General features: G+C 44.5%; 10 protein-coding genes across 12 annotated transcripts; 7 read left to right on the plus strand and 3 right to left on the minus strand.

Moving 5' to 3' along the window:
• Positions 1-9,880: 9,880 nt before the first annotated feature.
• SPTSSB (serine palmitoyltransferase small subunit B) lies at positions 9,881-10,117 on the plus strand (the record flags this gene model as incomplete). Its single annotated transcript, XM_082288413.1, has 1 exon — positions 9,881-10,117. One exon carries the CDS (start codon positions 9,881-9,883, stop codon positions 10,115-10,117), a length of 237 nt encoding a protein of 78 aa, XP_082144539.1.
• An 11,272-nt stretch (positions 10,118-21,389) lies between these two features.
• Positions 21,390-29,075, plus strand: NMD3 (NMD3 ribosome export adaptor). The gene is made up of 15 exons (XM_082287906.1): positions 21,390-21,453; positions 21,558-21,692; positions 22,218-22,314; positions 22,815-22,895; positions 23,120-23,248; positions 23,746-23,836; positions 23,968-24,046; positions 24,345-24,441; positions 24,666-24,783; positions 25,308-25,453; positions 26,008-26,120; positions 26,761-26,833; positions 27,302-27,408; positions 27,707-27,777; positions 28,197-29,075. Exons 1-15 carry the CDS (start codon positions 21,410-21,412, stop codon positions 28,328-28,330), a joined length of 1,515 nt encoding a protein of 504 aa, XP_082144032.1. The 5' UTR covers positions 21,390-21,409; the 3' UTR covers positions 28,331-29,075.
• A 6,616-nt stretch (positions 29,076-35,691) lies between these two features.
• LOC309576535 (serine palmitoyltransferase small subunit B-like) lies at positions 35,692-35,937 on the minus strand (the record flags this gene model as incomplete). Its single annotated transcript, XM_082287918.1, has 1 exon — positions 35,692-35,937. The coding sequence occupies one exon, from the start codon at positions 35,935-35,937 to the stop codon at positions 35,692-35,694; it is 246 nt and encodes an 81-aa protein (XP_082144044.1).
• Positions 35,938-54,017: 18,080 nt separating this feature from the next.
• PPM1L (protein phosphatase, Mg2+/Mn2+ dependent 1L) lies at positions 54,018-128,145 on the plus strand. The gene is made up of 4 exons (XM_082288173.1): positions 54,018-54,753; positions 111,687-111,857; positions 120,142-120,303; positions 121,592-128,145. The coding sequence occupies exons 1-4, from the start codon at positions 54,351-54,353 to the stop codon at positions 121,939-121,941; spliced, it is 1,086 nt and encodes a 361-aa protein (XP_082144299.1). The 5' UTR covers positions 54,018-54,350; the 3' UTR covers positions 121,942-128,145.
• A 136-nt stretch (positions 128,146-128,281) lies between these two features.
• B3GALNT1 (beta-1,3-N-acetylgalactosaminyltransferase 1 (Globoside blood group)) lies at positions 128,282-130,497 on the minus strand. The gene has a single exon (XM_082288174.1). The coding sequence runs from the start codon at positions 129,962-129,964 to the stop codon at positions 128,993-128,995; it is 972 nt and encodes a 323-aa protein (XP_082144300.1). The 5' UTR covers positions 129,965-130,497; the 3' UTR covers positions 128,282-128,992.
• Positions 130,498-135,178: 4,681 nt separating this feature from the next.
• On the plus strand, positions 135,179-135,763 carry ARL14 (ARF like GTPase 14; the record flags this gene model as incomplete). Its single annotated transcript, XM_082288412.1, has 1 exon — positions 135,179-135,763. One exon carries the CDS (start codon positions 135,179-135,181, stop codon positions 135,761-135,763), a length of 585 nt encoding a protein of 194 aa, XP_082144538.1.
• Positions 135,764-148,082: 12,319 nt separating this feature from the next.
• On the plus strand, positions 148,083-168,049 carry KPNA4 (karyopherin subunit alpha 4). 2 transcript variants are annotated; one of them, XM_082287991.1, is made up of 18 exons: positions 148,083-148,398; positions 155,460-155,504; positions 156,154-156,243; positions 156,331-156,360; positions 156,440-156,492; positions 157,221-157,316; positions 157,418-157,503; positions 159,225-159,311; positions 159,520-159,689; positions 159,780-159,824; positions 160,677-160,808; positions 161,011-161,139; positions 162,354-162,410; positions 162,566-162,670; positions 163,273-163,344; positions 163,952-164,114; positions 164,910-165,004; positions 166,029-168,049. In XM_082287991.1, the coding sequence occupies exons 1-18, from the start codon at positions 148,330-148,332 to the stop codon at positions 166,125-166,127; spliced, it is 1,623 nt and encodes a 540-aa protein (XP_082144117.1). In that variant the 5' UTR covers positions 148,083-148,329; the 3' UTR covers positions 166,128-168,049. The 2 variants fall into 2 exon arrangements, with proteins under 2 accessions (XP_082144117.1, XP_082144118.1); XM_082287992.1 differs by lacking the exon at positions 162,354-162,410 and having other exon boundaries at positions 148,090-148,398.
• Positions 168,050-171,054: 3,005 nt separating this feature from the next.
• On the plus strand, positions 171,055-174,558 carry TRIM59 (tripartite motif containing 59). Of its 2 annotated transcripts, XM_082287900.1 has the most exons (3): positions 171,055-171,212; positions 171,628-171,771; positions 172,971-174,558. In XM_082287900.1, the coding sequence occupies exon 3, from the start codon at positions 172,974-172,976 to the stop codon at positions 174,219-174,221; it is 1,248 nt and encodes a 415-aa protein (XP_082144026.1). In that variant the 5' UTR covers positions 171,055-171,212; positions 171,628-171,771; positions 172,971-172,973; the 3' UTR covers positions 174,222-174,558. The 2 variants fall into 2 exon arrangements, with proteins under 2 accessions (XP_082144026.1, XP_082144027.1); XM_082287901.1 differs by lacking the exon at positions 171,055-171,212 and having other exon boundaries at positions 171,508-171,771.
• A 557-nt stretch (positions 174,559-175,115) lies between these two features.
• SMC4 (structural maintenance of chromosomes 4) lies at positions 175,116-200,424 on the minus strand (the record flags this gene model as incomplete). The annotated part of the gene is made up of 23 exons (XM_082287899.1): positions 175,116-175,304; positions 175,879-176,062; positions 176,498-176,730; positions 177,321-177,503; positions 177,966-178,139; positions 178,727-178,871; positions 179,380-179,569; positions 180,087-180,213; positions 180,319-180,471; positions 181,128-181,207; positions 181,292-181,517; positions 181,669-181,830; positions 182,262-182,447; positions 183,030-183,263; positions 184,026-184,190; positions 184,522-184,672; positions 185,385-185,525; positions 185,745-185,872; positions 186,339-186,503; positions 196,431-196,607; positions 198,256-198,447; positions 199,001-199,179; positions 200,268-200,424. 23 exons carry the CDS (start codon positions 200,422-200,424, stop codon positions 175,116-175,118), a joined length of 3,921 nt encoding a protein of 1,306 aa, XP_082144025.1.
• A 5,065-nt stretch (positions 200,425-205,489) lies between these two features.
• Positions 205,490-233,513, plus strand: IFT80 (intraflagellar transport 80; the record flags this gene model as incomplete). The annotated part of the gene is made up of 18 exons (XM_082287964.1): positions 205,490-205,596; positions 208,106-208,216; positions 210,045-210,113; positions 213,552-213,661; positions 213,955-214,044; positions 216,840-216,977; positions 223,003-223,182; positions 224,354-224,472; positions 224,952-225,026; positions 225,470-225,633; positions 226,177-226,241; positions 226,652-226,787; positions 227,128-227,275; positions 227,682-227,853; positions 229,469-229,558; positions 229,644-229,816; positions 230,918-231,041; positions 233,400-233,513. The coding sequence occupies exons 3-18, from the start codon at positions 210,086-210,088 to the stop codon at positions 233,511-233,513; spliced, it is 1,926 nt and encodes a 641-aa protein (XP_082144090.1). The 5' UTR covers positions 205,490-205,596; positions 208,106-208,216; positions 210,045-210,085.
• Positions 233,514-248,464: the final 14,951 nt, after the last annotated feature.

Here is a 248,464-nt window from a genome sequence, read left to right on the forward strand (position 1 = left end):
TCCCTGACAGGAGGGGGCAGCTGGGGGGGGGGGGGGGGGGTCGGGCTCTGCTCCCAGGGATGAGGGAACAGTCTCAAGTTGTCCCAGGGGAGGTTCAGTTTGGATTTCGAGAACAATTCGTTCCTGGAAAGGGCTGTCCAGCACTGGCACAGCTGCCCAAGCCACTGCTGGAGTGCCCATCCCTGGAGGGATTTAAAAGCTGTGGGGATGTGGCACTTTAGAACATGGTTTAGTGGTGGCTTTGGGAACATCTGGACTCGATGATCTTGGTGGTCTTTTCCAACCTAAATGATTCCAAGATTCAATGATTCTGTGCCCATCAGAAGCAAGGCAGTAGCAGCTCATCAGGGTGCTGACGAGACTTGGGACAGTTATTTGTAACCTCCTCTCAGTACAGAGCAGCCCCCTGGAAAACCCCAAATGGAGCTGTTGTGTGGAGCCCTGATAACCCAAAATGCTTTTGCCGGTATTTTTAGGGAATTTGGGGTGACACCCACCCACTGCTGATCCCTGGCAAAACCACTCAGACCATTTCAACCTGTGCCCACTCAAGGATTTCACCACCCCGAGTCATGCCCAGACACAACACAGAACTGCAGGACGGGCCGGAGCTCTGCTCCGAGCTAGAAAGGGACACAACGATCTGTACATTTAAAACAAAGCCTTTCCATGCGAATATTTTAGGATCAAAGGCTAAGCAAGCATCAGTTCCTCAGTCAACACCCATAAAAATAGCAGCGGCAGAAAGAGGCACTGTTGGGCTGGGAATGAAAGCATCACATCCTGATCGCCCTTTTGTCACCTGCGCAGCTCTGTTTGTGCAAGCGCCTTTTAAAGGTGTTCACCGAGGAAAGAGCAGTTTTAAAGCATCGTTACAATGTGTTCAAACAGGAAAAGAGCAGCTTTAATACCAGCTGGTACATCTGGCCCTCGAAAGAGTTTGCGTTCCTTTGTGGCTGGAAGACACCGGTGGGTGCCAGAACAGCGACATTGTTTAGTGGGGGAGATTGTGCCTGGAATCCTGCTGCCCCAGGGGGAAGTAGAGGAAAAAGCATTTCTGACACTTCTATTTCTCACTTAAACTGAAAGGTTTCGTTCTAAAGTAACTGTTTGGTAGCGAGCAGGACACTAAATTAAGCTTTTTTCTCTCTGGGACAGAATAAACTACAGAAACCTGAGCCTCATGATTGGCAGGGTCATGTTATATTTCACAGGATTTCAGATAAAATCTGGTAGGTCCTGGTCCATCCCTATCTCTCCTTTCTGGAAACCCCTCAACTGATACCTGGGACTTCCTGATAAATGGTGAAATCATCCCCAATCCCCTCTCCTCCCGCTGGAACACCGCGCTGCAGCTTCAGCTCCTTCCCACTCATCCCTTGGAGCCGGGATGCTCGCAGGCACCTGCCGGCACCCTTGGCAGGATAAGAACCCTGCAGGGGTGTCTGTCGCGATGGAGGGGTGCGATATGAAGGGAGTCTGTCGCGATGGAGGGGTGCGATATGAAGCCGCTCCGTGCGGGGCAGCTCTGGCGCAGCCCCGCATCCTGCAGCGCGGCCGCCGAGCGCATGACGCCAGCGCCGGGAAAAGCCAGGGAAACACGGCGCTCCAGGGAAACAGCTGGCGTCCCGGAGGTGCCAGCCGGCTCCATCCCACGGGTTTCCCCGAGCCCAGCTCCGCTGCTCCTCCTCCCCCGCGCCCCGGCGCCGCAAGACCGAGCGCAGCGGCTGCGGCAGCGGGCGGGGCGGAGGGACCGGCCCGGGGCCGCGGCCACAGGAGCGAGCGGGCGGGAGGTGAGGAGCGAGGGAGGAGGGAAGGAGGGAGGGAGGGAGGGAGGGAGAAAGGTGGGGATTTAAGCGCGGGCAGCGCCGGGCTGGGGAGCTGCGGTGCGGGGAGCGGAGGTGAGGGAGGCGCGGGGCCGCGGTGCGCTGCATCCCGGTGCGCTGCATCCCGGTGCGCTGCATCCCGGTGCGCTGCATCCCGGTGTTCCCGCAGCCCGGTGCGCCCGTGCCGCCGAGCCCCGACATTCCCGCAGCCCGGTGCTCCCGGTGCCGGCGCTCATTCCCCGCTCAGCTCGGCTCGCCCAAGGGCATCGCGGCGGAGGCGCGTCCCGGAGCATCCCCAGGCAGGGGCCGCTGACCTTGGCGAGTGCGGCCGCTGCCACGGCGGGTCCCCGGCGGCTCGGTAAGAAGCGGGGGGAAGGCCGGGAGCGGGGCTGGCAGCCACAGAACCTCCGGGGGTTGCTGTGCTGTGCCTTCCTCAAGGGAGCTGGTGGCATTCCAGCCGGACCTGCAGCCTCCGGCGAGGGCTCTCTGGGTTTAAGGTGCCCGTGCCTGTGGAAGGGGTGGAATGAGATGAGCTTTAAGGTCCCTTCCAAGCCAGACCATTCCGTGATCCTGTGACTTGTTGCTGCAGCCCTGCAGTCGGGGATTTCCAGATGTCAGGAAGATGGTTTGCCTTAGGGATTCCCTAAAAACGCATCAAACACCCAGGAGTGAAAAGGTTGCAGTAGGTGGGGGGTAACAGAGGAGGGAAGGTGACTGTGCTGCTCACACCACTGTGCTGGGAATTCTCATTGCTGGCGGATTTTTGCTCTTTGGTTTTCTTAGAGTTGCTGGTGGCTGCCTTCAGTGGGAAGCAGGTGCAAGACCTGCCTTCCCTGTTGGATAAAGCTTGGATAATATGGAGGAGAATCCCTGCAATAAACACTTAGACTCTGCTTACTCAGCACAAGGGACTTTGAGGACTGTGGATTTTAATGCTTTAGGAATTGGGATGCTTGGTTATCTTTCTCTCACGAATGTCACGAGTATGGTACAAATAACTGTGTCTTGAGAGCAATCCCATGAGTCCTTGGAGGGATTTCTGGATGTTGCAGGTTCAGTGGAGAAAAGCAGGGAAGCTGTGCACGGAGCATGGATGTTATTCCAGCTGGAATGGGAGATGCTGAAACGCTGCCTGGGGAGCAGCTTGGGCCCATGGCAATGCCTGTCCCACTCCTCTGTGCCCCAAAAGCATCCAGGACAGGAGATGCAGCGCACAGCACCAGGACACAGCGCTCCAGCTGGCTGGGGAGCAGCCGGGGCTCCGCTCTGGCTCCTGCCAAGCCAGATTTTATGGAGCTTTTAATTTGTTTTATGGATATCAACAGCTTTGTGTGTCCAAACCTGTTTGCTCACAGGGAGGAAATGGCCTGCAAAGGAAGCTGTTCCTCGCTGCATAGATGGGGTTAAATCTGTGAAAAAAAGTGCATTTCCCTTTTTGTTTCTTATCTGTTGCAAGAATCTCACTCCATTTTTGCTTTTCCCCTTTGGGGCAGTGACTGGAGTGGTGCAACACTGCTTCCTTCCAGGAGATCTCAGGGGAGATGCACTTGCACAAGGGTTTGGTCCCTGTGTTTCCCTAATACCTGTCATAGCTGTGACAATATTCACCTTCTCATGTTGCACACAACCCAAGGTGTTACCTTCAGCTGCCTCAGAAATGACTCAGAGCAAAGTAAAGCAATCTGAATAAATCAGGGCTACAACTGAAAGTAAATCTCTTTTTTTAGAGCCCAGACATCTCAGTTATTTTGTTTATAGCTTGATGTGTTTACACAACCTCCTGAACTGGAAAGCCTTCGAAGGATGTAGATCATGTCCCAAATCTCACAAGGAACTGAGGTTGGCCACCAGGAGCGAAGGCAAAACCCCTCTGAGATACTCCTGGAACAGTTCTTGGGGAACTCTCAGTTTTTAGGTGTTTGCAATTTAAACCTGGTGCTGGTCTCTAGTCCCAAACCTGGGGTTTTGGTTGGGAATGGTTCTGTTCAAAACCATGCTCCTTACACTGAAAATACAGGGAAAGCTTTCCCTGGGATCCAATTTGCCTTTTTCCCCATCTTCCTTGGCAGAGCTGCTCACCCGTTCTGCTCTAAGGTACAAATCCTGTCCCAGGGGAAGGACCCAGAGCCCAAACCATGCCCAGCCCAGGGAAAGCTGCAAAGGAAGGGATCTGTACATAAACTGCAAGGAGCAGCTGGTTATGTAAGGAAACGACTGAGGAAACTTCAGGGGAGGGAGGAACAGGAAAATTGTTGAAAAATTAATTTGGCCTTGGAAGAAAATGGGACAGAGCTGCTCCAGGAATGCTGTTGTTACAGAGAAGCTGCATCTTCTCCTTTCTCTGTGCCTGAGTAAGGATGAGACTGGGCACTGATAAGTCAGCCAGGCTGCAAAGTTAGGGACAGTTGAGTTATTTAGAGCTGTGGCTTTGCTGGGAGCAGCCTCCAGCTGTCAGGGGCAGGAGAGGCATTAAATCAGTCTGAACTTCAACTGCTTTCAACTGCTGTGCTGGTATTGAATGGTCAGAAGCTTCTCTCCAAATGAGATCCCTGTGGGTGCTGCAGATCAGGCTCTGCTTTCCTGAGGGTCAAAAACTTGTGGATGTCATTTAAAAGGACTTTCCACATCGTTTTAGGCCATCATAAACTCCATCTTTGTACTTAACCCAACTGAAGGAGCAAATTCAGCAATCCTCAGGCTGTTCTTCTATCCAGCTGGGGAGGCACACTGTGGCAGGAATCCATGGGCTCCAGAATCCACGTGCTCCAGGCAGAGATGCAGCTGAATCACAGCACCAAACCCCAGTTTGGGAGGCCAGAACTGCTGCAGGAGGAGCACACACATGGATCTGAGCTCAGGTGGAGATGAGGAAGTTGGGTTGGACTTTGTGCAGGTGTGGCCCTGCCACTCGAGGAGGGGTTTGAAGTTACCAGAGGCTACAGGAAGTCTTCCTGGACAGGGAGAGGTCCTGGGCCATGTGTGCATTACGGAACATTTGAAAGAACCAAAATAGCCCCTGTGTGCTCCCAGTGGGGCCAGCAGGAAGGAAGGCGGTGTTAAAGATTAGGAAGATGCTGGAGTTCATTCTCCTGTGTGAGGTAAAGCAGAAACAGGGCTGAAAACACCATTGCTCTTTCTGCCTTACCCCTTCCACTCCTGGAAGATTTTTTTTCCAGCAAACCCCACTGGCGCAGTGAAACCACGTTCACCCACACGCGGAATGGCTGAGTCACACACAGCAGTAAAACTTCCCCAGCTCAGGCCTTCATCCTGCTGCTGCACGGGGCATATGGATGGGATTGACATTTCCTGGAGCTCTATAATGGATGGCCAAGGGTGCTGAGGCACTGATTCAGGGAGCTGAGGGAGGGAAACCAGGATTGCCTCACTCTGCTGTGCACTGCAGAATTCCAGGGATGGTTATTTATGAAAATCTGCAAGTCAAGATGGTTTTTGAGGTGCATCCTTGAGTGCAGTGGGAGCTGTGCTGGGATTATTGCTGCTCTTCTCATTCCCATTCTGCTTGGAATCTCCTCCCTGGGAGAACAAGCTGGAGGGTTCATTTAAAGATCCATGTGGGAGTGCTACAGGAACCTGCTTTCCAGGAGGGGAAGGCAGCTCTCCAGGCTGAGCTGCTGCTCCATGGCCATGCTCTGTGTGGGATCAGAGCCACAGGGATGCACCAGAGGAACAGGCTGAGGTGGAGTTCCCAGGAAATGCCAGGATTTGGATTCCCTGCACCAACTGCTGCCTCATCTCAATTTCTGCCCAACTGCTGATCCACTGCATTTCATTCCTTGTGCACAGTGCTTGGTGCTCACTGAATAAAACATGAAAGGAAATGCCTGATGAGCTGGGAATGGGAATGGGAATCCCTTCCTGGTTCTGTTTGCACTTGGCCTGCGTGAAACCACTGGGCTCATCCCAGAATTATGCCAGCATTAGGAGGGACAAGATTGGTGCCCTGGATAAGTCAGGATATTCAGCAGAACAAACCCATTTAACACAGTGAAGTTACAAATAAGAACAGCTCCACATAAATAACCTGCAGACAGGGTTTCTATTTCAATCCCAAGGGGGTGATTACCCATTTAGCTTTTAACATCCCAAATTATTTACAGATCAGACAACTTTAAATGAATTCTGGCACTTTGCCTGGTTGCACCTGCCCACATGTGGCTGCTCAGGGGTGGTGGGACTGAGACCCCCTCAGGGGCTCGTGGGAGGAAGTTATTTAAGCTCCAGCACAAGAGGATTCCCTCAGGATGCTGCAAACCCCACCCACTCTTGCTGCGGGGCTATCTCAGCCATTATTCAGCAAAGGGCCAATTTTTAGCCAATTAAATATTTGCATTTTGGGGATGGATTGTTTGTTTGCTGCTTTTATTTCTTACCCCGTCCCTCCTTTACATTTAAAGCACCTGTTGAATGATCATGAGGCCATTTCCAGCTCCAGGCTTTGTTTTTCCCCTCCAGACAAACTTTTCCCAAATACATGTTGGAAATCCTTTTTCCCTGTATGTGTAACTCGAGCAACCCTTCCTGCTGAGGGCATAAGGTGTTTTTCAAGCATTCTTTGGAAACCAGTCTCTCCCAGTTCCCCTGCAAGAATGTTTCTTCCCACAGGAATTTCCCAGCAGGAGCTGTCCGGCCACGGGTCAGAGTTGCAGACTGATAATGGGAACAAAATTCTCCAAATCCCAGCTGCTCAGAGCAGGAATTACAGAGTAAAGGACCTAACACTGACATCTTCCAGCTCCCAGCTAGCTCTGACCCCAGAAAATAAGGTCATTATTAAAGAAATTTGGGAGATTAGGCATGCTCTGAAATGAAACCTTGATATTTGGATGCTGGTTTATCTTTTGAGCTGCCCTAATCAGAGACATGTGTCAACAAGCAAGAAAATCAGGCAGCCACTTAAAACAGTAAAAGCTGCTTTACAGGTTTCTCTTCTTGCATTTTTTTTCCCCTTGGAAGTGGAATTGCTGAAAATAATCTGAATATTGCTTAATAGGAGCTGAATTCTCTTCATTTCCCTCATAGCTGGCTGTAACAGTCCCGTGGCCTCTGAACAGGAGGGCATTTTCCCCACACCACTGAATATTTAAATTAAAAAATTTGTAGACAAATGAATGTTGAGTTAAAATTGCATAAGAACAAATTATCTCCTGCTCTGGAGTAGTGGGAACTGAGGAGTAACTCAGGGCCCTTTCAACTCGGAGTGCCAGCAGCGATCGAATAAAACACAGTAATGGAAGTGAAGCCTCTCTAGGACCAATCCTGCTTAAAATACAGATTTTTAGCCTCCAAAGTTTGTGTAGTGATCTGCTATTCCCTTTGATTGCTGCTACAGTTCATTGGGGTGGTAAAGCTGCCACAGACCTCTGGAGCTGTGAGGTTTGGGGCTATTCCTTACTCCTCACACCGGGCCCAAATGCAAATTGTCCCTTCCCCAAGGGCTCTGTGTCACAGTGACCCGGGGGAGCCTTGTCTCTCACTGCCTCAGCAGCTGCTTTAAAATGGCTTTTCTGCCCTTCCCCTCCTGTGTTTTCCTTTATAAATTATGCAGCTGGAGTTGCGTTATCCCTCCCAGCTCCCTGCTAACGGAGGCAGTCTCTGGCTGGATGAAAAGCAGGGGAAGTGTGTCAGTGGTGAGGGCACAGACTGTAATTTGCTGTTTGCCTTTTACTTATCCCAGCCTCCATCATTCATTAGGAGACCACAGAGCATCAAGGCAGCTCGTGTTCCTCCTGGTGTTCCAGAGTGTCTGAGTGCCTGGGGATGGAATTACTGCCTTGCACTGGGAGCTGGGAGAATGAAAGCAACCCAGGCTGTCCTGGAGCTGCATGGAAATGCAATCCCCAGGCTGGGAAAAGGGCTTTGGTTAAACCCAAAGGGCTGCTCATCATTTTAACTACCTCATCCTTTATTCATGTGTCCCTCCAAGTGCTGGTGGTGGGGCTGCAGCCTGGAATATCAGTAAAATAAGCCTTGGGAATGTTTTTCCTGCCTTTGGCTGCTCTTTACACCAGCTGTGGATGGAGATGCACAAGAGTCTGTGTACCTCTGCTCACTCAGAGCCTTAAACACCCCCAGCAGTGCTCCAGCCTTGCACCTTTTCCATGCAGGGGTCAGGATTAGCAGGGATTAACCCACGGAAGGGATGAGTTTAACCAGCACAGCCCTAACCCCAGTGTATATCCCATAACCCTGGAGAGTGTGAGAGGGCCCTTTTCCTTTTCCTTTTCCTTTTCCTTTTCCTTTCCCTTCTCCTTCTCCTTCTCCTTCTCCTTCTCCTTCTCCTTCTCCTTCTCCTTCTCCTTCTCCTTCTCCTTCTCCTTCTCCTTCTCCTTCTCCTCCTCCTCCTCCTTCTCCTTCCCACTGTACAGGAAAGGGCTTCACCTCCTCAGTGGGAAATGCTGCTCTTTTTGCAGAAAGTCTAAACAGAGTCACTTTTGGCTCTCAGGGAGTCCCAGTTTGCCAGCTGGGCCACTTCTGTTGAAGGCTTTGCAGTATTTACAAGGCTTTAAAGCCTCTCTCTGGAGTTCTGCCTTAAAATAAATGATCTGAAAGGGTTCAGCTTCCATTCATGCCAGGCCAGAGAGCAGCAGTGCCTTTCTCCCCAGCCTGAACCCCTGCAAGGAAAGTTGGTCACAGAGACAGCCACTGCTGGATTTAAAATGTTCATCTGTCCCCCAGAGAATTGTAGGAACTTTCTTGGTCTAGGAAATATGGGGAGATAGAAGTGAAGGAAATGCTTAGGGAGAATTAGGGGGAAAACTTGCCTTCCCTTTGGTAAATCCCCACGTCCCTCCAGAACAGAGCAGGAAACCACTGAATATTGTCACCTTTCTGACCAATATCAGTGGCCCATCGTTATGTTAATCCCAGGCTGTAAATTTCCCAGTGCTACTTTAGGATTTGTTGCTTTGAGGGACAGCAAAGTTCTGTTGGCCCAAACTCACTACGAACACCAGACTGGAGGGATGGGATATGTCCAAGCCTCTTTGTTCCTGGCATTTTAGGCAGCACAAGTGTAGAACAAAATGGGACATTGGAAGGTTTTCCAGCAGGGAAATCTGTTGTATTCCCTGTGGACTGATCTGCTTGAATGCCCTTAAACCCCAAAATAAAGGAATCCTTCTGTAAAGCCTTGTACAGTTTCTTATTGTTCAGTTTTCTCTAAATAGATGTTTTTAGCCTGCATTTAAAGATTGTTTAAAACACCAAAAAGCAATTTTACCAATGAACAGTGGAAGCAAACCCTATTTCCTCGTTAATTCTTGCTCAGCCATTCTCCTTTCCAAGTGGAGCCGGGAACAATGAATGCATAAAGGTATTATCCAAGTGGAACATCTTCTCTAGACTTGTAGTTTCCATTAAATGCTCTTTTAATCTGTAACGTTTTTCATTTCTTTGGAATGAGCTGAAAAAAATCCTTCTGCAATCAGAGATTACTTTTTTCTCCCTCTCTCTTTCCTAACTTGTCTTTCCTTTACTCCCAGCAACTGCAGAACAATGAAAATGGTTATCAAAAGTAAGCAGAGGAGTTGTTACAGAGCAGTTGTTTAATCTCATCTTTATTCCAGGGCATACATGGAATTTATGGAACATTTATGGAAGCTGGCCCAAAGTCTTTCCTTTTAAATGCCTGTTTCTCTGATTTCCACAGGGAATGAATAGGAAAACATACTCACAATGTGGCAGTTGATAGAATCACAGGAAGGTTTGGGTTGGAAGGGAGTTTAATTATCCAGTTCCACCCCTGCCATGGGCTGGGACATCTTCCACTATCCCAGGTTGCTCCAAGCTGGCCTTGGACACTTCCAGGGATGGAGCAGCCACAGCTTTTCTGGGAACTGGGAATGCCCAGCTCATGCAGCTCCAGTAACCAAGCAGCAGCTGCAGAACTCAACACTTTCCTTCGCTCCAGGGAGCTGGTTGGCACTGATGCCTTGGAAAATGAGTTTGTATAGTGGTTCCATGGGATATCCCAGCTGTAATCCCGACTTCCCTGTCATTCCAGGTCTCCTCCAACCCCCGTGGAGCTGAAGATGGACGTGAAGAGGGTGAAGGACTACCTCTACTGGCTGTACTACCAGTACCAGCTGGTGACGTGCAGCTACGTGCTGGAGCCCTGGGAGCAGTCCATGTTCCACACCATCACCGTCACCGTGGTGGCCATGGTGGTGTACACAGCCTACGTCTTCGTGCCCATCCACGTCCGCCTGGCCTTGGAATTCTTCTCCCAGATTTTCGGGGCCCAGCCCAAGGGCACCGTGGTGAACTGAGCCGGCCGCAGCAGGGCCCAGCAGCTCTTGCAGCTTTGTGAAATTGTGTTCATGCTGAAGTTTGGCACTTAGGAAAACCCTGCTTGCTTCACCACCGGGGCTGGAGAGCAGAGCGGGGCGCTGAGCACAGCCCCTCTTCCATAAACACTCTGGGAATGGGACACACCGCCTGGAATGGCACAGGATGCAAGCAGCTCCCGCTTCCAGCACCTCATTGAACCACTCTGGCAGAGACTGTTCTGGGGGCTCATCACACACCAAGTTCTATCGACACGGTCCAGTGGCCATGTTAGGGGATATTAAAAAATGAGGATATCCAGCAGGATTTGAGTGTTCATATCTGGCTGGTTACTGACTTCCAGGCTTTAATGGATGGGAGAGGAAACTGGAACAGAAAGCAACAGGAGGATGAACTTCAGTCCAGCTTTTTTCACGCCTAAGTTTCTGCATCTGAGTTCAGATGGTCTAAAATATTTTCTTTTTGAAAAAAATGCTCCACCTCATCTTGCAGTTCAGTGAAGATGACAGGAAGAAGCAGCCCTGCTCTGTCTCAGTGCCCTCCTGCCTGCTCTGCTGAAAATCAAGTTCTTTTCTTGCTGCTCCCACTCACCACGGCAGCAAAGTCAGCACCGGGGGAAGAAGATCCAGAGTGGAAATAATATTTTAATACCTGCAGGGAAGGCTGAGTGCTTCAAGAGATCTCCTTTACAAAGAAGAAATTAGATTTATTACCATTGCCTGTGGGGAGGTTTTGGAACAATGGGAGGTTTGTTTGGTTTTCACTTTACACCTAAATCAAACATGGATGCCAAATCATAAATTACAGCTGCACACTGCACGTCTTTACCAGCTGATGCTCCTGTTAGTAGAAGTGAGAGGTGCAAAATGTAAATAGCTTTCAAATGATGTTTGCACAGTTCTAGATTTACAAAAAAAAAAAAACCTCTTAACTTCTTTCTCAAGCTGCAGTGGGCTCCTGCATGCTTCAAAGCACAAGTTTGTTTGGAAACGAAGACATGTGATGAAGGTTGCACAGATCTGAACATGTGTATGCAGTTTTTTCAGCAAAAAAATAAAGTTTTATTCTTCAGAAATGACCTCTGGCTCCATGACTCAGCTCTTCTGTGCTTTCCAGTCATTCATAAATATTCTGGATGTGTGTGGGCCACGCTGGCACTCTGGCAGATGGATTATATTGTGGTGAAAGTTTCGGGGTGAGGTTTAAGCATCTTTTAAATGAACCCAGGGGTGAACTGAGCCGTTCATCCTCACTGGTGCTCCAGCCCAAGCCATCTCCCATTTCTGGAGGGAGAAAAAAACCTCTGATCTGCTTCAAATTAAGGCATTAACAAATAAATACCTGAGTGTGCTGAGGGCTCAGCTGAGAGGTTTAGGCTCCAACAGGGGCTGTCCTGACAGTTTATCACAGTGGGGAACCTGCAAATATGAGGTGCCAAGCTGTAATCACACTTCGAGTCATGAACAGGGCATCGCAGGAGATGAAAAATGGCTAAACCTGTGACAAATCCTCTGAAAAGGGTCCGTAAAATAGACCAAAAGGTACAATCCCAACACTGGAGGTGAAAAACTATTTACTCGGCCAGCTGGTATAAATTCTATCTCCAAAGATTCTGCTCATCTAGACAGTATGATGGTGTGAATGCCAGGGCACTTCCTCATCAGTCCTGTTTCCATTATTTTTAAATTCCTTAAAAAGTTGGTTTCTTCCCCATGACATCCAACACAACTTTTGGAGTTCAAGGGGAAGCAGGCTTTTACAGGAATGCAAAGGTTGGAGCTCCTATCTCCAGGAGCACACACCCGATGGAATATTGCTCTTTAAACATTTCATTTGGCAAACAGAGCACGGGGAGGGCTTTGTTCAGGATTTCCATTGCCTCCCATGGTGGGATCCATGCAAAGCACTTCTCTTCCTTATTGTGCCTGTTCACTGTGTTAGGCTTTGGGAGGTGCAGGAAGGGGCAGGAAACAGCAGCAGGTGCTTTTGGGGGGGGTCCCTGCAGCCTTAATTGGGTGGAAACTAATTTTTTGTGTGAATTCTTCAGCTTCTTGACTAAATTTTAAAGGTTTTAGACAAGAGGTATTTACTAGGAAGGAAAGAAACAGCTGCAAACAATCTCTTATAAAAACCTTTTGAGATTTCCCCAGCCCTTTTCACTTCTCCTTGCTACCAGAAAAACTGGAATAACTCTCCCTACTTGATATTCCAAATCAGTGGGTTCCAGCAGGAGACTTCAGAGGATTTTTGGCACTCAGCAGGGAACAGAAGCATTTTTTTCCCCAACTAAAAGAGAGAGGAGGTGAGATAACACTTTTGACAGCTTGAGACCACAGCACAGCTTAGGAAACTTCCAGCCCTGAATTCCTTTTCCCTGGGGACAAAACCATTCCTGGACAATGGGAAGAGGTTTCCATGGGGTCACAGCTGCACACTAAGGTGGGAGGGTGGAATTTTGGAGCTCCCAGTAACACCAGTATGCCCAGCACGTGGGTGACAGCTCTGTTGTGAAGGATATGATGTCAGGCTCTTTATAAAACACTCTTTTCTCCTGCTTCATTATTGCTCCATGTTAATTGTAGTTAATTGCTCCACTGTGCTAATTGTGGTGCAGGCTGAGCACAGCAGCTGGAAGTTTTCATACCCAAAAGAAGCCAAATGAACAGAGCAAACAGAACCAATAATCCAGCAGTGAAAACTGGAACAAAAGGAGAACAGATGATCCAATTCCAGCTGCATTGACCCTGAAAGTACAAATGCCCCATAAATTTAAGGGAAGGGAAATGTTGGGGCTCAGCTGGCCAGCACCATACACCTCTTGTTTAAAACTCATTTTCTTAATTTCATCTAATCAGAGCTCGCATTTATCCTGCCATAAAGGTTTCCTGGCCAATTTCATGGATCACCTCCCAAATCCATTACTGAAGGCCACAACACATCCACATGCCCAGACCATGAACCTCCAGAACTTTCCTCCTGAGGCCCCTGCGGCAGCTTTTACCCAAAACTATTAAAAACACTTTCCCAAGGACCTTTCCCTCTGTGCTGTTCCCCAGGGAACACAGGGATCAGGATCACCAGCAGTGCCCCTGCATGTCTGAGTGTTCCATTTACACAGAGTTCCAGGAAAAATTCCTGTGCTTATGAAAGTTTGGAACCTTAAAACAAGTCCATTTTTCTTTTTAAGGTTTTCTCATTGTTGTGATTCAGCCATAATTTAGAATTCTTCATTTGAATGCTCCACTTCTAAATTTAATTCCCTAATTATTTGGACGTTGGGGAAAAAATCCACACAACTACTTAAGCCATGGTAAAAGAAGCCCAGCAGGTGTAGAAGAGTCAGCAGAACCACATGAACAGCAAATTACACTTGTGGAGCACCAGTGAGAGCCAAAATTGGGACAATTCTCACAGATGAATTGCTGCACCCCAGGGCACAGACGTGGACAAGTGGCCACGTGCCAGGCTGAGCACTGAAATTAAAGCAGAAAAGGCTGATTTGCAAATGAAATATTACTGAACGTGGAATAACTTCCTCTTAATCACACAGAATCATCAATATTCAGCACTGCCACAAAAGCAGCGCTGTCCTCTCACCCCTACCCAAATAATTTCAATTATTTTTTCCTCAAACACCAAACAACAGCTGTATCCTGAAATCCTATCACAAACTGAAAAACTGGGAAGTCAGGAGCAAAGCTGGACTCCTCCTGAAGTGCAGATGCTCATCTCCTACAGCTACATCAAACCACCCAAAGCAGCCCTGCTGCAAACTTGTTGCAGTCAATGGAATCAAGGGAGCTGAAATTAGTGAAATGTTCTGGGAAAATAATCCCAGGAAACTGAAAATTCAGTGTTTGTGAGCTGACAGAGGAGGTCTGATGCCTCCTGAGGTGCTCCAGAGGCTGGATCTGAGCTTGTCCCACTACACCACCAGGAAAAGACAAGAGGAAATGGGCTCCTCTTCACTCTGTCCTTACACACAGCAAGGAAAACGCAGCCTGCACTAAACAAAGCCCCTTGGTTCAAAGCATGATCGACTTTGTCCTTCACAGTCCTTCCAATAAGCAATCTTTTGCCTGAATTGGAGGAGCCCAAATCCTGAGAATATCTCCAGGCAACTTCCATGGAAACTCCCTGGCTGGAAGGCTCTGATTCACGGGTGGAGGTAAGAATTAACTCCAAGAATTCCCATTTGTCATCATCCCTGCCTGCCCCACCCTTATTTCAGCAGTTGCTCCATCAGGACTGGTAAGAGCTGATAAACTCTGCTGATCCTGGGGTTTCAGTACAGCCAGGATAACCAAGGCCTCCTTTTTGTTGGATTAAGGAGCTCCAAGCTCAAAACAGGCTATGGAAATTGCTTTCTGTGGCCTAATATAAATTATAGCCCTCCTCAATTGCCAGCACGCATTAGTCTGGGTTTAAAAGTGGAATTAAAACCATGCACACAAACCCTTTGCATCAAAATAAGGATCTCAGTGCTGCAATGTGCTCAGGTAAGAGGAAAAAGTCAGGAACCAGGACAAAGAGGAGAGGGGAAATATCCACACGATGGAAAATAGGGTAAATTTGACAAATCCATACAAACCCCCCCCCCCCCCCAGATTCTGCTTTTCTTACAATGACTGAGCAAAGAGGGAGGAAATGAAGGTAAATTGTGGCAGGGTCAGGAAGAGATCCATTGTCAGCGAGGGTGCTGGTCCCGTTACTTTTCCTGGCAGCTCCTATCTTTGCTTTGTAATCATGGAGTGGATCAGAAATACCTCTTTATTTCAAGGTCATACTCATGGATGAGTTACACTCTGTGAATCTTTAGGAGCTGTAGGTACTAAAAAAATGAACAGGAGGAGAAAGCGCAGGTAAAATGTTCATCATGGAGAATGTGACACGGAACAAGTGAGGCCAGGCTCAGGATAAAGCAGCCCGACACGGAAAGGGTTGGGATGGGATTGCAGCACTGTAATTAAAGATGGGGAGCAGCAGCCTCGCCCATCAGGCTGGCAGAGGAAAGGGCTTCCAGCAGTTCCTTGCGTTTTCCACAGCCACCAGTTGCACAAGAGCGAAGCCTCACTGAGGCACTAATTATCTGCCAAACGCACAGAGATTGAGTGATTTATGAAGGAACAGCTCAAAAAAAGATGCTGCAAACTAACTCAACACATCCAGCTCTGGACACGATGATGCCTTGCTCAGAGAAAGTTTGGGACACGTCTGGTATTTCACTCCAGGTAAATAATACATCCCAAGAAGTTTTCTCCACACACTTTTGGTTTTCCTTTCCAATATTTCTCCCCACGTGAGAATTGAAGGTGAACTCAAGTGGAACCAGACTGGTACTGAGGTGTGGGTACCTCCACCCAGCTGTCTGTGCTGCCTCAGGCTTGCTGTGGAGATGCATCAAAAAATTCCAGTTTGCTGCCTGTGTGCAAACCTTCCACAGCTGGCTACAGGTGCCTCCCTATGCTATCCAATAATCTGAGCTAAGTGGAATCCAAATTTTGGCTAATTTTGGTATCCAAAAGCTCTTCCTTATCACTGATGCATTTTAGTGGCACCAAAATACCTCAGAGCCCCACACCCAGTGCAGTATCATTTTTTAATTTGGAATTGGATATTAGGAGAAATCCTTCCCTGGGAGGGTGGGAGGCCCTGGCACAGGTTGCCCAGAGAAACGGTGGTTGATCCATCCCTGGCAGTGTCCAAGGCCAGGTTGGATGAGGCTTGGAGCACTCTGGGATAGTGGAAGGTGTCCCCATGGCAGGGGGCGGCACTGGGTGATTTTCAAGGTCCCTTCCAACCCAAACCATTCCTCTCCAATCCCCTCCATCCATCCATCCAGGACTCGGGCACTGAAACAGCCCCTTGCAGCAGCCCTGGCTCCATGGCCTCTTTTCCCCAAGAAATCTTCATTGCCAAAGGAGCAATACTGGGATCATCTTTCCTACAAACGCAGATACTCCTAAATAAATAATGAGCTGCAGCACTGGGATCAGCTTGGGAAGCTTCCACTCCCTTGGCCATACAGTGAGTCCTGGTTTTGCAATGCTCTGGCTGAGCAAGACCTGCACAGGCACCTTTTCCCAGGGATGTGTCAGCACTCCGTGTGCCTGTGCCAACAAGGTGGGAACAGTGGGAAGAGAGATCCATCCCACGACAATTGTGACATCTCCTCCTGGGAACTTATCTCGCTGAATAATTGTAAAATGCAAGCGCCATCAGAGAGGACTGGAGCAAGCAAAATAAAACAGTGAATAATTAAGAAGAAGGAGTTAATTGTCATTTCATTTAGTAAATTCCATTTATTTCAGCACATCCTAGGTTACCACTGGGAAGATGCTTAATGCTGCAATGTCCCAGTGGTCTGGTGACTCCCTGGGTGGACAGAGTGTCCCTGTCCTCCTCATCCTCCTCCCACTCCTCCTTTTTCCATGTTTTCCTTCCCTAACTGTTTAAGCAATCTTCATTTGCTGAACTGCATTTTTGGCATTTTCCCTGGTTTTGTCTCCAGCCAGCCAGAGTGAGGCAAGGGAAGTCAGGAAAGTGAAGTCTAGGAAATGTCAACTCTACCCATAATTTCTATGTACAGCTTTTGAACAGGCATAATGTGCAATATTTTTACCTGCATTTTGCTCTTCTCACACTCTCTCATCAGAGAACTCAAAGTGAAAATGTAAATTCTGTGAAAAATACACTCATTTTCCTGATCTCAGAATTACAGAATCACTGAGGCTGGAAAAGATGTCCAAGATCATCAAGTCCAACCTTCAACCCACTAAACCATATCCTGAAGTGCCACATCCAGTGTTGTTTGAACACTCCAGGGATGTGACCCCACCACTACCCTGGGCAGTCCATTCCAAAGCTCAACCACTCCTTCAGTGAAGGAATTCTTCCCAATATCCATCTGAACCTCTCCTGATGTCCACACTCAACGCTGGTGTGGACCCTCTCCCAGCAGCTCCCAGCTCACCCCACCCTCTCACCAGGATTCCTTTAATGGGACGAGATGTTTTATCTGGGACACGGAAGATTACCAAAGGCAAGAGGAAAGCAAACAGCTCCTGTACAATCATCCTCAGATCCTTCTCGTGTTCTGATGAGCAAATATTTACCTTTTTAAAACAATTATTTCTTAGTCTGAGGTTCAGGCCTAGTGCAGCCTGGTAACAAACACATCAGGACTAAAACAACACCTCCTGGCTCCTGTCCATGCTTTTACTTAAAGTGAAACCTTTGCCATGGCTGTCCGTGGTTATCAAGGAAGATTAGGCTGTGATGTTTGAGTTATCACAGGAGGATTTTCCCTTGCAATACCCACAAGGTCCAATTTCATAGAATCCCAGAATGGTTTGGGTTGGAAGGGAAATTAAGTCCCATCCCATCCTACCCCTGCCATGGGCAGGGACACCTCCCACTATCCCAGGCTGCTCCAAGCCCCATCCAACCTGGCCTTGGGCACTTCCAGGGATCCAGGGGCAGCCACAACTTCTCTGGGCACCCTGTGCCAGGGCCTCACAGGGAACAATTTCTCCCTCACATCTAATCTAAATCTAATGTCGTTAATCTGGGATGTCTCCTTGTTTGAGCAGCTCAATATGGTTTGTGTTATTTTGGTTTATAAAGGCTACTAAGAACAATTCTGCTGTTTGTAAGCCCGTGACAGCAGTGGTTTTTAAAAGGTTCCAGGGATTTAGGAAGCAGAGGATGCCCTTCAGTGCCAAACTGCCGCGTGCATCCACTGTTCCCCTGAGTGCACAAACCCAGCAGCTCTGCCCCTGGCACACTGAGCATCCAGCTATTCCCAGCTGCTTCAGCAGGGCTGGGAATTATCCCCCTCTGCTGACACAGGGCAGCACTTCCAGAGGTATCCCTGCACTGCATCCAACATGTTTTACGTGCAAGTTTCACGCACACATGAAAAGGAAGCCAACCCACAGGTATTTGTGCTGTGACAACGCTCATTAAAGCTGCTGATGCAACACAGTTTCATCTCCATCAGCTGAAAGTGGAATGTCACAATATCCTGATCCCCGTCACAAAGCTATTTTAAAGGAGTTGTTCCAGCTTCCCTTGTTCCTGCCTCTGAAGCTCAGCAGTGATAATGCTCGTGGCTCACACTACAAATTGGATTGCTAATTGGATTCCTCACTAGAACTGAAGAAATAGGCAAGAACTGGAAAATAATTGGAACATTATCCCAGTAAATTTAGTGCAGGTGAACTCATGGCGAGCAGCCCCTGGAAGTACCATGTCCCAGTGGAATCAGGGCATGTGTTCCTCCCATTCAGACACAGAGGACAAGCTGAAGCAGCAGCCGAGGCACGGCTCTGTGTGTGCTGCCTTGCTGAAATTATCAGTTTGCAACTTCCCAGCTGCCATGCATGAAAAGCAAGGAGAGCCCTGCTTTCTCAAAGGAATAGACCACTTGGGGATGTCTGGTTACAACCAAACTGGGAGCTAGATCCTGGAATAAATCTGGCAGTTGCCACCCCACACACAGGCCAGGCACAATCTGTTCTGCCCAAGAATGTCTCTGGTGGCGCTGGGAGCTGCTGCCTCCACCTTGGAGCCTACAACAGCTCCCTTTAAAAGCCCTGCTTTTAATTCCCCTCTCTGAATGCCGGTGACTCTTCTGTTGTCTGAATGGAAACTGCTCCGTTCCTCCAAACCATGACTTGGTGCAATAGGAAGAGGAGCAAAATTGTCAGGAATGTGTGAACGCTGAGGACCTCAGCAGCTGAAAATACAGACTGGGTGGCACCAGGATCCTCCTAAAAACTAAACTGGGCACCAGTAAAGATCATAAAGGTGTTTTATTGTTATTGCATAGCCCTTCCCCTGCTTCCATCCAGATGCTGTTGCTAAAATCCTACAGTTAAACAAGGGTATTTTTACTGATTGTGCCTTGGAGCTGCTGCACACACTGCTCTGAATCCCAAATTTATTTGAGAGGAAATAGTAAAAAAAAAGTGTAGAACACTGTGTTTGGTCCTGTTCTTAAATTCCTGGGAGTTTTATACTGAAATGAGCACAGGTAATGAAAACAGCAGCCCAGAACAAACCCTCTTTGGGAAGGTCACAGCAGCTCCAACTGGAGGAGAAGTCCCAGGAGCTCCTCGAGCAGCTGCGGCACCTCCTTTCCTGGATCCAGTTTATGTGAGGGAATAGTGACCTCAGGTGTCTGTTAAATTAATCACAGGAATCTTTCCCATTTTATTGTTCTAATGGACATTCCTACTGGAAATGAAACTAGTGGGAGCTGTCACCACTGGTAAACACTCTCCTGGTGTTTCTAGCCTTGGCACTTGAGCTTTCCCAAAAACACCTACAGGTACTTTCTTGAGGGCCCAGCCACCTGCAAACAAGCCTGAGAGCAAATCAATATTGAAACCTGGTTTTAAATAGTGTTAACTTTTTTTAATTTAACCTATATTTAAATGATGTGCTTGCTGTCCTTTCCTATCACTCAGATCCTTTAAAAGCTGTGAAAGAATATGGCAGTAGAGGCAGAAAACTCCTATATAAAATCCTTATAACATTTAATACTGAAAAACACATAAGAAATCAGTGCAAACTGATATGTCTCACTAGGGGTGAGATTCAGGCTGCTTTGCTTTTTACCTTGTTTATTTTGTGCAAAGATATAAATTTCTTTACATCTTTGCACAATTTAACACACAAATTTTCCACGAAGCCAGAGGACAACCAGAGCCTGCAGAGGAAATACAGAGTACCTTGGTGACTACAAAGAACCCAGTTCTGATATTAACTGAGGCTGTGCCTTGAGCTGAGGTGGGGTTTGATGTATTTGCACCAAAATTAGGTGGAAACACCTGCAGTTGAAAATAAATCCGCACTGGAAACTTTTCAAGCATTATCAGGAATTCTCCTCCCAGTGACTTCAAAGATGTGGCTTCCATAAAGGACAGGCTTTGTCCTACCCCTCTCCCAACGCCAGACTCTCCAAATGCCAGCCTGGAAGTGTTTTATTTCCTAAATCAAAGAAATCAAAGATAGAGTGATTCATCAGGGCTTGAAGTAAAAAATATATAACATCCACTCTGTAGCAGAGGTTCTGAAACAAAACTGCAGTGCAGGGAAACTCAATTTTTTAAATTTTGCATTTTCCTTTCATTGTTTTTAATAATGTGGTCCACAGTGAGTCTCCAGAGAGGTCTGCAAAGAAACTTAATTTCAAAGGAGCAGAAGTGAGGAACAGTGTGTGAACACAAGCAGCCCACCAAAGAAAAATGTGCCAAAGAATTAAAAACATGGCAGACAGCTTGACAGGCTGTGATTTTCAGTCCCTGAGTGAAAGAACTTTTCCTTTCCATCGGGATGCTACCACATTAAAAAGGGCCACACAGCGTGTTGATGCAATTCAGCTTTATTTTTCTCCAGCATAACCTGCAGGAAGCAAATGCTGATCCACAAACAAATCTCGCTATCACAGAATCACCGAATCACACAATGGTTTGGGTTGGAAACGACGTTAAAGGTCATTTAATTCTGACCCCTACCACGGCGGTTCCTCTCTTCCAAAGGGCGGTTATGATACATCACAAATGGAATATAAACCGAACGGGTTGTACCAGCTCCTCCTTGCAAATCAAAGTATCATTTAATTCTTAATTAATGAATTGTAACAGCGTAGGTCCCTCACGATTTCCGCCCGCCTCTCCACGGCCCCCTCACGGCCCTTTCCGGGCCCCCTCACGGCTCCCCCATGGCTCCCTCACGGTTCCCCCATGGCTCCCTAACGGTTCCCCCATGGCTCCCTCACGGTTCCCGCCCGCTTCTCCATGGCGGCTCCACCACGGCTCCCTCACGGTTCCCGCCCGCTTCTCCATGGCGGCTCCACCACGGCTCCCTCACGGTTCCCGCCCGCTTCTCCATGGCGGCTCCACCACGGCTCCCTCACGGTTCCCGCCCGCTTCTCCATGGCGGCTCCACCACGGCCCCCTCACGGTTCCTCCATGGCTCCCTCACAGCTCCCGCCCGCCTCTCCATGGCCCCCTAACAGCCCTTTCCCCGTTCCCTCACAGTTCCCCCACGATCCCCTCAGGGCTCCCTCACCGCTTCCCCCGCCTCTCCACGGCCCCTCACGACGCTTTCGGGGCTCGCTCACAATCCCCCCACAACCCCCTCACGCTCCGCGCCTGCCTCTCCGCGTCCCCCTCGCTCCGCCTTCCCACGGGCCGGACCGAGCTCGGCCCCGCCGTCTCCTCCCCTTCCTCTGGCGGCCGGAAAGCGCGGCGTGTTCCGCAGCCATGGAGTACCTGCCGGCTCCGGCGGCCCCGGCGCAGGGACACATGTGAGCGGTGGCGGCGGGACGGGGGTCCCCGAGGGCGGCGGGGCTTGGGGTGGCTGTGACCGTGACCGTGACTCACTGTGCTTCCCTCTGTCCCTGTGCCCCAGCTTGTGCTGCCAGTGCGGCGTCCCCATCCCGCCCAACCCGGCCAACATGTGCGTGGGCTGCCTGCGGGCCCAGGTGGACATCACTGAGGGCATCCCCAAGCAGGGCACGGTGCACTTCTGCAAGCAGTGCGAGAGGTGAGGGGCCGCGAAATTGCTTGGGATGGCAGCAAAATGCTCTTGGAATGCAGCAGGCTCAGGGTTTAGGGGGGCAAAAGCGCACAAGTCTGGTGAAGAGCTGGGAAAGGGGCTTAGCCTGGAGCAAAGGAGGCTCGGGGGGAACCTTGTGGCTCTGCACAACTCCCTGACAGGAGGGGACAGCCGGGGAAGGGTTAGTTTGGATATTGGGAAAACTTCTTCATGGAGAGGGTTGTCCAGCCCTGGCACAGCTGCTCAGGGCACTGGTGAAGTCCCCATCCCTGGAGGGATTTAAAAGCCCTGGGGATATGGCATTTGGGGATGTGGTTTAGTGGTGGCCTTGGCAGTGCTGGGGGAATGAACTCAGTCATCTTAGACGCTTTTCCATGATTTTCTATAATTCTAAAAGTTGTAGCTGCACTGCTGTTATTAAACTGAAATCTTGGGAAATAGCTGCTCATCTTCCGAGTAATTTAAGATGCTGAAGCATCTTCCACGTGCTGTAAAATGCTCCCTGTATCCCAGGTATCTCCAGCCTCCAGGAACCTGGATCCAGTGTGCTTTGGAATCGAGAGAGCTCCTGGCTTTGTGTCTGAAGAAAATCAAAGCTTCCCTGAGCAAGGTGAGAAGCTGACCCTGTCAGGATTTCACAGCATGCTCACAATTGTTACTGTAGCGATGGGAGCTGAGCAGAATGAACTGAGGGAAGCTGATGTGTTTTTAATGCACTTTAATTTTAGAATTTTCTTTTTGCACGTTTTAGGAATTATTTATGCAGTATTTGTTCTCACTGATTTATGATGGTATGGAAAAGGGTTGCAGAGGTCTATATACAGACTAAATCAAATTCACATGTTTGAGTTGAATAAAGCATTGCTTAGGTTCAGAATGTTATTAGAGGAAAAGACCTGAGATTGTTCACCTTCATTTTGCATCAATTAACCTCCATGTTCTAACTAAGCATTATTAATTGGATTTGGGATATTAATACATATATTTTTAATTAGGATTATTCACTTCTTCACTTGCTTACTGAACCATAAGTTTGTGGACTGAATCATAAGTTTCTGTTTGTGGAGTTAGAGCTGGGTTTGCTGAGCTCTTGTCTTTTCCCACGGGCAGGTCCGGCTGATTGATGCAGGATTCATTTGGACAGAACCACATTCCAAGAGGCTCAAGCTCAAATTGACTGTTCAGAAAGAGGTAACTGGAGCACAACATTCTCCCTGTGGCTTTTAAAAATCTTTCATGGCAAACAACAACAGGATTTTAAAATTATTCTTATTATTATTAGATTTCATCCTGCCTCAGTTGTGTCATGAAAGTGCCATTCATCAGAATGAAGAAAATTCTTGTCTGTTCCAGTAAAGCTGGGAAGAGCCTGCTGTTATTTGTGACCCAAATCTAGCTGAAACCTTTGTTTGCAGGTGATAAATGGGGCAGTTCTGCAGCAGGTGTTTGTGGTGGAATACGTTGTTCAGTCTCAGATGTGTGAAGACTGTCACAGGATTGAAGCCAAGGATTTCTGGAAAGCTGTGGTGCAAGTCAGGCAAAAGGTAGAGGCAAACTGAATTTTTATTTGAACAAGCAGGCAAAGAATTGGGTGATTTTTCTGGATTTCTCAGACAAAAATGTACTCACACTTTGCCACAGGGATATGTTTGTGTTCAAGAGTGTTGGGATTTTTTTCTTACTCAGTTTAGGAAAACTTTCTGCTGTCCAGTATTAACATTCTTTAAAATGATTCTGGCAGGAGGATCTTGTGTGGATAACTAAATACCCTCCTGTATTTTAAGGTAGTTTGGAAACAGTGAGACAAATATTTAAATCTTCTTTAAAGGAAATAGATCTCTCTAGCAACCAGTTACACAAAAATGAGAAATGGAAGCTTTAAATAAGTTGGTATAAGTAGAGCACTGTGAAATCTTTTTGTTTACTTGGGTGCTCCTTCTCCAGATGATCTCTTCATCTAAATGGTTATTCTTCAGAGATCCTGCTTTGCACTTGATGGTTCTTAAATAACCTTGATGCTTTTGTGTTTGTTTGGCTTTAGACTGTGCACAAGAAGACTTTTTACTATTTGGAGCAGCTGATTTTAAAGCACAGGCTCCATCAAAACACACTAAGGATCAAAGAAATCCATGGTGAGTGGGTGCCTTTGTTGGTCTGGAGGCAGAATAACCTGGATTTATTTAGCTGTGTAGAGAAAAGCTTGTGAATTATGTTTGATAAAAACCCACAGTGCTGGAAATGGATTTGTTTCCTTTCTTTTCAGATGGCCTGGATTTTTATTACTCTTCTAAGCAACATGCCCAGAAGATGGTGGACTTCCTTCAGTGTACAGTTCCATCCAGGTACAGCACTCCTGTTTATTGCCTTGAGTACTCAGAAGATTTGGGGAAATGTCTTTTATCCTTCATTTTTAACTAATTTTGTAAGTGAAAATGTAAGGAACCTGTGTTTTAGTCAAAACAGACAAAATCCCTTCTACAAAAATCCCATGTTTTCCTTGTAGCCATGGTAAAATTTACCTCTATTACCACGATTTCCTTAATATTTGCATTTGTAACAGACACACTTTGTTCCAAGGATCTCCTGTTTCAACTGATGTCCCTCTTGTTTCCTGAGAACTCTTATTTTCTTGTTTTACAGATCCAAATCATCCCAACGTTTGATCTCCCACGATATTCACAGTAATGTCTACAACTACAAAAGCACTTTCTCTGTGGAAATTGTTCCCATATGCAAGGTAGCTTCCCTGTACTTCATCTGCAGGGTGTTGTGGGAAGTGGGAAGAGTTGGGATTTGGAGATGGAGGCCAGGTTGTGGGGTTTGGGGGGTGGGGAGGGAAATGCAGGAGTTACTGGGGCTACAAAAATAAAAATACAAAGTTTAAAATTTTCTAAACTTTTCTAAAGACTTGGTTGAAAATTCTTGAAATAGGAATGCAAATTATTTTGTGTTGGTTTGCAGGACAACGTTGTGTGTCTGTCACCAAAGCTGGCACAGAGTCTGGGGAACATGAGCCAGATCTGTGTGTGCATCAGAGTGACCAGCACCATCCACCTCATCGACCCCAGAACTCTGCAGAGTAAGTCTGAGCTTCTTCTCAGCACCTGATCGTTCTGCTGGCACAATTATTGTTTGTTTGTTTCCACAAAATCTTGGATTTTTCGACCTTAATGTTGTTTAATGTACTGTACAGTTTAATGGTGAACTAAGACATAATTCTCCAAGCTTGATTTCCATAGGATCCCAGGCAAAGCAGGCAGGCTCAGTGTTGAGTTCCTGGATGTTTCCTGTCTCTGCTAAACATTTACATGTGTCATGTTTATTCCTCTAAAATTAGATGGCTTCTGGATTAAGTTTTTAGCCACTTCCAGAAGTTCTGTGCTGGTGTGTGTGCACTGGTGAGCTCGGCCAGCAGAATCCCTCTAAAAGGATGGACCCAGGGAATAATTCCTTTGAGTAAAGGCTGTCACAGATCTGCTGCTCTTATGGGTCGTGTCCTAAAAAATTGTGATGCAGTGATGAACAAAATGTGTCTGGCAGTTGCCTTTATTTTGGTTAATGGGGTTTTTTTCCTAAGGAATTCTCTCCCTGATCGCTTTCCAGTTGCTGAAATTGATGGAAACACCTACTGGCGTCACCCCTTCAACAGCCTGTTCCACCCCAAGCAGCTGGAGGAATTCATCATCATGGATATCAACAGGGTCCACGAGAAGAAAAAAGGTGCTGGGGCAGGGGCTCGATCAAACAAGGTGAGAATTTCTCTGTTTAATTCATATTTTGGGCCTCTGCTCAGCCGAATTCATGATCTGGATCTGCCTGGCACAGTCAGACTGGGCTGTTCTGGATCTTGCCACTGGAAAAAGCTTTTCTTGGGACCCTGTGGACCATTTGGTTTGGAAATGGCACAGGCAGGATGTGAATTCCACTTCCAGAAATTCTTCTTGAAGAGTTTAAACTCTGCTTGTTACTGGTTATTGAAATGTTTGATGTTAACTTTGCAGCTCTATTTGCTGAATTGGTTTTGTTGAAGTATAGAAGCATTGCTTTTTAATCAGAATTAATAAATCTTCTCAGTTAAAAGCTACAATAGGCATCTAGTCACAGAAACAGCCTTTGGAAATTCCTGGGAGTTGGCATTTTCCTTTCCTTCCTTCTGTAAAGATGAGAAATGAGGAGTAGCAAGGAATACATTGGATATTTGATGCAGCAACAGAAGTGTAATGACAAGTGGAGTTTAAATCAGTGCAGGTGTTGGGGTTAAGCTGGGTTTGGTTAAGGAATGTTTTTTTTTCCATTCCCAAAGCACACTCTGGCTGAAGCCTGGGTCAGGAAAACCTCGGAGCTGGACACGGATCACCAATACTTCTGCTGTACTCACCTGGGGCACATCCTGAATCCTGGGGACCTGGTCTTGGGGTCTGTTCTTCTTTTCTGGAACTCTGTTAAATGATTATTTAATGACTGAATTCATGTGTTATCAAGAAAGTGTTGAACTGTTCTGATTTCAAAATGAAAGCAGCAAAAGGGGTGGAATCATCCTGGGCCTAGTCCAGGAAATCTCTTTTCTAGCAGGAGTTTTCATGTGAAAATTGTGAGAAATAAGAGAGCCAAGGCATTGCCTTCAGGGTGCAGCTTGGAATCACAATTTAGGGACAAATAGATGGGAAGGATTTTTAAAATACCAATTAATTATTTGTTTGCTAATGAATATCATACACAGTGAAAACAAATGTGAAGTTTTTGTAAGATTAGGTAAATTAGGTGATGCCTAAAAAGGCTTAAACGTGAACGCTGTGAGCCCAGCAGAACCTCAGTGGATGTTGCAATTTGGATTCCAGAGGTTGGGAAGTGCCAACAGAACAGGATTTGGGAACAGCAGCTGCTCAGACTTATGAAAGCTGCACATTCATGTGGATTTTTATTTGTTTGCCTTCATCTGGAAATATTTATCTTCCTTAGGAGCTGCACCTTGCTCTGTGCTGCCCTTTAATACAAACATGATACACTGAGGTAATTTTTTTCATAAAGCAGAATAAAACCCCTGTTTTTATTTTAGGTTCGACTTGGCCAACTGCAACTTAAATGATGAATTTGCCAACAAGATGAATCCCCAACATATTCCTGATGTGGTAAGAAAATCCCTTTCTCTGTACAGAGTTCTCTCCATTACCCAGGGCTAGGAGGGAATATGATTTTATAATGAGCAGTATCTGAAGGAAGAGAGGATATCAACAGTGACATTTGAGGATCATCTGATTTTTAAGGATTATTTTCTTAAATATTTGAGTGATGATTACATAATACATTTATTGTTGGGGTTGTTTTCCAATTACCATGGTGAAATAACACATTTATTGTTGGTTTTGTTCCAATTACCAATCACTGCGTAGTTAAAAACTGTTTTGTAACCCCGGCGTGTGCTTGTCTCTTCAGGAACATTTTCCAAGTGTTTGGAAACATTTTAACTGACAAATTCCTTACAAATTCAATATAACACTGCTGAGTGCCAGTCCAGCTGATTTGAGATGCCCAAGTGTGGATTTGGGTGCTGATTTGGGATTCTGGGAGGTGGAAAAAGGGGCTGCTTTTTCCTGCAGGTGCTGATCAAGAAGAGCTACGACCGCAGCAAGCGGCAGCGCCGCAGGAACTGGAAGCTGAAGGAGCTGGAAAGGGACAGAGAAGCCACGGACACAGATGATGAAAGGTTCAGTATCTGCTGCCCTTTGCAGGGGTTTGTTCAATGACAAAGCTGCTCCAGCAGCAGCAGCTTCTAAATAACCTCCAACTGAGTGGAAAAAAGGAGAAAATTAGAGATAAATGAGCACAGGGAAATTAAACGAGTTGGGAATTAATAGGTGTGGACAAAACAGCAGCAAGAATGAGTTGGAAGTGGGGGAGTGCTCTCAGGTCTGATGGGCTTTGTTTATGTGGTTTTACTTTGTTCCATAAATTTCCATGAATCCAAAGGAAAAGTGAGTAAATACATCCCACATCTTTCACAGACAATACCAGGACTTCCTGGAAGATCTGGAAGAGGATGAGACCATCAGGAAGAATGTCAACATTTACAGAAGTAAGGCCTTTTTAACTCCTTAGTTGGGTGTAATTAAATCATGTGTGAGGGAAGATATTTTCACTGAAATTCTGTATTTGCGTTCTCCAAACTACCCATGCCTGGAGAAAAGCTGTGAAGTATTTCACAGGTCTGTTTCACCTGAGGGGTTTTGTTTCCTTGCCTTTAACATGAAAGAGAAAAAGAACTTTCCTCCTTCACCCAAATCTCTGCTGGATGAAGGATTTGATACAGAATTCACTTTTTTCCATGAGGGGACTGTTGGGTTTTTAGGAGGAATTTTTTGCTTGTTGGTTTTGTGGTTTGTTGGTTGTTTTGGCGTTGTTGGTTTGAATTTTTTCCCCATTTTCCCCTGGGGTTCCTCAGGTGCTTTGGGGTTTGTTTTTCTGTGCTCAGTTGGTTTTTCTGTGTGTTTTTAGATGCAGATATTCCAGTGGAGAGTGACACAGATGATGATGGAGCTCCACGGATCAGCCTGGCTGAAATGCTGGAGGATCTCCACATTTCCCAGGACGCCACTGGAGGGGAGGGAGCAGAAATGCTGACAGAGTAAGGACAGTGCCTTCAATGCAATAAATATTCCCTTGGGGAGGACAAACTCCCCAAACCATCATTAACCATCACAAGGCCAGGAAAAGTGACTTAAGTCCCACTGCACCCCAAAATAATGGCCTGGAATTCATATTTTATGGATGATAGTGCAGAGAATCAGCAATTAAAGTTCAGTTTCTGGTGGAAGCATTGCAATAGGAATTCCACAAGTTCCTCCCATCCCTGAGGGATCTTTCCATGCAATTTCTGCACTGGAGAAAATAAGGAAGGATGTCCAGAGGGAAAGATTTTATTCCAGTTTGCTGGATTTTAGGTAGAGTCCCTACCTACTGTTACAGCTTTAATCTCTTACATGGGGAAGGTTTTCCCCATTTTTTTGGCACAATGGTTTGAAGCCTTTTATGATATTGGTGGATTATTCCATACATTCATATTTTGGGGAAGCTCAACACTGTAATTTCCGTTCCCTTATACACAAAAAAACTTCCCTGGAAAGCTCTTGATCAGAAAGATTGGAAAATGCTGTGGAGTGTGATGAATATTGTACTATATCCCGTGCCTGTATCAGTGGATTAAAAGCACCATGCACAGCAATTAATTAATAAATCAGCTATAAACGATTAAAAACCTGTTCAGATATTTTGATCCATCATTTTTAGTTGACTTTAAAATCAAATTTCAGTCTGCAAGCCCAAAGAGGACAGAATAATAAACTCCCTGTTGGTGGTAGGTGAAGGGGCAATAATAAAGGCTGGGTTTAAACTGTGCTGTTTTGATCAATCCTTTTCCTCCCTGTTTTCCTTCATGGAGTCTCCCAGGAATGTTGGATATTTGCTGTGTTGTCTCATCCTCTTTGTCTCTGGAGATCTCCCTCTTCCTTTCCCCCTTTCCATGCTCTGCTGCCAGCCTGGAAAAGCTTTCATGGATCTTTCAGCAGCAGTTTTGTCTGGGAAGATCTTGTGCTGCTGGGCAAACAAGCCATGAATCCAAGGGTTGCTTGGTTTTGTGGGATTTGTTTGGCTGGAGCAGCTCTCCAGAACCAAAGCTGGGTCTCTTTGTAGGTGCTCAAGTTCCCAGTGTCCCTTTGGGAGCTCAAAGAGGTTTAGGGAGTATCCAGCAAATTTATTATTTGCCAATATTCTCACTGGCACTGGATAATGGATTTAACAAAAGGCATTAATTCTCATGGATAACAGCTGCTACGTGCCCTGCAGCTCTTCCTGAAAATCTCTGACTTGACCCAAAAAAAGATCCTTTTATACAACAGAAATTGTTCAGGATTTTAAGTCAGAGCTGCTTAATGATGCATTTCCACCCAGATCCTGATGAATTTTGAGTTGGAAAAGTCCCGGGAAAAGCTGTGCAGAACTTTGGAATTGAGTTTTGCTCAGAGAAAATGGTGAAAGAAAATGTGCTGTGTAGGTCAGACCATGCAGCACAAAAGCTGGATACACTAGATACCTGAGGGGGAAAATACACAGAAAAGGAGGAGGATTGGGGGGTGCAAACACTCATTTTTTCATTTCTTTTCTAGACAAAAGTCATGTATGTTGATGGTGAAAAGCTTAAGGTGATGATTTCACCTTTCACTGCTTTAAGAATCTGTGAGTGGATGGCCTGATGTAACTACGGGGGTCCCAAGTGCGGGTCAGGTGGGAATTGCTGAGTTGAAATATTTATAGGAAAACACTTCTAACCTCAGGCCAGGTGCCTGGCCTTGGCTGCACTCCAGGGCCAGCTCCTGGGCCAATTTTGGGAGCTTCCAAGCTAAGGAATTGAGGCACTGCTCCAGTGGGGACTTCCAACAAAATCAGTGTTAGTTCAGTCTCTCACTCTTGGAAGTAGCTTAAATATGGGGAATTCCAGAGGAATGTTCTATCAGGAAGTTTTCCATTAAAAAGTTAGACAAGGGTACAGGTTCCTTCCATTGGGTTTTTGGGATTTGGCATCATTTCACCGGATGCCACTGGGAAGAGCCTGGCTCCATTTCCACCCTGTCTCCCATCAGGGATTGATAGAGATGGATACAATCCCATCTCTTCCCCATTCTCCTGCAGGAGCATCCATAGAAAAATCAGGATGTGCCTGTGCTGAACGTGAGAGTCCACCTGATGTCACTGTTCCTGCATGGCCCCAAGAGCTGCTCCAAGGGAAAGGTGGCTAAAAACTCAGGAAAAACTCATTATGCCCATGCAGTTCTTAATATTTAAATTCAAAATAACACCAAGCTAAAGAAAAACAAGGCAAGAACTGCTTTGAACTTGGTGTTGAAGGATTTAATGCCAACAAGCTGCTCCTTCTGCAGGAGATTCATCTCCACTCAGGGCCATTTGTTTCAGCTGCACCTCCCAGAGCAAGTAAAAGGAGTGAGGCTTCAGAAGGATTTGGGAATGTTTCCTGCAGCTCATTCCAGGACATAATCATGGAACAAAGAATCTTGTTGCTGTCAGAATCTGCATTTCCTCCTAAATACAGGATGGGAAGGTGGTTAAGACAAGTCAGAAAGAGGAAACAAAGTTTAGAACTTGCCAGGGTTTCAGTTCCATGACAAAACTGAAGCCTGATGGTAAAGCAAGAAACTGAAGGGATTTTGTGCAACTTGAATATTCAGCTTTCTAAAATGAAACCATTGTGGATGATACAAATCCCCAACAAGGACTGAAAGCCAATTTTAAACTCACCTGTGCTCAGTGAGAAACTCCTGAAGCTGTGAAATATTTGGTGGGGTGTGCACACCCTGCTGAGACTTTGTGCTCTGGGGATGGTGATTAACCCTTGGAGCTCTTCCTCAATTCCTGCCTTTTTGTAGGGCAGGGCTGAGATGGAAAGGCTGCAATTCTGAACCCATAACTGCTGCAATGAATTCCTGCAAAGGGATGAGAGCTTGGCAGAGTTAATCCAGCAGGAATGCAGGGGAAGAGAAAACCCTTGGAGTCCTTTGGAGTCCTGGGCTTGGCTTAGACTTTTCCTTAGAAGGTGAATGAGCTCAGTGACAATAATCCGGAGTTTTAGGAGGCTGGAATCCTGCCTTTCCCACTCTAACAAGGTCAGCCTGACTTGAAATGCTTTGTGAAATGTGGAGATTCACAGCTGCTCCAGGGTTTTTCCAAGCTGGATTTGACTTTTCCAAAGCACTTCCCATAGTATGGACATAAAGCTTCCAGAGGTGTCCCTGGCAGGTGGGGTGCAGTAAGAAACCTCCACGATGTGTAATTCCAGAGTCCCTGAGGTTGGAAAAGCCCTCCAGGATCATCCAATCCAAGCGGTGCCTGATCCCCATCTTGTCCCCAGCCCAGAGCCCTTCCTTGGACAGTTCCAGGGATGGGAACTCCAAATCCCCCTGGGCAGCCTCTTCCAACCCTTTCCATGGGGAAATTCCTGCTGCTGTCCACCCTGAGCCTGCCCTGGCCCAGCCTGAGGCCGTTCCCTCTCCTCCTGTCCCTGTTCCCTGCCAGCAGAGCCCGACCCCCCCGGCTGCCCCCTCCTGTCAGGGACTTGTGCAGAGCCACAAGGTCCCCCCTGAGCCTCCTTTGCTCCTGGAAATTCCCTAGACTCTGCCAGGATCCCAGATAATTTCATCTCAAAACTAAATTCTTTTAATGTAGATTTAGAATTTTTTAAAATAATTTTGCAACAATTGCCTGCACTTTATTTACACCCGAAGCCAGCACAGCTCTGCTTTAGCTGGATGCTCCAGCTGCTCCCTGAGGTGGATCACACATCTCCTGGAGGGTTTTTATGTGGTGATTCCAAAGGGATTGGAGCAGGGGCAGAAATCAAACATTCATTGAGTGCTCCAGCACACCCAGACTGACATACCCTGAGAGAGGAGCTCTGGCAGGAGGAAGAGGTGGAAAAGAAGAGGCAGAGCCTTGGCCCCCTCAGGAAACATTCACCTTCCAAATTGTCTTTATCCCTGTAAAAAATACCTAGAAAAAGATCTAAATATATCCTTTTTTATGTAACATCTACACTCTATACTGGAAATGTCAGCAGGAGACAAAGAAGGAATTTGCTGTCACAGGGAGACTGGAACTCAACTGTTGCATGAAGCAGTTTCAGCTGAGCAGGAAAGTGAAGCAGAAACTTTCAGCCAAGCAGGACGGGGTGATTTAAGGCCAGCTCTGGAGCAGCAAACAGATCTGCTGGAAACTCAGCCCTGCTCTAACCAAATCTCTGCAAGATGGGAATGTCCTGTGGGATGCAGAGGCCGGGAAGTGCTGACAGGTTGATTTTACAAGCAGGATTTTCAGGCCAGGTAGTGAACAGCCAAGATAAGAACTGCAATTACACGTGGCTGTAAATAAAGCAAAGTGCAGACGTTGTAGTGCAAAACAAAGGCAGTAACAACAAGGAGTATGAACTTCTCTTAAACTTCTAGAAACCCTAAAGTGATCAGCAGCAGAGGGGGTAAAATTCCACATGAACAGAGCCATCTTTAGTGCCTTTAGGAGGTGTAAACTCTTGGCATTGATAAAACACAGATTGAAGTTTAATGGGAGATAAGGTGTGAAAGTCCTGCCATAATAATCCCTCCCAATGAGGATGCTGGGAATCCACCAGGATGTGTTCTGGCTGGAAACATCACAGGGCTCCTGGGGAGCAGCAGGAGCAGTTTGATTTTAGCAGCTGGTTCTTATTTTGTTCTTTAGTTTCCGCTCTTGCTGAACCAGTGTGAGTTACGTTGTGCAATTTAAATGTTTCCTTTTCAAATGTCAGGGATCTGGACGGTGCTGAGTGTCATCCTTGCATTCCTTTTTTAGTGCCACAGGACAGAAACTTCCCCTGGACAGACACAGCTGACCTTGGTGTCCTCAGAAAAGGGTGTGCAGGGAATATCCCATTTCCTGTTCCTCTTGACACGCTTCCCGCTTCAACCTTGCATTCATTAATTTAGGCTTGGAACATTTAGCATCAGGTGAGAAAAACTAAATGTTGTGGCCACTCAGTGCAGCCTGTGGAGCTGGGACAAACTTTGCTGATGGAAAAAAATGTGGAGAAACATGGGAACAGCCTGTTCCACCCCAACAATCCCACCCTGGGCATCCCTGGCAGCGCTGTCCCAGTGCTCCTGCAGCTCTGGCAGCCTCGGAGCCGGGACCATTCCCTGGGGAGCCTGGGCAGTGCCCAGCAGCCTCTGGGGGAAGAACCTTTCCCTGATACCCAGCCTAACCCTCTCCTGGCCCAGCTCCAGCCGTGCTTGATCCTGATCCCATTCCCAGCTGAGCCTGCACAGGCCTGACCTGACAAATCTGGAGCTCCTTGGGCTCCTGGTGCTTCCAGCAGGAACCTGCCCAGGCAGACAGGGTTGGAAGCTCAAATGGTAGCTGGAATTTGGATGTAATCCTTTAAATCCTGGAGTCTTGGGACAGACAGGGAAAAGGGTGTGAGGAGGAAAATGAAGCAGGGACTGTGGGGAGGTCCAGCTGCCACCTGGCCCCTTGTTTCCTCTGCTGGATTTTGGTGTTTTCCTGGCTCTCTCCCATTCCCCCAGCCCAGCTGGGATCTGGGGATGGGAGCAGAGCAGCTCCACCAGCACAATCCCACCCCAGCTGCTGCAAAAGAGGCACCAGGCACTGGAGGCAACCACAAATACCAGGTGGGAAAGGCAGGCCCAGGGTAAAGTTCCTGCTCCTCCAGCCTGATGTGGGATTCCTGAATATCCATAAATGCTTGGGATGTCCGTGTGGAGTCCTCTGCTGGAACTGAGTGTGACCTGCTCCTGCCCTGGGTTCACTCCCAGGCACATCTTGAGAAATAGATATTTACATATTGAGAAATAGATATTTTGCACCTGTAATGCAAAGTACTGCCTGTATTTCTCTGCATTAGAGACTGACAGGCTGGAAGAAAATCACTGTCTCCATAAATAGTCTAATGAGTGACATAATTAAAATATTGGGTGCTCCCCCTTCTGTTCCTAAACATCAGTAAATACAAATTATATTGATAAATATCAGTAAATATAATATACAGTCTAAGCATGAAAGCAAATCTACACTCATTGCTACTTCAACTATTACATTACTTTAATAAAACATCCAACTGGATTAAAGTTTGAAAGTATTAAATTGATGTTTTTTACAAACTTAGAGATACTTGGGCACTGTTAAAAGGCTTGTGAGTTTGAGCACAGCTGCCCTCATTTTCCCAGAGAAATTATTTCCATCTCCTACCTGATTTCCCCCTAATTATAAACTGGGAAAACAGCTGTGTTGAGGTGACAAATGACATCATGAATGTCTTTACCTTGTTCTGTTGCCTCCTGTGACCAAGCCCCACTCCCTAAGTCACTGGATTGCCACCTACAACATCCCATTCTCTGGAAGGAGAGGGCATTCCAGGAGCTGGGAAAAAGTCCCAAAACTCACCTCAGTGTGGGTGTGGAAATGTGGATTTGTGTCCCCCTGTGTGCCCTGCTCTACTCCTTTCATCTCCTGAGGATTCCAAACCCCAATTCTCATTCCCAAGCTCATCCCAGTGCAGCTCCTGCCCACTGTAGGAAGCTGGCAGCACAGGAATCTTGTGGGTTTAAGGCTAAAAAGACACAGAATTTGGAAGAAATTCCAGCCAAAGCCAGCACGTTATTTACAGTCCCAGGGGTTCATGTTTCAGACACTGCTCAACAGGGAGAGTGTAAAAGGTGGAAAGTAGGGAATAAAGGGTTAGGAAAAAAAGGAGACATTGTACTTTTACAGTTTTTAGGGGGGTTATTTTCAGCTGAAACCCTACCACAAGGGAATCTGTGGTTTCATGTTCCCTATGTGATACATGTCTTCTAAAAGCAAACCAAAAATGCTCTGTTTTTATAAAGCCCAAGAATCTGAGAATTTCATCATGATTCACAGCAGCAAATCCTCACATTTTTAATGAATCAACTGCATTATTTGCATCATTATAACAAACCAGTCAAGTAATTCATTGTATAAAACAATCAAGGAGACTGAATAAATACTGAAATCATTCCATAAACACACAGCAAGCTCAGGGAAGCAGCTCCCACTCCTCCAGGATTTTGGTGTGCACATCTCTTCTGGCAGACAGGAACAAATCCACACCGTATCATTTCTCCAGATGAAAACTCTCCATGTCCAAGCAGCTTTCCCTGGAATAACAAAATCTTCAGGGGGGTTGTTCCTGTCCCAATCCCAGCTCTGTAATTCCAGTGGGTCATGAAAATTGAAAGCTCTTGAAGAAGCAAACAGTAAAAACAGGGATTGATTGGAGCTGTTTAGGCAAAATAATTTGCTGTTGGAGCAGAACACAAAGAGAGAAGAAAGCAGAGTTTGTACCTGCTCCTGGACAAAAATGGGACGTTCAGGAAAACACTTCTTTCACCCCAAAGGCAGGTTGATGATGGTTTTACTTCACCACAGACAGAGCATTTTCCCGTGGGTTTCCCAGGAAGCTCCAGAGGAGCTGGAAGGCCGAGCTGAGGTGGAAAGCCACGCAGACATAGGCAGTGTAGAGCAGCAGCCCGGCCATGGCCAGGTTGAAGGAGTAGAAGAGCACCTTCTCCCAGGGCTCCATCAGGTAACTGCAGGTGATCAGCTCGAACTGGCAGAAGAGCCAGTACAGGTAGCTCGGGGTGCTCCTCTTCACATCCATCCCCGCTTCCCAAAGCGTCCTGTGGGATAAAGGACGGGCAGGCATGGAAATGGGAACCTTACATTGCGCCAGCCTCACCAAGGAGGCTTCATGAGCTCTTTTCTCATCCAAGAGTTGTGGCAATTCCATTCCCTGGGCCAAACTCTGCCAGAATTTCACCTTGCACTGGGTTACCCAAGACTCTGTTGGAGCAGCTTAATTAAAAATCACTTTAAAACCTCTCTCCTTCCCCACCTGTGGATTTTGATATAGAATTTGCTACAAGGATGATTTCTACCACTGCACACTGGATTTTATGTCTCGTGCTCCAGTCGCTGCTGGAAGTCCCAGGTGCAAACTGAGAGCGTGGAGAACACCACACATACAGAATTCCAATAAAAGGAAACCATATCCAGATTATCCAGCTTTTTCTGCAGCAGGGATTGAATTGATCTGTTGCCAGAATGAACTATTATAATAATAATACATCTATACTATATACTATATATTATATACAATATAATATATACTGTATAAATGTAAAATTATCAGTAATAAACACAAATTTATTTTAAAGACTAAATCAATGCTAATAGTTACTGAGTGTTACATTATGTCAGCAGCAGGACACAGAACTGCAGAGGAAAAGGGAAAACAGGATGATTTCACTTATTGGCACTTCCTGTCCTTTGGTAAATAAGAGGAAACAAACCAAAAACTCCGATTTCCCCACTTTTTAATTGGGAAATAAAGAACTCCCAGTGATGTCAAGACCTGTGGAAAGAAATTTATCCCTCAGAAATTACATACAATTAACTCCATAGCTCCAAACAGAGTGGGCTTTTATCCTAAAAAGCCACTTCCCAAAGTTTTTAGACACATTTTGCTTCCATAGCTTCCCCATCTCTTTTCTTCCTGACAGGTGAGCTAAACAAATGCTTCTGTCATTAGAAATATTACTAATTACTTTCAGCAATATCCTTATTAGTACCCCATTTCTGCCCATGACATGCTGTTTTTATTAAATCAGGTTACACCTGAGGCTCTTCCCATCAAATGCAGCACCAGGTGACTTTGAGGAAAGACTTTTCCTACGAAAAACTGGGCTTGTACAAAGCAGAACTCACCTGTCCACGTGCCCCAACACGGCCGGGAAGCGGATGCTGCAGAGCTCTGCTGCCCTGCTCGGGGAGCAGCTCCCTGTGTGGATGGAGAGGCAGAAACCAGGAGCTTTGATCCTCAATTACAGAGCGTGTCCTCTGCTCCCCGCCCTCCTCCTCGATTGCTGAAATCTCCTCTGGCCACAGGACTCTGATTTATGCAACAGGGCCAGCTCTGTCTGGCCCCACGCGCAGGACACGGGCACCCGGTTCTTGGAGCTGAGCCCAAGCTCAAGGACTGCGGCAGGGAGGAACACACCAGGCAAAAAATATTTACAATTAGTGCCTTCCCTAATTTCAAACCTCCCAAAACACCTCGGCCCCTGTGGGGCTTTTGGTTCCTACTAGGGGCAGTTTAATGTCTCTGCAGAATTACGGTGTCAAGAGTTAAGCAGCCACAAAAATGTGGCACAGGAAAGTCTGCAGTGAAGCCACCACCTCCTTTTGCAACCTCTGATTAGAATCATTTTCAAACAGCTGCCAATCTCTGCATCTCCCAGATCTCATCCAGAAACCCCAGGGTGGAGGGAATGTGGGGACAAGGTTTGTGTAAGGAAAAGAGGGTGATTTTTCCTCAGAAAAGCTGCAAAAGAAGAGCAGGCCACAACTGCTCGAGGCATTTTAATGATCTAATTGGGCAAGAAAATTAGGAAGGAATCTGCATAATAGATGGTGTTCTAAACTATCTCCCTGCAGCCAAATCATTTCCAAATATGAATCAGCTTCGTTTGGGGATGATGTGCCACAGGCAATGTCTGAGCCTCACCTTTCCTCCCTTCCTTGCCAAACACAGCCTGAGCTCACCTGGGAGTAAACCCTGCCCTACTCCCTCACCCTTTGGGTTTTCTCCCTCGTGCTTTTCAACAAAACCAAGTTTTCTCTTTAAAAACTGTCCCCACTCCCTAGAAAATCCAGAAATGGTGAAGGACTGCCCCAGGCAGCAGCAGTCAAAATGCTCCATGTGCAAACTTTGTCCTTCAGAGAGAGGATCCTCAGGAGTTCCTGCTTCCAACCAGCCTTTCTCAGCCATGGATTTCAGTGGAGTCTGGAAGGCTGGGGTGGCACAAGGTGGTTTTAGGTGAAAATCAGTGTATTCAGTATTTGATCCCCACAGTGCCCACGCTCCTGGCAGGACAATATCCCTACTCCAGGTTCCTCAGCTTCACTGCCAGGTGGAGCAGTCCCTTCTGAATCCTTCAGCACCAAACCCCAGGGCAGCTGAAGGCAGGGCTGGCACCTCCACGCTGCCTGATCCTCTCCAAAACCATCTGCAGAAAAGCCAGGACAACTCAGGTGATTCTTCCATCGCTCCCAAGTACAAAACCACACAGAAATTTTCAGTCTTTTCAGTAATTCTCCACTTTTAACAACAAATTCCCTCAGCTGAAACCAAGCAGTGAGACTTGTGTGGGTTCATTTAGCTCCAACAGCATTCCCAAAGTTTTACCTGACAGCTGAGATCCATTGGGAAAGAGCTGTGCTGCGGGTGGGATGAGCAGGATCCATTCCCAAGCAGGGCTTGGGTGGTGGAGTGGAAAACCCCCAGGCATCCTCTGCTCCTGCTTCCTGAGCTGCTCCTGCTGCTTTTCCCATGGGGAGATAAAGAATCATTAATAACTTTCACAGCTTCACTCAGAATACAGGATTTGCCTGAAATCCCTACCTTTTAAAGCAAATTAATCTTATGTGCTCTACGATACTTCTTTTTCACACGCAGCGAAAAAATAATCTAAAAAATATTCAAAAATTTTAAAAAGCAACAAGGACAAAAAAAAAAAAAGCAGAAAAAAACAGGTTCTACTTTTGAGGGGTGACTGGAAATACATTAAAAAAGCAATTTTTTTGCAAAGATCTTACCCTGAAGAGCAGGAATGAGACTCTCCCAGTAGCACTTTGTCCCTTGTTTCACGTCTCTTGATTGTGCTCCCCACACAATTAGATTTCAGAATCTCCTTTTATTGCTTCTCCCTGGGCTTTCCTGCCAAGCAAATTCAAACCCAACCATATAAAAGTGACACCGTGGCACAGCAATTGTTCTTAGCAAGGGAAAATTAACAAAACAAAGCAGAAATATTCAAATTACAAAGGAAACCACCAACCTCCCCTTTTCAGTGTGAAGATTTTTATATGGAAAAGTAGCGACTCCGGGTTTATACAGAATTTAACAGATGAGCTTCATATGTGTAGAAATAGTGGTTTTTTCCCCCCTCTATTATTTCATGCCTTATAATGGGATTCTCTGATGTCTAATAAGAGGCAGAGTGGTTGTGTTTCGTGGGGCTTCTCTGCTGTCCAGCAAGGATTATGTAACAAAGCTGCTTTTCTCCTCCTGGTCATCTCTTCTGACAAAACTTACACCCTTGAGATCAGTATTTCTTTTCCCAGCTTCCCTGAAATTGGTCAAGGGGATGAAAAGTGTGGGATGTACAGAGAGAGAGAGAGAGAGGTATTGAAAGAAAATCAGCTTTGTTTCCATAGAAAACCAAGCTGAGAATGCCTGGAATCTCTCTGCCTCACACCTATAGACTGCAAGAAGTCAAAATTGAAATTAAGTCCTTCCCTATTCCTGGTCCTGCTGAGGAGTGGGAGGACAAGGAACCCACAGAACATCCACCCCTGTCCTTGGGAAGGGGAAAAACTGCCCAATTCTTGGAAAGAATGTCCCAGGGAAGTGAAACACCCGGCTCCAGAGAGCAGGTTTGTCTGGAGGGATTGCCGCCTGGAACAGGGCTGCAGGACACCCCACAGAAACTGGATAAGGAATGGGACTCGATAAGGGATTTTTTTATCTGGGCTCCACCGATGGGGCTGAGGCGCTGCTGTTTGTAATGCAAATCCCGGTGTTTAATTAGGACATTGTTGCCTGCAAGAGTCACCCCCTTTCCCACAGCTTCCCACACCCGGCCAGACCAGTCCAGGAGCTTCCTTAGTTCTGCATCAAGACAGGTAATTAACGAAGTGAAGAAGAGTACGGAGCTGTGATCTGCACAAGGAATGTGCGTGGAATGTGCACGGAACTGGCGCAGAGGATCAGGCACAGCCCATTCCAGCTCGAGGCAAGGTGAGGTCGTGTCACTGAGTGTGTCACAAACTCCGTGTCCCATAAAAGCTGCCCAGGGAATTATGGCAGCTGTGAAACCCAGAGCTCCCCTGCGCCTGCTTCCAGCACCTGGCAGAATTCCTGAGCTGAGGATGGGCCCTTTGGGAACAGAAGAGCTCAGGGATGCCGTGTGTTCCTGCACAGCTGGGCTCTGCTTTCTCCCTCTGGCTTCTCTAAGCTGGCACCAATGTTTATCCCCATCGGTTCTTCCCCCGTGCCACCCATCACTCACCTTAGAACTGCTGCTGTTTCAGGGGCAAAACAAATTCCCTGGGAAGGAAAAGCTGCCTAAAACAGGTTAAAACCTAGAACGCTGCAGATACAAAGCCATGAGTGACCGGCAGAGCCGGGACTAGGAGCTGATTAGACTCGGAATTCTTAAGACCAAGGTTCTGCTGTTCTCTAATTTCCAGGATCATTCTGTATTTTTACTTTCAATCAGGGCTGATACCACCCTTGCGATCTCTCAGACCTTCAGCACACATTGTACAAGAACTGACTGAAGCAGTAAGAAAGACATTTTGTCTGCTTCTAGTAAATAAATAGCTGCATTTTTATGACAGTTGTACACCTGTACAGCAACTCGTGATAGTCATAACAAGCACAGCTCTGTCAAATGCTGTGGAAGAATTTATTAACAGGACTTCCAAAGATAAACAAAGTACATTTGGAAGTGTTCAAGGCCAGGTTGGAGCAACCTGGGCTATGGAAGTTGTCCCTGCCCCTGGCAGGGGATGAGCTGTAAGGTCCCTTCAACCCAAACCAGTCTGGGATTGTATTTTGTGATTCTCAACCAGATTACTCATTCAAGGAACTACCAGAGACTCTTCCTCCTGTCATTAATCTGTGGAAAATTCCTTCAGAATACCCTGCTAGAAGCGGTGGCAGAGCGAAGGGGCACAGCATGGGAGTCAGGGATTTTCCATTGCTCAGGGATATCGCATTCCCTCATGCTGCCATTGCTGCTTGTTCCCTCTCCTCTCCTCTCCTCTCCTCTCCTCTCCTCTCCTCTCCTCTCCTCTCCTCTCCTCTCCTCTCCTCTCCTCTCCTCTCCTCTCCTCTCCTCTCCTCTCCTCTCCTCTCCTCTCCTCTCCTCTCCTCTCCTCATTCAGCTCGGAAGTTGTGAAGAGTGGGAATAAACACTCCCCAGAAATGCTTCATCCCTTCTCCAGGAAGATTCAGCTCATTCCAGCCCCAGCACTGAGGGAATCCCAAAGCCTCCACAAAACTCAGCCCAGCTGCAACAAAGACTGAAAGGGCTCTTCAGAGAGCAGCAGGTAACTCTAAATCATTGCAGCAGGAAACCTTCCTCCAGCTCCTCCTGAAACCACAGGGAATGGTGCACCGGGCCTGGAATATGCAAAAGAACATTCCAGCAGGGATGGGAGCATCAAAAGGATAATTGGGGTGTGCTTGGTTCCCTCTCCCAGAGTGTCAACAAACATGGGGCAGGAGCTGGGGATCCACCTGGGCTGTGCAGGAGATGCCTCTGGAAGATAAATCAGCGTGGGGTGAGGTCCAGGGAGCTGGGTTTTAGGAGGAAAGGCAGGGAATGAAAATTTGGGCTTTTTAGGAAAGTATTCAGGATGAGAGGATGAGCTCAGTGATTTTTAAGGCCCCTCAGCCTCCCTGCTGAGGGCCAAAGTGGCCACATCATGTCTTAAACTTGCTTCCAAAAAGTCTTTGTCACTGTCATCAAAGTGAAACGATTCCTAATCCTATTTAAACTAAATTTTCCTGTATCCCCACACTTCTAAAATTCCGTTTCGATCCCTGGTGCTTTATAACTCTGAGGAAGAAGAAAATTCCACGGAGCTCTGGAGGGAAAATGGGGTGTGGATGATATAAAACAATGGAAAGGATGCCAGAAGTTTCTCTTCCACTGAGGAATCAGCCCATGGGGGAGGCTAAAATACATAGAAATACATCTTTTGCTGAACTATTTTACATTTATCGATCTCCAGGCCCCACAAATTTGGAACCTTCAGCTTTTTTCAGTCAGCTCCGGCCACACTTGGCAGCAACGCCTCTCAGAAAAATGGATCCACCTTTATTTTATTTCTGAGTGACAAAATTGATTCATTGAGAAGGAGAATTTGAGGCAGATTTTTCTTAACCTTGATGTGTTCTCTCGTAGAAAACAAATCTTCTGCATTTCCGCCCTGCCAACATAATCAGGGCTGCTGCTGCTTTATTCACATTATTTTGACAGAGGCTCAGACCTGTCCCTGGATATGAATCCTCTTTATTTAGATATTTCCTTTACACATGTCCTAGTTTTTCTGGGACTGTGGTCCAGAGAAAGGAATGGGAATTTCTCTCTCCTGTAAGAAACAGGAATTTCTTTTCAGTGAAATAATGGGTATTTCTTCTGGGGTGACATTTTTCCTCGTCAGCTTTAGCAGTATTTCCATAAAATACTGCTTTGTGTGAAGTTTCCCAGGTTTTATTGCTGTCTTCTGGAAACTATTTCACACTTTGCAAAACAGAGGTTTCTGTTGTGTAGATTTATTTTCAGTGGAATCGAGCACTCCCACAGGGGAGTGGTTTCTCTCCACACACCTAAAAAGTGGATTTCTTGTTAAATATGATGCACTTATTTGGTAAATAAATTAATAAGAGCTGGAATTCTGGAGTTTTAATCTTTGTTCTGCCTCAGCCCCCTCAGAGCTGCCACGAGGCCTCATTTTTAACATTTCTCTTTGCTTTCTCCCCCTTTATATCCTCCTCTTATTAAGAGCCATTTGTCACTGTGGAATTTTCAGAATTTTAGTGTAGATGTAAAAATATCTTCTTTTGTACATATCCATCTTTATGATTAATATCAGACTGGCCTAAAAAGAGTGATTCCTTTCAGAATTTTAAAAAGGCTTTCATCCCATCTCCTCATCTGATCAGAAACGAGGACATTTTCACTCCTGGAAAAAAAAAAATGAGGTATTGCCACTCCACCTAAATCTAAATGTGAGCTCACAGACTCATTGAACCACAAACAAGAGGTGGAGAATTCCTGGGAAACACAGCCCTAATGATCAAGTGCTGGATAACTTCAGGTCAGGGGTAAACCCCACCTCAGGCCAAAAACACAGCAGAGATTTGCAGGTGCCAGAGTTTATTTACTGCCAACCTTTCCAGTGGAACCCTCCCAGGGAATCCTTTCCCAGCAGGAATTCCTACCCAGAGCGGAGCTTTTGGATCCTCAGGGATTTATGAACCACGTTCAATTCCATTTTTAATTCTTCCCTCACACACAACACTTTTATGGCCTTGCCACCTATCAAAGCCCTGTAAAAACAGGGTTGTACCACTCCACAGAGACTGATTTTTCCAAGACTTTACAAAGTTGCTATTAAAGCCCATTTCGTGTTCCATAAATTTTTATATCAAACATTCCTCCCTGGCTGGCTCTCCTGTCAGAGTGACCTACTGGATCTTATTTTCAAGATAAATTAAATCCTCTCAGCCACATTTTCCTTATGCCAGGTGTAACCCTGGAGGACGTCTATGAAATATTGTTTGATGGGGAGAGGAAACAAAGCCCATTTTGACAAAAAAAGGGCAAAAGTATCCATAATTTGTCTCATTTCTACTTAGCTGTGGAAATCCTCCTCTGCCTGTCTTCATATTCAGAGTCCAACCTCACAGGGAAGGATATTTATCAAAATAATCTTAGTTTACTGGAGAAAAGGAGAGCTCTGAGTACACCAAAGAGTCCTTTTAGCCAAGATCCTGCCACAGATTCATGTATCAGGCCAAGATTTAGATGAGATTAAATGATCTTGGTGTCCTTGCAAATGATTTTTATTTAAAGGATGGCCAAGAAAGAGTTTTCCACCAAAAAAAAAAAAAAAAAAAAGGTGTTATCATTTTCAAATGTTTCAGTGAAAATTTTGGTTTTTATGAAAACCCTAAAACCAATGTAAGTGATTCCTGAAGCAAGTATTTATAGCAACTTTGAATCTTCAACACCCTCTTGAAATAGTTCTAAAGATTTAAATTAAAGAACAATCCCAGGCCTATTTTAAAATGAAATCTTGAGGCTGTCAGGAGACAGAGTGGGGTTAAGGAGTTATGTGGGAACAGTGAGAAAGCAGAGAATTGCAGCCTCTGAAATTGTGGCACTGAGGAAAAATCCAAGCGAGTCACACCTTTACACCGTGTTCTTTCAGAGCTTTTGAAGAGTTAAACACACCAAAAGACAGTTCAAGGGGGAAATGACACTATTTATGCTTTAAACACACAGCTATTAATGTGATTAAATAATTGAGCAAAGTACTGTCAAAATATATCCTGTGAGAAGAACTAGCCTTGAACAGTGATGCAGGAGTGTGGAAAGAATTATTAAATGGGATTTTCCCATTTTCTTATTTATGCACTGGGCTATAAAAATTCCACATCCTTTCCAACCAGCCCCACTGATTCCCCACATTCCCAAGGTAAATCCAGGAGAATTGTGTAGGAGGCTGAAGGGCAGCGGGACAATTTCTGGGCTGAAATATTTCCAGAGCAGGGTCCCAGTTAAAAACCCTTCCATTTTAGATTGTTCAGCAGAACTTGGCTATTTGCAGAAAGGCATTTGAAGCTCCAGGACTTCATTAAATGTCTCTTGGTACCAGAGAGGAATAAGGAATAAGTGAACCTTAAGGAAGTAATGGAGCAGGCTGAGAAATGGCAACTTTCAAATATGCATTGTTTCACCCCAATATAACTTAGTCAGAGTTTCAAATCTATTCTCACTTAAAATGAGGGTTTCTTGCTCCTTCAGAGAAGTTCTTCTGTCTGACTGGCTTTTTTTAAATGCCCCTCCTGCCTTGATATTTGTCACTGTGAGACTTCTCAGACATTTAAGGACCCATTTTATTGAGGTCAGAGGCCTTTATGAGCTACCATCAAATTCCCTGGACAAAGAGGCTTGAACTTCCTCACATCTTCCCAACTTTTGACTTAGAACTGGCTGTGAGGGAAGTTTTTGTGGTGGCTCAGAGCTGTAGGTCACACAAGGCAACATTCACTGCCACTGCTGCAGCTCCGTCCCTTGCATTTCACCTTCTCCCTCCACCTCAGCCTTGCAGATGCTCTTGAAAGTGCTTGTCACTGCTAGTTTTGGACAGAAACATGGGGAGATCAAGGAAAATACCTTAAAGTCTTACAAATAATATGGAATAACCATTAGAGGCACAGAATTTTTGGGCATTCAGGTTTTTCCCTGTGGTTCCGCTGTTCAGTGTGTGATTGAAGCAGCTCCTGCTGAAGGGAACACTTGAAAAGGCACTGGAGGAGTGGGGTCTTTCTTCTCAGGCTGCAAATCCATCTCCCTCCACTTCCAAAGACTTCTGTGACTCAAGATTCCTACTAATTTTCAGCTCTAGACAGACCAGATAAAGAAAAACAATCGAAGAAAGATGGGTGACTGCAGCCAGCCCCCAGATCCTGCACATGCTGCTGTGTTTTGCTTTTCTGTCCTCACATACACCAAGTCAGAAATTAATTCCTGTTGCTCCTGGTTGGGAACACAACCAGCAGAACCCAAATTTTGGCTGCTGGCCCAGCTCCTCTCATCTAAGTGCCTCAGCCACCTCCTGTTCCGTTACAAATCCACAGCACCGCGTATTTGTTACACAGAAAGTGCTGTTCCTTAACGCTCAGCCAAGCTGGGAAATTATTTCTTGAATACTTTACTTTTCCCATTACAGCAAGGAGCAGAAAGGAGAAGCTGCTTTATGTGCATGCCGTTCTCTGGTTTTGCTTCCAAAGCCCAGGATTAATTCTCTCATTAAGGTGTTTCTGCTCAGTTGAGCTGTCTGTCCTGAGGCACATTTCTTATGCTCAAAAGTTAAAGTAGGAAAAATCCTTCCCTGGGAGCCTGGGGAGGGCCTGGCTCAAATTTCCCAGAGCAGCTGTGGCTGCCCCTGGATCCCTGGCAATGCCCAAGGCCAGGCTGGACATTGGGGCTGGGAGCAGCCTGGGACAGTGGGAGGTGTCCCTGCCCATGGCAGGGGTGGCACTGGATGGATTTTAAGCTTCTTCCAACCCAAACCATTCTGGGGTTTTATGAGAGTCCATCGAGGAAGAGCTGTGCTGCTTTGTGCTGCCACTCCTGGTGACACAGGAGACAGTGGTCAGTGCCATTTTTTGTAGCAGGTCAGCTCCTGGACTCCCCAAACCACCCCAGCACCAGCCAGGGATGGGAGGAACCAGGGGCACAAGGGGAATCCAGAGAATGGAATGGAAGCAGAGCCTTCCCCTCCTCGGGACACCGGGAAATCCTGGATCGTCCCTGCAGCGAACAGCAGCACATCCCATTCACTGCAGAGCTTTCCTTCCTGACTCCTGTGGCAACAGCACACAAGACTCCTGAGCATCTCCAGTGTCTCCATCTTGCAGAGTCTCCTCAGCTTGGGGACAGGGAATGGGATGGGACACACTTGGATTCCTGAGGCACTGCCAGGTGCTGAGCCCATTGTACAACACAGCTGCAGCCCCAGAGAGTGAGAGGAATTAACCACGTCCCGGGGCAGCTCCAGCCTTTCCCCACTGCCAAACCTGCTTATCCCAGCTGTTGGGAGGTATTTGGGAGAGCAGGGATGGGATCTGAGCCAGGGCAGGATCCCCTGTGGTGCAAACCCCTCAGTGCTCTGAGCCGAGCCCAGACGCGGGACTGAGTTTGACACTCAGCAGGAGCAGGATCCGGAGGGGAGAAAGAGCCTGGTTCCTGCTTTCCGTGGCTTTTTAGGAAGCAATGACTAATTATGTGAGCCAGGGAAAGTGCAAATCCCTGCTCCTTACTTGTGGAGCATTACTAACGGATTGGGAATGTGCTGCTGGGAGCCAGAGCCCTGGATGAGGAGCTGGTGCTGTAAGCAGCTGATCAAGTTGCTGGTTATGTGTCCTCAAGTCCCTTATGAAGTGAACTTGTGGTGATTTTCTCTCTGTATCCCAGGTTTCCTGGTTGTTCTGGAGAATCCCAGCTCTCCACAGTGACCAGGATTGATAATAAGGCAAAAAATCAGGAGACCCAGCAGTTAACAGGGGACTAGAACACAACAAGAAGCTTTTTTTTTTCAAGTATTTTAAAGTTGTTTCATTTACTTGGCAGCGCTGCTCTCCTGACTTCCAATTTGAGCAGAAAGGTCAGCAGAGGACAATGTTTTTGGAGGAGTCATGAGCTATAAATAAAGCCCTTCATCCATCAGATAAACAGCCTCCCACAGAGGGATCCATGGAATTACATCCCAGCCCTTCCACGCGCCTGCTCCTCCTTTGTTTTGCTCCCTTTCCACCAGCCAAAGGCAGCTGCCAGTCACTGCCCCCTTCCCAAACAGACCCTGGGAACGCGGCGCATTTGGGGAGCTGGGAATGCTGAAAACACCGGGGCTTGCAGGGAGGAAAAGTGGATTTAGGATCATCTTGCTCCCACCAGCTTTTTCCACAGGCACGTGCAGGAAGGAGCTGGAAGCAGCAGTAGGGAAGCCCACAGATGTCTGAAACTCATTCCCACATCTGGTGTCAGCTTCTGGTGCCTCAGGAGACCCAGGAGTGATGTGGGAATTGGAGGGGGGGGTGGAATTCAATCAGAGTCATTAAATTAAATCGCAGTCAGACAATTTCCCCCATTAAAACACGGCTCCAATGCGGCAAATCTGCATCCTGGGGAAGCAGATGGTGCTGTGGATGGAGATTTCACCGAGTGGGGAGGAGGAGAGACAGTTCTGACAGCTGAAGGCTCCAGCCCAGGCAGCTATTCTGGGCCAAACCACGCCATTCCCATCACACCCAACATATTGCCCGGGAGAAGCCGGAGAGCAAACAAAAAGAAATGTGTTTGTGACTGCAGACACTTGAGAAGCACAGACAGCACTTCAAACACCCTGCAGTGGGAGCTGTAAATGGGAATTATCCCTCTCCTTCCTGCATTCCCTTCTGATGAACCCAAACCTTGGGCAGGATTCAGCAGAGCACAAACATCTCTGAGCAGCTCATCCCTGTCCCCTGACACTGGACGGGTTTCAGTCTTCTCTGAGTGTCCCAAACTGTTGATTCCTGATATTTTTTTAAAATTCCTTTTGTATTTCTTTCTGTGCTTTTGTATTCTTTGCTTTTTGAAGAAGGTTATGGCTGTGGGAGGGAGGTTCTGGCTGCATCCAGTGGACATCAGCAGTGCCCCTTCGGTTTTCTGTGCCAGCTCATTAGAGGAAATCTCCTCCTTTCCCCATCACTTCCAAAAAACATCTCCCATTTCAGCCCTAGAGGTGGGAATGCTTCATCATCTTTATTTATTTCTTACTTACTGACAGCCCCTATTGGAGCAAATTTCAAGCACTGGGCCTGAATACAAACACCACCATTTTAAAAACGGGGCAAGTTGTAAAAAACCCTCCATTAAAAAATCCTTTCACTGCCCTTATTTGAATATTTCTTTATCTCCATCACCAAAATCCGGTGATAAAGACGTGAGCCTTTGGAACTGAGGAACGGGAGCATGTCCTGAGGCTGCCTATGGAAATGAAGCAGTGGGAGAATCCATCCCATATTCCCAGAGACAAAGGGAGCACGGGCTGCCAGCTCTGTGCCACTCAGGGAGTCACAAAACCCATTCATCTGCCTTGCCCGAGGAAATCTAAATCAGCCCAGAGCTGACTTATCTCGATCTTGCCTCTTGGAAGGCTTGAATTTTTTAGGTTTTATTCAGAATTTGGTCAAGGGAAGGCGTCAGGGCTGGAATGAACCTCTGGAACAGTCAAGGCACTGAGTGGAGCGTGGATTTTACACGGCACAGTCAGCTGAGGGCACAACTAATTTTAATTTTAGAGAAGTCACCAAAAAAGACACCTGTAACCTCAACTCCCCTCTCACCTCAGCTTTGGGACAAGCCTGGCCTGAGGATTTAATCCCGAACGCAGCCTGTCATGTTCTGCATCCAAAAGTGCCTCAGAGTGAAAATGTGAGGCATCCAAATGTGGAAATCAATTTTGCAGCCTTTTGCTTAATGCAAATGAAATAGTCTGCACCACAGACACGAAACAGCTGCTAAACAGAGTAAAAATTAATGAAGAAGAAAATTAAGATTGCTTTGTTGCTGCTTTTTATCAATTTGTGCCCAGATCTGAGGAAGGTTTCATAAGAACTCTGCCAGTTTGCAAAGTGATTCCGGATTGCTGAGCTTCTATTTATATTTTCCTTGCATGTCCTGGAGTTCTCTGGAAAAGTGGGAAGTTTGTGAGGCATTAATTCACCAGTGAGTGCTTTACAAACATTCCCAAGCATCTGCACTCTGTGGTGATGCTGCTGCTTAAATCAAAGATCATTTCAGAGAGCAGCTCTGGCCCTCAGGAGCGTCTTCAGCTTTATCTGCTGGGTGCTTCTGGTGGCATCTCAGTCATTTCCCAATTCCCAGTGAGTTCATCTCTGGAAAATGACAGGGAATATCTGTTTGGAATAATCTCTCTCTCCCAAAGTGTGTCATGCCCTGGAGAGGTGGACTCCAAATCAATATTTTGGGGCTCGTGCTCCCACCAAGCAAAGACTCTCAGTGATTTCAGTGGCCAAATTTTTCTTGTAATTCCAGAATCGTGGCAATTTGAGGCTCTGTAAATTGATAAACACCAGAATTTCCTTCTGAAATACATCCCTGGTTAAATTTTTCCGTGAAATTAATATTGGCATCTTTCCTTGATTGTCTCACCTGGTAGTTTGGCTCTGATATTAAAAGAAAGAACACATAAAAGGTAAAAAACAACACCCCTTAGGTTACTTGGGCAATGAGATAGATTCTTGTTTTCTTAAAATAACATTCATTTCAGGTATAACTGACACCAAATTCCATACTTATAATCAGGAATTATATTCCCTACCAAGAGAAAGGCGGGTGTGGGATTTCCACCCCAGGCACCTGCAGGTATTTCACCTTCCCAGTATATCCAGCATGTGTTCCTATATATATAATTTATTCATAATTGATATATAATTTATATATACTAATTTCACTGCTGTGGTTTGGTGCATGCCATCCCACAGCAGAACTTTGGGTTTAAATAAAAGATGTTGTTAAAACACGAGTCAGAAATCTCCCTGGGCCTCTCATTCCCATTGACACCGAGGCCAGGTGCCTGGAAATCAATGAAAATCAGATTTTACACATGAAGATGTCCCGGGATTGAGAATCCTGGAGAAGAGAAAGGAGCAACCTGTGTGGAAAATTGCTGTTTGCATTCCACATCTGCAAACGTTCCTCTTCAGGGGAGATGCAAAAGGAGCAGAATTGCTGGGATGAGTTTCTCCTGAGTTTCTCAGGAGTTCAGCAGCAAGGAGGCAAAATTTACCTGCAATTCTTGGCATCTGCTGCAAGATAAAATCCTGGGAACAACATTGGGAATGCTGTTTATATCAACTGAGATGGAAACCACTGTCAGGACAACTCATCCTTATTTAGCTGTTATTCAAATACCAACCAGTTTCTGATACTGCCACCAAGTTACTCCTCTGGAGAGTTCTGCCTGTGCCACCCCGAATATCCTAAAATCTGTTTCTTTCTGGAAAGAGAAGCACAAGATTATTTTACTGCATTGCAGCCCTGACATGAAAAACTCCGCTTTTATAGTTGTTATTATTAGCAGTGATTTTTCTATTCTGAATTTACATCTCAGCAGAAGGAAAGGGAGGTGGCCCTGCAGGTTTTGGGCAATATTTTGCTTTGATTTTAAGAGTTTTCTTTAATTTTAATAATTTGCTTCACAGGACTAACCAGCAATGAGCCAAATTACTGTGCACATCTGATTTATGCCAATAAAAGTGCTTGAACCTGAAAATCCTGGGAAAACTTTTTAACTGGGCAGCAGAATTCAGCAAACAACAACAGAAACATCCTCCAAGTTTTAGCATCACAGAACAGGTATCCCAGAGATTTTGGTAGTATTTTTACAAAGAAATTTCCATCAAATTAAATGTTTCTTGTAATGAATTTGCCCAGCTCGTGGCCCATCAGTGTTGTGTCCTCACTGTTCATCCCCCGGGTGCAAGAATGGGAAATTCACTTTGCAACCACAGGAAATTAAAGTTTTTCACTGTTGTTATTTGTATTTAAGTTATCCTTGTAAGTACATTCACAAAATGAGGCTTCTTCCAATCAAAACCACTGGGGTTCGTTCAATACAAGCAGGAAACAACGATAAAAATGTTGCTATTGTTCAGACTGGCAAATAGTGAGAGCTTTCCCAAAATCTCACTCTCTGTTTTAATTCTGGCTGCCACAAAAAAAAATTGCCTAGAAAAGCTGAATGCTGGGTTTTTTTTCTCCTGGACCCAAAATAATTTCCAAGTTTATTGTGCTTATAATCCACAGTTCCTGTGTGTTACAGCACTAAACAAATGCATTCACGTTTGCAGCAGCCAAAACGTGGAAACAAATGATGCCCCGATGGCTTCATGCTACGTGCGAGCAGGAGGAGGAGCTGTTGAGCAAGGAATGCTTCGTCCCAGTTTTCCAAGTGGATAATTATCCAGTTTATTCACAAACCTGCCTCAGAAACCGCTTTTCATTCCTTTCACAAGTGAACAAAAGCCTGGGGTCGCCCCCCAGCAAAACCAACATTAAATAGCAGCCGATAGCCCGAATATTGATGACGTTTTACTGCTGATTTCCAGTGTTTAAAAGATCCCGAAGTTCTGCTTCTCCCCTGGGAAGAGCTGCTGGAGTGCCAGGGCTCAGCCATGGAGTGCAGGATGAGCCCTGGATTTGCATTTGTTGGCTCGAGCCACTGGGCTGGCTCAATAACCTTTGAATTTTGCACTTAACTGGTGCAGAACTTGTTCTTAACCCCTGCCTAACTCACATTTAACAGTGGCAGCTCCAGTCCAAGGGCCGAGTGTTCCCAGGGTGGCCCTATCCCGATGCCAGTGGCTTCCCTACCGCAGTTCTCCAGCAGGATGAGGATTTCCCGCTGTTCCAACCCCTTCCGAAGGGAAATTTCAGGTTGTCTGCAGTTCCAGAGCTTTGCAGACCCTGCTCTCAGAGCCCAGGTACTCCTGGAACCAGCTCACTCTCTCCTGCAGGATCAAATACCTGGAATTTAATGGAAAACTCATCCCTGTGCTCATGGATTGCTCCATATGGAGCATCCTCTGCTTCTGGGGCATTCAGCCCACGTGGGGGCCTGGATTTTGGGGAGAACTGTGGGATACCAGCCCTCAGCAGCTGAAGGAGAGGCTGGAAGTGATTTGTGTGCTCTGTGGCCTGGAACCACTTCATTTCCCTTCATAATTCCATAATCTGAACCCAAATTGCCAACAGTGAGACACAACTTCCACAGGAGTCCCGGCTCCCTGACAGGGACCCATTTATGTTGCAGTAAAATGACAAATAAATAATGAATTGGTTGGTGGGAGTGAGCAGCACTCTCCATGTTTTACCTTTATTTTATCGTTCATTAAGTGTAAGATTAACAGAATTTCAAAAGCCATCATAGAGATAGCATTAATAACAATAATATTAGAATTATTAGCAACACATTTCTGCAGTATCAAAAGTATTATTTCATTGGTGCTTCTTATTTCAGCCTCTTTTTATGACACTCAGCCTTAGTTTTCCTGGAGTATTGATTAAGTATGTTTAATTAAGTTAATTAATCAGCCTCATTAGCTACAGGTGCTGCAATGCCTGTGCTGGTACCTCATTCCCCAACTCACAGGTGCAGATTTTGGCCTTTTGGGTAAAAAATCCATGGCTCAACTCAAGCACATCGTGACAGAGGGGAAGGTAAAGGTGAGAGTTTTTCTAGGCCTGAAATGTAAAACTTTGGATAAAATACTAACAGAGTGTCATGTACCTCTAAGATTTAAAGCAGTTCCATTGTTACATTTAATATTTGTCATGAACTTTCCTATTTCTTGGAGCTGGGTGTAAGAAGGGAACACAGAAAGGCTGAATTTATCCACTCTGGGTTAACCAAGCTTGGGGTTGTGTCATTTATTTCAGCTGATCTTTGAAAGAAGGGGCAAAACAAAGAGTTTATGTGTGACTTCTACAGTAACAAAAGTCCAGAGGGAGCGGGAGCTGCTGGAAAACTTGGAATGCTCATACCTGAAGTTTATTGTCTTTCACTCAGAATTTCAGCCAGGTTTTGTGGTCTGCTAACTCATTTTCAACCCCACTCTGAGGTGTTTGACTCTTGTGTCAGTTCTGTCACTCTCTGAGGTTGATTCTGTGAGTTTTCTACCGCACAGCCGGCAGCAAACAGCTCGGGCACGACATTAAATTGTTTGTATTCCAGCAAACTTCTGCTCACATACTCATAGCTCGTGATTTTCAGTGCTTATCAGTTGCAGGAAAATGACAATTTACAGAAATGGGTCAGAGAAAGATGATAGATGCTTTCTTTTTCTTTTCTTCAACAAAACTCTACTCTCGGTTTAATAACTGACAAATTCCTGCTTTGTTTCCGTTGTCACAACGAGCTTGTGAAGGGAATTGGGGAATATGTGAGTCAAGTTCATCCTTTAGAAGAACCCCAGAATGGTTTATGTTGGAAGGGAGCTTAAGGAGCATCTCGTCCTATGGGCAGGGACACTTTCCACTATCCCAGGTGGCTCCAACTCGGCTTTTGACACTTTCAGGGATGGAACACACTTTGATTAAATAATTTTTTTCCTTTTCTTGCCGTTTCTCCTCCTCCTCCTCCCAGCATCCTTTCCCGGCCGCTCCCGGGACTACAACTCCCAGCGTGCCGCGCACTCCGCTAGGCGCCGGCGCGCTCCCGCGGGGGCTGCCGGGATTTGTAGTCTGGCGGCGGGGCCGGGCGGGGCGGGGGCGGTGGCCGGGACGCTCCGCCCGGGGGAAGGAGGGCGGGCCGGCGCCGGGCGCGGGGGACACGGGAAGCAGGTACCGCGGGCGGCCCTGCCAGCCACCTCCCGGCCCGAGCTGCGGCGCCGAGCGGCGTTCAGGAGGCATCCGGCGGCGGAGGGCTCCGCGCATCCATCGGCGGGCCCGCGCCCCCACGGCAGGGACGGGGCGCGGCGGAGGGGCCGCCCGGAGCGCGGAGCCCGCGGGAGCAGCGGGAGCGGAGCCGGAGGGAGCGGAGCGCGGGGCTCGGCGCTGCCCGGCCGGCCGAGCATGCACTGAGCGGCCCCGGGCTCGGAGCCGCCCCGCTGCATGGTGTGGGGAGACACGGTCGCGATAATAAATGATAGAGGATACAATGACTTTGCTGTCTCTGCTGGGTCGGATCATGCGTTACTTCTTGCTTAGACCGGAGACCCTGTTCTTGCTGTGCATCAGCCTGGCCCTGTGGAGTTATTTCTTCCACACGGATGAGGTGAAAACCATTGTTAAGTCCAGCAGGGATGCGGTGAAGATGGTGAAGGGCAAGGTGGCCGAGATCATGCAGAATGACAGGCTCGGGGGTTTAGACGTGCTGGACGCTGAGTTCTCCAAGACCTGGGAGTTCAAGAGCCACAACGTGGCTGTCTACTCCATCCAAGGCCGGAGGGATCACATGGAGGACAGGTTCGAAGTAATCACTGACCTGGTGAACAAGACTCACCCCTCCATCTTCGGGATATTTGATGGGCACGGAGGAGAGGCAAGTGCTCAGCTGGAAAAAAAAAATAATACAACAACAACAAAAAAAGGGGGGTGCGGGAGGGAGGATGGTCCAGGGCAAGGCATGGATGTGTTCTCACCCACCAGGTTTGTGTGGTTGTCTTGTACATTGTGGGGAGGGGGATTTCCTTGCTTTTTGGATGTCTCTGAAAAAGGGCTGTGTAATCCTGCCTTCCCTTTATCCCTCGTTACCCCTTCCACGCTCACCACGGCATAAATGTGTTTATACCCCCTTTGCCCTTTGCAGTAGTAAAGGTTTAATTGCAGGAAAAGCTGTTGGAGGTGGCTCTGACGTGCGTGGAATAACGATGATGGGCACAAACTCCCCGGAGTCATCTTTTGTTACAGCCAAGTGTGGTGTGATGTGATTTTGGCACCGGGCTGGCTTCTCCCCCGTGACAGAGCTGGGCTCATCGACAGAGGTTAAACAGGAGTGGTCCTGAAGGCTCTTAAAGTGTGTGTGTGTAAAATGTGCCTCGCAGTAATTCCCTCTCCAGTGAGCGAGCTGAGCATGAGCATCGTGTTTGGGAATTGTGTGGAGTTTATGTCATTACAACTGCGCTGTCGTGCTTGTCCCTTCCCTAGTGGAAATCCAGCAAAACTGTCATTGTGACACTTGGTGGTGTTTAACCTCTCCGCTTTCCCAGGCAGGGTGATCTCCTTCAGGTTGTGCTGTGTGGCGATTCCAGCTCGCTGGGGTGTTTCGTGGATTGCAGATGACAAATGTGAAAGCTGCAGCTTCCTCTGCCTTTAGGATGTGGTGCTGCCACACAGCTTTTTGTGTGGCACAAGGCACACGTTTCGTAACTGTGGGAAAGGACAAGGAATTTGTCCTTGTGTGGCAAATTAGCTCCAGCAGGCTTTTTGCTGGGCATGAGAGAACCTGACGGGATGATGGAGAGAAATGTTGGGAATTTTTTGCGTGAGAGGGGAGGCAGCGGGAGAGCCTGGCTGTTCCTCCAGCTGCTCCCCCAGATCAAAGAGTCAAAGTCCTTCCTAGTAAAGCCCTGGCAGTGACCAGACATTCACAGGGCACAGGGGTGGCAGCTGCTGCGCTGCTAAACCTGGAAGGGCCGCCTGGAAAAGCCAGGCCATGGGCTCGGGATCAGGAAACCACTGCCAGCGTTGGGAAGGGACTCGGGCTCTCCACACAGCATTAAACGTTTTGCCCCCTTTAAATTAATGCAAACTCTTTGGATGTTGAGAATTATCGGCTTCATAAAAAAATGCTGGTGGTGCCTGAACCCTGTCTTGGGTTTTTCTGCCCGATTTCAGTAGGGGCACAGCTGTGCCAACTCCTCCTGGCATTCTCCGGCCAGTTCGCTGTCCCCGGGCAGTCGAGGAACGCAGGTGGAAATGCTGATGTGTCCCAAAGTGGTTCCCAGCTTTTCCCGGAGGAATACGAGCCCTGAGCAGTTTACTGGGGACATCTGGCTCTTTTGTGTCTGGGAGGGAAGGTGCCGGGGCTCTGCCTTTGTGTAAACCGAGTTTCCTTGTGGGAACCGAGCAGCCCAAACAATTGGGGAAGTATCTGAGTGGTGTTTTGAAACAGAGTATTCCGAGGTGGTTACGGATGGAAGTGGGGGGATCTGATTGCTTTCATTAATTTTGTATCTTTCCCCACACGAGATTGCAAGCTGAGGGTATTAAATAACCCCCAACAAACACAGAGAATGTTGTCATTTAGCTAATGTGCCCTGCAGATATTGCCTGCTTTGTTGTGGATCTTGAAATTCCATCCACAGGATGCATTAATGTGGGATCTGTGGAAAACTCATCGGCCTCTTGTATTCTGCTTCCTCCGAACTTGTTCTGATGGGTTCAGTGGCAAAGTACAAGGAGGTTTTTAATTTTGAAAGGTTCAGCAGATCTCTCCTCAAATCTTTCTAAATTTAGTGCTTTATAAATGTATGCATCTCACATCTGCTATTCATTATGGAATCCTAAGTGTTCTTCATGGCCTTTACTCCTACAAAAACAAGTTGAGGACCTAATTAGTTTCAAGCTTTAAATTTTACATAACACTGATCAGAAGAACATGAAATGTGTGCTGTGCATACAGCAAGAAAAAAGAAAAAAAGAAATAATGAAGAACAGGTTTTATTCTAAGCAGGTGTTGTAATTTTGAGTAGAAAAAGAGGGAGCAGAAATAAAAATTTACGCCCTTATTTAATCCCTAGTACATAATACTACATTTTAAGTCTCTATTTGAATTGGGGTTTTGTATGTCTTATTTTATTTTTATTTTTTTTAAAGATAAGTGACTCCGTGAAACACTTCGTCTACACACGTCAAAGCCTTTGTGAAGGTTAAATTTTCCATATGGGCTCCCATTAAATTTCTTTATGTGTGTTTAAAGAATAAAGAACTGCTGATCCCTGAGGTTTCATGTGAAAAAAACTGTTCTATATGGGGAAAAATTTGTTTTTGCAAACAGCCAGTACCAGAAATGAGATGCCAGATTAATTATTTCCAGCTATATGCAAAGGAGCCTGTCTCCATTAATTACTTCCTGCCATATCCTGTTGAAGTGGAAGGATGGAGGAGCATGATTCAAGCAGCTTCAATTACTGTGCACTGCTAATTTATGAAGATTTCTGAGTTCCGCTTTCATATCGCCAACATTTTGCATAAATTCTACTTTTCTCTTACGTCATTTCCTCTTCCAGCTTCCAATTTTAGCCTGGATAGGTTGGCAGCCATTGCCTTGGATTTTGTGGGTGGCTTGAGAAGAAAGGAGTAAGCAAAAATAATTATTAATGCTCTGTTGCTGCAGTGACTTGTTAAAGGCAAGAATGTTTCAGAGAGAAAATTGGATACATGGTGTGTAGTGCAATCTTTTATGAAAAGTTAGTTTCTTGGAGATCTAATAGTAATGATAATGGTAATAATAATCAGAGCAGGTAAAGGTCAAAGAAGTAGACTTAGAATAAAGAAAAGTTGCTGCCTGTTGTCTCACTGAATGACTTTGGCGAAAGGATCACCCTTCAAAGTGATCTAACTTATAAAATAAGAAAGTATCTGTTCTCTCATCAGCTTTTTTATAAGGTTTAAAGATAGTTTGAGTGCTTTTTTTCTTGTCCTTTTCGCTTTACTTAAGAGTTTTGGGGCTGAACAGGCTGGAAACTCCACAAATGCCGAAATAACAAATGATGAGCTGGGAAGCTGAGCAGAGGAAAGGCTGGCTGCTTAATGAGAATGATTCCCTATTTTAACTACCATTTACTCTCAAATATTTAAGGTTTAAGCACGCAGTTTAATGAGATCTCAGCATCAGACAAGAGCAAAGTAGCTCAGCTCCATCTGCAGTTTTATAGTTATGGCTCTGCTGTAAATCACTGGTTTTTTCCTAACCCTGTGGGGTGAAGGTTTTAAAAATAATTATGGTAATAGATTGGACTTTCCCCTGCCTGTGCTTGTTTGCAGTCATAAACGGATGTGGGAAATTAAAGCTCAGTAACTGTCTCATAAAAAATGTCTCTTTTTATTTCCCTCCACCTCCTGAACAGGGACGTGGCAAGACTTGTCCCTTATGATGTGTAGTTGTGGGTAAGAGCTTTTCTGCATGGAATAATTGGGTTTTGGAGCTGCTGAGGCAGTGTTTTAGGATGTCAAATACACGTTTTTATTTTTATTTTTATTTTTATTCCCAGTGTAGGAAAGGCTGGGGAGCTGGAATGGGGAAGGGGGGAATGGTGTGGAAGTGGCTGATGCTCCTTGGGACTCAGGACCTTGAAATCAGCAGCACCGAGTGCTGGCAGAAGTCTCTGGTTACTGATTAACTTAGAAAGACACAAAAAGGAAGGGAAAGGTCAGAAGACAATGGTGGAGAGTCCTGAGGTGCCTTGGGTGAGGCTATGGAAACGGGAATGCTTAGGTGAGGCCTGGAGGAGAGGTTGAAATAAACCTGCTGTGCATTAAAATCCAGCTCTCTGATCCTAATAGCAGAAGGTGTTTGTGCTGTGCTGAAAGAAGAGAAAGCTGACAATTTTAGTTCATTTTTTCGGGTTTTTTGAAATCTGCTAATTCTAATTCCAACCCCATCCCTCTGATACTGAACTACTTAAGCAATCTCAGCTATGAAAATTTATCTATCAGGCTTTTGAGTAAAGGCCACTCAGGATGAACCTGGGATTAATCCCAGGCTTGGGATTTTATAAAAGGTAGGAATAAATCAAACAACAGCTTTTGAGCTTCTCTGGATGTTACAGCCCAGTTGTAAGGTGAAGTCTTTGAGGCTGTGCAGTTTTCAAACAGAAACTGCTGGCACAGTTTCCTTTTATAGTAATTTTCTTTGGTTTCTAATCTGGAATCCCCTGCAAAGTGCCCAAATGTTTGAATAAATATTTACATAGGTGAGGTCATGTTGATAGGCAAGTCCCAAGCCTGCTTATGAATTCCTCTCCAGTGGCCTAAAATACAAGTCAAAAATGGTCTATAGGAACATTCCTGTCATTTTGTTTAGTTTATCTAAGTTTTATTCTTGCATATCATGCTCCAGGATTATGATTTTCACCCTACACCACCATGCTGATTTGATTTAGGGTTAAACTCTATGCTCATTTGCTGTACAAAAATTGATTAAAATGCTGTAAAAAGCTGTAATTGGAAGGAGGAACTTTAATTGCTGCCATTCAGGGCTGTATCATTTGGTGTAGGATTGAGCCTTTTTTCAATTTTGATAAAAATCAAGAAGTCAATTAATTTTTAATGTGTTTTGCCAGCTTTGTTTTAATTGGTGTTTCCGTGTCTGGGCTCACAGGCTGCCACTGGTTTAATGAAATCAATTTTGACTGTGAGATGCTTTCAGATTATGAAAGTCATTGAAGTTTTCCCTGTGAATTTGAGGAACTCAAGACTCCTCCACAGGACGTGTTCATGTTGGGAATTGCCGTGGGTGGGGAACAAACAGTCTTGGAGCAGTGGGGTTTTAACAGTTTCTGTTCCATAGCTCAGGAGTTTGGATATTTTTGTGTTTAATAGTGTGAGAGAAGGAAAATGCATATCCTCTGTCTCATGGGTTAATTAAACCAGCAGATTGCTCTGCCTCCAATGTCGTGCTTCCAGCAGCTCTTTTGGGTAGGATTTCTCCTCCCTCCCTTTTTTGCTAGAAACCCAAATATTTACGGTTTAAATTGTGCCTTAAAACTGCGATGTGGCTTCTGGCAGTTTCACTTTTGAAACAATCTCTTGGCATGTGGTTGCTGTGTTTTGCTGCTGGCTGGTGTTCGCTGGTGGCTGCAGTTTGCTGCAGCAGTTCTGGCACTGTGGGGATGTCCCATGCTCATGGCAGCATTCCCCGTGCACTGGATCTGGCACTTCTCAATTTTTTCTTCTTCTCAGGATTCTTTAGCCCTGCCCCTCTCCATGTGGGGTTTTCTGTCTCCTTCAGCACACAGGTATTGCCTGCACTGAAGTGAAACTCCACCTTTCCCCAGCCCCAGGAGCCTTTGGACACGTTGATCTGCTCAGAAATGAGCTGGATTGTGGTGTGAGATCAGCCAGGTTTGGGGATCCATCCCTGCAAGTGTCCAAAGCCAGGTTGGACAGGGTTTGGAACATCCTGGTCTAGTGGAAGGTGGGATGAGATGGGCTTTAAGGTTCCTTCTGACCCAAACCATTCTAGGAAAGGCAATCCAGAGGTACCTGGCACTAATTTTTCTTGGGTCTCAAGGTTCAGGGCTTGCTCTTCCCTCAGAGCACAGCACAGAAACACTGACAGATCTGGGAAATGGAACAAAATGCTCATGTGCTCCTCCTGCTTTGAATCTCTGCCCTTGGAAGGAGACTTCCCAAACCTAATTTAAGGGCAGCAGCTGCTCTAATTATGCACAGAAAGTCACATGCCTCTTGCTCCAATTTTTCACTGCAATATTCAGTAAATTCTCAAAAGTTTAAGCCTTTGGGCCCTACTGCACCCCCCGCTCTATGCCCCACAGAGACTCCTCACCCACATTCCTCATCCCTGCTGGTCCTGTGGCCATGCTTTTGTCCCTCATCCCATAAACCCTCTGGAAATGCTGTGTCCCAAGGAGCTGTGCCCATTCCAGCCCTCCTGGCATGAACTGTGTGCTTTAAAACAGAGTTTGGAACTCCACGTTCCCTTTGGCTGCTCCTCTTCCTGCTCGGGTTCACCATCAGTAGCTCCATCACCAGATCCCAGCCCAGCTGGACAAACCAGTTCCTCTGGCTCAGTTCCAGCCCAGGAGTTCTCCCACTAAGACAAGGTCATCAACATTTAATGACCTTTCCTTTTTATGAGCCTGTAGAGTTTCACTTCACCCAGAAGGTCATAAAACAACAAAGGCTACAGATAAGGCAATCCCAAAAGGAAGTTTTCATCCTCACAAAAATGTCCATACTGGATCTCCAGGCTGTTTTAAGTTGTGTGTAAAATCAGGAGTTGTAACAAGCTGCAGATTTTTTTTTTCCTTTTGGGCTGTTTTATGTGCTTTTACTCCTGTTTTTTAGCTGGTGTTCAACACTTCAGCTGGTGGTTTTATTAAAGCAGTTTAAAGCTCGTGCCAAAAGTAGGTTTCATTTGAAAGCAGCATAGCTTTGAAAAAATGCAAATTTCATTACAGTTTAGGAGAGAAAAAAGGTTTGCAGGTGCCAGAATACTGACAAATACTCAGGGTAAGTAGGACTGGTGAGAAGGTGTAAATTTGAGTTTAAATAACTGCTCATTTATGCCATGAAGTTTGATGTTCATGTGGCAAATACAGCTTGGACCAGATCAGGCCTGATTCAAGAAGGGTCAAGGGAAATATTTTGGTCACACTAAAAGCCAAACAGAACAGAAAGTCATGAAGAGCAGGCTTTCAGGTCTGGAGTGGTTTGCCATCAAATAATGTGGGTGGAGGAGAAATCCACCTTTCTTTCTACTCATGTGGAAAAGCCATCCCAGAAAAGCAGCTGGTGCTGGATACACTGAGCTGGGGATGGAGTCTGGGTGTTGTGAGGAACAACAGAGTGGACAAAGGGAAGGAAGGAGGGATGAGAAGAGTGGACAAAGGGAAGGAAGGAGCATCATTGCCTGGGTTGGGCCTGTAACCAAGCCCCGAGAGCAGCGTGGCAGCACAAAGGACCATCCTGCTGCTGCTACAAATTGATTGTGATGCTGAAACATCGCCTGCTCTCATCATCTCCGACCTTGTCTGCTCCCCAGCTGTGGGAGCAGCTGACATCTCCAGCCACACAATCAAAGGACGTGTTTTCACTGCTGAGCCACGGCTCATCGCAATTAGCCACAGCTCCTCATGTGGGCAAACCTCAAAGCTCCCCCAGAGAAATGAGCACTTATTTGCATTTACTTTCAGCAGAAAAATGTTATCCCTTGCAAATTTGCTCATTGTCATAAGTGTTGATAAAGCCTTTTTTTTTTTTTTTTTTTCCCCTCCAAATCCCCTTCAGGGGTAAACATTTGATTTTATTAAGTTCTGTTATAATAGCTGAAGCTGTCATACAGCACTGCTTTCAATCAATATGCTTTTTAATGTAATAAATCTCTTTACTTTTTCATTCTCTTCCCGACAGAAAATTGCTGGAGGGTGTGAAACATTTCTTCTGAGTGAAAGTGCGTGGCCCATAATACAGCTCTGTGCTGTGCCACTTCTTTAAACTTCATTTTAAATGGGAATGTGATTTATTTCCAGGTAGTCTGTGCATGGATTGCATTTTCCCTGCAATGTATGCTCCCTCCAAACAAACACTGAGGTATTGAAATATCTGATTGTGGTTGGCATGAAATAAAATCTCTGTCCAAGGCTGTGCGCTTCAGCAATGAAGTGTAGGAGTAGGAGAAAGGGGAGAAGGAAACATGCTTGTCTCCTTAGTGTTCTTGATGTTTATATCCCTGAGCTTTCATCTGCTTTGCAGTGTGAATGGGGTTTTTCTGATTTTTCTAGCTTTATTTTTTATTACTCAGGTGGTTTTGGAGATGTTTAGGACATTATGTAGGATGTAGAAGGTGCTTTGTATGTTGGGGTTTTTTTAATGTGGCATATATGTGATGTGGTTCTTGTGGTTTTTATTTCTGCTGGGAAGCAGGGAAGTTGGGCAAGAGTCTTGATAATCTCACCAAACAAAACTAGTGTTTCATTGGATATTTATTCCTAATTATCTGAAGTTTGGCCCTTTACTGGTGTGGGAGGAAAGGAAAATCCCAGCTGAAGTTTGGCTCTTCACTGGTGTGGAAGAAAAGGGGAATCACACAGGGAAAAGCAGGAAAAAACCAGTCTCTAGCTCCCAAGGGGAAGAGAAGCAGCAACCCTGGGGAGGAGACAATCCCATTTCCCCAAAGTGGTGGTAACTCAGGGATGAGCACCTTGGTGGGAGATGCCAAACTGGTGGAATCCATCAAGGCCTGAGGGGCCCAACCCTATAGATCTGTGTTGTGTGAGGTGATTCCCATGGGCAGGATGGATCCTGGTTTTCCCTCGGTGCCGGCTGAGGGGAACAGCAAGCCCCAGGGTACTGGATTTGTGTGTGAGGTGATTCCTGTGGTCAGGATGGATCCTGGTTTGCCCTCGGTGCAGGCTGAGGGGAACAGCGAGCCCCAGCCTGTTGGATTTGTGTGTGAGGTGATTCCCATGGGCAGGATGGATCCTGGTTTTCCCTCGGTGCAGGCTGAGGGGAACAGCAAGCTCCAGCCTCGTGGATTTGTGTGTGAGGTGATTCCTGTGGTCAGGATGATCTTGGTTTTCCCTCGGTGCCAGCTGAGGGGAACAGCGAGCTCCAGCCTCGTGGATTTGTGTGTGAGGTGATTCCTGTGGTCAGGATGATCCTGGTTTTCCCTCGATGCTAGCTGAGGGGAACAGCAAGCTCCAGCCTCGTGGATTTGTGTGTGAGGTGATTCCTATGGGCAGGATGGATCCTGGTTTTCCCTTGGTGCCAGCTGAGGGGAACAGCGAGCTCCAGCCTCGTGGATTTGTGTGTGAGGTGATTCCTGTGGTCAGGATGATCCTGGTTTTCCCTCGGTGCAGGCTGAGGGGAACAGCAAGCTCCAGCCTGGTGGATTTGTGTGTGAGGTGATTCCTGTGGTCGGGATGATCCTGGTTTTCCCTCGGTGCCAGCTGAGGGGAACAGTGAGCTCCAGGGTGGTTTTGGCAGTGCTCCTTTATGTCTCCTGAAAAAGCACTTCCAGTGTTGTAACTCCGGGTGCTGCGGGCACTAAACTTTGCCCTCTTTGTTTCTGCCCATGGCTCTGGTTTGCTGGCACAAATTCCAGCCCCTGTTGCTCAGGACAGAGGGAACAAAGCGTGGGACCAGCTGCCTGCTCCATGGTGCCAGTTGGCATCACCACAGCAGAGAGCCCCAGGCAGCCCCACCCATAAATATTAATGTCAGGTGCTGCCTTATTGTACAGAGAATTTGGTGTGATGCTCGCTCAGTTTTGCAAGTGTTTGATGCTGTCATATGAAAAACATCCCTGAAGTTTGACTTTTTTAAAAGCCTTAGGACTGCCATCACAGGAGCGGTTTGGGAAAGTGAAGTAATGACGGAATTCTCAGAGGATGAATGTTGCGTGCAAGATTTGTAATCCTTGGCAATTAGGAAATTGTTGCTGAGGTTAATGGGGATATTATTTTTAACTTTGAGGGCAGGAGCAATCTCCTGCCTCCGGGACAGAATTATTTCAATCAGTGCTTTAAATGAGCACTTTCTGTGATGGTTTAAATTAACAAACATTTAAATCATCAACCTGAATTCTTTTTTAGCTCTTACGTACCCTGATATATTGCTTCACATTATTTTTATTTTGCATTGAAGCAGAATGCTACTTACTACTAATTTTTAGTTGTGTGAGGTTGGGTTTTTTTACCTGGGTTTTTTTTTCCTTTTTGTGGATATCATTGCTGTAAATAAAAGCAGAATGAAAAACTAAATAAGAAGCCAAATAATGTGATGAGGTCAGGAACCTTCTCCTCAGACTCCAGTTATAACTGGAACTAGAGACAGACAAGAATTGGAGGTAATTCTGCCTGACCAAGGTAACCACATCTTCAAAGAGAATGATGGCAAAATAGTAAATTATTTTTTAAAAACACACATTTTTTTCCTGCTTTTAGGAGAACCTCCTGGTTCCACTGGTTACCACTACAATAACTCTATTTTTCTTCAGCCATCAGAGGCAAGTATGTGCTGTTTACATCTATTATTTTAATTAATTATCATATTAGGGTAATAAGAGTGTATTCTCAGGCTTTGAGAAATAAAATCTGTTAAATAGTTTTATTCTTAAGCCTTTTTTTTTTAAAAAAAAGGCAACCTATTTGCCTTTTTGTGTTGTATCACAGCTGCAGGCAGTAGCTGCACTCTGGGTCAGGCTGTAGCTCTGCATGTGATGACTAGAAAAATACTCCAAGTAAATTTAGGGTATCTCTTGGGATATATTGGAGCACTCCAGGCTTTTAAGCTGCCTCAGTTGGAGTTTGTGTATTCCAAAGTGTCCATGTAAACGTTCAGTTGAGAGAGCTGAATCCAAACAGCCCAGATGCCACAGCAGAAGAGCCATCAAAAGTGTTTCCAGCTGCATATTGGAATTAGTTGTCTCCAATGTAGGTTTTAAAAGCTTTTTTGGCATGGTGGTGTCCATCTTATTAAGGAAAAACCTGACAGGGAGGGAAGATGGTGTGGATGAATAATAGGAGAGGCTGTAACCTCAAACCTATTATAGAAAAGAGATATATTTACTGGAATGTTTTGTTGCTGAGTTTCCCAGCACCTCCAATTGACAGGAAAGCTAAACACAATTCCAGTGGCAAACACCATCCAACTGAGATTTTTTTTTTTTTAATACACAAATGGAAAACTTTGCGTTTTTTCTGTCATAGTGGCTTTAACTGACCTCACTGGGCCTCTGATTCAAAGTATCTCAAAAGTGGGTCACAAAAACATATTATACCTCTGTGAACAGGTGTTTCCAGATCATTTTACAGGCTCGAATTTCTGCTTACATCTTCTGGCTGCTCTCATACAAGTCAGGGACACAGCTGAAAATAGAAGTTTGTAGCCCCCCTCTTGTTTTCTCCCAGGTGCACCTGCTCTTTTTATTTTTGCCAGACACCCCCCGTGTGCCTTCTGTTATTTAATGTGACACAGCACCTTCCTGCTGGGCTTTGCAGGCCTCAGGTTCTTTGTTTAATGCGATTATTAAGAAATTAATGGCACCTAAGGCCCAACAACACCATTCTTATTCCAGATCATGGATCTGAGTGGGTTTTTCACACCAAAATGAGTTTCTGAGGTGCCCTGAGAACCCTGATTTGAACCTGGGTCAAACCCGGTGCTGCTGGTCATGTTCTAAGTGCATTTTGGTGTGAAACAGAATTTTTGGTTCAAAAAGTGATCTAAAGAGCAAGGGAGGAGTGCCAGAGGAGGTGTGGTGGTGTCAGGACACCCGTAAGTGAATCAGCTCCCAGAACTTCCAGCCCTTCCCTCTGAGAACATAATCCCTGTGCTCACCTGTTCCTCTGGAGAAGGACTTGGTGTTCCCTTCCTTGTCAGCAGGAGCCTTTCCATGCAGGCAAGCTTTGAAATCTTGGCATAATTTGCCCTCTCTGGAGCAGCACAAAGGAGAGTCTCTGCAAGAAATGCAAGTGTTGCCTTCAGCTGAAGGGCTGCAGGTGCTGCAGGGTGGCTTCCTGGGGCTGCATTCCTTCTTCTCTCTCATTTTGTGCTGTTGAGACTTAAATACATGCCCTGGAAAAACTGAAAAACTCCTGGAAGCTTTTGATCCAGGAGCCCAACTCCTCAGAGGATGGGGATGTGGAGGCTGGGAGTGAGCACGGGGCAGTGTGCTCAGATTTAAATAAGGGAAAAAAAGTTAAATTAGGGAGTTTAGCAAGGTTTATTCCTCTCATGAAAACACCCCAGAATATCGAGTGAAGCGGTTTTGGTTTTCACTTCCAAAGTTACCTTAATAAAACATTTAAGGCCTCCTGATCTGTCTTGGATTAGAGTTGTGTATTGCAAGAAAACTGCTCCTAGCAGTGAGGGGTGTTTCAAGGTGACACAGGATGAGTTGGGACCAATAAAAAGAAATTAAATTAATTACATTGTGAGCGAGGTTGCCTGTGTTTTATCCTGCCTCTGTACGGCCACAGGAGGAGAGGAAATCAAATGAAGAAAGCTGAACAGGATTTTGTTATTGCCTAAAGCTTAGACAACTCCACACCACAGGAAAGAACCTACAGGCATTATTTTTGTGCAGCAAGAATGGGTGACATGTTAGGGGAAAAAAGAGAGATAATGACTGGTCAAAAGCAGCAAATATGTAAATATTTCGTAGGGAGAAGTAATTAGTGGTAGGAATGAGCTCACAGCCAGCCCTGAGCTGCCAGAGGATCTTGAATCCCCAATAAACAGCTTGAAAACACATCAGTGGTGCCTTTTCTACCACACTCATTAAGCTGTTCTACCCAGGGATGGCATTATGGAAATGTCAGGGTTCAAGAGCCTGCCAGGAAAGTGTGTTTGGAGGAGGGAAATGCATCAAAACACTCCAGCAAAGCTTTTTTTGCTCTCATGTATCTGCAGGTGTCCATGTCCCGGGAGAACAGCTTCCATCCCTGTTCCCTGGGGATCTGTGGGAGCAGCAGTTTGCATCTGATAATCCAGAATTAGCAGCGTTCCCTGCACTTCAGCAGGAGGTACAAGGCCAGCGGTGACCTTGCTCTTTCAGGTGTGATAATGTTCAATATCTGAGGCCATTGGAACCCTTTGGAGTCAGTAAGCATTTTAGTTATACTTTATTGGCATCAACGTGATAAGAGCAGAGCTGTTTCCAATTGCAGCTGGATTCCAAAGGGACCAAAGTCCAGCTGGGTTGAACTGCCAGGTGTATTCCTTGGATACCTGTCAGGTATCCAAGGCACTGGAAGTGGGGCTTTCTTACCCCTGCCTTCCTCTTTTATTTGCAGAATTTATGGCATTATGGGACAGCACGAAAAGAGCTTGGCTTCTTAATTTTTAAAAAAATAAACTGAAGATCTCGGCAGCCCAAAGGGAGGTTTGAGGGAGAGTTTAAAAAATAGCAGTGAAACAAGTGAAGTTCTTTCCTTTATACAGAAAACCAAAATCAATTCATTTGTTAATTGAATCATTTTGGTAAAGATAAGAATATCTGGGCTAAATTCTGCTCTGTGTGAGAAATTTTAGTACTAATTACTCATTCTGTGGGTATTAGGTTTTCTTATTTTATATACAGCTCTTTAAATCCTTATGCCTTGTCTCAAAAACTGAATTCCGAACAGAATTTAACAGTCTGGATTTAGATGGTTTTGAAGCATGAACAGGAAAGTTTGCAAAGCCCTATCTCTGGATTTCATCAGAGTTAGTAATGCATTTGTTCTGGACAAGAAATTTACATACACATTCATGTAAGGAACCAAGCGTGGGGAGAAGCATTTTTGTGCTGGGTCACGGTGTGGACATGAACAGCAGGAGCTCCAAAATGCTCCTGTTCTATTATAAAAGCAGCTTGTTTTTTTACCCTGAAAATATATTTAATAGAGGTTTATTAACAGCAGAGAGGGGTCATCTTTAAAATAAAAACAGTTCTTACATCTCCTGGATTGTTTAAGATACAACCTGAGCAACCTGGGCTGGTGGAAGGTGGGAATGAGGTGATCTTTAAGATCCTTCCTAACCCAAACTGTTGTAGGATCAGTGATTTTTTATTTATTGTTTAGAGGTGTCCAGATTGTCTGTAGGAGATGGTTATCCTCCAATCCTTGCTGTGCCAAGGCAGCTGGAGGTGGGAGAGCTTGTTGGAGTAACTTCTTGCTCCCGTTTTGTAAAGGTTGCTTCAAACTTGCCCTAAAAGTGAAATTCGTCAATTTTTTAAATTTGCCCATACAGAGGAAAAAAGTGTAGATTTATCTTGGCTGAATAATTCATGGCTCCCTGGATGTAATCCTGATGCACTGCAGCTTTTCCCACTGCAGGTTTGAGTTCTCCAGGCTGCTTGAGTTGCAGGGCATTGATCTGGATGAAATGGAAACAGAGCTTGGAGACCAAAAAAAGACAAGATTTAGCCAGAATGTGAGGAGAAATGAGAAAGGGCAAAAAGAGGCTGAAGCTGCAACTGGATCCAGTTCATTCCTGCTTTTTTTAGGATGGCCAGGACTGCTGCCTGTCCTCTCCTGGTTCTCCCAGCTGGTGTTTTGAGCCCTTGCTTGGCTGACAGAAGATGAGTGGAATGACAACAATTTCTGATGTCAGGGAACGCCCTGGAACCTGTTCAGAGGCTGTTGAACTCGTGTGTGTCAATCCAGCAAAACAAAAACACGGGGAAAATACGAGGGCAAAACCACCTAACAAAGGTCGGTGCCTTATTGCAGAAAAGGTGGCAATTCCTGTAGCAAAAATTAAGAATATTCAAAGGAAACACTCTGGTATTTCCCAGCTGACAAAGAACAAGGGGTCCCACTGAAAATTTGCAATTTGAAGCTGCTCATCCACAGAATTTATCAGAGCCAAGGGACAGGAGTTGGAGTCAAGACCACGTAGGAGATGATCTGTGAGCATTATTGGTGTTTAGGTCAATTAGTCAAGAGGGTCGGGAAGATTTGTTATTTGAAATTGTTCCAAGTGAAAAAGGTGGATTGGCACATGAGAGGCTGAGCTTTTGCCATGTGTGTTGCACCTGCCACTGGAACGGGGTGATGATCCACAAAACCTCCCCTCGCTGATCCTTTCTTGGGGGAGACCACAGCTTGCTTTCAAAATGTTTTGAGTAGCTCTTGTAAACATGAGCCTTTGAAATCATTTTTGTATTGTTGGATTTATTAGCCCCATCTGGAATCGATCTCATCTTAAGATAGGAATTCTCTTCAGAGAAAAAATGCAGGTTTTGTTTTTGAAACTTGGATGTAATCATACTCGTGTCATACTCGTTTTATTGTCGTACTCTGATTATTTGATCTTTCTCAATCCCAATAAATAACGGGGTTTTCTTGTAATGCTTCAGTGTTGTTTTGAGGTAATGACCAGCCTGTGGCAAATATTGATTTGCAGAGCTCAGTGCACATGTCCTTTCCGAAGTTATGTCTGAAAAACTTGCAATTATTTCCTTATTGAAGGAAGGTAGAAAAGAAGAGAAAATTTCTGCTGAAGTATAAAGGCTGTTAATCTCTAATAAGTGCAGGTTTTCAGTCTCAATTTGATTCTTACTTACTGTACCAAAACCATGTTATTATTATAAGTTTCTGAACCACTCTGCAGAAATCATGCAGACGAGACTATTCCTTTAATTTTGAATTTTTAATTTAATTTTTCTTTAATCAACTGAGCAGCTGTGTTGTAAGGAAACATCTTGTTCCAAGACACATGGAAACACACTTTTTGGGAATGACCATCACAGCTGTGATGCAAACTGGAGGAACTTTCTATCAGAGCAAGTCTGTCTGTGAATTAATCTTATTTTTTTTTAATAGAAGTGAAAACAAGTTGAAACAAAACCGCTCTGTAATTTGATAATATTTTGACTGGACAAGAAGTTCCCTTCAGCCCTCAGTAGTCCAATATAAATAAAAGACCAGCATTGCTGTTCCAGGAGGTGTCTGCAGCAGGATCTCTTTGGGATGAGCTCTTGCTCTCCTCTTGCCTGGCAGAATTAATGGGATGTAATTCCCCATCTGCTTTTTGCTTTGTTCTGTGTAAAAACCTGCATGGATGTGTGCAGCCCTCATCCTCTGATGGTAAGAGGGAGAAAATAAATTTCCATATTCTGAGAACACCTGACTCCCATGTCCTGGATGTGTGACAACACATTCCAGTGATGGTCCCAAATAACCCCTCCCTTGGGCTGCCTTGCAAGGGAGAAAATATTCTTTGTAGTGCATGAAATCCACTTGGTATTCTTAAATATGCATGAAATTAAATATATATTTCTCCCAAGGCAGGGTTTTTATACAGAGAAATAAATGCTTTCCAAGAAATGGTCCTTGCTTTTTCTGCCATGGAGAAAACCTGCACCAGGAATGCTTGGGGAAAAAAAACCAAAAAGTTAGTATTTCTTCAATTTGGAGTTAAAACATTTGAAATCTTTGGGAAACCTTCAGTATGGTAAATACGTGGATTTTGGTGGCTCTTTTAGAGGAGTGTGTTGTACCTTCTTTAAAAAGAAAAAACCAGTGATGGAAAAGCATTTCAGTAGAGGACAAGTGTCAAAATCCCTGAGTGCACTGAGCGACACCAGCTCAGGTTATTCCAGGTATCACCAGGAAATTTGCCACATTTACAGCCTCTTGCTTTGGATTTACAGTCAGGGAGTAATTTCTTTCCAAGCTCATCAAAAATAGCTCCAACCACTCTGTGTTTTCCGTAGCCTGGATTGCAGAGGTTGCACCAGACTGACATTTCATTTGCTTGCACTAAATTACTTTGCATCAACACACAGCTCTTCAAAATCCTCTTGTGTAGGGTGCCCTGTTTCAGCCCATTCCTACCCTCTTCCTGCCTGCCCTGCTCCTTCTCTTATTTTTTCTGGCCACTCAGAACACTGCAGCTGGAAGTTTTCTGTTAGGTTCATTCTCCATGGATTTTGCTTCCTCCACTGCTTCACTGTGCTAAAAGAAAAAAAAAGGGGGGGGGATGGGGTGGATGGCATTCCTAATTCCACAGTTCCCCTGGGTGCTGTCCTAATAAAAACCCAGCAGGGCAGACTTGAAATGAGGTTGGTTTATGCAGGTGGGTTGGCACTGCCTCTCCAAAAATTACGTGGTTTGTGGGGTTTGCTCTTGTTCATAGGCTGCTTTGTCAGGGGAAACAAGCCAGATAAAACCCCCCTGGAGCTCCTCCACAGCAGTTGCGTGTTCCACTGAAATTTGCTGAAGTAGAGCATAAAAAAAAAAGTATGAAAAAGTAAAGGGGGAAAAGGGGGAAAAAAATAAAGTATATCCACTGAAATTAGCTAAGTCCAGGGATTAGTTCAGAGCTCCCAGTGGTGCTGGTTGAGCTCTGTCCCAGTAAAACCCAGTCCTGCAAGGAAGCACCTTACTGGGGCTCACCCAGTTCCAGCTTCTTTCCCGGGCCACAGCACCCAGCTGTGTTCCTGCTTGACTTTCAAATGGAAACACATTCATTAATTTATTCTAGCGAGATGACTGAACCTCTAAAATGGGGTTTTTTTCCTTCTGCCCGAGGTGGCCGTATCACAGCTCATCTGTTCAAGAAGTACCCAGGATGTGGGTTTGGGGTGTGAAGCTGATCTCAACACCACGATTTCCTCTTGCTGCTGCTCCAGCCTTGTTTTCCTCCTGCCCTGACACTGCTCTGTCCATCAAGAGCAGCTCTGGGAAGCTGAGTTGGCAGAAAGTGGGGTTTTTTCCAGTTTTCTAACTCCTGGTACCCACAGGCAGGAGCCAGCCCTGGAGCCAGGGAGGAGAGGGACTAAGGCAGGGATCACCTGCACAGACACAGCTGTTTCAGGCACTTGCTTTTCAGAATAAACATGACTTTAAAAACCTGATTTTCCTCACAAATCTTCAGGTGAAGCTCCTTGGGGTAATCTTCAGGTATTTCTATGACTTTCAGCTGTTGTTTCCACATGGTTTTTACATCTGTTTCTCATTAGAAATATTTTTCCTTTTCCTTTCCAAACCCTTTCACTGCCTCCAAGGATTAGCTGAGCTCCTTTAGCCTTGGTGTTCCAGGTATTCCCTGCTGACCTTTTTCTGTATTTATTCTGTTTGCTTTGCATGGGGTTTGGACATCAAAGTGCTTGTGGTGGGTTCGAGTTCTGGGAAGCTCTGGGAGAACCAATGGATTCTTCAGCAGCTCCAGAGGTGTGGAGAGGTTTTTAAACAGCAGAATGCATCCATAATGTCCTGGGAAGGGCTCTGTTTGGTGGGAAGGAGGCAGGAGAGGGAATGGAGGTGGTGTTTGAGCACGGGGGGCTGTCTGTGCCTCCTTTGTGCAGGGTCACAATGAATTACTTGTCTCTGATATGATAAACTGGGATTGCAGGTTTAAAAGTACCCTCTAATAGGCAGGGCTTAGCAGAGCCCCAGCAGATCTCCCCAAAGGCTGTATTAATATTCATCCCAGAGTTAAAGCATTCCAAGGCTCCCAAACAGAACAGGGAGAGGGAACTTGGTGGGGGGTGGGGGGTTGAAGCTGCGGCCTCTCTGATCTAAAAGTAGCGGCTGCAATTTGGGAGCCAAAGGAATTTTGGCAACAGGAGAAGCAGCGCTCCTCTCCTTCCAGCCATGACGAGGCAAGTAAAATATAGCATTGCAAAGGCTTTCTATTTGCAGCTCCATAAATTCACTGGGAAGAGAGGAATGGGTCCCCTGGCACGGGCTCCAGGCTCTGTCACTCAGCCGGGGTGAGCTCCAGGGATGTGCCACAACCTGGCACTTCTGGCTCTCTTAAAAGCCACTTGGAGAGCATCTCCCTGATGAAACACCTCCCTCAGTGTGTGTGTGTGGCTGCTGGGTTAAAATAAATCTATACTGAAACCTCTGCTCAGCGTAAAAGGCAGCTCTGTTTATGCAGCTTTGAATTTGGGCGGTGTTTGTAGCGGTAAAGTGGTTTGTTCTTTATTTTATTCGTGGTGACTCGTGAAGTGAAAGGCACCTCTTGGAGACAGGGTGGCTGAAACAGAGCACTTTGTTCCTAGAAGAACTGCCAGTGGAAGAGAAGAGCTGGCATGGGGGTTCCTGGGGATAAGGGAGCTCCATGAGGGAGCTGGAATGGTGTTTCTATTCCAGGTCACTACACCTGGCTGGGCTCTGAAGTGAGGTGATGATGATAAACTCCCAAATAAGCAATAAATCAAACCTGTGCTGTGTTATTCCATCATTTTTATGTGATCCAGTTGCAAGATACTCCTCTTTTTTTGTTTATTTGACAGTGATATTACTATAAATTTAGTTGGGGGAAGCTGGAGCTCAGCTGCTGCCTTCATGGAGCCAATACTGAATATATCGATACGTTTCCATCTTTCTGAAATGCCACATTATTACATTTCTTTAGCAAACTTGGGCTCTCTTGGCCTCATGGGCTGCATTTCCCACATTCTCAGTATCCCATTTATTTTTATTTTGCAGTGGAAAATCTCTGCAATTCCAAACGGGCTTTTTGTGCTTCCGGACCGGTTTGGCATCATCTCAGCCAGATTTATTAATTTTTAATTCCTTTCATGTGAAAGCAGCCATCCCATTTGATGTTTGCTCTGTGAAAAGTCAGAGATTATCTAATAATAGCTGTGAGTTTGCTAAATAAGGCCCTAACCAGCACATTTTCTTGTAGCAATAAAGATGTGTTAATTAGTTTTGCTCTCTCTGGTGAAGGGAACTGGGTATAGGTGGAAATCAGCTCTGATCTGATGAGTTTGGGACCCAAGGGGCCAAACCTAATCAATGGTCAGATTGGGGTCTGTTTATTTTTACAGTAACTGTCTAGGCTGGGTGTTTTAAGGTGAATTTTTGTCTGTTTAAATATGTCTATATGCAGTGGAATCAGTCTGGGCAATGATATTTATTTAATGATACTAAAGTCTCCTAATGGCTCTGATTAAAACTATGACTAAAATCAGGCAGAATGCAACACAAGGGAAATAATTAAATTTTTTTGAAGTATCAATTATTTTTTGAAAAGACAATGCAGTTAGGATTATCCTGTCTGTAAATTATGTGCCACTTCCACGGAGACAAGGGTAATTTGTGCTTTATTCATGTGCATAAGTAGAAGTTAAAGAGAATTTCAGGTCCTGAAGAGGAACCGTAGTTGCCAAGTGCTTTTAAGCTGCTCTTTGCTGTGGTTTGAGATGTTCATTCCCTGCCTGCATCCAGAGGTCATCCCACAGGAGGGAATTCCTGGATCTGTGTTGTTGGAAACACTCAGGCTCCCAGGGCAACCGTGTTTGCGTTGGGCTCCAGATTTGTGGCTCTGTGAAAGTGCTTGGCTGCTGTGCCAAGAGTCACCCAGGGAAAAGAAAAGCTTCACATCCCACAAATTCACTTGCAAAATCAGAGTAAGTGACACAAATAACATCATTTGAGCTCTTTCCTCCACATATTTAACAGAAATGTGTTGCTCTTCCTGCCAGACGTGGCAAAAAAGGGAGGAGGATTCGTTTCTCTGCCTCATCTGCCCCCCAGAAAATCTCTTCAGGGCAGTGCTGACACTTGATTTTAAACCAGGGATGATGCTAATACATCAAATTTTGGAAGGGAAAGTTTTTTCTGCACAACAGATCGTGCTGTTTTGTCTATACTGTGAATATTGATCTCGGTGAGGGTGCTGGGCCCAGCACAAATCACTGCCAGCTGACAAATAAGTGTTGCTATAACTTCGAAAAGAGGGGAAAAAAAGTTGTTTATTACCTTTGTAAAAATAAAGATGACGGTCTCTTTTCATTTAGAAAACACTAGAGCCAGACCTGCCTGTGACAAAGCACCACAGGAGCGTCATTTTGGCACCCTTTAATTTGTAGGATTTGGTGGAAATGGCAGCGAATACAATAAAAGTGACTTTTATGCTTCACTCTGGTGAGGACGAATCACAAAAGTGGTGGTTTTGTGTTAAATTCGTGTGTGGCATGACGCAGTCAAGCTGTTAGTGAGGGAGAAATAGATAAACAACTTGATAAGAATCCTTGCACGCCCCGAAATGGCTTCAGATGGCAAATTCGAGGGGTGGAAATTACAAATATTTTACAGCTATAAAGACTCAAAGAGAGATTTTAAATTAGAATTGCTGTTTCCTAAGAGTTCATTCAATCTGATACAACCCCATCATATTGGAGAGGTTAAGATAACAAATCTCTAATTTTATAATTAGAGATATAATTCCCTGCAAAATCAATTATAGTTCACCATCGTAGAAATAATGGTATGGGTTTATCAGTGTCGGTTTAGAAATTTTCCTTCCAAAACCTAAAGAAACTTTTATTTTTTTAGCCCCAAATAAACCTTCTGGGATTATATTAACAGGTTGCTTGTCAATAAGGACTACAATATGTTTTAGGTGTATAATTTTATCAGGCATTTGGAGAGTAAGGGATGTTTTTAGAGGACCAGTTGACCTCCGTGTCTCAAAGACATTCAGCTACTCCTAAGGTTTCAAATCAACTTCCAGGGATCCAATTCCTGCCCAGCAGTCACTCCAAAGTTGATATTTATGGTGTTCTGTCTTGTGGCTTGTGGGGTTGTCCCCACAAGCTCTGTACCTTAAACAGAGGGACACTGAGAGGAAAAACAAACCCGGTTTTATTTCGCTTTTCTTCATCGCTGTGGCCTTGCAGTGCCCTGCTTTAGGCAGTGTGGTTTTTATAGAAAAATCCTGTATTCGTTTTTGATCTGCATGTTGTTATGTAAAATTAGCAATTATCACATCCTTGCCAGCATCTTTCTTCCAAAAGCCTCACCCTCTGGTCTTTGTGGTTTGATCCTCTGACCTCAATTGATTTTGATTTCAAACCTCCCGGTGCTTTCCTGTCTCATCTTTCCCTGGGTTATCTCCCTCCTCACTTCCAGACTTCTCCAGCACTTTTGTTTTCCTTTTATCTCCCTCTCCCCACGTTCTGGCAGAGTCCCTGGCAGCTGCCCCTTGGTCCTTCTCTTTCTTCTCCTCCAGCTCGAGGTGAAATGTGCAGAATTCCCCCTCTGCTCCCTGAGCTGTCGGAGCTCGCGGCCGCGTCCTGATCGTCCGTCACTGTTAAATTCCAATTTCCCCGAGTGACAGTTTCTATATCTGAGGGCTAAATTGTGCAACACCTTGACAAACACTCATTAATTTCCTGCAACTGGGTGTGTTTTGTCTTTTTTTGTGGTGTTTCCCAGCTGGTTCATGAGGACAACTGCATCAAAATAAGCAGTGAGGGGCTTTCTCTGGTCATTAATTCCCTCTTCTCGTCTGTTTTTCCAGACATGTTGTTAATACTGACTTCTCCCACTCTGGCTGAGCTCCTAAGGCTGCCAGTCTTGGATCTGGGCTCAGATCCAGCTCATGTCTTGGGTGCTGTACTGGCCTGCCTGTCTTTTCCTGCTGGGAAGGACTCCTGGATTGCCTCATTCTTATCTCTGTGCGGTTTTTTCTACACAGATTCTGTGGGTTTGGGAGGAGCTTTTCTGGTTTGATTCAAGTGAATTGTGCTCTGTGATTTTATAGGGTGAGAGTGCAGAGCTCAAAGGATGAGTCTGATATAGAAATAGGTACTAACAATAATATAATATGGCATTTTTATCATTCTCTGCAAACATATCCCAATAATTTTGGGGGGTTTGTCAGTTTTCCACATTAACTGCTCAATGTTGTAGCAACATCTGGCTGTGCTTGTCACAGAATCCTGGAATCCCAGCCAGGGCCACTCCTGCCATGGGCAGGGACACCTCCCACTGTCCCAGGCTGCTCCAAGCCCCAGTGTCCAGCCTGGCCTTGGGCACTGCCAGGGATCCAGGGGCAGCCCCAGCTGCTCTGGGCACCCTGTGCCAGGGCCTGCCCACCCTCACAGCCAGGAATTCCTTCTCGATATCCCATCTAACCCTGCCCTCTGGCAATGGGAAGCCATTCCCTCTTGTGCTTATTGAGTCCCGATTTATTCCTTTGCTGGAAAAGCTGTTTTTCTTTGCCTGGACAGATTTACTATTTCAGCACTTAGTCCTACAAATGTGACACAGAGTTGAGGGAGCGGGGTACAAAGTGTAGTTAAATTTTTTATATGTATTGCTAAATGAAAAAAATCCCTTATTTTGTTTGTATTTTGCTATTTGTAGAATCCTGCACATCTGTGATCTCCTTGCACCCAGCTTTGTCCGGTTCAGCAGCTCCCACAGGGGAGGAGAGGGAGGGATTGTCTTGCAGTGCTGTGACACTTGGTGGATCTCTTCAGATTCCCTGGATGGAGCCCTCAGCTGTGAGGAGCACTCTGCTCCTTTGTTGGGATTCTGGACAAATCCACAGCTGTGCACAGTCCAGAGGCACTTCCCCAGCACTTGTGAGGGGAGGAAAAGGAAAGAACAATGTGCCGTGTGTACAGAACAACAGAATACTGAAAAAAACCCCCAAATCTGCCTGCCTGGCGTGCTGTCTCATAGAAGGGAATTGTTCTTGGATGGCTTTCCCTCTTTGCCTCCGTGCTCTGCTGCTGGAATGTCATCCCAGTCATCCCCCTCGGAGGCTTGCGCTGACAAAAGAGCTTTTGATTTGGATATGAGCATTCAGCAGTGTGCTGAGGTCGTTACATACCTTCCTTAAAAACTGCTTTTCACTCATGTGTTAGAGGGGACAGGAGTGAATTCATCCTGGTGTCACTTGTTGTTTGCAGAGTGACTCGGCCCAGCGATGTTTTAATTACCCCCTGTGGAGTCTAATGAGCTTGAAGGGGAGGTGACTTCCAGTGGCAGAGCTGAATGAGGAGAAAAATCAATATGTAAAGATTCAGCCAGGGCCAGATATCTGCAGTGAACCCCTCCCCACCTGAGCCAGCCCTGCTGCTCCTTCTTCCATGAGTCTCCCTCTTGCAGAGCTCCATTGTTATGGAGATCAGCATCTCCACAATAACATCCAGCATCTTCCAGGACTTTCTGCTGTTGGAGCATTATAATTCAGGAAGAGTTTAAGAGAAGCCCAATGAATTCGCTAGATTAGGCCCTAATCATTTCAAGACAGATGGGCACAAATTAGCTATCACAGGGCTGAGGGCTGTGTAAGTATCGAGCTAAATGTTTAATGACACAAAATCCTAAAAACGAGGTCTCCCATAGGGAGGGAAACACGAGGAATAAAAACCTGCCCAGTGCCATTTAACTGGAGCGTGAGTGGCTTCAAGATGTGGAGAGCAAACACTCCTGGGCTTCTGGGGGAAAATGAAACTCCAGCACAAGTGCAGGACTTTATCCCCAGCCTGGGAATGGATCCTTTCATGGCTTTCCACTTGGATGTGGGTCCTTTTTGCTTAGCAGTAAAATCCTCTGCCTGTGATAGGAGCTCCCTGGGATCCTCTATGAATTGGGAATAAACAATCACAGGACCTTGTTGTTCTCCTCAGTTGTTTCAATCCCAGCTTTCCTTTCCTTTCCTTGTCCTGTGAACACCAATGCCTTGTGGATAACTCATGGAGTCACAGCTGGATGCTTCCGGAGGGTATCCATGTGGATTAGGGAGGTGGGATCAGGCTCTGCTGTGTCCTGTTGCTTGAGGAAAATCCACGTTTCCTCCTGCCATCCCCATTCTTGCTGAATTGTTATGTTGGGTTTGTATTTGCACATCAACTCGTTCCCTCTCACGCCCCAAAACTGAAGGAATTAACTGGCTGGGAATAAATACTCCCAGCTAGCATAAATATTAAATAAATATAATGATGAGATTAATCCCATTCTACATATTTGTCCCATTTGTCCTTTTTGTAATGTTACAAATGAATGACATCAACCCTTCTACTCTATTGCTTTGCTTTACTCTGCAGGAGAATGTGGAGATAATTTACAAAAAAAGGGCATTCTGGAAAAATCCTTGTCTTAAAAGCTCTCAGCTTTGCTGTCCCAGGAGGATAACTTTCAGTTGGTAACAAGTTAAAAACCAAATCGTGTCATATAAATGTATAAAACCCTGTATTAAGCAGGCAGTTTGCATGTGAGGAGCAAATCTTAAATCAGGCTCCAAAAGCTCTGCCTGAAGAGCTGCCGCTTGTCATTACCTGCCCTGCCACTGATTTTGAAGGTTTACTATTTCAACCTCTTGGATCTGTTTAAAGTTTAAAAACGTTCCTGGGAGTGCCAGCTCCTCTTAGCAGGAACCTGAAACCACCTCAAGTGGTTCCCTAGCTGCTGTGGGAAGGCAGGGAAGCTTCCAGGGCCTTCCTTGGGAGCTGCTGGGTGAGCAGGCAGAGCCTGCAGCATCTCTCAGCTTTTGCAGTTCTGTTCTACTTTTGCCTTGATTTAAAACAGTTCTATGATCATTACCCAGCAATGTTTGTATTTGGTCAGGACTGTGGTGCATTTAAGATATATTTTTATATCTTTTTCAGAATGAAGAATTAGATTATTTTTAAAAACTCCTCTAATTTAAGATCGTGCTATTTGGGGTGTTTTCCCCCAAATAGGCACCTACTGGGGATTACAAGGAAGTGGAGAAGGAACTCAAGGGCATGGATAGGACAAGAGGGAATGGCTTTAGGCTGAAGGGGGGGAGGTTTAGATTAGAGACTGGGAAGGAATTCCTGGCTGTGAGGGTGGGCAGGCCCTGGCACAGGGTGCCCAGAGCAGCTGGGGCTGCCCCTGGATCCCTGGCAGTGCCCAAGGCCAGGCTGGACATTGGGGCTTGGAGCAGCCTGGGACAGGGGAAGGTGTCCCTGCCATGGTAGGGGTGGGATGGGATGGGTTTAAGGTCCCTTCCAACTCAAACCATTCTGGGATTCTGTGAATTCTTACATGAACTTCACAGTCCTGGCCCTCATGCCTCTCCTGGACCCCAGCTCAGTAACTGGATCAGCCTCTGGCCTTTCCCCACTGCAGAATTCCTGTGCCACCCTGGGCAGTGATTTCATTTCCGTGTGTTCCATTTCCCCCTCTGTGAATCCAGGAGGAAAACCCTCCCTGGTGTTGCAGTGCCTGAACACAAACACCCAACCAAGGGCAGCTCTGCAGGTGCCTCAGCCCAGCTTCAAACAGGGGCACGTGGATCACACAAATATCTACCTTTAAACAAACAGTTTTTTCAGGGAATAATCCCAAATCAGGCTGTTTTTATGGAGCTGGCTGTACAGTTGGTCTCGTCAGACCTAAAGAAGCTCATTTCTGTATCAACATGAAGTTTGTTTTCCTGTGGGGACGTTGGCTTTAGGCTGAGCTGAAACTGTGTTAATTTTTCCACCAGAGCAGTTGGAAATATTCTCCTTGATGCGTGTCAGGTGTGGAGTGGCTGCAGGGAGCCCTGACTCCAAATCTGGCTCCTTGGCTTAGCACCTTTGCTTTAGAAAGATGAATTAATGTCACTAACTGCAGCTAAATCCAGTGATGGGTGAGCCCCGCAATCCATTTGCCGTGGCATTTTTTTAATTAGCAGCTATGTTCATTAATTAATGCAAAGCAGATATATTCCATGGCAGCTTTGGGGAACGTAAAGCTCGACTGTGGAACAGATCAATTGATGATTAAATATTTGGGGTGTTTGTACAGCCTGCTGGTGGTTATTTTTCTGATATTTTCACAAAGTGACGCTATGCCCAATTTAGTTTCCATTAAACTGGATCGAGGCAGGCACCAATCTGTATCTTTTAGAACCCCAAAATTTCAATATATCCATTCCTGCCTGATTCCCGTATTTAGTTCCTCATGCAGAGCATTGCAGGATCCAGAATTCAAAATCCCTTCCCTCATAACTTTTACAATGTTGTCCTCCATGTAGAAATGGAGATTTTGGGAATAAGCCACTACTTAATCAATGGAAATTCTCTTTTTCAATTTACACTTTCTAAGCACAAAGCAACAATTTGTGATTTAAAGAAGTTTTGTGTCACAGAATTAAAGCTCCTGTGGAAGTTCCTGTAGGATCCCACTCCATCATTAACAGTAAATTACGGGTTAAGTGAGGGAATTCTTACCCCAAACTATTGACTCTAATGAAGTCTCACCCTTTAAAAATCCTTTTGGAACTCGGAGAAGGACAGAGGGGAGGTGGGAGCAGCTGCTTTTCCCCAGGGTGGGAGCAGGGACTGTCCCTTGTCATCCCCTTTGCAGCTGCACTTTCTCCCAAAGAGTTTAAGAACAATCCTAATGAATTTATCAGGAAAATCACCGTGGAACCCGGGGCTTTTCGCAACTGAAGACCTGTGCGGGTTTCATTGTTCTCATGAGGGAATACAGGGAAAGGGAAAAACTGTGTGTTGATTTGCATTTCCTGGGGTTTTTGATGGGAATCAGGGAACAGGGATCCAGGTGCAAAGGGCCTGGTTGGACAGTGACCATACAGGGTTTTACCCTGACCATACACAGGATTTTTTGCAGGTGAAGGCCTAATTTTGGGCACCTGCTTTGCCCCTGCAGCCCTGGAGCAAAGCCCATGTCAGTCGTGCCTCTGCTGGCATCCTCCTGCTCCATCCTGTCTGTTCTGGGAGCTGGGAATTGTCTGGTTTATGGCACTGGGCACTTGGGGGGTGGCCCAGCCCAGTTCTCTGCCATTTCAAAAGAGGAAAATAGGCTGGGCTGCAAATCCCTGGAGTGGGGAGACTGGGAGGTGTCAGGATAACCTCTGCAGGCTCAGAATTGGGATCCTATAGGACCAGGACCTTGTCTTGCACCAGTTTTTTTGAGGCTGGATGATCTTGGAAGGTCTCCTCCAAATTTAATGATTCTGTGATTAAAGATTATTTAATCAACACATTTTGGGACATACTTCGTTTATTGCTGCTTTAGTGTTTGCTCATGGGTGATTTTCATGTAACAATAGTGAGAAGAAAAATCAGATTTATCGGGCAGGTTTGCATGCAAGAGGTGTTTGTAACAACCTCACCTCTCAGCAGAGCAGAATTGGCTTCCCAGGGTTTGCAGGGAGGGGGAGTTGGTAATTGCTGCTTTTCTACCAAAGAGTTTGACCAAAGTGAAAAAATAATGCAGTTTCAGGTTTTTAAGAGGTGCTTTAATTTTAAACCTATTGTGTCACCAGGATTTAAACCCACCTCCAATCCAGTTTAACTTCTCGTGTAGGTTTGGACAGGAGGGGACAAGGCCTGTTATTGCTTCAGATTTTGATTATGGTTGAGTCCTGAATAGATTCAGATCAGCAAAAACTCAACCAACAGATTTAAGTATTACAAAGCCATTTTTCGAATGCTAAGACAAAAATATCCAGGATGGGGCGAGGGAAAGGTGTGAATTTTCTTAGGAAGAAGTCGTGTGTCCTGTGAGGAGCAGGGGCAGCCTGAGGAGAATGAATTAGTCCTGGCACTGGGGAGCAGCTCCGAGTGTGGCCACATGGCTGGGCCAGCACAGAGCCATTAATTCCACATTTACCAGCCTCCCTCGTGTCCCACTGTCTGCTCCCAAAATCCCTGCCTGTCCTGGTGGTGTCCTGGTATTGGGACAGGTGGAAAGTAAATGCTGGAAGTGGTAGTAGACCTCCCTCAATCTCAGCGTGAAAACCTGCTCCAGTTCATCCTCGGCTCTGGGAAAATACATTTATTTTTGGGGCTAATTACTCCTCTTGCGTGAGGTTTTCAGCTGGTTACTTCAGCCACTAAATAGCTCCTTATTTACTACGGTCCTGAGTAGCTGAATGCCCTGCAAACCCTCCTGTTTCACAGCAAACAACCCTTTCTCTGGACACTTGCTGTAAAACAAACCCACAGCAAAATGTGTAAGATAAATTCTTGTGATCCTGGATGTGCAGCGAGGAAAGTGCTTCTGAGTTAGTGTTTGATCTGTCTGTAATCCACAGCTTTGAATTTGTGTGTTTTTATGAGCTGCTCAAAAGTGATATTGAAGTGGGTGATTATAGGATGAGAGAAAAGAGAATGAAGTTACTGCTCCTCCACCACCACCACCACCACCAGGAATTAATTATCAGAGCGGTTTGAGGAGAGGCAGCTCCTGTTTTCAGGCTGCTTCCCTGAAGAACCCCAAATCCTGCTTGGCATCATGGCTTCCCTCTCTCCTTTGATTTGTCCAGATCTATCCCAATTAGCTGTACACTGCTTTTATTGTGGGGCCTGAAATGGAGAGCAATTTATTTATTGATTTCAGGCCACACTTGTAACTTAATGTAAAATTGAAGTGCGATTTTTGGTAGGCAGTTTTAAGTTTAGGGGGTTTGTTTTGTTTTGAGTGGTTTTTGTTTGGTTTTGTTTGGGTTTTCTGGCTGTTTGGGGGGTTTTTCTGGTGGATTTTTTTAATGGGTGTTGAGGAATTTAAGATTTTTTGAAAAGGCTAAAAAGTTGTTTGACAGGAGCTGCTGTGAATAACTTGCAGAAGCAGCCAAAGTTACAGCTCTGAGCCTGTTTCAGTGATGTTCAGAGAGGAAAACATGCAGTTTTCCTTCCCTTTGCACAGCCAGCCTGATAAATACAGTCACTTTTAATTAGCCAGCCTTAATGAATGGCATCTCAGCTTTTCATTTACAAATTGCCAGGGCAGAGCACGTGGAGTTGTTGGAATAATTGTGACTTTCAGCAGAAAAGGAAGAAATGAAGAGAGAATGGCTTTTTGAGCCTGTTCCTATGGAAAGGCTGTGGGAAGCAGCATCAGTGTTAAGAGTCCTTTTTGGTGCATCTGTTACATAAACCTTCACTTTTCTTGAGTTTGTGGCAAGTTGAATAATCTGATTTATTAATGCTCACCGACTGCTTGAAGGTTCAGCAGTGCTGAAGAGATGGCACTGCTTGTGACTTGGATATTGCTCCCTTAAATAAAATCCTCAGGGAATTTGGGGGTTCTTTTGCCATCCCTCAAGACATTCCCTGGGAACTCCTGGGTTGGATTTTTTGGCTGTTTAAGTGTGGCCTGGAGCGATGTCCCCAAGTCAGGTGGCTTTGCCTGGAGCCTGTTGGGTGACACAGCCCTGCACGAAAATTTGCACCATTTGTAGCGTGTTCTTTGAGGCAGAAAGTTCTGGTTTAAAAGATACAATTTTGTGGTTTTTCTTTTTCCCTGCCTGACTTCACAAGGAAGGAAGGAAGGAAAGAAGGAAGGAAGGAGCCTTTGGGCAATTCGCTGTGATTTAAACCCTGACTCATCTGTCAGTTAAGTTTATCAGATGAGAAATTCAGCAGAATTTCAGTTTTAAAAGGCTTTTGTTTCCAAAGGAAGATGAAATCAGTGGTGGTGGCACTGCCTGGCACATTTTTAAACCATCACTCCAGCTTCACCCTCAGAAATTGCTATGGGCATATGAAAGGAAAACAAGTTCCTAATTAACTTGCTGAATCAAACAGGCACCCAGGTTCATTTCTATCCCATTTAAAATCAGTTTTTCAAGGATATTTTGTATATCTTGACCCAAAACAATTGTTTAGTGTTTATACATCTGCAAAGGAATAAGTCTACATCTGGAATTTGTATTTTCCTGGCTCGCTTTATTGAAATTTCTTGAAATAAAGTGTTTATCCCTGCTGGTTTTTGGGCAGGCTGGGATACAAACCCGTTTGGGATGTGCTGGTGGCAGCTCCTCCTGCACTACTCGGGTCTCAGCTGCCCTGGGCAGCTCAATGCCCCCATCCCTCCTGGATCCAGGATTATCCCAGTCTCTGTTGATTTAGGGCGTGTAAAGATCTGGTGTAAAGATCTCTGTGAGTTATGAATGGAAAACACCCCCTTGGGATCTCCAGGAATATGGATGTGTAAAGTGTTGCATCAATGGAAGAAAATTATCCTGAAAAATGAGCTCTGGCACCAAAACAATCCAGGGAAAATGATCCAGGCCCAGCTTTTTTGGGCAGAAGTGCCCCCAGCTCTCTCTCTGCCTGAAGTGCAGACTCTGTGGTCACAGCTTTAAAAGGCACTTCAGTTTTCCTAAACTGAGGAATTATTCATAGCAGAATGTACACGAGAGCTATTTTTAGAATGTGCAGACTCGAGATTGTTCATTTTATATTTACTTGGGGATTTAGACTCCGTTTCATCCTGGGGAGCACGGAGTGAGCTCTCTGTTAAAATACCCTGTGCTCTCAGAGGGAGGGAGAAAACCCTGGGCCTCAAGGGGTGTTTTGTGCATTAAGGAAGGGCAGAGATGCTGCCTTGGTCTCCTTAATTAATTTTCTGCTCATTATAGGAAAGAAAACCTTAAATGAAACACCAGCTCCACAGGAGGGATTGCCAGGGGATGTTCAAGTCAGGTATAGGCACATCCACACTGCCTTTGTCCCGTGGTAAAAGCAGAAATGTAACATTTGCAAGCAGATATTTAACGGAATCAGGCCTTGGATGTATTATTTGTGTTTCCCCTGCATTATCACACAGGATAAATGGCTACTGTAAAATCTTTTCTGGGCTATGGATGTCCTTTACTCAGAGCATGGGGTTGCTGGTGGTGTTGTGTGGGAGGGTGAACACACACAGATTAAATCCACCTTGCAAAATCACCCCTCCGAGGGGGTTTTTCTTCCCAACGAAAAGGTTTCAGGAAAATTGCATTTTGCTGCCACAGAGCTGCTCTCCCCACGTGTGGCAGCTTTGCACCAACCTCAAACCCAGTTCTGTCCAAGCCTTTAAATGGCACCGAGGAGAAAGCCAAGCAAAGCTTAGAAAATATTCAGAGGAGAAGATCTGGTGGGGGGAAAAAAAACCACTTTAAAGCACTTACTTAGTCTGAAATAGCTGCAGAGGAGTCACTGGAGTGTTCCCTCCATGCTTTGCCATTAATATTTATCTTGGAGGAGCTGAGAAGGCAGAAAGGGAAATTCTTTGGTGTCGGTCCATTAGGCTGGAGGGGAGATAGGAGAGCACATGAAGGTGTTCACTGACCCTGCAAGATGTATCTCTTTCAGTAACAGAAATATATTTCTATTTTTGGAGCTCTTGAGGGAAGGGTTTGTGGTAATGGCTTTCTCTGGGTTAAAGCTGTGACCTGCTCAGCCTAATGACCCTTCCCAGCCAGGCCTTGGGAGGGCAAGGCTGGAAAAAAGAAGCTGGGAGCTTCTTCCCGACCCCAAATGCACAACCAGAGCCGTGTCTGAGACCCAGCCCTGCTGCAGGGTCACAAATTCAACCTCGAGTTGAGCTTGTAGAAGAATTTGGCTCTTGAGATAGCTCAGAGTTGGTTTCTAGACTGTTCTTCACGGTCAATTTGCAGCTGGAGCTGCTTCTTTGAAGAGCATTTGTGTGGATCTATAAAGAGCAAACTTTTCTCCTCTGCACTGACCAGAACTGACTCCTAAAATGAAGCAGAATTTCCTCTTCCCTGGCTTCAACATCCTGACAAAGTCATTAAATAGTGCCCAGTGAAGACCTTGAAATAAAGAGGGTGCCCTGCTCTATGGTTTTTGGGGTTTTTTTGGGATCACTATTTCCAGTTCTTATTTTCACTGGAATTCTGTCCCAGGTCATAAATACAAAACACACCTTGCATTAGTAACTGAGTTGTAACTCCTTGGTGAAGCGCAAAATACAGTCATTTATTAAAGGGGCTTTGAGGGCGTGCACCCAAAAACAGAGTTAGGAATTGCTGTCCCTTATCTTTCATGTTTTGCAGGAAAAGCTGTCTTGTCAGCTTGGCTGTGATGGATGAGATTTATTGCACTAAACTGATTATATTGATATATAAGAATCCTTGCAGTTGTGTTCCTGGAGAGCAGCTGCAAAACCACAGGCAGCAGAGTATTACCAAGAATTAAAAATCCCAGAAGTGTTTTAAACTCTCCAGAGTTCACTAAAATTATCATGGACTGTTATTTTGGCCTTTTAATTATTTTAATGTCCTTGTTCATTCTTTATGAGTGGCTGCAGAGACTGCTGTAGTACACATGTAGATAGATAGATAGATATACATAAATATACATATATATATATAAATTAGAAAGTTGAGGTTTGACCTTCTGTGATAAAAATACCAAGGTTTGGACCATGGGCTGCCTGGATATGTGGAATTTGGACGCAATACATGAATTTAATGTTGGCAAAATTCACCTTTCCCTTGAACCATCCCATCCCATCCCATCTTCCCTTCTTACACCCCTTCCTGTGGTGTCCCTGTGAGTGAGGGCAACTCTCCTTCCCTGTTTTCCCAGAATGGGAGCTTTTCTTTCTCCTGGCGCTCTCCCTTCCTCTTCCCTCATCCCCTGCCTGCCTCAGCAATTCTCCCTGACAGTGGGAGGGGAACATCCCTTTATTGATGGAGTTGCTGGCAGTTTGCAGCCCGGAATTCAGCGGAGCAGCTCCGACCCTTCCTATTCAGCAGGAATCTGCCCTTGGGTAGCATTAACAGCGTCATTTCATATTCCTATTAACCAGCCTGGAAGGACAGCTTCCCCCTGGAACGGGAGCTGCTGCTCAACGCGCCTCAGGTCCGAGAGTGGGAGGAAATTAGGGAGGGTTTAAAGTTTAGGAAAGTGGCTTTCAAGTGGCTCTTTTCTCCCCTTGCTCTCGGCGAGCCGTCAGCTCGGTGCTGGCAGCAGCCTCGGGGGGAGCTGTGCCTGGGAGAGCATCCTGCTTTTCCACAGCAGTGCCAGGGTGGGATCGGGCTAGAACAGAGCTCTGCTGCTTTGCAGAAGGCACAGCCAGCTGGGAGCCTGCAGGGTAAAGCCTGGAGTTCGGGACTGTGCCTCTGCTTTAGGAAAAGGCTCATTCCAGCTGCATTTTCTGCAATTCACCTCGGCCCCGGCGGCCCTTGGTATTGGGGCTGTTCAGGGAGCGGCCCCCAAGTTGTGTGCACGCATTTTTCCTGCCTCTCAAGTTCCTGCCCTGCCTGAAGTGTGGCTGGATTGTTTTAGGTACATAACATCGTTTCTCTGTGCGTGGTTTCTCCAGGTGAGAACTCGTTTGTGCAGGAATTGTTTGCTTTGGGTGGCTGAATGGGCTCCAAAGTGTCTCCTGTGAGAGGGTGTAGGTGAAAGCAGCTCACCTTGGGGGATGAGTTTTGCAGGAGCCTTCAGTTTGGGGGGGATTTGGGCGGTAAAAGCTGCTCAGGGATGATGCAGAGCCTATCTGTGAACAGTTTGCCTTTTATTGCCATTTATTGTTGCGTTCTCCCAGAGTAACTGGACATGTTTTCTGTGGGGGACCCACATCAGCACTTAGTGTAAAGCCAAGCACCAAGATCCTGAAGCTGATTTAATTTGTATGCACATTTTGAACAGCAACATCCTCAACCCCAGTGCCAGGCTTTCCCTGATAAAGAATTTATGAAAACAGATCATATTATTGCAGATTTACCAGGAGCAGATTTTGTGTACACAAGGTTTGTCATTTTTAGATCGTGTCCCAACTCCAGCAAGTGTGTTTAAGTCCATTATTTTATTTTTGGATATATAAATAAAAATACAAATGTCCTTGTGTAGATTAAAGCCCATCAGTGCTCACAGTTTCCCTGGGTCCCATCACAGACATAAATCCTGCCAGTTCCTACATCCCCACCAAAAAAATGGGCAAAATGCTGCAAATTGCTCTTCTCCAAACAATTCTGGCAGCATGAGGAAGAAATGTTATTGTTGTTAACAAACCCTGGCTTCTCTGTGCCACTTCCAGGCTTCAGATTGGCATCAAGGGCTACAGAACATCAAGTCCCCAAAATACTCCACAACTCCCACTCCCAGCTCGCCCAATAAATCATCTCCTTTTTTACTACACCGCTGTGTCAGAAACAACAAAGCAGGTTGGGGCTGCCAGAAGCCAAAAGAAAGGAGAGCATTTTCCTGTATTTCCCTCCCAGCTTTTCTGGCAAGGGCTGCACATCATTTATCTTTAAACAGTTTTGCTTTGCTCTGAGTTGACTTTTGAGTTCAAAGAGGCGACAGCTTTGGGGAGTGGAATTTCGTTGCAGTGCGTGTGAAGGGAGAGGATGTTTGTGTAGTACTTGCCTGGTACTAGAGAGGCTGAATTTATTATTTATATACGTGTTAAAACACAGATAGACAGTGTGTGTATTTATTAGAGTTTATGTTGTTCATGCTGAGGTAATTCCTGCAATATTCCAAGTATTGCTGCCCTCAGTGAAGTGGTACAAGCAGCTTTAATGAAATTTTTGATTGAATTAATGTGGTCATGGATCCTGGGAGCATCACCACCTTCCTGCCAGAAGCATCTTGGACTGGTCACTTCTGAGCCCACTGGGTCCCCAAATGCTGCTGGGGGGTGCTTGTGCGTGGAGAGATGGCAAAATCCCACATTTTTGGCAGGAAAATCCCAAACCAACAGCTTCACCTGTGTTGTTCTTGCCATTCCTGGAGCAGCAACAATCTCAGGGCGCAGAGGGAAGGGCCGTGAACAGGAGTGGGCTGTGAGAGGGGTTACTCCGGGAATCCATGCCTGGAACCACACCCAGACTTTTCCTCCTGCTTTTCTCTATAAAATCACTCTTCATCCAGAGTGATTTTATAGAGGGAAACATTTCATCTCTGATTTTTAAACGTTGCACTGCAAAGGCAGCACTGGAGAAGCAGCAGGTTCCTGTAGCAAAAGGTGCAGGTTGTTCTTGTCTTCCTGAAATGCACCAATGTGAGGCCTTCCAAAATCCAGGAGATCCAGGGCTTTGTAGTTTATTCCCATTTAGGAATGTTGCTCATATCTTCCAAGATGCTCAGTTCTGGATTGATACATGGCTTTGCATTCACATCTGAAGTTCGAATCTTAGCTCTATCACAGCGTCCTTAGTTCTGTGCTCAGGTTTTCATTTGGGTTCTGGAATCTATTTCTGAAATGTTTGTGCCATTATAAATTTAGGGAGGAAAAACCTGACATGTGAGTCCTGTGTCAGCAGCAATTTGTCCACTTTTGTCAAGAATAAAACCTCCCCTGATTAATGATTTTTAAGCATTGCATGTTATGTGCTCAATAAACTCTACAGCTGCAGAGGTGAAGGCACTCGCAATTATAGTGAGAGTAGGAAAATGCCCCTTAATTTACTATTTTGTTTTAAATGTTTGAAGGATGTTTGGAAAAGCAGAGTCAACATCCTTAAGGCTGCAATCCCCTAAATGTAAAAATGGAGTTAAGTTTCTGCTCCTTGCACTGTGTCCCACACTTCCCCCACACTCATTCTGTGCTATTCACACTCTGAGATTTAATTTGTAGGGGTTTTTTTTTATTTTTAAAGTACAATCTGATGCTAATTTTGCATTAACAGAAGAAAAAAAAAATCATTTCAGCTGATTAAATTAAAATGCATGGTCGTGATTTCATCTTCACTCCATGCTCGGGATGAAGTTCCTGAGCTGGGAGGGTGGCTGAGGACAGGGATGGGACAGAGCTGTGCTCCTGAGAGGGAATCTCTAATTAGACATTCCCAAATCACAATTTATTTCCCTCTTTTCCTTGGAATTCAACCTTCAGTTGTGCCAGGAGAGTGAACAGCAGCACCAGGCTTTGCCTGTGGTCAGGAATATCTCCTGCCAAGCAGTTGGTGTTTGGCTTTCCCTAATTCCAGTGATTTAACTCCTGTTCCCTCTGCTCCATAAAACCAAACTGTGTTCCTTGTAAACAACAGTTCCACTGCTGCTGTGTCCCCTCTGTAATAACCCATCGTTAATGGAGTGGAGAAGAAGTCATAAATACCAACTGCTTGTGGAGCTGCCTGCTGCAAGAAGGTGGAATGGCTTTGTAGTGCAGCATTCCTGGGATTGGCCAGGAGCTGGGATCTCGGTGACCTGACCAGAATCATCATCATCATCCTCCATGAGGAGCCTCCTTAGCCCCGAACTCCACCTCCTCCTCAAGGTTTTCATCCCAAGAACTCTGAATTAAGCAGCTATTTGGTTTAAGCATAAATGTATCCCTTTCCTGCAGCCTGCTCATTAAATTTTAACTTCTGCAGTCTTCTCCAAGAGGGCTTGGAGCAGGATTTTCCCTCTGCTGGGATAAATGACCCCTCTCTGGAGATGCTGGGGCCGTGGTGTATCGAAGGGTGATGTTGCACAGGTTCTAAGGCTGGCAAACACCATTATATTTATTGAATTAACCTCTGAACTTGCTTGAGAATAGCTCAAAACACCCAACACAGAGCAGACAGCTTTTTTTGTTTTATAGCCACAGCTTGGGTACAATTTACTTCGTTTGTCATCTTCTGTAATTATTTTTCTAATGCTGCATCTACTGCAGGGACAATATGTGAATTTGAATAAGCTGTGAAATGCTGCTCATGAGGGGAATAGCAATTTAGAAGTGTGGAGGTAGTTACTTACACTCATTCGTTTATTTTTAAATGGGAGTTTCTTTATCCTCTTTGTTTTCAGCCTTTATTATTAACAATGTCCCCAAACACTCCGGGGGGGTGTGAGTTGTGCAGACAGCTGTTAATGGGAGGCAATTTCTTTCTGTTAACCTGAATTCGCTGAAATGGTGTCAAATAACCAGGCAGGAATTGGAGCTGCTCACCTGAGCAGTGGAGCTGACATGAGGAACAAACCAAGCTTTCCAGGGAGCTGGAATGGGAGAATGGAGAGCCTGGTAATAAAGTGCTTTAATGGTGGAGTCCCCATCCCTGGAAGTGTTCAAAAAAGGTGTGGATGTGGCTCTTGAGGACGTGGTTTAGTGGTGACCATGGTGGTGTGAGTTCGACTCGATGGTCTTAAAGGTCTTTCCCAAACTTAACCATTCTTTGATTAATTTGACCCATCCTGGTCATTTCCTGGTGTGTTATTGGATCATTTCCTGCTCCTCTTGCCATTCCTGCACAGCCTTTTAAACTCTGGGAGAGGTCCCACAACCCCTGGTGTGAAGGGGGCTCCACATCTGTCTCCAGCACCAGGGCTGGTCTGGCTGGACGAGGGGAGATGGTTTTAAACTGAAAGAGGGGAGGTTTGGATCAGGAAAAAATTCCTCCCTGTGAGGGTGGGCAGGCCCTGGCACAGGGTGCCCAGAGCAGCTGTGGCTGCCCCTGGATCCCTGGCAGTGCCCAAAGCCAGGTTGGACACTGGGGCTTAGCTAGTGGAAGGTGTCCCAGCCCATGGAATGGGATGGCATTCAAGGTCCTTGCACCCCAAAGCACTTTGTGATTCCATTATTCTGCTACCCCTTGTCCTCCACCAGATGCCCAGACCTGCAGCAGCTGCAGAGGCCCAAGTTTTTGGGCAAACCATTTGGTTTCATCCTGCTTTTTTCCCTGGCTGGAAGTTCTGCCAGGAGCTCTGAGCCCAGCCCAGCCTTACCTTGTTGCTGTCCTTATCCTGCTGTTCCTGAGCTCTCCCTGCCCTGCTGCAGAGCCAGGTTGTTCTCACACCTCCTGCTCGTTTTGCTGCGAGCTCCTGGCAGTGCCTTTCTCTGCTCTCCCAGGTACTGACCTTGGTAGCTGCCTCAGATGCCTTTTCTTCCCTTACTCATAAATCACTTCCTAGTCTTTTATCAGGGTTTTTTTCTTCTCCTTTTTGCCGAGTGCAGGGCTTTATTTTCCAGCTGTCAGCGCTTATCTGAAGCGTACCAATGTCACTCCTCCTGAAATGCTGCCAGGTGGGGACAGAACTTCCTTATCACCTGCTGATCTCTTCATGGAAGTATCTCTCTACACAGATTTATCTCCACTATTTAAGATCTCTCATCTCAGCTTCTGTACTTAGGAGAAACTCAACAATTCTTGTATTACTGTGGCCTACAGAAGTTTTGTTTTCTATTTGGATTTTGCAGTTCTTGTTCTTCATGAAGGAGAGACCAGGGTGGTGAAATAGGATAGAAAAGCATTTATCCAGAGGGATGTTCCATGTAGGAATCTGCACTTGGAGCAGATCAGAGCTGGGGAACCCTCTCTCTCCAACTCTCCTCTTTTCCCACTGAAATTCATGAAAGAATTATGTGATTTCTTCTTTTCTTTCTGTAAAGAATATTCCCTCAGTCTCACAGGACTGAGCTGCACTCCTCAGTCAGGTGCTTTGGGCAAATTCACTTTCCTGTGTTTCTTCCCATTCCCTTCCAAATCCTTGTGGTTGCACTAAAAGGAAAACAGAGGAATTTTGTAAATACCATTCACTGAATTTGGGGGTTTTTTATATCCCATTCATCTCATGCTGTATATTGGACAGTGGAAATGTAGAACGTGCAATGCAATTAAGAAAGAATACGGTTCATTAAAATCCACCAAAAAGCTCTGGATTTTGGGATCGACTCAAATGGGCATCTTGAACCAGGCCCAAGGAGCAATCCCGTGTTTCCTCTGGAAATGTTCTTGGACAGAACCACACCAGCAGGGATGATGGGAAGCTTTAATGGTACAAATTTGCTAAATACAGAATTAGGAGGGCTCTTCCTAAGAGCTGCCAAGTCTCTTCCTAGAGAACGAGGGGATATTTGGATTTAGTGGCAAAAGAAACAAAGCTGGAACAAAATCCTTCGCTGACTGCTCAGGGGGATGTTGTGTGAGGAGCAACGCTGTGGGATTATTAACAAGGGATTTGGCCCATCCAAGGGCAATCCTTGGCCACGTTTTTGGGGTGTAATGTCAGTGCCACAGGAACATGGTGGGAAGGAGCAGGACTGTCCCTGTTGAGGGTAATTGGTGTTCAATCAGTTTGTCTTGCATCTGTGTGGGAAAACAGCGTGGCCAAGGAGCGTTTTTGGAATAAAAGTGTGGCCAAGGGGCTTTCCTTGGTGTTTTATCAGATTTAACAGGTCCCATTCCTGTTTTCCCGTGTCCCTTCTTCTCCAAAACCACCTGGATTTTAAGAAGTCTTGGTTTTTTAATCATTTGTCACTCATTCTTTCAATCTTACATCAACATTCCTTTATTTGATGTGTTCAGGGTCTGTTTCCCCAGGTCCCATCCCTGTCTCCGGGTGTTTTTAGGATGCTGATGTGAGTGGGATGCAAAAACCTACCCCAGGCTGGATTCCAGAGGAGGAATCTTCATGGCTTGAATGTGATTCCAACTTTTATCCTGGCAGCTTCCACGCAAAGCGTGCGTTTTGCACATCAGGACACAATAATCCCCTTCTCAAGTGCAGAGCTCACAGACATCCTGTCCGCTTGCGTGGCAACACCGCTTCCAAAAACGCCTCCGGAAATAATCCTGAAAGGGACACAGCAAAGAGGGACCTTGTCAAAATTTCTCCCACCCTAAAATAAACCTGCAGACAAAGCCCTGGATAGGATGTTGGAGTTAATAATATTTTGTGTTGCTTCCTTGAAGAAGGAGCTGTGAACTTCAAGGTTTGTTATGTATTTATAAAGCATTTTCCTTCTCCGTGGTTTCAGTACTGTGGGGTTTAATTTGATTTATGAGTTATAGTTAAGGTGGGCTGGCTTTTCCTTCCCTTCTATATCTACATACATGCAGTGGTGAAAAATTTATTAAATGATGCTGCCCATAGTGATGACACTATTCCCTGGAATGGGGTACCACCAGGAATGGGATTTAGAAATATAATAATTATCATATTTGTAACTGAGATTATAATATTCGCTAATTTAATATAATAACCATAACATTTATAATTACATATAAAATTATAGTATTTATAATTTAGAAATTATATATAAACTATGCCCGTAATTGATCATGTTCTATACAAGAAAATGAGATTTTTTTCCCCTCTGTTTATTGAGGTTTAGGAACATGTCAGATATCCTGCTCTGCTCAGGCTATTGCTCTGTAGCTTCCTGCAATTTTCCCTCACTTCCAAGGAATTTTTTAATCACGGCCACTCCATTCTTTCCCAGGAAACCTCCGTGCAAATGGTGCCTCTGATTTAAATGCTTGGTGTCCTTGGTTTTGTCTCTCTGTGACCTGATTGAGCTCTTTAACTCTGCAGAACGAGGCAAAGCAGCAGCAAAGCTCCAGGTTTTGCCCTGCCACATCGAGCAGTGCCACACAGCCCTCAGGCAGGCCAAAATATTCTATTTTTAGACCCAAGATAATGCTTTGAAGTACTTATTCCAGCCAGAAAAGGCACTGGGATCAGCACAAACTCTATTTTATTTATGCCAGAGGTACAAAATGGAGGCTTTTGCTCAGAGATTGTGCCTTGCAGAGATTTAGGTCTGGAAATGGGAATGCTTTGATTTTTTTTCCTGCTTAGCCATTCCTAGGCTAAAGGAGTTTTTAGTTTCTTCGTTGGTTTGGTGCAAAGGAATAATTGGTGCCAAAAAAAACCCCCACTGGGGTGAGTTATTCAGGGTATTAATGCAGATTTCAACTGGTCAGATTTCCAGCTGTCAGCACATCTGCTAGATTTATACTTATTTATGAGCGATATATATATATTTTAATATGTATTTTATATATATAAAAAGATACGTTATTACATATTATTATATTTATTGTAGAGTATGTATTATATATTGTATATTATATCATATATTTTATATTAAAATCTATTTGTTATATTTTTACATATCTTTTATATATCTGTAGTTATAGATAGATATTTATATGCACATATTTTATATATTCCAGTGGTGGAAACTGGGGGGGGGAAAAAAACCTCTCTCCTTCCCTCTCCCAGTGCCCCACAAAGCAGAAACTTCAGAGTTTGCATGCCCTGGTTTTCCCCCTGGGATTGCTGCAGTTGTTCACAACCAAAAAATATAAGAAGGTTCCAAAACAAAAGTGATGGAAATATTGAGGGAAAGCTTTTGCTTCCCTTCTTTCTGCTTGCAACATTTGGTGTTTGATTAAAAACTCAAAATCTGGCATCTTGTTTTATGCAAAGCACCTGGAATTGGAAGGGGCGCAGTCAAACACGGGAGGTGGGATTTATCCCCAATTCCCCGTGGGATTTCCAGCTCCTGGCGTTTTCTAGATGAATACTCAGACAAATTGCACGGAAATGATTTTATTAGATGCCTTTCAAAGCTAAATACATGTCAGTCCTTGTAGAAAGGGGCAAGCTGCAGGTTATTTTGGTGATATTTGGTAAGAGAAAACCAGATTTTTCTCGTAATTGATTTCACTCTAAAAAACCACGATGCTAAATCACTAAGAGATGTTGTTTGAGTGGGTTTCTAGCTTGGTTTCTAAGAGAAAATCAGATTATTTCTTGGCCACCTACCTATGAAAACATTTTAACAGCTCTTTAGCTTGACCCTGTAGTTAGAGATTTTATTTTACATAATTCCTGTGAGCACTGAGAAGGGCCAAAGAGAAAAACCACAGGAATCAGCAGGAAAAAGCATTTTCCCTCCAGCACATCCTCCTGATGCATATGAAGTACAATTTTAAAAGATTTTAAGGAGTTTTATTCCACCTCACTCATATTCCCTAAAAGTGGAACTCGTGGGGTGCTCAGAGTTTGGGTTTTAGGCGCAGTGAGCTTCACTGTTTTATTTCTTCTCTGTTTATTTAATATATTAAAGAACCACAGAATCATTTTGGTGGGAAAAGACCTCAAAGATCATCAAGACCAACCGTATTTAGCAGATCATAAAGCCCCAAAATCTATAAAATACTTACCCATAAATATATAAATATTTATCTAAAATATATCTATACCTATATACATTTTTATATAATATAAAATATAAAATATAAAATATAAAATATAAAATATAAAATATAATACATTATATATTGTATTATACTATATATTATAAAAGATATAATATAATACATTATATATTATATTATGTATTATATTATATATTATATATTATATACTATATATTATATATATTTTTCTATTTCATCCTTTTATATATATTTGTATATTATTTTTATCTATTTCTACATTTATAAATACATCTATTTCCATAGAAATATTTATAATACATCTAAAATCCTATAAAATTTTATAAAATAAAATTAATGTTCTAAATGCCTCGTTATGCAGAAAAAAACCCACAGTGAGAACACGAGGTTGGGTAACAGTGTGTGGGCCCTGCTGGAAAGTTGAGGCCTTAAATTCAGAGTTTTTAAGGAGAATAAAAGGGGATGCTCAAGGAAAGGATGCCAAAGAGCTGGGACTGGGGGAGAAATGGGAGTGGGAAAGCTGTGCAGAGAGGCCAAGGGCAAAAGCACAGCAATGAGAAGTAAAAATAGCACGATAAAGATCATTCTGGTACCAAAAAATAGCCTGTAGCTCCTCGTGTGCATGTGAAACTCGACCAGTGACCAAAATAACCTCCATGGAAAAGAAATCCAGGATGTTTCCCCAGCAGCTCTCCAGAACACCGTGTACGGATGGCAGTGAGGAAGCATCTCGTGGTAAACGGCTTTTTACCCATAAAACCAAGATAAACTCCCTTTTATTTCTCACTGGGATTGCTGGTGTTAAATATTTCATTTTTTCAGGTAGTTTAAGCTGCGGTTCTTTAAAAATAGAATATCCCCTAATTGTGTCCAGTGAAAACATTCATTGCGTAATTTTGTGTTTGGATTCATTCAGCCCCTGATTTCCACCTGATTTCCAGGCAGCAGAGTTTATTGCAAAGCTTTAGAAAACCAGATTAGAATATAATTTTAAGTGTCAGGGAACATCAAGCATTTCATCGTGATTTCCTGCAGTCATTGCTCTTGCAAATTTGATTTCCCACTTCACTAAAATCCACTTTATGGAAATACTGCATCCACGTGAGGGGGAAAGGGAGTTTATGGGCTCCAAAATTGAGATAAGGAGTTCAGAAATAGCCCTGATTCAATTTTCCTGGGCTTTTCGCTCACGTGTTTTGTTCTGGTGGAGCCTCTTAGGTGGGAAATGAAAGGAAATGTTTCCTTAAAGCAGCATTTTCACCTCCCAGAGCAGCCCATGCATTTGGTTTAGCTCATCCCATTCATTTACTCCCAGATTTCTCTCCCGGGATACTTTTGGGTTGATACAGGAGTATCAGTAGCTCCTTAAGGTGAGGCTCGTTCTCAGTGTTTATTTTGCAGGGGATTTTCTCCTTCCTAGAATGGGATGGAATAAAAATAGCCAGGATTCAACCCCAAGGCCAAGCAAGGCAATGTAATCTGGTTTTGAGCTGCTGAGCTGGCACCAGCTCCCGGGCAGGGATGGGCTCCGGGCTTTTCCTGGGGCTTTGCAGCTGGAAAAGCCACCTGGAACTCCAAGTTCCTTCCTGAGTCCAGCTTAGTGCTCTTACCAGCACTCATCCCAGCCCCAGAGGCTTCTCTCCAAAAACAGGGAATGACAGGCTCCGTGCAGGGATTTAATTCCTGTCAGGGCATCGAGCAGTGCCAGGGCCTGGGAACTGCCAGCAGAATCCTCCCAGGAGCTGCTGCTGATGCTGGAGCAGCTGTAGGAACTTCTCAGCCATGATTTTCCTTCTCCTTGGGAAAATGGGAATGGTTTTTTACGGAGCTGGAGGCCGGTGCATGGATTTGGACACTCCAAAAGGCACTGCCGTGGATGATGCTCTGAAGGGAGGCCGTCCATGCTTAGCCCCTCGAGCACCTCTCCCTTCTTTTGGCCTCTTTGCAAAGCTCTTAAAGGTCTCTCCCAAAATTGCCTTTGCTTTAACCAGCTCCTTGGTGGCCAGCCTTCCCTTTTGTCCCTTTTCCTTCTTCCACAGACTTTCTCCCTGAGAAATGCCATTATTTGGCTGTACCACCATGTTGGCTCCAAAATAAGTTTCTCACTCTTCTGCACACCAGGTTTTTTCCCCCTCAACGTTTCCTGCTGGTATTTTATTTGTCTCTATTTAGCTGAGTTTCTGTCACACCCACAACATTCCCAAATCCTGTTTTTACCCCTTTTTTTGCTCGGTGTTGGCAGCATTTCTTTGAACCTTACGATTCTCTCAGATGTTGTTTTCTCGTTCCCTGTTTGTGTTCCGCCGTCGGTCGTCAGGAAACAAACCCACTTTTTTGGGGTGGAAAGCTGTGATTCCACAGTTTCCTGCCCGAAATGATTTTCTCACATGTTTTGTCCCGATCTTTCGAGACACTTCAAGCTGTTGAGATTTTTCCATTCTGCTCTGCTCCTTTGGTTTCACCACAGGTCATCCCTTTAGAGTTTACTGCTCAAAGTGTTGCCAGAGAAGCTGGGAATAAATGTGGATGACAGCGGGAAGGGTGAGCAGCAGCTGGGATCATGCAGTGCCTGGAGGGAATGGGTTGTGTAGGTGGATTTAAAAGCAGCTGCACCTGGAGATGATGTTTAGACAGGGAGGTTTAGACATGGTTTAGTGATCAGGGGTAGTACACAGAGCTCAGGCGGAGATAACACCTGGGAATCATCGTTCTGAGAGTAATCCTGGAGCTCTCTGGGATGAGAGGATTAAGAGCGATGCTCCCACTGCTTCATCCTGCAGCACTGTGGGGATGTCCCCAGAGCTGCCTGCCTTGGGTTGGAGTCCAGAAAGCTCTGGAGAGTCAAGATTGGGAAGTCATCAGCTGATTCCTGGGAGTGGGACTCAGCCCTGATCCTTGCCCTGGACAGCTGTTAGGAAACACTCGGGAAAATAACAGGTGGAGTGGGAATAGGTCTGTGAGAACGATCCAGGTGGAATTATGAGCAGCAGGGGGAAAAATCCTCACAGAGTTCATCCATCCTGAGGGGTAACACCAGAGTGAGGGAACAGCACCAGGGTGAGGGACAGAGCACGGCACCAAAGGGCCCAGGTGCCAGAGACTTTGGGGGGAAATATTAATGATTTTGGGAAATAATAAATCAATACCTGAGTGACAGCAAAACATTGATTTGGTACCAGCCCTGTTTTGCTGAGAAATAAACTTGATCTCCCCAGCTTCCAGCTCTACACTTCACAGGCTGACAGAGAACTGGCTTAGAAAAACCTGAGGAATTCATTCCCAAGAGGGAAGGTGTTTCAGTGGGATTTGGGAAGCGAAGGCTGTGAGGGGAGCAGTTTGTTAGCCCTGTTAATGTGGTTCACAGGGAAAAGGGTCCAAGTGCCCGGGATCAGGGAGTTGGAGCAGCATTCCAGCTCCCAGGGCACTGCCAGCATTAGTTCACCACCATGGGATGAAAGCCCAGCCAGCCCCTGGGATATCTTGGGTTTCTCTGAATTTCAAATCTGTTTTTCTTCAGAAACGTTGGCTCAGGTTTGCTTAAATTTCTGTTTAAGATCCTGGAAGTGAAAGGTTGAATATTTTTGGGAACATTGCCAAAATATTAAGCTCCGCTGCGTAAGTTGCTTGGCTCCACGCTCCCAATAAAAGGTATTTGCTTTTTGTTGTCTCAAGGCTTGCCATGAAATCTGAAAACTCCAGGCTGTGTCACTTTAATATACAAACACTCCAAGCAATACAAAAGCCTTAAAATCAAAGCTGTGCTGTTATCTCTTCGGAGCAGGAGCTTTTTCAAGGAGCTTCTAATGCAGAAGCAGAATCACTTCCCAGTTGCTGCTTTGAAGTTTTTATAGTGTGCTATCATAGACCTTTAATCCGTGCTGGGGCTGCTCTTAAAAATAGGAGGAAATTGCAGAGTGAAGCAGTAAAGGGAAAGAAACTGCTTGAACATTTAATCAGCCTCACTTGATAGAGAGGCTGGTGCTGTCACAGTAAGAGGAAACCTGGTCACGGCTGTCACTTGGAGTGTGGTGCTGCTGGGATGGCCCTGTTTGGGTGCAGCGCAGCCTGGTGATGTTTAAAGATATAAAATAAAGATATAAAGATGTAAAATGTGCTAAATGATGACTACAACACTCTCTAATGTCACCCAGAGTGTCTGTGGGTCAGGTCTCAGCTCGAGGCAGTCTCTGCTTATTCCCTTCTGTAAATCAGCCTGTCCTGAAGTTACTTTTCCCCCCTCAGCTGGAAAATTCCCTGCTCAGGCCCCCATTCTCCATGAAAATAGCTGGAAACCTCCTTGACCTGCTGGCTTGTTAATAAGTGCAATTAGCAACCCATGTCCTAACGAGCTAGAGAAACAAAGTGACTATGTACCATCTTATTTCATTAAACTGTGTTTCAGGAAAATGGCCTTTAAATGGCCACTTACATTTCCCTGGAATTGAATCACTGAGGCTGGAAGAGACTTCCAAGACCATCAAGTCCAACCCGTTCCCAATCCCCATCCCCACCTTGTCACCAGCCCAGAGCACTGAGTGCCACCTCCAGGTGTTCTTTGAACGCAATTGGTTTCATCTTTCCTTTTTCTGGCTACTCCACTTCACTCACTCTTCTCCCTTTCCTGAGTCTCTCCTTTCTTTTTTCCTACATCTGCCTCCTTCCTCCTTGTTTTCCCATCTTTTTCAATTTGGTGTGATTTGGCTGCTCATGAACTTGAGGGATGTGAACAAAAACACCTCCAAGCCTGCTCCCCACGTGCCTTTGGGCTCAATAACCAGAGATGTGCTGATCACACAGGCAGGAGAAATCCTTTTTTCATTCTGTCACATGGACATTTTTAGAGGGAAGAAGGAATAACATCCAGGCATTGGTGTTTGTCCTAAGTGGGGCCTGATTTATGCCTCTCCTTCTCTCAAGGGTACAGCTCTCCGTGTTTATGTAGTGAAATGGCTCTAGAAAATGAACAGGCTTTGGGAACTATTTATGGATTCGAATTGGCTGCTTTTCTATTTAATGAAGTCCCTGTCTCTGAGCCTGTGCCATTTAATTAAGTGGTTTATATAATTACTCTCTGACATCAATTCTGTCCACTCTGGAAGGTTTGTCTCTTCTTCCTGAAGGAGGTGTTTTATTTAATGGGAGTCTCTGGGTCCTTCAGCTCGGGAGAAGAAACTGCAGATGAATTCCAAGGCAGTTGCTCTGTAGCAGGGTGGGCTGAGCTCAGTGGCTGAGATCCTGCTCTGGCCATCCTTTTTTCCCTCAGTCACTGATGTCCCTAAATGTTCTTGGATTCCTCCTGTGTTTAGGAAGAAGAGCTGTGATCCAGGCTGTGTCACTACAACCACAGCATCTCTTCTCTCAGAGCCTTCACATCCTCACCTCTCTGACCTGGTAACTCCTCTGAGGGCAAGTTTCCTTCTCTGGAAAAAACCCTTTTAAAAATAATTCTCCCTTTTCGTTACTGTTTTCTTTAGCCCTCAGATATTCTCTTGATTCTCAGATTCCAGGTATAACAACCAGACAGGGTTTTCCATTAACAATTCCCTAATAACCTCACCACAACCAGTCATTATTACCCCACTATTTATACATCCCGGGATTCCAGGAGCCTTTTTAAGCACTAAGTTGTGCCACAATCTCAGGTTTTAGCTGCTTATCACCCACATGATCACAAAAATCTCTTTTCCTGGCAGCGTGGTGTTCCAGGAGCACACGGAGAGGAGACAAAAGTTTGATTTATTCCGGATTAGTTTTCCAGGGACCGGGAATGAAGCACTTTCCTGGCTGGTTCCAGCTCATTATTTGGGTCAATACAGTGGATTTTTCAAACCCAAAAGGAGGAGAGGATCTAAGGAAATAACCATCATTACATTGAACCAGAGCTCACTGAACCTTCAAGTTGTTCCCCTCAGAAATTGTAGTTTCTGAAGGAAAATGTCAGCGGGCCCCTTTTCCCTGTTAACTCTTTGTGTGCAGGATTTGTCCCAGCTCTGGGATGGATGGAGGAGAATCCAGCTGGGACAAGTCTCCATTCCTGGATCCTTCTGGAAGAGCTGCTGAGATAAACCCCGAGGCTCCACAGCTCCTCTTTCTCACCCTGGAAGGCTTTATCTCCATCTCACCTCCTTCTCCTCACAGCTTTGGATGTAACACAAGGCTAATTATTCATGGGATTTCTTAATAGAGAATTTTTTAAGGTCAGACTTAAACGGCAGCTTAAGGATTGTTTCCAGCATTAGATGTATCCCATTTAGGAAAAGCCTTATCAGGACAGGACTTGGCTCCAGGGGACAACATCTGGCCACAGTTCCTGCTCCAGGAGCTTGCCTGGTTCCCTCAGGGGATTTATGGCTGACAAAGGCAAAGTGATAATATTTTATACATTGGCACTCTGCTGTTACTTGACAATCCCTATGTGTTTCCTACTTGCTGAGCTTTGGAGTTGCACTGGATGGAATCACAGAAATATTCCATTTAGGAGGACTAGGAAGAGCGGGAGACAGGTTTGTGACCAGATGGTTGAACACTGGTGAAATTCTAAGCAGGTGAAAATAGAGATTTTTTTTTTTTTGGTCTCCTGTGTAACTCACCCAGACTGGATCTTTCCAGTTCTTGATTCCTGCTTGGCACAAAGCAATGTCTCTGAATCAGGAGAGACCATTTAGACTAAAATAATTCCACTCCTCTCCCTCAGTGCTTGGAGGGAGAGAACAATGGCAAAGAAAGATGAATGCTTCTTGCTATTTAATTGAGTCTAATAGGCTATAAATACATTTTTTCCCTCAATTCCAGGAGCAGAATGAAAGGCTTCTGGTAAAACTGGTTTTTCACTAAAAGAAGCCCTGCTCTTTGGGAAAGCTTCTGCACAGAGACACCTGTGGCAATCCCCTGGAGTAGTTTTAAGGCATTTTAATTCCTAATGAAAGCTTTCAGTTCAGGGGCTGCACTGATGCAGGGTTACAGGCACGGAGGTGGAAATGTCATTTAAAGTCGAGTCATTTTGCAAACCTCTTTTATTTTTTTACCTTCCATGTTGAACTTGGTGAGCTCAGTAAAATCCAAAATGCAGTATTTTGCTGTATCAAAACAGGCTCCCAAAATCAGCACCTGTGTGAGTTCAGCGGGTTTATGACACTCTGCCCATTATTTTTAGGGTTCTTGCTCTTTCTCTCACTCCTGCTTGTTTATGCCAATATGAAAAAGGATCCCCTTTGCTTAGATTTGATTACAGGGATGTAAGGAAACGTTTCAGTTCCTCCTGGTTGGGTGAAATGTTCCTGGCAGGTCTCCAAATGCAATCCCTACTCTGTACACCTTGGTATTTAGTAAATAAATGATAATTTGGGACCCGGATTTTTCTGCATTGTTACCTGGTAATGGGCAAGTCTTTTCAGGCATTTTAAAACCCTTTTTTTACAGGCCTTCATTTCATATTCAGCTCATCTCTGTTAATAGTTCCACCCAATTAGCATCAAAATCAGGTGAAATCTTGACATCCCTATTTTTTTTCAGCACTTCAATCACACATATTTTGCATTGTGTCATTGACTAAATCGTGCCCTTTGGTAAACTCAAATATTAGTCAAACATTAATGTCCTTTCCCTATGGCCGTGTGGGTGTTTGTCAGAATTATTGCTGCTCTTGTGTGTCTGTGCTCATGCATCTTCCAGGATTTATGGAATCCATCACCTTTAAACCAGCTCCAGCTCCCTGTTTGCCAGAGCTAACAGGAATTTTATCAAATGACTGCTTCGTGCCTCATTTTCACTTTAATTCCCCCACTAATCTTAATTTTTCTCCTAAAAGAGGCATGGATAATAATTGACTTTCTAATTAAGATTCAGAGTTTGTGTCTGTGCGTGTGCAATTTTAGTGCTGATGCTTTTCTTTTAGCTCCAGGAATAATTCCTTTACTCTCATTGTTCCTAATATTCTTAATTTTGGGGGTATATATGTGGTTGTCAGACCAAATATTCAGGGTGGAGTAAGCCAGCCCAGTTGGGATTTGATGTTTCCACGGATGGTGACTCCCCAGCCTCTTGGGGCACCCTGTGTTTGACCAGGAAAAAAGCTTTAATTTAAATTTCAATGGTATTTCCTGCATTTCAGTCTGTGCCCATTGAGGATAACGAGAAACAGAAATTGTTGACTTGGTGTGTTCACGTGGAAACTTGTCCTGTGCCTCCTCCAATCTTTGATGGGATTATCGGGAAATAATTGATAAATCCCGAGGAATTGCACTCATTTGCTGCAGGAACACATGCAAATAACTTGTAATTAATAAACCCAAGCACAAATCTGGGTATCTGATACTGCACAGTGTGGTCCTAAAAGAAGATTATGGGGCTCCATGAGCTGTCCATGAGCTCCCAGGGCAGTGGTGAGCCCAAAATGGACAGAATTAATAGAAGTAAGGAGGTGGTTTTGGTGTTAATTACTGGATCTGGTGTTAATTACTGGTTCGGGTGTTAATAAATAGTTTGGGTGTTAATAAATCTTCCTCCACCTCCTTGCTGCGATGCTTCCCCCTAAAGATCCAGGCTGGCAAACGGGAGTGTTCCAAGGAGAAGCCCGTGAGCGGCTGGCAGGATTCCAGAGGGAGCAGGGAGATGTGTCAGGGACTGATGGAAGGAATTCCAGCTTCTGCTCCTCAGTGACGGGATAATGGGGTGGTTGGATCCATGGATTTACATGAGAAAGGGGAATGGAGGTGAGAGAGATTGCGCTGGAAGTCGCAGATAACAGCGGGTTCGGGCTGGGGATGAGGGGAATGTTTCCTGTGGGACGGGAATCCATCCTGTCGCAGCACGGATAATGAACTTCCAAGGGCTGGGGAAGATTCTGTCTGGGAATATTCTCCCATTTTTCAAAACGACTTCTTCATTCAGAGAGTGAGGCAGGGAGGTGCTGTGGTCCCGAGTGGAGATGCCAGACGAGCTCATCAGAACGATGCCCCTTGCCTTGATGCAATTAACCTTTTAATTGGACCCCCAGAATGTTCCAGAACGTTCCTCGTGGCTCAGCCAAAGCAGTGGGGACAGATCCGTGTCCGTGCCTTGTCCTCCCTCACCTGCAGCTTGGCTCCACCACACAGAGCACGGCTTGGCTCGTTCCCATTCGTTAATTAAAAGCAGCCATTAAAAACACGGCTCGTACGAGTGTTTCGTGAACCAGTCCCTCACTGGAAAATGGCAATTAATTAATTAATTGGGTTTTCACTGATTGTCACCTGTGCTGCTCCGTGCCCGGCTGCAGGAGGGTCACATGTGTGTCCCTGCGGTGTCACCCTGAGACTGCTGGGCACAGGCAGAACGGGACGTGCCATTTTCCAGCCCAAATCCCGCTGATTTCCATGCTCCTCGTTCCAGGACACTTCAATAATTCTCTTCAAGCAGCGAGTGACAGGGGCTGTTTAAAGGGCTGGACTAAAACATGTACTTTGGAGCCATAAATCATCGTATTTTTATTTTTACCCACATGGGGACGTGGTTCTCAGCCTTGCTGGGAGCCAGGAATCCACACACAGGCTGTGCCAACGGAGATCGAGCTCCGTGTGCTCTGGGCAAAGCCCAAATTCCAGATGGCTTTTCCTTCCCGTTTCAGGGAGCCCAGTCCTCACTGGGCAATTCATTATTTTCCACAGCTGAAGCAGCTGTGGATTACTGTAATTATGGATTTAATATATCTCTGACAATCCAGCGTGAATACTAATTTGAACTTTAGCCATCTCCTTGGAATCAGGTTAATTTCCTCGTTATTACAGAGTGTCTGATGAAGTGAAGATGTTTGTGAGCTGATGCTTGGCCTGCTATGGAAATAACAGTGCGTGGACTGCAAAATAATAGTGGTGGTTTTGGTGTCCAGGGTTGCTGAAAGTCCCAGCAGAGAATTTCTGAGCTCCTCAAACATTTTCAGCTCGTAACTTCATTTTAAATTGGGAGCTGGGCTTTCCTGGGATACATATTGATCAATTAATGTTTACCATAGAGGGAAAAAGATACTTTTAAATAAAAATAATAGGCTAAATGCATGAAAATTTGGGATTAAAGGACAAAAATTCTGTTGGCATGTTTGTCCTTAAATAGTTCCTTGCTTTAGAGGGCAAACTGTTTGTCCTGGTGCCATTTGTGGATCTTGCATTATCCCCTGGAGAGCAGATTATGTTTTGCTCTCATATGTTTTCCCTTGGAATGACTATTCATAGCTCCATGTCCTTATTCCAAGAGGTTTGCCTCAGCAAAATCCCACTGGCTTCAGGGGAGCTGTTCCTGCTGGTGAAGGACAGGCAGCTGATCCCAAATACCAAGGGTGGGATGGGAGAGGAGCGTGAATTTCCCCGGAATCAGCACAATTTTGGGATCTGATTCCATCCCTGCCAGCCCTCCCTGTGTGAAAAGCTTGAGGAGGTGATCTGTCTGCCATAAGTTTGACTCCCAGAGAAAAAGGAATCCAAGGAATATTCTTTAGCCACTTCCAGAGCGTCAGGGTGCCAAGAAACAACTCTTGGAATGGCAGTAAAATGGGAACAAATCCTCGCTGTGTTTGAGCAGGGGGATGTGCTCATCAGGTTGTCCTGGTTCAGCTGGAACATCTCTGCCAGGATGACTGGATCAGGGAAAGGTGCACTTCCAGGTCTTTTATTTAATCTGGGATGGGATTTTTTTAACCTCAGAATCTCAATTTATGTGTTTATGGCAATGTAGGGATATTCCTGCACTGTCCTTTTTGGAAGTGAACAGGAAAGCCGTAGGGAATTTCTACGAAAATTCACTGATGGGCTTCCTGGAATACATTTCTTGTCCACAGCCTCATTATTCCATGGTTTTTACTTTCCCAGAGAGAGATGTTTAATAAATTAAGTGCACTTTTCTTAGAATAATGAATTGTGTGGGTGGATTTGGGCTTTTTTTTTTTTTTAATAAAAAGATGCAAGTCCAAAAACCTGTATTTGAAAGTATTTCTGCTAAGGAGTGCTGGTCTGGGATGTGGGCTGTGAAATTCCAAATGGGATCATCATGGATTTCAAACAGCACCTCAGGCTGGAATCTTTCCCACTATTTTCCATCTTTTTGATGAAGGATTGGCTGGGTGTGGGTGGGATGGTGACAGTGACAGTCACCCCCACCCTGGGAACACTTTTGGGTCCAGGGGGCCTTGGAGATGGGTCTTAATCCCTGAAGATTCTCTGACATCTGCTGGGATTCAGCACCCTGATTTCCATGGAAGGCTTTCCCGGGGATCCTGAGGCTCGGGAGAACCACAGGGAAGGATTTGTGGAACTGAGGGGTTCCAGCGCAGAGTTTTTATCGGGATGAGCACTGATATCCTGAGGCTGCAGAGGGCAGGAATGGGATCAGCAGCTCCGCCAACACCCTGAGGAACCACTTTGCTCCCTGTGCCTTCCAAACCTCGGGTTTTTCCTGGGCGTAGGAATCATCTGATCCCACATCCCGGTTTCCAGGCACCGCAGTTACACCGACTGCTCTGTAGCTCCACCTCTCTCCCTCTCCCTTCAGATCGTTTTAAAAGTGCCCTTCCCAAGCAGCATCTCCCCATCCCCTGGGAATTCCCAAACACACAGGTCCTTAAGGAGATTTTTTCAGCCCCTTACCTGCATTCCTGGGTGGATTTCAGCTGCCCGAGCCAGCTGGAAAATAGCTCATCTTTACAAGCGCTTCCCAACCTGCTCCTGCCCTGTTCTGCCTGGAGATTTTGGTTCTTTGCCTGGGATTTAGCTGCCAGTGAAGGCAGCAGGGGACAGGTGGTACTCAAGGGAAGGGAAATGAGCAGTTTAGTACAGAGAGACATGAAATCCTGGAGCATTTAGGCCATCACCTGTCAATAGCTCCTCTGCTCAGCAGTGCAGCAATGTTTTCCCTGGCTTTTCCTTGTTCCACATAGATTTGTGGAACCTTTTCTCACTGCCTTTTCTCCAAGTAATTTTTTCCTTCAGTTTCCCTTTGTTTCTGCATTCATTCATTCTTGAGTATGTTGTGACTGTGTAGATGTGCCCTTGAGTCTGAGATCACGGAGCAGCTCAGGGCTTTACCAGGTAAATCCCGGGCTTTTTCTGCACCAGGACAGTTTTCACTCAAACTTCCCTAAAGTTTCCTCCCAAAACCTTCTTTGACTTGCAGCTTTGGACCTTTTGCACCGTCAGGCCTCAGAAATCTTTGTGTCCTTCTTTTGACTTTAAAGATCATCTGATTCCACCCCCTGCCATGGGCAGGGACACCCTCCACTATCCCAGCTTGCTCCAAGCCCCATCCAGCCTGGATTTGAACATTTCCAGGGATGGGAAATCTCTGAAGGAGATCTCTGAAGGAGGGAACTTGTGGTGATCCACAGGAAACCTGTGGAAAGGAGGGACAGCGGGGTCTTGGTGTGTCTTGAAATCCATCACTGGTTTAGGGCCTACGCCAGGAATGCCACACTCTGCCCTGGATCCTGCATTTCCCCTGCTCCCTGAACGCCTGCAGCAGCTGGGAAGGCAGAATGAATTCTCCCAAGGACATGAATATCAGAAATTTGTGGTGTCCCTCCTGTCCCTGTAAATCAGGGGCTCGGTGCCGCGGGTGGGGCTGAGGCAGTGAAGTCTCTGCGGTCGGTGTGTTAATTGGAAGTGTTGATAAATAATGGCTGCTCCAGCTAATTGGATCCCTCAGAGCTTCCCAGGCCATGTCCTGACCTTCCCATGGCTCTTGTTTTCCACACTGGCTTTTCACAGGGCCGTGGAGCCGTTTAACACTCAGTGTCTTAATTAAATTAACGGAGTTTGGTCACGGAGCGCTCGGGTCACTCCTTGTCCCCATGTGTGCCCACACAGGGGGAGCTCCTCCATCTGGGTGGAAAACCAGGGAATTCGGGGTGCTCTGCCTCGCTCCTCCTCCTCCCCACCACGGGATGAGCAACATTCCCAGGGCTTTGCCTCTTGGAGAGGGATTCCCACTGAGCAGCGTTTATAACACAATTAATTAAAGCTTGCTGGAGTGTTTCAAGGCCAGAAACATGCAATTTGGGGGGAAAACATGGATTTTAAAGGTTGGGTGGGTTGGGGGAGTCAGGCTGTGGGATGTGGTGAGCCTGTGGAATGTGCTGAGGATGAGGAAGGATGCAGCTGTCCCTGCTGGGCTTCCACCCACCAAAACCCTCCTGTGTGTTCCAAACTTTCCCAAAATTCCCCAAATCACTGAGTGAGGAGCTGCTTTGTCCAGGCACCACTTGATTTTTGAAGTAGCTTCATAATGAAGCCCTTAATGAACATTTTAGACCTTTCCTCCCCCACGTACAAAGCAGGTTCCAGAAGGAACCACTTCAGGGAGCAAATTTCAGCATCATTTATAGAAGGAAAATTTGCTTTGGATGTGTCTTTCCCATCAATTAAAAAATGTGGGCAGGTTTGGTAGTGACAGGAGGCCACTGGCTGCGTTTGGGTTCAGGTTGCTGCAGAATGAGGGATTTCAGCAATTCCTGATGGGATTTTTATGTCCAGAGGGGGGGGAGGTTTAGAAAAATGGGATTTTTGTGGTGAATGAGCTCTGCGAGTAGATTTCATCGTAGATCTTTTAAAATGTGTTCTCTCCATATGAAATATTAATTTTCCATGGTAGGACGAAATACCCTAAAGTCAATTAAGGTATTAAAGTCAATCCTTTATTTAATTTGCTTCGGACTGGAAGCAGATTCCCAGGGGATGCTGGAGTTTCAGTTTTAGAAGAGTGGCCATGGAATTGCTTTCCCATAGGGATGAGGAGGAGGAAGACTGACCAGCAGATCAAATCCCTGAGCTCAGGTGTTTCCCAGGAGCACAAAAATCCCCCCCAGGGATCAAAGAGAACAAATCTGTTCCCAAAGGAAACACTGAACACAAATTCCTGAACTTGGGCTAAAATAATCCGTGTACAATGTGCCTTTTGGCCTTCCTGTGGAAAAAGCAACTGTTAAAATATTCATTATTCTGTGCTCATGTGGGCAGTTCCTTTGGTTTTCCCGAGTAATTCCCTTGGTCACACGGCTCAGAGTGCAGGAACACGGAGCACGACTTCAGGGGTATTTTAAGATTGCAATTTAATCACTGGTTGACTTTGGAAAACTAAATATAACCCCAGGAAGAGCCTGGAGCAGAGCAGAGGTGACTCCTGGTCACTCCCAGGCCTGGAATAAAACAACTTTGTTGTCATTTATTTTCCTTTTTTTGCCTTGAGATGGGCAGGAAAAGGAGCACGGAGCCCTTGCTGCTCTGACAGAGCTGAAAAAACCCAACCCAAAACTGTGCCAGAAAAAGGGAATTTCTATTCCCTGTCAGAGTGGGAGCGTGATAGTCCCAGGGGAGGGAAGGTGGTGCTGCAAATCGGGAATCCAGGCTGGGTTTGGGTCTCTCCAGGTGTGGAGGGTGCCAGGGATCCCGGCCAGCTGCTCTCAGTGGTTACTCCCCCGTTACTACATTTTTACCCGCGGCTCCCAACATCAGTCCAACCATGCCCCCTTGTGTTAATTCCCTCTCCTTTGGGCCCTGAGCGGCGGGAGGAAGGAATTAAAGGAATTTTCTCTGTGTTCGTGTGTATATAAATATTAATGGCCCTGGCCGTGTATCGAGAGCAGGTGAAGCGATTCCACTCTGTGCTTTAAAATGTAGGAAAAACACATTACATTTGATTCCACTCTGCCACTTTGTGCTTTAAAATGTAGAATGAACACGTGAAATCTGATTCCACTCTGTGTTTTAGAATTTGGAATAAAGACATGAGATTTGGTTGTTGTGTTTTCAAGAGGCATCAGCTCTGATGAAGCTGTGCTGTTGTGCTGGGCGTGTGTAGGAATTCCCTGGGGGAGGCTGGGTGGTGCCTCAGCTCAGGGGGGGTTTGCTCCATGATACCCCGACTCCAATTAACACAAATGGATTAATTACACTCCTCTTTGCTCCACAGTCAGCAGCAGAGTACGTGAAGTCCCGGCTGCCCGAAGTGCTCAAACAGCATCTCCAAGACTATGAGAAGGACAAGGAGAACAGTGTCCTGTCCTACCAGACCATCCTGGAGCAGCAGATCCTATCCATCGACAGGGAAATGCTGGAGAAGCTGACTGTGACCTATGATGAAGCAGGTATGGCTGTGGTTCTTTATCATTTCCATTTTACTACCAAAAAAAGGGCTCACTTTCGGTGTTTCCCCAAACGCCTTGTGCAGGTTGAACTTTTGTCCTCATTTTTGTGACATATTTTTGCCTCCTGAAGTCAGGCTGGGGTGGAAGATGTTCCTCATGAGTGATGGGATGCCAGGGAGCTGAGAGGACACTTCTGTTTCTCCCAGCACTTTGTGCTCTGAGCACTGATGTTGATTGATCTCCCTGTGTCTCTGCACTGTCCCTGGTACCACCTGCTTTCTGCTCTTTTCTCCTTCACAAATAACTGATTTTTGGGCTTTCCCAGCTGAGAGTGGCTGGGGCAGGCACAGAACCTGATTTTAAACATGACGTGAGGCCATGGGCAGCCAAACCCAGGCAATTTTGGAGGCATTTTAACAGTGAAGTTCCAGTTTCCAGGTTTGGTATTTACATTTTCTAGCATTTGGTTTTCTAGCAGTTAGAAATGCCTTCCAGCTTTTAGATCCTTCACAGGGTTCTCCTGATGCAGGAAATTTCCAGTTACACAGCAACGAAGACACACCCTTGATGTTTTTCACTGATTGTCCAAAATAACCCCCGGTGTGTTCTATTTGCCCTGAGTCTTACCAAAGTTTCTTGGTGTTTAGATTAAAATCACCTGGCAATCTGGTAAAGAAAGGCTCAAACTGAGAGAACAGTTCATCATTTAGAGCTGAGTTATTCCCAGCAGGGCATGGATGGAGCTGCGAGCTGAGCTCTGGGTGCTGCTCTTTGTTCTCCTCTTCAAACACTCGTGGCTGAGCTGGAGCCCACCATCCTTGCCAGCAGCTTCCAGCCTCCTCCCTGCCATCCAGCCCTTCCTTGGAGTACAAAAAGAGGGTTTACACTCCCTAGATCCTCATTTTTCTGTTTCCCTTAATCCCTGGTGGCTTTTCCTCTGGAGCTTCCCTGGTCTTTGGCACCGCGGTGCCCTTGGGTGCTGAGCTCAGCTCTGAGTCTTCCTCCAGCTGCTTTAGGCAGAAGCCTGGAACTTGTAATTGGGGTTTTCCTGCTGTAATTGGGGTTTTCCTGCTGTTATTGGGCTTTTCCTCCTGTTCTGGTGGATTTGCCAGGCAGCAGCCCCACGGGTCACTCCTTGCTTTGGTTACTGTCACCATGATAAAAGTGCCACCATTGGAGCTCCTCAGCACTTCCAGCTCTGCCAGAGGGCTGGGATTTTCTTCTGGCATTTCCTCACATGTCCTGAAGTACTTGAAATGGTCCAGCTACAAATATTCCAACTTTAAATGCTCCAGCTTCTTACCCACTTTGCTCAGACTCTTCCTCATGCTCCCACTACTGAGCAGAGATTCTCTTGCAGCTGCTTTGATCTCAGATGTAAATGCCATTTACAGACTGCACACTCTGGCTGCTCTCAGCGCTCTGGGAATGGCAAATAATGACAAAGCTCTGTTGCTTTATCAATTAAAGCCACTCATTAACCCAATAAATTACCTGGTTCTCTGAGCTGCTGGGATCTGGAGCACTCTGGAGCCTCCTGAGCTGCATTTTGCAGAATACACCTCACGCAAGGAGCTTGGATTGTGGGTTCTCAAAGGCCAGCAGAGGTAAAATGAGGGTGCAGAATATTTCCTTCATCACATCCGGCCTGCTTTTAATGATGCATCAAAGATAAGCTTCAGAAGTTGTTGTTTTCTCTCACCTCTGGTGATCTTTTCTCACACGGAATTTCCCACTCCAATGAATCCTGTGAATTTTTTCCCCTCAGTTTGGTCACTCCAGCTCCTTTATATTTTGATTTATAGGAGTTTATTAGGGAGGAGAAAATGCAGGGAAATGACTGATTCCTGTCAGAAGGCAAAGAAAAGCTTTTTCCTTTATGGAAATCTCTGTGTTTGTACAGCAAAAATAAAGATTAAAACTGCTTGAAGCACATATTTGGGGATTTATCTCGTCCAGCAACAATCATGTGGAAATGAGAAGCTCCATAATAACTGCTTGAGAAAACTCCCAGCACACATTCAGAGCAGAGAGACAGCACAGCTGCAAATGAACCCCCAAAATTCCAGCTTCCCAAGCAGGTGGAGGCACCTCCAGAGATGAAAACACAGCAGTGGAGCCACCTCATCCTCCTGATTGTGTCCCTTATTTATGATAAAGGCAGAAATGGCTCTACCTGCTCTTGAAGTGAGAGCTGATTGGGAGCAAAGCACAGAAAATGGGCAGTTAAATATAATTACAGCAGCTGCTGGTGAGCCTGGGTGCTCCAGCCACTCCAGCCCTTGGTGGTGGCATTTTCCTTTTTTTTTTTTTTTTTGGCTTTTTTCCACCCCAAAATCAACTCAACGAGGAACTCGAGCTGCTGGTGGGGCGTAAAAAATGAGGGAAAGAATCTTTGAAAATTGGCAAAATAAAAGTGATGGTGCTGAAAGGGGAGAAAACAGCATTTTGTGTGGCAGGCAATTGTGTGAGGGATCACCCAAACCCGTCCTGGAGCACTGCCAAGGGTTTGGTTCCTGCAGGATTCCAGCAGGTGCCAGCCAGGGAAGCTGGACAGGGAAAGGTTGGAGGGGCTCCAAGGGCTCAGTCACTGATTGTAGCAGGGTGTGCTGGACAGGGAAGCACTTCCACACCTTTTCCAGCCAGGAAACCTTTCCCATCCCTCTTGGAAGGAGCATTTTGCACCCCCAGGAACTCCTTTCTCCCCAGGGATGCTTCCCAAAGTGGGTCGAGTTCAGCTGCATCCCTTTGCCGGAATGAAGCCCAAATGCTCTGGGTTTGGCACAATTTTGGGTGTTAATTTGGCCTTTCTGGCAACATCCAGTGTTCATAAAGTGCAGCCTTGATGGACTCGACATCCCAGTGTGAATCTTTCCCTCTTTTTGTGCATCTTTCCCTTTAGGAAATCAACACATCAGAGCTACAAATCGAATGAGTTTGTCTGGAAATAGTCAAATGTTGGCAAGATTTTTCGTGAGGTTTGAATAAGGAAGCTTTAAAAAATGAAAGGAGGCCAAAAGTGACAGATGGGTCCAAATCCTCTCCTAATCCCTAAATCCTTTAGTTTAAAAAGTGGCATTCTTGACTAGCTGAGGCTGGGGTAATTTTGTGCAAGAATATTTTCTCCCAACAAAGCTTTGTTGGTTCTTAATCCCATTCCTTTCATTTACAGCATCCCTAAACATCCGAGGTGGTCAGTGCCTGATCTGTGGCAAATTTAGGTTATTTGAAGGCACTTAGGCATTTAACTCTGGTGTTCCAGGGAATTGCAGCCTGCTGGGAGGTTCTGGAGGTGGTTTCATCCTGCAGACCATGTGGTTTTTTCCTTAATGGCTGGCCCCTCTTCCCCAGGAGTCCTGGCGAAATTGAGTTCCATTATTACACAACAAAAAGAGATGGAATTCATTTTTCCCTGCTGTCAAGCAGTCCTGGAAGATACTGGTATTTAGGAATTGCATCCAGAGCCAGGTGTCAGCCCCAAAATGGCTTTTCTTAGCTGGTGTTTGCTGGGGTCCAGCTGGTTTGGGGTGAGGGGGGGATGGGTTGGGCTCGGCCTTCCCTCACCATGTCCCGGGAATCCCAGAGCCAGGGATCCCTCATCCTCCACTCCTCCCTCCCAGCAGGATTTAATAGATACTGAATCGCTGAAATTCCTCATATCCAGGGTTTCTGTGCTCCCTGGAATCCTGGCTCTGGTTCCAGCTGTGGAAAGCTGCTCTGAGCATAAATCCAAGGCTCTGCCCTTCATCCCAACTCCAGGACTGCAGCTCCCAGTCCAGTCCTGTGAGTGTTTCCCATTGCTGGAAGTGCAGAAAAGCCAAAATATCCAAGATGAAACTTCAGCCAAGAGGTGGCAGATCCATCTGCTTCCCACAAATGTCCTGGCTGGAGCTGGGAGAAGTTGATTTTAACGACCAACAGGCCAAGGACGCCCCTTTTCCAGGTACTCTGCTCCCTTCCTGGAACTGCAGGCAGGTGTTTTCCCCCAGGGAAGGTGATTACCAGGAGAAAATGAGAAAATTAAAGCAGGAAATTGCAATAGGAATCATAAATAATGGCCATAATAAATGCTTTGTTGGGGGAAAAATGGGGTTTTTTCCTTCTGCAAAGAGCCTGCCAAGGTGAAGTCATCATTGTGCTCCATCACAATAAAATGATAAATAAATGATATCATTATAAATAAAATGATAAATAAAATGATCACAATAGAATCAGTTGTCCTTGCTGGGATGTTTATCCCAGGGTAATCCACTAAAAATGCAGGAAGATCTGTTGGATTGATTTTCTTCAAGAGAAGTCCTGTCTTGTAATGCACCTTCCTCCTTGGGCTGTGCTTTGGGGCTGTGCTTTGCCCTGTTCACAGAGGGCTTGGAAAAATGGGAACACAATTCCACCAGGGGTGACTTGCCAGGAGTTGAAATCCTTGTCCTGACAAGGAATTTTGGGAATATTTCTCTTCCAGCCTTGGCTGGAGCCATGAGCAGTGAGTGCTGGGAGCACTGGGGAGAGCAGGCACCTGGAATCCCACAATTACCCAGGGATCATGATCCTGCAGGAACGTGGGAATGCTGCTGGGAGTGCAATGGCCTGAGGCTGCAAAGTGGCTGGGAAGCTTTCTGGAAGTATTTTAGGAGGGATTTAAAGAGCAGGAGATAAAATCATCCATTAAGGGTGATAAAAACAACTCCTTCAAAGGCAATGGGGCTGCACAGAATGTGCAGGAACAAAATCAGGAGAGCTGGAAAGGAGGAGGAGAAGAGCCAGAGGAAAGAGGAGAAAATTATTTTGGTGGTTTGGGTTTTATTTTCCCCAAGTGGGATTTTCATTTTGCTCCTTCTTTTCCCGTGGGATCACCATCCTTGTTACAGGATGTCACCTTGTTTATGGATGTCACCCATAAAATCACTGAGCCTCAGCTGTCCCAGCAAACTTCTGCCTGGCTTAAAATGCAGGATGGATCCTGAGGGATTGGACTCCCTCAAGGCCAGCTAATCCCATAAACATAAAATCTTTAATATCTTTGGCACCGTGATTGTGGAGAGGTGGATTTGCCTGGAATTGCCAAGATGTTGAAATCCCTTTTTTTTTTTTTCCCCCTTTTTATTTTTGCCAAATCAGTTCTGCAGATGGTGTTTTACGTGGATTTGAATATTCCATAATGGGAGCTGCAAAGCTGTGGAGATTCCTAATGGATCCTGAGGTGTCCCTCAGAGATCCCAGAATTCGGGAGCAATTCCAGAGGAAATTGCACTTGTGGCCTCCTGCTGTTGAGCTGTCCTGGTGACACACACAAACCCCTCACCAGGGAAAAAAAAAAACCCAGTGATATTCAACTTATTTAAACCATTTCCAACGTGTTGCTGCTGAGGGGGATGCTCAGGTGAAATTAAACACGGGAATGATGCCAGGAAATCAACCTGGGAGCTGAAATGGAATTCCTTCTGTACTGGGATGATTTTTCATCTGGACAAGGGAGGAATCACGTGGAGCTTGGAGCTACTGATGGTCCCTGTCAGAGCAGCCTGGAAGATGGAGAGGCTGCCCAAAAGGGTTTCCATTTCCCAGTAATTAAATTTTGCTTCCTGATGTACAAAATTCCCTTCCAGCTCTCTTGTTTTCCCACCGGGAAAACACTTCTAGGGTGTTGAAACACCTCCAGAATCCATCAGTCTGGGAGTGCCCCCCAAATCTGGTGAATATCAGATGATTGATGGTGAGGAGGATTAATTGTGTGGGTTTGGATGGGATTTTGGGAAGGAATTCCTCCCTGTGAGGGTGGGGAGGGGCTGGGATGGAATTCCCAGAGCAGCTGTGGCTGCCCCTGGATCCCTGGCAGTGCCCAAGGCCAGGCTGGAGCAGCCTGGGACAGTGGGAGGTGTCTGTGGGGGTGGGAGTGGATGGGATTTAAGGTCCCTCTCATCCCAAATCATTCCATGAGTCCCAGATCTAATTGGAAATAAAATGATTCTCTGTTTCAAATACAAACCCACTGGGTACAGCCACGTGGGAATTCTTCCGTGGTGGAATTTAAGCTCCAGTCTCAGAGATCTGAAGTCATTCTCTGTATTTCTGTGAACCTGCTGCTTCTTTTAATCTCTTGTGAAAGAACAGAGTTCTTCTAATTTCAGGGGGAAAAGCACATTATGTTGAGATATGATGGAATGATGAGACCTTGAGCTTTCAGAATGGTTGTTTTTAGGTTCAGGCTTTACAGAATGGATTATTCAGGAGAGTTTTGCTGAGAGAAGCAGGAGGTGCAGGGCATTGTAGGAAAGAGCAGCACTGAGGGGTTTGGGATCAGTGCCTGGATGATGTGCTGGCTCTCTGGTCCCACACACCTTGAGGAAAGGGAGGCGGGTGCTTTAAAAGTGCACGTTTTTGAAAGTTTGTTTGCAATTTATTTCATTCACAGGCAGTAAGCCCAGGCATTTGGCAAAACTGTGTATTTTGGAGATTTTAACAACATTCTCTCCAATCTCTGTAGCTCCTGCTGCAAGAAAGTATTATTATTTAAATATTCCAGTAACCTAGAAAGGAGGGAAGGAGTGAAGTCCCTGCTTTGTCCCCACAATTCCTGCAGGTTCCCTCCCTGCTGGAGCATAAACGAAAAGTGAATGTCTGCTCCTGCTTGTATCATTCCTGATTTTATATTTTTATCCCTGGAGAATCAGATTTATTTCTCTGCCTTTGGATTAGAGTTGCTGGCTCACTTGGAGGGCACGTGGAGGTGGAGCTCCGTGATCTTGATGGTCTCCCACCACTTTTTATCCAGATTTTTCTCACTCCTGCCTATTCTGTGGGCAATAATCCCAGTTTTATTTGGATTTCTGAGCATGTCAAAGAGAAATGCAGGAGACACAGGAGGGGCTGAGGCAGATGGGCCCAGAGGACAGCAAGGTGAACCATAAAAACATCACATTGCTGCCCTGGAAACTCCAGGAGTCCTATTGTTTGGGATTTAAAGTCCCTGGAAGGCAAGTGGGAATGTGTGGTCTGGAGATGAGAGCTCCATGTGGTGCAAGTTGCAGGTTGGTGGAGAATAAACCCAAATATAAACCTGTATTTTGGGTTATCCTGCTTTCTGCACTGTTCTGAATAACTCTGATCCCTTCTGGACATTACTGAAGCTCAAAAATAATCATTCTTGCTTAATTATTGTGTGAACTGAAGCTTGAGTTCTGTTGGGAGGACATAGGGATGGGGTTGATGAGTTGGGTTTGTTTGGGGTTTAATCAATCCAGGCCAGGAATTTTGGGGTTTCTTGCTCTGGGGTCACTCCAGATGGATCCTTGTCCAGAGGGTACCTCAGGCCTCTCCTCTCCCGTGGGATCGGGCATCCAGGAAGGCAAAAATGAACCTTTGGGACCCAATTTGTTTATTCCTGGGTGGTTTATTTATACCACTCACGGGATGTTTGCCATGGGAACAGCCAGAGTTTGTCCCTCTGGGCTGGACAGGGATGGCACCACCCAGAATTTGGGTTTAGGGCCACGGAGCTCAGACTGGAGCCCTGCTCTGGACCTCTTCTGGGGGCTGAGTTTCATCCCCAAGACCTTCATGGCCCAAGTGCTTCTCCCAGAGCGCCCCAGCTGTGGGTAAATCCTTTTATTAATGAATAATCAGATGTAAATTAACAACAAAAGTGAAAACTGAGCCTTGTGCTTCTCTGCCTAAAAGGAGAAGGGTGTGGCTTTAATTTTACTGAGGGATACCAGAGTGCCTTTGGGAACAATCAGTGCTGAAATTCCCTTTTAATCTGTGTCAGTGCGTCTGCAAAACCTCACTTGTCACCATTTGATGCAATGGTCGATGCCTAATCTCATTTTCTGTGCATTTAAAGGTGAAAGTAATTGAAATGTCCAATCTTTACCTTTTTTCAATAAAAACATCAAGAAGCGACCTCAGTTCTGGCAGGGCTGAGGGGAGAGAGCTCCGGGGTACCCCATCCCCATCCAGTGCTGCAGGTTCAGTTCCTGGGGGCTCCAGGGCTCCTTTGGGCTTTCATTGCTTCCCTTGGCCACTGGGAAAAGCCAGTTCTGACGGAACTGCAACGGGAAGATGGGAACTGGAATGGAGATGGGAACAATCCCTCCCCTTTCAGCCTCTCTGCCACCGTTAACGTGGGCTTGGAGGGGATCAGCCACAGGTTGGACTCCACCATCCTGGAAGTCCTTCCCAACTCAACGATCCTGGGGTTCTGTAAGAGGAAGAACATTTTCCTGCTGATCATTCCTGTATTTACACCCCCTGTGTGTGTGGGCCTCCCTCCCTCGTGTTCCTGCAGGCACCACGTGTCTGATCGCGCTGCTGTCCGACAAGGAGCTGACCGTGGCCAACGTGGGCGACTCCCGGGGCGTCCTGTGTGACAAGGACGGCAACGCCATCCCCCTGTCCCACGACCACAAGCCCTACCAGCTGAAGGAGAGGAAGAGGATTAAGAGAGCTGGTGAGTTGTCGGGAGGTTCATCTTTTATTTGGCACTAAAATTGACATTTCCCTCGGGAGAGGGTGGGGAGTGCCCGACGGAGGCCTCAGCAGAACAAGTCTCCCGTTTTCCAGCCAGAATTCCAGGGGATGTCACAGGGCAAAGGTGGCAGCAGATGGTCCACCCCTAAATGAGCTGGTTGGGGTAGGAGAGCAGCCTTCAACAGCGCAGTGAGCACTCCTTGGGATCTTCCCAGGGAGCAAAAGGACAACCAGGAGCATCCCAGGAGCTTCAGCCCCAGCCCTGCCCAAAGCCTGGTTTTGAGAGGCCTGGTCTGAGCCTGAGGGAGGTTTAGTGCTGAAATCAGCAGAGCATGAATCTACTTCATCCAAGCTGGTTTTTATTCCCATATAACGAGCACAAACATGGAAATCGTGGCAGGAGTAGAGGGAAAGAAACCTTCCCGCAGTAAATCTTCCTTGCTTTCATCACTTGTCACCTTTGCCACCTCCTGGGCTGGAATTTACATTGGGATCATCAGGTTTAACAGCCAATTCTCCTTGGATTTGTCCAAGTCTTTTTGGAATCCATTCCTGGTTTGGCTTCCACAGCAGCAGCAAATTCTTTGATGGAGGAAAGAAGTTCCTGTGGTTTATGTTAACCCTGCACTGAGTGTTGCCCCAGCAATGCCGGGCCTCTCTCCCCTCCAAAATGGGAATAACAACTTTTTCTATGAATATAAAACATTTTTAAAGCCCTCAGGTTATCAGTGTGCTCCCACCAGCATAAATACCTGTCCCTACATCTCATAAATACCTGTCCTCACAAACTCAGGGATGGCAAGATCTGCCCTCACTGTTTTCTTCTGCTCATTGCCAGAGGTTCCCTGAGGAATTGTGTGGAGCAGGAATTCCTGTGCTGTTCCAGAAGCTGGGGGTTTCTCTGGGGGAAGGCAGAGCCACTCCTGGGGAAAGCAGAGCCACTCCTGGGGATCGCAGAGCCACTCCTGGGGAAGGCAGAGCCACTCCTGGGGAAGGCAGAGCCACTCCTAGGGAAAGCAGAGCCATTCCTGGAGAAAGCAGAGCCACTCCTGGGGATGGCAGAGCCACTCCTGGGGATGGCAGAGCCACTCCTGATTGAGTTGTTGCAATCCAGCTCTTCCCCGCAGCGCTCCGAGATCTGCCAAAGGCACCTCCTGCATTTTGAGCTCTGTAACCCCTCAGGATGAATTTGGGGGGGGTCTGGCAGGAAGCAGAGAGCTGCTTTGATGTTCCAGAGAGCTGCTTTGAGCGTTGCTGTTTCTCCCCAGGTGGATTCATCAGCTTCAACGGCTCGTGGCGCGTGCAGGGCATCCTGGCCATGTCGCGCTCGCTGGGCGATTACCCCCTGAAGAACCTGAACGTTGTGATCCCTGACCCCGACATCCTGAGCTTTGACCTGGACAAACTGCAGCCAGAGTTCATGATCCTGGCCTCGGACGGGCTGTGGGACGCCTTCAGCAACGAGGAGGCCGTGCGGTTCATCAAGGAGCGCCTGGACGAGCCGCACTTCGGGGCCAAGAGCATCGTGCTGCAGTCCTTCTACAGGGGCTGCCCCGACAACATCACAGTCATGGTGGTGAAGTTCAGGAATAGCAGCAAAGCAGAGGAACAGCTGTGAGGGAGCCCCGGGCTCGCTCCGGACTCGGAACAGACTCGCACATTTTAGCCACAGTAGGAAGCTCTACAACGCCGTTCGGGTTCTGCGCGGGAGGAGCGGAGCCCTCGGGGCTCTGCTCTTGGCTTGACAAAGGAGCAATACAACAAATCCATGCTGAGCGACAACAAGAATCCAGTTTGTCCCCGTGTCCCTGCCTCCTGTGCCCTTGCTGCTCCTTAGGAACTGACTGGAACCTCCCATTTCTCACTTTTCTTTACGAATCCTGTGTAGATTTTGGTTTGATTCCTCCCTTCCCGTGTGCCAGCCCAAGGCGGGCGCGGGGGCACGGCAGGGTCAGGGCGGTGCTGCTGCTTTCCCCTCGTGGGTGTCACTGCTCAGAAGCTGCTCTCATGTTCCTCATCTCTGTGACCTGCAGTGATCAGGGTGGATAGGAGAAGGGTTTGTGGTCTGAAGGAGGAAGAGGAGCCAACTTTCAGCCTGCTGCCACTGCTGGCTCTCGCTTTGTTTAACTTCCCCCCGAAACAAACCCTGCCAAGCATGTGAGTAGGTAGAGCTCCTGAATTACCACGTTTATTCAGGCTGTGCATTACTCTAGAACAGTTCTTCTAGGCCATATTGTATCCAAACCAACTAATGGTGAACTTCAGCAAAATCCCGGGAGTTCTGAACCTCCTGGATCAGAAGAGAGCTCAGTTGTGGTAGCAGAATGTCTGTCATTCACCCAGAATCACCCTGACCTTATTTCTGTGGCACGGACTTGGAAAGTGATGCAAGAGAAAAAGAATTCCATGAGTGACTGTTGGGAAGCTCATCCAAGCAGGGCGTTCCTCAGAGCTGGAAGTCAAGCCTGTGAAAGACTTCCTTGTACCACTGCAGATGGATTTGTGGTGTTAATCCCGGGGCAGACCCCTCTGGAGCCGGGTTTGGGGATGACATGCAAATGCCAGGCAGCATCAGTGCACTGTAGAGACGAAAGGTTGTGTTAAATCTAGGTTTTAAAAGTATGTTTAGGTCTAACCTTCAGTATTTAATTGTATTTTGGAATCTGTGAATGCTGTAAGTTGGAATAAGGACAGGCTGAGCGTGCTGCACCTCTGGTAGCAGCTGTGTCATGGCAGAGGGACAGGACAGGCAGGATTTTGGATGGCTCGTTTATCCTCATCCTGCCTTACAAAAATCCTTGGGATCTCCCCCAAAATGTGGTCCTGGGCAATCTGCTTAAGCCTTCAGGGTGATGGAGGCTGCCCGTGTCTGAGTCTGGAGGTGGGTCAGGGATGTGATGGATTCCCTGGCATTGCCTGTTCCTTGGGAAAGTACAGTATTCCTCATTTACCAGCACTCTCCTGCAGGGCTTTGGGTGAGGCTGAGCTGTGCTGGGGAGGTGCTGGGGGGGGTCGGGGTCTCTCAAGGCAAAAATCAAAGAGCACAAATTCCTGCTCGAGAAGGAATCCCCATCTTTGTCTGTTCAGTTTTGTCCCTAGGTCACCTCTCCCTCAACAAACTTCCCTCCTTTAATTTGTTTGGGGATAATCACAGCCCTTAATTGGAATTCCCGGTGCTGTGCAAAATGTGCCTGCATCCCGTGGCAGCCTCTGCTCATCCTGAGCTCCGGAGAGAGCCCCTGAGAAGTGTCCAGCACGCTCTGGAGCAGCAGGCAGCCAGCCTGCCGTGCTCCTCTCCCAGGGGATGGGAGGTTCCTGCCGTTCTTAGTCCTTTGCACTCAGTGGATGTGCAGCGCAGCCTGGCAGCTCCATGGAGCAGCTACCGGGAAATGGCAATAACTGCAGAGCGCTTCCGTCCTGTGGGAAAAGGCACCTGAGGGCAGGGCGCTGCCAAGTGCAGCCCTGGGGCGTGAATTCCATGCGAGTGCTGGATGCTGGGCTGGGAATGGCACAGCAGCTGTGGTGGAGCTGTGCTCCAGCTCGGTGCGTAGTTTGCCTTCCCTGTCTCCTTCGCTGGAGATGTTCCCGTTGTGCCTTTCCTTTGGAGGGCACAGCCCGGGTACAGCTGCCCTGGGAAAAGGGGAATTCCACCCACAGCTCTGTGTAGCAGAGGCTTCCCCACTCATCCATCACAGGCTCTGGAGAAGCCGGAATGATGGTCATTCCCAGAAAAATGGGAATTCCCAGTATAGATCGACAGCACTGGGATGAGAGCTCCTGGCTGCACGGAGCATCCCAAGGTCAGTGAGCATTCCTGAGGGATCCATGACCTCTGGAGCACGGCTCGCTGGCTGTCCCTCCAGCACTGGGATAGCCAGGAGAAGGAGCTGGCAGGAATTCCCAGCCGGGAGAAAGCAGAGGGAGAGCAGCTCACGCTGGAAGGGAGCCACGCTCACAGGATTGAGGCAAACACGGCAGGGCAGGGCAGGGCAGGGCAGGGCAGGGCAGAAGTGGTTTGTTTGCAGCCTGGCCTGGAGCATTCCAGGACCATTCCCTGTCACTCCCAGCCCCTCCAGGCAGCTCCCAGTCAGCCCCGTTCAACCTCCAAGTGGCTGCAGCTGCAGCAGGAGCTGGTTTAGCACCTTCAGCTGCCTCTCCCCGGCAGCGCTGTCCTGGCCAAAGCTATCCACGCCAACGATCTCTGCTTAACCTGGGGATTTTTGCTTTGATTGCTTTAAAAAAGGAGTTTCAGCTGCTTCGGGTTTAAAGAGGAAGGACTGATGGAGGTGAGAGGCTCCGTGTGGTCTCCCACATCCATGTGCAGTGCCTACCTGTGCTCCCTGCTGGAAGGTTGGAAGTTTTTTCATCCCAATCAAGGCATTTACAACTTTCCAGTCGTGCTGATTTGTGCCAAACTCTGTCGTGACACAGCTGGGGGCTGACAAGATGAATCCATGTCCATATTGCTTATGCAACCTGACCAATCCAGGGTTCTCCCGCTGCCTTAACGCTCCATCCTCCATCTGGAAAGGGTTGCCAGGTGCCGGAGCCGGGAATCCCCCGCTGGCTGTGGCAGAAGGGCTCCGGTACTCCGGCCTTCCTGCTGCTCTCCTGCCCGGGCTCCTCTCCAGAAACAGGGAGCTGCCTTTGGGTGGGAGCGGCTGGCACAGCTGGGAGCTCCTCCTGCCTGCTCATCCAGGGAAGTTTTGTGCCTGGATCCCCTCGGGGACATCTGTTCCCCCGGCGGGAGCCTCGGGGCACGGAACTGATGTGTGGAGTCGCTGCCAAAGAGCATCTTCCGTATGGTCCAACATGACAAAATGTACCTTGAATCTCTCAGCCGAGCCAGCGCTGCGGGAATTCGGGCTGTTCCCAGGGATATCCGAGCTCCCAGGTCACTCACGTGGGGGATTTTAATGATTCTCTCAGCCTGGAGCACGGATTGCCGTGGAGTTCATTCCTCTGCACTCTGATCGTTCCTAGAATTCCTGGCAGGGCTGTGCCTTTCCCAGCCTGTCCCTTGGAGCTGGGGACAGCCGGGTTGGTGGCACCGTGGCTCCTTCTAGTGGCCTGAGCCTGCCCTGAGCACGGATCCAGCAGCATTCCCCCAAATCCCACAGCAGCTCCGGGGATAAATGATTTCAACTCCCAGGACTCAGCCGGCTGCTGCTGTTGTCGCAGGGTTAAACCATTCACAGAGGTGAAATTAAAATATCGGGACGATTTTAGTCTCCAGAAGTCAGAATTAAAGTGCTGCATCAGTTTGAGCAGTGTTGGCTGCAGAAACACCAACACCACAGCCTAAAAAACAAAAAAAAAAAAAAGGAATTTTTTGTGTCTCAGGATATATGACAGCCCTGCTTTAAATAATATGGATTATTGCTAATGTAGCTGATACTTGTTTTACACTGAAAAGCATTTAATAAGTGATTATACCACAGAAAAAACCACCTCACCAGCCTTTCATCACCCAAAGTAGGATTTTAGGCCCCTGTACAAAATTCCAGGTTTACAGCTGAGAATGTTCTGCTGGAATTTGGCCCCTGCAGAGCCCAGAGCTGCTGCTGGCCCTTGGTGTGCCCAAGATATTCATAAACAGCCTTTCTAAAGCTGAGGACTCCCAGCATAAAGCGATCTGTACAGTTAATGATGAGCTGGAGATCCATTGCTTTTATTTTTCACGCTGACTGGATGAGGCTTTAGGGGAGCAGGTGTTTTATAAAAATGGTTTTTCCTTAGGTAACTTAAAATTCCAGGGATCAGCTGTGTCCAGTGCTGGAGGATAATCTGGGTGCCCCGGTAAGCAAAACCTGGTGGATGCAGCTGAAGCCTCAAACAGAGGTTTGAGGGCAATTCTTGAGGGAAGACTTCATGGATTTCATGGATTAGGGCAGCTCCTGTGTCTGCTGTGCTCAGTCCTAAGTTGGAATGAGGTGGTTTTGAAGGTCCCTTCCAACCCAAACGAGTCCGGGATTCTGGGAATTATCTGAGCAACAGGGAACTCCAGCACTTTTTTCCCTGAATATTTAATGGCCAATCCTGCATTTTTTTGAAGCCTGTGGACTTGGATCAGTACTTCCATGGACACGGGCAGCCTCTCCCTTTTCCAGCCTGCTCTGACACCAACCATCCATAAATGTGGGGCAAAATTTCGGGAAATATCCCAAACATCCCGGTTATACTGACCACAGGGAATGCTGCCCCTACGTATCCTGCATGGTTTATTGGAATTTGTTTGTTCCAGAGTGCACACAAAGCATTGCAGCATTTTGACTCCTCTGAAATAACATCCAGACTGGGAATTTCACACTGGAACCCACTTTTGCTCCCCACCCAGCAGCAATTTCCAAACACCTTTGCCCAATGAATTATTATTATTATTATTATTATTATTATTATTATTAGGCTTTTCAGGTCAGAAAACCCCACAGTTTTCCTATCAAAATCACAAATATTTGGAATTCGGATTTAATACAGCTGCAAGAGAAAGAAAACTTCGGATTTGGAAAAATTTTACCCTGTTTTACATACTTTGTTTTTAGTACAATATTCTAGGCAGATGCAATAAAATTTGGGCCCCGCCCCCGATTTCAATGCCCAGATTATTTCATGCTTTAAAGGTTTTTCACCTTTTGCCTGGCTGCTCACACTAAAAACTTCCCTGAGAGTGGCTTTGAGCAGAAACAGGAGCTCCGTTAGGAATTTTACAGCCTTTTAAGCAATAATAAGGACAGAATCAAATACAAACCAGATTTGGAAATGAGGGGTTTTTAGGAAAACCAGGAGCAGGATGGATCTTTTTCCAATGTTGCTGTCACTGTAGGTGACAGTTAATTTCAGGTGGCACAAAGAGATCACTGTGTGTAAACCCAAGCCTTGTAACCTGTGAGAGTGTCAGCATTTGGGGCACAAACCCCCAAATTCCTGCAGGTGACAGGAGAATTTCTGGCCATCCTCACCTCCCCGTGACTCTCATTCCTCCCTCACCCCGAGCACTCTCTGCTTTATCCGTTTTCTGAAGGCAGCAGAGTCATAATTCCATTCTTTTTTTGGAAAAAGCAATACAAACTGTGCTGTAGGATCAGTGTTCTTGTGGCAAATAATTTATTTCTAAGCATTTCACATGGCAGGCTCAGAGAAAGACTGAGGGGTTTGGGGTTTAAGATGTGTAAACAATCACAGAACAAGGCAGTTCTCCCAGGATCTGCTCAGAGAACAATCAAACCCCAGCTCCTAAACCCACGGCACAGCTGGAATTTTACCTGGATCTAGGAATACAAGAGCATCGTTCCCTCCGTTATGCAATACTGTATTTTCCAAAAAAAAAAAAAAAAAAAGCCTTTATTTTTTAAAAGCTTTGACCTCCTTACCATCCATCCTTAGAACACTGACATCTGCAAATCCTTGTCTGGAGAGTGTTGTCCCCAAGACCTTTTATCCCTAAAAAACACAACCCCATCCCCGAATTCCACCCAAACCCCGCGTGCAGTTGTTGAGCAGAGCAAAACCCAGCACTGCCCATGAAGCCCAGCGTGCTGGAGGCACTGGGGACACCTCAGCCGTGCTCCTGGAGGTCTGGGCAGCCCTCGTGCTTTGTCTCTAAGAGACAATGGGGCTGTGGGATCGTGCCAGCCAAGCAGGAATCCCTGGGAGCATGGCCAGGATGTCTCCGTAGTCTCTCCCCCGTGTAGTGGATGTGTCCAGGTTAATTATGTTCATGCAATTGCAAATTCTGTATCGTTGTCCATTAGAAGTGTAAACTACTGAAAACTGGGCCTTGCTGATATGAATAAAGTGATTAAAAACCGGTCTTTACACACAGGGCAGAGTTGGTCTTCTTGAAAGTATTAAAGGGGGAATTTCTTCCTTTTTTGCATTTTAAAATTGGAACAAAAAACCTCATTTGGAGACAGACATAAATCACAACAGAAATGGTTTTTCATGTGCCCTGCAGGGTTCCAAAACTCCTGGGATGCATCACCCACACAGGTGTGGGGGGGTTGATTATCCCAATGTTTTTGGGATGTCCAAACTGCTCATGAGCTCCACTGCATCTCCCTGGTCTGGGAACACAGCAGAGACACCAAAGCCCTTCCATTTAATATGGACAGAGACACAGTGCACCACATTCCCAGCATTTCTCATCAGCTCCTGCAGATCCCCCAGGATCCCCGGGCTGGGAACACTCCCGGAAGCGCTGTGGAGGTGACACATTCAAACACCAAGGTGTGACACTCTCAGGAGGGTTACGTAGAAAAAAAGAGGTTGGGTTAATTTTGTACTGGCAGAGAACAAATAATGGAGAGTGGCAATAAAACAATAAAAACAATCCAGGCAGGAATTTGGGAAGCATCCTCAAAGCCGGTTTCTTGGCAGAAACATCTTTCCTCAGTGACACTCTGTACATTCCAGAAGATTCAGGGAGAAATCCCAGGGTTGTTCCGTGCACACGGAAAGGCAGCAGAGGCAGACGGGACAGAGCATTCCAAAGTACCCTCTGGGTGTGGGATACACACATGGAAAAGTGCTCTGTGAATCCCTGCTAGTTTTATTTAACAGCATTGGGATGCCCTGGAGAAACGCTGCCCTAGCAGTCAATGTCATCTCTAGAACCCACTCTTACACCAAATTTAAGTTTCTAAATGAACCCAGAATCAAAGGCAAGTTTCTCAAGTGTTGGCTGACAAATCCTGCCAAACCTGGATCAGTTCACTTGGTGTAAGGTCATGAGCTGCAATTAAATGTCTGTACTTACAGGTATCAAATTGGATTTTATAGAGAAAGAATTGTTCTGTATCTTCTGGAATAGTGACGTTGACTTTGAGTATGTTTAAGCAAATTCCCACATAAACATCCTCAAATTTCAGAGGTTTGATGTGGCTCATCAGCTCATAAGCCCTCAGAGCCAGTTTCCCATCCAGTATGTATCCCAACCCACTGCAGTAGGGAGGATACAGCTTGAAGGGATATTCCTCGTAGGAGATGTATCTTTTTTTGTCAAAGCCTCGGATGGCGAAGTTATCGACGAAGGGATACCCAGTGAAAACGTTCTCCGAGGAATTCAGCTGCAGCAGGAATTTCACCAGATTGGGAGTGTTGATGAAGACATCGGCATCGGTCTTCATGAAGAACCTGGCGCTGGAGCAGAACTCGGAGAACCACTGGAATGCCATGATGGTCTTCAGGGTGAGGTTTTCGTAGGTGTCCATGAAATCCTGGCGGATGATGTCCCCGTAGAGGATGCTCTCGTCCTCCACCGACAGCGCCGCCGCCTTGTCCTCCCTGTGCGTGTCCTGCCCCAGCAGGAACAGGGTCAGGACGCACTGGCCCCACCAGGAATCCTGGGAGCCCCACGTGATCCTGATGGCCTGCCTGGCCTTCACGTCCCTGGGGCTGGAAGCCACCAGGATGACCAGGAAGGGGTTGATGTTGGCGCAGCTGAGGTGCTCGCGCAGAGTGAAGAGGCGCTGCTGCCGGTACACGGGCTCGTACTCGCAGGAGTGCAGCAGGTCCATGTTCTCCGGGCCAGTGTTGAAGGAGAAGGTTGTGTACCACATGGTTATCAGGGAAAACACCATCAGGAACAGAAAAATCCACTTCAAGGGTCTCATGTACAAGGCTTTGACTGGAACCAGTGTCATGGTTGGGATCTATTGGTGCCCCTCAGAGTCCTGGAGCATCTTCCTTGCTGAAAAAGAAAGGGGAAAGTGGCATTCAGAGTGCTGTTGTTCAAATATTACGTTTTCCTTGTGTTGTCTGAAGTGCCAGCTGGAATTGTGCTGTGTTATCAGCCATTCCAAGCACTCCTGATCCTATCACACCCCTCATCCCACGCATCACGGCAGGACATGGAGCCACTGCCGAGCAGGGTTTGCATTGAAACCTCGTGGCTTTCACCTTGGCAATCTCCCCTGCAGGGACCTGATCTCCACCCAGGATCCCACCCCAAGGGCTGTGATCCCAGGGATCTCAGCACAACGCTTCTGACTCAGTTCCACCTCGAGGACAGAACACCATGCACCAAATCCAACAAATGCTCGGCAAATGGATGCTCAGAGGCCTCAAAAATTTGTTACTTCTGTGAAAGACAGGAAGTCTGACTGATTTGCATGAGCTGGAGCAAATGGGACAAGAAAGTAGAAGTACAAGCAAGGATTTTATCCTCATTCAAGGCTTGAGCAGCTGCTTGGGGAGGGGCAGGGGGGGAAGGTAAAAATCAACTTCCTTAAATCAAGTGATGTAATAAAGCAGTTTTTGACCAAAATCATGACCATTTTTACCTTTAGCCAGAACATTTTTGGATTTGAGGCACACAGCTCGGCCTGCAGTTCAAGCTCCAGAGCAGGTCCTTCCAAACCCCTGTGGAATCCGTGCTGAAGCTGCTGCTGCAGGGTTAGGAGTAGAGATTCCAATGGATAAATCTTCACAAAACCCAGTTAAAACCAGACCCCCAGTCCTGTACCCTCCAATGTTTGCCTTCACTGTATTTTCCTAAAACTGCACATGCTCTATTGTATATTTTAGACATCTTTAAGCCAAAATAATTCCAGTGCTTAACTGTGGGAATTCCAAATGGTTTGTGATGTTTGCAGTAATAATATTTATCCTGCACGAGTACACACAAAGACACAGTTGGGATGATGGAAAGTTCAATTTCACAGCACAATTAGTTACTCTTTATCTTCAAAAATATCACCACAGGACTCATAAATGTTTTATATTTGAGAAATAAATCCAACCCCCAGAACAGCACTCAGGAATCCAAGGGAATTTGATTTGCCCACCTGCCTCGTGTTTCTGTGTAGGATCTGATTTGAAATTAATCATCCTTTAAAGGAAGAATTTGGAGAACATTTCACTAATGATGGCTTTAAAATGGATTAAACCAATTTTATATAAATAAGTATTTAAATTCAAGAATTTTGGACTGATTCCTCTCAAAATCAGTGATTAACTAATAGGAATTTTCTCTTTTTATGCATCAACCTGACTTTCCGTGGACAGTAGGAAAATACACACAGGAAGAAAATATGTTATATATCAATGCATATTATTTGAGTTTAGATCAATAACATTTATTTTGATGATCAACTTAAAAGCATATCACTGAAAACTGTTCAGTTTGATCAGTTCTTGGCTGCCTAATGGGAAAAAATATTATAAATGTTTAGATTCTTTGCAGGCAGAAAAGCCCAATTTCATGACATTCCGAGCAATAAAATTTGAGACAATTCCTCATCTGCTACATAATGAAAAATCTGGGAAAATAAACATCAGTTCAGGTTCTTTACCCCCACTATGCAAAACACAGCCTTAAGGGTGGCTGGATCCTTATGGAAGTGCTGCACATCGGCAGGCGGGGCAGAGCCAGGATTAACCACTTCATACACAGTGAGAAAACAGCACATCCAGGGGAAACAGCAACCACACAGGGAAATAAATCCCCACCTTCTCCTATGCTTAAGCCAAAGTGAGGGAGCTGAAGCAGCGAGGTCTGAGCGCTTCTGCTCAGTCATGGTGCAGGTGCAGCCCTTCCAGCTCCTCCAGCACTTCCAGACTTTTTGCTGGCAGCTTTTCCCTTCCAGTTGTGGACGGCAACTGCAGCAGGAACTGCTCCTTCCAGGGCATTCCTTTCATTTTCCTCCAAGCTGAGGTTGTGCCAACAGCTGAAACTGGTGAACTTTGAAGCAAATATGAGGCAACACAGGCTCAGAACGCTCCACAGGGATTTTAGATCCATCTCCCACACAGGTAGGGAATTATGGTGTGGGGACATGATTGGCAGGAAAACGGTGGGAAATTCTCATATTCATTAAAGATTGCTAACTATAATCTCCAATATAAAGACTTTAAAATGCCATAATGATAGATGTATAGAAAAATGAATCCCTTTTAAAGCTACCACCAGAAATAATTTGGAAAAAGGTTATTTAAACTTGGCTTTAAGGCTGGTTTGGACGGGGCCTGGAGCAGCCTGGTCTATGGAAGGTGTCCCTGCACATGGCAGGAAGGGAACGAGATAATATTTAACATCCTTCCAGCCCAAACCAGCCAGTGATTCAACGTTTTCAAACTTAAAACCAGTCGAAACTAGAGGCAATTTTGCAAGATCCCGGGCTACGATGCTCTAATGTAACAAAACTTTAAGCTTTTCATTTTAAAGGACCTTTACCAACGCCTTGCTCTCACCCCCGCCTGCCCAAGCCATCCCTGTTCTCTGTCCCAGGCACTTTTCCCAGCGCGGGGATCACCCGCGAGGTCCCGGCCGAGCAGGAAGAGATGGCTGCGAGGGGATGTGCCGCCTTCTGCCCAGTCCAGGGACCCACTTCAAGCCATTTCTCTGCTTTCTGTCAAATCAAGCCCCGGAGCAGCGCTCGGGGCTCGCTCACACCCGCGGTACCCCCCGCATCCATCTCACCCCACCCTGAGGTGCCCGAGCGCCGCCTCCCCGCTCCCTTTTCTCATCCCCATCTCCATCATCTCCATCTCCATCCCCATCCCCGTTACCTGTCGGGGCGCTCCGGGCCGGGCCGCGGGAAGGAGCCGCCTCCTCTTCCGTCTCCCCGAGCCCCCGCAGCGAGCGGCCCCCGCTCCTCCGGCTTCCCTCCGGCAGCGATCGAGGGCAAAGGCCGCGAAGAGAGAGCGGAGCTCCTTGTCCTTCCTGCGCCGGCCGCTGGAAGTGCCCCCGGTGAGGATTCACTGCCTAAGTAGTAACATCCATCACGCCCGGTAATCAATCAAGCACGCGCTGGAATGTCCCGCCTGGACAACTTGGGAATGCGCACGGTTTACATGAAGCTGCCCAGTTTACAAAGGGGTTACTGTGCAGAGCTGGAGCTTAGATTAGTGGGTGCTAAATCAGCTGTCCCGGTTTATTACTCTGGGGTTTGTAGGTGAACTAAAAGGCAAACTCAACACAGACGAGATAGTCGCAGCCTGGCAGAGCAAACACACCTTTGGACAAAGCAAAGGTGGAGGTTCCTTCCCAGTGCTCAGGTGCAGTGTGGGGTCAGAACCAGACGGCAGAAGGGGCCGTCCTGTGCTCTGTCCTGTGGTTTGATCTCCGGAGCAACGCAGGGAAGCCTTACTGGAAGCAGCTCTGGATCACAAGATCTCGCTCTGGATTCCGGCACAGTCAGAAGCTGCCAAACCCCAGCACCTGCAGAGGCCCAGATGGCCTGGCCGGGCCAGCACATGAATTACCTCGTAAAAAGTCAGGCTCTGCTTGATCCCTGTTTGAAGTGACGGCTGATGGAGGAAAAAGCACTTGTGACTATAAACACCCAGTACAGCTGGAGCAAACGCAGAGCAAAGAACTCTGAGTGATCTTCAAATCAGCTGAGGACAGACCAACCATCCCTGCCTTGCTCAAGATACCCATATTTTATTGGAATTGCATCAGGGAATTGTGATCCATTTGACGTTTTAACACTGGTTTTACAGTTTGCTGCCTCCCCATCTTTCCATTCATCCATGTCCATTTATTTATAAAGAAATGCAAATGCTTTCTTCCCTGGTTTAATACATCAAGACCCGCTTCTGAAAAAACCCTACACATAATCCATCGGCGTTATTAACTATGAAAAATGTACAGCAGTGAGTACGTCACTGTCATCTCTTGTTGCCCCCAATTAGTCCTGGTCTAACCCTTTTAGCTTCAAGAGAAACCAGATTATAACTCGTTTGTCAGGGCTGAGGTGGATTTTACGCAACCAGTGTCGTAATTATCGAAATGATTGTCCTATCAGTCAGCAGCTTTTTTTGACCACAAGACCTTTACATCTTTTTGCTGATTCTGGACTTTCTGAAGCAAAGAGAAATGGTTTCCTGGGTGTAAGTGCAACTCCTGCAGTACTCAAGATGTGTCAGAGCAGCCCAATGTGCACCCACTATCAGAACAGTAGAAAGTCAATAGGAATTCATTAATAGCTGACTAAATTTTCTATCTCCTCTTGTTTTATTCTGCTACTTGGAATGGTGGCAAAAAAAATTATCAAGACTCAGTTATTTCCTTGGTTCTTGTCCCTTTCCTGAAGGAAATCTTCACTGGGCGAGCACAGAGTAGAGCAAAAGGAAGGTAACAGGAATTTTTAATTGGAGGCAGCGGAACCTCAGTGATGACCAGCCCATAAGCTCTGCATTTAGTCTCCACCTTACAAGGTGCAGTTAAACTTGTTCACAAACAACACAAACAAACTCCCCAGTTGACAGCCCTGGCAGGAGGAGTCACTGAGGCAGCTGCTTAGAGCAAAGCCCAGTTTTAGTGGAGCTCTCTTAGGCTTTGATCGAGTCCATGGGCCTGGAACTCACATTAGAGACCCCTTGAGACCAGTTTGCTGGGAGATGAGATGCACCGATAAATCAGCTACCTGGTCACTGTGTGGCTTGCTAAGCATGGATGAACCTTAAATCTCCCCTCCTCACCGCTCATGTTCCTATCCCATTGTTTTCCCAGAGGGCTGTGGAGGCACAGGGAGATTCTCCCTGAGACACGGCAGCCGTTTCCCTGGCCGGATCAGGGAGTGCATGGATCAGGCTGCGGGCGCTGGGACCGTGGCTGTTCAAACATGCTGGCAGCCTGTAACCTTTGTGCCTGTGCCACTGGGGCCGGTGTTACTCATGCCCGTCCCACCCACAGGCTTGGCACGGAGCTCTGCACCTTCCGAAGCCTCCTGGCTCCTTATCAAGTCGATAAAAGCAGCGTGTTTGGACAGAGGTTTGACTACTTCAGAGCTGCCTCTTCTCCCTCTCTTGTGCTTCACCTCAGGAGAGGGAAAGGCAGTGACCCAAATCGGCCCCACGGAAGAGGGGGAATATCCCAGCCTGAGGCTGGAATAGAGAACTCCCCGGGATAAATGGGCCTCCTGAACGCCAAACCCTCCCGAGTGAAGCGGGCCAGCATCCTGATGCTAGGGCTGGATTCTGCGGGGAAATCCACGCTGCTCTACAAGTTCAGGTATAAAGATGCTTTTCTAACAATGCCAACAATTGGCTTTAATGTGGATATGATCGAAGCAGGGAAGGATTTTACACTGACGTTTTGGGATGTTGGAGGACAGAAGAAAATGAGAGAGCTCTGGAGCAATTTCCTGGAAGACACTGACGGGCTGCTGTACGTGGTGGACAGCTCTGACAAGCGCCGGCTGGAGGAATCCAGGAGAGAATTTGAACTCATTTTAAAGAATGAATCCATAAAAAACATCCCGGTGGTCGTGCTGGCAAACAAGCAGGATTTGCCTGGAGCTCTGAACGCTGAGGAGATCACCAGGAGGTTGAAGATGAAGAAGTACTGCAGTGACAGGAACTGGTATGTGCAGCCCTGTTGTGCCATCACAGGAGAAGGGCTGGCAGAAGCTCTCCAGAGAGTGGCCACGTTTGCCAAGCAGTACTGCAAGTCAAAGGAGACTTTCACCACCCTGAAGGAATTCAATACCCTCTAAGAACTTCCATCATCCAGTTCTGGTGACTGGTAACATATTTTATTGGACAGAATAAGTCTGGAAATACTGGATTCTGAAGAACTTTTATACATAAATATTTATGAAGGACTTTGTAAATATTTATGAAGAACTTTGACCATATTAAATTCTACTGTTATACCTGCAGATACTTGATATACCAAGTAGGTATATCTCAGGTAGGATATCTCATACCTGAGATAGGACTCTGTAGCATTTTATTATTATTTTTTTATTTACTTGGTTCAAGTTGAATGATGAGAAAGGGGCAGTTGAGCACATGGAAATAGGTGAGCAGTGTTTAAGTTGCTTAAATCCAATGAAGATTCAAATGAATTTTTCTCAAGATGTAAACCAGCCGAGTCATTTGGTCAGCAATGATCAAATGCTGTTTTGTAATAAATGCTCCATGGATGTGTTTCTCATTTGAAAATAGAGTGGGATTAGAGCTTCAGCTCTCGGAGAACTTGTTGGCTGTTTCTGCATTCTAGAAACAATTACTGCAGAGAGGTTGTGATGAGCAGGACGTGCTCCTCACCCAGCCCCAGACAGAGCCTGGCTGCAGCACTGTCGCCAAGGTGCAGCTCTGACGTCCCGTTGTCCCAGATATCCACGTGCTGCTTCCCGTGTTCCTGCACTGCTGGATTGCCCTCCTTAGAGGAAGGAGAGGGCGGCCAGCACGGGATCAGCCAGGGAAGAGCTGAATCCCATTGGTTTTGTAGTGACTTCCCAGTGGTGGGCTCTGGAAGAGTTGTGGCAGGGGTCCTCTTGTGCTCCTGGTTTTTTGTGGCAGGATTACACCAAGGAAGTAGGTGGGAATTAGGAAGTTTACGTTTCATTCTTACTAATAAACAGACAGGAATGTCAAGTAATAAAAGGGTGAAGCAGCAATAAAATCACCCAGACATAACCTGTTGTCTCATGCACAGATTATTCAAAGACCAAAAAAATCATCAGGTGGATTTGCTGAAATAGTAAACAAAGGGAAGTTTCTCAATAGCAGCTGTTATTAATACTGAGACTAATTAATTACCAGGGGCTAAATCCTTACTCATGCTGAGACTACATTGCTAAAAGCAGAGCAGGTGTCTGGATTTCTCATTGCCTGGTCTGATGATTTAGGCTCAATAGAAAATACTATCTAAAAAGATCTTTAAAAGTCATTAGTGTTGGCTTTCTAAACCCAGCAAGTCAATGTTTAAAAATGTGATATTCATATCAATACATTTACAAACGTTTGCATGTGGCTGGTATAGAGTGAATTCTCTTAATCAAATCATGTGTCTGTTATAAAGCAGAATTCCGTTCTGTGGCCTCAGGACTTCCTCAGGGAGAAACACTCCTGAGAGATTTAACGAGGGTGCACCAGGGTCTCTAATTAGCCAAGAAGCAAGTTCTGAAGGGAGAAATGAAGTTGTAAAATAGACCAGCTCATACAGCTAAAAATGAGAATGAGCTCTCAGGCACACAGGCCCTGCTGCAGGTTATCAAATTAGACTAAATGACACATCAGCTTGAAGAAATATTTTACATTATGCTTCAAAGGAAAGGAATAAACTCAATTCCATTCACTTTATAGAATATCAAGTATTTAAAAATTGAATTTTCTAAGAGCTTGGTTTCCCAGAGAAGTGAAGGCAGGCCCGTTATATCTGCCCAAGGAGACCCCAACCTTTTGGAATAATTTTAAAGCTTTAAAATAAGTATCAGTCAAGCTGGCTGGAGGCACAGCTTCTCAGAGGAATTAGATGCCTGAAAGTTTAATTAAAAAAATCACTGAGACACAGAAAAGTGGCCACACCGATGCCCCCTTGAAGGCAAGGCTGATAAGGTACAAAGGACCGATCCCCACAGAGATAAATGTTCCATTGGAGCTGACAAAGGACATCAATCCAGTGCCAGGGCTTAATGAGTTCCTCTGCTCCAGGAGCTGCTTGGGCTTTTCCATCCTGCTTGGATCAGCAGAGCACTCGGGGGCTTCCTCAGGATGAGGAGACAGAGATGGAATGCACTGCTCCAAACGACCTGGAGCAAAGAGCCTCCCTGACCCTCATCAGCTTTTGAGAAGGGTGTTTGGGAAGTTGCCTGGGCATGAAGGTGCCGAGGAAGCGGAATTGAATTGTGGCTCAGCTCTGCACGGAGCAGAGCACAGGTGCTGTGTGCGTCCCGGTGGAAGCCTGGGAGCTGTTGGATATCCGATCCCATCACGTGTTCCGTGGTGAAATCAATAGCCAGGGAGTTCCAAAGGTGTTTTCCAGCTCCATCCTGCTGGGGAGAGCTTGGACTGCTTGGCTGAACACAGTGAGCAGAATCGTCGTGGTGTTTCAGGAATTCTACTGGTGCTAAAATCCAACCCACAGCACCATGATAATTTGTTCCTGGATAAGTATTGGTTTATTAGAATTTTTACAGACTACTCACTGAAAAACTTTTAGGATTTTTGAAGGATTTGGGATGCTTTGAGATAGTGAGAAATGGGAATCTGAAGAGCCGCAAGGCAGTGGAGCTGAAAGCTTTTCATGGGATGAAAGGCCTTGAAGAGTTGGGGTCAGCTGTTCATTTTGTTTCAGGTTTGGGACTTTTTTCATCAGCTCACCCTGCTGTTTTGCATTTTTTAATTGCTGCATTCTGGCAGTCTCGTGCAGAAGCCTTGCAGGTGTTTTGTAGTTAAAGGGCTCAAATCCTTCAGTATCTGCTCATATTCCTTACACAGTTTGCTGCACCTGTTCCTTTGTGCTGCCAGAAGAGTCACACATGATAAAATGAGCGGAACGCACCTGAGATCAGGAATCACAAAGGGAAGAAGGATCTGTGAACCCCAAGGCCTGCAGGACCCCGTGCCCTCTCAAGATGTGTTTGGATGAGACCATTTAAAAGCTGACAGACCCAGAGGATGGGGAGCTGTCCTGCTGGCCATTCCTTGATAAGATCCTTGTGGTTTAAAGTCACAAAGGGCTTTCTGAGTTTAGCAATTACTCATGGAGCTCATTGAACGTGGGTCCAGTGGGGTGAAATGCCGTTTTAAGGGAAGGTGTGGAGCAGCAGAAGAAAGCATTGCAAATTTGGATAGTAGCACTCCCTCCTGCTTTGCCTGAGAGACAACTGTCCCAATAATTGAGAATCCAGGGGAAGTGTAGTGTCTAAGGAATGCAGGCCAAGGCTTTTCCAGTATCAGGTAACTGGTGTCACTCAAAATGCCTCGGTGCCGTCTCATTTCTGACAGGTAACTGAACCAAAGGAAAGACTTTGCTGTGTCAAACAAGTTCCAAGTCTGCTGCGAAGGGAGGCAACACCACTTTGAAGTGCTGTGTGCACCTCAAACAGCTTTTTTCCCCAAAGTAAATGGGCCACGCTGGGTTCTGTGCTGCTACAATTAGGCTTCTTCCAGTTTAATTAGCTCAGATATCCTGTTTGGATTCTGGACATCCATCTCCTTAGATCTCACCTGCCCGGATCAGCCAACTCTCTGTAATTTGGGATGTAAACTCTGAGGGCGGAGGCCCTGCTGAGCACACACCACACTGCAGGGACCATTTGCAAATGTAAATTCATGGACAGTAACAAATCCAGACACATTCTGAAGACGGGGGATTTTGGCAAATTGAGCATTCCTTGTGTTTCAGTTTCTCCAGTGTTGTGTTCCATAGCTGTGCTCGGTGCTGCTGTGCCGCTCCTGCTCATCCACGATGTGTTTGTGGTACCTGTACCAAGAGACACCTCCCCTCAGCTCTGTCACCTCTGTGTCCCCTCCCCACATTTACACAGCAGAGCTTTCTCCCTGTCCTTGTCCTTCCCCAGGAGTCCCACTGGCAGTGCCAGCTCTCATGATCTTGTTACCAGATTTCCCTTGGGTTTTTGGGTTTGCTCTCATGCCACTCCTCGTGCTTGGAATGACCTACAGACATTTACAGCCCCATTTCATTGTTTTCTGTCAGGTCCTTCCTCAAAGCACTGCTTTCCCATGATGTATGCAAACCTCCTGACAATGCTTTATGAGCCATAGCTTTTGATGAGTATTTTTTATTATTTCCTTGTTCTGCCCATGTTTATTCATCTGCCCCCTCTTAGTCTTACAAGGTGCTTTCTTGGTGCAAAGATCATCTTTTTATTCTGTGTTTTTACCTTTTGTTGACTTGTTTTTACTTTGTTTTTACCCTTTTGATTTGCCTGACCAATGAGAAGTTTCTAGGCCTTATATTACTACTATAAGTACCCTGATTTTGGAGAAATCTCTGCTAAAATAAGTAATTTTGTGAGTTTAATAAACCACCTGGCTCTGAAACCTGAGCCATGCGTATTGTTTGGTTTCAGCAACTACAGTTGGGAACTGCAGCAACAATTTTATTGATCCAGACAAAGGCCAATCTCCTTTGAAATTCTGCTTGGCTGTTAAAGGGTAACTGTGCCTTAATCAATAGTTTTCAGTTACTTTATCTAAAGCACACACATTAATCACTGAACAATGTGAGTCTCTCAAGCTTCCCTTAAAAAGTCAGAGAAGTTCTATTTCTTATAGGGCCATCCCATATCCCTGTGAAAATCCCTCATATCATTTGGGTATTCACAAAACATAAAGGCATTCTGCAAACAGCTTAATTAATAGATGATAAATTAATGTGTCTCTTCATGGAGTGGGTCTCATGCTCACAGCTGGTGCCATCAGCTCTTCCCAGCACAAGGGAATAATTTTGGACTGAATTCACATGGATTTTCCTTTGTTGAAGACTTAAAGATTTAATCTACCTAAAATGTCTATAGGTCATCACACAATTATTGTGTGTCCATCAGTTATTTACACAGCTTGAATTACTCTGAAAAAGTGAAACAAGAAAGAATTACAGAAAAAGAATTAAAGGAGTTCATCTGGAGGGGCAGTGGGGGAAGGTAAACTACAGCAATACAATGGAAAAGGGAAGCAAAAAGAAAAATGAGAAAATTCTCAGGCCAAAGTGCTGAGTGTTGTAGATACACAAAGCAACAGAAAGCAAAAAAACTTTACACTCTGGTTCAAAAGCTGAAACTTCTCTTTTTCTAAAGTCAACATTTCATGTGTGCAAACCCTCCTGGTGCTCACAGGGGGAACTTCCTTGTGCTCTCTCTTAACCTTACACGCTGAAGGCAACGGTTTCATAGATAAAATAACGTCAGGCCCCAAAGAAAATGTAACCGTGGACAAAATATTCTGCAAAGAACTCAAAGTAACTCTAAACAATATTAATCCTGAGTATGAATAGTTAAAAATACTTAGCATCTTATTAAAATCAAACGTTGTGGAAATTAATTATAGTTTCAAATAACTCGTCCCTTTAACCTACATAGGAAAGCTTTCGTATTTCTTAGCTGTCACCTACACTGAGCCTTCTCTTTTTGAAGCTTAAGGTTTTCCACTGAGTCATTTGGATCATCGATTATTTAAAATACCCATTTATTGCCCACGCTAACGGGTAAATTTGTACAGGCTTTGCTTCCCCATGTGCTGCTGAAAAGCCCCTGTCAGGCACTAAGGAAAACCCAAGGCAAACACCAAAAAATTGAGTTACGTTATTTTAAAATACGTGTATAAAATGTGGTGTTTCGTCGCTGAGACATCTTGTGGTGTGTGAGGCTTCCTGCAGCTCGTCAAAACGAAACTATCGGGTTGCAAACTCAAACGGAGAGACAAGAGGAGCTCGAGAACGCTCTGGGGAGGCTTAAACCACACAGCTAAAAATCGCTTTTTCAAACAAAGACTGCCTCGTTACAGCAGTAATGCGCTTCTTTTCAGAGATTATTTTCAATTTGTTAAATATAAATATAAATTTCTGTTCTTAAGGTAAAGTCCACATTTGTTTTCGTCGTGCATTAAGATGAAGTTTCACTTTGTGGCACTGAAAATTCGTAACAATGAGTGGCGTCCAAACTGCCCAAACAAGCAGATTCCTAAACTGGAATTCCCATTGCTGCTATGTTTTTTTCCACGTTAAGCTGGCTGTGATTTAGAAGAGCCCTGGATACCAGTTCATAAGTAAAGTGAGATTTGAATATAAAGAGGAGTAATGAGCATTAAAGAAAGGCTTGATCTCGGTGATCTGACAGAGGCGTGGATTCCTGAAGCTGCTGAAATGCTGCGTATTTCAGGAAAATTACGTGCCCTTTATTCCCCCTCAAAAGAAAAGCTGAACAGAAATATTACCATTTATCAGACATCAGAAAATCAAGGAAAGCTCAGTCCTGAGCCTTGTGAGAATGGGCCTCGTTAGTGCTGCTGCTCAGAGCACTCATTTTCTCCATTACAGCAGAACAAAGAGAGATGCAAACTTCGACTATTTTCATTTCTCTGCTCAATATCAAGCCCTGAGCCTTTCAAAATTCCTTATTCAGTCATGTATTCCAGTTTCCTTTCAAAATGAGCCTCAGACACAGCACTGACAATAGCAATCTGCATCTGGACATTTACATTTTTGTTGCATATTGGGTTTGATGCTGTTTTATGTGCTAAACTCTGCTCCCTGTAAGTGTTAACAGGCAGAAACAAGAGTTTAAATTTGAGACGCTCCCAAAAATGTCTCTGGTTTCATGATCCCATCAGTGTTTCTGTGTACAACATGAAACACATCACCTAACACCTCACACCATTTAATTATCTGAGCGTATTGTGTAGTTTAATTTTTCAAATACAGCTCCAATGATCAGCCTTCCCTTTGGAAACCGGAGGAATTAAGGATGTAAAAGCAATTTCCCTTCCTGCAGTCAAGTGGAGCAGGATCCAGGATATTGGAGTTCCCAGACCTGCCAGCAGATAATAAGTTTTCCTTTCCTTTTAGGAATATTATTGAGCTCACCCCAAAACAGCAGCTGAGACAGAAGTGTTTTTGTCACTGTCCCACCATCAGTGGTGCTACAAGGATTTGTTTTAATATGGAAAAATCATATACCTGGATCTTGCAGGGCACACTGAAATGGCTCATTTCACTAATCAATTCTTCACTTTTTATATCAAATGATTTTTTTTTCCCTTTTCCTTTACTAGGAGATTGTTGTGTTGCAAAGGCAAAGCAGCTGGGACACCAGCAGGGAAGTGCAACTCCACAGTCTGCTGACTGAGGATTGATTCCTCTTCTTCTTGGGCTATTTGCAGCTGATGGATTTTTGGGATCTGCTCCAGCTCTAGTACCAAGGAACATTTTTGCCAATGGTCGTGTCATGACCTGTAAATTTGTCTGCAAAAGCTGTGATTTAGTGCATTAAAAAGGGAACATTTACGGGCTGGATTGTAGCAAATGTACCAACGTAAATTAAAAGCAATTCCCAAATCAGAATTACAGAATCACAGAATAACGAGGTTGGAAGAGACCTCCAAGATCATTGAGTCCAACCCATGTCCTAACACCTCAACTGGCACACCAAGTGCCATGTCCTTTTTTAAACACATCCAGAGATGGTGATTCTACACCTCTCTGGGCAGACCATTCCAGTACTTCATTATTCTTTCTGTGAAAAACTTTTTCCTAATATCCAGCCTATGCCTTCCTTGACGCAGCTGAGACAGTGTCCTCTTGTTCTGTCAGTTGCTGCCTGGTGGAAGAGACCAACCCCCGCCTGTCTACAGCCTCCTTTCAGGGAGTTGTAGAGAGCGATAAGGTCACCTCTAAGTGTCCTTTTCTCCAGGCTAAACAACCCCAGCTCCCTCAGTTGTTCCTCACAGGGCTTGTGTTCCAAGCCCCTCACCAACCTTGTTGCCCTCCTCTGGACACGCTCAAGCATCTCAGTGTCCTTCCTAAACTGAGGGGCCCAGAACTGGACACAGCACTCAAGATGTGGCCTCACCAGCACCAAGTACAGGGGAAGAATGACCTCCCTGATCCTGCCGGCCACACAGTTCCTAATGCAGGCCAGGATGCCTAAACGAATGTTGTATGAAATAAAAAGTGATAGCAAGCAGAGTGGCTGAGATCAGAGCTCAGAGAGGCAGCTCTGGAGCTCTGCTCATACATTTGAAGCTGCCTGCCTCCTGCTTGGTGTCATGTGGGAGCCCTGGGCTGATTTTCTGATCACAGGAGCAGATGTTGAGCTGATGTGAATCAGCAAAGGGCCACTGGAGCCAGAAGAACTCCCTCCAATTTGCCCGCTCTGGGAGCTGTGCTGCAGCCTCTCCTTTGGAAGACACAGAATACTGGGTGTTATCTCAGAACTAATCACACCGTAGCTTCCAAAAAGATGAGAATAGAAATATCTAGAGGTCTTTAACTAATAAAAAAGTGCTCATTATGGGCTGTTTCACATTCAGAGAGGCCTTGTGGGAGGAGATCCCTGCCCGAGGCAGCTGGAATGTTCAGGCTGTAAGGGACACAGCAGAGCCCAGGGACAGTGGGAATGAGGGAGAGATCCCAAACGAAATCAGTGACATCAGCAGGCCCGTTAACATCTGATAGGGGCCGGCACCAGGAGCCAGAGCAGCTTCAGGAGTTTTAGTGCCCCACACAATGTGATTAAAGGGTTATAAATGGAAAGGCTTTGAATCCTGTCATATGGGGAACATTTGAAGCTTTTGTCTTTCTCCAGCCTGTGCAGTTCATCACTTTAAGATTTTAAAAAGTGAGGTTTTAAGTACCACCCCAACTGCAGAGCATTTTTCTCGAAGTATAACTGCTACTTTTTTTTCTAAGTAGGAAAAAAATGCAAAATACAGCGTAACCAGTGGTTCTGTATGAACAAACCCAAGGGGAAACATGCACAGGAACTCTACAGCTTTTGAATAAAAATGTTCGCTACACAAGGGAACGAGCCGTGAGTGAGTGTGAGCACAGCCACAAGACAGCAGAGCTGTTCAGATGTCCGTGGGCCAAATCTTTGATTCCTACTCTCTGCCAAAGCGCTTCAGCCAACTCCCCTCAAAAATCCCCTTCAAACCTGTCTTCTGCAGAAGAGTGTGTTTGTACACCAGCTGCAAGATTATCATAAACTATCCTCGCAGCACTGGGCTGCTTTTTTGTTAATGCCAGCTATGCCATTTGTATAAACCCCAGGATTAATGGGCATTTTTCTGTGTGCAACACAAATCTTTGCAGCTTTACATAACATTTTGTTTCTTATACAAGGGAGATAGGGCTATGAAAAGCCATTCGCAGGAGCTCCTTTCACCTAAGTGTACATTTAGTAAATATATAGTATATATTTATATATTTTTTACTAATATATTAGAAAAAGCATTCAGATCAATTCACATTATTACTCAAAAGAGGTTTTTAAGATAAGCTGAGAATTGACATTTTCTAATTGCATAATGAGGTGCAAAATTCACAAATTATGAATTGTAAACAAAATGTAAACTCTTTGTAAAACAAATCTATCTGTTGCTTGAAGGGTAGGAAGGTGAGCAGAGCCTAATTCCCACCTTTACATTTGCATTATTGTTTTCCAAGCTAAAAAAGATGCAAAAAATATCAAAGAAGCAGAGCTTTGTTCTATAGCATCACATGAAGTTTGAACAGCATCATAGCAAGAGGATTTGTGTTATATGCATAATTTATTATGTTGTAGGCATACATTTAAAAAAAACCCCTCATTTAGAATCAAAATATCCAATTGTTTGGGGTTTTTTTAAAGACAGCCCAGTGACACTGGATCAAGGATTCAGAGGGGAGCTGGTCTATCCATCAAAATTGGTCTTCTGAGCATTTTTGCACTGTGGACCTGAGGTAAAACCAAACAAAAATAACATGATAATTGTTCCTCTGAGAGCCAAGCAGCTTAATTAGATTACAGTCACGCAAAAAATGCACTTGATTCATCTCTGATTATGTCCTCAATGAAGTCACAATATAAATTATTCTTTGGATGATATCAGATCAAAATTACAGCTCAAAGACCACCGAAGGATTGTCTTCCTCGGAACACACATAATTTCGCAAGGGCAGAGCGTGTTCTGTGCATCATATGGAGTTACACAGAAAGGAAACGGGGTGTTAGAGCTGCTGGTGCAGCAGTGCAATTTTCACACAGCTCTGGATTTGAAGGGAGATTCCCCAGGGTGATTCTCAGTTATTTTCAAATGGTTACTCATAAAAGAACACGGTCGTTGCTCAGCCCCTTGACTCGGGCAGTCTTTTTCCAAGAGCACAGAGGGAAGGTCAGCAGAGGGATGATTTCCCTGCAAGGTCACTGTCACTGGTCAGGCACTGAGTCAGCCCAGGATGTGCTGGCTTTCCAATTCCATCCCTTCCAGACCACACCAAGTGGTCGGTCAGCGCTCAGGGAGGCGACACTGGGGGGTGGTAGAGGTGGGATGAGCATGGCTGGGGTAACAAAGGTGTGGAAAAGCTGGTGATGAAAAGGGCAGTGATGGAAGAAAAGGGTTTTCTTTCCTTTCATAAAATTCCAGGCTGGGTCTTACACACCGTGTATTTTTTACCATCGTATTCTGACTAGTTCTGAAGACTGGGGAAGAATGGAAACATGTAGTACCAGAGTCCAATTTCATTATTCATCATAGAATTTCTGCCTAATATCTAATCTAAACCTACGCCCTTTCAGTTTAAAGCCATTCCCCCTTGTCCTGTCATTCCAAGCCCTTGTCCAAAGTCCCTCTCCAGCTTTCCTGGAGCCCCTTTAGGGCTCTAAGGTTTCTACAGAGCCTTCTCTTCTAGGCCGAACAATCCTAACTCTCTCAGCCTGTAAATGAAACAGAGCACTATCTAAAGGGATTACCTTTTAATTTTATCTCTATGTAGTCTTTTTACTTTTAAAATTGTCAACAGCTGTATCAAGAAAATGTCCTTTTTGTCCATCCAGACTGGGATGTGAAAGGGCTGTTGTCCCTACACTGGGTTGGGACAAAATGCTTTACATACTGTTAGACAAGCATCCATGCCTATATGGAATATCACCAGCACTAATTAGCCCTGACTAAATTACCCACCTCATATTGCTGTGACATCACTGCTACATTTATGTAACAGATGGGGCTGTGGTGACTCAGCTCCTGTCACTTTTGGAGGTTTTTTTGAGAACTATCTAGAGCCGAGCCTCATCCTCTGCAAAGTGTCCAGAGATAAAACACACAGTTCCTCATAGTCTGAAAAATCATTGTCTTTGTGCTTTCCCAAGAAGCTAAACCAAGTTCTCTTTCCTGATGTCCCTCAGTCTCTGAGGGACTTGGTGACTTTGTTTTCACACTTGGGAAGCTGCATCTCCTGTCAGAGCTTTGAATTTTCTCAACAAGTATCATGGAAAATTATAACAAGAGCTCTGTCAACATGCAAGAATTAACAGAGTTAATTTCCAATCATTAAAAATGAGTAGAGACTACATGCAGGATCAGGGCACTGTGTTTGTGTATATATATATATATATATATATATATATATATATACATGCATTCCAGAGTGTGTTTCCAGTTATACACAGAGGTATTCTTTTCTGGGTAAAATTTCAGAAGTAGGAACAAATTTACCATCCCCTCTGCTCTGCAAGTGTATCTCCCTATTGCTTTCAATACTCTTTATCTTATTTGAATAAAAATGAAAAAGTTTCTATAGCAGATTTTCTTTTTTTTCCCCTAAAACTCTGGAAGACTGGGAGGAGCAGGGATTATTCTGAGTAAATGCAAAGTGTAGTGAGGGGAAAGATTAAAGTGTTAATTTTCGGCTCCATGATGGGAACTAATGCGAAGTGTAGTGAGGGGAAGGATTGAACTTAATTTTTGACTCCATGATGGGGATAAATGCAAACTTTAATGAGAGGAAGGATTAAAATGTTATTCAGCTCCATGAAGGGAGTGAATACAAAGTGCAACGAGGAGAAGCGTTAAACTGTTAACTTTGGGCGGTATGAAGGATCTGCATGGACAGTGTAGTGGGGAGAGTGATTAAAGTGTTAACTTTCGGCTCCATGACGGGAGTGAATGCCAAGTGTAGCAAGCGGAAGGATTAAACAGTTAACTGTCGGCTCCATCGGGGAGCCAAGGGAAAGTATAGTGGGGGGAGGGATTAAAATGTTAACTTTCGCCTCCAAAGCCGAGTACGGACGGGATTAAACCGTTCCCTCCCGGCCGGGACGGCGGCGGCGCAGGCGCGGGGAGCGCCCGTCCCGCCGCCCCTCCCCTCAGCCCCCGCCACCCAAGATGGCGGCGGGGCTGAGGCGGCCCCTCCTTCCCTCCCCCTTCCCGCGCTGCGTCACCGCTCCCTCCCTCTCCTTCCCCGCTGCCATTGGCCGCCGGGCGCGCGCGGCGCAGCCAATAGGCGGCGGCGCCCAGAGCGAGGCTGCCCCTGTTTCCCCCTCCCTCTCTCGCTCGCCCCGTCCCTTCCCCCGCTCGGCGGCACCGGCGCGTTCGGGCCGCCGGCACCGGCCCCGGCCCCGGCCCGCTGCGAACCGCCCCGCTCCGGGCCCCGCTCCCGCCCGCGGCACCGCGCCCGGCCCCGCTCCGGGCCCCGCCGCCCGGCCCCGCACCGGCGCCCCCTCGCCCCGGCCCTCCCGGCTCGCCGAGGCCGAGAGCGGGCCCGGCGGGCCCCCGGCGCGCTCGGGCCCGGGCGGAGGCGGAGGGGCCGCGCTCCTCCCTCGCCGCCCCCGCCATGGCCGACAACGAGAAGCTGGACAACCAGCGCCTCAAGAACTTCAAGAACAAAGGCCGCGACCTGGAGGTGAGCGCGGCGGGGCCCGGCCGCGGCGCCCGCCCTGAGCCCGCGGGGAGGCGGGAGCGCCGCTCCCGGGAGGGGAGGGCAGGCCGGGCAAGGAGGGAGGAAGGAGCCGCCGAGGCCGCGCTGTGGGGCGGGCGCGGCCGGGCCTGTGGGCGCCTGGCGAGGGGCAGCGGCCGCGCCCGCCCGGCGCCGCTCCGGGGGCTCCGCGGCCCCTCGGGCCCGGCAGCGGCGGCCTCTCCCCCCGGGCGGCTGCGCCCGCTGGAGCCCGGCCCGGCCCTGCCCCAGCGGCCCCGGTTCGGGGAGGGTTTTCCCGAATTCCTGCAGGAACAATCTCTCCGAGCAGCCCCTAAAAGCCTGAGTCAGGATTAGGGCCCAGTTGGGTGTTCTGCTGCGTGTCTCCAGGATACCTAATTAAATAAATAATGCCCTAACCTTTATAGTAAAGATTATTTTTAAAAGGTCTCTTTTATTTTCGTTTTTTAATTTTTTTTTTTTAATATTTCTGGTTTTTGCTCAGATAGTTGAGTAGTAGTTCTGGCTTGTAGCACGGAGCCCCTGAACTTTTTGGTGGCTCAATTATTTGAGCTGTGAAGGTGCTTCTTAAACACAGCAGGATACGTAATTAACTAGGAGTTTCCTTAGGAAATAGTTACATTTTAAAATTAGGTATCAATCCTCATCTTTAAACACTCGTCCAGGAGTGCGGGTTGGAGCTTAAAATTGTCTGTATGGGGTTCTGGACAAGAATTTTGGCATTCTTATGGCTGTTGTTCACTAGCCTCAAACTGTTTCTTCTGTATTCCATAATATTCCAGTCTTTCATATGAAGACAGTACGATGTTTCAAAAGAAAAAATTAATTTATGTCTCTGGCATTAATTAAAACGTCAACCAAGTTTCCTAGAAGTCTGTAACACCTCAATTTTTAACCTGTCCAATGAGATGGATAAAACAGTTTATTATTCAGAGATGTCCAAAGTTTTGGCAAAAATATTGGGAGTGGGGATAATTAATTGCTCTGTTTGCTAGCAGGGTAGTGAGATTGGTTGGTAACCTCTTGCCTTAGCTGTTAATTTTTTTATATATAAATTCTGTTACAACTAAATAGACGACTGTAGGGAGGCATGTTTTGGAATGCACACAGAATGTGCTGTTATAGTGAAAAATGGGATTAATGGGAAGATAGAGGTTGGAATTTGGCTGTTTCGGTGCAGAGTTTTAAGGGAAAAGGGCTGAAGCAGGGAGGGTTCAAGATGGACACATGCAGGTAACACCACGTGTGAGTGTGTCAGGAGGCAGGGAAGCTCTTCAGTCATTTTTTTTTTATTTACTGCTGTGCTTAAACACCTTTTTCCACAGTCAAAACCCACTGCTGGGCCGTGTTAAATTTTAGAGAGTGACATTTATCCAGCAAATCCTGGAGCACACGCCTGCTCCCTAAAATAACCACGGTGCAGGGCTATTTTTCATACAATAGCTCAGGCTTCTGGCTGTCCTTCCTGCTCATTAACTGCTTACACATCGCATCGGTCATTAGCATGAGGGAATTGGTGGTGCCCACTCACAGCCAAGGTCCTGGCGTAGGACAGCTCCTAAATCCAACTTCTAGGGCTGGTTGGGCAGAAAGTTGTGTATTTACTTCACAGAGGAAGCCAACATGTGATCTTTATCTCCTTCCCTCCTCCACTCCTCCCCCTTTTTATCTCTGCTGAAATTCTGTTTGGTCCTGGGTTTTTTTTTACAAAACCATCATTTTTTAAAATATTCTGTGGCAGTTCACTTCTAGAGAAATAAGAATAATTTTGGTGAATCCCAGATGAAGAGATTTCTCGAGGTTATGAAAGGTTGCCATGTTGTGAATTGCAAACTTCCTAAAAATGTTATCTGTTAATTCCATGTGCTCAGATCAGTCCATTGACAGTCACAGTGCCAGCAGTTCCTGTCACATTGTCCTTGCCTTCCAGGTTTTACATATTCACAGGAAGTCCTTGTATTTCTGACAAAAATCAGGGAATTTCCTGAATTTCCTACATTTTATCCCTTAAAGTATCAAGCATTTATTTACCTTTCTGGATAGTTAACAAGTTAAAGTTGGACTTTCTTTTTTTCTTTTTTTCTTTTTTTTTTTTTTTTTTTTTTTCTTCCCAATATGCTTCTGAAAATACAAATTCTGGCCTGGAAAAAAGAAAGCAAACCCTAACACAAGCACCTGTTTTACATAAGGTGTTTAGCAAAATTCCTTCATATGCTGAAGTCTTGGGTAAGCATTGCCTGCACTGGCACGTTGTAAATAATTGCTGCCATGTGTTTGGAGAGGACAGATTGGTGATGACACTGGGAGTAGAGGGATTCACTGGGACCAGAAATCTCCAATACCTCCTTGTCCTTTCACTTATTTATGCTCCTGCTCAAAGGAATACACGGTGTAATAAAGTTTTTAATACTGGGAGAGTTGCTGCTGGGAGAGCAGTGATTTGGAGCTAATACTGAGGCAGCATCTCTGGGGGGTTTTAAGATTTCTGGTCAGTGCTTGCAACATTCTTTTAGGGTCTTCAAGATTTTAGAGCTGTGGGGGAAAAATAGAATTGGTTCAGCACAAAGAGGAGCCTTAAAAACTGCAGGCGTGGCCACAGTTTTTCTCTTTAACGTCCAGCCCCAGAATCTGACTTGAAGAAGGGCTTATCTGGACTCTAATATTAAATTATGCAAATACTTAGCCATTAGGGAGCTGGGTAAGGTGACTTTTCTCATCTTGTGCCTTCAGTGAGGAACAGGTTTTACTTGAGCTTTTTTTTTCCCCTTGGATAAGAAAGGATGAGCTGTTTTTTACTGTTTATTGTGGGTATGGCTGTGCTGACACCCAATTTTCTTCCCAACCTTTATTTTTAATGGTAATACCACAGAGCTTGGCATTAAATACCAGATCTTTACTATATAAAGACCAGATAAGTGCAGATTGTTCATTGTGTCTGTGATAGTTTTATGAACAATTTGAGTTTAAACAATGCCTTTTTAGCTCTGCATTTAGGGGTCTTGGTTTGGGAAGGGTTGCAGAGTTTTGGGGTGTTTTATTTGCTTCATTTTGTTTTACCTGGTGATTCAACATTTCATTTTCTCTTGGTGATTGTTGCCTGCTGCAGCATTCCAATCTGACTGACATTTAGGGTTTTTTTTTTTTTGAAATGAAATAAAAACTGTTTCATACATTTTATTTCTCTGGAAATCCTGGAAGAATCTGCTGAGTTCCTGCTGGCCTTTTCTTCCCTGACTCACCTGTGTTGCTGGGCAGGAGATTAAGGATTGCTTTAACAGTTCCAGCACAGGAGAGGTGTTAAATAGAGATTCTGCTCTGTAATTGAGAGATGCATGAAGGGAAATGATGATAATTCCGTGATGCAGAGCACTTCAAAACTAATTTTGGAGCAGCCATTGCATCAAGATGCTTTAAGATCAGCAGTGTCAGGATTTTAAGAGTTGCCAGTATCATTCACTGGACTTGAAAAATACCAATGTATTTGTGAACACCAAGGCAGCTCCAGGGGAGTGAAGGAAAGGTGGTGGTGTGAGATATATTGAATATTGCAGGTACTTTGAAGCTTTTCAACCTCTTCTGTATCCCACACAAAATAGTCTGCTTGGGATTAAATATGGAAGAAATGAAGGAGAGCAGGAATTTCACTCACTGAGATAAAAATAGGTTCCTTTAAGCTGACTTGGAGTTCTGTGGTGAAGCTCATCCATCTTGTCGCTTTCAAATGATCCTGAGATATTTGTATGAGGCGTTTTCTTTGCCATGCACAGCTTCTCCTGGAAAAATGGGGCTGGTAGCACATGTAATGTCATATTGATTTTTATTTTTCTATCTGTAACTCACATTCCCATTTTCATGCTGAAGGGGGAAGAGTTGCTGAGATGTGATTTCAGGGGGTGTCTTGGGTTGGCTTTATGGTCGCAAAGCATTTTTATCAGTGATCTTGAGAGGAGACTTCATTGCTCCAGTTTGTAATTGTGATGGGATTTGTATAGGAGGGGAATACTGGATGGAGGAGGACCTGAATCACTGGATATAACTGGGGGAAAATAGTCTGGTTTCACGTGTCCATGCCTTGGGGAGTGTTTTTTGTTTTTATTTTGAGTCCCAGACCACACTGGTGCTGGTAGCAACTTCCTGGGAAGGAAGGATGTCACAACCAACTCTTAATTTACTGTAACTGTTGACTTTGCAGTTCCCCAACAGAAACAATGTGCCTTTGGAAACCATTCCTTGGGATGAGAGGAGTAGCCAAAGTTCTACAGTTACTTGTGTGCTGTCAGACCTTCCTGTTGTAGGTGTAGAAACAGAGTGGAATATTTTATAACAGCAAAAAAAACCCACACCCTGCACAGGAGTGAGCACAGGCTGTGTGGTGGCAGCTGAGTTCCTGATGTGTTCAGGGAAGGAAGAAGGGTCAGGATCCCTTTCCAGGTGTATTTAGGAAGGACTGGTGGATCCCAGCTGCTCCTGCTGTGGCACTGGGAATGTTCCTCGTGTTGTTGTGAAAACCCCCAGAATGTCTCAGGATCTTGCAGGCATCACTAACACGAGATTTTAATGATAAGCTGAAGGGCTCAGTCATGACTAATGGTCAGAAATAGCCCTTATGATAAATCTGAAGCTAAATATAATTGAAAAAAGGAGGATGGAGGGGTGGCCATCACAGGCTGACAGAAATAGATCGGATCATTTGATTTTTGATGTAGCAAATGGCAAACAGGATCCAGTGACTGAAAGAGCCACATGAATTCCTGACGAAGTGGTGTGTGTTTTTCAATTGGAGCCCTTCCCAGGACCATTCTGAACTCTGCTTTAAAACCCTTTCTGGTGAGAGTGGTGTCCTGCTCACAGCTGCGTTGTTGCAAGCTGGGAGCTGATTCAGATAACTCAGATCTCCCCCAGAACAGAAGGAATAATCGCCCACGTGCCAAGACACCACCATCCCTCATTTCTGCCCTTTGAGCTGTTTTCCAAAAGGCAGCACAAGTTGATCTTGACTCTGCTTGGCATTTTAGTTTCTCCAAACTATTCCGTCTCTAGCTGGGGTGGTGATGCTGGGAAACTCCGTGGCAGAGCTGACTTCAGTTCTCATTTGTTGTGCTTTTCCTCTTCCTCAGAGGATGAGCAGTGCCAGGTTGACCTGTAACTATTCTGTCAACAGACTCTGTTTACACAGAGAATGATTTGGAGCCCAGTTTTGGCAAATTGTGCTTAAGAGCGACTTCACTAGTGGCTTGTCTTTTCATGTGAAGGCTTTTGTGATTCCAAGGTGTGCAGGTAGGAATTCAACCAAGGGCCTGTCAGCTTGTGGCAGGAGGGAGAACATTCTTTGTGTTCCAGCAGAGGCTCTTTTAAAGTCTCATCAACTGCAGATATGATTTTTCAAGTAAAGAATCTTCTAAATGACACATCTGAGGCTTTTTTTCTTGTAATATTTGTTTTGGTCCCACTCGGTTCTCCCTGTGTCAGCAGCAGCTTTGCTGTGACCAGCAATGTCATCCTTGGGGGCTGGGAAGAGCCATCCCTCTCCCAGGGCAGCTTTTGGATAGGAATGCTGATTTTCTTGGGTTGTGGTTTGGGAAGGTGCTAAAAGTCCTGTGAGATCATCAGGGGTGTGGTACAGTTCTGCAATCCGATTATCAGAGGGATTCCTCACATTATTTTCATCTTGGATATGCCAGATTAGTGGAGCTTGGAGAAACTACACTGAGCATTTGAGAGCAGGAGCCTGTAGTAGGTAAGTCAGGTGTAAAGCTGCAGCATCTTTCCAAAGCCTGTAAGTGCTGGGTGGTATCCAGCAGTGGATCAGCTTCTCTTGGAGCTCAGAGAAATGTCCATGGAGTGTTTCCTGCCCTCAGCTCTGCTCTTCAGAGCTGCATCCATTGACCTGGGGGGTCTGGGCGTTCCTGGGGAATCCCAGGCTGTGCTTTGCTGGGGAATCCCAGGCTGATGCTGACCTGCACTTTAGTGTTGGGATGCTCTGAACTCCTCCCCTCTGGCTCTTCCCAGGTTGCTGCAGCTGCTCCTGGGCCCTTTGCCTTTTCCAGAGCAGGAAGCTGTCACTGGGGGGAGGTTGGAATTTTTCCTCACCTGTTTGTTTTTCTGACCATGAAAAGTTCTGCCTCCAGAGCAGCAGGAAACCATCCCTTCTGTTCCACTTTTTCTTATCCTTACAATTTTCTCTTAGCTCCTTCCTTTGAGGAGCTAAAGTGTCGTGCTCGGCTGAAATTTGATCTGATGAACTGCACATTCTTTTTGATAGAAATAATTATGCTTTGAAAGTGAAGCTTTTCATGCTTATCTTCAGATCTCCTTGCTGTTCAGGAGGTCTGGCTGCTGTTCCTTTTCCTTCTGTCCTGTGCTCGGGGACTTGCAGCTTTCCCTGGGCTTGTGAAAGTTTAGTCACAATAAAAATGGAATTGTTTGGAACTTTGCTGTTCTCATCCACTGTGAAGTTCAAAGAATAAAATCACTCCAGACTGATTTATTTTTCTGTTTTCACTGCAGTAGCACAAGCAGCAGTAAACCAATCTATGTATATTTACAATTGATTTTTTTTTCCTGAATGCTGTCAATGGCAGCTGTAGAGAAAATGACCAAAAAAAATATTGCTCTTAGAATGTCAAAGGTTTTATGTGGGTTTCATTTATAAATAATAGTTCTGTAACTCAGCTTGGCTTACAGGGTCTCTTAATTTGAGTAAAGTTATTTCACTGTAGATTGCCATGGTCTTTATAATGCTTTTGGTGCTGCTTTATGCACAACTCCTTTCAATTTTGCCCTTTAAAGGACATTATTTTATTCCTGATTCCTTTTTTCCTCAACATGAAGGCTCAGGAGAGTGTTTTACTATGGAATAACAGAAATATTGTAGTTATTTCCATTCCTGTAGGACTTCTACTTTTATGATGACAATTAAACCCTGTGTGTAAAAGTTTGTTTAAAGTGCATGAACTGAAATAGTTGTACAAGAACTTTTTTAATTGGTTGAAATTCAGATTATGATGTATTTTGATCTTGGTTCTTTCCAGACTATGAGAAGACAAAGAAATGAAGTTGTTGTGGAGTTGAGAAAGGTGAGATGAGCACTATTATTCTTTTATATTATTCTTCCTATGTTCTTACTTTAGTAAAATGTAAGTTTTTGTTGAAGACTTGAAAGCTCAGAAGTTACCACACCTGCTACTGGGAGTCCCATAATTTTTGTCCTGAAAACCAGGGGTTTATTTGGAAGCTAATAAAGGGAATCATTCTTGCACTTCCAATTAGGTTTTTAAAGATTTATGAGAAGCTTGGGTTCAGCTGTTTCTGCAGGCAGGAAGTTATTTCCTTACAAGTGAAAGTGGAAGAGTGTGAAGGTAACACTGGAATTGTTGGAAAAAAGGAGTCACAACTGGAATTAGTTTCCTTCTGGGCTGAAGAGAAAACCTCTGGGAATTGCTGCGTCCTGTTAGGAATGATGACAAATAGGTTGGAATGTTGATGGATGTGTGCACATAAAACTTCCAGCACAAGTTGGATGCAGAATGTTTTAGGAAGAAGTAATTCCCAGAGTGTGCTTCTCTGTGCAGCCCTTTCCAACTTTCTTTTGTTGGAAATTTTAACAATATCAATGACAGCAACTTGATGATGCTTGTTTAAAACAGAAGCTTCTCTTCCCTACTTAACACCCCTGCACCCCATAAATCCAAGTTTTAAAGGTGTTCCATCATTTTTCTCTTTAAGAACAAAAGAGATGAACATCTCCTAAAGAGAAGGAATGTTCCCCATGAAGATATCTGTGAAGATTCTGATATAGATGGGGACTTTAGAGTGGTAAGAATTAACTCTCAGTGATTTCTTCTTTTTGCATACTTGAAAGACATTCAGAATTTCTAACTGCTTTTTGCCTCTGTTTTCTAGCAAAACACTTCTTTGGAGGCAATAGTACAGGTAAAAACAATTAAATTGTTTGAATATTCTTCATGTCATGATATCAGATGTATGAAAAATCTAATTTTTCTTATTTTAGAATGCTTCAAGTGACAACCAGGGTATTCAGTTAAGTGCTGTGCAGGCAGCAAGGTAAGAACACATTTTTCTCAAATATCCTGATTTTATTCTTATTTTATCATGCTCTTAAGGTCAGAAAATGTGTTCCATCTTAACTGAAATTGTATGTAATGAAGTGGTTTTTAAAAAGAAAATAGGACTTTAAAGAAATCAAAATACAGACCTTTTAAGTAGTGTGGATTTTCTTTACATGTAAATACCGGGATTTGTTTGGTGCAAACTTGATGCTCTTCACAGAGTAAAATATACATTTTAAAGGACTATAAAATCTTTGGCTTTAAGTGCAAAAAGATCTGAGTATCTCCTTTGCTGGGTAGAGGAGGAAGAAGCTGTAGGAGGGTGGAACTGGATAACTCTGATCTTTATTTTCCTGACTGGTGATAAATTTCTGAAGTAGAGAAAACATGGAATGAAATGGCCAGTGGATGTAATGGCTTTGCTTTTCCAGTAGCTCAGTAACTTCACTTTGGGGGATTATTTTCACTTAAAGAGGAGGAAAAAAAAATCCTGCTGGGTCTTTGGGAGGAGGAGAGAAGCACTTGGGAAGGAATTCCCAGCCCAGGAGGAGCAGTTTGGTTGTTGGGGCTCCACTGGTGATTCCCAAACTCAACCAGCCTTTACTGACCTGCTCCAGTGTCAGGACTGATCCCTTTTTGAGTGGAAAGTTGGATTAAACAACTCCCTGCTCCTTCCCAGGCAGGATTTTTCTGTAATCTGCTTTTTTCTCCTTTCCTGCACAGGAAGCTGCTGTCCAGTGACCGCAACCCACCCATTGATGACCTAATAAAATCAGGAATATTACCTATTTTAGTGCACTGCCTTGAAAGAGATGACAAGTGAGTTTTGCCAGAACTCAAAACCTTGCACCAATTCTTGCTGTTTAGCTGATGTGCCACTCACTTGAATAATAATTACTGTATTTTTTCTTTCTCTGCAGTCCTTCCTTACAGTTTGAAGCTGCATGGGCTTTGACAAACATTGCCTCTGGAACCTCGGAACAAACCCAGGCTGTAGTTCAATCCAGTGAGTCCTGCAGGGTTTGAGTTGCTTCCATCCACATGTGGGATTTGGTTGGAATCAGGTTGTCAGTCAAGGCACTGAAGGAGCTGCTGCCAGGTGTTTACCTCTGGCATCACACACCTGGTTCTGGCTTCAGTTTCTCAGGGTTGAAACTCACTTGGGTTTCCTAATGGTGAGCAGCATCTTCTGGAAATTCAGAGTGTCTTAGCAGAGTTGATGTCTGCTGGTTTCCAGTTTTCAAACTTAAAACCCCACCAAAACTCACCAAAAATTTGAAATAAAAGCAAACAACTCCTCTGAAAAGCTCCCTGTGGTGAAGAGGGAAAAAAATTCATGGACCCAGAGGGTGCCTGATGTTGAACCCTTCCCAAATCAAGTTGAATTAAAAAACCTGTCCTTCCTATTTTGAGGCATCTGAAACATGGGAAGGAATTGTTGTTGGACTTGGAATCTGAGTTGCCAGGCAAAGCAAACCTTGTTCTGTACTCCAAGCATGTCCTAAGTTGAAGCTGAGCTTCTGCTGCTAAATCAGAACTAAGTGGGCAGGATTTTTAATTGGGTGAACAAACCAGAGGTTCTTGAAGAATCACAAATATTGTGAAATGAGCTTTTCCTAAAATTTAAGGAAAAAAATACACAAAACCTAGGTTGGCTGCAAGATCAGTTGCTTCTACTTTTGCAAACTCAGTGTTAAGAGCCTGTGAACTTTGATATAATTTTTTTCACCCTTATAGGATGTACCTTTGGTAATACTTTTAACTTTCCTTTTTCCCCATCCTCTTCCTTTCCCAGTTGCATTCTGAATTTTCTTTGGGAAATGTAATCAACAGATAATCTATCCCACCTCTGATCTAGAACACTTTATATTTACACCTGATTTATCAATGGTTTGAGCACTTCTTTGAGTGACTTCTGTAGGTCTGTATTGCACTCTTAGTTTAATAGCTGTGACGTATGAAATTATGATTTATTTCAATTAAAAAGATGCTCTGTTGTAATTTTTCCGTAAGAATTTTTTAATCTGCTTGCTGGAGATGTTTTTTCTCCTGGCATACAGACATTGTAAATACCCTTATTTAGCAGGAAATAAGAATCCTGCTGATATGTTGTTTCTCTACTAAAACGGGTTTTACATCAAGAAATAATCTAACTAAAAATACCAGTTCCTCCTGAAATATGTGAAGTAAATGGGTTCTTTACAGACTAAGCTATTATGTAAGCAAGGACCTTAGTGCTGGGGGAGAATAAAACAGGATCAATTATCTAAATGGGGAGCCTGTGGAGCCCTTTCCTGCCCTCTTCCTACATTCCCACTCCTTAATGGAGCTCTGTTCCTGCCTATTCTCAAGTTGCTTCATTTGAATGGGTGAGTTTGGTCTTTGTTGCTACTTTGCACTTGGGTCTGGTGCATAACTTAGCAGAGAATTTCTGAATTCAATAAATGGAACTAAATTTGGATCCTGACAAGCTCCAGTAAACTTGAGACTTGCAAACAAATTGAATTTCAGGGGTTTAATATTCTCAAGTGCAGGTTCTGTAAGAACATGCAGCAAAGGAAGAATTACTGCAGTGTTTTATTTCAGTATCACCTGGGAAATTAGTGAAGCTTTGGCCAGTTCTTAACAGGACAAAAATGTCTCATGTGAGAGTTAATTTTGTGAATTATTTTCCCTTTTGAGATGCATTTTTTAACCATTTCCCTGGGTTATTTTTGTACCTTTCAGATGCTGTGCCGCTTTTCCTGAGACTGCTGCATTCACCTCATCAAAATGTTTGTGAGCAAGCTGTGTGGGCTTTAGGAAATATCATAGGTGGGTGTTACTCCTGCCACCACAAACTTCCAGGAATGTTTCATTAGTGTTTCGAAACTTTGTCAAGGAATCTCCAGGAATATGTTGGGCTCTCCACTGTCCTTGGTGGTTTGGTGTTGTCTGCCACCCCTCTCCCTTACCCACCACCATAAATCCATAAATGATGGGATGTTTTCTGTTAAAATACCACTGATTGTGTCTCCTGCAGGTGATGGACCCCAGTGTAGAGATTATGTTATTAGTCTTGGAGTAGTGAAGCCACTGCTGTCCTTCATCAGCCCCTCCATCCCCATCACCTTCCTAAGGAATGTCACCTGGGTCATGGTCAACCTGTGCCGCCACAAAGACCCCCCTCCACCGATGGAAACCATCCAGGAGGTGATGGAATTGCTCTGGAGTGGGATTGAACTCCAGCTCAGTGTTTGTCTGCCTTGAAAGTAACCCTGAGGTGTTTCTTTCCCCCCTCAGATCCTGCCAGCGCTCTGTGTTTTAATTCACCACACGGATGTAAATGTGAGTGACCCCTCTTAAAGCCACTTCCAGCTTCTGCTGTAGTTTTTTAGCTGAAATACAAAATAAAAACCTGTGATGTTCCCTTTGATTAGGACAAACTTCTTTTGATATCTATTAACTGCTTACTTTAAAATACTGATGTTATTTTTAAATAGTGATGTTTTTCCCTGATATTTCTGTCTTTGCAAGTGTTTATTTGCATGTACTTTCCCTGCATTTCTAACTGAAACTACATTTTATTTTTATTTCTGTGAGCATTCATTCACAAATAAAACCAGGATGTTTTTGCCTGGCGCTTAAATTTGTAATGAAAATCAGTGTCTGCTGGACATGTCAAATGTCAGGGTTAGATGTCATTTCTGAGGTGTGTTAAATGTGAAATTGCTATTTAATAGTGAAGTAAAGGAGCAAAACTTGATTGAAATTATGAAATAAGTCAGATTTTTACCTAAACAAAAATCAGAACTTAATTTAATGATTTTTTGCTTGCTAAAGAAGTTGTAGCTGAGTTAAGTTAATGGCAGCAGCCAAAATACATCTACTTTAACTTTACTATTCGTATAGCAATTATGGGATTTAATTTCTTGTCTCTAAGTAGGTGAAATTAAGTTCATTTGAATTTTTGAAATGGCTGCACTGGTGAGCCAGTGAAGAGCTGTCAGCTGAAACAACACTCAATATTTTTACAAGCTGCCAGTTGAAATGCTCACATTTACTGCTGTTCAAACTGGCTTTTCTGTGTGTGAATGCACACACACGTTAATTTAAATTAATTTTAAATAGTTCTAGAAATGTACATTATTTTGGTGCTATTTCTGTGCAGTGGACAAAGCTGTTGTTTTTTCCTGTCAGATATTGGTAGATACAGTCTGGGCACTCTCCTATCTAACGGATGCTGGCAATGAGCAGATCCAGATGGTGATAGACTCTGGAATTGTCCCTCATTTGGTTCCTCTCCTCAGCCACCAGGAAGTTAAAGTCCAGGTAACTTTGGATCACATGGAGGAAGTGACCCCCAAAATGTGCTACTACAGAAAATGCTGCTTTCTTTTTATAGCTCATGTTGAAATGTAAAGAATATTTTTTTCCTGTGGGCTGCACGATTTGCATAAAACCTTTCACGTGCTCAGCTAGGAAAATATTTGCTGAAAAAATGTCGGTTTTAAAGGAAATGTTTTGTTTTCAGACGGCTGCACTGAGAGCTGTGGGGAACATCGTCACTGGCACCGATGAGCAGACACAGGTAGTTCTCAACTGTGAAGCTCTCTCACATTTCCCAGCACTTCTGACACATCCCAAAGAAAAAATTAATAAGGTGAGTAACACCAGGGATTTGACTTGATTGATGACTTTTATATTTGGCTTAGCTTGGATTCAATGTTGTGTAGTGTCATAAAGATGTGAATAATTGACTCCTTCCACCAGTTTGTGGCAAATTTCAGCAAATACTGATTTTTTTTTTTTTTCCTGGAAATTAATATCTGTAGGAAAGTCTCTTAGGAGCTGCAGACTTGTGCTTGACAAGAATGTCAATGTTTGTAGGAAATCAAAGCTTTCTCTTATAAATCTGGCTGACTTAAAAGTTGAGAGTTCTCAATTAGTGAAATGTCACCTTAATTAAACTGACTCTCTTGGAAGTGATGAAACAGAGATAATTGGGGGTGTGTGTGGATGGAGTGTGTGTGAGAAAGGGAATTATCCCAGAGTCAGGCTGGGGGTGGGGATTGAGTGTGGATGTGAGGAAAGGGCTCTCATGGGGGCACTGATGGCAGTGCTGAGGCCGGAGTGCATCTGAGGCGTGTTGGGCACCTCGGGGGCCCCTCTGCAACACTGCCAGTGATTAAAGCCCCAAGCAAGCCCACCAGGAGAGCCCAGGCAGCCCAAATCTCTACCAGGGTCAGCAGTGATCCTGTGATCTGATCTCAGAGAGTCAGTGAAGTACAAACATTGCTGAACCTCATGTTGAGAGAAATACTCGGCTAAAAAGTCATTCAGAGAGGTTGGGAAGGGAATTGAATGGTGGAAGGTTTCTAGGAAGGGAGAAATCTATCAGCTGTAAGATTTTGAGAAGTTGATACTCTGAATATATGTAAGTTTTTATGTGAAACTGTTGCTTCTTGGTTAAAGTGTAGATTCCCACCGTAAAAGGGAGGTGAGGGCCCTGAATTTAATTCAGGGAGGGGCTGCTGGGGGAGAGATGTGGTTTTGCTTTCCCAGGCACCTGCTCTTGGGTATTGCTGGGAGGAGAGTCCTGGGCTTGTGGACAGAATGAGCATAAAGAGTCATAAACTTAAAGAGTATTGTTAAAAATCAAGTGTTTATTTAATAGTGCTGCATTTTCTTGAAGCTAAGAAGAGCCATTAGGAAGGAGGTAAAGAACTGTCTCCTACACTGCCGTGTCTGGAACACACAGTGCTGTCAGGCATCTTGGCCATCAGCTGAAACCTGCTTATTGGCAGTGCTGGAAGCAATTACAAGTGCTCATTTGGGATTTTCTCTCTCCAAATAATTTTCCCTTTAAATTTGAAGCATTTGGTTGAAGCTGGTAACAGTGAAAGACTGAGGAGTCTTGTGGAGTCTCCTAAGGTGAGATTGTCCCTTTGGTTTGCCTCAGCAAGAACTCAGCTCTGCACAATGAGGCTGATTGAATACTTGGTTGTATTTAAGCTTGGCCAGTTGCAGTGGACATAAGTTACATGGAGTCTTTCTCTCAACTAATTCCTGATCCTTTCCTTTTGCAGGAAGCAGTGTGGTTCCTATCCAACATCACTGCAGGAAACCAGCAGCAAGTTCAGGCAGTAATAGATGCAAACCTCGTTCCAATGATAATACATCTTCTAGATAAGGTCAGATCCCAAGCATTGGTGTTGGGCCTTCAAATCCTGTGTTCCTTTCCAGCTGTTGGGTGTTGGTGTGTTTTAAAACACGACTTCCCAAACCATATTGTGTCCTCAAGGATCTCCGTGTCAGAAAGAAGGAGCAGCTAAAAGCATGTGGGAAGTATTTAGGGGAGACAACAAATAACACAGAGCTGCTCACAAATAGCTCTGTTCAGTGCCAATTTATTGATCTGTGAGGAAAGGGTGGAGACTTTTCCATTTGATGACAGCATGTGCAGTGCCTTATCACAGCTCAGCCTGAGTGCTGAGCTCTCCCTGCAGGATGTGACAGCTGCTGATAAGGACTGGGAGAGTGCAGTGCTGCAGTTCTTGCTTGCTTTGATGTAAACAAAGTTCCCCTCCCCTGGAAGATCAGTTGCAAGATGTGGTTGTAGGGGAGGGATGAACACAGAGACACTCAAACAGCCACAGGATTTATTTGTTACTTTCCCAGAAACTGATACAGTGACACCATGCAGAGGGGACTGTAACAAATACAGCTTTTGTGGGAATATACTGCCTGACATAAACCCTGGGATGACTGTTCCTGTCTCTGGTTGTGCTTTCAGGGTGACTTTGGTACCCAGAAAGAAGCTGCTTGGGCAATAAGCAACTTAACAATCAGTGGGAGAAAAGACCAGGTGAGTCCAGCTTTAGGAAAACTTCCATTCCTGTCTTAGAAGTGCCAGGGTTATGGATGTCTCTGTTCCTCCACTTCTGCACATGGGATTTAAGAGTGGTCTTCACTTGTTTCTGGAGTGACCTGAGATCAGGAGCATCAGTGGGGGTTTGGTTGGAAGCTCTTCTGTTGAGATGAGTGACTCCAGTCAGGCTCTGATGGGATTCTCGAACATTCCACATTTCTTTTTACCTTTTTTCCCCAACCATAAGGATGTGATAATTCAAAGGACAGTAACCAATCAGTAGAAATACACAAGTCTCCTGTAATCCCAGAGTATGAGATTAGTGGCAGGGTTGGGGTGGTGCTGTCACTCTTCAGAGAAGAGGTTGAAACTCCTTATCTAATACTGAAGAATTCACAGTATCTGCTGGGTTTGTGTTGTAGAACCTAAATCTAGTACCCAAATGTTACCTTTGAATGCTCTAAGAAGGGATTCCTGAAGTGGCCACTGCAGAATGCTCTGGCTGGGTGGCTGACTGAGTACTTGGACTTGCTGGAATGTGTTTGCCTCTGTGCTTGTGCTGCTGCCACGTTCCTGCTGTAACTCTTGGCTTTTTCCCCCTCAGGTGGCTTACTTAATTCAACAAAATGTAATTCCTCCCTTTTGCAATTTGCTGACAGTAAAAGATGCACAAGTTGTGCAAGTGGTTCTGGATGGACTAAGTAATATATTAAAAATGGCTGAAGAGGAAGCAGAAACCATAGCCAATCTTATAGAAGAGTGTGGAGGTAGGAGGAGCAATATTTTAATCACTTCTTCAGGGATCACTGCTTTGGCATCCTGCTTGTGTTGGGTTTATTGTTGGCACAGATGTTTTAAGCAAACCTTTCTAAAGTGCCCTTTTCATGCCTATCAAGTGAATATCCACAGCTCATCCTAAATTCATAATCAAAATGCAGAGGAGCAGGATAATGGCAGTAAAATTTATTAGTTGCTGATTTTGTAACAGTCTGGCATATTAGACAAATTAGTCTAATTAACAGACACTAAATTAGTCAGTGTGGGGATGGTGTGCTTACCTTAATTATGCACAAGTCATGGCCAGGTGAACTTGAAAAAAAATAATTCTACAAACAATGGTTGTAAAAATGCAATAACTTTAATTTCCTCATGGCTTTGAGACTTTCTCCATGTTGGTTGTGGTTTAAGTTGACTGAAACTTTTGTGGGATGAAAGAAAAACTTGGGCATAGGTAAGAAACTTTGTGGGATTTGTTAACATGGAGTAGAATAATCTTTAAAATGCCAGATCTTGAGGGAGGGCAGAAAGTGATTGGTGGTGGCTGGGAGGAGAAAAAAGGTGTTTGTGCCAAAACTCAGCTTGTCAGAGCTTCAAGATTTCTATGTGCTGTACATCTGTGTTTATATGTATAAAACACATATAAATGTGCCAGGTGGGTTTAACAGCATCCTATTCATAACCAGATTATTCCTAACTCTATTCCCAGCTGTGTTTTAATTGCTTTGTTGGAAGCTGTTTGGCCTGAATTTGGTGTTCTCATTTCTCTGGTGTGTTTGTTGCAGGCCTGGAGAAAATTGAACAGCTACAAAACCATGAAAATGAAGACATCTACAAACTGGCTTATGAGATCATTGATCAGTTCTTCTCTTCAGATGATGTGAGTGTGGAATTCCCTGCAGTGTGCTCATTGTTTGCATTTATAAATCTGGCTCAGGAGAAAGGCAGCAGCCCCAGAGCTGCTCTGTGACGCTGGTTGGGCTCAGGGAAGAATGAGCCCTTGTTTGAACCTATTGCATCTCCTACCATTGCTCATGATGAAGCATCTAAAGAAGATCTGATGCCTAATTTAAGCCTCATCTCTAGGGATTAAAATCCCAGGCTGTGAATAGTTCCCTCAACTCCCAGCCCCTGCCTGAGCGTGACATTTCACATTTGATAAGCTCCCTGCTGACTCCAGGGCTGAGGCTGCTGCTTAAGAAACAAAGTAGTTGGAAGAGTTGAATAATTTCAGGGCTGGAATGTGCTGATCAGGACCGTTGTTTCCATGTCAAACATGTAACATAAACCAAAGGAAGCGTTGGTTTGTGTGCACTTCCAGTCACAGGAGTTAATTGCAGAGGCAGGGACTGCAGCCCTGGCAGTCTGTGCCATGCAGGGAGGGGTTTCTGCTTGGTTGAAGAACTGCAGAAATGGTCAAGCTCAGCTGCACTCATGGCCTATTTTCACTTGGAAGATTATTTTGTGCTGGAGTTTTCACTTTTATGTGAACAACAAAAGATCCAAGCCTTGTTTAGGAGCTCAGCTTTTGCATATACAGGCAGACTTTGAGTTAATGCAGTGTCAGTTTGGTAGCCACAGTTTGGGCTTAATCCTTCCTTGGCTCAATGGTGCCTGGTCTTCTCCTAAGAACTGAGACAGTTTCTAAGACTGCCTGAAGGCTTTCCAGGAGTGAAAAGTGTGTAAACAAGAGGGTTTTAGGTGCCATGTAGCCTTTCCTGCTAAGTACAAACTAAAACATTTGGGCTTAAATTACTTCATTTTAGTGCTCTGACAAAATGAGGGGAAGGAATGGCAGGACTGGATGCAAGGAGGTGAAGAGAGAGCTGCTTTTGGGATTGTCCAGCTCCTGTGTGCTGAGGTCTGGTTGTGTCCCTGCTCATGATGTTGCCATTCCATTGCAGATTGATGAAGATCCAAGCCTTGTTCCAGAAGCAATACAAGGCGGAACATTTGGTTTCAATTCATCTGCCAATGTACCAGCAGAAGGGTTCCAGTTTTAGAGTGGTATTTTGGAAGTTTAGGTACAATGCAGCACTGAATAAAAAAAAAAAAAAGGTTTGATCCATCAATCTTGGCTCATGGGATCCGCTGCTGCATTAAATCGGGAAAGAAAATGTGAAGATTTCATTTGGAATCACAGAAAAGCCCAAATGAAGTCAAGATGGCGAGTGGGTGCGAGTGAGAATGAGTGGCAAAATGTAATGACAAACTTCACACTGAATGCTTCTTTAGATTGTTCAAAGAAAAAGGGCTACAGGTCACAGATCTTCAGTGCCTGAGAAGGAACACCGACTTCCTAGAGCACTTGGGGGAACGCAGTACTCTCATCATCAGCCTCGTAAGCATAAGAGAATAGGATGCCCACACAATGCAAGGAGAACGAGCCCAGGCCTTGCTCTGAAGCCCCGTGTGAATGGCCAGCGTGGAGTGAGTGTCTGCACCCGCTGCCCTGGAGCCAGGCTGGGGCCAGGCTGTGGCCCCTGGGGCCGGGCTGTGGCCAGCCTGGGGCTGTGGCCAGCCTGGGGCTGTGGCCAGCCTGGGGCTGTGGCCAGCCTGGGGCTGTGGCCAGCCCGGGGCCGGGCGTGTGCGCGAGAGAGTGGTTGTGATGTGTCTGTGAACGCATGCGAGCTTGAGTCGCCTCCAGGGGCTGAGAACCTAAAATCATCCAATGAGTTCATAAGTGTTGACTTACACTGGACACACAAAGACCGGTTTAGCAGCAGACTCTGGTTTACTCCTGCAGCCTGTGTTTTTTCTCTTTTTTTTGTTTTGGTTTTTTTTTTTTTTTTTTCTCCCCCTCTTATTTTTTCTTTCAGTTCTTTTTCATTTCTTTTCCTGTTACGGCTTCTTAGTTGTTTGTAAAGTCAGAATTTCAGGAAGGCTTCCCTGTGCATTTGCACCAGATGAATGTTTGATGTTATGAAAAGCTTTTCCATATCATCAAAACTAATTTGTAGATTTTTGCATGGAAAAAACAAACAAACAAAAAAATCATACATTTCCCTTCAAACTAGACTGTGTTGCAGTACACAAGTTGCCATAATAGTAGAAAGCAGTAAAATGTGGTAAAACCTCATCCTTTTCATTTTCAAAGATAACATGAAGACCTTTGCATGTGGTATTCTCCAGCATAGTTCATTTTTAGATTTTGTTGAGTCCTGTAACCAAAATGTTTCTGTTGTGGTAGGATACCGTGCTGTGTTTCAATGTTACTTGTTTTCAAACTTTGTTTTCTATGAAAATGATATGGAAATGTCTAAAAATGAAATTTGGTGCATATGTACTGCCGAATAAAGACCGAAAAAAAGAGGTGTGAATAGATGTACAAATCAAGTCATGGTTTGAACACCTTTAATATGCCTAATCCAATTGTTTTAGACTCTTTTTATCTTAGATGTAGGCAGCCATGAACAATCTATTTTGAGCCACTTTAGAGAGAAAAAAAAACTTTGTATTTTTAAAACTTGCACAAAAAGGATGCAAGTGTTTTTATAATTGGAGGAATGCCTCAGTTTTGAGGTCCTGCACACTAAATTCAAGGTGATGTTACAAATTTGTACAAACTGAACTCTTGATAAGGTGGCTCATTGTAGGAAATGCTGTGCCTTCCCCTTTGAGCACAAGTGTTGCATGAACAACAGTTTGCTATAATAAAACATCCCAGATTAGCCACCATTAGCATCTATATCTACCTTGTGTTTTAAAATCAGCTGGTAATTCTGAAACACTGTAGAATGGATAAAGATTATTTTGTGATCATAACTCTTTGTTGGACTAGAGTATTTTTGCAGCATTCCTTGTCATCAGAAACATGGTTAAAAGTTTAAAACTAGAAGCAGCGGAAAACTAGCTTGTGAATTTATCCAAGTAGAGTGCAGGCTAGGCTGTCTTGGGGAAATAAACATTAAAACTTGCAACTCTGCTGCTGTGGCTGGTTCTTTATAGAATACTCACATTTTCCATCATCAAGCACAGGGATTATTTGAAGAAAGTGACTTTTAAAGGCTCTGGGATGAGGTTTTTACCTCAATGTTTGTGTGTTGTAGTGAAAGCACGGAATGATTTTGGTAGTTTTTAACATTTATACCAAATTTACCTAATTACCTCTGTGTATTCACGAAATAAATCAGGGCTGTTTTCTTGGAAAATGCAGGGAATGCATGGAGGAGAGAAGTGAAATCGTTTTTATGGAAGTTCCAATGCTCTAAGGAAAATTCTACCCAGTAAATAACAATTTTCACCCTCAAACGCCTTTGTGAGGGATGTTGTGTAGAAAATTGCTGTTTTACAAAACTTAACTTGTTGGGGTAAGAGGAAAACAGGTATTTGTGGCAACTTCTCAATTTCTGAAAACAAAATTCCACCAAAACTCTAATTACTGCCAAAAAAATGCCTTTTTGGGCACTTCCTGAGTTCAATATACCTACAGAAAATTCCCTTGAGCTGCTGCTGCTCCAGCTTTTTCCCTCTTTGGTGGGCTTGGGTTTTGGGTGGGTTCTTTAACTGTGAAATTCTCTTCCCCTGCTTCACAGCAGCTCCTGTCACTGTTACTAACTCACCAAAATATGGAAAAGTGAAATGTTCCGGCCTCCACAGGGTGGCACCACTGGAGCTCCAGCAGCGAACCTGCAGCCGCTTTGAGCAACGCCTTTTCCCCCAAAATCTGCATTTTGAGGTGATGGAGTTGATTACATTGTTGGGGAAAAGGGGATTTGTTTGGCAATCTTGGGATACCAACAAGAAATAACTTGGGCATTGCCTCAGGGAATACTCATCACTGAGGCTGGATGTTGTGTCCATGTAGATGTTATATTTATTAAAATATCCTGTAGTTCAGAGTAAAAAATTACCTTTTCAGCTGAGTTTAGGATAGAAAATGGAAAAAGATTTAAAACATTAAAAGGACAAAAATGAATCCACAAATCAGCTGTGCCAGGTGGGAATTTTTATTTCAAGGGAAAAAAAAAAAATCAAACAGCTGCCCTGGAATTTTAGGATCTGGGAAGAAGAACAAGCTGGGTGGAAAGGGATTTCTTGAGAGAAGCTGATCCTTTTTCTGCTGAAGTGGGCTTGCCCCTGGTTGTGTGAAGCCTTTCAGCATTCCCTGGATCATGGAGCCCTGGACAGATCTCATCCCATCTTCCTTCCAGCCATTCCCAGTAAGTTGTTAATTTTTGGTTTGGGAGTGGGACAGGCTGTTAAAAATCCTGATTTCTGCATAGAATGTTGAGATAATGAACAAATTAAAAGGATTTCAAGGAAAATGAAACGCTGGCAGAGGCAGCTTAATAACTCCAGAATGTGTTCATATTGAACCTCGTCGACTTTTTGCCACTTTTAACTATAAATGTTTCCTCAGCTCTGCGTGTCACCAAATTCCTGGCAGGAAAGCTGGTCCTGAGGCTGGAAGCAATTAGAGGAGTCTTGCATCTGGCTCAAATAGACTTGGGGAGAGGAAACTTAGTAGCTGCAAATGTGTCAAGTTTACAAACTCCCTCAGACTAAGTTTTAGCTACTGGTCCAGTGAAACTCGGGAGGCACATGAAAGTCACTGGAAAAGTTAATATTGCTGCAGTATCCACAGGAAAGTGGCTGGAAACTTAATTTCCGTAAAATCATTCCCATTTTTGCTTGCCAATGCATGATAAATCCTGTATTTATCCTGCTGGTTTGGTGTGCCCCAAAGCTGAGGAAGAATTTTCCTTAAGTTGTCATTAAAATGGTCACATGTCAATTCTTTTTATTTTAAATTTCTGTAGAGCAGCACTGAAAGCTGCTCTTAGTAGAAAAGGACCAATTTTGGGGAACTTTCAATGCCAGCTATTGGTAACTGTGTTCCAGAAGTTTTATAATTTGAGGAAAGGCAGATGATGGTCAGACTTCCTCTCAGCAGTACAAATCATGGGTTCAATCATGGATTTAATTCCTGGAATGGCAGTTTGCACTTTAAATGCTGCTTCATCTTGAGTTGTTAATTTAAGTAGATAAAATAGGTGAAAACCAGCATATGTTCTTAACATCACTTGGTTGTATTGTAAATTATTGTCAAAAGCTCCCTTATTTTCTGCTCCACTAGTTTTCCCTTTAAGATTTTCCTGCTGTGTTGAAGGGGAGTAATAGAGGGAAAGTATTACAATAATTTTTAATTCTGGATTATGTAGGCTGAGTACTCCTGGAGTTAAGGATCAGCATGTTCCCAACCACCACCACAAAAATCAGAGTGTGGAGCAGCACCTTTGGAGAAACATTCAATAGATTTAGACTTTGCTGAGCCTGGTATTATCAGCACAGCTTCACACAGAAAAGAGCAATTACAGCTCATAGGGCTGTAAACTTCGTGCGTGTCACCTAAACTGTGGTGGGTAATTTGTAATTAGAGCATGAGGGGTTTTATTGTTTGAAACATAATTCCAGCCGTTTCCCAGATATGTGTAATGCTTTCTACACAGTGGTTTTAAGACACGTTTAGGGAAGTTTTGAAGGATGGTGCATTATGATTTACATCACAGCATTAAACGAGTTTCGTTTCTCTTTCAAATTCACGTTGTAATAGCTGAGAATAACTTCGGTGAACTGCAAATTACTAGAGAACAATCTGGAATATGAGAAAAGCCTTCATTGGGTGAATCTCTGCCCCTCCCCACCCTCCCGGGGAGGAATTCTTTCCCAGTATCCCACCTAACCCTGCCCTCTGGCAGTGGAAGCCGTTTCCTGTGTCCTGCACGATGTAAAAATTCTCTCGGCTGTCTTCGGCAGCCAGGGCAGATAAATGAGCCTCAAAGAACAGATGAAATAATTCTAATTTCCGTGGTTAGCAGCTGGCACAAGGTGCGCTCTTGTAGCTCCGCAGCAGACGCAGAAGGTTCCGTGTCTCCCGTTTTCCACCTTCGGGGTGAATTCGGGCTTGTGGAGAGCAGCGAGGTTTTTGGTTCGCTGGATGCAGAGCCGGGATGAACGCGACTCCCCTTCCGTGTCACCGCTGCCTCGGAGTCCTTCCTGCCCATGGAGCGAGACCATCTCTGATGCTCCCTCCCGCCTGAGCCCTGCAGTGATTCCCGGCTGCTGGCACCGAGGGACCGTTCCCGGTGAGCTCCTCCCGCGGCTCTGCCATCGCAGCGCCACAAAACCCCGCTCCTGCCGCCCGGGGGAGGCACTGCGGGGACCCTCGGCCCCGTCCCGGCCCTCCCTCGGCCCCGTCCCGGCCCTCCCTCGGCCCCGTCCCCGCCCTCAGCCCCGCCCGTTCCCCCCGTTCCCGCCATTGGCACTCGCGGCCGTTGCCGGCCGGGGCCCTGAGGGCGCGGGAGCGGCTCCATCGCCGAGCGGAGCCCCGGGACAGCCCCGCTGGGTGCCCGGGCGGGCGCTGAGGGTCCCCGCAGCCTGAGGAGTCCGGGAGGGCCCGGCCCGGTGAGCGCTGCTCTCCCGGGGCACCGCGGGGCTCGGGGCCGCGTGAGCGCCGCTTTTATCCTATTTCCGCTTGTTCCTATCGCTGTGACTCGGCAGGTTCCAGGCCTGGATCCCTTTTCCCAGCTGCTCGTGCGGGGACGGCGCCCATCGATCCCCGCTGTCTGTGGGAGCTGCAGGGGACAGGTCAAGGTGTGTTCCTCCCTCTGGCTCCGCTGCCCGGGACTGTGCTGTGAGTAACAGGTAAATGCTCAAGACCAGAAGCTTTGAGAGAGTTATGAGGGATGGAGAGTCAGTCTTGGCAAGGGAATCAAAAGATGGAGGGGAATGTGGTTCATTTGGAGGGGACCCACAAGGATCATCAGAGACTAAGTCCTGGCCCTGCTTTCTACTGCTTTCTTGAAGTTTGGTTTTAAAATTACCAGCACAGTGCTTGGACACGCAGGGGCTCGTTTCCTCACGTAAATGTATCAGGAGCACTGGGTTTATTTCTGCACTTGGGCCTTCATCAGCAGGAGCGTGGGGGAGTCAAACTGAGCATGTGGATTGAGAAAATCTGGTGAAATAACAAAGTTCAGCGTGGCCGATGTGGTGCTTTTCATGAGCATCTGAGTCCCTGAACAGTGTTTCTGCTGTAGCAAAGACCACAGAGCTGACTGGAGCTGATGAAGGGGGCAGGAAAGCGTGGCACAAAGAGAAGGAAATTTGCTACCAATCTCCCCATTTCTTAGCAAAAGGAAAACCAGGATTATGATTTATTATGAAAATAGGCTTTAGTGTTACTGCTGCTTGGGACTGCAGTGTGATTTCACTCAGCTGGGGAATAGAACAAAGCAACACTGCAGAGAATGGAAAGTGAAAGTTAATTTTTAGGTTTTGTGCTTAATAGTAACCCAGGACTATTTCCTGGTGTGGTGTTGTCTGTGAGGGCTGCTGAGTTGGACTTTTTGTGCCAGAGCCTTGGGAGAGCTTTTAAATATGAGTGTTTAATGCACTTATGACTATTTTATGTTACAAAAGTAACACTTGAAACAAGTAGGGGAGAAAAATTCTGTACCTCTGTTCACATTGAAAATGTTACTCCTGGTGGGAGAAAATTTCCACAGCTGTGAGGTTATTTAGAAATTCTCGTTCTGTCTTTTAGCACTCTGCTACTGTTTCCTGCTGTAACCAATATCTAGTGGCAGAGGGCTGCTTTTCCGGGCTTTTTAAGGCAGAGGTTGGATATGGATGATCTGGCTGCGGTGGGATGAATGCTCTCTGAGTGCAGCTTGGAATTTGCTGAGCTCCTTGAACCATTGCTCACATCCATTCTTTTTTCTTTCCCCCTTAGCAGTGAAGTGCCCAGGCAGGGAATTCCCGCTCAGGAAATGTGCTGTTGAGGCAATGGCTGTGAGCAGAGATGAACCCCTGTTGTTTGTGTGTGTGTGTGTCCCTGGCAGGCCATGGAGCGGCTGGCGGAGGAGCTGACCTGTGCCATTTGCTACGACATCTTCCAGGAGCCGCGGGTGCTGCCGTGCTCGCACACGTTCTGCCAGGGCTGCCTGCAGGACCTGCTGCAGCCCTCGCACGAGTTTCCCAACGGGAGACGCCTGCGCTGTCCCACCTGCAGGGCCGTGGTGTCCGTTCCCGCTGCCAGGCTCGAAGCGCTGCCCCTCAACTTCGCCCTGAAGGCCGTGATCGAGAAGTGGCAGCAGGAGGAACGGGCCGGGGCCGGGGCCGGGGCCGGGGCCGGGGCCGGGGCCGGGGCCGGGGCCGAGGCGGGGACGTGCAGGGCACACCCCCGGCAGCCGCTGAACATCTACTGCCTGCAGGACCGGCAGCTGGTGTGCGGCCAGTGCCTCACCATCGGCAAGCACCACGGGCACCCCATCGATGACCTTCAGAGCGCCTACAGGAAAGCCAGGGAGGCTTCGGGAAAGCTCCTGGCGGAGCTGACGGATAAATCCCACTCCAAGGCGTTCTCATGCTCCGAGAGGCTGCAGCAGCAGAAGGCCCAGTGCCAGAGCGCCCTGCAGAGTGACAGGGAAGCTGTGCTGCAGTATTTTAAGGAACTTGGTGATGCTTTGGAGATCAAAAAAGCAGCTCTGCTGAGTGCGCTGGATGAACTCGACAGCTGCATTTCACTGAAATACGATCCCCTCATCGAGGATGTGGAAAAGCTGAAGTTAGAAGAGATTGAGTTAAAGGAGCTGCTTTCAGCTCTTGAGAAGGAGGAGTCCCCACTGCTTTTCCTGAGGAAGCTGGATGGGCTGCAGCAGCGGTTCCATGCTCTCATACAGCAGCAACTCCCGAACCCTGAACCTCTGGAGATTCATCCGAGGATGGAGACACTGCTGCACGACACGTGGTCTAAAACTGAAATTGGCCAGGTCAACAACATCGACATTCCAGAACTCTACCTGACTGGCAAAAGCCACTGCTTTGGTAAGCAAACAGGAGCATCTGCAATGTGGGCTGCTCTTACTGAACCACACTTTATTTTGCTGTTTGTGTCTCTAGTTGTGTCACTATGGCACAATGAAATCTCATCTGGTACCATCCCAGCTCCTCTCAAAGCCCTCTCGGAATTCCTGCTGCAGATTTATCAGGATTCCTGCATCTACCTGCAGGACAGAGTGCAAGAGCTGTGCCACACTTTTGCCCTACCGATGGAGTTGTGCAGGAGAATTCTTCCCGACTACTTCTATTAGATGAAAACCTAGTGCAGCAACCCAGCATTATTCTTAATTTCTACTTAAAAGCTGGATTGTTAAAGCTTTACACTTGTTCTATTTCTGTATCCTTCCTTTTCTGCATTGCATGGATTTCCTCTGAGCTGAAGTTCTGATTCACTTAAGGTGAGGAGAGTTTTGTCTTGATCCACAACTGCGGAATTTGGTCCTTAACATCCTCCTGGAATTCCTTGCCAATGCTCAAGTGCATTGCTGAGCTTCTCCTGTAACTCTTGGCAGTTTTGCATTGTAGTAAATTTCACTGTTTCCTTAAGTTGGTGTCTGTGACTTTGGTGCTGCCCCTGCCCCCTGGAAAAACCAATGCACTCTGTGTTTTCATCAATTTACATACAAATAAAGCATTTTCTTAAAGCAGGACTGGCCAGCACTGTGATTCCCTCACTGCAGCCCCCCATCCACCCACCACTCCAGAGAGGAATGTTTGGGATCGTGTCAAAGGCCGTGCAGAATCCAGAGATGACATCAGCAGCCCTTCCTGTGTCCTCTGATGTGGCCAGTCTTGTGCTGGCTGTCCTCAGCCCCTCCCTGCCCTCCACATGCCCTGGCACAGCTTCCAGCAGGATACTCCATGCTCTTCCCAGGCACAGGGAGAGGCTGACAGGGTGGTAGTTCCAGGCTCCTCCTGTTTCCCAGCATGGACTGAACTTCTTCCTTTGCTCCCTCTTGAAGAGGTGTCCCCCTTCCTCAATTTTTACATGACATTCAAAAAGTGGAATTTGTTGAGGCTGGCTTTATATTAACAAGATGAAATCTTTACAAAGTTTAATCAAAATTTACAAAACAAAACAGAGTCTAAAATACAAAATAAGATCAGACAAAAAAGCAGCCACAGGGCTGGAAGTTGCTTCCTCCCTATTTTTGGGCTACACTGCACCCAGCCATGCCGAGTTCCTCCAGTCCTTTCACAGCCAGGATTTTGGGGTTGGTGGCCACACTTTTGGTGGTGTTCTGGGTTTTATAGATCCCAATTAATCTGTCTGCAATCTCAAACATGTTGTTCCGCAGGGAGATGATGATGAACTGGGCATTTTTGGTTTGTTCCTGAAACAGAAGTGATTTGTGTTAGTGCCCAGCATTCCCAAAAAATCTCTGTCCTGGCGTGGCACACAAAGCCAAGTTTAAAACTACAGCTGCAGGCAGGGAACTTTCAAGTGTTTCCCTAATCTGAAGTAGCTGCTCCTGATCTTTGCCACCCATTTCCAAAACCAGAAATAGTAAGTTAAATTACTACAATAAACTAAGTTAATAATACTGAATGTTCAATGTTTAATTACCAGTCTGATCTGGAGCCATGTAGGGGGTTTGCTTTGCTTAAATATGGTGAGGGCAGAAGTTGTAAAGGCATGAAAAAAAACCTAATTAAGCTATAGATCAAAGACACTGATGGGAATGACGTGGAAGTATGAATCCAAGGAACCTTGGGAAATCATGCAGACGTCAGTAACAGCTAACCGTGTATTCTGACAGTAGCTGATAGTTTTGGGGAAAGTTCTCAAGAGGAAGCAGTAAAACTCCAGCATCCCAGATCTTAAATCTGGCTGTAATTGTGAGGCCACTTTGTCCCTTCTGGAGGAGCAGGGAACATCTCAGGAAGATGAAGCCCTGAGGAACTTACATAGATGTAAAATGCTACGATGGAGACGTTCTTGAAGTCGAGGGCGGCGTCGATCTCGTCCATGAAATAGAGCGGGGTGGGTTTGTAGTGGTGAAGGGCAAACACCAGGGCCAGGGAGCTCAGGGTCTTCTCTCCTCCTGACAGGTTGAAGATCTTCTTCCAGCTTTTCTTGGGAGGCCGGACACTGGAACAAAGCAAGCGTGGCTGTGTCAGGAATTCTGATCTTTGCCTGAGCTTGGCCTGGGGTAACACGGGGCTGTTCCTGCAGCACCTCACCCCCACTGCTCATTGCCTTTCCCAGCTGAACTCCCAGTTAATGAATTTCCTCCTGGGAGCATTTATGACAGAACACTGCCATCATTCCCCAGGCAGAATGAAGAGACCTGCGAAATAAGAAGTGCTGGGAAATGAGTTCAGAGCTTTCCAACTGCTTTAGTTCCTGATTTCTCCAGGAGAAAGAAATGAATTTGAGAGCTAAAAAGTTGTGGTTTCTGTCACTATTTGCCCACACTGAGCCTGTCTTGGTTCACTGATGATCAATGAACATTTACTTTAAAAACAGGTTGAAAGAAGGACTATGATGATTAAAAATTAATAGAATATTAAGTATTTTGAAAACCTGAACATGATTCCCTCTGAGAAGGGATCCAGACTGTCCACAAGCTCCAGCTCAGCATCCCCTCCCAGCGTGAGCATCTGGTAGTTCTCCTTCAGCTTGTTGGTGATGACATTAAATCCTGCCATGAACTCATTCAGCCTCTGTTTCCTGAGCTTTTCAAAGGCCTGTCTGAATTTGTCCCTCTCGTTGGTGATGTCATCCAGTTCTCCCACATGCTTCAGGTACAGCTCTTCCTGCAGGGGAAAACAACCAGACCCAAGGGCACTTAGATGCAGCTGCCTCCTCAATTTAGAGTTTAAACCACTTCTCCTACCATTTGAACATTCCTTTTCCCCAGCTTGGCCAACAGCCCTCAAACAGAAACCCCAAATTACCTCTCTTTTCCTATCTCCACTGTTGAGGGAAAAAAACCCCAAACAAACCTGTGTTAAAATAAAAAATGTTTCATCTGTTGAATGGTTCACTGTTACTGGAGTGAGGAGAGAAAAAAATCTGGTATTGTGCATCTGTCTCAGCTGTGAAGACTCGACTCTATTAAATACACATTCCCAGGAGAATCACAGAATTTAGGTTGGAAAAGACTTCAAGATCCCAGGAAGTCGTTGTCACCTGACACTGATGGTGTGGAAGGCAAAAGGCACACGGGAGCTCCTAGAAACAACTTCCACCCTTGGCTAAGGACGAGCTGGTAACAACAGGAACAGGTAAATTCCAGGCTTCCACTGCAGCTTCCAAAGGAAGGAGGAGCAACGGGCCCCCTTCTCCTGGAATGTCCAGGCTGGGATCCTTTCCCCTCAGGGATTCTAGGGCCCTGGAGCTTTACCTTCTTCCTGTACTCGGCGATGGCGCCCAGGTTGGGGCGGAGCTCGTGGCGCTGCGCCTCCAGCAGCGCGATTCTCTTGCTGAGCACATCGGGCTCCTGCAGCGCCTGCAGCTCCTCCTCGCTCAGCGCCTGCAGCTCCTCGGGGGCTTCGCCCTCTATGGGGTGCAGGGATAACCTGGACATCTGCAATGCAAAACCCACGTGGTGGAAAGCTTTAATCACGTGGAGCTGTTTCTAAAATGAGTTTTTCTGGGTTAGTACAGTGAAGCTTCCAATCTCCAAACACTCCAGGGTTCTTCCCGCAACTCCCTTTAAAATAGGATGTGAAAAAGACAATAAATAGCCCTTTATCCTATTATCCTGTTCCTGCATAAACACCAATAAGCTGTGATCTGAAGAGGAATTTTCTCCCAAATTCTCTGTTTTCTAAGGGGATGCTAATGAGTTTATTCTGTGAGATCCACAGAGAAGCTGTGGCTGCCCCTGGATCCCTGAAAGTGTCCAAGGCCAGGACAGGGCTTGGAGCAGCCTGGGATAGTGGAAGGTGTCCCTGAGGGTGGAACTGAAGGAGCTTTAAGGTCCCTCCCAACCCAAACCATTCCACAATCCCCTGATTGAAGTTTTAGGAACTAAACCATTTCCTACCTCTTTTTGCCAGTATTTAACCTTTGCCTGGTGGGTGGAAATGTGGCTGTCAATTTGTTCCATTTTCAGCTTGATGCTCAGAGCTTCACTTTGAAGCGTATGTTCAGCATCCTGAATAGTTTTCATCTCCTGGAGTAAATTTTTCTGCTCCTCCTGCACTGCTGGCAAAGCTTCCTGATGAGAAAAATGGAAAATGCCCCAGAAAAGGGCATTAATCAATCACTTACAAAAATGTTGCCCCTTTTTTGGGTGATAAGTCTGTTTTCACTTAATTTACTCACAGCTATTAATGGAAACAAAGAAATATTCTCAGATTTATAACTGATCCCTGAATTCTGGAATGACTGAGAAAATGCTGCAGTTTGTACTTTCATCCCAGATCTGGATCAAACAGGTCCTACACTCATTTTTAGCTAATTAGAGAAAGACATCAAATCCCAGATTTATTTGGAAGAATTTCAGCCATCCTGGTTTTCCCTCTCTCACAGAAATCTAGATGGGAAACTAAAATCCCACATAACTGGAAAAATTTTATGGTTAAGCAACTTTTAAACCCAGCAATTTCTTTGGGGAAACCTGGCGTAAGTTTTTTTTCCTAAACTGAGCCAGGATAAATTTCCAGGTGAGTGTAAAAACATGAAAATACACCATTGCTGTGGCCTGGTTGCTGTGCAGAGAGAAGGGGCTATCAGTGGGATCCAAGGAGGGTTTAACTCCTCTCCCTGATTTCCCTGGAGCCCAGAGTGGTCCCCAGGACTCACCTCAGCCTCCCTGCGCTCGTTCATCACCTCGCTGGCTTTGTCCTCCAGCGTTGTCAGCTCTGCTGTCAACTTTTTCATTTCCATCTCGTTTTCTTCCAGCTCCTTCTCCGTGCGCTGCAGAGCCTCCTCGGATTTCTTCAGGTTCCTGCCCAGGGACAGGGATCTTTGTGTACCTCACACGAGGCAAATGGGACAGAAAATAATCCAGGAGCACAATTTCACTGACAACAAGGAGGAAGTGCTTGTTTAGGCACCAACTCCCACGCTCCAGAGGTATCCAAGGAAAACAAAGTTGTCTTCCTCAGCAGCCAGACCTCACTAAATGACTTAATTTGTTCTTGCAGAGTTTGGAATCTCTATGGGTTGGTGAGCTCCCATAAAAAATAGACCCCATTTTATTTCCTGACAGCCCTTCTAATAAAATCAATCCCTTCAGATTTGAAGTGCTCCAGCACATCCAATCCAGTGCTATTTTGGACTTTATTCTGAATATTGAAGTTTAGGCAATATTAGACAAATAGTTCAGGGAAATAATAGAGAAATGCTGATTAAATGTGACTTTTAAACTATTAGAAACTACAAAATTTGACTTCCCTTTCCCTGCTGAGACACTGAGTAAGTGCAGCTCCAGCCTGGAGCTCCCTGTGCTGTACCTGTCTGCAGTCCTGGCTGCCACCTGGGCCTTGGTGATGGCTGAGGAACATTCATCCATTTCCTTGTCAATCTTATCAATTTTGTCCTGCTGTGCCTTCAGTTTCTGGTTGTTGGTGTCCATGATGAGCTTGTGCAGTCGCTTCACCTCCTCTTCCATCTTCGCGGCTTTCTCAGCCACGCGCTCGTAATCTGTCCATGGAAAAGGGGAGTTAAGGGCACTGTGCCAGCCTGGGACTGCTCATGGACATCAAGGTTGAAGGGGTAAAGTGATGGAAGTGATTCCAGATTAAGCTCTGCTCTATTCCTCTATTGAGAAGTGCACATATTCTCTATGCTGTGGCAAATGATGAGTAAACTGTGACAAAAAATACACCCAACTTCTTTCTGTCACTGCTCTACCAAAGCTCTCCTGCTGTAAAAACCACTCAGCATGGATTAGTTCATGTACACAGAGTACTTAAATACATGAGGTGGTGCAGTAGGAGCTATTCCGAGCTCATTCTTTGCTTTTAATTAATTGGAAGATGCTCACAAGTTAAATTTTAAGAACTGGTCAGCAATGTTTGTTTCTTTTATCCCTCTTAGGAAAATGAGGTCCCAAACCAAGACATGGAATTGAAGCCCAAACCCAAACCCATTCCTCTCTCTATTAGTAAAGAAGCATTACTACAGTTTTACTCTCTGATCCCCTCTCCACAAAATGCACCTTTTTTATAACCATCAAGGACTTTTTCCAACTCCCTCTGTTTGGTTTTGTCTGGAGCAGCAGCAGCGACATTGGCTTTGAGTTCCTTGATTTGGTTTCTGAGATACGTTTCTTGTTCAGAAAAACCCTGCAGAGAACACAAAACTGGGCTGGAATCTTGTCCTTGGAAAGCTCCTTGACACCAGCCAGGCCTGTGTGGGGCTGAGGCTGGGAAGTGCTCAGGAATTCTCACCTGGATACTAGCTGTGAATTTCTCCGAGGTGTTACTCATTTCCCGAATGTCCTGCTGCAGTTTCCTTATGGCTTCTTCAAGCTGGGCTTTCTCCTCCTCACACTGCATGGCTCTTTTGGAATCCCTCTGCAGCTGGGACTCCATTTTGCTGATCTACACAGAATGAGAGCATTATTTACTGGTGTCACCACGACAAAACCAAACCAGGGCTCATCCCTGTGCTCAACAGCTCTTAAAACACAGGGGAGAGTGCAGTAAAAACTTCAGCTTGGGGAGTTTGAGTGCTGGGAACATCAGCTCTGCCAGTGAGAAACAAGAGGAGCAGCTCCAGATTAAAAACTAAATGGAATTCAGAAGGAAAAGCAAACGGTCCCCTGATATGCCAAAATGATGTCCAAGCTATCACTGTGAGACTAAATTAAATAATGGGCTGGGCTGTGAACAAACTGAATCCCAGAATCCCTGAGGCTGGAAAAGCCCTCCAGGATCAGAGTCCAAGCTGTGCCCAATGCCCACCTTGTCCCCAGCCCAGAGCACCGAGTGCTACCTCCAGGCCTTCCTTGGGCACTTCCAGGGATGGGGACTCCAAACCTCCCTGGGCAGCCCCTGCCCAGCACAACCCTTTTATCCCTGATGCACTTCAGAGCACTATAACCTCTGCTAACATTGGGAATTTTGGTTTGGAACCCCTTGTTAATTCTCTTCCATCCCAGATTGCTCCTGCTCACGCTGCTTTGAAAGGCACATGTGTGTAAGAACTGTCCAAACGAAGGAATTCTGCTGGAATTCCATTTCCATTATGTACTAACCTCTTCTTCCGAGATATCAACCACAACTGAGGAGCCCATTCTGCCTTTCATGACTTTTCTCCCGCCACCAGTCATGGTTCCTACAGAAAAAGGGATGAAAAGAGGTCAGAAACTCCTTGGGCTGCAATATCATCCACTAAGTGCTCCAGGTGGTGCTGCAGTACCTGACACCTCGATGATTTGTCCTTGCAGGGTTACCACTCGCCATCTTTTCTCCTTTTGGAATGCTATCCTGGTGGCTTCTTCCAGGTTTTTGGCCACCAGAGTGTCCCTGAGAGCAAAGTAAAAGGCCAGGCGAACCTTGGCGTCCTCCACCTTCACCAGGTCAAAGAGCCGCGGGGCGTTCTCAGGCGTTGGGATTTTCTGCATTTTGTTTTCCCACACAGCCATCTACAGCCACAAAGGAAAGAAAGAAACGAATCTTTAGGATAAAAGCTGAGGTCACTCCATTATTCTTTAGGATATTTTAAAGCTTTAAAAGAAATGTCATTAGACTGCAAGTAAAAGTAAAATGATTTGTTTTCCGAAGGGTGGGACTCACCTTGTCCAGGGCTATGAAAGTGGCAACTCCAATGCCTCCTGCCTTCAGGAAGTTCACACAGGCCTGGGCAGTGTCAATGGTGTCCACAACAATGTGGTCCAAGGCTCCACACGATGAGGAAATGGCCACGTCGTACTTGTCATCGATGGCTCCCAGGTCTCCCTGAGGATTGAGGGATGAGGTGGAAACACTGATTAGTTGGCACCTGAGCTGCTCTTTGAGTTCTGTCCTTTCCCAATAAACCCATGCATGCACTTTTTAAGATCTCCACACACTGAATAAACTGATTTTTCTGAAGCAGAGATAATTCTCCTTGGACAAAAGATTGCAGAATACAAAACCAGCACTTCTACATTTACACTGACGTGCAACAGGAGTGAAAAACTCAGGTCTGAATTTTCAGAACTTTAAACCAACATTGCTTGGAAAGAACTGAAAAATGTTTTCTTTTACAGCAAGTCCACAGGATTTACAGCTCTCCTCTCTAAACTCCTACTGCCAGGGAAGTGAGGCATCCCACACTTCAGCACAGGAACACCACTGAGCTCCTCTAAAGTTTAACACTAAAAGTGTGACGGCCTTCTAAAATTTACCAGTCTTCCATAGAGCCCAGGAATATTCCCACATTTCTTCTGCTGGAGCAGAGCCTCGAGCACTTTTCCTCGACTGCGACTTTGTGCTAAAGAACTTTTGGCTTCTTCTACTTTTCGGCGCAGGTTTCGCACGAGATCCTTGGTCCCAGATTCTTCTCTTTCCAGCTTCTCCAGGGCATTCTCTTTCTGGGGTTTCAAAGAAAGACATTGGCTCAGCCTCCCAAAAACTACTCGATTCAGGGAGTCTTCAATGCATGGCTTTGTTCTTTGGGGAATGATTGAGGAGCAAGAAATGAAATTCAAAGAATCCCAGACTGGTTTGGGTTGGGAGGGACATTAAAGCTCCGCTGGTGCCATCCCTGCCATGGGCAGGGGCACCTTTCACCATCCCAGAGTGCTCCCAGCCCCAATGTCCAGCCTGGCCTCCGGCACTGCCAGGGATCATGGGGCAGCCACAGCTGCTCTGGGCACCCTGTGCCAGGGCCTCAGCATGCTGCAGAAGGCTCAGGAATCCAGCCATGCCTCAGTGTGAAATTCAATCTATTCCCTTGCAAGGATATGTAGGATTTAATTTAAGTCAACATTGGCTTAACAAAGTAAGTTTAAAATCAAATATTTGCTTCACCAGCAAACTGAGTATCAGAAAACAGCTTTTCAATGTTCTTTTAGAAGAGATGGGTTATGGTTTATTTTCACCACAATTATTGCTAAAGAGTGAGCCTTTGATTTGTGTGTGACTCAAAAAGAAATGAGAAAGTCAAGTCTCACCTCCTTGAGCTGCTGCTCAGCCTGGGGTAATTTCACAGAGATGTCTCTAATGGAAGCTTTCCTTTCCTTCAGGATGCTTGAGGTGCTGTCCAGGGCCTCCTGTGCCTGGCTGAGCCGAGCCAGAGCAGAGTTGTACCTGCTCAGGTACAGCTCCAGCTCCGACTGCGCTATTTCCATGTTGGAGCGGGCCTCGGTCACCTCCTTGCTGAACTCCATCAGCTCCTTCTCCTTGCCCTGCAAAAAATCCCAGGGTACAGCTCAGCCCATCGGCTGGGCAAAGGGGAAAGAGAAAATGGGATGTGCTTTTACAGCCCTGGCAGAAGGAAACACTTCTGTTCTCTGGGAGAACCAGTGTTCCTTCATTAATGAACATGAATGGATGGGAATTAAACAAGGCTTTTCCTCATTATAAAGAGCTTCAGGGAGTTATCACAGAGCATTTCCATACAAGATTTGTGTCATTTTCTCAAAGGTGGGAGGAGCCCTGCACATGGAGCTAAACTACAGCTCAAATGGAGAATCCACATTTTCAAGGCCAGAAAATAACCCTGCAAATTTACAGGATCAATTTCCAGCCTCCAGGTGTTCAGGGGCTGAACAGCAGCAACCAACAATCACCAAGTGTTAAAGGAGTTCTCCATTAACTCACAGACACATCAGAGCTGTGGGAAAGGCTGGGAACAGACCATTCCAGGATATCTTTATTTATTTAAGCAACATACTAGCTTCAATGTTATGATGGGAGAACATGAGAGTGTATTATTTAATATAAATCTATGAACGAGCTACGGGATGATGCTTGAACATTCTAAAAGCAGCCAAGACGGATTTAGCTGTAATTATTAATTTAAGATTGATTTCCCACTGAGGCTCCTCTGAACTACCACAAAGAACAGGGGAATTGTCAATAAATGGCATTTTAGAAGTGTCTGGTGCTGGTTTCCTTCAGAAGAGTGAAGTTACTACAGCAGGTGGGTAATTCCTGCCTGTCCAAACCTCTTTTTCCTTCTGAATTCCCTTGGTCTCCTCCTGCAGGCTGGCCAGGACCTGCCTGAGCTTGGCTTCCTCCTTCTCCTTGGCCTTTGCCAGCAGCTCCCTCTTGGCCGTGGTGTCCTCGATGGCTTTGGCACTCGTGGAGGGGACGTTCTTCAGCTCCTCCACCTGCACCAGGAAAGGACTTTGAACCTCCTCTCCCACTGGGACAACAGAATTCCTGAATCCCTAAGTCCCCCCCTCGATCCAAAGACATCACAACAGCTGGCAATGACTAAATGCATGACACAGATCCATGAATTAACTCCATTAATGGAGTCATCACTGCAGTGATTATTTTGCAAACAAAATCTCAGGCGGATTTAATGACTTAAAACATCTGATTAAAACAATTTAAACCCCATTTTTCCACCTTCTTTGTTGCAATTGGTGCCCTTTCCATTTTCTCTCACAAATAACTGCACTCTTCCCAGCCAATCCAGCTGATCCATCCCACTACCTTTTCCTTGTCCTTTTGAAGCTGCTTCTCCAGTTTTTTAGCCTTGCTCTTGGCATGTTTGAGATTCTCCCTCACTTTCACATCTTGCAAATCCAACTGAGTGAATTTTTCTTTATTTTCCTCTATGAACTTTGTGATTTTATTGAATTTCCTGAAGGGAAAAAGAAAAAAAGAATGATTTCATACAGTATAAAAAGAATGCCAGTGGAGCTTGGCTCAGTAAGTCAACATAAAGAGTTTAAACCAATATCACGCAGTTTTTGTGATGAACAACATCCAATATTTACAATATTCACAGTATTTTCCCAGGAAAAGTGATGGTCCTTCAAAAAAAGATCAACTACCCAAGCAATATCAAACATATTTTCAGAAATTTTCATTTTTTTCTTGACAGAATTGATAATTCCCATCTCTCCCCAGTAATTCCCTGAGGATGAGCAGGTCAATATTGCAGCTGGATTCGGGATCAGCACCCAGGCAAAGCAATTTTAAAGAAACACAATTTATGCAGAAATGATTAATGATAAAACCAGGAAAAAATTCCAAATCTATGCCCCTAAGGACTAGGGTTGCAAACCTAAAAATCATCTCCCAATTATTTTTTTGTACAGTCAATATGAAGAAATATTTAAAATGCATTAGGAAAGATCAGACATTTTCTTATTGTAATTGAGAATCTTACCCAGAACCAAATCAAACCAATGTGAATTTGCTTTAATTTATTTTTGTGTATTTATTTTTGTACATTAATTTAAATGCTTTTTTGTGTATTTAGATGTACCAGAAGTGACTCTACTATCAGATAATTTAAATTTTTGGTGGGAACCATGTAAAACAGCACTACACATCCCTGAAGTACTCACTTCTCAAGTTCTTTCAAAGCTTTTTTCTTGGTTTTTGTTTCCTCGGCAAGATTACTGCTTTTCTCATTAATACTTTTAGTTTCTTCACTAATTTTCTCTTTCTGCATTTCCAGGTCATTTATTCGTTTCTTTAGGTCATGGCTAGGAAATAAAACAAGAATAAACCCTCACTTTTCTCCATCTTCATAATGAATCTCTATTTCCAATCCTCAGTGTAACAACAGGATTATGTAAGGTATCAAAAGATAACAATAATTTCAAGTTAAGAAATGCAAAATATTTCTAATTCGAGATGCTGAGGCAAAGTTTAACAGCACCCCCACCACATTAAAGCCAACCCAAACCCTGAGAATTACTTACATATAATACTGACAGATCTTATTCTTTTCCTTAAATATTTTGTTTTCCAAGCAAAGGAACTCAATGGCTTTATTCTTGTCCTCTTCCAAGGCTTCTTTTTCTTTCTCCACCATCTTAACTCGATTTAACTGGAGAAAACAGAGGGGCAGAGCTGAGGCAGGGCCAGCACTACAGGAGGAAACCGTGAGGAGAAAATCCCAACCCTTCGTAGGACACGAGTCCTCTGGAAAATGGTGATCAGGAATTACCTCTGCAAGGCAATTCTGTGGTGATTTTCTCTATCTCAACCTTCTGACTGGCCATATTAAATTTAATTCCTACAACTGGCCCCTTTTAATTTAATTCCTACAACTGCAGGTCTTTTGTTTCTCTTTAAAACGAGTCTGCCACAGGATTTACCTAGGACACACCAAGGAAAAAGAACTTTGATTTTATTTAGAGCTTTTTTTAGTCCTTTTAGCACTCAATGCATCAATCAAATGTTACAAAAGCAAGCTGTGCAGCAGTAATTCTGGGTAGTTTAAATTCTCCTCGGAGAGCTGTGTGTGAACAATCCTGCATTTGTTTAGGATGCCCCAGGAGGTGCAGCCTCACCTTCTCCCCCCTGCGCTCGTTGAGGAGCTCCACTCTGCGGCACAGGGTCTGGATGGGCTCCTTGAGCCGTGCAGATCCAATCAAATCCTCCAGATATTCCAGCATCCCTTCATCGTGCTCCGTCTGCCCTTTGGGCTTCATCATGGAAATCTGCTCCACCTCCCCCTTGGGAAACAAAAGTTGGGTGGTTCTGTTCTTAATAGGGTTTTTTTTCTGGGGTGGGGAAAGTATTCTGGAAAAAAATCTATGGAATGAGTATAAGACATTATAAAAAAAAGAATAAAATAAGGCAGCAATCAAACCTATTCAAACTGGAACATCACACAATCATTAAGGTTGGAAAAGACCTCCACGATCAAGTCCAACCTTCACATTTATTTGGGAAAACAAAGATCGGAATCAATGGAAATTTCCTCCAAGGTGGTGACAACTCTCCTGGAGCCACCCTTCAGGTCTGACCATTCCTTCATTCTCTAAAGATTCAAAATGTGTTTCCCCAACCTAAAAAAAGGAAGAAGAGATAAAGCAAGCCCTCTAAGTCCCTGAAGGGTCTCTTCAGAAACAGAAAGTCCATAAAATCCTGGCTGATGGATGAACTGGAATTGTAATTCGTTTAATTGAGGCTTCCTTGGTGGAGAAAGAAAAGGACTCTTTAGGTATGAGGGTTCTTTTGTGTAATTTCCCTTTATATACAGCATTAATTTTAAGTGATAGAGGTGATATTAAAAATAATTAGATTTTTAAAAATAAGATTTAGAAAGGATTAAACAGAGGCAGTGATAAGGACAGTTTGTGTTACTGTTGCAGGTCTGACAACACAAAAAACCCCAACCCAACTCCTACTTTTATTTCTTGCACATCTCAAAAAGCCAAACAATCAGTTTGTGAATAACTGCTGCTGGATTATATAAAATCCCAATTACCCATTTGCTCCCTCACCACAGAAGTGTGGTTTCTCTCCCCAAAACTGCCTGTCAGCCCATGGGGGAGGAAACTGTGCAACCTCCTAAATTCCTCTGGGATTGTCAGAAGTCTTTTTCCTTCTTGCATTAAAGCATTTCCTCTGTTTACATCCATGGAAAAACAATCACAGGAAAGGTTTAACTCAATGCTGATCAGGACTGAGAAGTTTCTACACTGGGTTTACACCCCTCATGTTCAGTATTGTAAATCACAAACCTACCCTGGATTTAACAGGGAAAAATGGGAATTATGGACAAGCAAGAAATGAATCAATTTTTTATTATTTGGCTAAATATGATTAACCATGTCTAAGAAAGATGATGATGCAGTTGTGGGGTTTCTCTGTAGCTCACTAAGGTGAATATTTACATTATTTTCTTGCTGAGGGTAAAAATAAAAATATTTAGGAATTATTAATTAAATTGTAAGAGTACAAAGCATTATTTAATATTTATCCCATTTATTAAGATAATAAAGAAATCTGTTTAGTCCACCCCAGTTTTAAGAAATAAAAAGGTTTCCAGCTGTTTTAATTGACAAAAGCTTGTACCTGCTCTTCTTGACAATGATTAACAGAGCAAACATATTTTACAATTCTGCACTGTTAAAACTCAATTTTAAGTGTTTCCTAATTATTTACCAGTGCTCACTACCTGACCCATTATTTGAATTATGAATTTGAAACCCCCAAACATCCTCGCTCTTTCTGTATTTTGAAATCCCCTGATGTTCTGAAAGTGAAACCAAGGCAGGGCAGGCAGACATTTGTTGAGCAAGGAGGGGAACGAGCTCGGGCAGCTTCTCAGAGCTGGCACCCCCACCTTTGCCAAGGCTCCCACCAGAACCCCTGGAAATCTCCAATTCCTCCCCTCAGCTGTCTCCCGCTGGCTCAGGGATTCAGGAGAGGGAGCAATGTGTAAAATAAAAAGGAAGTGCAGGCTGTGCTCAGACAATCAAAATGGATGTCAACACTCAGCCATGGGCAATGCCAACAAGGAACCAAACCCCCCACACAAAGGAAAAAATTCCTGGAAAAAACAGCCTCAGATCTGTCCTGGAGAAGCACCAGGGTGACTGAACTGTGACCTTCCAGTGCCTGAAGGAGCTACAGGAAAGATGGGCAGAGACTGTTTACAAGGGCTGGAGTGCCAGGACACAAGGAACGGCTTCCCAGTGCCAGAGGGCAGGGATGGATAGGATGTTGGGAAGGAATTGTTCCCTGGGAGGGTGGGCAGGCCCTGGCACAGGGTGCCCAGAGCAGCTGTGGCTGCCCCTGGATCCCTGGCAGTGCCCAAGGCCAGGCTGGACATTGGGGCTGGGAGCAGCCTGGGACAGTGGGAGGTGTCCCTGCCCATGGCAGGGGTGGCACTGGATGCAATTTAAGGTCCCTTCCCACCCAAACCATCCTGTGATTCCATGTTTCCACACCCACCAAGCCCTTTGGGAAGGTTCTACACTCAGTGCAAGAGCTCTAAATGGAATTAAAAACCAAATTTCAGCTTCTGCAGCATGAAGCCTTCCACATCCATGTGGATCCATAGGGATGCAGGTACAGCATGAGTTAGAGGTGCACACACATCCCAGTACCAGTTCCCACAGAATTCCTCAGGGTAGTTATCAGGGAAGGAGCACTGGGAATCCTACAACACAACCATCTGGGGAAACATTTCCAAGCAATCAGCTGAGCCCTGGGGCAAATCAGGACAAACCTGGTCTGACACTAGGCTGTAAAAAAAGGGAAGAGCCCTTCTCAGCTGGAAGTGGCTCCTCTAGTGAAAAGCATGAGGAATAAATTCCAGCAATTTGGAACCTGTTCAACTTTGCACAGCTGAATAATTCACAGCTGGGATGTTTAAGATACTTCCTCAATTTAAGAATTTAAATTTCTATTGTACCGAAGTAAAGAGCAAAAGCTTTAGAAGCAGTTTCAGGACTGGCAACACCAGCAGCAGGTTCCAGCACTGGTCTAAAATTCTGAATTTGCCCACAACCCCTGTTCTCTAAAAGCAGAAAAACACAGCTGATCAGCTTAGAACAGCTCTAACCTGACTTTATCCAGTGTTTCCTGACACAAAAGGACTGGAATTTTAAACAAGGTTATCAAACTGCTTGATAAAGGGAAGGTCTGACTTACTCATGAGGCTTTTTCTGCAACTCTTACACTGGTCTAGAAACAAGATCTTATAGCAGTTAACTCCCATTTATTGCACTGTGTTCCAGAACCTTCCTTGCCCTTTGGGAGTGGGTCTTGTTTTCCAGAGCTATGGAGTGTGAATGGCATGAAGTGCTAATCCCAGCAGGGACATGGTCCAGCCTCCAGTGGTGTAACTGGGGGTGTGGGGCATTTGTGCCCTGCACATGGTGCTTAACAGGAATGAGGGAGTTTCAGGACACAGCCACCATATTCCATCCCAAAATTCTGGTGTGAAAGAGGCAGGCATGGCAAAAAGTCTCTGGCATTGAAAAATTACTGACAGCAACCTGAGAACTCTTCACGAAGAGCAAACAACATATTTTGGGTTGCAAGGGACCTTAAAGGAGACCTTGCACTGTCCCAGGGTGCTCCAAGCCCCATCGAACCTGGCCTTGGACACTTCCCAGGATGGGGCAGCCACAGCTTCTCTGGGAATTCCATCCCAGCCCCTCCCCACCCTCACAGCCAAGAGCTGCTTCCCAACATCCCATCCATCCCTGCCCTCGGGCAGGATGAGCTCTTTCTGGAGAACCTAGGAAGATGGCTGCTTTTATTGATTATTGCCTTCTCTTTTCACCCCGAATATTTGGGAAAAGCTTTGGGAAGGCAGCACCCCGAACACCCTGAGTTTTGTCTAAACTGTCACTACAGCATTCCCAGAGCTCTTTGTTAATGTCCCACAGAATAAATATGGCACCAAGGACATAAAAACAGTTTCCCAGGATTTTGGATCGTCACTTAATTGCTGCTGTCTTAAGCTCAGCTTTAGAATCAAGCGCTGAGAACCTTGGGACAGCTTGGAATGCAGTAGCTGGGAGTGCACCGTGCTCTGGGGAGGAGCTATGGGGAGTTTGGGTGGTTTCTGAGGGGAATTTTGTGGTGCAGTCGTAGTGGTTTAGGTTTTGGAGGGTTTTTTTTAGGGGAGCTCTTCACCACTACTCAAACATGGAGTAATGTGACATCTGACTGAAGTGAAAATCACAGTTGTGCTCGGGAAAAACGGCTTTAGAGAAAAGACTCTGTAGAAAATGCAAAATTATAGATAAGAAAAACCTTCCCTGGGCTGGGGAACAGTCAAACCAGGTAATTTTGTTTCAAAATCCCATTAAACCACCAGAAAATTTCATGTATGACAACTGTCACTATGATACTTAGTATTTTTAAGAATATTTGGTATTTTTAAGACAATTTTTTAAAATTCAGAACAAAATTTTAGTAGTTTCACTGTAGTAGCAGCATATTTTTATAATATACAAAGTTTTGAGGCTTTTTAAACCCCTATAAACAAAGTTTTCTTATTGAGACCAAAATCTTTGAGCCTCAGCAAACTTTAATGTAATCCAATCATACCACCTTTTACAGCTCAATTCCAATAATTTTACTTCAATATGTACATTTAATTTGCTTACTAGAGTGATTACATAAATTAGTTTGTAACTTTTTGGCATTACATAAATGAAATGGAATTAAGTGATATCTGAATGTAGTGATCAGGATATCATTTAATTTATGAAGCATCACAAGATGCAGGGATACTTGTGATGAAATAGTACTACAAATGCAGTACTACAAATTAAATGTAAGCAGCGTTTGTAGTTATAAAAGCCACCTTAACTCACAGTTTTATGGAGGATTAGAGCAGCCAGAGCCAAAACCTGCTATTTTTTTTGTCCAAATGACAAAAACCCATCTTAATCAATGCAAATTACAACCCAATTTCAATTATTTTCTTAATTTTTAACATGGAATATGAGACAAAAGTGACCCAGCACAGGGCAAACTTCTCTTAAAAGGCCATGTTATATTTTAATCTGTTTTCCAGAGCACAGCAACATTTCAATTATCTCCAACACTGAAGGAGCATGAACAGATTTTGCAAGAGCTTCTACAGGAGCTGAAAACTCCTCAGCATCATGAGGAGCAAAGCCAGAATGACACAAGGACACCGGGTTTGCTTGAAGGAAAACCACATTAAAACAGCTGGAATGTTTATTATAAACCTGTTTTTCTAGGGACTTAAAAGAGAAAATCCAGTACTAATTCCTGTTTTTTCTTTAGTTCTTTACCCCAACTCCTGCACACAGAGTAGAAGCAGCACTACTATGAAGTTACTACACCTGAGGTTCAGCTTTTTGCTCATTCAGCTCCAGTTCCATCTGTATGACACAACTTGGAACTGCTGCAAAAGTCAAGGGGCAGTAAAATCTAGAGAAAAAGTAGCCTGGATGTTGTGTAAATTGTTTTCTCACTAAATTTTTATTTCCTGGCCATTTTGTGCCATCAATTACTTGATAACAAGGCACCAAAAGTGCATTTTGCTCTTAAGAAAGCCTTTAGGCAGCAAATGAGGCAAGTGTCTCCCTTTCCCTGCCTGCAACTTCCTCTGTTTTCACCCTCTCTCCCATATCTCAATTTTTAAATTTTTCTTTTATGTGCTCACACTTGGCTTTGGGGCTTTTTCCCCACTTTACCACAAGGGTAGCTCTCACTTTTTAAACAGGAGTACAGTAAGGAATGGCAAAAATAAGTCCTACATTTCTGTATCTTCAATTTATTTTGAGCCATACTCCCATCTCACAAAGCTTTGCCCATGAATTCCAATTCTGCATCCGTGTATTTTGGAAGCTATGCATGGAGAGAGCCAACATTCCCATAACCTCATTATTCTCCTGCTGTGATACAGCTCTTGTAGGCTACAACAGATAGTTTTGGGATTTTTTTTTTCCCTGTTATTCCATGATATTGTTGCTATTATTTAACGCTTGCAGTCCCATCTCATTTTTACCCTTCAATTTTATCACATAGTGAATACACAGGAGGGGAAAAAGCACCAAAAACTCAACTTCATACTCTGCCTTCCCAGGTAAGATCAATGGGAAACAAAGTCAAATAACAAATAAATGTACATATTAAAATCTACAATGTCACCACTGCCCAGGGATGAGGAAAAACTCAGAATGAGCCTCTATAAAACATTCAGCTGTTTGCACAAAATTACAATTCTGCATTCTGAAAATAATTTTACAAGTTTTAAGGACATTGCTGTGTTTAACCTAAGAGCACAAAGTGAGTGCAAATCTAGAGTCACTTTGGAATTTAAATCAGGAATTAGCAAACCCAATCTGCAACGTTTGATTTGTCATTGGTGTGTTCTAAAGAAACCATTCAATTACCACTCATTTTCTCTTCCCATTTTTCCATGTTTTTCTGCAGCATTTCCTACAGGAACAAGCCTCTCTTCACCTCCAATGCTGGCAGCAGAGTTTTTTAATAATCCCATTTATAATCCCATTTATAGCCTCAGCTCCAATGTCCCATCAGGAGCACAGACCTCAACAATTGGGAATTTCTGGTTTATCTCAAAGGGGAAGAAAATCTCTCCCTCATTTCCTCCCCACTCCCCTGGAAGTGACTCCCACGTTGTTTCCACACACGAGCAGGTAAAAAACCTGACACAATTTCCTTTCTGGCAACCTCATCTTGCCACAGGATAAGACTGAACTCCAATCAGTTACAAAATACACCCAAATAAAATCTCTGCAGTTGTTTATACCTGCTTATGATTACAGAAGAGTATTTTAATTAAGTCTATCAAACATATATACAAGTGAAATACCACGGTAATTAGTACAAAATTGACTTAAAGCAGTTTCAATTTGTTTGTAAGATTCTGAAATAAATTAAAATCAACTCAGACGTTTGCTGCTGTGAATACAGAATGAATTCTGCAATATTTATGTGCAAAGGGGCTGGCTGAGGGTTACCTGGGGAGCTCCACTTTGCCTTCCCAGCCTTTCTGGTGACCCTGCTTCTCTTACCTTGCCCATCCCAGAGGTGGCCATAGCCTCTGCTCCCAAATACTCCCCCCTGCACTTCCAAACCTGACATTCCCTCAAATGCTCCCATTTCTTTCATCATTCCTTAGAGGAAACCAGGCAGGAGGAAGAGGCTGAGGTTTTTAAACCTTTCACAGGAGTCACTACAGAGAACAGCACAAATACTTACTCTGAGTTTGTCAGCCTGGGCAGAGCAGGGTTCCAAGGCTTTCAGTGAAAGCTAAATAATTTTATTTGTTGTTCTTTACACCTCTACAAGTTCCTGGAATGGGAGCAGTAGGTGTGGAAAACAGAAAAGCAGCAGCAAGGTGCCAGATTTTCCACCAAACACTCTTTTTTAAGTGACAAGATGCACTTTTTCCTGTTGCAGTTTCAGGCTCTGGCAAGCTCATTAAAAATGCATCATATTTATAATAATTTTAAATATTAATTATTATAGTAATGCAAAATAGTTGTCTATTCCTGAAGTACTGAAAGCACAGGGCAATTTACTAAAAATGTGCAGTGTGGAGTGTTGGGAGTTAAGGATCACAGAAGTGACAAACTCCTGCTGTGCTGGCAACATCCCATTGGATCCAGAAGAATTCTGAAACCAGATTTATTTCAATTTGCAAGTTCAGGCACAGAATTTGTAATTTTTCTAGAACTACTCAATTACTCTCACATTTTCTGTTTTTCCACAGGTGTTCTTTTGTAATGGTATTCACAGAAGTCAGCAGTTTGCTTTTAATATTTTCAGTTTGGCATCAGCAGAAATACCTCAGTCAAAACTCAGCTCTCAAATTTTACCCTAAAAAAGCACCAAAATCAGCAGAAAAACATTGCAAAATAGGGGGCGAAAGGGGGAAAAAGAAAGCAAAAAAACCTTAAGCAGTCTTCTAAAAAGCAAATATTTTCCATTGAGTAATGGTAGTTATGGTAGTTATGTTAGCAAGATAAAATCAAAGCTCTAAAGGTGTTGTTACTACATGTAGGACATGTTCCCCTACAACATTTTCTTTAGTACTAACAGTGAATTCCATCACCCACCCAAACCAGCATTTGATAATCCTTAATTAATATTTTTATCCAAAATGAAATATTTCAACCACACCCTATTGATATAGTGAAAAATCAGAGACTTACTAATTTTGAATGAGAAATACTTGGTTAAACTTAGTTTAATTAAACTCTTAGTTTTGCTATTAAAAAAAAAGAGTAAAAGCCAAATAAACTTGTTATTTATCCCTTCAATTTTAAATAATTTGGAAAACATTAGGGAGAAAAAAAGGCAATCCTTGTGATAATAATCCACAGCCTTAGATGGTCTTATTTGCTTCTAGCTATAAATTTTAGGATTTGGGGGTTGAAGTTCTGCTGTCATTCTGTGGAAAATATTGCTGCATTTCCCAAGTGGAAATACTCAGCTTTGGACTGTCAGGTCAGTGGATTTCACTTTAAAAAGGCAAAGAGAAAGGCCCTGCCCTCAGTCAGAAGGGCTAAAAAAACCAGAAAATCCCAGTGTAGTTTCTGAGACAAAGCCTGGTGGGATGAAAGAAAAAAATTATGGTGGGAAAACGCTGGTTTGTGCCTTAATATTGGCTCTACTTCGCCTTATTTCCCTTTGTAGGGTGGAAAGCCTGAAACTGCAGCTTTTAGGAAAAAAGGGGTGCTCTCCTCATTGAAACAATTTGTGGGAGAAGAAAACAAATCCCATTTGGGGGCAAAAAATACAAAATCAATTAATAAATAATTCCAAATGTTCCCTTCCCCTGCTCCCAGTGTTCTCTAACACTGAACTTTGGGTATCTCTGCCCCCAGCATTTCCATCCTGCTTCATCTTTCACTTTACATTTCTTCCTTCTGGAAATTTTGGCAAAATGAGATTTGAGAACAACTGTATGGAAAAAAGGGTGTATTTACTCCAAGTTGTTTTCTTGGAGGTGCTTCCCGCTCCATCTTGAATCAGAAAACACAGGAATAAAGTGCTGGGAGGAAATAATTAATTGGCATGGAGACCTGCAAACAGAGATATCCTCTTTTTGTGGGTGTAGCTGTAAAAAAGGACTGCACAGAAAGCCTGGAGGAAGTGAAGCAAGCACAGCCACCCAGCTACACGTTTTTATATATATTTTGGGTCTTTTCAGAGGGGAACTGGAAGCTCCTTTGACAGAAACAGGCCTAAAATAAACTCTATTAAAACATTTCAGGCCTTGGGAAGCTCCCACTGATCACTGATTTCTAGGCTATGATTCTCCAGAGTAGATTTGGGACTTGTTAGGAATTACAGGTAATGGCTGAAATAGTTACTTAATGGAATTAATATTTAAATACTTGTAAATCAATTTACATTTCAACTGGCATGTAGCAAAATTCTCATTATTTAAAAGCTAGAAAAAAAATAAATGTTTTCCCCTCCAGTCTGTCTTTAAAACAGCAAACAGAAGCAAGTGTCAGAATTTGAAGGTCAAATGTGAATATAAACGATATTATATTGACAAATTGTGATTATTTTTACAGTATGGGTTGTGTTAAAACTGCTGTTAAAAGCAGAGGCTGAATTGGTTATAAACCTGCAGTTTCTGGAGCTGTTAAACAAGTGTAAACAACAAACACAATTCAGGCGATTTTTCTTGCACTTTTTTTATGCACAGTTCATTTTTCCACACTCCCTTCTCAGTAAAACCATGCCATAGGAGAGCTGCAGACAACAGTAGATGAAACAATTAAACAATTAAAATTTAAACTCATATTGATGCCGTTTAGCTAAAAGTACACCCCAGCTGCTGAGTCTCTGCCACGCTGAAGCAGCACAATAATATTGGGGTTGAAGGTTTATTTTACACGCCAATATTTACGTGCTGCTAGGGCGGAACGAGCACAACTCCTCCAGTCAGGAGCACAATTCCCTCCTGGAAAAAGGGACATCAGGGTCCCCAACTGCTTCTCTGCCTTCAATTTCTACAGCAGCAAATAATGATTCGCACCTTGAGCGGAGCATGCAAACCATGATGTGCTGCTACAGCACTTCAAGGCCTCCAAGGCAAGATGTCAAACCTGCATTTTTTAGAGTTTTAACTGGAAATAGAACTTTCAAATCGGTTTTATTCACACACCAACCTGTAAAATTAAGAACCTGTTATGATCCAGATCAATTCCATGGCTTCGGAGAAGCATCCCAACATCTCTGAATGTCTTTTTCTTGCCATTGATGTAGTAGGTGGAAGAATTGTCTCTATAGGCAGTTCTGGAGACACAGAATTTGCTGTCAGGAATGACTTCGTAATCATCTCCTTCCTGCTTTGAGGAAACACAAAGCCAGAGAAACAATTACTGTAGCTGTGTATTTACCTCCTATTTCACAATTAAGTAGATAAGTTTTATCATGATCTGGTTTTATCATGGACTCTGAATTGTAGAAGTGGGAGCTGCATCTCTCAAAAAAAAGAGAAAAACAAAACAAAAAGATCCTTTGAGAAGTGGACAAAAAATAACCCTGAATTGTTTCAACTGAATTGCCTTCATCTGATCATTTCCCACCTCTAGTATCAGCTACTGCTTTGAAAATGCTGCATGTATTCCCTTTGAAATGCCAAAGGTTCCAGGGGCTGTGCTGTCCCCCAGCCTGGGGCTGTGACTCTGGGAAGCCCTGAGGGACTGCAGAGCTCTCTGCATCTGCAGCTCGTCTTCTCCAGAGCTGCTTTCAGCTCAGCAGCTCCAAAGAGAAACTGCACAAGATAAAAAAGCCAAACATTAAAGATGTGACAAATGTGACATCAGCAGCTTCAAAAGAGAGCTTCCATTTACCTCCAGAGCAGCAGCCAAAATAATGCTGGTGCCAGGCTTTAAGAAGTTAAAACTTGCCCAGATTAACCCCCAAAAGCTCTCAAATTGCTCTCTGGTACATACAGAGGGGTTTTAAATCAAACTCAGCTTCTGGATGTTAACACAAAATTAAAAAAACCTTTTTTTTTTTAATTAAAGAGATGAATTTTTGAATCTGGTTATTACAAATATAAAAAGAAAAAAAATAAATGTCTTTTCAAACAGTTCCTAAAAAAAGGCTAGAAATGCTGCCACTTTATTACCACCATTTTTGAAATTTCAGTGTACACTTCCCACTTTTTTGGTTGACCCTAAATTTAAAAGTTTGGATGTGTGCACAAAAAAGAAATTTAAATTAAGGGAAATAAATTCTTTGTACCACAATTGTAATAAATCAACAAAAATGTGCTAAGGTTTTTATCAATATACAAAGCAGCAAGCAAAATAAATATTTTTTTAATTTGCCAACACTTTTTATTTCATTCAAACAAAATATCAGCTTCAAAAAAATGTAGTGGTAAAATGTGGGGTCCAGAATTTTTGCTGAAAAATCTGTTATAAAATTGCAGGCATGTTTACAGTACATAAAGTGTAAATAAGTTTCAGATTAATTATATATTTTTCTAAATTTAGATAACCTAAAATAATTTCTAGTTGGTTTGAAAAGTTTTGCTTAAATAGGTTTTATTTCTTAATACACATTTGTGTTATACATTTAAGAATATATAACATGTCCAAACATAGACTTATAAATTTTTATTTCATTCTTTTAATTGCAGAAATAAGTTTTATGTACTTGAGGTAAATGAGATTACAAATCTAAAACGACTTCTTCTTAAAATGATTATTAGAAATTTCTAAACTGTTTTAAAACAGACATATACCACATATTCGTCTTGCAGCAAATAAAAAAAGAATCCTTACTAATATTTTAAGAGCTGCACTACTCAACAGAGGATTTTTTAAAGTTAATTAACATTGATGGTTTATATCCCAAAGGTAAACGAATCATGTTATGAAGTTTTCCCCAGCTCCAACTAAAATAAGCAAATAATAAAAGTTTTTCAGATCCTTAAAGGAAAAACCCAGGCTCCCCTGTTGTGCCTGGAATCATACATACCTTGTCAGTGATCTTTTGGAAGTGAACTTCCACAGAACAGCTCTGGATGTCCTTGTGCTCATCAGAATTATGGATCAGCACCGAGAGTTTTTTGGATCTGATTTTTTGGGCTCGATAGCCAAATACAAAAAGCAGGGAATCAATGATATTGGATTTGCCACTGCCATTTGGCCCGATAATGCATGAAAAACGCTGCACAGAGAAGGGGAGAAAAGTGATATTCAAAGGGAAATAAATCCTGCTCAGTGTCCATCACCCATTTAAAACACAATTATTCCTCGTGCATGCAAGTGTTTGAGAGCTCAGCTTTTGTAGCCAAAGGTAAAAGTGAATAAAAGCCTTACACCTCAGCTCAGCTTTCCCAGCTGAACTGGGTTAACCCAAAGCATTGCACTTCGCAGGCTTCACAAGCAAAGTTTCATGCTCAGCCACGTCAGTCTCTTGTGGGCACTCAAAAATATTCTCTTTCTTCAAACACAGCCCTAAAAGTTCTCCAGCAAACGAAATCAAGAGAAAAGTGAGCTTTTCTAAGCTGTGCTGACAAATTAAAATTGCACAGCATTGGAAAGTTGCACTTAACTGTTTTCTCTACTGAATTTAGAATATTACTATCAAAATATTTCTAAACTTTAAATATCTTTTCAGTTATTTTGAGGTCAGCTTAGATGAAAATGCAGGAAGGAATAATAGCACCCAGTGAAGCCTTACCTTCAGTTCAAAACTACTTGAGGTAAAAGAAAGATACCTTGTGAAAAGGTCCCAGAGTTTGCTCCCCTGCATAGGATTTGAAGTTCTGGTTTACAATGTGAGTGATCATGAGCCGAGGAGCACCAGGTTCACTGGCCATTGCTGGCAGTGGGGGAGGAGGGATGCTACCCAAAATCTCTTCTAAACTTCGATTATCCACCACCTCATCTGAGGCTGCTAAAACCATCCAAATAAATAGAAAGATAAAAAAAAAAAAAGGAACTGTAAGCTCTCGATGATTTGACACCTTTTAAAATGTTCAACCGAAAAAGCAAACATCACTTCTGTCTGAATCAAAGCTACATTTTGGCCTGTAATTATTAGCATGAGCTGAGTGGAATTAAAATTCTTTCCACAAACAAAATGTTTTTTAAGAGCTACTTAAGATATCCCATCGCTGGGTTTGTTCTTTCATTATGTAATTCTTATTCCAACACACTTTAACAGGCCCCCTGCAATTCCAACAGCTCCAACCATCACAATAAATCTGCAAATCTGAAGCAGGCAAAGCCTTTGTAATTAATAAGTGCAAAGCCACATTTCAGGCGTGCTCCAGAGTCACTGTGCAAGATTTGGGGATCTCTGCACGAGGCTCTGAAAGCTGCAATGACAGCACGGCTGCTCTGCAAAGACAGGAAGTTTGTTACGAAAACAAACTGGCCCCCTGGATATCAGCAGAGCAGCTTTTCCCCAGGCACCAGCAATTCCTTCTTCCAACAGGCAGCAGTTTCTGCCACCTATTTCAATGTATTCATCTATTTGTCAAATACCTGCCTTTAAGAACTGCACATCTAGCTCCCTAAAAAGTCACACAGCTGCTGGTTTTTCAGATTTTTTCTGCAAAAGCTCAACTGAAGGAACTCAAGAAAATACACTGCTTCATGAAAAAGAAAGTCAAATCATTTTAAGAGTTAAGTAAATAAACTTGACATTTATTCCATTCCAAGAAATCCCATACCATTGGCTGCCTATAAATTTGAAAAATCCTGCTGTTGTACCACAATCCTAAATACAATGTTCCAGATCAGGGCTCCAAAATAGGCTTTAATAGGAGAAAGTCTACAAATTGCTTTTGCACTTGTACTGGGCCAAACCCTGTAACACTCTGCAAGCCTTCTGACCATTTAAAAAGCAATTTAAATTTGCCAGGGGTTTCAGCATTACATTGTAAAAGGGAAAGGAGCAAATCCCATCTGGAAGAGTTGGAAAATTCAAGTTGCTGCTAAGGAGGCTCAATCAGCACCACACAGCCAGAGCAGACCTACCTTGGGGAGGTTCTTTGCCAGGCTCACTGGTGCCTTCATTTTCCACTTCCATGTCACTGGAGGATTCCTCCAAGGGCTCCCTGCCCTTTCCATGGGCTGCAGTGGAGGTTTTGGTGCTCTTGCCTGGCACGGTCCCTGTTGGCTGCTCCCCTTCCATTCCAAGCAATCAAACTACTGAAGGGCTCTATCTCCTTTGCTAACACAAACAAGAAAACCCCGTGATCTCAGTACTGAGCTACAACACCCCAAGGAATTTACCTACACCTCTGCCCAGATGTTTGACTCATTTAGAAACTTAAGACTGGAGATTTTTAGAAGACAAAAATCCAAATTTGAAACAAAATATCGAGGTTAGCTTCATCATGATATATTTTAAGATACATCACTCCCCAAAACGAGGGGCTGAGCCTAACCTGTTTTAACAGCATGGATCTACCTGCTGCCTACTCGTGTGGACACGTTCAGGACAATTTGCTCACTGAAAGCCACCGTGGTGCTGGGGGCAAAAGAGTTAAAGACACATTGAGTAACAAACCGAGGAGCCACATGTCTCTACTCTCCTGGAAGAGCTCGTTATATTTCCGACCCGACACTCATTTTACTTTCAATAATCCGTGCTAAATATTTGTACGTATATATAGAGATTCATAAGCAGATAGAGAAACAAAAGACCTGCGTGATTATAGCAAAGACTTGACTCTTAAATAATTTAAATCAAAACACTCTGCTCACAAAATACAACACAACTCCTCCTGCCAGCATTCAGCATTTCACAGAGAAAGCAAAACGAAATACCTTCATCTAGCTGGGATGTTAAAGCGATCTGAGCAAGGACGAGCATTACAAATGCCATCAGCTAGCACTTCAGCACAGCTCCCCAAACGGGTGGAGAGAAAGCACCCGATGAGAAGAAAAGACGAGTGAGGAGCGAAACTCTCCCCAAAGAGTTGAAATCGCAGCAAGTGGCGAAGTGAGTTCCCAGAAAAACAGACATGAGAAAGTTTACTTCTCACAAGATAAAAAACTGACGTGGTTAGAAAGTCATCTTACAATTGGTGCCAATCATTTGACGTTTTCAGACCTACCCCCAACCCACACTCTCATGAGAGTCCTTCATTTGGGACAATGGGGGAGGGGGGAAATGAGACACAGAACTCATTTTCAGGCAATTTGAGTCTATGCCCCCGTTCAGAAGTGTTCCGCAATGGCTGTCTCAGACAATTACAGCCTCTCAAAGCACATTTATTTATTATTTTTTTTCCCAAACTGCTCCACTCCAACAGAATTGTGCAATATAGACCTATTTACCTTCCCAACCCTTCCCCCCCTCGGATACTTCACCAGAATGAACAAGCCGAACTACTTGACCTCAGCTTTCATAGCGGGATAAATCAGTTGCCACATAGTCTCTAACAAATTTAACAAATTCGTGCCCAGCCCCTCCCCCGAGCCAGCTCGAAGGTGTTTGGTGCAAGCATCTCTCCTGCCAAGCGCCGTTTTCCTTACGGGGATGGCGAAAAAAGAGCCAGAGACGGACAGAAAAGCTTCCTTATTAACAGCCGCTTAAATCTGGTAGCGACGAGCCCTGTCAGTGACAAATCTGGGGATTTTTTAAAGCCTAAGGAGCCCGACTGCACCCTTGTCACGCTCTTTCCAAGTCACAGAATCCCAGAATATTCCGAGTTGCAAGGGACCACCGAGTCCAACTCTTTTAAGTGAATGGCCAATCGCTAAGAGCTTTCTTGGCATTTTTCTCCCATCCTTCAACCATCAAAGCAGCAGGCAGAGCCGGGGCTAGAAAGGTCCCTGCTCTAAGCAGATTAAAATCGGGTCTCTCTTCTACTCAAACGCGTCCCTGAACTTCCCCGTCCTCCGCGGATCGCGGAGCCGCGGTCCCCGAGGGTCCCTAAGGGCACAGCGGGAACCTTGGGCTGCACAGCCCCTCTGTGACCCCTCCTCAAACCCTGTGCCGACAGCAGCCGGGACGGACCCGCCGTGCCTGGAGCCCTCGGAGGGACTCTCAGCGGAGCAGCCCGGCCCGAGGAGAGGCGCTGCCGCCGCTTTTGCTCCCTCCGGGCGAGGAGGGAAGTGGGAAAAGAAGGCGCGGGGCAGAACCCGCCATCCCCTCAGCAACCTTCGCCTTCCCCCTCAGCACCCCCTATCTCCCCTCTCAGCACCCTCTGTCTCCCCTCAACACCTCCAGCCTTTCCGCTCGGCACCTTCCCTTCAACACCCCCTGTCTCCTCATTAGCACCTTCCCCTCAAAAGTCCTTTTCTCCCCCTCAACACTCCCAGCATCTCTTTTCTCCCCATCAGCACCACCCCCTCAGCACCCCCTGCCCGGGGCAGCCCCCTGAGGGCACCTCCTCCGCCGCGAAGCCCCCCCAACCCCACCGCCCGGAGGCGAGCCACCATCGCTTTCTCCCGCCGAGCTCGTACCTGCTCGTCCCGGCGGCTCCCTGCCCCGACGAGGCGGCGGCAGCGCGGGCGGCTCCAGTGCTGTAGAAGCTCGGCCGCTTCCACACTCGAAAATGGCGCCGAAACAGCGAACTCGAACCGAAATTCGTTAGAAAAGCGCGGGGCAGGCTGGGACGGGAGGGGCCGGGCCCGCGGGTTTGAACGGCACCGCCGCCCCCGCCCGCCATCTTGTGTTCGTTACGGCAGGGAGGGGAAAGCGCCCAGAAATCCGCCGGGAGCGGCTTTTTGTGGGGAGAGACGGAGGGAGGGGAGATATTAGGGGCTGAGGGTGACACGGTGACACTGCCCCGCGCCCGTGCCGGCGGAGAAAGGGTTTAATTTTAACTTTAGAAGTAGGTCAGTGGGCGGCGCTTGGTTGCTGGGCGGCGCGCGCCAGTTTAAATATAATAAAAAAAAAATTATAAAAAAAAAATTTTAGAAGCGGGAAAAAAAAATTAAAAATTGTGTCAGCGCGGCGATTTTGAAGCGGGTTTAATTAATTTACGGGCGGCGCCGTGGCACCTTGGTGGGGGGGCGGGGGGGACCCGTGAGGTGGCGGAGGAGGACGAGGAGGATGCAGTCTCGCGAGAAGTCGCCATAGAGACGGCGGCGCTTGGCGGCGGGGGGAGCGGGTCCCGCCGCTCCGGAGGCGACGGGAGCGGGAGCGGGAGGTGGGATCATCCCGGGGTCCGCCGGGAGCGGCAGGCGGGATCGTCCCGGGATCTGCTGGCAGCGGCATCCGCCGGGAGCGGGCTCTGGCCGCCGCTCTGCGCGCTGCCTCCCGCTGCCCGCGCAGGTAAAGGCGCGCTGGGGAGGCGGCGGCCGCCGTCCCCCTCCCCTCGGCTGAGTCACCGCCGCGGTGGGCGAGAGGGTCGGGAGCCGTGACCCTCGGCTGGGCGTGGGACGGACGGATGGAGGGGAGGGAGAGCTCCGGGAGACAGCTGAGATCCGAGCGGGGAAGCCCCGACCCCCGGCTGCTGGCGGCCCTGAGGTGGGGGGTGGATAATCTGCTTCTTGGAAAGCTGGAAACTGAGGGAAAAGCGGGTGTTGGCACGGCCGGAGAGCGGGCGGTGGGGACCGCGGCTGCCCCGAGAGGGTTTGGTGTCTCCTTCTCCGTGCCCCCGTCCCGCCGGCTGCTTTTCCTTCTCAGCATCCCCCCCATCCTGCTGTGGCATTCCTTCCCGGTGCCCCCATCCTGCCGCTGTTTTCCTTCCCTGCGCTGTCCCCATCCCGCCCTCCTGCTTCTCTGTCCCGCCCGCTAGTTTTCCTTCCCGGTGCTCCCTCATCCTTCCCTCTGGCTTTCCTTCCCTGCGCTTCCCCCATCCCGCTCTTGGCATTCCCTGCTCTCCACACCCCGCTCCTGCTCCATCTCCTCCGCCGTCCCTGATCCTCATCCCCTGGCCAGCAGCTCCGGATGGGAAAGGGAGGAGGCGTGAGGCGCTTTGGCTTCTCCGAGCCGGGATAATTCCTGGTTATTGCCGCATCTCTCCTAAAACTCCAGCGGAGCCGCTGCTGGATTCCTTGGGAGTTGCATGTAGGGAATACGTGGGCTGGTAGCGATGGATGTACCTGTGGATGGGCCCAGGGTGGCCGTTCAGCCTTTTAGCGGCACATGCAGAGCAATTAAAATGCATTAAAAGTGATCATAAAGTTCGAGGCTTTGAAAAGAAAATATCAGGTTTTCCCTTCCTGGCTGTGTCAGCACAAGGAAACTCCAGTGCTCCAGCCTCTGATGTTTCATACTTGATCTTAAAGGTCTTTTCCAACCTTAATAAATCAAGGATTCTCTGTTCACAGGATCTTTTTTTCTTTAAGTTGTCCATATTCAGTTGGATAATGGGAAAACAGAATTCCCTTTAAACTCAAGTCTTTCTTGGTGCTTATTTTTCCCCAGTACTGATGTACTATTACTTCAGAACTTTTTATTTTAGTGGTATTGTCTTTCTTTTTAATTTTGGCTGCCTATGTATGCATATATATTATGGTAATTATACATACTTATATATGTATTTTTCTTTTATTACAGTTCTAACACATGGTTTTAATACTCTGAACAACTGAGATGAGACTGAAGACTTCCCTTTTAAAGGAGCCAAAACATATCCTTTGTCACAGAAAAAAAACTTAGAACACCATGTTCAAGCCCTTCCAGAAAGTATTTTTTATTGTTGCAATTACAGTAAAATACTGGTAAATTGCAGATGTCTTATTTCCCTGTTTTTCCTTTGTTCCTCTTGTCATTGAGTGCAGCCTTTAAGGACAGTGTTTTAAGAGATGTTGAGCACTTATATATGATGTGGTGTTAATAATCCAACACCTTTGAATGATAGCTGGGTGTTTTGAACTTGTATTTTGTACTAAGACCTTTCATTAGCCCGACATTTTAGCCGTGTTTTGATAACTTTACATCGTGATAAGAATTATATTTTTACATGGTAGATTGCTTTATATGTGGCTGAATTTTTACCAGCTCTTCTTGGCACATAAGAGCAAAAAAAAAAGAAGAATTTTTTTTTTTATATAAAGCATTCCAGGCAATCTTAAAATAATCTTCCTGTATTGTCCCTTCAGTTTTGCATAGCTGAGATGGGATATTTTGTCAGCTTATTTTTAGGAGTTAAACGTTTCATATTCCTTAATTGAATGAAACATAAGGAATTGGTGAGCTGTGTGGGATGGACAACAGCTGACGAGCTCTACTCCTGCAGTGATGACCACCAGATTATGAAATGGAACCCTGTGACCAGTGAGACCACTCGAGTGGTGAAGCTTCCAGATGATGTTTATCCCATAGATCTGCACTGGTTTCCCAGAGGGATTGGTGGGAAGAAGCAATCCCAGGCTGAGAGCTTTGTTCTGACAAGTTCTGATGGTACAGCAGTTTGAAAATATTTATTGTTTCATACCCTTTAGTGCTCGTGTCACTCAAATACAAGATGTTATTTGGGGAACAAGAAGCTTTGAGGATTGCTTGGGATGGGTTTTTTTTCCTTTCTCCCTGAAATGATTTTGCACACAGCCAGGTTTTTCTTCCTGCATGAGTTTTCCTGCACCAGCTTATTCCTGCAATTTTCCTGCAACAGCCAGTGCCTCTCTGTGACAAGGATTCCTCAACCCAATGGAAAAGGAGCATAATGTCTTTAAAAGGTTGCCTTAATTCCTGCTTGAACTGCAGATGTTTGAAATCAGAGCAAATGTAAATTTAATCCCCTTGGGTTTTCTTCTGAAATGCATCTCTTGGGGGATGTTGTTCTTTTACTTCCTACTTACATTGGTCGTGTTGCTATTTTTTAACAAAAATGAGGAATATGTTTGGCTTTAACCTTCAAATTAAGCACTAATCATAAGTGATTAGAATTTTTTTCATCTTTTATTGATAATTTTATATTAGGTCAGCATTTAAGAGTGCATGGAAGTTAATGAACAAAACATACATATTTTATATTCTCTGTCTGTATAGGCTGGGAGTCTCTCACTGGAAATTCCTCCAAAACTGGGGAGTAATTTTCAGGTTGAGGACAGTTCTGGCTTCAGTACTTAATAAAAATAAAGAAGCAGTATTTCACAAATGGGAGATGTAAAGTAAGGTTAAATTGAATCACTTCTACCTACTCCAGGCACGTGGCTGAAGTTTTCCCTTTCTGTGTAGTAAGTTGTAATTTGAAAGTCTCTGTTCCCTCAGTGTTAAGCTGAAGAACAGAAATCCATGGAAATGGAGAAACCTCCACGTGGGAATGCAATAAAAAAAGCATTTGACTGTCAGCAATTGTAAATTCCCGTGTTGGAAACGCAAAGAAGTTGCAGAAGTAAAGGTGATATCCATGAAAACGTGATCTCCCCTGTTCTGCTGAGGGATTGTGATACAGTTTTAAGGGATGATCGCATTTTTTCCAGAGAATTCTGGAAAGGTGATCCTGCTTTTACACATGACCATGTTCTTCCCTGCTCAGCAACAATTTTCTCTGTTTCCCTCTTTGGAAGGGGCCTTGTGAAAGATGTAGGAGCTTGTGGAGTGGGAGAGGATGCAAAAGATTGGGAAAAGAGTCGAATGTCGAATGGATAACAGGATTTTGTCCCATACTTTGACCTGACCCATTTTCTTGGTATTTTGACCTCTCCAAAGCATTCCCAGTTGCCTGTTCTTCCATTGGAATTCCATTTGTCTCTTATGTGTTGAGGAATTGCTTACAGAACTATTCAGGGATTCTCATTAGGTCAATGGATGCTGTTGTTTCAGTAGATAAAGTCCCACGGAATTCTTTATATCCTGAAAAAAGTAATGGCTCTGAGGAGCTCAGCCACTTCATGCTGAGTCCTGTAGGTGATGGCATGGGAATATTCCTAGTCCTGGGACATTGGGTTTAAGGATTCTCCAGTGAAAAAGGTCTTGGATACAGATGGGACGAAGACACTGTGCATGGAACAAGGAGATCAGAAAATAAAAGATGTTTTTAATGTAAAAGCAGAAAAGGCCATTTTGGCAATTGATTTGGAGAAAAAAGCGTTGAATTCCTCTGAATCCAGTAATGGCTTGCACATGAAACAGGAGAATCTCAGACCTGAGAGGTGTTCTGTACAGTAAGTGATGCATTAGTTAGATAAATTCTCTTTTATGGTTATCAAATAATGGAATGCATTAGATGAACACCCTGGAAGTGTTGGATGGGGCTTGGAGCAACCTGTTCTATGGAAGGTGTCCTGCCCATGGCAGGGCTGGAATGAGATGGGATTTAAGGTCCCTCTCAACCCAAACCAGGCTGGGATTCCATGATACTTTAAATTATCAGTTCAAATAAACTGATTTATCAAACCATACTTCTTCATCAGCATTAAAAATCTTTACCTTGGAAATCTTGCATGGGCAGAGGCTTGGCTGGATGATTGTGCCAAAAGTTCAGGTCACTCAGGAACTTGCTTGTAGTGGTTCAGTCTGGCAGTTTAGATCAAATAATACTAAAATAATATGATTTTAAAGTAGTTACTTTGAATAACTGGACTGTTCATTTTTCCAGGCTCTCCACTGTCTGCTCTTTGCTCCAGTTTAAATTTGATCTTCCTGGATTTAAGCAGCATCCCTTATTTGGGAAGAAAAACTTCCTGATCCTTCTGTTGAAATCATTACAAACTTTGGGGTTGGCTGCTGTGGAATTCCATCCCAGCTCCATCATGGAAGCAGGAATAGTTCTGATTTTAGCTGTGAAAAACAGTTGGATGTTTTCTTTGTACTGTTGGTTTCTTGGTTTGTGAGTGTGTTTTCAACAGAAGGTAACAGCACTGCTGTAATAATACATAATGCAATTAATAATGTAATGCAATTAATGATTTAATATATAATTGATTACCTACGATTATATGAATTACACACTGTATCTTTCATTTAGGGAAATTCCACTTGATTTCCAAGTTAGGAAGAGTGGAGAAAAGTGTGGAAGCACATTGTGGAGCTGTCCTTGCAGGAAGGTGGAATTATGAGGGAACAGCCCTGGTCACAGGTGAGCATTCCTGTATTAATGAACTGCTTTGAAAACTAAATTAATAAGCTAATTATTTTTGGTCTTAATTATCACTGAAGTTGTTATCACCTTGTTTACTAGGAGTTCATTTTACACTATTTAATTAATGCTGTTTAACTTAATGTTGCCTGTTTTAATTAATAGAAGTCGTAGTAAAAATATTTCTCTTTTTTAGTTTATGTCATCCAATCTGCTTGAAAGGAAATGTTTTAATATCAGAGTGCTTAGATGGTTTTGTGGCTGTTCTGAACTTCAGAAAGGAGAGTATTTGATTTCTTTTTTTCTATCTGTTACAAGGAGAAGTTGCTAAGTTGGTACATTTATATCCCTGCACGTTCGGCCTTTTTTAGCCAAAGTTTACTGAGGCCTCAGTGATCTTGAATATTCCTGTCCTTTTATTCCTTAATTATCAGTAATTATCACCTGCAGCCTGTCTATATTGATGCTAGGAGAGTGGGCCCACAATTTTTTTATCCCTACACCCTTTTTTGTCCTAAGTCTTTTGCTAATTAGTTGCTTTTGGCATTTTTTGGTCCAAAATTCTATCTTGGTGTTAAGGGAATCTGATGAAATTCCCTGTGCTGGACTCCTTGCTAGGATTTCTGGTGGTGTCAGCCTCCTCTGCAGCCTCCTGCTGATGGAGGACAGCTGATTCCTCTGGACAAATTCCAGCTCAGGCCACAAGAACTGAAAATAATTTTGGATCTGCTCATTTCCAGACCCTGAAATGCTGCTTCAAGGAACTCTGTCTGGCCTGTTCCTCTGAAATCCCAGAGGGACAGAAATATTGTTCTTTTTAAAGACAGCTTTGCCTCAGGAGCTTCTCCAAAGACAAAGTCAAAATTGTCTTTTGAATCCCTTTTTTTTATGAGACTGCATAACACTGACACTTTTTTTGGGAGTGTGGGAATTCATCACCACTTCCAGTTTATTCTGAGAAGATCAACTCCTCTTATACCACAACTGTACTTGGAGGAAGAGTAAATAAATCATTGCTACTGCCTCATTTAAAATACATTTATGGCTGTATTTCAACAGCATCAAATGTACACAAATAAGTTTTAATTTTGACAGGGTTTTTTTTACATTTTTTAAACATTTAAAGCTATCTTGGCCAGATATAAAAAGCAGATGTATGGTAAATAAATGACCTTTGAATGGAAGACTCCATTAACTTCTAGGTGTACCTTTTTCCTCATTAATTGAATCTGGGAGGCCTAAATTGAAGGGCCAGAGCATTTTAAAAATGACACCACACCAGGAAATCTGTGCTGTTAATAGAGCCCTAGGTGTGTTGGGTAGTGTTTAACAATTTAATCTTCAGTAAATAAACTGAGTTATTGGGTAACACACAGTTATGGCAGGAAATTGAAGCTGTCCAAACAGAGTTATCTTCCCTTTCACCATTTATCAACTGTGAAACCTCCAGTTCAATCCATAAAATCTGCTCCTGCTCCCCTGGGGCTCCTCAAACTCCTTTAAGCAGCCTCTGGGCCATTGAAGGAATCAAAAATACAGAATTTGGGATACTTAAATTGTGATGGACTTTGCATTCCCGGGAGCAGCTTCAGAAAAGACTTGAGGGATTTTCAGGAAAGGAAGATTTGTTGATAATAACAAAAGAACCATCTTAAATATTTTTCCTTCATATATTTCCTAGTGCATGTTTGAAAGACTAAACAAAAGGAATTCACCTGGAAGAAAACCTGGATTTATTTTAGCTCAAGTGTTTTTCCTGAGTAAATACAAATACATTTGTTAGACTGATTATTGCATTGAATGTGCTGATTTCTGTGCTCCTTTTCAGTTGGGGAAGATGGCCAAGTGAAAATCTGGTCTAAAAGTGGAATGCTGAGATCCACTTTAGCTCAGCAAGGTGAGTTCGTTTGCTCAAAGCTCCATCAGAACTCATTCATTTGGGTTATTCTGAGATGTATTTAAATAACAGACCCTAAATATGGCACTGATGGTTTGTTCAAGGGAGTAAGGCCTCAATTAAAGTTAAATGGAAATTACAGTTGCATTTTAATAAGATTTTAAAAAAATGTTTCGATTTTCAAATTAAAAGTATTGCAATATTTTTAGGCAGCAGTCTCAGTCCCACCCTAAGGATTTGGTGCCATTTCAGTGAAGATCCTCAGCTAAATTTTGTTTTTCACACTTCATAGATTGAGCCCATGTGACCTTCTGACATTTTTGAAGAAACCACATGCACCTGGGTTTGGGTTAAATGTCAGACCCTTATCTCTTTCTGAAACAAATTATCTGAGTTCTTTCAACCTGGAGAAGGCATTTTAACCACAGCAGTGAATGTAAAATGTATTTCAGTTCTTTTAAGGAAGTTCACATGCACATGCAGTGTTTTTCAGGTAAAAAGCTAAACCAGCTGAATGAGAATTTTTAAAAAAATTAAAATTGAAGCACACTTTACTATTTCTCAGTTTATGTTGTCAAATTTTTTTGTGTATAACTGCTTATTTGAGGTTTGAAAAAGCTTATGAAGTAAATGATATGCTGTAATTTGAAATAGGAATTTTCACCCATCTCTGCAAGTTTCTGGTGCAGTACAAAAGCACCGAGTCTCCATGGAATAACTGTCACCTTGTATTTGTGTTTTCAACAAAAAATCATCTGAAACCCTTTAAATTTAGAGTCAGAATCCCACAGCCCCCTTTGGAAGCACTGCCATAGCTGGGATCAGGACAGGATTCTGCGGGAATGATGATGTTTCAGGGAGGTGCATCGTGTTCAACCAATTTTTCCCTTCCTTTATCATCATGAGAACTGAAAGGATTCCCATTGCCAACATTCCTTTGCCTCATTCCACTCTTTGTATTAGAAATAAATTCTCAGGCTCGTATTTTGGGATGATGATCCATGTGCCTGTTCTATCCTTGGCCTTTATTCCTCCTTGGATTCCCTCAAAATGCTTCCTTTTGTACTCCTTGTCCTTACCCTGAAATGTTATATTTGGGCTTCCACAGTCCACTGATCCATTTTGATGAGGAAACTTTTTTCCATGATCTCTCAGATAATGTGTTGGGAACCCACAGGATTTTCATGGAGTCATGGAGCAGTTTGGGTTGGAAGGACCTTAAAGCTCATCCCATTCCACTCCTTCCATGGCAGGGACACCTTCTACTGTCCCAGGCTGCTCCAACCCAACCTTGGGCACTGCCAGGGATCCAGGGGCAGCCACAGCTTCTCTGGGAATTCCATCCCAGCCCTCCCCATCCTCCCAGGGAGGAATTTATTCCTGATATCTATATTCTCTTGGAGACACCCTCACGAGATCTAAAATTGTCTGAATTAGTGTTCCTCCTCCTGTGACAGTCCAAAATCCCACACAAACTCTTGGAATTACCAAAGTCTCTGTTGTGGGATAAGAAGCTGGATCTTCCTCCTTCAAATCCCAATTTTGTGCCTTTCTGCCTGCTTTTCTCCCAGAGTATTCCTTCCTGCAGTGTTTATCCCTGCAGTGTGTCTGTTCCTCAGAGTTTTCCAGGGTGTTGGCAGTGTTCTCCCAACCCAGTCCTTGTTAAGTGCAGAAGGAAATGAGTTAACTCAGCTCCTGCTGTTAAGCCCTGGAAATTGTGGTTAAGTACTCAGGCATCATAAAAAAGGGAAACATTTGGTTTAAATAGAAAAGTCTTCTGATTGTTAAATCAGCATTAGAACAGGACAAAAAAATTGAGTTTTATTTAGAATTTCTGCTCCAGCTGGTGACAGAATTTATGGCATTTTCAACAGGAACTGCCAGGAGGAAAACAGCCAGTGCCACATTTATTTAATATATGTTGTGTTTCTGTGACTTGTCTGCTCTGATGGTTGACAAGTTAAAAAAATCTTTCATAATTCTGTATTTTTAAGTAATAAAATGCCCTAAAAGAAAATATATGAAGTACAGAAATCTTCAGGAGCAACGACACCAGGTCTCAATTTAGAGGGTGAATATTTGGGAGCTCAAATAGAGTTTAACCATAATAAAATCAGCTTTTTGCACAGAGAGAAGTGGGGAGATATGATTTTAGGGCAGTTGGAGCAGTTCAATCACTTAATTATCTAAATCTTATCAAAATATTCCCATACAAAAATATTCCTGGGTCGTTTTCTGAAAGAGAAAATGCCAAAATTGTCATTGAGGATTTTGTCTTGTAACAGCATTTTTAATCCTTTTGGGGTTTTTTATTACCATAAAGTTACATTTAAAATTGTTTATTTGAACAATTATAATTCAGTTGCTCAGTTTAATACTTGGAGATTCTTTTTACTTAACTTTCTTAGTTTTATTTCAAGGAATCAAGTAGCAAAATCCTTTGATTTTTCTTCAGAGGAGACAATCCTGTCAAATAATGTGGAAAATATTTGCATAGTTGGCAAGTCCGACTTTTTAAAATTCTTTTTTTTTCCTTGGATGTTTTTCCACGTAATTTTTGCTTTATTCTGTTTTCAAAAAATCTAATTTGAAAACTGGAACATGATTTTAAAATGGAACAGTCAGCTTTATTCCAGATGAAAAATTCTGCGAGTTTCAATGTAAAAAAATTTCAGTTAATTGGGAAAAAAATCTGTGAAGTCTCTGGGCCAGTTTTATTTATTGTCATTTATTTTGTAAATTATTTGTGTATGGGATAGTTGGGGGTTTTGCATGTGCAGCAAAACAAAAATATGTGTTAATTATGGAGCCTAAATATCTTAAAAAGAATGATTTAGGTGTAATACAGAACTTTCTACTCACATTTGTGTTCAGTCTCACCATTTGGGGTGAAAAGAATTGTTTTCTGCTGTCTCTTGGTGAGTGTTATTTTGATTTTCTGTATGTCTGGAGTGACAGTTGTGGCTTAAATTGCAACAGTGGATAAAAGCTGAATATAAATACAAAATGCAGCTATTTCCTGTTGGTTTTCTGGACTTGTTTAAAACTGCACACTTAAAAGTTTTAGAAATTGGTAACGTGGTAAATGGCAATAGATAATGGGGTTTGAGAAACATGTAATGTACATTTATATAATACAGTATTATTTACATAGATATTTAATATAAATTCAATCTATTTTCTGCAATAATTATGTCATATATTTTATGTATCCTTCCATAAATATGTATTATATATAAATATGTTTTATTTACCACACATTATTGTATTTTGTTATCAAGATGATCTCTTTTATTATCAAAGTATATTAGATTAAATAAATTTTAAAGTATTAAAAGGACAGGTAATGACGTGCCTTGCTGTAGGAATTCCTGCAGGATTTGTTCAGCCAAGCCCCAGGAATGTTTTCCATGTTTTCCATGTTTTCCATGCCCACAGGAGCACCAGTGTACTCAGTGTCCTGGGCACCTGACTCTGACAAAGTTCTCTACACCTCAGGGAAGCAGCTGATCATTAAACCCCTCCAGCCAAATGCTAAAGTTTTGCAGGTACCATTCATAATCTGATGAATTTTTGGCATTTATTTGCATAAAGAAAGATACAGAAGCCTTTCCCTTTTCACTTGGGAAGAAGCAGTTGTTTAAAGTAGGATTTTAGTGCAGATTTGTGTCCTTTGATTCTGCCTTGTTCAGGCTTTATTTAATTTCTTTTTCTGCTGAATCATAAAATCGTTAAGGCTGGAAAAAACCTGCAAGATCATCAAGTCCAATGAGTGATACATGTTAAAAATAGAAGTTGTCAGGATTGTTGCATCTGTTTAATTGATTTTTTTCCATTTCAGTGGAAAGCCCACGATGGCCTGATTTTAAAAACTGACTGGAATTCAGTGAATGATCTGATTCTTTCTGCAGGGGAAGATTGTAGGTATAAGGTGAGTTCTGCTTAAATTTTAACTACCTGACCAAAGAAGTTATTAGATATCCTGAAATTTCTGAATTTTAATCTGGAAGCCCAAAATGAAATGAGGAGTCTTTCACTTTTCAAGAAGAAGTTGTATTATTTATACATACACTTCACTCTGTGTAGGAACACAAAATTACAATTTTTCTTTAATTTTCTGGATAAAAATCCATAAAATGGGAGTGAAACAAAAAGAAAAATATGTAGAAATACAGAAGTGATCATTTGAATTAATATAAGATGTGACATACCAAATTAGAGGAGCTAAAGCTGCTGTTTGCTATTACAGGAACATTAGTGAATCCCTCAGTAAATTTTAAAATATATTAATATATATTTGGATGCAGAAAATAAATTAATATAGTCTGCATCCAAAATACAAAGCACATTTTGTGTTTCTTCCCTTAAATAAAAACTGATTTTTAAATGTATCCTGTGTTTGGTTCTGTCATTTAACTGTGTAATGGCTGTGATAGAAGATATACTTAAGAAATTAAAAAATCCAATCAATTATTAAATTGCTTTGTGGATTAGCTTCCTGGTATTTCGTTGATTTCCATAAAAATCTCTTTTTTTTTTTTTGGAAATTTGCAGAGGAGCCTCATGAGTACAAGCAGAATAAACCTTGTGGTTCTTTTACAGACTTGGGGTAATTTACAGGGAATAAAACTCAGGGGTACAAAATATTTTATACAGAATATTTTGTACAGAATTATGTGACATTTGCCATGGCAAAAAGCAAAGTCTGTTGCATTAAACAAAGCAAGACTGATTAAATAATAATATATATGTGTGTATATATATATAGTTACACTAAATTAGCTTGGACAATTATTTCTACAATTTCTATGGTCATGAGGGAAAATGATAGTTTTGGAATAATAAAAATATAAAAAGTATATATATAAAATAAAATATGTAACTATAGTATAGGTGGTTTTTCTAGTAACACTAAACTTGGACAATTATTTCTACAATTTCTATGGTCATGGGGGAAAAATTATACTTCTGGAATAATAAAACTATAACAAGTGTATATTTAAAGTAAAAGTGAGGTATAATATAGCTGATTTTTCTAGCTACACTTAACCATGAGGGAAAATGATAGTTCTGGAATAATAAAAATACAAAAAATATACATATAAAACAAAAGCGAGCTATAATACAGGTGATTTTTAAGTTACACTGAAAACATGAGGAAAAATTATACTCCTGGAATAATAAAAATACAAAAAAATATATATATAACAAAAGCGAGCTATAATGCAGGTGATTTTTCAAGTTACACTGAAAACATGAGGGAAAATTCTATATATATATAACAAGAGTGAGCTATAATACAGGTGATTTTTAAGTTACACTGCAAACATGAGGAAAAATTATACTCCTGGAATAATAAAAATACAAAAAAAAAAATATAACAAAAGCGAGCTATAATGCAGGTGATTTTTCAAGTTACACTGAAAACATGAGGGAAAAATTATACTCCTGGAATAATAAAAATACAAAAAAAATATATATATAACAAAAGCGAGCTATAATACAGGTAATTTTTCAAGTTGCACTGAAAACATGAGGGAAAATTATACTCCTAGAATAATAAAAATACAAAAAAAATATATATATAACAAAAGCGAGCTATAATACAGGTGATTTTTAAGTTACACTGAAAACATGAGGGAAAATTATACTCCTGCAATAATAAAAATACAAAAAAAAATATATAACAAAAGCGAGCTATAATACAGGTGATTTTCAAGTTACACTGAAAACATGAGGGAAAATTCTATATATATATAACAAGAGTGAGCTATAATACAGGTGATTTTTCAAGTTACACTGAAAACATGAGGGAAAATTATACTCCTGCAATAATAAAAATACAAAAAAAAATACATATATAACAAAAGCGAGCTATAATACAGGTGATTTTTCAAGTTACACTGAAAACATGAGGGAAAATTCTATATATATATAACAAGAGTGAGCTATAATACAGGTGATTTTTAAGTTACACTGAAAACATGAGGGAAAATTATACTCCTGCAATAATAAAAATACAAAAAAAAATACATATATAACAAAAGCGAGCTATAATGCAGGTGATTTTTCAAGTTACACTGAAAACATGAGGGAAAATTCTATATATATATAACAAGAGTGAGCTATAATACAGGTGATTTTTAAGTTACACTGAAAACATGAGGGAAAATTATACTCCTGCAATAATAAAAATACAAAAAATATATATATATAACAAAAGCGAGCTATAATACAGGTGATTTTTCAAGTTACACTGAAAACATGAGGGAAAATTATACTCCTAGAATAATAAAAATACAAAAAAAATATATATATAACAAAAGCGAGCTATAATACAGGTGATTTTTCAAGTTACACTGAAAACATGAGGGAAAATTATACTCCTGGAATAATAAAAATACAAAAAAAAAATATAACAAAAGCGAGCTATAATGCAGGTGATCTTTCAAGTTGCACTGAAAACATGAGGGAAAATTCTATATATATATAACAAGAGTGAGCTATAATACAGGTGATTTTTCAAGTTACACTGAAAACATGAGGGAAAATTATACTCCTGCAATAATAAAAATACAAAAAAAAATACATATATAACAAAAGCGAGCTATAATACAGGTGATTTTTCAAGTTGCACTGAAAACATGAGGGAAGATTATTCTTCTGGAATAATCAAAATGCCCCCAGAGTGTGCTGCCATGGGTGGATATTTCAATTTTGCTGCAGGTTTGGGACAGTTTTGGCCGTGCCCTGTACAGTTCCCAGCCCCACGAGTATCCCATCACTTCTGTTGCCTGGGCTCTGGATGGAGAATTGTTTGCTGTGGGATCTTTCAATACTTTACGTCTCTGTGATAAAACTGGGGTGAGTAAAACTCTGCAAATAGGGGTGGAATTGTCCAAATTTATTGATATGACAGCAAATATTCCGCAGGATATCAGTGTATGGGTGGGTATTTTATTAACAACAACTACTTGTGATTGCCAGCACCTTTTTGCTGACCAGAATGTTTTATTTTTAATAATATTTTGCCTTTTAGGACATGAGATTTTTACCTAAAAGCACAGAGCTCACAAACATGTCTTGTGGTCATAACTAATCATAAATTGCAATTTTTAGCCATAAAAAGGAGTGTATAACAATAACCTGATAAAAAAGGAAGAACCATGCCCTGCACTTTTATTATTTAATGATCTTTTTTTCCTTTGAAGGTTTACTCCTGAATCATTTTTACAGGGTTTTTTTCAACCTGGTCTCCAATTAAAATGAATTTAATGCAGTTTCAGCTCCCTTCATTGGTGCTCTGAGTTAGCACATATTGATCTCATTGTCTCTGTGGGTTCCTTGTGGTTCTGCACATTTTTGTTCAGATTTTTTGCAGCAAACTTTGATTATTTGGGACTTATATTGTCCCATTTTCTAACTCTTTTCTCATTGTGTTTGTTGCTCTTTTTGGGAAAAAATTGCTGTGGTGTTTTGGGTGTGTTCAGTCAGGGATGGTTCCTCTCCCCATGAATTTGGAGTGTGTATTTCAGATATTTTAAATTCATGAAGAACCTTTAAAGATTATCTGAGGTGAGGTATAAGGATAAAGTCCGAGTTTTCATATTTCACTTTTTGTAGTGATTCTGATTTCACTGATATTCACTGACAGTGTATAAATAGAATTAAATTACAAGTTCCTAAGTAAAATTTAATTATAATTATCTTGAAGAAAAATACTCAAATGCAATTTTCTTTTGCAAAGTGTCAATTTTCTGATTTAAAAATGTTTTTTTTTTTTATATCTCCAGATCTGTTCTGTAATTTAATTTACTGTAAGTCTGGGTCAGACTCCTGCTAGCTGAGAACCAATAATGTTTTAATCAGCATTTAATACTGAACAGGTTATTGGGAATTTTAATGCAGACTGGTTTATTTCTTGTCTAAAATAAAGATTATTTTACCTGGTTTATTACTCAACTCTGAAACAAAAATGAGCAGTAGCTGGTGCCAGATGCTTTGTGTATTTAGCAGCTCCCACTGATAATTTATTCTGTCCAAATTCAGGATTTTGGATGTAAATAATGACATTGAATGTAAATATTGACTGAAGGAGTGGCTGTGCTGGAATTGAGGGAAAAGGAGGATGGGATGGAGTTTGAAGAGAACCAGACCTGGCTTTTCCTGGTCAGCCCAGACACTTTTATTGTGTCTGATGTAATGGAGCTGCATTGGCAAATTGCTCTCCAGGGAGCCATCAGGACAATAAATATATATCATTAACTCTTCTCTGGCATATGTGTTCACTTTGGGCCATAATTAAATTAAATTCTTGCACTCTGTGCTCTTTTCTCATTTTCTTTCTACCTCTCTACGATGTTCAAGCAGCTTCATGGTAAAAAACAAACTTAAAATAACATTTTAAGTTGTATTTCTTTGTTAAAAAAGCACTGTTGATTCTGTAGCATTTGAAGAGAAATCATATATTTATATATAAAATAAATTATTAAAGCTGTCCTACAGGCAGGTTGTGTTCCCAGGGCCTTGGAAGTGTGGAGAGATCAGTGATAAAAAAACATTAGAAGTGAAACACTGGTCAAATTATTCATTTTAGTTGATAAATAGGGGCATCCAATTTTTATTTAAGTAATGCTGAATGTATTTATGCATCTTCTGTTAATGATTTATTTACCCTGAATGGGGATTGATCAGTTTAATTTGATTTTTTTGTTTGTTTTCCAAATGCTCTCTGCTCTTCTTCCTGAACTTTTTTTTTTTAATCTGGTGATGTTTATCTATAAATTGATGTTTATTTGACTGCTAAATCCTGCCCTTTGCTTTACTCCTGTCTTCATCACTCTGCTGAGCAAATTCTGTGTAACAAAAGCAATTATTTCCATTAATCTATAAATTTTTAAATTATTTTATACATTCTTCAAGCTTTTTCTTGTATTACAGAATAAATTTTGGCCATTTTAGTACACTGTCAGTTTGCATATTGGACTGATCCTCTTATATTTTTATATACTATCAAATTTTGCTAGAAATTCTATTAAAAAGATGGAATATTGCCTGACAGCTTTGGAAAATAAAACATTCTGCAAGGGTAACTATTCCTCAGCCCCACCCCATTTAAAACCAGTGGAAGTCTGGTGCTGTGGATAAAAAATACTGAGGATAGAAACCATCCAGGAATATTAAAACTACAGTGCAGCAGGTCCAGAGAAGCTTTGAAAATTACTTAAATGTTGAGCATTAAATGATTTTTATTCAGGGCAATAAACTGTGTGATTAATATAAAATTAATAAAATTTATCCTTAAAATTACCGTGATACTGATATTATACAGATATAAAATAGGGAGCAAGCTTCTGGAAGTGAATGTGTGCAGCACATTTGTACAATACATATTTTTTCTATCATTCTGATAGAAATAAGCTTTCCAAAACTAGAGCACTAGAAAATCCCAAAAAAATCTGTTTTCTATGGCATTACAGCTGTGATCCCATTCCATTCAGTTTTAGTCTTGTGCATTTGGCAGTGAAAAAAATCAGGTGATTTTTCTGCACTGCCCCTGTTTGATCTGCTTTTACTGTTCAGGATCCTGAATTCTTTGCAGCTCAACAAAAGCAAAAATATTATGGATAGGTTTCCCATGGAATTATGCTGTTGAGCAACTCTTTCCAAGCTGGCATATTTTAATTTATTGGAATTGGCTAATACAACTTCTGGAAGAAAATTAAAGCACTTGGATCACCTATGGAAGTAATTCTTTACATCAATATTTCATTTTCTGAGGGGAAGAATTTATAGGGGACAGTTTGGCATCCTATTTTAGTTCTTGGGCTGGTAATTGTGGGAATGTTGTTGGATTTCTGGACAATTTTAGGTATCTTCTTTTGGGGGTTTATTTTGTAATGTTGAGCTGATTTTCTTACCTCCAGTTTTCCAGATTGGTTCTGGGTTAGAGAATCTTGTGTGATTTCCTGTGGGGATAATCATATGTAAAATAATAATAAATAACACATAAATCTAATACTAAATATATTTCTAAATCTGATATTGTGAAACAGCAGTTTATTTTATATTCAGGTCAGTATCAGAGGAGTTATATATATATAGATATATTACATATATATTTCCAACAAGCTAATTCCATAGGTGTGTGCATCTTCAGGTGGTCCCAAGTGTGGATTTCCTTTGGAAAATGACTGTTAAAACCTAGTAAGATCCAGTTTGACAGCTGACATCAGCATTCCCTGTTCAGAACTCCTCACCCTGGGTAGCAAAATCCAGCCAGGAACATCTAAGTGTCCTTTGCACAGCTGACATCAGTGTTGCTCTTTTAATTTATACTTTATATTATAAATTGTTATTATTTAGTTTATTATTTCTATTTATTTGTTATTTTATTAATTTTTAAATAAATTATTATATTTTTAATTTATAAATTATACCTACTTATATATAATTTACATAAAATAAAATACTCTCTCTTCACTATATTGTTTTAAAAATGGGTATGATGTGTATTCATTTCTTGCTTTCAGTCCAGAAATTGCTGATTAAATCCCTCAAATTGAGTCTTGGAGCATCAATATTCCAGATGTGGAAGGCTGTCCTCGTTCCTGGGACAGACTTCTGGGAATGTGCTCCTTGAAATCCTTTCAGCCACATCCCGGGAGCCAGAAATGGGAATTGAGTAGGAAGTCAGGCAGCATTTAGGGACTGCAGTTCTTCAGTTTTACTCAGTTGTGCAATCAGAAAAGGGAAGCTCAAGTTGCTGCTTTTATGTATTTATTTAACAAAATGAAACTTTCAGAACTCCTGGGTTTGTTCTTGAGAGAATTCAGTGAAAAATTAACGATGGCACAGGAAAAGAACCCAAAGTCTAATAGTGCATTAATATTGGACCAACATTCATTCCTGGAGTCACAGTCAGACCTTTCCTACAAAGAAAATCAGTGTATTTAGGAACTACACAGCAGCTATTCCAGTTTTTTAATTCTTTCTATTTAAAAATGAAGAGCTGAAGTGATTTTTCTGATAACATTTTATGTCCATGATAAATGCAGCAGACATCTGCAGGGAGCATGAATCACTGGAGTGGTCTGAATTACGCAGAGCCTTCAAAAACAGCTGGAAAATAAAGCTTTGAAATGGCTTTCTCTGGTTTTTTTTTTTTTAAGTGTAGGTTTTAATCTGGAAATATTTGAATGATTTTCAATGACCTGAAGAAAAAAAAGTTTATAAAACAAAGTAATTTTGGGAATGGATCCTGTCAGAGCTGCAGCGTCTCTGCTTTTCATGGAAAAGTAGCTCCAAAAAAACATTCCTGGAGCCCTTCAAGTGGTTTTTAATTGATGGTTTGATGCCCTTTTATTCCTTCTGGGTGGATCCTTGATCCAAGGGAAATGACCTCGGAAACAGCCGGGTCTGGCTGGGAGGATCCCAGGGCTCAGCTTGAAACAACTTCTTCAAAGTGTTCCCAGACAGATCCCAGCTGGGAAAAACATCTGGGATGGAGGTCAGGGAGAGCCTTCTCCCAGTGCTGGGCACAACATTCCACGGCTCTTCCTGGCCGTGGGAGGAGTCAGACTTTAATTATTGGGACTTTAATTACTAGAGAGTGTTTGGGGCTGAATTCATGCTGGCTAGGCAGAGGAGCAGTTATGGACTGGTCTCCAAAAATTGGAATTTCCTTCCCAAGTGCAGCTCACACAGACAGGGAGTGATGTGGAAGGTGAAGCCTTAAAATTGAGGCATGAAACTGGAAATTCAGGCAGTGCCAACATCACCTTTCACTCACCCTGATGTGTAAAAACCAGCTTTAATTCCACTCAGAATTCCCAAACCAGGAGCACAACTGGGGTTGGACTTCACCCCATTGAGTTCCCTTCCCACTGAACATTTTGAGTCCAACACCTTTATTTTACTCCACTTTTTGGGATTTCCTTCGATCTAAATCATATGAAGACTTCATGTGAAGGACTTAATTTTTAGGGGGTTTATGCTCTGCAAAAGGAATCAGTATATGAAATATGCTAGAAACATCAGGTGAAGATTTTCTTCCAACTGTCCCCCTTTTCAGATAATTTCATGTGTCCAAAAGTCAATCCAATGTTTGCATTTAACTTTAATCACATGATTTTTATTATTGAATTGCTCCTTAAGACATCAAATATATTTGAATATTCAGGTAGTTCTTCAATTACTACGTGTTTTTTTTAAATACTCTATTACATAAAGAGGAAATAATTGAGATTTGCTTCTTGTTCTAAAATCTGCTTTCATATCTTCCTAAAATTCGCTAAAAAGATGATTTAATTTTTATTTGTCATCCATTTTCAGGGAAACATCTCTTTGGAGATTCAGGGTGATTGGTGTGATCTCTATTTCTGAGATGCAGGAAATAAAAAACAACTGTCTTAGTCTGCAAATTCTCATTTTTGACAAGGATTTATTAATAAGGATCTAAACTTGAGAGGGGTCTCATGGATAAGGCTGGGGGAATTAAGAATAAAAGTCTCTGCTGGAGGAAATTTTTAATTAATCCTTCATGTGGACAGTAACAACAGAGTGGAGAAAATACCATTATTTCTTAAGCACCTTGACTTAATTTTATGTTGTGATTGCCTGGATTTATGAATGAGAGTACACTTGCAATAAATTGTGAGTAGAAAACTGGTACCTGATGTGCTTCAGGCATATTGACATTTTAATTTCTGCTTTACCTGATGCTTTTTCTTCTCCAGAGTCTGACTTAAACATCCAATCCCAATGCGATAAAAACTTCATTTATTGCTGCGTCTTCAAAAACCCCAACCCTGCAAATGTGTTTATGACGATAAATGACTTCTAAAAAGTACAGGATAACTTGAATTGTGATTTTTCTCTCCTTTTCCAGTGGTCTTATGCCCTGGAGAAGCCCACCACTGGCAGCATTTTCACCATTTCCTGGTCCATCGATGGCACCCAGCTGGCCGGAGCGTGTGGGAACGGCCACGTCATCTTTGCCCACGTGGTGGAGCAACACTGGGAGTGGAAAAACTTTGAAATCACCTTAATTAAGAGGAGAACCATGAAGGTAAAATCACATCAGAGCTGGGCAGTCTGATCACAAAGCTTATTTTAATGCAAAATGGGAATTTTGAAGTTAATTTGTGTTCCCAGACACTGACTCACGACGTTTACTCTCTGGGATAATAAAGATTTCCGGCCTTCCACATTTTCCGAATTACAAGTTTGCTCTTTTCAGCATCAAATTCCTAATTAGAAACTAAAATGGTTTTTTCTTTTCATGTTGGATTGGGTGAAGTTGGAGCAGCAGCAGTGCTGGATTTGAGGCTGGGGCAGTGGGTGGGATGTTGTGAGTCAGAGTCTGGGAACACACAGCACAAATCAGGTAAAAATTCCCAGTTTTTTCTCTCATTCCCAGACATCGACTCGTACCAGATGGACTTGGGAATGATCTCCATGGGATTTAAATTCTATTTTTGAATATGCAAAGACTGAGGAAGTGTAGCTAACCCTGAGTCAGGACTCATTTTTAATTCTGGTATTTGATAGTGATTTTATTCCTGTATATTTATGTAGGAAAATCCTACAAAAATGTTGCAGGTGGATGTTTTTCCTGAGTATTACAATGAGTTAATGAGTGATGCTGTGGTGGACGTAGCAATTAATATATCCTTGGCAATGGTTTCTGGGCTCTTGGAATAATTGAGTTCAGACCTTGTTTTGCAATTGGTGAATAATGGAGAACATCAGAAGGAAGTTACCACCCTCAGAATGGTGACATCTTCCAAAAAATCCCCCAAAACCCCACAAAAAAACAGGATACTTTTTTTTTAAGGTACCCCCTTGGATTTTTATCTCCCTAAAATCTCTTGAGCTGTAAAATCTGTGTTGATTTGAGGCAAATTCTGATTTTCTTGAGCAGGTTTTAAGCGAAATAACAAAACCAAAACCTGGCCACCCAGCCTATCTCCTGAATTTCCTGTGCTTCCAAGTGTGGAATCATTAAAATTCTAGAGCTCTGCAACATCTTCATCCCAATCCTGGGTATTGCTGGATTGTTTGGATGGGATCACTGAAGTGTTATTGCAAACACTCAAATCATCAACGACTGAACAATCTTAAAATGGGACTTTTCAGACCTCCTCCATCTCGGATGATTTTCTCAACAAGAACATGTCACTAATCAGTTTTCCTTTTGGCTGTGTTGTTTCATTCTGTGACCCTTTTCCTTTGCTCAGGTGCACAATGTCATCAACGATGCCGTGGATTTGTTGGAATTCCGGGACAGGGTCATAAAGGCCTCCCTGAACTATGGATATTTGGTGGTTTCCACTTCCCTTCAGTGTTACGTGTTCTCGTGAGTAACACTAATTCCTCTTGCTCAGATTTTGTGGGAAAGAGTGGCAGGACCTCGATTGGAAGCACAATAATTAATTTAAGGTTTAATGAATTGAGATTTTCTGCTCGGGAATATCTGCTCAGTGAACGCTGATGCAGCTCTAATAGGGCACAAAGACTCTCTGACCTCTGGTGAAAGAGTCAGAAATATTTTCAAAATAAAAGAATCCATATAAATATCATTTTGCTGGTTTTTAAGGCTCCTGGGGCAGCTGCTGCTGGTGGGAAAGGATGAAACCATGAAGGCAGAGGTGTTATTCCACCATATTTTGTGCTTCTCAGTGTTCCTTGGCTTCCTAAATGCTGTTAGAAGTTGGAAAACCTCCCTTTTAGCAATATTAGGTGATTAAAAATATGGGTTTTGCTTTACTGAATCCAACTTGGTGCTTGAAATACGTGAAAATTAATGATTTTAATGCTGATTTTTTATATTTGCAGGACAAAGAACTGGAACACTCCATTGATTTTTGATCTAAAGGAAGGAACTGTGAGTTTGATTCTCCAAGCAGAAAGGTACCTGACTTCTTAAAATGTTCATTATGAACATAATTATTAAATGAATAAATAAATTCAGTTATTATATATATATAACAAATAATACATAAATGTATTTACTTATATATAAAATAAATACATTTATTTATTATATACATATATATAATGAACATAATAAGCTCAAATTGAAATGTTGTAAATAAACAAGAAATACCCAGATAAAATCATGAATATTTCACAAAATAAACATTTCTTTTGGCGAAAGATAATATTCACATTAAAACCAAACTTTTCCATACAGAACTTCCAGAATATCTTGGAAATGTAAAGCTTAGAAATGATGGAAACTGGAAAAACAGTTGCAGGATATTAAACCCGTTGTTGAAAATATGATTTTTCTGTATTACTTGGTGATTTACTTCTTTGTTGTTCAGGTTTTTTCTTTTTTTTTTTTTTGGTAGGCATTTTCTTCTTGTAGATGGTGGAGGACTTTATTTATATTCCTATGAAGGCAGATTAATTTCCTCTCCAAAATATCCAGGCATGAGAACAGATGTTTTAAATGCCCAGACAGTGTCCTTGAGCAATGACACCCTGGCAGTGAAGGACAAAGCTGATGAGAAGGGTAAATTCTGGTTTATTTGTTATAAAAAACCATATATTTATTATAAAAATGAATTCAAATTATGGGTCTTGCTTAAAATTGATTTCAAAACTTCAAGAGAATGGTTTGGCTTTGAACTTCCAGCTGATCCGTGGAATATTTACAGAAAATACTTGAGTAAGTTTTTACTCTCTGATGGGATTTTTCAGTCAATTTTCTCTCTTTCTAAACATTCTCATTCATTGAGTTGTGGGTTAAGATTGAGTCAAATCTGGTATTGGAAATGTGGATTTATTTAAATTCTGAGTGCAGATTTTTATCAGAACTTGGTGTCATTTCTGTAAAGCCCCATTTGAGATAGGAAATGAAAAATAGGGATAGGAGGTGAAAATTCAGTTTTTTATACGATTCTTTTTTTCACCAGAGTGTGAAAATCACTGGTAAAGCTCACACAGAATATTTTATCCACTTGCACTAAATCACACTCAAAAAAATGGAATCACTGGGAAAATCTATGGAAAGCTGCTGTTTTAATTAATAAAGCAAATCATTATTTTTCTTCAGTTATCTTTATATTTGAAGCTTTATCTGGGAAGCCCCTGGGTGATGGAAAACCTCTGACCCACAAGGTAAAGTGAAGGATTTAATGACTTTATTTTACTTAGAAATTAAGGATCACTAATGGGCTTCCTCCATAATGGGACTGAAAACCCATTAAAGGTTTTAAAATCTTAATAGAATGGAGCTTTTCAACTGACTTTTAATGCTTTGTGTTGTCTTCAAATTGTTTTAATCTTCATGAAATTCTGTTTATAAAATCACAGAATCATGGAATGGTTTGGGTTGGAAAGGACCTTAAAATAATATTAATTCCAACCCCATGGAATGATTTATTCCACAGGGAAATGACACAAAAAGTATTTTCTCAGCCCAGTTTATCAAAGAGTTTTCTGCTTTGCTTTTAGGGAAAAAAATCAATTTGAATGTGCAAACATTAAATCTCCAAAATAAAATTCAGAGATTCTTTTCCCCTTTTCAGACAGAGATCGTGGAGATTGCTTTGGACCAGAAAGGACTTACAAATGAGAGAAAAATAGCTTTTATTGATAAGAACAGAGATCTTTTCATCACCTCAGTGAAAAGGTTTGGGAAAGAGCAGAAGATTGTCAAAATAGGTGAGAAAAATTCAAATTGGTGTTTGGGAAGATGATGGCAGGGAAACAGATTTTTATCTAATGCAAGAGACAACATTTTGCTTAATTAATAGTGAAATTGAACTTGAAAAAAAAACCTGTGGCTTTCATATGATAGAGCTAGAAACAATTTCAGTACATTTTTTCTAAATTCTGATAATTTTTCTGTCAGTTCAATGTAAAGCAGCAGTTAAAATGTTACAAACTTGGGGTTAAAACCTTCGAGAAACAACCCAAAAGGATGAATAAGCCCCCTTTGAGAATTCCCTTTATTTTGAAGTTTCTCATGGCAATGTCCATTATTTCTTGTCTGTAAATGAAGGGACAATGGTGCAAAGCTTGGCCTGGAATGACACATCCAACATCTTGTGTGGGATTCAGGATTCCAGGTTCACAGTCTGGTATTATCCCAACACAGTCTATGTGGATAAAGATCTTCTCCCAAAAACTCTCTATGAAAAAGATGCCAGGTAAGAAATCCTTTTTAATCCAAATACGATTTATTTTAACTGTTTTCCTCCTTCCTTAACAAATTGTGGTCAGGAGAAGTAAAAGCTGGGCTTGCAACTTTTTGAAATTCTCCTGTTTCTTGATTAGGAAATGAGGCAAAAGTGTTTTATAAGGAAAATTATAAAGCTTAGGGTTGAAATGATGATGTGGGGTTTGAAAGTAGAGCAGCATCTTGATGGAAAAGCAAAATTTAAGTTCTTTCTCATGAAATACTGCCTCAGTTTTTTGTAAAAAACAAACAGCAAATATTTGGTTAAATTATGTTCGACATTAAAAGTAACAAAATATTAGGTCACAAAGAATTCATGGTAAATTCTTCCCTGTAAAAACAAATGAGTATTAACTTCTTTTTCTTTCTCCACCCAGTGAATTCAGCAAAAACCCCCAGATTGTGAGTTTTGTGGGGAATCAGATCACAATTAGGAGAGCAGATGGGTCCCTTGTCCATCTCCACATCTCCCCTTACCCTGCAATTCTCCATGACTATGTCAGTGCTTCCAGGTGGGAAGATGGGGTCAGACTCTGTCGCTTTGTCAAGGTACAGCTGATTTTTGGGAATATTCTGGTACCATTCCATGGCATATTTATGGTTTTAAGTGTCCTTTCGTAGTGATCTCTCCATATCAAATGCTACATCTCATTTCCAGCCTGCTTTGTCACTCACTTTTTTGGCTGCTCGTGGAAAATGATGTGGTTTTCTTAATTCCGTAACATAATAATTTCATAACTTTCATGATAAATCACAATTCTTATTTTTAGTCACACCAAAATCCAGCAGGATTGAACAGAGGTGCTCACAGAATTTAGTTCTAGGCTTAAATTTTCAGGTCTGGGCCTTAATATAACCAATTAAAAGTGACATTCCCACAATTACCTGTTATTTTCCATATTTCATTTCACTTATTTTTATTTTTTTTCCTTTTCCATTGCTTTCTTTTGTATTTATTTAGACAACAGCAACAGATGAGGTGAGTGTGGTAGTCTTTAAAAAAACAACAAAATCGCTTCAAATCCTCATTCCCATTTATTCCTAGAAAAGTTTAGCACTTTCGTCATGACCTTAAATGTGTATTTCAGGTATTTGTGTCACTGAATTATTAAAACAATGCACATCCAGATAATTTGGGTTGTATTATTATAATTAATTGTAACAGAATCTTTATTTTTAGTGTCCACATCACCTGATTTAAGCATCCAAGTCAGGATATTTTGATTTTAGTATTCCCAAGTAGACTGTAGAAAGTATTTCCAGTCAGGAATAACAAAATGGGTCATATTTCTGAGGGGGAAAAAAGCAGCAAAACCCATCAAGGAACAACTCATAGAAACTTCATCTCCTGGATAATTTCAGGCTGAGTTTTCAGCATTTATCACCTGATTTTCTAAATAAAAGGGAAGTGGGAATAGAAGGGGACACAGATTTTCTGAGCTTTTGATTCTCTGAACAATCTTAATCCTCCCAAATTATGGGCTGCCTGCAGGAGGGTTTGTCCTGAGTCATGGAAAAATCAGTTGGGAAATACGGGAATGGGTTTAGAACATCCTCAGTGTAGGTGTCAATTCTGATTTAAATCAAGAGTGATCCTTCCAAAAACCTTCACAGGGCAAAGCCTTTATTTCCAGATTCACTATTGAACACACTCAACAAAAATATTAAGACCCATTTAATTCCTGCAGTCCACATGAACTAAACAGTCAAAAATTACCTTTTTCCTGTCTGAATAGAGTTTTAGATGTGGTAGCTTAAACTGTGCTTAAATATAGTTTATTAGGGTGTCATTGTTGTAATGTTGTCACTTGAAAATCCATCAAAATGTCATTTAGGGTCTTCCTGGGTTCTGAATTTGTGGGGTTTCCTCAAGGCTGTGTAAAAAAAAAACCAAAAAAAACCTCACAGAAACAATAGAAGTGATAAAAATTGTAATTGAAAAGTGTAATATTATTATTACCATTAAGGTTTTTTAGTTCCTAGTTCAGAGAAATAATTAATAATTTTCTAATAAGAGACTTAGACCACAGTGCCATAAATGGCACACAGAGAAATGTATTATTACCCATAATTTCCAGGCCTTGTGCAGTTGCTTTGAGGAGTCGTTTGTAGCATGATAATAAATATTTGAAGGTTTAGAAGTTGTTTGTATTTTGAATTTCAGGATCAGACCCTGTGGGCTTGTTTGGCTGCCATGGCAGTGGCCAACAAGGACATGACCACAGCTGAAATTGCCTATGCAGCAATTGGGGAGGTAAGAAAATGCACTTAAATCCCAATTAAATTGTTGCAAAACCAAGTTCATGAATTAATTTCCTTGCTGTCCTGCCCCTGAGCAGATTGACAAAGTGCAGTACATCAATTCCATCAAGGATCTGCCATCCAAGGAATCCAGGATGGCTCACATGCTGCTGTTCAGTGGGAACACCCAGGAGGCTGAAACCCTCCTGCTTCAGTCAGGCCTGGTTTACCAAGCTATTCAAGTCAACATTAACCTTTACAACTGGGAGAGGTAGGATTTTTTCCCATTAAAATATGTTTTCCTGATTATTTCAAACAGTTGTTTTATTGCTGACTCATTTTTTTATCTTTTAATCACCCACGACTTGGAAAAAAAAAATGAATTAAATCATAGCCTGACAACAACCAAAAAAAAAAAAAAAGCAGCATTTTTGTGTCATATTTAGAAAATACAAATATTTGGTGATAAAAGCCCAAAATCTTCCTGGAAGCATTTTGAAATAACATTTTGCTTTCTCATCACTGTTAGCACAGAGAAGTCCTCAGTGATGCCCCAGACTGGCTGTGGAATTTGGGCTGGTTTGAAGTGTCTTGTTGCTAAAAATAGAGCTGTGGCTACTCAGGCTCCCAGCATTGTGTAGGTGGAGAAAATATGAATTGGGGCTGAGAAAACAAAGGAGGAATTTCTCCTTTAAACAAAACCAACCCCCACGTTTTCTGACAGAATCCTCTGAGCTGTTCACTCCTAATTTCTCTGCTATTATATTCATATATTCAGGCAAAAGGTTGATTTTCCCCCACATATCTGTGATTGTTGTTTTGTTATGAAGCTGTGTCGGGGGAGGTTTAAGCTGGATATTAGTAAAAGGATATTCTTTTATTCTATATATCATCTAAAAACTCTCTGTATATCAAATATCAGTGTTCTTAAGCCACTGAGGAGAAACCAGATGTGAATAATGAATTAAATTAATCCAGTGTCTAATCTTTCCTACCTATACAATATTAGTAAATATTATATAGAATATGCCATAAATGTGTATTATGAGTGTTCAGAACCTATTTTTGACTACAAAAAAGTAATTAAGCATTATTATTTTTGCCCCTTGTGCTAAACTCTCAAATATTCTGCATTTCCTTGGAATAAAAAGCCTCCTGTGGTCAAAGTAAAGATGATGTGATGAGGTTGTCAGTGGAAATAACTGTTGGGTGTTTTTCATCACTGGCTGCTTTTAACCTGCTGATCCTAATGTGGAACTGCTTGGATTTGGGATCCCTGCCCTCACCCTCAGAGTATCTGCAGAACCTTGGTGGTTGTGGTTGTGCCAGAGCATCTCCCCAGCCTGACCAAGCCATTCCTGCTTTATTCCAGAGCCCTGGATCTTGCAGTGAAGCACAGGACACACGTGGACACGGTCCTGGCTTACAGACAGAAGTTCTTGGAGGATTTTGGGAAAAAAGAAACCAACCAAAGATTTTTGCAGTATGCAGAAGGTGTAAGTATCCCTCAGGATTGTTCCTGCTGCTTCAGAATGAGCTCTGTGGCAAATTGGGGAGGGTGGGATGGATTTGCACCTCTGTTTTCCTTCTGTGGTTCAAATGTGCACATAAATGTGACATTTTTACAGCTGCTGGCGTGATGTGGGGCTGCTGGGCCAGGAGTAGCTGGACATGTGTTGTATTTGAAGGCACAGATTCACAATATATATGTTTAATATATATATTTAATATCTGGTAAAGATTACACCAGTGAAGGCACAGTTGTTTTGTATAAAACAGGGAGCTAAACCTCACCATGGTTCAGTGTGTCTCTCTTAAACATCTCCAACATTTTTGTGGCATTTTATGGATAGAAACAACAGCAAACTTTGAAGGTATCTGGATGTTTATGAAGTAAACTACAAACCATTCTGATAAATACGATAAACAGTTCAAGATACACTCATTGGAAACCCTCTGCATCATCAGGAAATCAATTTATTAGTATTTAACAGATCCTGAAGGCTGAGGGCACATCCTAAAGTTCAGAAGCTGGGTCTTGGATTCCATTGGAGTATTGCCACACATTTCCCTCAGGAGAGGCACCCACGTGTGCAATTCCCCTCAGCAGCCCTCAAGTCCTTCCTGCTTTTCCCCTCCTTATTCCTCAGCATTCTCAGGGTGAAATTATCAAAAGAGACCTTTCCTTTGTGTGAAATCCTTTTTTCCACTGCAGCTGATGGATCAGGGAACACCTGAGCTGGGAATTCACATCCTTTAATTGGACACTGCCCGTTTCACTTTGAATAAAGCTGAATTCCTAATGGAAGTCATTAGCTCTTAGCACTTTTAAGGATTCTCATTTCCTAAACGAAAGTCTGCCCCTAATGAACCACTCTGCAGTAATTTACCTGGAAAATACAGAAAAATAAAGGACAGATTCCAAGCATTCTTACCCTGCAGCTTTTCCAGCTGCTGTGCAGGAAGTGTGTGTTCTATAAAACCCATGATAGAGCAAAAATCATGTAAATCCCCTGGTGCTTCTGATAGACATTGTAGATAATCCTGATTTTCTTTAAATCCTTGAGAAAGCTGTAGATTCTGGAAAGATTCCTAAGGAATTCCACCTTGGCAGTGACAAGGTGTGAGCAGGATGATTTTTCACCTTACTCAGTCTTGAGATTTGGGTTTCACTCAGGAGATTTCTGGAGGGAAAGAGTCCTTTTCCACATCCAGGTGCTGGAGGTCTTTGCTGGATCTGAGATTAGGAAGGATCTACATAATGTGAATTTTAAGCTGTAATTAAATTCTTAATGCAACTTGCCAGATTCATAAAGCAAATCAGAAGAAACTTGAAAAGAAAAGCAAGATTTTGTGCTGCTGTTCTGTCTCAGACTTAAAAAAGGATCTCAGTTTCTCTCTCACAACCTAAAACCTCTTCAGGCTTAAATGAGGAGTTTTTTCCTCTCTTTTCTGCAGCCAGACAGGATCTAAAAATGTGTTTTATTTTACATATCAGGTTCTTAATACCTTGCACATATCCTGGGAATCCTGGACCCAGCAAGTGCCTCTGGAATTGAGGAATTATTATTATATTTTCACCTGAGAACCTGGGTATTGCAGTTTCACTTTCCCTCTTAGACAATCTTTCCTGTTATCCTGTGACTTAATTACAGAGGAGAATTCCCTGTGCAGCCCTTGAAATTCTTCCCCCATCCCACCTTTGACAGTGTCAATTCTCCAGCAATAAACTGCACTGCACAGTTTCATTTTTGGATGTGTTTTTATGGTCATCAAATGCACCATGATCCCTTTTTTTCCTTGTCACACATTTTTGGGAAGAGACAACTCTTGTACCCACATTTGTACTGTGATACTGTGCTTTATCTATTGTCTGAGCTTTCACTGACACAAAACACAGCCAGAAAATGCCAATTCTCTGCAGCTGGAGAAATGCCAAAGCGAAACTAAAACATTTCTTGATGGAGAAGGGCAGTTCCAAGCAGGAATCTGATTTCTGTTTGGGCAGATAACTGGTTTAATATCCTATCAGCTTCCTTGGAGGAGACATCACTCATAAATTATTGACACAGGGCTAAGTTTTCAGTAGCAGGACACTGATGTCATGGTATTGAATTAGAAGCAGGTTATTTTTGTGTTACACTGCCAGACACATTGAGATGTGGTGGGATTTATTAAAACACCTCAGGCTTGGTTTATTTTGAAGGTGGAAGCTCAGTTAGAACTCAGCTGTGCCTTCGTCTCTTTCAGGAGTTTGTGTGCTCAACACTTTAAAATTGTATTTTCAAGTTGAATAACTGACCTCTTTCCCTCTGATGTTGAGCTCTGTGTATTTAATTTTTCTGTTCTTACAGCTGGAAGTGGATTGGAATAAAATCAAAGCCAAAATAGAGATGGAAATTGCTAAAGAAAGAGAACGAGCAGCAGCCAGTCCTGCAGTGAGAACCAGTGTAACTGTGCAGCAGTAATTGACATTTTGGACACCTTTAAAGTGCTGCTTCAATATTTGGTACTGGCTTGTTCTGACAAATGTGAAAAAAAAAGCCACAGCAAACATTTTGTGGGCCACAGAAGTGAGAATTTCTGTAGATTTTAAGTGTTGGGTGACACACAGAATGAATTATTTACTTTCATTTTGAGCTGGGTTTATAGTCTGGTGCCAGTGAGTGCTACATGTCTGAGAAAAAAAGGGAATTAACTGTCTCTGTCTTTGTGGCTTTTAAATTTTCGTTGCCACTGATACTCTTTAACCTGGGTTGCCTCTCATGAAGTCCCAATTTAAGCACCAAGTTAAGCAGCTTGGTTCCTTCTGCAGCCTCAGGGGCCTCTCCAGACTCATTTAAATTGCCCTAAAACAAATGAAGCAAAGTGGAAGTGCTGAAAATGTAAGATAAAAAGAGGAGCTTGAGCCTCTAAAGTACAAATATTTCCCTCACAGCTGTGGTAATACATATTTCTGTTAGGATGTACCAGCAAGTTCTTTAATAGATGATTTCAGCAGCTCAGGTTTGTCACTGAGCAAAGCATTCAGCAGTAAAAGGGTATTTTCCTGTTTAAAATACTTTGGAATGTGCTTTCAGGGTTGTTGGAAGTAACAAACAGCATTTGTAGCATGTGACATGTAAAACTGACAAGAATATTTAAAATAAGAGAGTATTTCATGTATTTTTTCTGCCCTAAGCACTTGATTTGTAATTTTTTTTTTTTTTTTTGTATTTGTGTTATTTCATCAGGATACATTTTTCTTTGTTTCACATCCAAAACTGGCTGCATTCTCTTCGTGTTATAAATATATTTACAGGTTATTCAGCACTGACAAGATATATTATGTATCTTTCAAATGTTACCAGCAAAACATTAAATAGCTGTACATACAGCGAATTTGTGGATCATTGTGTGACCTTTTCTTGCATAAATTTCTTAATAAAACCAAATAAATGTGGAGGTTTTTAACATATCTGAGAGCTGCTGCATGTGGTGATCTCCACTGACTGCTGAAAAAAGAATATTTGGGGTGTTTTAATTACATTTGGAGGTGATGGGAAAGGTGTTTAATTCCATTTTTTATCACACGCATCCAGTCCTGAGCATGCTGGTGTTCAATAGAAAACAAAGCAAAATATTTTGGAAATGCACTTTTATTCTTTGTTTTCACCAGGTTCTAAATACAGTTATGACCCTGGGTATGAAATCTGAATTTCAGAATATTCTCAGGAGAAGATGTTATCTTATATGGCTTTTCTGGGATTATGGCAGGGGTTTTAGAGATTGTAATTCCAAGGAAAGTGCCATCTATCCATGCCAAGGTAATATTGAGCTGGTTGGTCTGGGATTCCAAAGTTCTGGATTAAATTTGTACCTCCTTTCAGTTATTTTCAGTATTAAGTAAAAAAAAAATAGCAGGAGGATACAGATGTTTCAGGTATATTTGGGTTACATTATTGCCCAGAACAAGAAATTATTTGAAAACCCTCTTTTAAAAAGCAATATCTCTTATTTAATTACTGACTGCTTCATTTAAACCATCATAAGCCAATTTAAGAAACAGAGATGAATTAACATGATTAATATTCAGTTGTTTAGGTGCTGTTGTGATGGATTAATACCCAAATATAACCCAGATTTTGACATTGCAGGGCGGGGAGTTTTGTTCATTCACTTCATTTAACCTTGACCACAGTAAATGCTCTCTGATTATAAAAAGGGAGGTGGAAAAATGCATCTTTAAGTGAAAAATAAAGTCCTCAAGTGAGGTGGAAGTAAAAGGTCAGGTGGGTGTTTAAAAACCAACTGCATATTTGTAACAGCTCAGAGGAAAAAATTTTAATAATACTTTGTTTTCTGGTATTTAAGGCAGTAAAACTTTGAGATCTGGGTTTGTCTGTGGGATTTTACCCTTTGGGACTGGAACTGGAGGAAGGTTTGAATCATCTGACATGAAAATTTGATTTTACAGATTATGTGGAACCATTTCCTGTAGAAAAAAACTGGTGATTGTTGCCTTATTCACTCCAGAATAGTCAAAATTATAAATAAGCAATAATGGAAAAGCTTGAAGCTTTCTAAAATTTAATTCTGAAATTTTAATGTATATTTGTGTAAAGTTTGTATTGCCTACAGATGGGGGAGGTTGGAGAGAAGCAATTTACTGTTTGTATTATACATAGGTCTTTTACATTGGTTTTTACATGGTTTTTTATTAAACATAGAAATTTTAAGACCTCCATTTCTTCATTTTCATGATAACAGAAATGATATTTTACTCTGCAGGGGATGGGGAAGAGCCAGGGAGAAAAAAGGTTTTTATGAATTGATCATGTGTAAGAATCTCTATTTCCAAAGTTTATCAATCCAAATCAGTCAGTGGTCGCCCTGTGCTATAAAATTTCCAATATTGGAATTTAACCTGTTAATTTTAGTTCAGGTGCCTTTGCCCTGCTGTAAAGTTGGGGAAAATAGGATGGTCTGGTACCTTCAGGGAAGGAGAGGGATGAGTTCTGTCTGCACAGAGCTTGGTTGTACAAAAAATAAAATAATTATTTCTGTGTTTTTCCTGAAGGATCTGCAAGAACTTTTTTACTTTATATAAAGAAACAAGTGTGGTAGTTGGAGCCCTGCAGTTGGAAGTGCTCTAATCTCTGTTTTAAATAAACCTGCAGGTTTTCTTTGCCATTGGAGACACCTTCTAAAGAGATAAAGGACAGGGCTCGTGGCTGCAGCTCCTGCACTGTCCAGATCCTCAGTTCCACCTGCTAAAGTCAGGCTAGGAAAGGAAAAAAAAAGGTATTTTATGAAAGCTTTGGGCACAGACCAATTGTCAGGAGAGGTGGGATGAGCTCGTGGTGATGCTGTAGGGAGAATTTAGGAGTAAATGAGGCACTCCCAGCTCGTTCAGGTATTCAAGGGTGGAGGTTGTTTCTGCCTTTCCTTGGGGCTTGGTGTTTGCCTTGTTCGTGGAAGGTTTCCCAGGAGCTGTGGCAGCTGTGACATTTATTTCCCTTAGAGCAGGAGGGGTCCCAGGTCCCCTCAGTGCATAAGAGCCATGGTAGCAGGAGGTGCTGATATTTTATTAGGATTTGGAAGGGTTCCCTCCTTCCCCTGCTGCCCACTCCGTACACCCACTGCAGAGTGCCAGGGAGCACAGCCTGGTCTGGCTGTCCCAAAACCTCCCCCTGGCACCCGTGGGTATGCGAGGGATGAGGATCACCCAGTTACGTCCTCGCAGCACAGTCCCACAGCTGAGCAATCCCAAAACTCCCGGCGAGCAGGAGCCCAGCTGAGGGCAGCTGGGAATGCTGCGGCAAACTGCAGCCAGCTCTTCCCATCACTCCACGTCCTCCTGCTGCAGGTGATGTCCCCAAGTCACCTTCCTTCTGGAAGTCCTTCCAGGACTGTGCCACGTCCCTGTGAGGCGCCCTGGTGTCCTGCAGGCTGTCCCAGTGGGTCCCTGCTTCCCAGGCAGCGTGTCCCATCCCTCCACGGTCCCCAGGAATTCCGCAGGTCCCTTCTGCAGTGCCAGATGTCCAGCAGGTCACCCTGCGGTGTGGAGCCTTCCCGGAGATCCCCGTTATCCCTGGCAGGTCCCTTTGCAGAGCCGGGTGTCCAGGAAGTCACCCTGTGGTGTGGAGCCTTCCCGAAAATCCCCGTGGCCCCTGACACGTCCCCTTGCAGAGCCGGGTGTCCAGCAGGTCACCCTGCGGCGTGGAGCCTTCCCGGGGATCCCCACTGTCCCACCATGGAACGCTGCCGGTTCCTGGCGTCGCGTCCCGCCTGGGACACCTGGGGCTGTCCGCTGTCTCTCGCGGGGTCCGGAGGATGACCCCGTCCCGCGGGTCCCGCCGCGTCCATCAGTGCGGTGCCCGCGCTGCGCAGCGGGGCTGGGCGCGGAGGACTCACCCCTGGATCCCCGCGGCCGCGCCCCGTTCCGCGGGCCGGCAGCGCTGCGCCTCCTCGTAGCTGGGCAGGTGCTTCACCTCCTCGTAGCTGGGCAGCTGCGGCAGCTCCACGGCCGTGCCCGGGCCCGGCGGGGTGGCGGTGCCCCCGGTGCCCGGGGCCGCGGGCGGGGCGCGGCGGGGCGGGGGCCGGGCGCGGCGGGGCGCGGAGCAGGCGCGGCGGCGGAGGGCACAACCGGCGGCCACCAGCGCCAGCAGCACCAGCAGCGCCGCCAGCCTCCGCGCCAGCCACCGCGCCCGCGGCACCCACGGGGGCCCCGCCACCGCCCCCGGAGCGACCCCCGCCCCGCCGCAGCCGTCCCGGCCGCACGGCCCCGGCCCGTCCCGGCCGCCCGCCATCCCCGCTGCGCGCCTCGCCGCCGGCAGCGCCGCGCTTTATCCGCGCCCGGCGGGCTCGATCCGCATCAAATATTGATGGGGCCATTTGGCGGCGCTTCACGGCCTAATGGGGCCGGGGCACGCGGCCAGGCGCGGCCTCACCCGGCGGGGTCAGCGCGGGATGGCCCCGCCACCGAGCTGGTGGCTGGATGTGCCCCGAGCTTAGCGCTGAGCCCCGCGTGGGGCGGGGGCCCTGGCAGGGATAACCTGTGCGTGAGGGCACGGGGGTCAGCGGTACCCGGGAGCGGGGAGGAACGCGGGGATGCAGGGACGAGCAGGAGCCAAGGATGTGAGAGTGAACCTGAGGGTGCAGGGATGAGCAGGAGCCAAGGATGTGAGAGTGAACCTGAGGGTGCAGGGATGAGCAGGAGCCAAGGATGTGAGAGTGAACCTGAGGGTGCAGGGATGAGCAGGAGCCAAGGGCAGGAGGGTACCTGAGGATACCTGAGCCCTGAGCAACTCGAGGTGCAGAGCCCACCACTGATTTTGCAGCTTAGAAAGGCCAGCAGTGGTGTCAGAGTGGGCAGTGACAGACTGGGGCCCTGTACAGGTTGGTTTTTATTCCTGCCATTAAGGTTTTTTCCCTGTGTCACCCAGCAGTGACATTCCTGGTGTCCCAATCCACCCCCCGTGACCACAGCCCCTCATCCGTGTGCTTTGCTGATTACCTTCAGCTCAATTGCAAAACTCCAGCAAAAGGGAGAGGAGAGGGAGCTCTCATCCAGTCATGGAAAAACTGACTAACATAAAACATGGCAAAAGCTGACCAGACCTTTTCTGCTTGGTTTCCTTTTAGGTGACCCTGCCAGATCTGATAGGCGGCTGCTGACCCACCTACGTGACCATCACGTGGGGTAGATTTGTTTCCTTTGTCCTGTTTACTCGCCTGGTGATGATTTCACTGCTGGTAGCTGCAAGCCATCCCCCTGCTGTCAGCCCCAGTTTTGGGTAATTGTATCTATTACACATTTTGGAGTGCTCAGGAACAAAAAAGGAGGGGACAAGTTCTCAGCTGTGATGCAGAGTTTGAGGAAGGAAGGGTTGGTGGTGCTGGGCTTCTGGCGAACGAGGAGAAACTGCAGTTTCTCCCTGCATTTCAGGGATTTGTTCTGCATCTGTTTCCTCACTTTTGGGGCATTTCTCCCTGCAGAAGGGGGCTGGGGCTGGGAAAAGGGGGCAGGAGGGTGCCAGCAGTGGGTGCAGCCCCAGCTGCTTTAGGACCAAGCTGCTGGAACAGCCGCCTCGCACAGGGGGGACCCTTTGCTTTGGGGACTCGTCCCTGCCCGTGGCCAGCAGGATTTGGGGTGCTCTGCAGCAGTTCCAGCAGCAGCTCCAGAGGCCACATTCCCTCCAGACCTGACAATAACTGATGTGGTGTTTTGAAGGCCAATTGTGAGTAAACAGCAGGCGCCTGGCGAAGCCGCCCGGCCATTAATAGAGCTCAGCCTTTTAACAGCAGTTCTGACCAGCTGTGGCTCCCTCAGAGCTCCATGAAATATTAAATCCTGTTGATAGCTTGTTAAAGCCAACGTTTTGGCTGGCCCTGTGTGCCGTGAGCTGGGCTTTGGTGCTCAGCCTGCAGCAGTGGCTCAGGAGCAGCTCCGTGTCCCATCAGACAAGGAAAACCGTGGCTGGAGGGAGCAGGGTGCAAGAGGGAATAAGAATTCCAGTCCTGGCATGCACCTCTGCTCACTCCAGCTGCCCCAGCCCCAGCAGCTCCATGCCTGGCTTGGGAAACTGCAGGAACAGGGGCTCATGAGGAATCAGGGCCAGAGGATTCATCCTGGGGTGGCCGTGGATGTAGGGGCTGCATCCTCTGTGGGTTTGGGGGATTTGGGGTGGTGCAGCTGCCACATTTTGGAAATCTCTGGAGAGTGGGAGCGTGGTGGCAGGCAGGGATCTCTGATTCCATCAGGATTCCATGGGCAGGGACACCTTCCACTAGAGCAGGTGGCTCCCAGCTCCATCCAACCTGGAATTTCTCTGTCCCCCAAGCACAGCAGAGCACTGGGGCAGGACCAGGAGTTGTGAGCAGGAATAAACCCATCATTAGTGACCACATCCTACCCCATCCCAAAATCTGTAGGAAACCCACTTTGAGACTCCCTGCAGTCAGGTAAAATCCGGAGCCGTTTCTGGGAAGGAGCTTTCAAGTTGATTTTCTCCAGTTTTGCAGGGGGTGGACAACTATTGATCCTGCAAATGACCCCTGCAGAAGCCCATCGATCCCTTTGGAGCAGCAGATCATTAAGATCATCCACATCTTCCAGGTGGTGCCAAAGTGCTGACACAGCAAAATAACCATTTGGTGGAGTGATTGTCCCCGGGACCGTTGGCATTTGGGGAGCTCCAAACTCTTCCCCACAGGAACCTGCTCCAGAAGATGCTCTTGGCACAGCGATGCTTCACGTCTGAACTCCCTTTGAGGTGTTTTTCCCCTCAAATATGGGAAAAACTACTTAGGAATAAACATCCTGATGACCTGAGGTTTGTCTTTTAGGAAGACTCTGAAAGCCTCACGTGTTTGGGAGCTGGAAAAATCCCATGGATTGGTGGAGGGAAGCACAGCTTTGGATGTGATAGGAATGAGCTCAGCACTCTCATCTTCAATGATATTTTAATACCCTTAGACTCAAACCTTGTGATAATTGAGGTTTTTATAGGAATTATGGTGCAAATCGCTGCTGCACTGGGGGTTGGACAGAAAATCTGTGGCTGCCACATCCCTGGCAGTGTCCAAGGCCAGGTTGGAGCAGCCTGAGATAGTGGAAGGTGTCCCTGCCCATGGCAGGGGAGGAATGGGATGGGCTTTAAGGTCCCTTGCAACCCAAACCATTCCAGGATTCCATGATAATCAAACACAGCCCGGTGGGAATCTCCTCCAAGGCCAAAATAATTCTTAAATAGTTCTTAATAGAACAAAATAGTTCTTGATACTCCTGTAAAAACTTCCAGAGAAGCTCCTAAGGAAGCCCTTCCATCAGCAGGGAGCTCGGAGCAGGGCTCAGGGAAAGCTCTGAATTAAACCCCAAAGCTGAGCTCCAGTGCCTCCCCTTTCTCAAGCACATCTGTAACTGCAATAAGGCTCCAAACCCGAGGAGATGACTCTGCAGATGTAAAAAAACTCAAGCAGCCATTACCTCACAGCCCAGAAATCCCCACTGCCAGCAAATATTTGCTGTTGGGCTGTTTAAAAACCAGGGAAAGTGAGAGAGAAAGGCTGAAACCCTCCTGGACTCCTCTGACTCCTTCCCAGGCTGTTAACACGTTTGGGTGTCCTCCAGAAATGAAATGTGCTTTCTGCAATAATCAAATCAAATAAACAAATAGAATTTATTCGTTACTATCCAGTCGACATTTATTTCTGTATTTCATGTATAAAATATTTATTTATTTCACACAATTTTCTTTTCTCCAGTACATAAAAGGTGGGAATATCAACAATAAGATAATATTACAGGGTAATGATATTGATATCAGTGGGTTGTCAGGCTTCCAGCTCGCATGTGACACTGAAAATATTCTTTATTCCTTCTGCTAAACAGAAGTGTTAGAAAGATTGGGTTAGACTGGTTTGCCCTTTGCAATAATTCCTCATAGTTAGGATTTTAATCCCTTGACTCCATGGAAAGGCTCCCTCTCATGCCATGACTTTGGCTGAGGCTTTTGGTGTTACAAACAATGAGCATCTCCTCCTGTAAGGGATGATTTGCTGGTTTTGCTTTGAATCAAATGATCTTAACTCCTAAAAATGGTTCCAGGATTAAGCCTTGATCCCACACCATCCATATGGAATCCCTCTGGGATCCAGGGAGGAGCTGAGTGGCCACAGAGGGCTGGGTGGGAGCAGCTGGACACAGAAACACTGGAATATCCTAAAAGGCACTACAGGACAATTTGTCACAGCTGGAAGGAGCCCTGTGTTGGTCTGGAATAACCAAAACCTTTTTCATTTTGAAATTTTTTGTGTTTTCCAGGGAGCAACATTTTTCCTTGTTAGTCACGCCGGTTCTCCGGAGGCTGCCACGATCCAGGCGTGGATTTCTGCCGTGATTTCATCCCGCTGTTATTTACAACTCGGCCCAAAAGCTCAACCTCTTCCTATTATTTGTGGTTAAATATAGCAGCGGATTCTTTCCCATCCCTGCTGCCACCCACACGAATCGCATGAGTCAGGAGCAGCAATTCCCAGCGGGATGAGCCCGCCCCGGCTGCCCTGGAGCATCCCGGGCTCAGCCGGAGCAGCGGGAGGTGAAAGGATTGGTGTGACACAGCCAGGGCTGCTCATCCCGGGATGCTCTGCCAGATCCCTCCTGGCTGCATCCCAGCTGCTTCCCTGCCGTGCCACCCGGAATTCCAGGTGATCCCAGTGTTCCAGGAGGTCACCCTGGCTGCATCTCAGCTGCTTCCCTGCAGTCCTACACATTCCACCAGGAATTCCAGGTGATCCCAGTTTTTGTGGGGCTCGTAAGAGTGGGGCAACACCCCAGGGCAGGGAGTGAGCACCAAATTCTTTCCTATTCCCCTCTTGCTCTCCCCTTCTTTCTGAAGAGATTTTATTTTTACCAAATGAAACAATTCCCACCCCAGTTTGTCTGCAGGAGCCTGAATTCCCTGGATTCCCTGTGCAACAGGCTGCAGCCAGAGGGTTTTCCTGGGGGAAATTCCAACACCCCCAACTGAGGCTGCTTGGGGCATCACCCAGGTAAGAGGCTGTTAAAAAATGGGGGGGAAAGGGAGAAAATGAAAAAAAAAAAAAAAAAGGGGGGGGAGAAAACCCTTCCAGCTATTTTTCCAGGAGTGAGGCAGGCACGGGGCTGTGTGTTCCACAGGGAAGCATCCTCTGGAGATGCAAGGAGGGATGATGAGGATGCTGAAGGGGCAGGAGAGGTTTGACCCTGCTATTTTTAGGCTCCTTAAATAACCGTGTCAGCCTCGGAGGCGGCGTGGAAAACAGGGAAAACCTCTGGAATGGCCCCACTGGATCCACTCCTCAGACCTCAGGGGTCCTGCTGGCCTCCATCCCACTGGTGTGTCCCCTTTGGGCAGCACAAACTGGTGGGCTGGCGGGAGAAGGGCAAATATTCCCTGCTGGAAAAGGAGGTGGGTGGCTCCTGTCGAGCCCAAGGAGCAGATCTGCCGTGTCCAGCCCCGGCTTCCTGCTCAGGCGGCTTTGTTGCTTCACTCAGTGACGTTTAAATCCCGAAAATCGGGCTGGAAATCAGCTTGCTGGTGAAATGCTGTGCACTGAGGGGGTGGCTCTGAAGTTGTGTCCCCCAGGCTGAGGGGATCAGGGGCTGCAGAGCTGGGCTGGGGGTGGTTGATGGCCTCAGACCCCCCTGTTCCACACCAATCAACCAAATCACCAAAAAATGCCAAATAATAAACAATCTGCAGTGACTCTGAGCTCAGGGCTGTGGGGAGTCCAGGGAGAGACATCAGAGCATCCTCCTCCCTCCCTGTGCCACTCACTGAGTTGCAGCAAAATATTTGGTGGCTCCTGCAATTCCTGTCACCTTCTGGGGCTCCAGGATGATACAATGAGGAGCAGAATGGGGTAAAAACAGCGAATATCCATCAGAAATACGTGGCATAATCACCAGACCAGGCTGTTGCCCCATTTGTGTGCAGCAGGAGCCCCAGTGACACAATTTTGGCTCTTTCAGCCCAAAGGGGAGGTTGGATGTTTGTAATTATTCCTCTGAGGGACAACACAAGGTCCCCAGTGCTGATCTGGGGGGATGCTCCTGGTTCCAGTGCCAGACAAAAGCCTGGCTGCAGAGGAGTCAGGGGAAATCAAACCCAGCTCGAGTTCCTTGTGAGCAGGCCTGGACACAATTATGGGATCAGAGATGCTGCAGGATGTGGATGGAGGCGTTGGGATGCGTCCCTGGTGATCAGGGTGGTGTTTTTGCAGAGAAACTGCAGGGATATTTGTTGTGGCTGGGATGTATCCACTCCCCTGGGGTCGCTGGATGCTATTTTGAGGGGAGAAGCTGATTTTCTGGCCATCACTTTTGCAAACCACATGGTGGGGTAAATAAATAAAGAGTAAAACATATATCTAGCATGATATCTATATAAATTATATAGTGAAAAATCCATATTTTCCTGAGCAGCTGAACGAGTACCTGAAGCTACAACTCCATTTCTCCTTTCATTTTCACTTTCCCCCTGTGCCCTTGGCCTGCCTTTCCTCTCTGCTTCCACTGCCATCAGATTCAGCCAAAGGTTTTGTGTCTCCTTTCCGCCCTATCCCGGTTTCCTTCCTCTCCTTTCCCTCTCAGAGTCCTCCTCTCCCCTTATGCCTCTCTTACTGCCAGGAGCAGCCAGCCCCTGCCCTTTATTTAAGCAAAAAACCAACCCCCAAACACCAAAAATAGCAAAAAGATTCACAGCTTCTCTGGGCAACCTCTGCCAGGGCCTCCCCATCCTCACGGGGAGGAATTTCATCCCAATATCCCACCCAACCCTGCTTTTTGTCAGTTCAAATCTGCTGTACAGGGAAAATTAAGCGTTGGGAATTGAATAAAATCTGCATTTTCAACAGGCACCTCTCTCTGCATTGTCCCATCCTGTGCTGGGAAGTGCCTGGGGGATGAAGCAGGAGATCAGAGGGGTTCCCTGAGCCCATGGGGAATTTTGGGTGGGATTACACGGCCCCACATTCCCAATTTAGGGGCACCAACTCCTCCATAATCACACAGCCCGATAATCGACTTCACTGTTTTTTCATTCAGTGATTGTATTATTTTTAATATTATAATATTACTTCATGATTTGATATCATTGTTTATTATTTTGGTTTCTGACGACGCCATAATATTATTACGTATAATATTATCAATTATTCCATCCGAGGAGCCGGGAGGAGCTCGGAGGAATCCCGGGCGAGGAGCGCGGGGCTGGGGAGCTGTTGCCATCTGCAGGCGGCTCTGGAGTTGATCCCTGTGGATACTGGTGAGGATCACCGGATACTGGTGTGACTGGGAAAGAGTGTCCGGTAAAGGGGTTTAGGATCCAGGAGCACCCAGGGAAGCATCCCCGCTATTCAACCCCGTTATCCCAAATCCAGCAGCATCCCGATTGTCCCAGCAATGTCACAGGCCCAGGGCACTGATTGTCCTCTGTGCTGAGGCTCCTGCAGTCCTGGGGACAGTTTTGGGACCCTCAAAAGGGGATTGAGGGGCTGGAGCGTGTCCAGGGAAGGGGCTGGAGCCCCAGGAGCGGCTGAGGGAGCTGGGAAAGGGGCTCAGGCTGGAGCAAAGGAGGCTCAGGGGGGACCTTGTGGCTCTGCACAAGTCCCTGACAGGAGGGGGCAGCCGGGGGGGTCGGGCTCTGCTGGCAGGGAACAGGGACAGGAGGAGAGGGAACGGCCTCAGGTTGCAGCAGAGGAAGTTTAGGTTGGATATTGGAAAAATTCCTTCACTGAAAGGGTTGTCCAGCCCTGGCACAGCTGCCCAGGGAAGTGTTGGAGTCCCCATCCCTGGAGGGATTTAAAGACCTGTGGATGTGGCACTTGGGGACGTGGGGCAGTGGTGGCCTTGGCACTGCTGGACTGGATGGTCTTTAAAGGCTTTTCCAAGCTGAACCAAACAGTGATTTTATGATACTGTGATTAAACGACTTCGTGATTCTATAGCAGGCAAAACAGGAGCGTTAATTCCATCCTTCAGCTGATTGCAAAGGGCTCACGTGGGAAGCCTGGGATTCAGCTGTCACTGAAATGAGAAATCTCCATTTGCTGACAAAAGGGTTTCAGGGCACAGTGCAGCTCCCTGTGCTGGGAGGACAATTCCCGCCCTCATTCCGAGCTTGGCACGGGGAGCCCCCGGCGATTCCTGCAGGACTCTGCTCTTTCTTTCAATAGCTGCTCTCTCAATGTATCCACACAGCTCCTCCCGCCCTGCTCACATTCCCTCATCCCATCCCTGGCCAGACACACCCCTGTTGTGCCGGGATGCTGCAGGGCCAACCACACCCAGCAAGTACAACCAGCCACTCACTGAGCTTCCCTTAGAAAATGGGAATCCATGGAAGAGCTGAACAATCCACCCGAGCACTGCAAACCCTTCTCATCCTCGTGGCTTGGGCAGAGAAACAGCTGGGAGCACAAAGTGGGAGATTCTGGGCGTTTGCATCAATTTTCTTTGCGTCTCTCCTGTTTTCTCTTTAGTGATCCGGTAAATGCATCAATTGCTCAAATGGTTCCCAAAAAGTGAATGCATAGCCTGCTGTGAGTAGTAAGAGTAATAATAATAACAATAATAACAATAGAAGAAAGTGAAGAAGATTAAAAGAAGAAGGAAGACAAGGAGCAGGAGGAGGATGAAAAGATGAAGGAGGAAAAGAAGATTAAAGGAAGAAGGAGGAAGAGGAGAAGAGGAAGATGAAGAAGAAGAAGAAGAAGCAGGAAAAGAAAAAAGGAGGAGGAAAAGGAGAAGTGTCATTATCAACTTCTGTGCTGAAAAACCTCCTTCTGAAAACCCAGATCAGGTCTGCCAGGGAAGGAAGAAGAGATGGCTCTTTTCACCTCCTTAGATACCCCTGCTACCCTCCACAAATTTGGTTCAGGCTCTGGATTTCTATGATTTATCCCCATTTTTAAAACCGGGATGGATGTGGTGCTCAGGGGATGGACCTGCAAAAACAGAGGGGCTGTAGGAGGATGTAGGAGGCACCTCTGGGTGCCTCCAGAGGCTGATTTTTAGGTGACGAATGTCTGGCAACCTGAGGCACCGCAGCCTCTGCTTTCCAACCCCTCCCCAGGGGAGCAGCAGGAAATCCCCTCGGAGCTGCCTGCAAGGACCTGTCCCGGGGTGCCACCAGCAGCTCCAGTTTCCCTTTCACAGAAGGGCCTGGTTTATAAAGTGCCGTCAAAGGTGTGACTTCAATCTGTCCCTGGCCTTGAAAAAAAAGCTGATTTATGCTTTCAGAAACGGAGTCCAACCTCCCTTCAGCACCTCGTGACTCCAGTCAAACTGGGGAAGGGTTGTTAATGTCAAACTGGGCCAGTTTTTGCCGGGGTGTGAATCAGACCCTCAGAGGAAAACTCTAAATTGGAGAGGTTTGGGCTGAGCTGCCGCAGCTCCACAAACAACAGGCGCTGGGCTGGGGCTGCCCCGGGGGAGTTCGTGGATCCTCGGGCCGTGACAGTTCACGGGATATTTACATTTACGGCTGGGAAATGATGGCTCGGCCACGCTTAGGAAGCTCTGAGCTGCATCCCAGGGGTGGAGCTGGGAGAGACAAACCCTCCCGACCCCCTCTGCATCACCCCCACCTTCCCCTTCTCCTTTCTCTCCTGTCTTGCTTTCCTTTCCTTATTTACTCTCCATCGTGGGCAATTATTTGCACTCTCAACTGTCGCTGTGCCATGAACTTTTCCCACTTCCTTCAGTTTGTTCCAGGCTGCATTTGCCGGTGCCTGGACAATGCCAGGGTGTTGTTTACAGGGGATTTCCTTCCCTGGCACTCCCATCTCTGCCCAAACCCGTCCTTTAGGTCCCTTTTCCAGGGTGTCCCATTAAAATCTGGTTCACTGGGTCGGGTTTCCATCAGTTTTACACACTCCCTCTACAGCCCAGCCATGACAGCTCGTTCCTGTGAGCTCTGCACATGGATTTTCTTGGGAATAGGGGATTTTCCAGAACTGTTTGGTTCTTGGGACCCCAAGGATCTGCAGCTGGGGGTAAGGGGCAGCTTCCAATCCAGAATATTTCCAGGAGCCGGGAGCTGAGTGCTTGAAAGGCACCTGGAGCAGCGTTTTGAGCCTGTGTTTGCTCAAGTCCTTACGTTTGTTTATAGAGCTTATTTCTGTTTCTGCTCTGGGCCCTGGGCAGACGCACAAAAAGGGGCACCCCAGAGCCCACCTGCACCCCAGAGCTGCTCTGGGGTCGGCACAGGGGGACGGGGGTGATGCTGAGATGTGGATTTGGGCTGGATCAGCTCTTGGAATAAGAGAAATATCCTTAAACCAGGTATCTGACCCCACCCCTTTCCAAAGGGTTTCTCTGGGCACAAACCGAGGTGACTTTGGATGTTTCCAGTCTGGGAGGAGTCGGAGGACAGGGTAAGGGTCGGGAAGGGGTGTGAGGGGTGGTTTCCCTGTCTGGAGCTCTGGAATTCCCCTCACCAGGGTTTGCAGGGACGCTGGGCTGCCCTGCAGGGGTGGGGGGAGGCGGGTGCCCCTCACTGCCGGGGCTCCGGGATTTATTGCGGTGCTGAGATCCTCCAGGAGTCCTTCCCTACCAAAATGCTTCTGGGTGAGGAGCGTTTGTTCCCTTTATGTTTAAAACAAAACAACAACAAAAAAAACCCTGAATGTGCTGCAGGTTTGGGCTGGATTTTTCTTTCTTTTATTTTAACTTTTTCTTTTTTTTTTTTCCCTAAGCAGCTCTGCCAGCAGGAGGCAGATCCTGACGTGTCCAAGGCCAGGTTGCACAGGGCTTGGAGCAACCTCATCCATGGAAATTGTCCCTGCCCATGGCACCCGAGGGGGTGGAACGAGATGAGCTTTAGGGTCCCTTGCCACCCAAACCATTCCATGATTCCAGAATGATCTCCTATGTGTATAGAACACTAATATC

The sequence above is a fragment of the Coloeus monedula genome (assembly GCF_965178545.1).
Source record: "Coloeus monedula genome assembly, chromosome: 10".
Lineage (NCBI taxonomy): Eukaryota > Metazoa > Chordata > Aves > Passeriformes > Corvidae > Coloeus > Coloeus monedula.

Excerpts from the sequence above, each read along its gene's own strand:
- PPM1L (XM_082288173.1), top strand. The coding sequence starts at position 54,351 with ATGATAGAGGATACAATGACTTTGCTGTCTCTGCTGGGTCGGATCATG. Across the intron at positions 54,754-111,686 it reads TGGGCACGGAGGAGAGGCAA|CAGCAGAGTACGTGAAGTCC; the intron begins GTGCTCAGCTGG and ends CTCCACAGTCAG. Across the intron at positions 120,304-121,591 it reads GAAGAGGATTAAGAGAGCTG|GTGGATTCATCAGCTTCAAC; the intron begins GTGAGTTGTCGG and ends GTTTCTCCCCAG.
- TRIM59 (XM_082287900.1), top strand. The coding sequence starts at position 172,974 with ATGGAGCGGCTGGCGGAGGAGCTGACCTGTGCCATTTGCTACGACATC.
- B3GALNT1 (XM_082288174.1), bottom strand. The coding sequence starts at position 129,964 with ATGACACTGGTTCCAGTCAAAGCCTTGTACATGAGACCCTTGAAGTGG.
- KPNA4 (XM_082287991.1), top strand. The coding sequence starts at position 148,330 with ATGGCCGACAACGAGAAGCTGGACAACCAGCGCCTCAAGAACTTCAAG. Across the intron at positions 159,690-159,779 it reads CGATGGAAACCATCCAGGAG|ATCCTGCCAGCGCTCTGTGT; the intron begins GTGATGGAATTG and ends TTCCCCCCTCAG. Across the intron at positions 162,411-162,565 it reads GTCTTGTGGAGTCTCCTAAG|GAAGCAGTGTGGTTCCTATC; the intron begins GTGAGATTGTCC and ends TTCCTTTTGCAG.
- NMD3 (XM_082287906.1), top strand. The coding sequence starts at position 21,410 with ATGGAGTACCTGCCGGCTCCGGCGGCCCCGGCGCAGGGACACAT. Across the intron at positions 22,896-23,119 it reads AATTGACTGTTCAGAAAGAG|GTGATAAATGGGGCAGTTCT; the intron begins GTAACTGGAGCA and ends CTTTGTTTGCAG. Across the intron at positions 27,409-27,706 it reads ACGGACACAGATGATGAAAG|ACAATACCAGGACTTCCTGG; the intron begins GTTCAGTATCTG and ends CATCTTTCACAG.